The sequence below is a fragment of the Pempheris klunzingeri genome, chromosome 7 (genome assembly GCF_042242105.1).
Source record: "Pempheris klunzingeri isolate RE-2024b chromosome 7, fPemKlu1.hap1, whole genome shotgun sequence".
Taxonomy (NCBI): Eukaryota; Metazoa; Chordata; class Actinopteri; order Acropomatiformes; family Pempheridae; genus Pempheris; species Pempheris klunzingeri.
The window spans coordinates 5,351,716-5,636,594 of record NC_092018.1 but is presented as its reverse complement, the minus strand read 5'-3'; the positions used below and the strand labels follow the sequence as shown (position 1 = coordinate 5,636,594).

The 284,879-nt window shown below is 40.1% G+C and overlaps 17 protein-coding genes and 1 non-coding gene across 27 annotated transcripts; 7 read left to right on the top strand and 11 right to left on the bottom strand.

Moving 5' to 3' along the window:
- Nucleotides 1–41,739: 41,739 nt before the first annotated feature.
- Nucleotides 41,740–43,702, bottom strand: LOC139204310 (beta-1,3-galactosyl-O-glycosyl-glycoprotein beta-1,6-N-acetylglucosaminyltransferase-like). Its single transcript, XM_070834308.1, has 4 exons — nucleotides 43,395–43,702; nucleotides 43,187–43,280; nucleotides 42,371–42,775; nucleotides 41,740–42,225 (listed from the first exon to the last, which is right to left on the bottom strand). Exons 1-4 carry the CDS (start codon nucleotides 43,700–43,702, stop codon nucleotides 41,740–41,742), a joined length of 1,293 nt encoding a protein of 430 aa, XP_070690409.1.
- Nucleotides 43,703–48,047: 4,345 nt separating this feature from the next.
- Nucleotides 48,048–51,937, top strand: rfk (riboflavin kinase). Its single transcript, XM_070833644.1, has 4 exons — nucleotides 48,048–48,587; nucleotides 49,795–49,946; nucleotides 50,878–50,980; nucleotides 51,213–51,937. Exons 1-4 carry the CDS (start codon nucleotides 48,506–48,508, stop codon nucleotides 51,383–51,385), a joined length of 510 nt encoding a protein of 169 aa, XP_070689745.1. The 5' UTR covers nucleotides 48,048–48,505; the 3' UTR covers nucleotides 51,386–51,937.
- Nucleotides 51,938–55,327: 3,390 nt separating this feature from the next.
- On the bottom strand, nucleotides 55,328–128,118 carry pcsk5b (proprotein convertase subtilisin/kexin type 5b). 3 transcript variants are annotated; one of them, XM_070834575.1, is made up of 37 exons: nucleotides 127,484–128,118; nucleotides 122,866–122,970; nucleotides 114,954–115,106; nucleotides 113,741–113,884; nucleotides 112,638–112,714; nucleotides 109,282–109,370; nucleotides 108,331–108,503; nucleotides 104,739–104,951; nucleotides 103,133–103,233; nucleotides 98,537–98,640; nucleotides 96,902–97,019; nucleotides 93,279–93,467; nucleotides 92,666–92,802; nucleotides 92,060–92,173; nucleotides 91,683–91,785; nucleotides 86,294–86,487; nucleotides 83,995–84,079; nucleotides 81,924–82,027; nucleotides 81,636–81,774; nucleotides 80,027–80,142; nucleotides 69,981–70,083; nucleotides 69,523–69,659; nucleotides 67,634–67,834; nucleotides 64,942–65,010; nucleotides 60,767–60,827; nucleotides 60,528–60,673; nucleotides 59,984–60,190; nucleotides 59,520–59,603; nucleotides 59,098–59,284; nucleotides 58,785–58,999; nucleotides 58,119–58,361; nucleotides 57,795–58,028; nucleotides 57,507–57,687; nucleotides 57,200–57,417; nucleotides 56,574–56,674; nucleotides 56,194–56,404; nucleotides 55,328–55,796 (listed from the first exon to the last, which is right to left on the bottom strand). In XM_070834575.1, exons 1-37 carry the CDS (start codon nucleotides 127,661–127,663, stop codon nucleotides 55,378–55,380), a joined length of 5,655 nt encoding a protein of 1,884 aa, XP_070690676.1. In that variant the 5' UTR covers nucleotides 127,664–128,118; the 3' UTR covers nucleotides 55,328–55,377. The 3 variants fall into 3 exon arrangements, with proteins under 3 accessions (XP_070690676.1, XP_070690677.1, XP_070690678.1); XM_070834576.1 differs by lacking the exons at nucleotides 55,328–55,796; nucleotides 56,194–56,404; nucleotides 56,574–56,674; ... (12 more) ...; nucleotides 69,523–69,659; nucleotides 69,981–70,083 and adding an exon at nucleotides 76,144–78,447; XM_070834577.1 differs by lacking the exons at nucleotides 55,328–55,796; nucleotides 56,194–56,404; nucleotides 56,574–56,674; ... (12 more) ...; nucleotides 69,523–69,659; nucleotides 69,981–70,083 and adding an exon at nucleotides 76,144–78,438.
- Nucleotides 128,119–132,629: 4,511 nt separating this feature from the next.
- Nucleotides 132,630–150,150, bottom strand: LOC139203425 (ubiquitin-associated protein 2-like). Of its 3 annotated transcripts, XM_070833151.1 has the most exons (30): nucleotides 150,087–150,150; nucleotides 148,443–148,580; nucleotides 148,063–148,140; nucleotides 147,844–147,954; nucleotides 147,556–147,715; nucleotides 147,174–147,251; nucleotides 145,087–145,150; nucleotides 144,197–144,285; nucleotides 144,061–144,113; nucleotides 143,706–143,770; nucleotides 143,275–143,506; nucleotides 142,908–143,160; nucleotides 142,663–142,800; nucleotides 142,106–142,242; nucleotides 139,862–140,109; nucleotides 139,304–139,538; nucleotides 139,151–139,190; nucleotides 138,763–138,880; nucleotides 138,487–138,544; nucleotides 138,033–138,255; nucleotides 137,721–137,812; nucleotides 137,218–137,268; nucleotides 136,875–136,953; nucleotides 136,542–136,742; nucleotides 136,027–136,197; nucleotides 135,109–135,213; nucleotides 134,984–135,016; nucleotides 134,570–134,643; nucleotides 133,685–133,876; nucleotides 132,630–133,464 (listed from the first exon to the last, which is right to left on the bottom strand). In XM_070833151.1, exons 2-30 carry the CDS (start codon nucleotides 148,536–148,538, stop codon nucleotides 133,369–133,371), a joined length of 3,570 nt encoding a protein of 1,189 aa, XP_070689252.1. In that variant the 5' UTR covers nucleotides 148,539–148,580; nucleotides 150,087–150,150; the 3' UTR covers nucleotides 132,630–133,368. The 3 variants fall into 3 exon arrangements, with proteins under 3 accessions (XP_070689252.1, XP_070689253.1, XP_070689254.1); XM_070833152.1 differs by lacking the exon at nucleotides 134,984–135,016; XM_070833153.1 differs by lacking the exons at nucleotides 134,984–135,016; nucleotides 135,109–135,213.
- Nucleotides 144,968–145,049, bottom strand: LOC139204547 (small nucleolar RNA SNORD121A). The gene has a single exon (XR_011584433.1). It is a non-coding gene; the product is annotated as a small nucleolar RNA SNORD121A (small nucleolar RNA).
- A 617-nt stretch (nucleotides 150,151–150,767) lies between the features above and the next one.
- On the bottom strand, nucleotides 150,768–158,308 carry LOC139203578 (kinesin-like protein KIF24). Its single transcript, XM_070833392.1, has 17 exons — nucleotides 158,187–158,308; nucleotides 157,201–158,094; nucleotides 156,776–156,938; nucleotides 156,418–156,515; nucleotides 156,036–156,254; nucleotides 155,698–155,785; nucleotides 155,306–155,427; nucleotides 155,028–155,133; nucleotides 154,848–154,919; nucleotides 154,618–154,727; nucleotides 153,878–154,302; nucleotides 153,254–153,817; nucleotides 152,926–153,148; nucleotides 152,216–152,871; nucleotides 151,650–152,094; nucleotides 151,232–151,325; nucleotides 150,768–151,118 (listed from the first exon to the last, which is right to left on the bottom strand). The coding sequence occupies exons 1-17, from the start codon at nucleotides 158,306–158,308 to the stop codon at nucleotides 150,954–150,956; spliced, it is 4,566 nt and encodes a 1,521-aa protein (XP_070689493.1). The 3' UTR covers nucleotides 150,768–150,953.
- A 2,536-nt stretch (nucleotides 158,309–160,844) lies between these two features.
- Nucleotides 160,845–161,987, top strand: LOC139204352 (Rieske domain-containing protein). The gene is made up of 4 exons (XM_070834364.1): nucleotides 160,845–160,883; nucleotides 160,962–161,195; nucleotides 161,384–161,418; nucleotides 161,612–161,987. The coding sequence occupies exons 2-4, from the start codon at nucleotides 160,988–160,990 to the stop codon at nucleotides 161,900–161,902; spliced, it is 534 nt and encodes a 177-aa protein (XP_070690465.1). The 5' UTR covers nucleotides 160,845–160,883; nucleotides 160,962–160,987; the 3' UTR covers nucleotides 161,903–161,987.
- Nucleotides 161,988–163,700: 1,713 nt separating this feature from the next.
- gtf2h3 (general transcription factor IIH, polypeptide 3) lies at nucleotides 163,701–167,317 on the top strand. Its single transcript, XM_070833012.1, has 13 exons — nucleotides 163,701–163,794; nucleotides 163,927–164,006; nucleotides 164,128–164,234; nucleotides 164,890–165,032; nucleotides 165,173–165,235; nucleotides 165,672–165,701; nucleotides 165,797–165,825; nucleotides 165,910–165,984; nucleotides 166,084–166,137; nucleotides 166,570–166,638; nucleotides 166,740–166,875; nucleotides 166,995–167,031; nucleotides 167,182–167,317. Exons 1-13 carry the CDS (start codon nucleotides 163,785–163,787, stop codon nucleotides 167,249–167,251), a joined length of 903 nt encoding a protein of 300 aa, XP_070689113.1. The 5' UTR covers nucleotides 163,701–163,784; the 3' UTR covers nucleotides 167,252–167,317.
- On the bottom strand, nucleotides 166,739–170,464 carry psmd9 (proteasome 26S subunit, non-ATPase 9). The gene is made up of 6 exons (XM_070833014.1): nucleotides 170,320–170,464; nucleotides 170,084–170,183; nucleotides 169,315–169,508; nucleotides 169,131–169,232; nucleotides 168,719–168,807; nucleotides 166,739–168,472 (listed from the first exon to the last, which is right to left on the bottom strand). Exons 1-6 carry the CDS (start codon nucleotides 170,434–170,436, stop codon nucleotides 168,445–168,447), a joined length of 630 nt encoding a protein of 209 aa, XP_070689115.1. The 5' UTR covers nucleotides 170,437–170,464; the 3' UTR covers nucleotides 166,739–168,444.
- A 2,439-nt stretch (nucleotides 170,465–172,903) lies between these two features.
- Nucleotides 172,904–178,397, bottom strand: LOC139203329 (rab5 GDP/GTP exchange factor-like). Its single transcript, XM_070833009.1, has 9 exons — nucleotides 178,196–178,397; nucleotides 177,140–177,326; nucleotides 176,750–176,877; nucleotides 175,855–176,006; nucleotides 175,690–175,759; nucleotides 175,463–175,598; nucleotides 175,279–175,373; nucleotides 174,101–174,357; nucleotides 172,904–174,000 (listed from the first exon to the last, which is right to left on the bottom strand). Exons 2-9 carry the CDS (start codon nucleotides 177,295–177,297, stop codon nucleotides 173,584–173,586), a joined length of 1,413 nt encoding a protein of 470 aa, XP_070689110.1. The 5' UTR covers nucleotides 177,298–177,326; nucleotides 178,196–178,397; the 3' UTR covers nucleotides 172,904–173,583.
- A 1,794-nt stretch (nucleotides 178,398–180,191) lies between these two features.
- On the top strand, nucleotides 180,192–186,979 carry LOC139203577 (cilia- and flagella-associated protein 251-like). The gene is made up of 20 exons (XM_070833391.1): nucleotides 180,192–180,344; nucleotides 180,949–181,089; nucleotides 181,259–181,368; nucleotides 181,455–181,563; nucleotides 182,060–182,140; nucleotides 182,240–182,317; nucleotides 182,406–182,447; nucleotides 182,546–182,817; nucleotides 182,919–183,095; nucleotides 183,178–183,428; nucleotides 183,553–183,704; nucleotides 183,873–184,049; nucleotides 184,156–184,340; nucleotides 184,457–184,571; nucleotides 185,067–185,230; nucleotides 185,328–185,418; nucleotides 185,920–186,063; nucleotides 186,165–186,393; nucleotides 186,562–186,750; nucleotides 186,837–186,979. Exons 1-20 carry the CDS (start codon nucleotides 180,192–180,194, stop codon nucleotides 186,977–186,979), a joined length of 3,003 nt encoding a protein of 1,000 aa, XP_070689492.1.
- Nucleotides 186,980–187,698: 719 nt separating this feature from the next.
- On the top strand, nucleotides 187,699–202,153 carry LOC139204274 (MLX-interacting protein-like). 2 transcript variants are annotated; one of them, XM_070834270.1, is made up of 17 exons: nucleotides 187,699–188,151; nucleotides 191,445–191,551; nucleotides 192,270–192,355; nucleotides 192,540–192,629; nucleotides 192,770–192,811; nucleotides 193,294–193,465; nucleotides 193,704–193,793; nucleotides 193,971–194,065; nucleotides 195,056–195,641; nucleotides 196,113–196,219; nucleotides 196,458–196,569; nucleotides 196,652–196,767; nucleotides 197,510–197,614; nucleotides 197,774–197,901; nucleotides 198,006–198,129; nucleotides 198,857–198,986; nucleotides 199,869–202,153. In XM_070834270.1, exons 1-17 carry the CDS (start codon nucleotides 187,826–187,828, stop codon nucleotides 199,973–199,975), a joined length of 2,523 nt encoding a protein of 840 aa, XP_070690371.1. In that variant the 5' UTR covers nucleotides 187,699–187,825; the 3' UTR covers nucleotides 199,976–202,153. The 2 variants fall into 2 exon arrangements, with proteins under 2 accessions (XP_070690371.1, XP_070690370.1); XM_070834269.1 differs by having other exon boundaries at nucleotides 193,225–193,465.
- Nucleotides 202,154–209,934: 7,781 nt separating this feature from the next.
- LOC139203576 (leucine-rich repeat-containing protein 43-like) lies at nucleotides 209,935–215,629 on the top strand. Its single transcript, XM_070833390.1, has 12 exons — nucleotides 209,935–210,021; nucleotides 210,167–210,379; nucleotides 211,054–211,164; nucleotides 211,361–211,500; nucleotides 212,628–212,866; nucleotides 212,990–213,150; nucleotides 213,278–213,389; nucleotides 213,881–214,020; nucleotides 214,102–214,191; nucleotides 214,704–214,922; nucleotides 215,160–215,262; nucleotides 215,407–215,629. The coding sequence occupies exons 1-12, from the start codon at nucleotides 209,935–209,937 to the stop codon at nucleotides 215,556–215,558; spliced, it is 1,767 nt and encodes a 588-aa protein (XP_070689491.1). The 3' UTR covers nucleotides 215,559–215,629.
- A 217-nt stretch (nucleotides 215,630–215,846) lies between these two features.
- Nucleotides 215,847–239,968, bottom strand: LOC139203325 (CAP-Gly domain-containing linker protein 1-like). Of its 4 annotated transcripts, none has more exons than XM_070832999.1 (26): nucleotides 239,853–239,968; nucleotides 235,095–235,410; nucleotides 234,104–234,684; nucleotides 233,074–233,198; nucleotides 232,752–232,968; nucleotides 232,446–232,643; nucleotides 232,216–232,307; nucleotides 231,953–232,013; nucleotides 229,153–229,257; nucleotides 227,036–227,944; nucleotides 226,749–226,865; nucleotides 226,310–226,367; nucleotides 226,128–226,211; nucleotides 225,873–226,029; nucleotides 225,609–225,774; nucleotides 225,181–225,396; nucleotides 221,756–224,209; nucleotides 220,543–220,680; nucleotides 220,274–220,380; nucleotides 219,971–220,091; nucleotides 219,769–219,821; nucleotides 218,998–219,115; nucleotides 218,575–218,725; nucleotides 218,385–218,437; nucleotides 217,048–217,175; nucleotides 215,847–216,940 (listed from the first exon to the last, which is right to left on the bottom strand). In XM_070832999.1, the coding sequence occupies exons 2-26, from the start codon at nucleotides 235,183–235,185 to the stop codon at nucleotides 216,712–216,714; spliced, it is 6,729 nt and encodes a 2,242-aa protein (XP_070689100.1). In that variant the 5' UTR covers nucleotides 235,186–235,410; nucleotides 239,853–239,968; the 3' UTR covers nucleotides 215,847–216,711. The 4 variants fall into 4 exon arrangements, with proteins under 4 accessions (XP_070689100.1, XP_070689101.1, XP_070689104.1 ...); XM_070833000.1 differs by lacking the exon at nucleotides 239,853–239,968 and adding an exon at nucleotides 239,746–239,817; XM_070833003.1 differs by lacking the exon at nucleotides 221,756–224,209.
- A 1,393-nt stretch (nucleotides 239,969–241,361) lies between these two features.
- LOC139203766 (zinc finger CCHC domain-containing protein 8-like) lies at nucleotides 241,362–247,587 on the bottom strand. The gene is made up of 14 exons (XM_070833641.1): nucleotides 247,413–247,587; nucleotides 247,201–247,243; nucleotides 247,039–247,113; nucleotides 246,793–246,895; nucleotides 246,633–246,710; nucleotides 246,420–246,523; nucleotides 246,125–246,190; nucleotides 245,934–245,994; nucleotides 245,711–245,847; nucleotides 245,450–245,592; nucleotides 245,234–245,343; nucleotides 244,813–244,899; nucleotides 243,039–243,159; nucleotides 241,362–242,784 (listed from the first exon to the last, which is right to left on the bottom strand). Exons 1-14 carry the CDS (start codon nucleotides 247,585–247,587, stop codon nucleotides 241,721–241,723), a joined length of 2,367 nt encoding a protein of 788 aa, XP_070689742.1. The 3' UTR covers nucleotides 241,362–241,720.
- A 4,123-nt stretch (nucleotides 247,588–251,710) lies between these two features.
- On the bottom strand, nucleotides 251,711–257,548 carry LOC139203330 (arginine/serine-rich coiled-coil protein 2-like). Of its 2 annotated transcripts, none has more exons than XM_070833010.1 (10): nucleotides 257,447–257,548; nucleotides 256,334–256,478; nucleotides 255,905–255,945; nucleotides 254,584–254,747; nucleotides 254,213–254,344; nucleotides 253,974–254,090; nucleotides 253,204–253,289; nucleotides 252,853–253,115; nucleotides 252,572–252,661; nucleotides 251,711–252,451 (listed from the first exon to the last, which is right to left on the bottom strand). In XM_070833010.1, the coding sequence occupies exons 1-10, from the start codon at nucleotides 257,450–257,452 to the stop codon at nucleotides 252,266–252,268; spliced, it is 1,230 nt and encodes a 409-aa protein (XP_070689111.1). In that variant the 5' UTR covers nucleotides 257,453–257,548; the 3' UTR covers nucleotides 251,711–252,265. The 2 variants fall into 2 exon arrangements, with proteins under 2 accessions (XP_070689111.1, XP_070689112.1); XM_070833011.1 differs by having other exon boundaries at nucleotides 254,043–254,090.
- An 873-nt stretch (nucleotides 257,549–258,421) lies between these two features.
- On the top strand, nucleotides 258,422–278,393 carry LOC139203327 (kinetochore-associated protein 1-like). The gene is made up of 61 exons (XM_070833004.1): nucleotides 258,422–258,559; nucleotides 260,575–260,695; nucleotides 260,923–261,038; nucleotides 261,228–261,306; nucleotides 261,441–261,518; nucleotides 261,614–261,648; nucleotides 261,748–261,858; nucleotides 262,281–262,374; nucleotides 262,606–262,658; nucleotides 262,746–262,858; nucleotides 262,962–263,016; nucleotides 263,122–263,220; nucleotides 263,327–263,370; nucleotides 263,483–263,545; nucleotides 263,627–263,702; nucleotides 263,909–264,034; nucleotides 264,192–264,358; nucleotides 264,459–264,570; nucleotides 264,769–264,912; nucleotides 264,999–265,055; nucleotides 265,332–265,403; nucleotides 265,506–265,625; nucleotides 265,912–266,055; nucleotides 266,152–266,247; nucleotides 266,442–266,545; nucleotides 266,651–266,753; nucleotides 266,842–266,976; nucleotides 267,080–267,199; nucleotides 267,598–267,670; nucleotides 267,964–268,031; nucleotides 268,110–268,411; nucleotides 268,616–268,788; nucleotides 269,183–269,283; nucleotides 269,617–269,755; nucleotides 269,840–269,896; nucleotides 269,983–270,146; nucleotides 270,304–270,408; nucleotides 270,508–270,636; nucleotides 270,954–271,070; nucleotides 271,190–271,299; nucleotides 271,419–271,635; nucleotides 271,956–272,045; nucleotides 272,138–272,303; nucleotides 272,620–272,678; nucleotides 272,785–273,001; nucleotides 273,080–273,153; nucleotides 273,261–273,471; nucleotides 273,680–273,792; nucleotides 273,922–273,977; nucleotides 274,234–274,312; nucleotides 274,398–274,522; nucleotides 274,684–274,819; nucleotides 274,930–275,025; nucleotides 275,270–275,326; nucleotides 276,035–276,089; nucleotides 276,632–276,695; nucleotides 276,860–276,989; nucleotides 277,102–277,191; nucleotides 277,661–277,815; nucleotides 277,963–278,065; nucleotides 278,265–278,393. Exons 1-61 carry the CDS (start codon nucleotides 258,422–258,424, stop codon nucleotides 278,298–278,300), a joined length of 6,642 nt encoding a protein of 2,213 aa, XP_070689105.1. The 3' UTR covers nucleotides 278,301–278,393.
- A 1,712-nt stretch (nucleotides 278,394–280,105) lies between these two features.
- Nucleotides 280,106–281,127, bottom strand: LOC139204518 (hydroxycarboxylic acid receptor 2-like). Its single transcript, XM_070834553.1, has one exon. It carries the CDS (start codon nucleotides 281,125–281,127, stop codon nucleotides 280,186–280,188), a length of 942 nt encoding a protein of 313 aa, XP_070690654.1. The 3' UTR covers nucleotides 280,106–280,185.
- Between the last annotated feature and the right edge of the window lie 3,752 nt (nucleotides 281,128–284,879).

Here is a 284,879-nt window from a genome sequence, read left to right as displayed (position 1 = left end):
AATATTGCCTGTTTTAATTGAACAAGTGCAGCTTATTATCTAAGGGATTCATAAAAGGCATCCTGGGTAACAGATTATAAATTGAAGGGAAAAGCAGACCTAATAAAGCCATGTTCAGAGCAAGAAGGGATACCAAAGTTGGATTAATTGATCTGGTGCACCCTCTTTTCTGCAATACTGTACATAATGATTTATTTGTAAAAAAAAATAAATTATACATATGCACCATAACTTTATTCTCACTCTGTATTACTTAAAAAAATCAATGAAGGTTTTATTGTTCAATTTTGTGACCGGAAGTCATATTGATTACTTGCTGCTCTAGGAGTAAAAAGACCTTTTGGCTCCCCACGCTGATAGTGCAGCAGCCCAGCCTCCATTACGGCAAGACCCGAGTATCACTGCCTTCGCCACAAATGGGAAACATATTGCTTACTGCAGTAAAAAGAGTTAAAAGCCATAGAGTGTAACACTGAAAAAGACACACACATACAATTATACATATGCTTGTGTTTGAATATTACTTTATATGTAATGAATGAACATGTGTAATGTGTGTTGCAGTGTTAAAAGTTAAAAGTCCTTTTATTACTTCAAAGAAAATACCCGTTATCTATTCAAACCTTGTGGTTACAGTCTTTTATAACCAGTAACGCGCGTTTTTCAAGACTGAGTTGAGGAGTGACATCATGTGACTGTGTGAGGAGCTTTCAAAACTCCTCACACAGTCAGTATGACAGCAGTTGTGGATCAGGCTTCATTGTTTTCAAACAAAATGCATTCAATGGCCATACCACAAACTCAACCAATCATGTTTTTACACTTCTCGTTTTTACATAGACTACTACTATGATTAATTTTATGTTCAAACCAAACGCAAATCAAAATTGCTGTAAATTAGACTGCTGCCTTCTGTCACACCTGCATCAAGATAGAAAACATAAGAACACGAAGAATAAGAACAACCTCCAGATTGGGACATACAGCGCTGAGCACCCATTTCTATTCCTTGATGACCTCTTTGTAAAACTTGTGTCAGATGAAGAAAGGGTCCAGGTGAGGCACAATCTGGAACGTCTTGTAATTGTTTGGGACAATGTGGTGTTTGTTCTCTTCCAGCCATGGAGTTGTTTACATCTTATCCCAGGATGGTGCCACTTTTCCTTCCATCTCACCCTTATTGCATAATTTCATTTTGGTAGTCAAGGCCAACGCACGATAAGACTGTATTACCAACATGGCAAAGAAGGCACCAGCCCAGGTGTCCCAGAGCCCTCCGTGCCCCAAAGCTCCTGGTTCACCGTACGTCAGTAGGTTGTGGTAATTTGATTAACTGCAAACTTGCCAAGTCAAAAGAGGCAGGTCCTTCATTATTATGAAGACTGTTGTGACCCTGTGTTATAGAGAGGACCTGTGAAAAAAATCTAGATCTAAGACTTTTATTATAAATTATAAACCATTATTATAAATGGGTATAGATAGATAGATAGATAGATAGATAGATAGATAGATAGATAGATAGATAGATAGATAGATAGATAGATAGATAGATTAGGCTAATATATAAAGAGAAAAATCCAGTGGTACCCTGACCTGACCAAATGATTAATGCTGTGTCATTTTGGATATTAAAGTTTGAGAGCTGGCCGACTTCCTGTGTGTGTGTGTGTGTGCGTGTGCGTGTGCGTGTGCGTGCGTGTGTGTGTGTGTGTGAGTCCCCCTGGTGTTCTCTGTTTTCTCGCCATCTTTCAGGTTAATTAAAGTGCTCTCTGTCACACACACGCGTTCACAAACCAGAGAGGCTTTGCGGTGCACTTCGATTCTGGCTGCGGTTCGATCGTATTGCGGCAAAATCTGAAAATGTGTGAAACAGCGGCGCACTAACATGCTGTCTGTGCACCAGGAGCGTGAAGGTAAAAGGCACTGGCAACGTAAGGCTGCTGTCCGTGGTGCTGGAGGGCCACTGTTTATCGTCCACCACATCCACTGCGTTGTTTCATTGGTGGACGCAGAGGCTACGTACTGGGTAGGGTAGCTGTGTGTGTGTGTGTGTGTGTGGGGGTGTGTGTGTGTGTGTGTGTGTGTGTGAGGGACGGCTGGGGGGGCTCCCTGCTGCAGGGAGCGCGGTTGAATCACCGAGCGCGCCTCCGTCGGATCTCCTCTTCCTGCCGTCACACCCACTGCTCGGTGTTGTGGGTTCACCCCGGAGAGAAGGGGAGGACCGACGGCACACACAGCAGCAGAGAGTGCTGCAGTGCGAGCGCAGCGGGGGACTCAGAAGCGGAGAGAAAAATCACACACACATATACACACACACACACACACACACACACACACACACACACACACACCAGCAGCCTTATTGTCGAAACTCGGTCTATGGAGAGATCTGCAGCGACGCCGTGACGACGCAGGCCGACATGGAAGAGTATTTGCGGAGGGTCCAGATCAGACTCGGGGTGAGTTGAGAGCGTTCAAACCAGGTTGTGGCTGTAATGAATGAGACCATGACGGGAAGGCTGATGCCGCTCTGCTACAGGCTGCGTTCCTGTTGCTGCAAAAGCGCTCGACAAAAAGCTTCTCGCGTCCCCCAAGCACCTGTAGATCGACAATATGACAGAGCAGGGGAAGGGAAGGCGTGTTTGCCCCCATACAATAAGCTCGTTGTGTTTGCAGGAACACCAGTGTGTGAATTTGAATGAGGAGCTGGTGTCTAATGAGAGGGAGGCGTGACATCAACAAGTTTAGCCAGAGGCTGTCCTTCCCTGCTATCTGGTTGCTCTGCAGATACTGACTCATAATTTGCATTTGATCCTGGGCTGAATATCTATTCGCACATTTAAAAAAAAAAAAAAAAAAAGCCTCATGCAACTTCTAAACAACCTAATTTATATAGACTAAATGACAGTGGAGCCTTTGGCCTCACATACTTGAATATTGTTATCGATTAGAGATATGTTGTTCTCCACTTTTTAGTCATACAGTCTTGGTCTGTGTACATTTAGTCTGTCAGAAGTGCCATGCAACACTGGCACAGCCTGTCACATCAGGGAGCCTTTCATGGATGATGCTCATGCCTTGAGGCTGTGAGCTATAGGCCCCTAGAACTGCTCTTTCTGCATGTGCTTGTTTAAATGGCATGACCATATTATCAGCTACAGTGCATGGCCATGGCAGGATCTTTCAAAGGTTTTGATCTGTGAACACAAATATTCTCACCGTCTATATAGAGTGTTTGTATTTATATTTTGGCTCAGTTTGATACCTTGTGGTTTCATTTGCTTACTCCGAGGAGAACATTTCCAGGAACCTGTCAATGTCAGGAATTGATCAGAAATGGTTCTGTCTCCTTCTGTCACTGGCGAGCACACACACTATTATTCACCGACTTATTAATAGTGTTTATTTTGCTGTTTTTGTGCTGATTTGGGCCTGCTTGTCATGAATGACAAAGGGGTGGGAAAACACAAGCACACACATACATCCACAGTCAGACAACGATAGGTCAGATATTTATTCACACGCTTTTTGTACATTCACACATGATACAGGTGGGTAGAATGTAACAATCGGTCACATTCAGTTTATCCCAGTTAGCAGGCAACATTACCCCTTAAGCCAACCATATATTATATCCCATATGCAATTTATGTGGCTGACAAAACAACCTCACCTTAAAGTCCATGTAGTAGCAGTTCTGCAGCTTTTGATCACATCACCTGATCTTCATCAGCAGAGTTTGCCCAGTTGTCTGAGCTTCGACATACATTCTTATCTTGTAAACAGCTGTTGACTGAACAATCTCTCCTTAAAGTTCATGTAGCAGCTTTTCTAGGAACTTTCACTCATATCACATGATCTTCCTCAGCTAGTAATGATTGTATGATGTGCAATCTCTACGTAGCCTATTTGAAACTGTTAGTCACCCACAAAGTGAGGTACATCCATTGTCTGAGCATGTCAAAGCTCAGACAAATACTTCACAGATCTAAACTGTGCACGTGGTGGTCATTATCCAACATTAAACATTATGCTGCCTTACAAAGGCAGATATCAGTAAGAACAGAAACAGCAAAGTTGAGCAAGAGACGGGTTTGAAGTTCAAGGCTACTCATCAAAGTGTGTAACAGCTCAACATCAATTTCATGCCTCGGCAGACAATAAAAGAGATTGCCAGTTATATTCGTATACTGTACTTTGGACAATCCAAAAGGTATCTTAGCTTGGCTGGTTTCTTCTTTTTTCTTGGTTAGATTTAGCTACTGTCCTATAGATGTGCTTGGTGTAACAAACTCAATTGTTGAGGTGTTGAAGTAAAACAGTTCATTTCTCAAATATAGCTAAAGCTGGCTGTATTTGCAGTCACTGCGGTTTGGTTTTTACCTCTGTTTTGTAATTTTGTAATTTTGGATGTGGTTTTATCAAAATTACACATTTCTATGGCATACTATTTTTTTAGATGGGAAAACAGGTGTAAACACGGTCAGATTCTGGTTTTAACTAAGACAAAAGCTGATTTGGTAGTAAATCATAATAAAACATGAAGTTGGGGAATTCTGAAGAACATAATGAACGTGAACATAAACATGAACAGTGCCGTTCTATATTTCACACACTTTTGATATCATCCTTGTATTTGCTTTATTCTCTTAATTGATTATATTTTCAGCCGTGCTACAGCGTTCATAGTATTCAGATTATTCATGTAGACAGGTGTCTGCCACCACAATACAAACAATGTATATGAGCCAGTCTGGAATGAAATTTAAAGAGGATAAGAGCTTTTATCTGGGCTGTGCTTCACATGAATGTAGGGAAAGCTGAGGACAAGGAAAGATCAAAGAGACAAATCCGCAGATCAGAGCACAGCAGGTAATTGAGTGATAAGGAGGGCAACTGATGAGTGTCATGGAGGTTGTAGATAAAGTGTAACACATGTCATGATTATCAGCCGTTTCTCTCTCTCTCACGCACATACACACACACACACACACACACACACACGTGCACACAGACACACGTTATCTCTCTCTCCTAGCTCTCCAGTACAAACTTTGATGAGATGTTCTTTTGCTGACCACTCTCTACTCTCTGTCACCCTCCTTGGCTCTCTTTCTCTCTCCAGTCTCTGGATGGCCACCGTCCAGAACATCCATACCTCTAATTGGCCTGGCTCTTAGTGCTTACCGAACCTATCTTTCTTTCTCACTCAGTTTTTTTCTCTGTATAGCTCCACATCTCTCCCTCCTCCACTCTCCCATCGTTTGGCAAAGAGCTGAAGCAATGTGCTGAGTGGACTTCCAGCATCTGTCCTTCTCAGTCTGCAGACACACACACACACACACACACACACACACACACACACACACACACACACTAAAGCAAACTAAAAAGCATTTTTACAGCCACTTTGATTCTGGCTTTGACTTTGAGTTTGAATCATTCCAAAGTCTTAAAAGAACATTTAATTTTCAAACCCTATGTGTATCTATGGTGTGCTAACATCTGTTACTATTCATCCCAATAAATGCTTACTACAGCACATAACAGTTGAGCTGTAAAATGAATTGCTTGATAAAAAGCTCCAAATTCACCATCTTTCAAGGCACTTCTACTGTGAAAAGGAGGTCTGGCTTTTAAAAAAACAATTAAAAACATTTATTATTAAAGGAAAAGTACATTTTAGAAACTCTTGTGGACTAACATCAGTATATTGATACCATCTTTCATAATTTAATGGGGTCCACTTTTAAATTTTCTTTAAAAATTTACTATTTTTTTGACTGTTCCACTAAATATTGGTATTTTCCACTAATCACCAAATGTTTCCTTCCTTTATCTGATACAAATAGTGTAAATAATACTACAAGTCATGCGTTCTTATTCTCACCCCAGCTCCACCCTGTCCTGCCTGTGTTTTGAGTGCTTCATTTTTGTCTCCCAGTCCAGAGACATGCAGTTCAAATGAAATTGAGACTTCCACAGATATGATTAGAAGAGATGTCTGTGTGAGATGGACTGGTAACTTGCTCAAAGTCTTTCATTGACTTCAATCTGATCTGCTTGCATGGACTTCAGTTGCTGCAATGGCGGCAAACACCACAAATGTAAGAATTTACTGTTTACGGTCGTATTTAACTGCTTCACAGCTTTTATACAAGGGAAGGTTAGTGTTAGTGACTAAATCACCTGATTTAAGAATGATATTGACTGAAAAAACACATTGAGGTAGGTGGTTATCAAAAGGAAATATATAATATATAATATATTTAAACCCTGGTCAGCAATGACCAAAAGAGAGGAGAGAAGAGGAGAGGAAAGGAGAGGAGAGGCAGGGAGATAGAGCTTAGATGGAGAGCACTCAGATTGAAGGATATCAGATGGCGGACGCATACTTGTGCACACACACACACACACACACACACACACACACACACACACACACACACACACACACACACACACACACACACACAACCTTCTCCCGCTGTAGTATAACAGACACTGAGTGGCCTTTTCTCCTGCTAATGCATCGCTTCCTTTCTCTGGCTATCTAGTATTGATTTAGTCTCCTTCTCTCTCCCTCCTATGAAGGAACCAGCTGCAGGCCTCCCCCCCCCTCTCCTTCTCTCTCTATCACGCACCTTCTCCTCTCTCTGTTCCTCCCTTCAGTTCCCTCTTCATAGTGTTCTCTCCCTCCCTTACCACTTATTTGCCTCACATTTTCATCCTCTCTTATCTAATTTCTTCACCCCCATCTCTCTCTCTCATATCTCCCTATCACATTTTTCACCTGTCTAAGCCCACATTTGTTCCTGTTTCTTTTCCCCTCACCTCTTCTACATGTCTGCCCACACTCCCTGTATTTTAACCCCCTTCTTCTTAAGCCTCTTTGAACTCTTTGCCCTGCTTCTTCCAATCTAACCACACTCCTTCCTTTCTCATCCTCAGTCTAATCAGCAGCCTCTAACCTCTCTCGTCCAATGCCTCTGTGCTTTGGAGTCTCATTTATTCTCCCCTCATTTCATTTATCCATCTGGCCTCAATGGTCAGGCCTTATGAACAGAAACAAGACACTAACTCATTCTGTATGCATTATTACCGGTACTTTATTCATCTATCCTTGGCATTAAGTGTGCTTAAATCACCAAACTCCATTTTATATTCGACCAGTCAACAGATGTGCAAAGTGTTAGACAAGCTTCCTGGGTGATATTTGAGAAAGTAAATTTGCTCAATTAAAGTTTAAACTCATTGCAGTCTGTTTTGAATATTTTAACTCATTAACTACACATTTACATCACTGCTGACCATTTCACCATGTCTGCCAACTCATTTTCTTCTTTCAAGGCAACAGTTGACTTTAGGGATGAGAAGACCAGCTATTAACCTAGTTTGTTTTGGTCACCTGCCACTAGTGAACCGACTCATGAATAACTCTTTTTGAGAGCCAGTCGCTGAGAAGTGGCTCTTGCTTGTTCTTAGGCTCTGACTCTTTCACTCATGGGGTGTGTACAGAAAGAACATGTTAATTTCCGACTCAAAGAGACTCACTCACTTGGCAAGGTATTCTGCTTGAGTTAAGAGGGTTAACTGAGATTTGACATATCCTCAGCTACTTTGACCATATTTGTAGATTTATCATAGATTTTCTAAATAATTTTAAGAGGGTATATTTATATACCCTCTTGAAATATAAAGTAGACAAGATTAAACCACTCCAAATACCCACTTGGAGCATTCTGATGAACTTGTGTGTATCCTGCGGAAATTCGACATTATACAAAACTGAGTTTGTGACCATAATGTTGTCAGTTTGGGTTACCTGTAAGAATCGAGTCAAGAAGCAGGAATAGTCAAGGCATCCTACCAGCCTCTGTCTCCGTACACTTGCTTCTTCCCCGCCACTGGTCCGTCCTCTCCCATCACAGCATCCTACAAGCCCATTAAGATGAGCCACAGATAGACAGGATATTCAGTGTATCCACATTTTGCTTCTTGATTAATGGTGCAGGCTGTGGGGCAGTGAGTCAGCTTATCTGTTTTAGATAAAACATAACAGGTTGACACAGAACACCCAGTGCAAACTGGGGGTGGTTAGGGATGATTTTGTCCCCTATTAGCAAAAACTATTGCACTGTTTCCTTTTATTCTTAGTATGAGCAATTAATGAGGATGCAAATCATTAAAAGGGAAGCTTTTTTCTGTTATGATGTTTTGAGTTTCTAGTTTTCTTCACATTCACACAAAGACAATTGCTGAATGTTCAGAGATCTTTGGACATGTGTTCCCATGTAACTCTATGTAAATATCTGTATTTAAATACCAATGCTAAAATCAGGCTATGAAAGTCAGGAATGGTTTCATAAAGCCTCTGCCATATTAAAAAGGGAGAAACTCAACTTTATTAATTTCATCCAGAGATGAATGTGTAATCTGTGTAATGGAGTTGTCATTAATGTTCACTTAACCTAAATCAGGAGTGTTTGTCTGCATTGTTTAGTGAAATTAATGGAACCCATAATTTCTGTTATACAGCATGTTATTCTAAGTTATCAGTGAAAGGATTTCTCGTGTTAATTTAGACCATTTCCTCATTCATTTGCCTCTAGTGTAGTGCATATTGGGCTCTTTCAAGCATGAGCTAAAAATTGCAGCACCGTGATTTCATTATTAATGCATACTGTTGGTTTCAAAATGCTGCAGTCATCTAATACAATCATGCTGGCTCAAAGACATTCAAGTGTTACAGTTATATCAGCTATCAAAATGTCACCTGCTACCTTTGTTGGATGTTGGAAAACAAAGAGAATAAATCTCACTGAATGATTTCTTGTCAAACATATTTAGAAACTAGAAACGTGCATTCAGTAGAGTGCAGATCTCTGCTACACCTAACCATAACCTAACCTTAGCCTAGCCAGCCAACTGCTGACACAACAGCTATTAACACCAGCTTACATACAGTCAAGATGGTGTTGAAAGTAACAGACACACAGATTTATGTATCTCTTAACTTAAGTGGATCATTACATAGCTGGTATGGAAAAAACAAGCAAACAACAATACCAAACTTTGCATGAGAGTCCGTTTTTGAGCCACAGCAAAGGCCAAACCTGCAACAGACTAGGTAAGGCTTGTTTTTAGCCAAGCCGAATGCCTTTTGCTTTGAGATTTCTAACTGAAGCAGTTGTTAATCACTTGCAGCCCCTACCAGCCGGTTAAGGGGAGAGTATGAAACAGTCAATAAACTGGGTTTCTAAAAAATTGTGAATCGTTGCAACCACAGATGGCAGCAGAGGAGATATGGAGGTATATAAGAAAGGATTAATTTAAAGCTTGGAAGGTAATAGTGTACATTCACCTAAAGCTGCCTGTCATGCCATCATGTAGGCCTTTGCTGCTCAAATATGGACAAATATAAATGCAATTTTCTTACCAAATAATCTCAAGATGACTCTTGTGGACTCAGTGGACAGAGGGAGACAGATGGAGGGGAATACGAAAAAGAGACAGAGACAGGTGACTCAGAGGAGAGACAGTAGTGTGATTTTTGGAAACTATGATACAAGAATACAATGGAGTCTATCAAAACTCTTTTAGGGAACCTTATATAGATCAATAGACACACAGACACTGACAATCTTATGTTTGTTCCAGATTATAGATCTACAGTAACTTTTTGTATGTTTGTGTATGTGTTTTCAGGCAGTTGCATCAGAGGATCGCATACATGCTGTTTTAGGTGGACCAGAGCCAGATGTTGACACTGTGGCCGCCACACTGTGCTTAGCACTACACCTCAGCCAGGTAAAATGAATCCTCTGTTTGTGTGTGTGTCTTTTCTACTTAAAAACACGTGAAAACTAAACTTTTTGACATGGTTAAAGTTGACTCGTTCAAAAGTTAAATTTCAAGTCATCTCGATAGGCAGAGGTCATACCAGTGTTTGTGTCCCAAATCCATACTGTATACTGATATTATACAGTATCTACTACGTACAGACTGTCATGGTATTCTGCTTTAGCAGTTAGTATACAAAAAGTCAACATACTTAACCATTTTACTTTAGCAGGAAATGATACAACACATGCAACATTGGACGTCAAATGTGAATTTGGAATGTCACAGTCAGATAAACTTTACAAATAGGATATTTTTTCCTAAAGTGTAATACTTGTTTGTTTGCTAAGATTGTTTGGTAGTTGTTTCACCACACCATCCACAATTTTTCCAGCTGTGGGCAGCTCCTCCATTCCCTTTGTGCATTGCATTGTGAGAGAATAGTGTCCATTTGTGGCACACTTAAAAATCAACCATATTTTGTATGTATGCTGTCAAGTTATCAGACAAATCCATACATACACATTGTTGTTTAATTTGTACTGTTTAACTGACCATTTTACTGCACCATTTCCTAAAACTTTACATCTTTTAGAATACTCTTTTTTTACAAACTGGGAACGTTGTTATAGCTTTATCTGGCTTTTTGCCAGATACCTTAATGGAAATGCACAAAAATGAATAACAGTTAAACTGCTACATCGGCAAATTAAAACCCAGTTCACTGCAGAGATTCATCTCTTCCACTGAGATGCTGCTGAGTTTGATCCACTTTTCCTTTGTTTCACTGTACACACAAAGATACTTTCACCATAGTGGTAAAACATAGCTAAAGTACTCTTAAGCATTACAAGTATATCACAAAGATATGATCAACAGAGCAGTATTTAATTAATTATTTGTGATAAAATAATGACCTCTGAATACTTTTTGGCACACACTAATTGCTTAACTTTGTGGGGACTCATTTAGAGTCTGTTTTTTCTTTCTTAAATGCGCCTGGTTTAATTTATGTGTGGGTCTGTGTTCTCCAGAAGGAACCATCAGCTGAAGTGTGCGTTCCAGTGCTGTGTGGCCGGCGATGTGACACTGTGTTGCCCGGGGAGACAGTGAGGTATCTGCAGAGGGTGAAAATTTGTGAGAGCTCCCTGCTGTGGAGGGAGGATGTAGACCTCATGAAGCTTCATCTCACTGGAAACCTCTCACTCACGCTGCTGAGAGACGGACTGCTAGACCGGTAAACACACTCACATATGCAGATCATGTCGAAGCACACACACCAGGCCAGTTTGTAGATAATTTGAGCTAATCTTTAAACTGCTTTATAGCTGAGACTCCAGGGAAGTTGTTAAATCTTACCTAAAACCAGATTCAGTGAATTTAGGATGTTTAATATTTCACTGGACCAACACTGATTAATGTGTTAACAGGTGATGCTGAAGCACACACACAAACACACACACTCACACACACACACATTCACACATGCAGGTCACAAACATATGCAGGCTCAGTGGGTTCTGGCTGAGAAGACTGTATTTGTTGATGCAAAAATGAGATTGAGAGTATGTTTGGGTGTGTATTTCAGGCCAGCGTGTGTTCATCACTCATGACCCAAAGGGGAGTTGTGTTTATGCAAATGCCTCACAATCATCACTTCTTCCCCTGCAGCCATCCATATCTCCTTCACCCCCGTCTTCTCACTCTCCTAGCTCTGAGTACCACACTTTGGAGTCCAGCATCATGCGAGTGGTCCATCATGACGGGCGGCAGGACGCAGGGGATGATGGGGCATCGTCCGCGGTGACAACAGTCACCAGGGAGATTCTTCAAGAGGCAGCAGAGCACATCGGAGCAACGCTGGGGGAGACTCTCGGAGGTGAGGGAGGCACAGATGCCCCCCAGGGGGAGTAATGGGGCGATGAAGGAGGACACACACAAATCCCCTGACATGACTCGCTTAACACCCACCAGGAGAGATGGAGAAAGAGAGAGATGAGGGGTGGTGAATGTGAGTAAGGAAGAGTGCAGAAAGACACACAGAGTCCCATAATGTGACTCTTTTTTTTATTTAAGTTAGTTTAGCCCATTAAGTTTTTTTTCTGTTTTGTCAGGTAGTTGTATTTTCCCACTAAAAAAAGAAAAGTTGTTACAGGAAATGAAAGAGAAATCAGTAGATCAGTAGAGACAGTGACACTGTGTGTTTATATGAACTGTATCTATGAGAGGGAAAATTCCCCAGTCTCACTACAGAATATTTGTATCTGTGTTGGTTTGGCTAAAATAATATCAACAAGCAATAACATACATTTCATACTAGATGGCTTACTTCATTGTATTAATTCAGATTAGATCAGTTAAGCTTGTGTGATATACTTGTGCGTGCCTGCCAAACAGCTACTCCTGCTGTCAATGTTAAGCAGCTGTGTAAAGGTTGGACAGAAAACATGACTGATACCTGTTCAATAACGCTCTGCTACTTTTCCTTTCTGCCGCCTCTCACTGTGATTCATAGAAAGACAGAGAGACAGAGGATGGTCTGGTGGAGGCAAAGTGAATTAAGGTGGATGGGGTGAGAGGGGAAGAGCAAGACAGAACTCCAGAGACGCATCCAGAAAAAGACAGATGATTAGAGGAGAGTGATGTTCTGTGTGTAGTCTAGTGCTCGTATTTCTCTGTGAGAGTTCATTGGACAGTGCATTTTCATGTTCATTGATCCCTAAAGAGGTCAGTTGCTCAACTCATGTCCTGATCCTCATAAGCTCTGTCTGCAGAGAAATGTCAACAGAGGACATAACACAAACTTTTTATAGGTTTATATACTGAGCAAACATTTTTTCATTTACAGCACATGTCCTAGTTTTACATTTTATACATAAACTGCATTTTTTTTTGTTGTGTTGGTTAAAATGAGACCAATCAGAATCATGAGGTTGAGCAAGGATAGCACAACATTTAAAAATGTTAAACCAGAAGTAGCTTTCTTGATCACATTTTTGCTGTTGGCTTTGATTAGATGTGAATGATTTACTAACTACTGCACTTTGTACAGACTGTGTAAAGTCTAACCGTACCTGAATTTCCCCACACAGTTTCACAAAAGGGACAGCATTTTTGGTCAAAGGTTTTTTCATGTTCCTTCCTGGTCCCTGATGACAACTTTGCATTAAACAACTTAATTAAAAGTGTGGCAAAAGAGAACGGTGTCAACCTTTATCATAATTTACTGGGTCCATCTTATCACAAGAGGTTAAAAGGGCATTCAGTAATTGATGAATTTTATTGATCGCTATTGGAAATCAATAAGCATTGATTTGTCTTGGGAACAGCTTACAGTGGCCTGAAATGTACATAAGTCATAAGGTCACATTTCACTGTTAAAGAGTAAACTAATTAAATGAGGCCGAGACAAGGGCAAGAAAATATCTAATGAAGAGGTAAAATATCACGGAGCATCTGTGGCTCCGGAGGTAGAGCAGCCATCGGTGTATGAAAGTGTGTGTGAATGGTGTGCGCTATACAAGTGCCGTACAGCTGCACTTACTCAATGTAAGTGGCTCTCCTTGGCTAAAGACCAAACTGTGTTCCAGCGCTGGTATACTGTCATATTGTGCTTAATTAATGAGCCTACATTGAACGAACATGAACTTATGAGCAAGAGTCAGATACTGGATGCACCCACGTGTGTTTTTGTGTTTACAGATGCTTTGCGGCTGCAAAGTGACAGTTTGTGGATCAAACGTGGCCGTCGGTCAGCACAGCTGGAGGAAATCATGAGGTCCTTGGAGCAGTGGAGTGATGTCACTGTGGGTCAACATGATGAGGCGAAGCTACAAGGTGCATATTTGAACATGGTCTTGAACTGGACACAGTAGAGTTTATATGTTGGAGAGAGAGAGAGAGAGATGGGGTGACATGCAACTCATCTTAAAAACTTAAGAACTGTCTTAGCTTGTAGATACTTTCATGATGTGAAAATTGGTTGCCAAGAAACATCTGTTCCAGTCCAATCAAATGTTATTGGTACATTTGGTCAAGTGGTCTAACGTTAGTCTTTGAGGTGTATTGTTTTATTTTGTAAAAGATTATTCAAAATCCTCCTACATTTACATCATTATTTACAACATTGTGATCCAGTCTCAGGTATGTCAGTCATAGTATCACTCTATTAGATTTTATATTAGCAAGCTGTAGGGGCTTTAAATAAAAAGCAAACACATTTATCATGGTGGGAGACTCTTTCCATGTTCAGCTGTTGACAGAACTGTCAGGTCACCGGATTGCTAAAAGTTCAGTATAATCCCTGCAGTCTTACATTTTACTTGCACATTTTCCAACTATTGTAAGTTACCTCTTGCTTCTGGAGAGGGCATTCATGCTTCTGTTTTTCTCTTTCTGTCGTGAAATTGTTTTGTATTCTCTTTTTTGTGTGTATTATATAACTGTTAGTCTGTTTGTGTCTGCTGACTGGATGTAGACTTGGAGCAGCTGCTGACTTTGGAGCTGAAGGAGTTTTCTGATGCAGAGATGACCATAGCGTTCACTTCAGTGACCTCAGATAAAGAGGTAAGTTTTAATCATAAAAAGCTTAAAGTGCCTGATTTCCATTTTCAGTTTCTGCTCATTTAAAACATGAATACAAACCAATTTACCAATGGTATGTAGGGATTTATTTTACTTTTGAAATATGACTTCAGTACTTACCTCATTTAATTAGGGATAAATTGAACTCAGCTGTGCAAGGCAGAATACCCAGTAATGATGATGAATTCAGTCAACTGGGAGCACGTTTCACATTTAAAGACCCATTTCATGTCAATAACATTTAAAGACAATTTACAACTTCATTAAATACATTTTAAATGAGTCCATTTACTCCACCGTTACATGGAAAACTTTATGTATGTGTTTTATGAGATATTTCTAACTGCATGACAACAATTGAAACTATTTGAATTCTTAAAACCTAAGAATCTCCTGTACATATTAATTCTACACATGTGATATATAAAGATAACTGGATTAATGAAGAAACATTGGCTAATTAATACATTTATTACTTCACTTAATGGCATCATTAGTCTGGTTCTTTATAATATATCACAGTGATTATATTAGGATATAATGCAGGCCACTTCCCTTCATTAGTTGTTTTCAAATCAGATTATAATAACTTGCATAGTCTTCTAAAAGAGAGATGGAAGAAAAAAAAACTTTTTGCTAATAAAACAGAATGACGCCATGTTTCGTTTTTAAAAAGTTACTTTTGATGGCTTTAATGTTTTGAATACATCACACCTGCACCATGTCATTTTGGGGAGGTGTTGTTATGCAAGTAGAGGAGCCCCTCTGATGTTGTGATGTTCTGCATTTGGATGAGACGCAGATGGAGGCCTGAGAGCCTCACACGCAACCAAGTATCACCTTCCTCCCCACTGATATCCTAAAATCCAACTCACACTGAAACATACATACATTTTAACACACATTTGTGGAATGTTTGTGTTGACTTTTCTGTTTCTCTGTCTCTGTCGCTAACTCTTCACATTTGCAATTACACACATATACGCTCACACTCACACACACGCACACACACAGGGTGCTTCATGCCTTTAAGCCTACCCCTTGCTTTTCTCCCTGCTGCCACGTCTAATGTGTTCATCCCACCCCACCCCCCGACCCCCACAAAAAAAAATAAAAATCATTCATTATTTCTTTTATATCTCCTTCTTACTTCCAAAGCCCATTTTTCTCAGCGGCTGCCTAGTGTGCAGTATTAGGCTATGTGTAAAATAAATGATGTCTGTAGCCGTAGGGGTATGGCTCTGCCTCCCCCAGAAAACTACCTAACGTCCAAGGAACATTAAACACCCAGATCCTCGTTTAGCGAATAAATAACCATTCATTTGAATGACTTTGTCTGTGTGTGCGCACCGGACTTTCTGTGCATATTTTACTAGTGCTGTGCCGACATGCTGTGTGTCAGGAGAGAGAGAGAGAGAGAGAGAGAGAGGGAGAGATAGAGAGAGAGAGAGAAAGGACCCATTAGAGACTTAATATAGAATAAATGGCCAGGGGCCTCTGTGTCGCCAGCGGACCCTCCAACTCCACAGCGTCATGGTGGGTTACTAATGACCTGAGATCGGGCTCCAAAATGAACTCCTTATATGCATGTCATTTGCAGTGTGTATATATTTATATATTATTTTTTAATTGTGTTTGAAAAGAGAGTAAAACGGTATGAGAGTGTCATTTATTGAGGGGGCTTAGGGAAGTTCTGCCTTAAATGATTCTTTCTAGAAAACTAAATAAATTAGATTCAATTAGTCTTTAATGGTTTATGTGTTATGTGTTTGTCAAAGTGTGTTTTTGTGTGTGTGTTTGATAGCAGCTAAAGAGGACAGAGTTGGATTTTGAATTCTGGCTGTGATTGCCTAGTTAGCAGAAGAAAAAGCTTCAGTGTGTTTGGTGTAACGATTTGGACACTTTGTATAGACTGACTAATGTATTTTTTGTATACTGTACAAACATACATTAGTCAGTCTGTGTACTCCTCTATTATGGAGAAAAAACATGGAAATGAATGGAGTAAAATCACAGCGCCTGTCTGGATGGTTCTGCGTGTTTGTATCTACTCATCAAGATTTGAAACCATAAAGGGAAATATGAGTTCTTCAAACAGTATTTCCATGATTGGCTATAATGGCGCAAAGCACTGCTGAAGAACTATCACGAAAAAGTTTCCAATTATACTGCGCATGAACAACAATTATATGAATTCATATGTGAGGCTATGTGATGTTCTTTTGTGATTCAATATATACAAACAGCTGTATTCAAGATGTCTCATTTTATATAATTGGCACAGCGGAGGTAAAGCGACAAAAACAGTAAGTTAGATATTTGGCATGCAAATGAAAACAGCCTGTGTTTTTATTACTGTTTGAAGCTTAGACCTGTAATTTGTACTGTGGCCTTGAAAACTACACGCTTGAGCTGACAACTGGCAACTAAGTAAATAAAGAACATGAGCCATACTCTATAATTGGTACATTAAGAAGTGCTTATGAGTTGCAGTGGTCATATTTGGAGTGAAGCTTGCGTGTTCTGTATAAAGGAGAACTTAATGGAAAAATAAAGTTAAAAGCACACTCCTTCCATCTATTTTATTATCATTGTTAACAGTGTATTGTACATAAATGCCTGATAGGTTAGATGTATCAATAGTAGTATCAGTAGTTCATAATAAATTCTAGTTATTATGTTTTGTTTACATATATTTTTGTGTAGCAATTGACAAAGTATTCAGCTCACACAGTTTAGTATTTACTTTTGTGTGATCAAGACAACTGGGATTATATATATATATATATATATATATATATATATATATAATCCCAGCCACAGGAGCCAAGAGGGGTCAAGTGCCTTCTTGCTCAAGGGCTCAATGGTGCAGCAGTACCTGTAGCTAGTGGCTAAAGTGGTTCAAGGTAGTAGAGAAGTTGGGATGTTTTTCTTGCGTGTATGAAAGGTTTTGCGTAATACTTACATTAAGCTCAAATTAATAAACACACAAACACTCTAAAAACACATTATTCTCATGCCAGTGAGTGTGTGTTTATTTATCGGAGGTTTTCATGGCTCAGAAATTAGCAGTGGCAGATGAAGCACTGGTCGGATAAAGAGTTGTCATGCTGTGGAGTTGATGAACTGTGTGAAGGACAGGAGCCCAGAGCCACACACACACACACACACACACACACACACACACACACAGTCATGAATACGTGAATAATGTGTTTTTTGCATGTGTTAATATGGATATCTTGCAATATGTTTTCAAGTTCTTTGTTTTTTGTCTTGTGCAAGCTGTTTCCACTCTTGAGACTGTGGATAGAAGAAAGGTGGGAAAGTAATCAAACTTTGCAGTTTGGTTTGAGCTTCAAATCTCATAAGAATGCAGGCTGATCCAGTGTTTCAGCAAGATTTCCGAATAATTGTAATGCTGTTTGTTTTCTTTGTATGGTAAACAAAATCAATCATCTTTTGTTTTTTTGTTAGTGTGGGTATTGTAACTGTGTGTGTTTGCGGATGTGTACCTCTGAGTATCTGCATACAACCTAACATTATTTAGGATGCTGATCACTATTTCTCCATATACGTTATGTTAATGTTTTATGTTGCTGGTTTGTTTATTCTATTATTTCTGTACATGTGTCTATGTGTCCGTCTGAGATGCACTTTAGGTTTCATTTTGGCAGCGTTGATTGTCTCTAATGTGTTGTTTGTTCACAGTCCTCCGGCCCTTCTGTTTGTTTATGCGGGGCCAGTTTTGCCCTACGCCACTTGCACAAATAATTATGCTCGCTAATGAAGGGGCCCGCAGCCACTGCACTCTGTAAATGCCTTTCTGATGAGAGGCACTAGGAGACAGCAGGTGCAGGGTGGGCCTCCCAGGGACTAAGATTGAAGACCAGGAAGTCAGGGTGCCCCGCCCCTCCATCCCTTCATCTTTCTATTCCTCTCTGACTTTCTGGTTCCTTATTTCTTGCTCTCCAGTGATTTTCTTGGAGAGAGTTTCCATTATATACATACTGCTGTTGTCACCTCAGTATTGGGTAGATTAAAATCTTCCAATTCTAAATCTACATGCATAAACATAATATCCTATTTACTGTAGTCTGAGATATGCTCACAACATTAAAGCACATACACATATTTTCTAATCCTGTTCAGTTTTTGTTGTTGCTCGTTATATGGGAAGACACTCTGAGTAGTATAGGCTCAAAAGGATTACGCGTTAAGAAGATGGATCATGTCCATCTGCTCTTTGGAAACATTTCACCAGACATTTGTTTGACTGTAACATACTTTATATGAATTGTTTCATAAACAAAAATATGGCGTTTATTTAAGTTCGGAAAACTGTAGCACAAGACAGCCATCCTACTGTATCTTAACTTACACTGATGTTTCTTCCTCATCATCATCTCCTTCGAAACTCTCATTCTTTTTCTTCCCCTGTTTTCATTCTCCCCCTGTGGCTTCCTTGGGCTTTGAGGGCAAACAAATAAACAAAACAAAACATTTATAGACTCAGTGCTTGGATCTTGGCCCCCAAATCCCTGCACTTAGAGATGAGTGAATGAAGCATGCAGAGAAGGCCCATATGAGAAAGACAGACAGAAAGACATTTGGGCTTCTTTCTCTGCAAACTTTTACCCCCCTCCCTTTTTCCCTCTGTCTCTCCAAAAACTTCATAAGCAGTAATACTCTTGTGTACGCGTGTGTGCGCAATGAGTGTGAACGAGAGCGTATGACTGTTGGTTTGTGGGCACATGCGTGCCTGAGTGTGGCTGTGCGTGTGTGTGTGGTAAGTGGTATATGTTGCACATGTGTGCGTGCAATTGCATGTGTGTGTTTGAGCAGGGTGGTGTCAGCTCGCTCCTTGCCACCCCATTTGCTGTAGCTGTACCGCTGTGATCACAGACAGATGTATAAATCAAACCTCGCTTGATGGATTCATCAGGGTGGCGAAACGATCGCCTGAGAAGAGCTCGCAACTCTCTTAGCGTTCTGTGTTCTGACGGAAAGGGTATGCAAAGAGCCTAAATGGATGAACGCTTGATTAATTCTTTGCCAGAGATGTTGGCGACAGCAGGAAATGTGTTTTTGCTTTGACTGTGTTTGCACGGGAATTTACGCGCGCGGGGCGTGAGTTATGAGGCCTGAGTTTTGCACCTAAGGCTATTGTGCATAATGATGGCAGGTTGGGGGAACTGCAAGCAGCCGCTAAAGACTTGCTACCTGTGGAGCAAAGACAACCAAAGAGAGAGAGATGGTGTGTGCGTGTGTGTGCGTGGATTGGGGCCTTGTGTTGGAGAAAGATGAAGCTGCAAAGTGTGTGAGAGCAAGAGATGAAAAACCAAAGTGTGAAACAGTGAGACACAGGTGAAGGTGTGGAAAAGTGATAAATGGCAACGATAGGAAAGGATGCCATCAGAAAAAAAATAGGTAATGCACAAAGTTAGATGCACATGACATGACTGTATGACCATTCACATCATCATTCACAGATATGTTGATCTGATTTTTCTGTCATTAAAAAGGGTCGAAGGGGAAAAGCTGCTTTTCACTGGGAGATACCTCACAAAAAAGGTCATTCTTCTGTTTCAATCTGTTTCCCATCGCTTTAAAGTTAATGCATGAACTTGTGCTCTAATCTTAGCAAAGCATTTTGTCAATTAAGAGGATCACAAATCATGTCTGAGAACATTAGAAGAATGTCCACAGAGGAGAGAAGCTTTTCTCTTCACAGTAGTTCTGCTCATCATATTTCCACACCTCAGGACCAACAAGGTTTCTTAATCGAAACCCATAACTCAAGAAAACACTTTCATACCAATACAAAGCCACAAGCAGTCAACAGATTATTTTTCCCTCGGTCGTGGGTGTAAAAGTTTTGTTTTTTTAACTTTGATATGCTGCTCGGTTTTTAGAGTTTTGAAGTGTTACTTTCTTCATACTTTCATTACTCACATTTTCTTAGTTTCTTCTTATTATTGCAATTTTCTTTTTGTTGCTTTTTCAGTTGCTTACATTTAAAACTCTGAACAGTTGAAACAGATTGCTTTTATTTCTAGTTTTATAGTTGGTTTTCTTTAGTACAAATAAAACATGAACTACTGTAAGCACAGATAAAGCAAAGTTGTACATCAGCGAAACAAGTGCCTGCTCTTGACAACTCGTTCCATTTTACATGCTCAACATTTCTAAATGAAATAAAAAAACAAAACAAATATACAGACAGTGCTGAGTGTTGATTTGTTGTTGTTCCGTAGTACTTTCATGACAAACTGTCATATTCTTGACAGCATGCTTTTCTCTGATGGCATTCAAAGAATTAAAACTGTTAATATTTGAAAATTCTGCAGTAGCATAATATTGAATTCAGCGACTGTCTGCACTTAAATAAAAATGAAAGTTAATAGAAAGCAAGTGCATTAAACGGTTTAGAGGGAGGACCTTTTGTTTGTGATATCTCAGCTTACCAACAGCTCAACAAATGAGAACAGGTTTCTGTGTCCGTTTTTGGAGACAGTTAGCAAGTGGATTTTTCTAGCTAATATGTTGGTAATTTATAAGAAAAGGCAATCTGTGTATCTGGGGGTGGTAGAAAGGGGAAGAAAGAGGAGGGGCAGGCAATATGAGTAGTAATTTACTCTGTTAAGAGCCAAATGGCAGACAGACTGTCGCCCTGCGTGTTATCTCAGAGATTTGCACTCTGCTCGTTTTCTGACTATATTTCCCTGCCTGTGTGTGTGTGAGTATGTGTGTGTGTGTGCAGTTTTTTGTGCACATGCACGCAGTTGGATAGTAGCTTCAGAGCTTCAACATCATTTGAGCATTTCTTTGTATATTGTACTGTAAATCATGAAGACTTTTTCTTTAAGGCTTTACCAGAGCTCATATGTGTACATACTGGTACATGTTTGTTCATTTGTACTGAGATAATAGTCAATGACTTTAGGCGGATTTATGTGTGTATCTGCATGTGATAGGATTGCTCGTGTCTTTACTTGTGTGTTTGTACTTATGTGAGTGAATATGTGTGTTTTAAAGAATCTTGGGAGGCTTCATTGCACTCATCAGGATATCAGTGTTGAGAAATGGCAGTGTCAGTGAACTGACAGTTGTGTGTGTGTGAGAGGATTGATGGGCCTGAGTCTGACAGCAGCCATATTGTGGAGAGAGAAGGATAGGATGCAGGGAGGATCAGGGGGAGGAGTATTGTAGCCCCCTCATCCTTACAGGTTAATATTGACACAGTCTGGGCAGATACAGCGCCTGCAGCGCTCATCAGTCACTTTCAGTGGACCCACACAAATACACTCACACACACACACACAGGCTCAAGCAGAGAGAAGGACCACACACACTGTAAGATACAGCACACAGGAAAAATACAAACACATTTCCAGACAGAAACACTGACTGTTGGGACAAGTCAGGCAACATGAACCCAAATATGCCTTCAACAATACGACACATGCATGAATGTCAAACTTCGATTTCCTCTATTAGCTTTACTAAAACTACAGTAACTACTCTTTTGTTTAAAAGTTCTACTTAAATAAGCACTACAACAATTTTGAGAACTTCACAAAACAAACAGTTGTACAGCAAATCTAGATTAATCAAGCAAATATGTTTTCAAAAGTACCACTTGGCACACTTTATGTGTAACCCTGCGTTGCAAATTATGGTTGCCATAACATTGTTGTTAATCATTTCGGAAAGAAAGAAAAAGCAAGTTCCCTTGACAAACAAAACAATTAATTAATGCAACTTTCCACCCATCAATCATTATGCGTGTCACTGAATTACCATAATCTGTGCATGGTGGCTGTTTTAAGAGCAAACAGTTAATTTCCAAACAATAAATCACAAAGTGTATCTCTACCCCTCTGTGCGCTTTGACAGCTTCGTCTCTCATTGCTACAGATGAAGGCTTACTTGAAACCACTTCGTTTTTACAAAAAAATCAAATCAGATGCGCAATAAAAGGCAGGGGTCTAACAAAGTTTTCCATATATCTGTAACCAAAATATTAGGACATGTTTATTAATCATTTTCTTGCCAGTACGCTGAAATGTAATAATTGCTTTCTTCATTATTAGTTCATTAATAATACTATTTCAGAAAAGTTGGAAATGTGAGTATTTGTCAAGCAGCTTGCCTTAAACATCTTTCAGTTTTGATTCCTTCCCACTGTTTCTGTTTTTCTGTATTTCTTTTTGTTTGGTCCTGTCTTTCAGGACTGGCATGGATATGTGGACGGTCTGAAATCGTTCAGTCATCGGCATGGCTATGATGGTCTGGTGGTTCTCTTGTCCATCAGTGATACACTTCATCCTCCCCGCCAGCAGGTGGCTGTCTACTCAAACAACACAGAAATCCTAAACCAGGTAATTAAAAATGTAAGACCACCAAGACAGCCACAAGTGCTTCTTTGATAGACACAACTCCATGAATAAATCTGCTAACTGTCAATAGGTATTGTAATGTTTTTTTTATTTATTTATTTGCCAAGTTTTCTGAATCCCCAGATAAGATTTTACTTTGTCTTAATTATCAGGGATTGCAACAGCAACTTGACAGGAAGTGTATTGAGAGCTGTGGGCTATTAGTTTTGGTTAAGTGCCTGATGGGAAGGTTGCTCTGGAGAGGATGCTCAGTGACAACAGAGGTTGTTCTTCGCATTTAGGCCTGATTGTCAATTTGTCATTAAGCCAGTCAGCCTTCCCAGAAAATCAATAATATAATACAAATAAAAAAGAATAGTTCAACATTTTGGTAAAATGGCTTTCTTGAAGAGAGATAGATAAGAAGATCGTTATGACTCTCATATCTGTAAATATATGGCTACAGCCTGCTGCCAGTTGGCTTACACTCCCCTCCAAAAGTATTGGAACAGTGAGGCCAATTCCTTTATTTTTGCTGTAGACTGAAAACATTTGGGTTTGACATCAAAAGATGAATATGAGACAAGAGATCAACATTTCAGCTTTTATTTCCAGGTATTTACTTCTGGATCTGATACACAACTTAGAAGTTAGCACCTTTTGTTTGAACCCACCCATTTTTCATGTGAGCAAAAGTATTGGAACATGTGACTGACAGGTGTGTTTTGTTGCCCTGGTGTGTCCTGTTACATTGATTATTCAAACAATAAATAGCGCTGAATGTCTACGTTCAGTTTCAGATTAGGGTTTTGCCTGTGCAGACTGCATTTATAGTTAGAGGCGCAACCAACAAGAAAACCAGAGAGCTGTCCATGGGTGAAAAACAAGCAATTGTGAAGCTGAGAGAAGATGGAAAATCAATCAGAGCCATTGCACAAACATCGGCCATAGAAGAAAGAAACCGCTGGTGTACTAAGTAACAGACGTCGAACGGGTAGACTGAGGAAAACAGCAGCAGTTGATGACAGAAACATTGTGTAAAGAAAGACCCTAAAACAACTGTTGACATCAGCATCAACCTCCAGAGAGCAGGAGAGAAGGTGTCACAGTCTACTGTGACAAAAGTACAGAGGCCACACCAGAAGATGCAAACCACTCATTAGCAAGAAGAATAGGAAGGCCAGGCTGGAATTTGCCAAAAAGTCCAGAGACAAGCCTAAAAATTCTGGGACAAGGTTTTATGGACTGATGAGACAAAGATGAACCTTTACCAAAGTGATGGAAAGGCTAAAGTTTGGAGAAAGAGAGGATCTGCTCATGATCCCAAACATACAAGCTCATCTGTGAAACACAGTGGAGGTCATGTCATAGCTTCTTCTGGGATGGGCTCATTCATCTTCATTGATGATGTAACACATGATGGCAGCAGCAAAATGAACTCAGAAGTCTACAGAAACATTTTGTCTGCCAATTTAAAGAAAGATGCAACCAAACGGATTTGGAGATCCTTCATGGTGCAGCAAGATAATGATTCAAAACACACTGCCAAAACAACACAGGAGTTCATCAGGGGCAAGAAGTGGGAGGTTTTAGACTGGCCAAGTCAATCTCCAGACTTCAACCCTATAGAGCATGCATTTTACCTGCTAAAGAGCAGACTGAAGGGAGAAACCCCCCAAAACAAACCACAACTGAAAGAGGCTGCGGTGAAAGCCTGGAAAAGCATCACAAAAGCAGAATGCAAAGGTTTGGTGATGTCAATGGGTCACAGGCTTGATGCAGTTATTGCAAGCAAAGGATTTGCAACTAAATATTAAGTCTTTTCACGTTAATGTATTTTAAGTCTATCTGTTCCAATACTTTTGCTCGCCTAAAAATTTGGTGTTCCGTTACAAATAATGCTATCTTCTAAGTTGTGTATCACATCCAGATGTAAATACCTGGAAATAAAAGCTGAAATGTTGATCTCTTGCCTCATATTCATCTTTTGATGTCAAACCCAAATGTTTTCAGTCTACAGCAAAAATAAAGGAACTGGCCTCACTGTTCCAATACTTTTGGAGGGGAGTGTAGTTTAGCAGCTCCTAGCCAAGAAATGATCTGGTATATAACTCCCTGTAAAATTGCTTCTCATTTTCATGCTTCAGTTTTTGCTATGTTGTGTTAATTAGTTAGCTTTAGAGATACTGTTTACAGATTTTGTTACCTTTGGACGTGGATTGACGTGTTACTGACCTTCACATCTCACTCTTGGAATGAAAGCAAATAAGCATATTTCCCAAAATGTCAAACTATCGCTTCAACAAGTCAAAGTAGAAAAACATAAAATATAACAACACAGTGGCTTTCATTGCAGATCTGTTGTGAGTTGGAAGAGTGTTCCAGCTGGTCTCTTTCTGGTGAACTGGAGGCCAGGGAGAGTCTCCAAGTCTACCACATACCTATAAACACCTCCTTGTCCTCTGGTGCTCCTCCTCTGCTGGTAGAAGAAATACAGAGTCTCCTCAAGGACTTTGTTGACAGGCGGAGTTCTGTTCTCGCCTGCCATCCCAGCAGTAGGACCTCTTCCACGGAGGGAGTAGCAGGCAGCGTAGAGTTCTCCCAGGGATCATCTGGTATCAATGACATGGACAGTTCTGACATAGAGAGACCTGAGGGAGGCAGTGGAGATGTGGTGGCAATAGCAAGGTAATTTAATGCAATCTTCAGATTTTGTTTCATCTACTTTCAGTGAAAATCATCAAAACATGAAATCTTGAAATGAAATATTATTTATTCATGGGCATTAGGCAATCGTTGGCACAATTTGATGACACAATCGTTTTATCTCTGTATGTAGGGTGATGGCAGATGGTGAAGAGGACACAGGAGGTGTTGGAGTTGGAGCTGGTGGGGAGCTTGTGAGCCCTGACAGCGGTATGACCACCATCCGCAGCAGCCGCTCTTCTAAGGAGAGTTCAGTCTTTCTTAGTGATGACAGCCCAGTTGGTGAGGCTATAGCAGGAGGAGGGCCAGCAGGAGGACTCTTCCTGAGAAACCCCTCTCCCCTGGGGTTGTCGTCCCTCTCCCCTCCAGTGCCACCTGAAAGGAGGAAGCACCGCTCTGGCAGAAACAAGTGTGAAAATTTTGACCTGTTCAGTTTTGACCCACTACATAACAGTGATCACTCTATGCCAACAGGAGGGGAATTGGCAAATTCTGGAGTAAGAGGAGATGAAGTAGAAAGAAGAGCAGGGAGCTCCAGCTTTTCAGAACTTGAAGAGCTGAGCTTACTGGATTTCTCTGCTCCCAATTCATTGGGCGGGCTTGAAAGTAGAAATTCTTCAATTGACCACCATGGTTATATCCATGAGCATGACACTGTGGTTCCTCCAACGCCAGTCAATAGCGTGGTAGGTAGCCGCCCACCCAGCAGTTGTGGGGTCAGGTTCTTTCCAGAAGACGTAGTTGAAAGGATCAATGGCCTGCAGCACAAGGACAGTGTGTCATCATCATTGTCAGAGACCTGGGATGAACTTGGCTTTGAAACTCAAGGAGCATCATCCTCAAGTGATAATAATGTCTGGAATAGGACCAAGGAAACTGAGAGCCATCTGGATATTATGGAGGAAGGTAGAGGGAAAGAGTCAGTTGATGATATGACAGAGCGAGAAAGCAAAGAAGAGACGACACGGACAGAAAATACCCACCAAAGGGGGAAGAGCCTTGAACCTCAGCTGAGTCTAATCACTGAACAGACTGAATCATATGGCAACTGGAACCCAGATTCTATGCTTGATGATCAGTGGAACCGTGTTACTTTGGCTTGTCTGCAGTTGACACCACCAGAGGAGGACGTAACTGGAAAATGCAGGGCTGATATCTTTATAGTGAAAGAAAAAACATCTTCATTGTCAAGAAAAAAAGCAATTGTAAACACCTTAACACCAGACACATCTAAGGAAGAGGATGAAGGGGTACAAGGAAAAAAAAGAGACGGACAAACGGAGCCTCTAGACTTCTGGACATACTCAGCTCAGAAGGGATTTCTCAAATCAGAAAGCAGAACCACCACATCTTTTCCCGAGTCACTAGATATGTGGAATATGACAATCCGAGATGACAGCTTGTCACCTCTCACAACTCCTGACAACTTGTCTGAAAACTCAGGTTCTTTTTCTGGGGTGAACCGTAATCCTGGGGCTGGTGCATCCATGGAAAGTCCACTAGGTTTCTCTGATGGTGGGATGGTGATGTGGAACACCACTATACAGGAAGACAGCTCTTCCACTGAAACGAGCCCCGAAGGACCTGAAAATGGAAAGGATTTCAGTCACATGGGATCCTTCGGTGCCACTGATTCTCCTGATACACTTGCAAGCAAACAAGTGAAAGAAGAAAAAGCTATAGAGGAGGAGAATAGCATAAATAAAGTACTTAGTCAGACTCCTGAAGAAGCGGGGTGGAGAGGTAATGAACACAATGTGAAAATAGTCATAGATGCAGCAGAAGGGAGAACACAGGGTGGAGAAACAGGCGATGATGACATCCAGAGTTTTCAGAGCCAACAGCCTGTCCTGCAGAACTTGGCATCTGAACAGTCAGACGATGGGACTCCCCCCTGCCAAGGTGCTGGCATGTGGGACCTACCTGTCCCTGGCATGGTCACCTCCACTTCAGAATATGATAATCTAGGAGGTTGGAGCCTAACATCCTCCCCTGAGACCTATGCTAGCCCCTTAGTAGACATGATACAATTAGAGGGGCAGTCTAGCCCTTTTGTAGCTGTGACAAAACCTATACAGATAGATGAGAGGCACTATCAATACCAGAGTGCTGATCCTTTGGGAAAAACTGAATATGGAGCAGTGATTTCAGAACAGCCAGCCAACCAGGTGTTTCTATTTGAGGGAACTAGTCAGTTGGGTCACATGATCACAAGTGGAGGAAGTTCAATTGACAGTAAATATGACAACAAAAGTGGAGAAGAATCAGAGGAAGCTGATTGGATGGACCAACCCAGTGATCATTCTCCATTTGTTGTGGTAGACTGCTCCACTGTCTCTCAGGCTACTTCAGCCAATCATCATTCAGGTCCAGAACCTGAAATCCAGACTGACCAATCATTATCCTCAAGTCTTGTTAATTGGGACAATCTTGTTTCCAAGAAACATGATGACTCTGAATCAGCTTCATCATCACATGATCTGCTGATCACAATGGCCCGCATTGAAGATGGGCCTGCCTCAGATAACCACAGTGGTCCTAACTATGAGAGTATTGGAAAAGTGGATGGTAAAACAACAGAAACCATGTCTCTGAGCTCAAGCTCTGGGGGGGAGAGAGACACTCTGAAGTATAGCCCTGACAGCCTTCACCCAGGTAGTCGAGACGAACTCAGGTCCTATTCTGACGGAGACTCGTCGTCAGGCCTAGAAATGGAATACATCATTGTGTCTGGCACAGTAAAAGAAGCTGAGAGAGAGTGGCACGATAGGCCTAAACAGGGTGATAGGCAACCAAAAAGGACAAAAAAGTCCATGGAGACATTTAGCATGCTGTCCTATGCTGCCACAGTACTGCAAACTCAGGCCCAAGCAGCGCATAGAGAGCACCAGGAGACCACAGAACAATGTAGGCAAAACCAAATGGGCACAAGTACTGACAGTGCACCTACTGCACTAACAGAACAAAATCAATCTGTCTTATCCGCTCATTACCAAGCAAGTCTTGATAACACCACCGAGCATCACATGGTACCAGAAATTATCAGTCCCAGCCAATTAAAAACTAACTGTGAAGCATTTCATCAGACAGATCTAAAATCAACAGGTTGCAGTCAAACACAGGTAGAAGAAGGAAACTATGACGATAAGTCAAGCATTGTAACCAGAAGTGTGTCTCCATCATTAAGATATCCGTCAGATCACTTCCTGAAAACCAGAGAAGAAGTTTATGTCCATTCACAGATATCAATGGAAGATTCAGATGAGGGTGGGCAGTCACCCTCTGCACCTCCAGCATGTCCTACTTCTTTGGGCAACTTTCAAGTTTGGAGGGGTCAGTTAGCGAGACAGGACACACCTCAAACCACATCTGAACCACAATCCCCCGAACTTACCAACAGTTCGGTCTCACACACCAGCTCCTTGATTGGCACCCCATCAAGTGAATTGGGTTTTGGTCCTGACAGAGGACTTGGATTACCATTTTCTGGAGATTTAATGGAAGAGGAGAATGATGAGGAAGAGCAGGAGGAGGAAACTGATACGGAGCACAGTACCCTGCCAAAATGGACCTCAGTACAAAGTGAGAGGGATGAAAGACAACAGTTACGATCATCTGATCTGTTAAGTTTCAGTGAGGACTTGATTGGAGGTTCTTCATTTCGACAAACAGATTTACAAACTTTTGAGAGAAAGAAGGACAGTTTACTACAGAATAAAGTGGATTACTATGAGGAACATCCTTCAAGGACTGTTGAACGTGATAAATGGTCAACTGAACAACAGATTCAAGACTATGAAGATTCTAAAGATAACTATTCACCTGTTTTAAGGTAAGCAACACAACACGAAATGTATGCTTATGTCTTAAGATCTCTGCTATTGTACTTCAAGTCATCAAGTATCAAGTCAAAAAAGTCATGAATTTTATTAGACCATATGCTCATTTTAAGAGGTTGGTTAACCTGAATTGCAGAAAAAAAAAAATCCAAGCTTTTTGAGATATCTGTCTCTGTGATTTCTGTTTCCACCTCAATACAGTGGAAATAAGAATAACTGAGACTACCAGTGAAAGACGTAGACGTTTCTAGCATTGTTGCTTTTGATCTTGACAGACCTTATATTCTCAGGCTGCCAAAAGCCAGTCAGTGAACAGCTTTGCACACATGTGCCCATCCTGCACACATTCAAACATCTGCATCACCCCTCCCCTCACTCTCCCTTAGTTCCCTACTGGGCTTTTGAGTCTCTACAGCTTTCTCAATGGACTCTGTATGTCAGAGGAATATTACCATCGCCGAACAGACAACAAAATCGAGCTAGAAGGCCCTCCTGAGGAATTGATCTGATGATATGTGTTTGTGTGTGTGTGTGTGTGTGTGTGTGTGTGTGTATGTGTGTATGTGTGTATGTGTGTGTGTGTGTGTGTGTGTGTGTGTATGTGTGTATGTGTGTATGTGTGTATGTGTGTGTGTGTGTGTGTGTGTGTGTGTGTGAGACAGACAGGGACTGACAGAGAGGATGTGAGAATTAGTATCAGGGGAGTGACAGAAGCAAATATGTCCATATTTGTGTGTGTATGTATGAGCAAGAAACAAAGCGTGCATGTGTCTGTGGGAGCATTTCACGTGTTCAGCAGCAAACTTTCATCTTCAGCGCTGTGGGTGTGTTTATAAATCTGTTTACGCCTCATTAAATATGCATTACCTGCCTCATTACAGCTGGAGCCCCTCCACAGCTAATGGAAACAGCTCCCTTAGCGCTCTTTCAAGGTGTGGGAGTGTGTGTGTATGCAAGCAAGCCTGTGTGTTAGTGTGTGCATAGGTAATACCTTAAGTATCGCACATTAAAAGTTTGTCCATTCAGCTTCAACTTTACATCAGTGAAGAGAACATAACATAATTATAACTGTCTTGTTTGTTTGTTTGTTTTTGTGTAATTGCTTAAAATATGTTGTATGTGAGGAAGTGTATTACAAAGAATGGTTTTATATTAATTCATTTGATTTAGTGTAAACTAGAAACTTATTTCATTCTGTTTTTGTGGATTTAAACTTTGTTTTTTTTGCGCTGTGTAGTTTTCTTGTACACAAGCAAACTGTCTGTTTGCATTCAGTGTTACTCACTAAAACACATTGAACAAGTCCCTGAGACCTAACAAACGTGTTGAATTTCCTTCCTTAAAAAAATTGCAAAGCAGATTTATTTGTAACAGTCCTCTTCTTCCCTGCTTTTGCTTGGGCAGTGCTGCATTTCCTGGCACATTACCACCACCTGTCAATCAATATTATAATATAATGATAATGGCAGGATTACACATCACAACAAAAGCATGTGTGTTCTCATGCACATTTAAAAGAAAGAAATGAAACATCACTCCATATCGCTGCCAGTGGTCAAAAACTCCTTTAATATATAACTCAATCTCAAACTCACCAGTCTATTTAACAGGATGCAGAACAAACTGCTCAAATAGAACCAACAAGGCAGTTTGAATGTGTGTTTGATGTATTGATTTACATAGAACTCCAAAATGTTGTATATTTAAAAAATACATAGCCCAGACACTGATAGATGATGTTCACTTTATACCGTTTGTATTTACTCTACTATTTATTCTGAATTTCTCCCTCTCTCTGCACTGACCCCCCCCCCCCATCCCCTATTCCCCTAAAAGAAGACACCAAGATGTGACATCACAACATTCCTCCCAGCCAACCAATGAGGGCGCTGCATGCCAGTGGGCAGGAAGTCAGGGTGTAACTCAGGGTCAAACCCAATATGGCTACAACTACCACCACATTGACCAAAGAACTGAAAACCAGACCACCCACCCTGCCTGTGTAGATACTAAATCCAACTGCCAGCAAAACACCACAGATGTCTATGCTGAGTTTACAACTGATGCCACAGCTGTACAGTATGAATCTGAGCAGGCTGAGAGCTATTATGAACCTGAAGTTAATGCAGAGTACAGCTTGGATGATCCACATTCCAAGTATCAATATATGGCTGAAAGCCAGTATGGAGATGACTTTAACTCCATGTGTACATCTGAACTTCAGTGCTCTCCATATCATGCTGATGGCCAGAATCAGTACGAGTCAGACCACTCTCAATACCAGTTCGACGGACAGCCATTCTACCAATCAGATGTCCACCCTGAGAGGGAGGATTATGCGCGCTATGTGCCGGAGGGATATGTTCATTTTCTCCTCTCCAGGTGAGCTTCAACTCATACAGTCTCACATCTGCCCCTGAGTTAGCTCAACAGGTTCAGTACTGTGTAAAACTCTCATTTTAGTGGTCTCTGGAGTCCAATAATATGTACTACTAATATCAGCAAAAGCCTTTCCCCTTTGTGCACTAGTCTTGGCAAAACAATGTAATTTCAAATACACCTTTCATCTTTCATCCGCCTAAAAAGCTGTAACGTGATTATAGGGGTATTCTGTCCATTACAAGTGTGGCAAGTGTGTGAGAGAGCAACAGTGCAAAGCGAGCTACAAAGAGCTGCACTACTGTCTTTTACCACAAAGAGGCAGCACAGATCAATTTAAAACTTTTTCTTCTTCGTACAAAAGCAGGATTGACATATCAAGCCTAAATGAACAGGTGTAAAACTATTTGATTTATCAGTGCATCATATTAAAGGATATACATGCAGGTTGGAAAAAAAGATTAAAGAAGCAGGAATTGGTGTATTTACAGTAGCAAAATGTACAGAGATTTGGCTGTGGTTAAATCCTGATATACACCCCAATCTCAAAGTGAAGATTCACATATTGCCTGCAAGTCTGTCTTAAAACTATACTCATATGCCCATATGTACATTTAAACACATTTTCTTGCTTTTATAATTTACCCTGTCCATACTGGACATTACAAGATCCCTTCCTCACATAGCTAAAGTAAGAAATGGGGGACAAAATCCATAAAACAATAGACTTCAAACTCTAGTTGTAGAGTTTTAAAGACATGGATAATTGTCAGTCAGGGAAAGCCTAATAAAAGGTGCTATTGACTTGCATTATGGGAAATGCAGGACCCATACTAGGGCCTAAAAGTCAGATTATCTCAGAATACATTTTTCACATTATGCAGATGTATTTTCTTCTCAATCAAAAGTCCAAATAAAAACTCATGTTGTGGAATCAGTGTTTACTTTGTGTATGTGAAGACAAGAATGCTGTACATATGTGTGTGTGTACAATGCAGTTTAATTGTTCCTTGTTAGCAGTTGCATCATGGTACTTATTTTGCCCCGCTTTGTAATTCTGATTATCACCACCACCACCACCACCACCGCCCTATTTTGGATACAGGACTCTCCCCTGTCTTTTAGTGTGTGTGTGTGTGTGTGTGTGTGTGTTTGCATACATAATCAGCAGACGTTCTCATAATTAAATGGTCATGTGACTTGATTGTGGAAAGAGTGGTTTAGTCACTCAGGCTGGGAGAGGACAGAGTGAGGGAAAGGTAGGTGTCCTAAGATAGAGATGCGTATGTGTGTGTCTTTGTATTTGTATTCATGTGTACTGGTTTCTCTGTACTGCTTCTCTCTATTGTTAGCAGGCTTTATGTTAATCAGAGTCTGTTAGAGGGGCTTTGGTTGGGGGGAGGTAGCAACACTGCTCAGTATTGTTTCCTCAGCCCACACGTGCAGCCTGGGAATGAAGCAGTGAGTCCCTTTCTCTCCGTCTGCTTTGTCACTTCAGTAATCTATTATGTCCAGAGTCAAATGAACAGATTTTCAACTCTTCCTCATTCAGTGTCATGGGAAACGCTAGATTCTTTTTCTTTGTAGATGATTGTCTTTGGCTTGTTTGCTCCAATACTATGCGTAGCAGTGCCTATGGTGGCAGTGATGATAGCGATGATCATTTATGTTGTAGCTCACTATTGTATTTCTGTTCCTCTGAGCAGACACTCCCAACAGGGAGACAGTGCAGCAGGAATGATGAAGACAGCCTCTAGTGAGGAAGCTCCTGAGGAGGTGGATAACAGAGAAGGTAAGTTAACAGCAAGATAAACTAAACTTTTATTGCTCCTGATTTTTTAATTTAAATATTTTAGTTCTGATAATTTTTTTTTATCTTACAGGCAAAAGGTTAGAGGTGTGTGCTTAAAGCTAAATTATAAGATGGTTATCAATATTTGATGTATTGTGGAGGCTGAAGAAACAGTTTTGACTGTGTTCAAATATTTCAGCAGTCTAAAGAAATGGTCTAGAAGTTCTTACTTGGATTTATTAACAAATGCTTAACAGAAGTAGAAATATACTCCCCTGTTGTATAAAAAGTCTCTACTGTTTGGAGTTCTGTCTTCTGTTCCCATAAAATGATGACCTAATAGTACCTTAATCTATAACAGTGAGACCAAGGCTGTTAAAGCAGAGCCACATGAGGGGACATTACAGTGGATTTGCAACCCTCTCTAAAAAAAAAGAAACTAATTAAGAAACTAACAAAAGAATATACCATCTCTCTTCAACCAGACCCACCCTCCTCTGCAGATCTGTCAGGCGGGTCCAATCAAAGGAGAAAGTTGGCAGCTCCACCAATGAATGTATCACTGGACCGCAGTGAGGGGTCTCTTCTCTCAGAAGATGCCTTGGACACAGAGGACGAAGCCTTGGACACCGGTGATGACCTGGATGTCAACATAGATGAGCTGGATACACCTGATGAAGCAGACTCACTGGAGTTCAACCCACAGGGTCAGACACATACCTGAAGATACAATACAAACAGACACACAAATAAATACATACACACTGTATGTATACAGTGTCTGTATTTATTGTTCAAACAAAAGTACCTGTACAGTTGTTCTTAATGTCTTGTAAAAATGTATTTTCATATAATCTGTTTTTATGTCACAAACAGGGGACTCAGAAGGGTCTAATCTGGGTGCAGGAGCAGCATCAAGTGATGCTATCACAGGACACAGAGCAGCTGAGGAGAGCACGGACAGAAAGCTGTGGAGAAGTGTGGTGATTGGAGAGCAGGAGCATCGCATTGATATGAAGTGCATCGAGCCATACAAAAGAGTCATTTCTCATGGAGGTACACAAACACAAATGCTTAAAATCCATGCCTACAAGTTTCTCCTGTATGCTTCATAACTTTTGATCATTTAATCTTTGCTGATGCCCTCCCCCGTGATCCTCCCCACTCAGTTTTATCTTGCTGTTTTTTCACTCGTTCAGTAAAGTAATTTATACTGCATTAGATTTAATGCTTTAAACCTTATTTTTAAAGACAAGCATTGTGTCAGTGTTGGAAAACACTATTGTTTTTGTCTGAATTCATTTATGAGTATTTCTTAAATTCTTATTCTTGAGCCTGTTGAATCTCCGACCTTACAGTAAATCAATTCCAAATAAATGTTACAAAGTTTGGAAAGTGAAGACACACATGAGACCTGAGTTTGAAAAGACACTGCTCAGCTCTGCACCTTGCAAGCCCTGTTTGCAGTGAATGTGGAGAAGTGAAGTGAAGTGAAATCTCTCATCTGCCATGTTAACAGTGGTGCTTTTTGATGGGCCTTGAATTAGTGGGTCACAATTATATTTTCAGTAAAGAAGAGTAGAAGAGAGGAACTGTTTGTGAACAGTTTCATACAGAATGAAAGTACAGATTTGTGCTCGTGTACTGAAAGTGATTCATTTTCATGTTTATGCTTAATGTTTTCAGGTTATTACGCTGAACAGAATGCCATCATCGTGTTTGCAGCATGCTTCCTACCAGACAGCAACTGTGATAATTACAATTATGTAATGGAAAACCTTTTTCTGTAAGTTTACAAGGAATAACTCACTCATTCACTGATGGAAATTGCTCCCATTCTTTTAGCTGTAAGAGCACCACTGAGTTCATCCATAACCATTTAATTAAAAAGAAAATTGTTTATGTTGCTTTTGTTACCTTATGTTTTTGCTATTGTCTGTGTGTGTGTGTGTGTGTGTGTGTGTATGTGTGTGTGTGTGTGTAGGTATGTAATAAGTACCTTGGAACTAATGGTGGCAGAGGATTACATGATTGTTTACCTGAATGGTGCCACACCTCGCAGGAGGATGCCTGGCTTTACCTGGATGAAAAAGTGCTACCAAATGATAGATAGAAGGTAATATTCACACAAACAAGTGTACAGTCATGTATAATAATCTATAAGTGTAACATTTAATACACACAAGCATTCATGTCCCCCCACCTCATTAAACCATACAACTGATCATATTTCAGACCCATCCCTAATCATCAAGTTTCATAGGTAGGCCAGTAGGGGGCATATCTATCATATGTACTTACTGATTGGGATAAAACTTTATTTCTATTGCTGATCAACTGTGTGTGATTAATTCATGTGCACTTTTGACTGTAATGATGTCACTAGTTACGAATCATATCAGAAATCACTCCCTTGATCACTCATTCATTCCTCCCTGTTTTTCACTTCAATATATAAGTGAATACCACTTCAAATTAGTAATTAGTAATATTAATGAAGCTTTTTTACATAATTTCTGTCTCTCCTCTTGTCCTACAGACTGAAGAAGAACCTTAAGATGTTTATTATCGTCCACCCTTCCTGGTTCATACGGACTTTACTGGGAATCACCAGACCCTTCATAAGGTGTCATTGTTGAGACTTTGAAAATGCACACATTGCACTCTTAACTCCACCTATATCACTAATAGTTTTAAGAAGAAACACTATCACAGTTTCAGTGTTTTAATATTTGAATCAACTCACCTGAATGCACATTACTGAGCATCCAAGCTTTCCTTCAACTGTTATGATTTCTGTTTTCTACAGCTCCAAATTCAGCAGTAAGATCAAGTATGTGAATAGTCTGCAAGAGCTTGGAGAAATCATCCCAATGGAGTTTGTCCACATTCCACCCAGCATCATCAAGTGAGTCAGTCTGTATCTGTATTTAATATATATATTAAACACTTCATTTATAGGTGGCCACGCAAGGTGAAACATATTACCTCCCCTCTTCCACTGCACTTCAGTTTGATTACACTTTAATTTTGTCAGTGGTAATTAAAACCTGTTTGTCAAGTCTGTAGAATGTGTGTGTTCAGCAGCTGTTTGTGGAGTACAAACAATGTATAGTATAGCAAAGGCATGTTGTATAGCTGCAGGCGTCATTGATGTTAGAACTGAATCTGCAAATGTCTTCAGAAAGTTTTGTGTACCTTATCTAGTCTTTCCTAGGTGTATGAGGCCATGGTCAATGACAAATACTGTAATTTTGGCTGTAATCACATCACAGAGCCAAATGGTCATTCAGCAGACTTACTCAAGAAGCACACACTGAATGTATCCTTGGAAAAGGGAAACAACTGCCTAAGTTAGGCGTGCTTATACATTTCTCACTCTTCCCCAAGGTATGACGAGGAGAGGGATATACACAAATTTGCATGCATGAGGTAACTCACCTAACCTGCCTGTTAACTGTGCTGATCAGTTGGTTGTGTAGACTCTTCCCTGAGAGGTCCTTCAATGCTACTATGAATTTTCTCATGCTGGGACTAACCTTTGACTGACCTTTGGCTGTCTCCTTATCCAACATAGATTGATCCAGATATTGATTTTCACTCTCAGTCTGTGATGTGGCTTCTCCTGCAAATTGATAATTTCACCTCTCATCTGTGACATTTTAGTAAAAATCTAATGAACATAGATACCCTGAGGTAGCTTGCACTAACAATCATATATACACAGTCACTCCCAAAACTAGGCTGATCTGAAGGTTTGCGATTGAGGAATATACATGCAATACATAAGGGGCCAGATTGCAAACTGGAAAACACAAATTTCCACCAGTTTGGACCAAAGTAAAAATGTTCAAATCTTACACATAGTACTTTAAAGTATGTTCAAGCTTAAGAAAACTAAAATCAGTTGGTTATGGTTGAGAAAAAATATCCTCCATGGAGAAGAGAAAACACTGACTGCTGGTACAAGATGCAATGCAAACTGTGGACTCTGATGTCCTTGATACATCATACAACGTCATGCCACTTTGCTGAGAGGACAGGATGTGCACAACTAGTTGTCACTCATCAGGAAAATGTAAACATTACAACAAATGACCAGTGCTGTTATTCTGTGGAGTTTCTGTGGAACATAGCATATCATGTAAAATATGATACATAGGATTTTATTCTGCCATCTCTATCCAACTGTACAGTGTAATATACAGACCTTGGAAAAATTCTAACCTTGACCCTATCCATTATCCAACATCAACATGTATTAAGTCTGAAAACTACAGGTTGACCTTCACCCAGTGCATGTAAAAAAGTGTTAACCTGGTGAAGTAAACTGTTGACACTTCTGTTTTATTGTTAGAAACTGATTGCACCCTATACATTGCAGTGCATATGTGCCTCACCCCTTTGACCTTGAACACTCCCACTTTAGAGCACTGATGCTTGTTTTCCTTTCCTTATATTCACCTTCTTGTGGCAATGTGGCTACAGGCTACTAATCCCCAGCAACTGCATGTGCACTGACAATATGGTCGCTTGCCAATCACTTGTTTACCTCCCTCACTAACCTTTGCTCTCTGCCCTCCAACCCAACGCGAAACCAGACTGGACACAGAATTGCAGGACACAGCAGATAAGTAAGTAGTAGGCCACTGCTCTCTGTCAGTGAGTGAATTCAACAGAGGCAAAGAAGGAAATTATTGCTGAAGATCTCACTAGTGTTCAATGAACAGGAAAAGTTTGTCCACTTTAAAAAGAGGTATTGGCCCAATCGAAAAGCACAGTGACATTAGCCCCTCACTGCAGGAACTTTTCTCATTTACCCGGGATTTTGAAAAACCTCGGCGTGTTTCCACCGAAATTACCCGGGGAAAAAACATTCCCTCAACCCCAAACTTTCCCCCGAAAAGTACCTAGTAGCGAGACTTTTCAGATTACCCTGAATTCTTGTTTATTTCATTTCTACAAGCTTCACTTCGTTTGTGTTTTGATCATTTGGAGAAAATTTGAAGAAACTTATGCAAGATTTTAAGAATCTGAAGGATCAAAACAGTTGCAGTGGGTCCGACCGCCGAACTATACGTCCCCCATACGTCATCAGCCTGATTTGAATAAATGTACTGGAACTTTGAGGTGCGGTGGAAACACAAACCACACAGATTACCAGGAATTCTTTTACCCAGGTAAATAAATTCCTGGTAATAAAAGTAAAAGTGGAAATGTTGGTGGAAAAGGGGCTATTGATATAAAGAAAAAAAGAGTTTACACCCAACTTCTGGGCCTAAAGTCTCTTGTACTAGTATAACTCTGTCCTGCGGTAATGTGCCTCGTTATAAGTCCCTGTAAACTTTGCTGTGTGTCTTCTGATCACATCAATCTCAATAACCAAACCTGTCATGGCCTCACTTCTGATTAGCCAAGACATGGACACATGCAGGTACTGATTTACTGGAGAAAACTAATAGGAAATAATTGCACATTTACTGCTTTGACAATGAAAGGATGTGAACCAGTTTAATTTTCCTGCAGTGGAACATTGAACTTTGACTTTTGCGCCTCACAAGGAACATTTTATTGTTAGCATTTAATAGGAAGCAGTGGCAATTCTTTACATGACTGTGGTATTGAATACATGCATTTCTCTACACAAATCCATAATGCCTGATGTAGTGAATTCATTTGTGTGTATGAATAAGAAATGAATGATAATTGATAAAGACAGTAAAATAAATACATTATCATCATATAACAAATCCGCTGCACAGCAAACTCAATATCTATTATTTGTACAACACTGTGAGTCCACTCTAAAAATGCATGTGTAGTCGTGGTAGCTGCAGAACAAATGCTGATTTAGCAAAATTGCAGTTAACAGAAAAATGTATAGTTCAAGTGTTAATAGGTGTAGTTCATGTCCCATTTCTGTTAGTCGTAAAAATATGTACGTCTGCAACTGGCCTACCTTAACTTTTGCGGAGGTGTGCACTTCATGACTGCCATTTACCTGACTACAGTTTTTATTTCTCACATATTGGCATTCACGCTGCTTTAAATGTTTAACTCTAATGCCTTGATGAGGGAGATGTACAGCAATTCTTTCTCTCTCATCTTCTCTCCCACTCAGAGCCGACAGGAAGGGGAACTCTGTTGTGTGACAATTTCAGGAAACCTGGCTGCTGCCTATCTTCTCCCTACATTATGCTGTACCCTACCACAGTATATCTGAAAATAAGCCAGGCTGCATGAGCACGGCACATAGTTGTTGAACCAACAACTAGCTATGGGTTAGAAAGGAAGATGCTGTGGTATAAAACAACACACGGTTGCCTGTTCACTGAAGGAAGTACCAACCTGAGGGTGCTGAAGATAGTTCTGTATTTACAGTGCAGACACTATCACTGCGCTGAAGGGAAGATGCTTTACTTTGTACTACTGTACACCATACAGCACTTGATTGTGTTCCCTATTCAATAGCTTTTGTTATTGTTGACTTCCTCTTATTGGAACAATGCTTTGATTCTTATGTAGTTCACATTGGAGGAATTACTAACTGGTCTTTTTTACATTCATGTATTAATCTACAATCTCAGATGCCATCTGTATCTTTTGTAACCCATGGTAATAATACGTGTGGATTTTCTGAAGCCATAGCAGGGCTTATGACTCCTTCACCTAATAATGCGAACAGAAATTACAGCTATTCTGTTCACCAGTAAACATTTGTGTTCCCCAGACAATTGGGGCATTACTGTACCTTAGCTCTGTCAATAGATTGTAATATTATGTCATACATATTTAGACTGTAATTGTAGGTAGTCAATGTTTACAAAAATATGATCCACACACAAAGCAAGCATTGTACTGTACAAGCCTGTTCGGTTTGTAAAGGCATATAACAGAATGGTCAAGGTGGTCTCTGAATAGTTGACAATGGCGTAGGCGGCTGCTGTCACAATGGGTTTTAACAGTATGTCAGCAACTTACTCAACCTCATACAATCTTTAAGAAGCGGTCAGTAGGCTGTTCCATTAACACTGTATATCACTGTGAAAATACTTGCAATGTCTTATCATAAAAGTAGCAAAATAGCAGTTTTCAGTAGCTGCAGTAATGTATTGCATGCTTTCAGTTGCTACAGTTTGAAATAACTCTGATCTGATAACTCATCCAAAAGTGGAATCATAAGTTTAGTCACAATGTATTTGGGTTTTGTGTGTGTGTGTGTGTGTGTGAGAGAGAGAGAGAGGGAGAGAGAGAGAGAGAGAGAGAGAGATTGTCAGGGGGTGATGAAGAAATTCTGCTGACCGATGTTGAGAGGTACAGTATAGAGAGTGCCTCCAGTGTGTGTTGGGGTGTGTCTACATTCCTTAGGCTTTTCTTATATATGTGTACATTTGTTTGTGACTTGCAAGGCATTTATTTGTTGTAAAATGTTTTACTCCATTAAAGATGTGTTCCACCTCAAAAGTCTTTTCAAAAAGTATACCATAAACCACAATACACATGTTGCACAACAACTAAAAGTACGCTGCTCGCACTGACTTCTGTTTTTTATGTTATTGAATGACAGTGAATTGACCAATCTTTTTTGATACTGATAAGTAAAAAAACATTGAATACAAATTAACATATACATACATAAAAAACATATGATAGCACAGTATCAGCTGCTTTAAGGCCTTTTGCGGGGCTTCAGCCTATATACGCATTTGTACATTTTCCTAGTTTGTCTTTGCACAGCTGCTCAAGCTCTGTCAGGTTTCATGGGAACTGTGAGTGAAGAGACCAGTTTGGCCACATTAAGATTGTATTTTGTTTTACTGGAAATTACAGCAGGTCTTCTCCAAAGTCAGTGATTTCTTGCACATTAGAGTGGATTTTACTGCAGGGTTTCCCTGTATTTTGCACGAATGAAAACCTAACTAGCATCCAATAAAATGCCATTTTCAAGTGAAAATAAGTAGGACTTTTTCCTCTGGGCTTTTTAGCAGATTCGTGTGCTGCTGCATTAGCAGCAGTTAGATTGAATAATGTACTTGCAATAATTTAAAAGATTTCTATTGGGTTATTGTATTTGTGTCTTGTCACTTCAGCTTTTATTTTATTGAAAATTGTGTTATTTAATCTTATAAGTGATGGCTTTACAAGATAGAAATTGTCTCATAATTTTAAGACAATTTTGGTTTAATTTTGGTTGCCATAAAGAACTCCTATGTACCTAATATAACTCAGCCAGTGCCTTTTGTCTCAGATACTTCTCTAAGCAGTAGACTGCAATGGGATCTGTGTCTGTATCAAACTTATTGGCAAAGAGATGATGCTGCTCAAGCATCCACTGCAGGTCTCCAGCACCATACACACATATCCCTCTGACATGGTTGCCTTGACACTCTGGGTAAACCGCCATCGGTGAACCCTGTGACCCCTCATGCCACTCCCACTTCACCAGCCGTGCAATCGCATTGGTGTCTGTTATGTCATATTTGGAGTTGGGCCACATTGAGCCAGGAACACCGGGCATTCGTTGAATGGTTGCCCACAGAAACTCATCAGGACTGTAGGTGTCCTTTGCCCACTCGATCAGTGCCAGTATTCGGTTGTCCTCCAACACGCTGCGGATGTAGCCTCGGTTAACCACGATGTAGGCATTTCCTGACAGAACAGGCAAGTTGAATGGAGGTGGCCCCTTTGTCTTTCCTGATGGCTGTGACAAATGAATCAGTGACTCAATATGATGGTGACAGTCATTAGGGTCAATCTCAACAGAAAGTTTTGGCAATGGCTAAGTTACTGCGCAAAAACATCAATATAGTAATTTAACACATTACAAAACTCTCCAAAAGAATTACCTGGATTTGTCCATCAGCTATATGATGAGCATTTGCCACCCTCCACCTCTTTTCTGGAGGCATTGTTTCTGACTCCAAGCTATTGCCACCCTGCAGTGAACGCAAAATCCTTATAATTTCCAAGTTGGTTTTCAGTGGGAAATCCTGGCCACAAAGGTTGATGAAGTATTTCCATTTTGTGCTGGCGTTATAGAGATCAGCCATACAGTTAAGGTCAGCTTGGACGCGTGGCCAGGCAGAATAGACCACACTCACAGCTTGGCTGACCATGAAGACATTGGAGAAACAGGAAGTAATGGCCTCGATGGCAGAGATGACTGAGGCCTCCGATTTTTTGTCCACATGAACACAATAAAAATTTTGAGGTGTATAGATGACTCGCAGCAATCGTTCAAAGTTCTGGACCTGGAGTATATGAAAAAAATAATTAAGTCATTTTTGTGTATGTTTCATGTACTAATCTTTGAACATATTTGCTGTAGTTTTTAAAATCATTTAAAAGGGACACTCCAGCAAGACAGATTAAATTGGACCCAAAATGCCCACCTTTCAAAATCCATACCTCCAGTTTGTAGCTAAAAAGTGACCTTGATGACATCATGAGGATTATTCTTTCAACCTTTGGAAATCTCCACCACAGACACAGAGGACAATATGCAGCTGTCTCCACAAAGTGAGAAGTAGTACACTTCTTGTGACAAGTACAATGAATGTGCAAAATCATTGGTGTCCCTTTAATGATTTAGTAAAGTAAATTGTTTAGACCTACTAAACGGTTTTTGTAAAATCTAAATCCAGACCTCAGGATTTGCATACCTTATGGTGCACAACCATGGAGTAAGCCAGAGGAAAGTCCACTTCTTCCTGGCTTAACGGGACTGTTAAGTACTTCCTGCTTATCTTGAATTTCCTGTAAATACAGAATATAGAATAAATACCAAAGGCAATGTATGTTGCCAAAGAATTTAAAATCAGTACATTTAATCTGAACAATTGCTGAAACTTGTAGTTAACAGCAACGCACCTGCAGTCTTGGGCTGCATTAATATAATACTCATCAGGGATCCGAACACTCTTGTGGAAATCCTTAGTGAGTGTCAGTAATTTGGCCTGCTCCAGTGCCTCCCTGTCTCCCCGCAAGATCGCTGAACAGTTGCACGCTTTCTCTGGGCTGCCATCATCATCTGTATACTCAAACTGCCTGTACCTGAGGGGGGAGGCAGGATCCTTGCCTGCTTTAGAACAACTGAGTAGGGAAAGCATCCACAGTGATCCCAGTACAACTATGAGTGTCAGCAACAGTGGCCGCTGTCTTCGCTTCAGTAGCCTCATCATTTGAGAAGAATACCTCAACTAAGATGCTTTTACAGTGTTAATTCTCTATGTAGTCCCACTGCTTTTAGCCTTTAAGTTACTTTCACAGATTCAATTATATATTTTTTTCTGTCAATGAAACAGTATGTGTCCAGAAGTATTAAGCCCTTTCTACTTTCCAAATAAACCTGGTGCATGCAACACTAAGGTGTTTCATCACTAATTTAGACTTATTTCAATCTAAAATCTAAGCTAAAATGTCTGTAAATAGAAGCTTGATCATCTGACACAGCATAGATGATTTTCTAGTTAATTCCACATTCATTTTTACTGCATCTCAGCATAGCTCTAAATGTAATGATTAGCAATGTATAGATAAGTTCCTCTCATTATGGATCCCGGCAGATTGGTCACTCCATATGTACAGTGTCCCTAGAAACAAGATAAGAGAGAGGTGATATGAACACAGCTATTCTCCAGCCAACCATAAGCCTGCAGAAATTCATGTTTCCATGTAGAAAATGTTACCATTTACTAACTAGAAATGCTTCTAGTTAATAATCGTTTTTTTAACGGACAGGCAGTCAGCCAAGATATCGCTGTTTAAAATATGAGCACAAAAAAGGGAAAAAAAGAATATAATTTGGAAATAAACAAAAGGCATACAACACACATAAGCATAATGGGAAAAGGTAATAGTCATGTCCAAAACTGAAGACTTAATTTTTTATTTTCATAAATAACATTTAGAAGGTTTCCCTACTCATGGACCCCAAGACTGCAGTAATGGGAATGATCCTTGATGACTAAGGACATTTATTTCTCTTAGACATTGTTTTTGGTTACAGGAAATAAATCTATAATCAAGGAAATATTTGTCCAATGGACAACCAGTTTAGTTTAATGAAATGGAGAAAAAAATTTATTATAATAAAAATACGTATAGACATTTAAAAAAAACATGCAGAGATTGTTTTTTCATATTAAATCATTATGCAACTTTGTTATTGTAAATCCATCCCTCTTTTATTTTACAATTTTGTCGCCTTTGATTTCTATTTTTGATTTTATTTCATTTCATTATATGAAGTGAATTCAAATATTTGGAAATTTCATTTTTATAAAATAAACAGTAGGTTAAAAAAACTACTGGAACTGACAATTTCTATTTGTTTGTGTCTTTGTATTAGAGCTCACATTTGTTTTACAATTAAACTACTTAACCTACTTAAAAACTTACATAACATATGGATAGGAAAACAAAACAGTACTGTAAGCAATGCCTCAAGTCAAAGCTCCAACATTCATTATACCACACAATTCAAAATTCAAAAATTCTGTTGTCTACAAGTAAAAAACAATTAATTGACCTTCAAAGATTTCAATGAAAGGTAAACTGTGCTGTTCTTCACATTGACTTCATCAGTGAAATGTGTGAAAGCATCCCACACCATCCCACACTTGTTCACCCACCCCCTCTAAATGCTCGCACACAGCTGGATGGACTCGTTCTCCCAGGAATAATAACTTACATTCCTCAAATGGAAAGGCCCCTTCTGAACACACCTAAACCCAAGAATCATTTTGATTGGAGAAACAGAGTGGTGTTTGACGACATGCCTTCGATTGGAAAAAGATAAATTGCTGGATGTCTGATCAAGGATCCAAAAAGTTCAGAATCATAACACTAAGCAAGTTTTCAAGTTTTTCAAGATTAAATACAGGGCTAGCATACATATGATAGATTCTAGGAGAACAGAATGTATTGTTTGATACTTTAAAATAGAAATTTAGCCTGCTTTTTAAGTGAGTAAAGCCAGATGTTTTAACCCTTTATAGGGCACTCTAAATTTCAACCCTAGACCATTACTGGTGGTCATTACAAGACTTTTTTCTTTTGTGAGTTTTTCAAAAAAAAAAATTTACTGTTATGGTGAAAATCAAGGTCAGTGAAGTTACCATATATGGTTTCTTGTCGGTCTGTCATGTAGCCTGATTGTTGCTGATTAGCTTGGAGAAATCTCGTAGTTCTACTGCTTCATGGTGAGGCAAGGGGCGGGCATTTTGAACTCCCACTTAAGTTACCAAATATGGTCCTTTGCCCAATAAAGGGTTAATGAAAGTAGCATCATTTAGGCAAAAAAACACAAGATAAAAGTAGCCTAATTTTCAACCTTTTTTCCACCTAACCTAAACAACAGAACCTGCAAATTCATCTTACCTGTGACTTCACAAGCAGCAGATCATCTCTGTCTCTGTTGCTCCCCTGCAGTGTTAAACCTGTTTGGTTCACTAGTTTTGGTCTATTCACATGTACCTGTGGGGAATCACTGTTGGCTATGAAGGTCAGACTTCCTGTCAACATTTTTCAAAGTAAAACCAATGTGAATGAGTTTGTTGGACAAAAAGTAGAAAAGAATAGTGTTGGGTCACCAAATAAAGGTCCTGCCCAAATTGTACAACAACATTTTCTGAAACTGAGATAGCCATCCTTTTTTTAAAAAAAAAACAGTCAATTTATTCCCAACCCTATCAATGCCTAAATAATAGTGCTCTGGTTATTGTATGAAATTATCAGCACTAGTTTTCGACTCCCAACAATCTGTACAGATGTTTCTGCAAACAGCCCTCAATTGGTAGCCATCACAAGAATGTAATGAAATATATTTGGATTTGCAAGATAGACTACAACAGTGTTGTTTCTTGATACATCCTGGGAGGAGACGGGGGTTTCCTTAAACCATATCAATGAATGAAATTCTTAGTTTTAATCTTATTTCTATGCCATGTAAGGACAACATTGTGTAAAGTGATATACGCCACAATGAATATACTCTTAAAGAAAAGATTTTCAGTTCACAGTACAGTCAGACATGCTTACACTGTAAATTGGCAATGCCATGGTAACACACTTTCATGTTAATTTATGATCTGGCCTTTTCGGGGCTTACTGTATGCTCCAGGATATTGATGATATGGTTGAAGAATAAGAAGAGAAGCATTAAGAGACTCCTTCACTTACAAGAATTCAGAGCTTCTTGTGTGCCAAGACTTCATACTTACTTCAGATCAGTGTTTATCTGCTTACACATGTCAGGGAGGGAGTAATAGGACTTTTATGTGTGAATGCACATTATGAGTATAATGTTGAGACCAGCATAATTGCTACTACACTGGTTGTATACTAAATGCTGTCATACTTCAGCACCTTCTACCGCAGCTGTATTGTAGAAATAACAAAGTGGAAAATTATGCCGCTATAATACTTTATGAACATGCTGACCGTACTTCCCACTCTATATTAAGTTAAATCCAGCACCTGATTTTTGATAGAGAGGAACTCAGAAAGCAGGATTATGAGGTCAGATAGATGACTAAGAAAATATGGGAATACACACACACACACCAAATCTCTATTTGAAGCCTAGGTCTAATGTGTTTTTGGATCTGAATCATCTGATAAGCAAAATATTTACTATAGAATTTCATGGAAAATCGTACCCTTGCGTTCAATTCACTTATTTGCTTATTTACTGCTGCTCTAATGTGGATACATATATATCAAAGTGTAGCGCCAGAACAAATTACTGTGGCATTTTCAAAATCAGTGACCATCAACATTTGCTTATATTTTCAAGATAATATTCTATTCTTTAAGGGTCTATCTGTGTCTTTCTTGTACATCCTAATGATTTAAATGCATTTTTTCAGGCTGAAGTAATATTAAAGTTCAGGTCAGAAAAATAGCCTACTGGATGATAGTGTTGATTTGTCTTTTAAAACTAATTTCGGACTCATTTCGAATATTTTAAATGCAGAATTTATATCACAAAAATATATATAGGCCTGTATTCTTTTGTGTACCAGTGGACCTAGTGTAAGTGCCTGGTATAGTATCTGTAAAACCCACAGACCCGCTGCTGTCAAGTTAAAAAACAATCGTGATTATAAAAAGCCAAACTCTGGGCTGACAAGGAATTACTATATGTTTTATTTAAAAAATAAATGTAGTGAATGTAACTTGAATTTACGGAGGGCAAGAGTATTGCTTTTCATGTTAGCAATTCAAATTTGCTGCTTTGCCTCTCGCGAGAGTCCGTGAGGACGTGACCGGGACGATAAATTAATATCAGGGGGAAAAACGCGACATTGTCAAACGATAATATACTTGGAACCATCTAGAATTTGCCATGGGTCCCCACCGCCACAGGGTAACAGTTTAGTTTTTCGAGTACAAAAACACCCAGCCGAAAATGTGCGTCGTTTTCCCCCCTAGATGGGTCCTGAATGTCTCATTTGTAATCGCTATATTCCCTACAACACCTGAAGGCAACATGTGACTCTCGGTGACATCAGCAGAGACGCAGATGTGCAGGTACACATGTAACACCAGCGTTACATTACCGGCTCTCTGACAGCGCCTGGGCTTCGTTTTCATCATTACACAACGAGCGGACCCGAGAGACACCGGGAGTGATATCGTTCAAGTACTGTACAGCCGACAACTTTTGGATTAAACTGTTTTAGTTACAGGGTGTCTCTGATGAAGCTAACAGCAGTTAGCTTAGCTAGCATAGCTGGTGAACTTTTACCATCGCTGCTCCGTGAGTAACGTTCAACTTTATCTAACACTAAAACAACCAGCCAGGCAAGGTGGAGCAATAGCTAAATACAAGGACGGACTTTGGACTCTGAAGGGATATATATTCAACTGTCAAGGAGGAGCTAGCTAACAGAGTAGCCAGTCCGACTTCCTTGTTTCGAGGTCATTCTGTAACGTCCACCTAAGAGAGGCGGGTGAAACCAACATTATCGTCAGTCATGAAGAGCCTTCCGTTTTTCTGCCGGGGAGAGGTCATCCGAGGTTTCGGGAGAGGAAGCAAAGAACTGCGAATTCCCACAGGTAAGTTAACCATCTGACATTAATGTGTATGAGGCGTTCAGTAGCCTGTAGCCTAGCTTAACGCTGGGTCAACCTGCTTTTACTATAAGACACGGAGCCAGAAACCAGAGTAGCGCTAGATCATCAATGCTAGCAGTCTGTAGATGTGATCTAAGTGTCTTTCCGATGATTTGACAGATATCTGATGCTCGTTGATAACTACTACACGTTTAGTTACCGACTCACATTCACCAGCATTGATGACGACACCTTTTTACGCAACGAGCGCGCATCGTTTTTCTTGTCTGCGGTAAATGTGAGTTTAACGGAGCGCGACAGAAAAAATAATGCGCCGCAAAACAGCTATTATGTAATTTAGAGAGAGAGCCAAAGTCAAATCAACTACTAAGCAAATCTGAACCATGACATACAATATTAAGAAGCACTTTGTAGGTGGAAGCAGTGTAGTACCTAGTAACATGCAGGTGTAAGACCCAAAAACACAAAGCCATATGAAACAGGTAGCATGTTTGTTTCCTGAAACACAAAAACTGGGCTTGTTGAAAGCACTTGAAGACGTTTCGCCTCCCATCCAAGAGGCTTCTTCAGTTCTACCTGACTGGTAGGGAGGTCAGGCCTATAAACACTGTTAGGGTCGTTAGGCCCTGGGCCAAGATAGCACACTACCAAACAGATCCAACCTTACTCCAGACCACATATGCTCCTTGCTTGAACTCTGCCTAACCACTACCTACTTCCAATTTAAAGAAGGCTACTACAGACAGAAACACGGCTGTGCCATGGGCTCACCGGTGTCTCCCATAGTGGCCAATCTATACATGGAAGAAGTGGAGAAGAAGGCACTGATTTCCTTCACAGGACTTCCTCCCAGCCACTGATTCAGACATGTGGATGACACTTGGGTTAAGATCAAGGCACAAGAAGTAGAGGCTCTTACAGACCACATCAATGCAGTGGATTGCAACATCAAGTTCACCCGCGAAGATGTCAAGGACAATGTTTTGGCCTTTTTGGACTGTGCAGTACACACTGAAGAGGGGGCGACCCAACACCCATTCACACCATGACTCTTGCGACTTAATGACTTACATGACGACTGGGTATCGACCCACATAGGACCGGCTCTGTGGCCGACCTTACATGCTAACCTTGTTCGTATTCTTCTGACTCTTCCTCTCCTCTCCTCTCCTCTCTCTCCCCTCTCTAGCCAATTTCCCTGATTCTGTGGTGGATAATCTTCCAGCAGATATCAACACAGGGATCTACTATGGCTGGGCCTCCCTCGGTAATGGTGATGTCTACAAAATGGTGATGAGCATTGGCTGGAACCCTTACTACAAAAATACCAAGAAGTCCATGGTTAGTGCAAGAAAAGCAGTCACAAGTTTATTTCTCTCATTGAGAAGAAAACATAAAAATGTTAGACTTTACACTAGGAGTCATTGTGTTTAATCACTTGATTACTGTTCTGGTGCTAACATTGCCAGGGGCTGGTGGTCAGACTGAACTGGTCTTTTCAAAAACTTTTTGTGCCATTCCCTGTAATCAAAGGAGAGGAAAATGTTGGAACAAATTAAATTACACAGTTTTATTTTGTTGTGTCTCTTGGGAACAGGATTTTGAAGTGGAAGACTTCAAACATCTGACCAATGTTGTGAAATAATGACGATAGCATTTTTTGTGTTTTGGTCATCAGAGTATAATGAGCAGGGAAAATCCTCAATATGTCCTCACTGTTAAACCACTCTGTTTTGTATTTCTTACACATCAATTTTTCTGCTGCAATTGCAGAATTTGGCATCCATCCTTGAGCTTATAGTGTTACCAGCCATTGTTAAGATACTGAGTAAAATATTACACACTCTGCAGTCGCTGTGGGGACATCTCCATATCATTTCCTTCCAAAATAAACTAAATTCACTGAGTCTTCCCTTCCTCAGATGTGCAAACAGCACAACAATTTGTGTGTTTTGATTGTCCCTTTGACATCTTAATTTTACTGGAGCTAGCGTTAGCAAGATAATAACAATGGCAGACAGTGAGGTAGATTCAGGTTTTCAGAGTTTTAGGGTCTCTGTGCACCCCAGGGCATGTATTTATAAAAGTGCATTTTGCATAATATGTCCCCTTTTAAAGCTGTTTTCATGGTCATGTTTTTGAGTTAATAATGGTCATGGTTTTAAATTCTTAAAATAGCATCATATACTCCATTCACTCAGTCATTTTTCAGCAGTATCAGGGCTGGATGCAAATCATACTCTTATAAAAAAATCAAAAAATTTGTTTGCAGGAGGCTCATGTGATTCACACATTCAAAGAGGACTTTTATGGCGAGATTCTCAGTGTTGTCTTGGTGGGCTACATCCGTCCAGAGAGAAGCTACGACTCACTCGGTACGACACCTTTCTCTCTCACACACACACAAGCTCCCGTCTTTGCATGTCTGGTCTCAAAGATATCTGCATTTTCCCATGCCTCCAGACTTTATCATATTATTGGTACTCTTTCCCTGCAATGATCCCCCTTTGCTATACACTCAGTCTTTTTATTTGCATCTTTCTCCCCACACTTTTCTCTGACTCCTTTTCTGCATGTCCTCATAACTATCTCGTCTCTTCCAAGTAGAAGCCCTCATTACTGCCATTAACAATGACATTGAGGAGGCCAAGTTCAAGCTGGAACTTCCAGAGCATCTCAAACTGAGAGACGACAACTTCTTTACCAGCGCTCCCAGCTCAGCTTCAGCCCTGGCCCCCACCACCGCAACCACATCACAGACTATTATGAATGGTCACTGACAGTTGGCTGTGACTGCTGCACTTTGTGCGCATGCACACACACGCACACACACACACACCAGAACAATACAGAGGTTTCTAAATACACACAGGTGCATATGTATGTACTGACTAAAATGCACATCCTCATTCTGAGTTATCTTTGCTGTCGCCATGTCTGCACATGGACATATTACTGAACAACCATTCTTTTTTTTTTTATTTACTTTGTCCATCAGCCCGAGTTTAAAGAGCTGTTTAACTTCCTGTGGGTTTGTTGTAGCAGCGAATTACTTAATAGATTAAGTTTATTTGTATATATTTGCACCAAATTGCCTCACCTAGCACAGTAACTGTTAATGAAGCTCTTGGCTCTCACTGGTCCTACTGTATATTTGGAATCTTTTCTGTGAGAAGGTACCCAAAAATATAAATTTTGGGATGAGCGACCACAAAATGCGTGCATTTTTGTGACAATCTGTATAGAAAGAACGACAAACTATAAACTCCATAAACTCAACTCTTTGATCACTTTATAGCCAAAGTCGAAAATACAACACTTTTTTTGTCGGTTTCTGTTGTGATTTATTTCTTCGTCAGATGGTTAGATAGTAAGTCTGGGCATTGTTATCTGTAACAAACACACTGATCACGTCGTTTGATGACTGTATTCAACAATGTGGCTAAATGCAAGGCGTCTGTGTGAAGACTGGGAGATTGAATTATGAAATGATGTAAATTTAGTGGTATTAAAGTGTCCTTGCTAGCTCCTTCCATTGTCCTCTTGAGAAAATCTCCTTTGTGGCACAAGCCCTCTACTGGTTATCAATGCCCTAGAAATGAATGACCCTATTACATTGGATCAGTGATTGGTTTTTGATGATGCGTTATGCAGAGAAAAACAATGGTTGTAGAGAGGAATAATTTAACTATCAGCAACATGATTATTTCATGAAGTGTGTACAAAATTATACTTAAACAATAAGCTTTTTAAAATAATTCATTCATATTAGCCCCCTGGATTTGAGTGGTTTTGCCTTAACACTAAATAATCTTTCCATTATCACAAATGGTTGACTTTCTGACGGACACTAAGATTGAATGACCAAGCAAGTTCTTATGCACGTCAGTGAGGTTTTTTGCATTTTTCTTCACTGCAGCTTAGACCTACAGTCCACCAATCTCTGTGGGTTTGTAATAGATGGTAAAATATTGCTAGATGAGGTAAGATGAAGAAGCATAAGGTCCACAGGAACAATCTTTGAAGTGTATGAATACAACTTGATACCATAAAAATGTTAAAGAATGAACATGCAGAAGTCTGAACAGAAAAACCACACAATATTCTTTACATTTTGCAGTTCCTTTTTTTTTTTTTTTATTTCACTGGGTCTTTTTTAATTGCCACAAATGTATTCAAAACCCTATAAGAGGATATTGTGTGTTTTAGGTCTGTGTGCGTTTGCCTGCATCTGTTTGGCTTTTACAAAGAAAGTGACTTTTCTCTCTTTGAACCTCTGTAAATAACTGTTTTAAATGAATGATATATACATAAGTCTAGTTATGTGATTTGGAATTTTAAGTCTGTATTTTATTTTACTTTATTAAAGTGTCAATATAGGGAGTAAAAGCTATGACTGCAGTTTATGAATGTTGACATTTATCATGCAACAGTAGCTATGATCCTTTCCCAACAAGAGCTTAGCTGTTTTTCCAGGTACCTTTCTGCCCCCAGTCTGGTAGTTTTAATGTATTTCTATTTAATCGGTTTATTTTCGTTACTGACGCGGCTGTAGAGTTGAAATCTCTAAAAGCTTGAAGATGGTGCACATTGAGGCCAACTTAAAGAATGAAAGAGCAGATGCAGGAAGCAGTGCGCCACTGTAATCACGTTTAGAAATCCACTGCTTTCATGTTGAATGCCTCGTCACCCATTATATTTATCGTCTAAAGCACTTAATATATTTGAATTGTAGTGTACTGCTTCTTCAAACCTGTCAAAGATGTTAACAGGGAATGTTTTCCAGGCTGATTTTTTTTCAATTATTCATTTAGTTTACACAGGGACCAGGGTTACTGCATGTGTTGTTAAAGGTTCAACATGTCTTTTGCATTTTCATTATATGTCATCAAATAAATAGTTTGATCAAAATACATTTGTCAAAGTCTATTTGTTGAATCTGGTATGAGATAAGGCACTGGACTCAGCCTGTTCAAAGGTTACCAAAAGCCAACTTAACATTAATGTCTAGTGAACTTGATGTATCATTAAGTAGCAATAGTAGTAAGTAGTAATTTGAACAATGCAGAACTTTAAAAGCAGTAATGAGTTAGGATTTATCTCAGTATTATGTAATATTAAATAGACCAGCATGTTTGTTGCCTTTTTATGACTACAGCAATAGCAATAATAACTTAAAATAATTTCCTTGTAACAGAGCCACACTTGCAGAAGTCAATATAGGCTTTTTTTTGGAAAAATACATTAATTCAGCTGTATGAAATCACACAATTTAATATCAGTTATAGGGAACAGACAACTGCAGTCACTTGTGTGTTTATTTACATGCTATTCTCCCCCAAATCTACTTCCACTCACTTCTGTACAACAGCACATCTGCAGCTTATAAATTAATCATAACCCAAAGTTTCACCAAGGTGGAACTCACAACACAGAACAAAATCCAACTTGATTGTGAAACAGTCACTCACAGCAATTCAAATTACTTATTCTTCACACTTTCCTGTGAGTGTGAGATGCAGGCCTGTTAATATCTCAGGAAGACAGTAGTATAAGCCAGATGCACAACTCCGGAGTCAAAACATTAGAGTTGAGCCAAAATATTTTAAAGAAAAAGTCCAGATAAGTCACTCCACCTGCAACTTTCTGTCGTGGAAATCTGGACAAATTCACAGACCTGCAGATGGTAGCATTTAACTGTGACCTCAACAAAAGGAAAACCCCTGAGAAAAGCTCTCCCTCTCAGTGTAAACTAACCTGAGAAAGATCCTTACAGCACCAAACAGGGTTACAGATGGGATTGTGCTCCAGTGTAGACTCTGCTTTGACTTTTGAGGTGTCTCAGCACAAAAACACACTATAACACAGCAAGTACAGACAGTAATATACATAACAGTGATTAATAAGTGCCTTAAACCAAATGATGTAGAAACAGAGGAAGTATATTATATTAGCACTCTGTCTAAATGTGGAGTAAACTGGGGTGATAACACTGACTGAAATTTGCAACTAAATGTAATGTAATGTATCCTGGATGTGTCGATGTTTTTTTGGTTGTTTTGTCTCTGCAAATCATGACTAACATGAGTGAATTATTATGGAGGATAATATTATGTACTGTATCATTTAATGTTGTCTGCATAAATATTTTCTTCAAATGAAATGAGTTTTTCTAGAAAATGTAAACAAACACATGAAAATGAATGTGACTGACAACACATTCACAACTTTGTGACTCAAAGAGGAAATTTAAACTCTCCTTGCAATTTTATTTTGGCCCAGCAGCCACATCAGTCTCAGATGAGTCACAATTATATAATAATCAAACTGAATTTAGATGACTTGCAGATTTACTGACCAACTCTACACTGGCACTAGTAATTAGAATAATTTTATAGCTCTAATCTCTGCTAGATTTACACACGTAAAACAAATATTCTGACCAGGCTTGGATGAGGTCCTCTAAGTGACGGGCAAAAGTCAGATATTTTTGTTCTCAGATATGTACGTATCTAAAATATGTACCTAAATATGTTGTGTTAATTTGAGTTGTGATACCCCTTTTACAGCCTTGGCAAGATAAAGCTGCTGTATAATGTGGACTATGTGGGAAGTTATGATTAGATATACATCATTTATCTGAGGAGTGGTCAGTCCTCCCATCTGTTTCAAGCACTTTTCAAACGAGAAACAATTTTCACAGCATGTTTAGACGGTAATGATACGTAAGGAAGATCTACGTCTGTCCAGTCAGGTCTTTTGTGCTTTAGTTTCATGTGTATGAGTAGCTCTCATCATCATACTCTAGCTCAATCTCATCTTCATCCAAGAGTCCGTACTTGAATTTTCGATACACTGTCCCATCTTGTCCCATGTACACAATATCATCATCATCATCATCATCTTCCTCGTCATTCTCACGCTCAATAATTCTGTCACTGTACTCCCCGAATGAAGAGGAGGTGGTGGGTTGTGAAGCAATACCTCCGTTGGTGTCCAGTTTCTGATAGCCACCAGCTTTGGTTTGGGCTGCGATGGCAAGTGATTTAGATCGAGCATTGAGGAAGAGGAAGACAACTCCACCGACAGTGAGGATAAGTAGAACACAGGCAGTGGTATAGAGTTTGGCGGTGCCAAATTGGGCCTCTAAATCCTCCATCAACTTAAAGTTGACACTCTTGAAGCACTCCTCTGAGAAGACAGAGATGGAGCAGACCATTAGATTACATTAGACAACAGTAATCTGTATACTCTGTTTGTTTCTGATGATTCCTCGTCTGGCTGAAGTGTGTTTTTGGAGACTCTTGTTTCAATGAAATGCAGTCCTGTCTGTGATGGCCAGAGGCCAAGAAAGCATGGAAAATTCCTCATAGTCGTAAGTTTATTGTCTTTCTAAAATACTGGAAACCCTGTTTGGCAAGAAGATGAAGCTCATGTCTTCACAGTGGGAAAGCTATCAATTAGATCAATTATACAGGGCAGCCATTACAAATGAAAGATACCCTGAAAGTATCCACCAATCCAGAACAAGAGGCCTCAGTGATCTGTCTGTGTGGAAGTCTGTGTTCCAGTGTGGGTTCTCCTTTACCTCGTGAGACGTGGCAGTCACAGCACTCCCAGGGTAATGGTTTATCATCATGGTGCGTCTCATTTCCACAGCACGACAAGCAGCGGCCATCATCAGTCAGGATCTGGATAGCAGGGCAAACTGTACAGTTCCACTTGCTGGGACCTCGGCAGTCCAGGCAGGACTGGTCACATGCCTTGCAGTTGGGCTCATCGCTCCCAGACTCAGAGCCCTGGAGGAGCAGACTGAGTCAATTTCACACACTTTTATCTCCAAATACTGCTTCATGAATTACATAGCAGCCGTGCAAAACTGCAGCCAGAGCTCTAATTTGTCATTAATTTTTTCACAACAAATGTGAAAAGTTAGTTGGAATTTTTCAGTACATGTAACTTTGTCACCTGTGACTCAGCATAGAAGCCTATGAGACACTGTGATTCACAGATGCCACTCATATATATGTAACCGTCATAACAGGATTTACAGGCCAGAGCGCCCTCATCTGGAAGGACAGACAGACACATATCACACAATACGAAATGGAATTTCCAAATAAAAAGCATATCAAAGGGCATGTCTCGGCTTAGGGGCAGGGGTCTGTGATAAATAAGACAATTAATATGATAATACTGTGACATACGTGCTTATTTTAGAATATGTGTAGGGATACAATGTATTTTTTATTCTAAGGTGTCCCCTGACCATATAATGACAACGTCCCCAGTTTCGAGTCCAGCTAAGGATTTTTGTTACATCATTTGTCATCCCTCTCTCTTCCTCTCATTATCTCCTGTCTAGTCTCAACTCTATTTTCAAAAAACAAAATAAAAGTTAAAATTGCTTCCCAAAATACCTAAAAGGGGTAGAAATTATGTTATCACCTGAAAGTTATTCTGGTAATTTCTATGTCATTATTTAAACCCAACATATCAAAAAAGGAAACTGTTCAAACTATTCATGCTCACTAATGTGAAATCAAACAAAAACCCAGCACACATCAGAAATAAGTCATGACAGGCCTCTTTACCGCTGCAGGTCTTGCAGGTGGGGTGACACTTGTGACAGGTTTTGGACCTGCTATCTTGGTAGTGGTTTGCTGGGCAGCTCTGCAGGCACTGTCCCCTCTGCCTCAGGTAGACATAGCCCTCCCTACAACTCAGACAGTTTCTGTTACCACGACCCCAGCACTGGCTACAAGAGGGGTCACAACGCTCGCAAACCATGGTGGAGGTGTTGCCAAAGTGACTGGGAGGGAGAGAGGATATCTGTTTAGTTCATGATGCTTTTTGATGAAAAGGAAAAGGAGACTTTGTGTGTCGGTGTGCTCTTCAAACCTCTCTGAGCAGGTTTCAACGCAGCTGCTTCCCTGCTTGAAAAATCCAGGTTTACAGGTGACACACTGCACACTGTGACGACCAACACACGATTTACAGCTGAAGTGACAGAGCTCACACACACGTTGGTCCCTGTCCTCAGCATAGTAACCCACAGGACACGACTGCACACATGTGTTATCTGAGGGACACAGACAGAAAGTTATCATTTTAAAAGGAGAAATTTCCTTTTGGTGGATAAGAAGCATAACATTTACTGCGGAGTAATCAAACATATTTTCTCCTCACTCAGGAGGAAGTGAGGCTCGTGGCAGCTGAAGCAGTGGTCTTTGCCCGGCCCAGAACAGCGATGGCAGAGTTTGTGACACTGTTGGCACTCCCCATTCTGGTCCATGTATGAGCGCAGAGGGCACTCACTGAACCACACACAGTGTCCACTGGCATCTTTACGCGTATTGGTGATGCAGCTGAGGCAGGATGAGGGCTCATGGCCTGAGCAAGTCAGACATGACCTGTCACAATCTGGGAAAATGGAAAGCCAAGACACATAGTTTAGCAGTAACTCCTGCCAGTTTATTTTGAATGATCACAATAATCATCCCACATCCCTACCTCTACATTCATTGGTAGTCTCATCATAGTAAGTGCTGGTGGGACACCTAGGCAGACACTCTCCATTGTAACGGACAGCTTTCGAGTTGCGACACACATCACAGTCATCAAATCCCGGACCATCACATGAGGCACAATCGGCATGGCAACGCATACACTCGTGTTGCAGCTCACTGGCAAAGTAGCCATAGGGACAATCATCTACACACTTATCGTCATGGAGGAAGTAGTATTGGGCACACTCTGGAAGAGACAGTAAATAACAATGTTATTTACATCATTTGCAAAAAAAAAAAAAAACTCTGAAATCTAGGCCAGTGGCCAAATTACTAATTGCCATTATAAAAAATGTATATAAATGTTTGACTTAACTTGAGGGGAGACCATAGAGATAATGGTAATTGCTATTCAACTGACTTGAAATACATATGTCTAATAAATACAAGCAGCCATTTATTTGTGCTTCCTTTTTTTGCACTTAAGACCACAACAGCTCAATGCATGACAAGTTGCGATTTCCAAAATGAAACTCTATGTGGTGTATATTTGACTTTTTAGTATCATTCCCCCTGTCATCTTTCTTGTCATCTGCTTCTCCTCTGGTCCTCACTTCCTTTACCCTTCCAGTTCTTCTCTAACCTTCACAGCTGCAAACAGCATACTTACGCTTACACAGGCCATCTTGATTGCACTCTTTACAGTGAGATGGACAGAGACGGCATTCTGTCTTTGTGGCGTAATAGCCCTCTGGACAGTATGACCTGCAGGAGTGGTCCAGCAGCAAGTACTTTCTCTCACAGCTCAGACAGTGAGAGGGATTTTTCTGGCAAGTTGCACATTCTGGGGCACACAGCTGGCAATCACCACCTTGAGGAAATCCTCTGGGAAAGAGGCAGGCAGAGGAGAGAATCAGGTGCCATTTTGATGTGTTATGACAATGCACCTTTATAGTCAAGAAAAGAGAAAACAGGACAAGCACCTTGGACACTCCACCACACACTCTCCATTGTGCATGTAAAGCCCACTGCGACAGCGCTGGCACTGCTGGGCATCCTGGCACACGACACATCCTTTTGAGCAGTCTTCACACTGTCTAGACACCTTGTTGGAAAACGTGCCAGGTGGACAGCGATTCGTGCAGGTCTGTCGAGCAGTCAAGAAACGACCTGAAGACAGAAAGACAGATCAGACCACTGATACAAGAAAAAGGACACAAAAGTTGTGTGATCCGAAACTTGTTTAAATTTAAGGCAGATTATTTATCATTCTTTCTCATACTGCTTGCTAAAGAAAAAACATGTACTTTGACTGCAAGTTTGCCTAAAACATGAAAGACAAGTCTACTAAACATGTAGTTCCAGAAGTTTAGTCTAATGTGGCATACAGACAGCACATGTTTACCTGAGTGGCAGCTGCTGCAGCTGTCCTTCCCTGCAGCAGAGCAAGTCTTACAGGACGAGTGGCACAGCTCACATTCACCCTGACCTGATGGTAAACAGACACCAGACGAAATATGTAGACATAAATAACATAGAAGTGAGGAAGAAATGAGAGGGGACGACCCTCATAAAATGTCATATTAACTGAAAACATATGAGATGGGATGTGTTATTGACTACCTAATGACAGAAACAACGATGTATTTCACTGCAAGATGTTCCAGTAGCAGCAATACTTCCAGTTTCATTTCATTTTGATGGTTATTAAAGAAAAGCTGAAGAAAGTAAGCCTCAATTTACAAGTAAAAGTAGAGACATGCTTCAGTTTATTGAATTACTTATTTTTCTTAGAATGTGGGAATTGAAATAACTTCACCCAAAACAAAAGGTTAGAGGTGGGTAAGGTAACATTAAGATTTTCCGTACTGTTTCTGAAGTGTTTCTCAGGGCACGGAGCAAGCTGCCTGCCCTCTAAACACTCCCCCTCCTTCAGTGTGAATCCGTCCTCGCAGGAGTCACAGTCATTATATTGTGGTCCTCCACAGGTGCGACAGGTGCGGTGACAAGGCTCACAGTCTCGGCTCTCCTCATCCACAAAGAAACCTTCCCTACAGTGATCCACACACTCACCATCTGGACACACAAACACACTTTTTTGGAAACTTTTGTTGTATTGTATACAGCTATTTAAACACATTTTAAAAATACTATGTACTAATTACTGTCTACTATTCTATATTGAAATCGGATGTGTCCCTAGAAATGTCTGAGAGAAATCATTAAAGATTCTGAGAACTGTGCAGTGACATTGAAACTATTATTTCTAGTGAGGTATCAGCTCCTCAGGGCACAGTGCCCCACCCTGTCTACCATATCTAAAGGATACTGAGTTACTCATTCTAGGCCCAAGAGTTTACTGGCTGATTCACACCATAACTCCACCCCAAATTATAAATATTACAAATATTACCGAAGACATAGAATCCCTCTTCACACCAGTAGCACTGGGACTGGTCACAGATGACACATTGTTTGTCTTCACATGGAGCACACACCATGGTGTCGTTCACACTGTAGGTCCGATCTGGACAGGACTGATGACAGTCTGTGCCTAACCTGATTGACAGACAGTAAGACAGATAGCATCAATATGAGGACTTATGAATACGGGGGTGTAATCCCATGAAACTCTCAGTTGCAGAGACTTACTGGTAATAACCATCTTCACATTTGAGACAGACAGTTTCCTGTCCCTGATCTCCTGAATCCTCTGTAGTGAAAAGCAGAAATTAATCAGGTATATTGTGAATCATGGACTTGAATTCTGGAGTGAAATTTCTCTGTTTGCAGTCCCAAAGCAAGACAAAAGACAGCCTACTTAGCATTAATGTTAGTTGTCTCAGCCTCTGTTCAAAGCATGTTTAAATATGATGTCGTAGTGTTTTTGTTTTACTGCTGTCATCGCCACATTTCAGGCATTTTCTTCCCCTACCTCTCATATTTAGAATATACTATAAAAGATAATTGTATCTTGTATCCCATCTTATTTACTGTGCACCCAAGGGCAGCACTGTGATTTTTCTAAATCCAGTTTCCTTTAACACCAGCAGGAGGCACTCTGACAACACACAATGAACGTGCCTCGCTCACCCTAGAATTGAAAGGATCAGACATCAGCTGAGTGTGATCAATGTAGAGCTAGCAAACAAATCAAACCCAGAAGCCACCAAACAAATGTAAAAGTCAAAGAGTCTCTACAGGCATTTCAGTTCACATCTATAATGTATATTAGTTTCACCCATCTTCAAGGAGTCATAAGTCATCAGATGCTGCTGTTCTTTGGTACTATGTGTGTGTTGGTGTGTGTGTGTGTGTGTCATGTCTGTTCAGCTTGAAGTGTACTGTGTGGGACAGGTTATGCAAAACATTGGATATTTGCTGTCAATATGTTTTTTTGTTTGTGTTTTGTTTTCTTTGTGTTTTGTATCTGGAGACCAGGAAACATATGCAGCAGATATTAATAAGTAATTCATGTGTGTGTGAAAGAGTGTTTTTGTACATACAGCCAAGGAGAAAGTTCATTTTTCCTCCAAACTAATTAATTCATGCTGTCAATCAAAACCATCCAACTGATAACTGAGGATGAGCCACGCTGTCATCCCTTAGTCCAGCAATGCCAAAACATCTCCAAGGACACATGGAGCGAGGGGGGGGGGGGGGAGAGAAAGAAAGGATCAGACAGGAATCAGAAAAAGGGAGAGATGGGTAAGGTGAAGGGGGAGATAGAAGGGGGAGAGAAAGAGATGGAAATAACTACTAAAAAAGCACCTTCTGCAGACTTTCCCTTGGGACATTCATCCTCTCCAGAAAAGCCTCCTTCGACCCCCACACCCCATTCCTCTCTCAGTTTCCTTCCAGCACCCACAACTTAACACTGCACTGGTTTGCACTTCAATGCGGTCGACAAGCCTCTACCTGTGAAAGCAATTACTCATACACAGAGAGACTGGAAGAAAGGAGAGGTGGGAGGGACAGAGGAGCCGGAAATCATGCCTTCAGGCTGTGTCTATGTGAAGAGAGAAAATAGCGCCCGCATAAATATTAACTGTGCAAGCCAGGGGAGGGAGGATTTCAGCAGAATTTAAACTGGCATACACATCCTGAAGCATGCACTTGTGGAATGTGCAAGCATTCATACACACACATTTACAGTCTACATGCACTCACAAGCTGCATATTAGACTAGCACTTACACGCATATGGTATACATGCACTTGCACACTGTCACACATCAAAGTGATCCGCACTGCAGTGTCAGTAAGAAGAAGTGATATGTAGTCAGGAGTGGGAATGGATGATCTCACTTTTACTATCACCTCAAATCATCACTTCAATGGGAGAAAGTGCTGATCAAGACATGTTTGAGAAGTGGATTGCTGATAGAGAAAAAGTGAACAGATGTGTCAATATAACGAAGCAAAACATTTATGAGAAAGACAGTGTTTTTCACGCACTGGAATGAGCTGCACAGCATCAAAACACTGGAGGTGAGATGAGTTTTAGCGTGCCAATAGTGTCTGAACAGCAAGAGTCCAGCTCTTTTCCCGAAGCGTTTGACTAGTAAAGATCAAAAATAGTTGGCACTGAAACAAAGTAAACAAGTTATGGTGCATTGCGCAGTCTGTGTAAATAATCTTGTCTTGAGCAATTATGGTCAAAAAAAGGTGTTTTGCAACTCTCATCAATGAAGTGAAAAACCATCTTGATATGTTGTGAGGAAAGGAATGAAAGAAGTAAGGGCTCAGACGCCCAGGCAGGAGAATTGGTGATGTTCAGAGAAAAACTTTGAGCACACAGACTCATTAGAGAGGTGTCTGCAGCGATGCCCCAGTAACAGAGAAAGCCATGGAGCCATGTGCCAAGGAGGGTTGAGATAATGAAGGTTTTTTTTGTTTTCTTTCTCAGGTAAAGACAACTTCTTGAGATATCGCCAGCCTGGGCAACACAAAACATGCCATTCCCCAAGTTACACAGAACTAAGACCAATTTGAAATAATACTAATCCAATTATAAGATATTTCAAACCCTTATTCCACGATTAAAGAGTATAGTATGCAGAGAGGGTCAATGAGTAAATAACTGGTGATGAGTTAAAAGGAAATACTGAAGTAATAAAAAGATAGGAATGAGAAGTGGCTCTTGGACCTTAACACACATTCAGGCTTGCAAGCTCATTGATAGATCTCACACAATGGCACATTACGAACTAACACACAAACACGTCTCATTTTCTGATTCGTAAACCTAATCTTAAATGTAAAGTTCACTCAAAATGAAACTAAAACCCAGACCTCAAGTGCAAACATTTGGTGTCAGAACATGTGCAGTGGTTTCAGGGGGTGAACTTTTTCATCCATAATACTGCACGTCTTAATCTAACCTATATCTAATCCTACTTTTGATTTATGACCTACACCCAAATCCTAACCCCAAAGTAGCTCCACAAAAAGATGGAGGGCATCCAAAACTGCATTAGATCCCAAAAAATGTCCTCACATCCCTGTAAATGTCTAGAACATTATCTTAGAAATACAGGATAAAACATAGTGTACGCATGCATGTCCACATATTAGATGCCAGTCTCAGACACTACACGTCTTCATCTTCACTTTAGCCCGTAGCATTGCATCACTGGGCCAATCATCTCAAATATTTAATCATCTGACTGACTCATTTAGCCTGCAAAATTGTGATTACTGAGAGCGGGTGGGTGGCAGGGCGGCTGTGGTGGGGATGAGAGTGAAGAAAGATATTCCAGCCAGAATGCATAATGACATAATAACAGCCCGTCTCCACCTCAGACTAGTTCAGCACAATAACAACTTTCTATGCTATGTCAGAAACCACACGGAAGGGCTCTTGTCTTTCTGTGGCTTGCACTGCCAAGGTGAGGTCTAAGAGCACATGGAATGAGATTTAGGGAGGATTCACATGTTTTCATATGTAACTGTGCTGATCTTTTTCTGCAAATCTTTTTCAAAACAACATTCACGGAAAGAGGCATCCTGTTTTGCTGTACACAACTGTGCTGATGTTTGATATTTATTAACAGTATGGAGGGAAACAGCAGTGGAAAGACAAATAGTTACGCACCATTCACCTCAGAGTCAAAAATCAATTTTTAAAACCCTTTGTAGGAGAGATAATGTCTGCCTTTGGCATAAATTAGATTTCAGGTTGTTTTCCTTGTAGACTGATGTTGAAGATAATCAGTCTTGCAAAAAGTGAAAAATATCAGATTGTCTGCGCCTGCATGAGTCCAAATACTTCTGTGGCGTCTTGGGATAACGGGGTAAGGTGTCTGATAGAACCTGCAATTATGTTCTAAGAGATGGGTTTGTTTGTCCAAATGACTTCCTTAATGAATGAGGCTTCCTGGAATAAACAAATTGTTCAGTAATTGTAGAACATCTTCTTTTTTAATAACTTAGTTGGGGGTTATGTAAGCTAATTTATGATGATATATTTGCAGTAATAGATAACCTATAGCAAAGAGTAAGGTGCAGCAACAATCAATGACAGCATCAGTAGTAAATGCAGGCACCCCACCTCACAATGACTATGTCAAATACATTTTGTACAGTAAATCCTCCTTTATTGGGTGTCATGTTTGGACTGAACTGAATTGATGAAAGTCTTCAGCAGTGAAAATAGTAAAAGTTGAGCAGTACATGTTTTTTTCATCTACAGTCACTGTGCCTCCAAGATATTGTGGTGTGCCATGTAACTACAGCATATAGTTGCTGCTATAGTGCATATGTTTTATTTCTGCACCCAACAAAGACGGTGAAAGAGGTAGGAAGAGAGAAAGTGAGTCTACTTACTGCGTTTACACTGCTTGCAGCCCTCGTCACAGGGAAGACAGTCCTCTCTCTCTGCATCTGCAACCTCAGCTAATCAAACCAACCAATAAAACGGTGCATTAAAATACATTTGACATAAGAAAATGGTGATGACATGACATATAGAAGACTTCAAAATGTTATATGTCCATTTTGTGAAAAGTATTTGAACTAATGTTATATTCAAAGCTGGTTTCAAGCCTGCATATTTTTTACAAACAAATGAGTCACAGGTGTGGATTGAAGTAAGTCTTACAAACATGACAATCAAATTACTACGTCATGTTATTTTGTCATCAGTCAATGATAAAGTGTCATTTTAACCACGCTTGTCTTATTTTCAGAATTACACACTTTGCCATCTTTTTACAAAAATTATAGCTTCATTTTGTAATGTTTATATGTTTCACTTGTTTTTAATGCCACTTAAATCAATGCAGTGTCATTGCTATGCCTGTGAAGAGTAGAGAAGAGAAGAGAAGAGAAGAGAAGAGAAGAGAAGAGAAGAGAAGAGACCACAACTGACAAATCCCACCACTGTCCACACCAGATGAAGTTTCATGTTGGCCTGTTGAGGCCTGCCTGCCTCATATGATAAGAATTTAGTCTCATCCTCCCACTCATACATATACTTTATATCCTCACATGCAAAATCTCTTTTTCACCTCTGTCTCACATTAAGTGTAGTAAAGTTATAACTGCGAACCTCAACCTCTCCTCCTTATTTTAAAAAACATCTCACTTAAAGCATTTCAGCAATCTTCCTTTGGCTGGCATTCATGTTTGATCTCATATGATGAGATAAAGTGCAATGTGTTCATCTTTCACAATCTCTCTGAAGATAAAGATAAAGTCTGCAAATGTTTTTTAGTTGAACAGATTTTGAACAGAAAGTAGAAGCAAGAGCACATCGATATCAGGCAGGCCCACATAAGTGAAATGAGTTAAGACAAGTCAAGTCAAACTGTATTTTTCCTGTGGGCCATTTTCATCTGTTTCTTTTTTAAAACATTCTATCTGTTTAACACAGCATTATAAATTATATGACTGTGGTGTGATGAAACACATCAATGCTGATATTAATATTTATATTTTTACTAAATTTATCAAAATCAGAATTTCATGGTTGCAGTTGCTTTTCCTAACAGAGCAGATTTTGCTTCTATTTAGAGGGGTTGTGGAGCGCCTTTGTCTCCACAGTGTCTTTATATGCAGAAAACTTTTTGTTGTACAACAGATCCACCAACCTCTGTACCAGCAGCACTCTCTCTGCTTAACCACTTTGGAAACTCTGACTCTAATAAATCAGGTTACTTTTTGCTACTGCAGTGGTCCCCTCTTACACTGAACCTTGTCAGTCGAATAAATTCCACTAAAATGTTAATACTCCTCAAATTTACATATTTATTTCAGCGCGTAAGAGTATTCATTCCAAAATCAATCTTTGTTTCATTAGATTATATCCTCATACATATGGCAAAATAAGAAGCCATAAGAAAGATCTTACTCCAGAGACTTAAAAGAGATGGGGAATGGGACTCCACTATTACTGGGCTGCTAACATTGTCTTGCCTTTTGGAACCACTTCTACCTTCAGCCCCCAGAATGGGCATCAGTAGGGCTAAAATCATGGCAGTATATTTCGTGCCCTGTAGTCCTTGGTTCACCTCTTAGCCACTCTCTGACTAAATCAATAGACAACCCATTATATCTTCACATCAATACACAAATCCTCCCTCTGTGACCCCCTGGTAGCCTTGTTAGACATTACTGATGGAGACGATCCTCTTCTGACATTTGCAGACCGCTGCATGGTTGCCTTTGCCTCATTCTTGGCTAGACACACAGTCTTGCTAAAATGGAAGAATGGTGCCCTGCCCACACTTAGTGGCCTTGAGACATAATGCCCTGCCTTAAATTGGAGATGATACCCTTCTCAGTCAGCGTCTCTGAGGAGGAGACCCTTTCGACATACTTTAATAACACCCAAACAACATAGCATGACATAACTGCCTTAACACAGAAAATAACATTCGACTTTGTGGAAAAGGCTCTATTTTTGGTTTAACTTCTTTATTTCTAGGCATTGTGCCATATACCTATTCTAGATCATCAAGGGGACTGGGAAAGAGGAATAGGGACATCCTACTTTCTTACTGTCATTATTTTCATAGTTTGTGTTTTTATATAATACTACATTGGGGTATATTTTGTAATGATGTGGAATATGTCTGTTCAACCCTGAGGAAAATCTCAATAAAAAGATTTTTAAAAGAAAAAAAAAGAATGTTAATTTTCTCTTACCAAATCAGTTGCTACTAAGCAACTCTTACCGTTATGTACTGGTTCAAAGAAGCTGGTCCAAATAACTCCTATTGATGGTCAATCTGTGTATAATTCTGTTGGCTCTGAGCCCTGTGTGTCACCATATTGTGTCACCATATTTGCAATTTGAATTTTAATGCTTGCTCTAAAATGAGGTCACTGTGCTACATGTGTGCTCCCTGAGGCAACGTTTGCCAAATTCAGCCCAATTCTGTGACACTGGTGTTGAGCAACAATAGCATATATTATAAGATCCTTCCCTAATTCTTCACTTATTTTCATGTAGATGACATTTTTTATTCTTTCTGATTGTTTTAAACTCTTATGAGGCTCTACCAGCTTTTCTCACCCGCACTGCACTCCAACTGGATGCACTGGCCATTTCTGAGCTTGTGTCCTGGGCTGCAGTGGAGGCAGTGATCTGCTGCTGTACAGATGATGCAGTCTGCAGGACAGGGTTCACACCGCCTCCTTGCAGAGCTGAAGAACTCCCCTGGACAGACATCCCGACACTGACCCTGAAAGAGGTACCTTTCCACCTTAAACCTATCTAGATGAAGCAAGAAAAGAAAAGGCCATCTGTTCAGGACCTGTTCTGAGGGACAAGAACTGTGCCAAGTGAGTGTTGATGCACAAAACAGGTTTGCAGACATATTCATAGAGGAAGTCAAACACATGTACATAGACACAGGTTGATTTGTCTGTAATTCATTATATATTCACATTGGATTGTAACATATTTACAGCATGTCTAAACTCAGTCTTTGCTTTCATGGAAAATATTTAAAAACTTCAGTACTTGTGTGTGTGACCATAATTTCATGCATGTCTGGGTTTGCGTGTGTCAGTGTTTTGAAATGGACACTTGGACATATTTTTGATTAGCCATCTTTTTTCCCTTCATCTCTTTCCTTGTTCCCCATTACACTCCCTTCTGTAGCTCTTTCATTTTTTAACCCTCTAGAGACAGCAGGGGTGTAAAACTCCACATTACTATCAAAGGTTAGTATCATGAATTGTCTGTTCAGTACGTACCAGTATGCACGTGTGTGCGTGTGTGTGTGTGGGTGGGGGGGTAACTGGCTAAGATAAGAGAGGATGTTTTGAGAGAGAAATGACATGGGGAGAGACAGATGGAGGGTCTCTTCATATTATTATTGTTATGTCTCATTGAGCCTTAGACAGACCTGCAATTAAATGGAACCACATTGCAAACAGAGTCTGACAAACTTTACGGCTAATTGAGTGTGTGCGTGTGTGTGTGTGTGTGTGTGTGTGTGTGTGTGTGTGTGTATGCGAGGTGAGAGAGTGAGTGAGTGAAGGGGAAATCTGGTGTTAATCTTCTCCTTGGCTGTCTGGTATCTCAAAGTGTGTGTGTATAGGCGGGTGTGTGCGTAACAGAATCTCCCCAGTGTAAATACATTCATTCTGACAGCCATAATACTGTCTGTGACACTGTGATAAACACAGTTATTACTATCACCTTCAAGTTGATATTTCTTCAGCTGTGAGCCTCTAATGACATTCGGGTTTTATCATTAATGATTGTTTTCACACTGATGAAAAAAAGTTTTTTATGAACTTCGAATTGGCTACACAGGATCCTGCGATAGCAAAACTTACTAGAATGTAAGATTTTTAAAGGAAGTGAAAGCAGCAATCAAATTCAAACACAGCTTTACCTTTAACTGAGCTAAAATCTGAGAGATGTGCATTGACCTCTGCATGAGGATACAACGAACAAATGACTGATTCCCCCATTTAACACATCTATCAGCAGGCCTTGGCTGAATTACTGCTTTAATTAGATTCATTTACTTTTAGAGGATTGATTGGTGGAGTCTGGCACAAATGAGCCTTGGCTTGATCCATGTGATGTTACAAAAAAGCACGATTTCACTTACATTCCAGTCACAGCTAGATAGATGGGTTTTTAAGTGAACACCAGTGCATCTCTGCAAAACAGCTACCTGTGTCATTTCAAAGGCTGAGACTGTGCAGGTTTTATATGATGGGAAATAAAACAAGGGAACTGTTCAAATATATAAGACTGTATTTATGGTTTGATCTCCATTAACTGGTGTAGCTGTTTTCTGCCATTTAGAATAATGCAAATTTGATTTAGGCTATACTATTAGAAATATACAAATGTCAAGATTTTTTAGTTGAATATGCATCTCATTAGCAAACAAGGTAAAACACAATCATTAGTGTGGTCAGATCCACTGGTTAGCATACCTATGTCACAGCTGGTGCAGCTGTCAGGTCCCTCGTCAGTACACTCATGGCAGGTGTGGTGACAGAGGTGGCACTGCCTCCCCATGGCATAACGCCCCTTTTGACAACGGATGTCACATCGTCCATCATCAAAAAACCTGCAGGTGGGGACGTGATTGGACACAATAAAAACCGACCAAAAAACTATACTGATACTTTTAGAATATTAGATGTTTTTAGAATAGACAAAAAAGTTACTCAATTACAGTAACAAGAGTTCTTCTAATGATACTGAACCACTTGAGAGTTTTTGGTCATGTGGATTCAGGGGCCACCATGTATAGACCAATGTCAGCTTTTAGTTCTTCACTTTTTGACAGTTTATGTGATGGTTAGGTTGGAATATAATCAGTGTACCTCCTGTGCAGTGTCCATTTGTATCTTTGGAACATAGATGTTTATGTGTGAGTGGTTCTCACCGTGTTATAGGGCAGCTGGTGCAGTCCTCTCTCTCCGGACCCGTGCACTGCAGACAGGTAGCATCACACAGGTGGCACTTTGCATGGTGACTCATATATTCTCCTGCAGACGGAGATCAACAGTGAACAACATGAACTCACACTGGCTGCCTGACAAATTCTGCCAACTATTTTTTTGCGACTTATTTCATAATTACGTACTTGGTTGCTCCATGCTTTGTTTTTATTTGTTTACCTGCTTTGTTTTGTGTTTGCTCAAATTTTTTCTTACTGGAGTGACTTGAGTTGCTAATGTGATGTGTCCTAGTTGCACCAATTATAACCAACAGTCAGTTGTTATTGTTTTCATTTCATTGAAGGTCCAGCTCATTATCCTCTGACTTCTGACATCTGCTGCATAATAACAGCTTCTTTTTGCTGTCACCTTCTCTTTGTCTTGTTTTTGCATTATGTGCAAATACATTTCACAGGTTTAAAAACATCTTTATAAGTGTCAACTTTGAACATGTCTGCTGTGCTGAGAGCTGAGTGTTCTTATGGTAAACAGGGATACACTTTGAATTTGAGATCTGTTTTTGGTCCCTTGTGAGTTTGAAGAAAAAGTAAAGATTCCCAAATTAACTCTTTTTAAACAAATACAGACGATTATTTCCATCATGAGTTACAAAACCTCCACTCTATAGCTAACATAAATTTACTTTGAAAAGTAAATTGATATTGCCGCAAGTTTTAAGCACCACTGCCTCACAGCAGACAGCTCATGCATGGGTTCAAACCCTTTGTGTATGGAGCTTGTATGTTCTCTCCATGTGTGTATTCCTGCCACAGTCCAAAAATGTGAAGTTTAGGTGAACTGAAAAACTATAGTTATCCATGAATGTACTTGTCTGGTGCACCCTGCCTCTCATGGGTGACTGGAGGCTTTCTCAGACCTTAGACAGGACAAGCAGAAAGGATGTATGCAAAATACTTCTTTATGTTTTCCAAAACCATCTAGCTTTGAGCTTAAGATTTAAAGGAGCCACTCTGCGAGCAATACTTTTAATGACCTGCATTAGATTCAGGTGTATTAGCCAACTATAGACCTATATCCAACCTTCCCTTTCTCTCCAAGATCCTCGAGAAAGTAGTAGCCAATCAGCTGTGTAATTTTCTAAACTCCAATAGTCTATTTAAGGATTTTTAGTCAGGTTTTAGAGCGCACCATAGCACAGAAACAGCACTGGTGAAGGTTACAAACGACCTCCTTATGGCATCAGACAGAGGACTTCTCTCTGTACTTGTCTTGTTAGATTTGAGTGCTGCATTGGACACCATTGACTATCATATCCTATTACAGAGACACTTCGTTGGCATAAAAGGAACCGCATTAAGCTGGTTTAAGTCCTATTTAACAGATCGATTTCAGTTTGTACAAGTTAACAATGAGTCCTCCGTCCACACTAAAGTTAGACATGGAGTTCCACAAGGTTTGGTGCTTGGACCGATATTATTTACCTTATACATGCTTTCTCAGGGTAATATTACCAGGAAACACTCCTCCTTTTCCATTAATTTCCATTAATTTCCACTGTTATGCAGATGATACCCAATTATACTTATCAATAAAACCAGATGAATCCAATCAGTTGACTAAAATCCAAGTCTGCCTTAAGGACATAAAGTCCTGGATGACCAACAATTTTCTGCTGCTAAACTCAAACAAAACTGAAGTTATTCTACTCGTCCCTAAACACCTTAGAGACACATTTTCTAACAATATAGCTACACTGGATGGTATTACTCTGGCCTCCAGCTCCACTGTGAGGAATCTGGGAGTTATCTTTGATCAGGATTTGTCTTTTAACTACCACATAAAACATATGTACCTAATACCTACTGATGGTTCCTAAAGTCCTCAAAAGTAGCGCAGGAGGCAGAGCTTTCAACAATCAGGCTCTCTCCTGTGGAATCTCCTTCCAGTCTGGGTTTGGGGGGCAGACACCTTCTCTACAATTAAGAGTAGACTAAAAGCCTTCCTTTTTGATAAAGCTTATAGTTTAGAGCTGGCTTGGGCCTTGGACCAGCCCCCAGTTATGCTGCTATAGGCTTAGACTGCTGGGGGACTCCCCATGATGCACTGGGCTCCTCTCTCCTCATCTTCCTCTCCATCCTTATGCTTCATGTCTCTTTAATGTCTATTACTAACTTGGTATCTTCCCCGGAGACTTTCTGTGCTATTCTCATCTCTCAGGTTCCTGAGGATCGTGGTCATGGTTCTCCTGGCTGTGGTTCTCTGGCTTTATGAATCACTGCTGTGGATCGCCAGCCACCGCCACTTTTTATCAATATTAGTCGTGCCTTTCTATGGCCATATCCTCCACTGTTGAAAATGCTGAAAATGTGTGTAGGTTTGGGGAAGTCGGAAAGTTTTTGTCAAAAAACGAAACACAGGCTGGAAATTAAGTTCTGAGTGCCAGAAATTTCAACACCTGGCAAAGCCATTGTTGAGTCACTGTCGTTGATCAAAAGCATTATCACGCTCCAGGTAGACTTACAGTTGCACCTAAAATTATCATTATGTGTTATATATTGTTAGGTGTATTGGCAAAATGTTACTGTGTTCAATGAACAACTCAAACAAGGACAATTGAAATAGCTCCACACAACTAATATTACTGTAATATTACACTTTTCATGACTACTGCAGTCTCAAAATTATTCAACTCCTTCTTGACAAGCATCTTTAGTACTTAGTAGAGCTCCCTGTTGCTGTTATGACCTGCTGCAAACATGATGCATAGCCAGACACCAGCGTGACAGCCTGACAGCATTCCTGAGGAATTTTAGCCCATTCCTCATGGGCAACAGCCTTCAGCTCTCGAATATTCTTGGTTTTACATGCTGAAACTGCATTCTTCAAAACCCACCAGAGATTTTCTATGGGATTCAAGTCAGGTGACTGTGACGGTCAGCCTAGTATCTTCCACGACTTTTTTCTGAAGCCAAGCCTTGGTAGACTTTGAGGTATGTTTGGGATCATTGTTCTGTTTGAAGGTCCAAAGACGCCCAAGCTTCAGCTTCCTCACAGACGGCATGACGTTTTCTCCCCGGATTTCCTGATACTTGAATGAATCCATCTTGAGCTCCAAATGCTGCAGGTTTCCAGTGCCAGAAGAAGCAAAGTAGCTCCAGAGCATCACTGAGCCACCGCCATGCTTCACTGTAGGCAGGGTATTCTTTTCAGTGTATTCTTTTCAGTGTATGTCACATTCTTCCTCCTCCAGACATACCGCTGATCCATAGACTCAAAAAGTTTTGTTTTGTTTCATTGCTCCACAGAACCATACCATAGAAGCCTGCTGTCACTAAGTCTTGCTGCAGGTCTTTTGTAGTCACTCGAGGGTTTTTGGCCACCTGCCTCCACAGAAAACTGGTGGCAGCCGTTGATGCTTCCTCTCTCTGCCACATCCAGGTAGTGTAGCCAGTGTTCCTTCAGCTTTGAATTGACAAACTATGCTTCCAAAAGTATCTCTATGAACATTCAGTGCCTTTGTTATCTTTTTATATCCTTTTTCTTTTTTGTGCAATTCAATTATCTCCTCACTTAACTTTTTGGACAATTCTCTCGATTTACCCATATTTCTAACATGTGACCATGCAACTTATGAGGGTTGAATAATTTTGAGACTGCAGTAGTAATTAAAAGTGGCACATTGTGTTAAATTTGGAGAAACCACCTGTAATATTAGTTGTGTTGAGCTATTTCAATTGTTCTTGAGTCGTTCATTGAACACAGGTGAGAGTTTGTAAATGTTGCCAATACATCTAATTTGCAGTGGAGGTTGAATAATTTTGGGTGCAACTTTATTATTGCCAATCCACAATATACAGCAGTAGAAAGTTTCTGCACTTGTTATATTATAAATAAATACAAAATATTACCAAATCTGTTCTGCCATTGCATGATTGTTACATCCAACGGTGGTCACATTAATCCTGGACATATATAATATGCATTATTGTGTTATTGTGTGCAAAGTTGCAAAAGAATTGAGATAGAACTTCTAAAAAACCCATCAACCTTCAGCTTCACACTTCACAGCATGAAAAGAGCCATAACAAAAGAGGCATAAACATTGTCTCCTATCCCACCTTTGTATTAGACAAAGGTGACAGACACTGGGTATTTATGTGTGTGTGTATGTGTGCGAGCATCCTTCAAGGCAGTGGCGAGGTTGTCTGTGCTCTCTGGCTTTCTGTGAAAGCTCAATTGTTCCTTTCAAAACAAAAGAGCTTCTTTGTGTACAAACACAACAGGCGGTGGCTTCCCATTCAGTAGAGCTCTGCTGCTGAAACGATTCAAACAGCCCCCGAATAAACGCCGTCACTCTCCCTCACTCACTCACACACACACAAATTGTCTCCCTGTCTTTCTGTTTGTCTCCCCCTCACTCACGCACACAAACAAACAGGGAGCCAAGATCTCAAGGGACGGAAAGCCGCACAACTCCACTCAGCAAAAGCAGACACTTTGGACTCCCACTGCCAGACGGGAGAAGAATGGAGTGGAGAAGAAAGAGAGCCTGTCACTCAGGGGAGTAAAACTTTTCCTCTGTTATGGACTCGGCTGACCTTGTGAGGACATTGACAGTCTACTCTGTTCGGAGAGAGAGCTATGCTGGCAGATATCACACTGACATCCACCACACCTGGTCCTGAATCCCAATTCCTTGGCCCTTCCACCTCCTGATACCCATGCATACTTGGTCTAAGAAAGTAGAAAAAAAAGGGAGCACCCCCGCAGGTGCTCAAGAGAATATTGACCATGTTGTTTATCTAATATTGTGTACGTAATACCACGGGGAAGTTCCTTCTTCTCCACCAGAGTTAGGATGTACATAGTTAATCCATGTGGGGAGATTTGTCCTCAGTATTTCACCTATCCTAACTATGTAGTAAACCAATGCCTCACTCAAGGGCAGTTTTGGGATTAATACCTAACATGCATTACTTCTGGGGTTAGAAGCACCAAAACACAAACAGCACATACTGACAACCACTGAGCCACAGTGTTGCCCGCCCAGGATAAACTAAGATCTTTTTGTGGCTCCCCACATGATTTGAGTGCCAGTAAATTCCAAAAATTGGTGGGATAATGTTAATTATGGGCAGAATCAGCACTGGAGAAAGCTCAAGCCATGACAAGAGGTGCACTTAACAGAAAGAATACCATTTTGGAGTTTGGTGAGAACTGAAATCAGTATTTATGTGCAAGATGTTGACTTGTAGTTCATATTCAAATGAAAGAGCTCATAATGACCTCCTAAAACCTTTTAGGATTCTCAGACAACTGTGCTGGATTATGGATATTCAAATTTAAAAAACTACGATGCAGAGTTTGTATATGCAAGCACTAGACTCTTGTGTGTACAACTGCATTAAATGTATAACCGCATTATCCACGTTTCTTTTCAGTACTAATACCACTATTAACAATAAACGGATTATCGGGTTAAATACGACTATTTAAAGAAATGTGTTATTTGTTTCCTCCTTAAACAGAGCTGATTTTTTAGCAGTAGATAGTAACAGATAGTAGCAGTAGTTGCCATTATCTAAATGACTGCTTTAGAGAGCAATACAATAATTTCTGCTGTTTGACAAAAGGAAAAGAAAATTGAACGTAATCGCTAGAAAATAAGTTCCACATTCAACCTCATCTTATCCCTCTCATGAATGTGAAATAGTCTTGACAAAGTCCATATAACAATAGGTTTGCGCCTATGATAAAGCAGCAAAACCAAGCATTACTGATCTTCTTTTAAGGCCGATCTAATTATCATTGAGTGCACATGTCTCCCTTTAAGTGCTCTAACTGGGGCATGTGGAACTTTCATTTAATCAATCTGATTGAGTGCTGAAAAACTAAAAGTCTCTGAAAGCAATGTTCTGAATGACAATGATGTTATTGCCTTTCACGAACCTGTAAAAATAACTCAACAGAGATGAAAACAGGTAACCATAATGTTTTGAGAAGGAAGTGAGAAACTGATGAAGGAAAATGCTACTGGATGAAATAATACTGATTAATGCACTGTCAACATAATTAGTGTATTAATAAGAACTGAAAAGAAAACAAAAACATGAACAGATTAAACATTTTAATAAGAACACTTAAGTAAAAAAAAAGATTTTCAAAACTAGGACTTTGAGTAACATTAATAATGCATTGTCACAGATACACAATAAAAACAGCTTTTATACGAGGGGTGTGTGTGTGTGTGTGTGTGTGTGCATCTAATACCACACAATTATCTAAAATCAATTCAAGTCATCTTAAACAATGACCGAGAATAAGTTTTTGTTAACCAAAAAAGGGGAGTCATCAATCTTTATTACAAATCATCAAGAACCATAACCAGTGGACAGTACAACAATTCATCTAATACTGTAAATGCTCAAGCTGCAGGTTTGAAAACCCACACAAATAGAATAAGAATCTTAAACATTATATTTGCTGTTGTTTATTAGAAACCAGCACCACCAGAATAACCTTTGAGTTTCATCAGGTAAGGTTCAGAGACAGACAAGAGGAGAAACCAGACTGCATCTGAAGCCTGTCGGTCTTGACACAAGTACAGTTTGGCTCAATATGATTTAAAATTTCTGAGACATTCCCGGTCCTGCATTGATGCTGTCAGTTCACTTTCAGTACTAACAATCAGAGTGTAAATAGAAAAAAAAAATTGATTGCCTCAATATGTTTGTATTCAGACTTTTCTGGGGTTGACTATCAAATGTGTTTCAGTATCTACATTTTGAACAAAATCCCTTTTCTGAAATGACAAAGCAAAAGCAAAATCGTCACAGCTCTGATTTGCACCACAGCGGTTTACTGTCTGTCTGTCAGAGACCTTTATCTGCAAATGAAACATGATAATGACAGAACATTTTCTGTGCCGATCATTGACCTTCTATGTTGAAAGTGTGGAGCAATACTTCAGTTGATATGCATTGCCATTATATAATGGAATGATGAAAAGTAGAAATGTCTAAAACTAAATATATTTGAGAACAGTAACATGTAGGGATGCACCGATACAGACAAAATGTAATTACGGGGTTCATTTTCCTTTACTTGGGTTACATATGGAATGTGGAACTAACACAGAAAAATGCAGTTACCTGTAACAAATATGACTTCTATCTAAACTATTTTATCCGGTGACAACTAAGTAATAGTGGAGCTCTAAAATGGTTCAGTCGCAGTAATGGATGGACTCAATACTCCGTTTTGGGCAAAAGCTTTGTATCTAGAATCTGCATCATGGGTGAAAAATGGGCATCGGTGCATCCCTAGTACCACAAATTCATTATAACTCACTGCAGCACTTCTTACCCTGCAGAAAGCTCCAGAAGGAATGACTATTGACTTGTCTTGTAGTACCTCTGGAATGAATCAATGCTGTCTGGGCTTACATTAAGAATTAATGGCATTCTCCTACACACACAAATAAAGACAAACACACACGCACACACTATTCAGAGGGCAGGTTTATGTTTTTAAATAAATGAAATGAGGTGATTTTGGTCAGTAATGTACATCAGTCTTGGGATACGGTCACACTGTAGTATCTAACTTCAAATGGTGGCTGATTTATGTGACAGAGTTCAAGTGTATATGTGTGGCACATATGTATCCTCTGTGTGTGTGTGTGTGTGTGTGTGTAGAACTGTGTGTGAATTTGTCTTCCCTCCCCTAAACAGCCAAAGTCAGCCCAGACAGACATTATTTTCACATTACTGAGTGAGCTTCTTTTTTTTTTTCCTTTGACGTATATTTACAGGCAAAAAACCAGGGCCTTTCCTACTGTATGTTCACTTTCCATCTGTTTATCGTTAACACTGGAAAGAGAGGAGGAAGAGGAGCCAAAATAAAAATGCACACAGGCTTATTCAGAGATTCACAGGCTGAGTGGCTCCTGTTTTAAGCTATGCTTCCTACACTGGCAACAAAAAAGAAGGTTCAATTATTTTGGCATCGATGCTTTGGTCACAAAATACCGACACTTTTATTCTTTTGTTTGTTTTCACTTTTGTTTTCATTTTCTCATTTGTTCTTGAAATAAGTCCCAGTCATTTTACACCCTGACCACATTTGTGTGTCCCAGTACAGAAAAAAGGTAGGTTTGTTGTAGTCCTGTCATCGCACCTCCGATGCAGTCCCTTTAAGAGGCACAGATTCTCTTATAAATTATGTGACTGTGAGTGAGTGGGCAGGGGGGTTTGAGAAGGAGGGGTGCCCCCTGTGCCCCCACACCCCCCCCACACACCCCCGCTCTCCCTTTACGCCCAGTGAGTACGTCCCGTCACCCCTTTTGCGAGCACGTTCTGCAGCACAGTTGCTGCAGCACTTTCCTCTGGCAAAGATTGTTCTTTTTAACAAGCACGCAGAAACTGCCTTCTGCCCAAGATTCTTCATTTGCTTTCCACAGACCAGGAAGAAGAGATACAGGGCGAGTTTGGAAGAAGGGGAGGGGGGAAACACAAAGGAACACGCACACAATCACAAACACACAAAAAGGGCAGATTCATTAGAAATAGTTGAATGGTAGGCAGAGCCATGTGATTGGTCAGGAGAGGGTTCAGGTGACAGCAACAGTTTTTTGATCCAATCACAGGTGATGTTCATCGGGGTGGAAAATGATTGTAGTCCAGTGGAGTGATTGGATCCATGTCAGGAGAGAAGGAAATCAGATTTGGGAGAAAAAAAAAAACAGAGAGAGAGAGAAAAAACAAACGTCACACAATTAGCAAATTGAAGATTTTTGAAGTTCACAACTTGGTGTCATTTTGCATCACAGAAAACCACCAGTGGACCACCAGTCTGTAAAAACTATTGTAAAAAAAATACACCAATTCTTTCATCTATCAACAGCAATGAAATATACTGGTTACTTCTGAGATGTCAATCAAAGTTTCATCAATACGAAACTAGTTACTTTTGGTTTAGGAAGGTTGGAAACAGACTGAGTGTGCACTTTAAGGAAAGTATTTATCGTGAGAAAGTAAAGGAACTTCTTTTCAGAGCTTGATCTCATCACAAGCTGGAATACTTTTCGGCCATCTGTTCATTTTAATGACAAGGTCGTGGCTAGAGCAGCAAATCACAGGTTGCAGTCAACGCTATATACTCAGATCATCACCTTGGCAGGTTAGTGAGAAACAGTGACATTTACACTAAAAGCTCCAGAAGCCAAACAGGCACAGTTCAGAAAGCACTTGATCATAGAGTGCAGCAAACAGAAAAGCAAAGTGCAAGTAAAGACACAAGAGAAATTAGTGTAGTGGAGAAGATTATATGGAGCACTTGAAAAATAAGAAAAAAGAAAAAGAGTAAGTAGATGCTTCAAGAAACTTTTCAGCCTATGCAGCTTGACAAACTACAATAAAAACAACCAGGGAAAGGCTGAGGTTACGATAAGGCAAAGCTACAAAAATACACGAGTGAGTAATCCCAGAGAGATTTTATATGAATAATAAGCAGAACATGAATGACACCTTTAGATAAAGAGCACAAAAGGCAAAAGCAAGGACAGGCCGCTTTCCTGCTTTGAAGCAACAACACTGAGCAGTTTGACTCAAGAAGTTAGTACAAAGCTCAAACATTAAAAAAAGAAGGCCACAGGTGAGGCCTCAATAAAGCTACCTTAACATTCATTTTCATAACCCGTGGGATATAACACATTTTATCTGGAGATACAAAATAGTCTCAAAGAGTAGAGATGTAGAGCTGGGATTGTTAAGACTATAATTTGTGTAATTTTGCATTCAAGATTTGGCAGAAATACTGTTGTGAATCAAACACATTGTGAAGCATGTTTTTTCCTGCTGTGGCTCTGTGCAATTCAATGGTCTAAGTCCGTACAGACATTTAACTGGAGACTACACTAGAAAGTGTTATGACTATTGCATGTAAGGGTTATGGGTTAGGATTAGCAATGCAACAAGTATAAAATAAACACACTGAGACCATCTTATAGATTAAAATGCTGACAACTCACCATCTTTGCAGATGGTGCTGACCAAGCAGGCTCCTGCTTCCAGATTGTAACCACTGACGCAGCTGCTGCAGTTTCTTTCACCGGGCCCCAAGCACTCGTAGCAGCTATGGTCACACCTGTCGATGGTTATATGAAGAATTAGGTACTAGACCAGGCTGTATTATACTGTGTATATCACATGTCCTCTTGAACTGTGAAGGATAAGGATATTTCAGTTTAATTTCTTTACAGTTTTTGCAATGATGGTGATTCATTTTGTTCAATTTATGCTTTTCATTTACAACTGCAGTTGACTGCTATGTCCCTTTCAGTGTGAGCAAGGTACTGGAAACTTTAAAGAGATTAAATTTGTTCTCAAAACAAAAACTGGATAAGAAAATATCTGAAATAATCCTTTTGGAAAAAACAGAAAACAGATAACACGTTTGCCACCCTGCTAGCTTGAAAATGGGGCGCAATGTCTCATCAGAAGTTATCTAATAGGGAGGGAGCTGACAGAGAATTTAAAAAAATTAGGTAAAGTAAAGGGTCAAGTGAGCAATAAATAATTCAAGGTGGGAGAGAAAGAGAGCAAGGAGGAAAGCCCACCTCAAGAAATGATAAGAAAAGCAGACAAGAAGTCTGGCTCTGTGGAGGAGTTTGACTGTGGGTGTGAAAGGAGGCAAAGTAGTCCTCAAACTGTCATCACACATAGAGGAATATGAGTGTGTTCACATGCTGTTTGACTCCCTTTTCTCCTCATCCAGGTTAACATTAGTGAAGAGTGAGGCAACAGAACTGTTTGGGAAAACTGCACACACCCAGTTCTGAAGAGCTTCTTCAAATGGTGCAAATTGATCAAATGATAAACCACAAGTTAAAACAGTGAGCAGTACCAGTCTCACACTTTTATAGTAAACTCGAAATGTAAGCAAAGTCCTCTATTGAAGGTTTCCCTGCTTACATTTGCCTTACTGTTTTGTTGACCCAAAGTAAAGTTACATCATTCTTGTTTGAGTTCCAGTTTTAAGTACAGTGCAGCAAAATTTTTGTTTCATAACATGTCGGGGTCTGAATCATCTGTTGGCCACTTTCTCAACATGTTAAATGAGGAGCCGCTCAACTGGGAAACGCAAAGATTGTGCACAGCAAGTTAGCACAGGAAGGGAAGGGCAGTGCTGGGGGGGCTTTGTCTGTAAATCCAGTGAATCACAGTCCTGTGTACAGAACAGCAGCTAACCCACTACCTACTGATGCTGATTCTGAGGATGGACAGATGGACATCTATCTGAAACACCATTAATAATTATTTACCATCATTTACTACTATTACTGAGTCAGCAGGAGCTGAGTTTGTTGATGTTTATCCTGCTGTAATATCAATTCCAGTTTTTAGATTTAACTATATAAAAATTAATACCCAAAAATATGTTCCAGGACACGTGGCAATACAGAGAGAACATGTTTAGCTAGAAAGGCTAAATGAGGGCTGAAGTTAGAAAAAAATTGAAATTTGCATCTCACTTGCTGAAGCTCTAGACTTCCATGTTAATCTCTGTAGACAGGAGATCTAAAAGTTATTCACTTTTTCCATCGTGGTGTAAAGGTGTTGGCAGGTGTGGTGACTCACTTCTTACAGGACCTCTGCACCTGCCCGTTGTCTGAGGTCTGTTCTGACAAGTAGTAGCCAGTGCTGCATGTTGACACACACCGCCAGTCCTCAAGTAAGTAGCCATCTGCACACTTAGTGCACGCCTCTATTCCTGTGCCTAAAAAACACGCAGACATGCTCTTCAGGAATGTTGTTAGGGCATTACAGTATTCATCAGGTCAGCTTAACAACAAAAAAAACACAATGACTTAGATGATAAATGTAATTCTAATAGTGTTTGCATTAGTTTGTCGTATTACTTCCTACCTGCGCATGTGGCACAGGCCCGATGACAGGGCTCACAAGTCCTTCTGTGGCCATTGTAATAAGTCCCTAGGTCACAGGTCATCTGACACTTGTTTGCTTGAAGACTAGAAAGAGAAATACAAGAATATGCATAAACATATCTTCATATTAAATGCCTGGAATAACAATAAGTAAAAAAAAAAAACCTTAATCAGCAACATAAAATCCATACAGGCAGCAGCACAAGTGAATTTCAGAAGAAAAAAAAATGTAAGGCACTCGTTTCCAACCTATTTAATGTAGAGATTGAGCAATTTTCTTCAGAAATTTGTAAAAATCTGAAAAAAAACAAACGGCTGCACCATCAGTTATACCGTCTTAAGTTTAGCATTTGTGTTCTGATATGCAGGGTATCTTCTAGAATTAACTGTAGTCAAAGATGTTGGGTTAGTGGTCGGTTAGGAGGTAGGTTTGGAGGTTATAAAGTCAGTTCTGTGAAGTCACAGTGAGGACAGGTTGGTGAGCTTGCTGCGCTAAGCTGAAAAACAGCTGGTCTGTGTTAGCTAAGGTTTCCCAGAAACGATCTCGTCTGGTCCTCTCTTCCTCCTCGGCCGACCATGACCATGAATGGTGAACTGAAAGGGAGAGGAGAGACTCAGTGTGTCTCTGCGTCTGCGTGTGTGTGTGTGTGTGTGTGTGTGTGTGCATGTGTGCATGTGTGCATGTGTGCATGTGTGCATGTATGTTAGTATTGTCTCGCTGGCATTTAGAGGAAATTATGGCTTACAAATGTCCCCACCTCCACCTCTGGCTACACTGTGTACTTGAAGCTAGGTTCAAGACCACTATACATTTTAAATGCTTCCCAAGTGCTTCCTTCATGACCTAATAGGAATTTCAGCACTTTGAAATGTCCTATCCTCTCTCTGGTCAAGTGTAGTTGGGGTGGTTTGAAGAGACTGCTGTGGAAGTGGCCAGAAAATGAACTGGAACATGTCTGCATGGGTGACTACATGGTTTAGGTCAGAGGTTCTTCAAAGTCAGGATCACAACCCAAAATAGGTTACAGCCCCACTTCTTGTGGGTTTCCACAAGACACGAGTACATGTGGGTTTTAATAGGCCTGGGTCACAGGGTGAAGCTCTGTTTACTCAATTTGGGTCCCCAGTGGAAAACAGTTGGGAAGCCCTGGCTTCACTAGTTCATGATGCGAACCCAAACCACAGTGTAACACAATGTGCTGGTCTAAATTAGCAACACTGTATAGAATAAGAGAACACAAAAGATTTTTATCCTGAAACCACAAGACTGACATTCAAACCAAACTGAGGCAAAAACACAAAAGCTAGTATAACAGACTTCAACGCTGGACCTACATATGAACAAGATGAGATTAATACCAGCAGGTCTTGTAGCAGCAGGCACACAATTCAATTAAATGTGTAAAGGCCGAGCACATAGCCCCACACTCACACAGACACCATGTTGCTAACATTTTGTAACATAATGAATTAATGGTAAATTAAATCACATATTTAGGTGAGTTGCTTAAGGACCAAACTCTTCATACGGAAACTTTGAGGGCGGCTGTGGCCAAGGAGGTCAAGCAAGCTGTTGGGTTGGCAGGTCGACCCCTAGCTCCTCCTGTCCTGTGCTGCCAATTGTTAGGCCAGCACTTTGGATTGCAAATTATTTGTGTTTGTCTGTTTTGTGTGCGTGCGAGAGTGAGAGAGAGAGGAAGAGAGAGAGTGAGAGAGAGAATGGGAGTAAAGGCACTTTGGATAAAACCACATTTAACATTAAAGAGGTGGTATTCTCAAAATTTGTACGCTTTTAAGAGACATGTATTTTTAGCTGTCCTGTACAGCCACACTTCAAGGTGGAACGAAAAGCCTGCCGTCATAGAGTCACACAGTCTTTTTTTCCTTGAAGACATCCAGTGTCAGAAAGGTTTAGAGTCACAGCGGTTAAGTAGTTAAAATGTAGGTACCATGCAACTTTGATGTGAAGACACTAAGAGACCCCAAGTTTCTCATTTCTTTGAACTCTAATCTGTGACTCAAGGCATTGCTCAGCATGGCTCTCAGCTTACCTCATCCCAGGTTTACATTCTGTGCAGATACTGGAGGTGGTGCATTTCTTACAGTTCTCCGGACATCTCCTGCAAATGTTAGAATCTGAAAGACAAAGGGTGAGCCAGTCATACACAGTGGCTAATAGGAACCAGAAGTTTGGTTGTGTTTGAAATGAAGAAAGGGAGCGGCGGAGGAAGAATGATTAAGAGTAGGGATGGGGTGCAGTGAGTGAGGAAGACCAGTAAGAAAAGTGGGGGAGGAAAGGAGAGAGAATAAGTAGAAGAAGGGGAAGATGAAGAAAACAGGACGACAAAAGACAGGGGGAAGAATGAAAACGTCAAATGGCAAAAACTGTGGAGAAGAGAAACAAGATTGTGGTGCTGGTGAGGGAGGATAGGAATGTAGATGAATATTTCAAAAGGCAGACTGAAGGCAATGACACGCTTTGACACAATGCACATGGACACTTCTGCCTTCAGCAGTGATGAGGATTGCCAAAAAGATATGGGAATAATGTGTTTTATCATCCCAGTGAAACCATAAATGCTATGACTAGTGAACAATTTCTACATTTCCGAAAAACATTGCTTAAGTATGACACAGTCTTTATGGTTTTGTCTGGGAAGCGATACGGTGAGAGCTAAGGAGGAGGCAACTGATAGTGACCAAAGACTGTTGGTTAGATTTTCAGGAATCTGAAAATCATCTAAGGACAGATGCAGCATAGGGACAGGTTAATTTCTTTTCCATGAAAAGAAAACGTATTTTCACATCTCAAGTGTTACTTTCCCATTTTAGTTGAGAACTGGAGGTCACAATTAGTGCTGAACTAATTAGTTAGTAAATCAAGTGGTCGATCAAAAGAAAATTCAACTATTTTTATGATCCATGATATTTGTCAAAAGGGATTTACCAAGAAGAAATGCAAAACATTTGCACAAATTGGAGATTTGCTGCTTTTCTCTGTTTTAGATCATAGTATGTTGAATATTTTTTAGACTTTAGACAGTTGGTCACACTAAACAAGCTATCTGGAGCCATCATCTTTGGGATTTTTAACATTTTTTTGACATTTTATACACTGAATGATAAATGTCTTAATCCAAAACATAAATAAATTCAATAAAATCAACATGTCAAATAACCATTAGTTGCAACGTGCTTAATGGACAGTAACTTTTGACACAGTCAAATGTCACACTTGATCCAGCTGATACCACACATAACATGCACCCCTTAGCTTCATTACTTTGTCCATAATGAGGTTGGCATCTTTTTAAATTTATTTTAAAAAAATTTTTAAAGTTATCTTGGCAAGTCGTGGAATCACATGTCTGCTTGTTGGTAAAGGCAGGAATTCACCTCAGCTTGCCGTCAGACTGACAAAGAAAAAATAAACTCTAGGTAGCTCATTTAACACAACACAATACTCGGCAGTGCCAACATTTTTTTTTTTTAAAAGTATCCACTACATCTTGGCCTGTCGAAATGTTATGATTGAACTTGGATCAGATCACATCAGATCTGCTGCCAGAGACTCTCAGCACTGCCAGGACTTACACGGTCTTGGCTGCAAACCAATATATAGACATAATTATAAGACAAACAGTTTCAATTTGTTTCATTTCATTCCTACTTTACTTTGATCCAGGCTGGCATACATCTTGAACACGAGACGACCCTGTAAGTATATACATACAGTACTGTATGTATGTTAACACCACTACACTAGCTGACTTCTCATAAACATAATCCAGGGACAATCCTCTTGCAGATCTGTTTTATTTCATGATTTATTCCACTTTCAACTGTGAAAAAAATCTGCTTACCAGCCCAAACCTTTCAGTCATATTTGGTTCAGCAAGAACATATAAATAAATGACTGGCTAGACATTACATCAACGTACAGCATCGTTCTGAGGTACTAAAAAAAATCAGTTTTATTAACTAGCAGTTATGTAGACTATTTTTGTGATGCAGGTAACACACAGATGTTTCTAGAAGTCCAGTTTGTTTCCAGCATTGGATTAACTAGTGGATTCCCTTCCCCACTGCAGGCAATAAATATAACTGTTCTTTAATCGTAGGAACTTAGGCACCAATGTCACAATGAACTTAGAAAGACAAATTATTGACTCTGTGTGGGCATGTAGCCTGATGTTGGGTTGTTGGAGACATTTTGCAGCGGCATCCCCAGAACAGAGGCAAAGGAGAAAACACTATACTAATTTGGAAACAATCTCTTGACTGCATGGTGTGCTATCATGTGTGTATTCTGTAGTTAACATTATAGAACCAGTTTGGAGGGAAACATACCATTGTCGAGGTAGTAGCTGTCGCCACAGTTGGCGACACATGTGTTGGAGCCCTCATTGAGGTGGAAACCGGCCCTGCAGGTAGTGCACTGGTCGCTACGGCTACCAACGCAGGTCTCGCATAGCGAGGAGCACTTCTTGCAGCGCTTCTTATCGTCACGGAAAAAGCCACTGGGGCACTCCGACACACACATTCTACAAAGAGAGGTGATTGAAGAGAGGGAGAAGAGGGACACAGGGTGAAGGATAGCATCACTCAAGACATTTGTGTTTCTTACTGACATAGTAAGGTTGTACTTTACTGTATTCAGCTTGAACAACATAATAAAGATCAATTCGATCTCACTGTTTCACAATTAATAACCTCTATCACACAGCTATATAATGTGGTATAATGTTAAGAGGCTCAAAATGTAAATCATATGCCTGACAAAAAATATATGCCTCCTGTGTGTTATGGGCATAATAAATTGTGTCCAATTATAAATATAAGCACAAGTAAAATATAACTTTATTGGGCTAATGTCGAGATTTTTCATAGTTACAGATATTAAATGGAAACGTGTTTTTCGTGTATAAATAGCACATAATGAGTTGGGACAAACAGAAGTGGAGGGACCGAGTGTGTGCGTGTGGGTGCTATATGGTGAACAGGTGCAACATCTGTTGGATAACTTCACAGTCCTCGGTCACCCCCCTCATTTCACCCTGAGGCCCCCTTCGTAAGGTGAAAAAGATCTCCAAAATCCTCAAGAGTACAAAATACACACGCACGTACACACTCCTTAAGCCTTATTCGCACAAAATGGAGTTTTCTGCCAAGAAACACACATTGCATGTGTGAAACGCATAATCCGTGTGTGCAAATACACACTGCCATACATTTGTTCTCCAAATTCAATACCATTTCTCTGTTATACTGAAATGATTATTTAACCAATACAGACCATAAAAACAATACAATACAATGTCTACACCAAGGACACCACTGAATGTGCGAAAAATTCTAAACAGTATTTGCCTGACCACACTGTCAGTGCAAGCAGATGTCAGTGATTGGGGTCATACAGACATTAAATTGTAGTAAATGCAGTTGAAAAAAGGAAAAGTTTTTCTTTTCCAACACGACTCTTATTTTTGTATTTTTGGCAATCATTCCTATCAGACATGATTATGTTTTAGTCACCAAAGTCACTAGTAAGATGTACGACATGGCAACAATACCTTGAACAGGACAAGAAACACAAGTGAACAGACAAACACATGAGTTATAAAGAACCCCGAATCTTAGCCACGTTTTCAAAATCACTATTGGTGGAGGTGAAAGCAACAAGCGAGCACACCCAAAAACCATCCAACAACTACTGTGCTTTTGATAATTCATGTGTTTCTTAGGACAGGGCTGTAGATACCATTGAGGACAAAGAGGGGAATGTCCTCTATATTTTTTCTAGGAAAATGAGTAGAGTTCATTTTCTACAATAAAATCTTTTAGACTTTGTTTTATATTATTATATTTTCCAGCAAAGAAATTTAATAAATACAACAGTTTTCTACTGAATTTAGACATTTAAAAAAAACAACAACCACTGATTGAACATAAAAACTGTACTATTAAGCAGATAGATTTTCCAAGTTCCTTCAAAATTATCTGGAAAATTATTGAACTTATGATTTCAGTCTAGGGGGTAAGTATCTGTTTCATTCACACACATACATGCACGCACACACGCAAAAAAAAAAACTACAAAGACCTACACACACCTTTGGTGAGTCTAGACCATCAAACACACATGTAGGGATGTAATTATCTGAACATTAAACACCACCACCATCCCGCCTCCTTCCTCCCACCACTCCCCCAATCTTCATTCGTCAATTGCTCCCTGTGGTGGCAGAAAAGGGCAACATACCTCTAAAGTGGGCTAATGATAAGACAGCGCCTAAGCTTGCACATTCTCATGCACCTGCATCAGTTTGCCTTTTATTAGTGCAGAGACCCGCCGACACAAAGGCAATTACAACAGTCTTTGAGCCTAACGGGATCCTAAGGGCACACATAAATGTACACACACACACAAGAATTCACAGCGACACACACACACACAGATGTACACACACTTCTAACGGGGGAAGGGAAAGACTGAATATGATATGGCCGAGAGGAAACAGCATCTCTGTTGTCGGACTGAATCTAAAATGTGACTTTCTGAATTTCCAAACAAAAGTTACAATTAAGACGCTAACCTGAATCCTAAGCAAGAGATTATGTCTCTTCGTGAAACTGAAAAGACAACACAGCAACAAGGCACTGTACATTAACTTGGTGCCTTTCAAATTGTGGTTCCTGCTGTGGAAAACTTAGCTTAGCAGCTTAGCTTTGAGTCATTGTCACCATCAAGTAAGAAACATACTGTCCCTACATCAGAGCATACCTTGGTTTCTATAGCCATTGTTGACCATGTCAGTTTCAATGGGCATGCATGCTTCTTAAAAACAACTAAATCTGAGATAAAGGTCAAACAAAGACGTTGGATTTATTGTGAGAAAACTGTTCAATGGTTAATTGTTGTTTGTTAATCCAAATGAATAACTTGGTCACATTTCACTGTTTTTATTTTTCAAATTCATAATAAAAAGTCACCAAATATTGTAATTTGGTTGCTGCACATTTACATACCAAATAACACGGCAGTACATTTCTTTGTAAAGCACTATGAGACACTCTGTTGTGATATTGGGCTATACAAAATAAATTGAATTGAATTGAATTGAATTGAATTGCTGTTATTCTGCTTATTAAATTAATTCATGCAAATTGGGCTTTTACACCAGTGTTTCTTTGAGGCCTGGAAACACAAGCCAAATATTGCCTTGAGCTGATTAAATCCAGTTATTGGTGGATTGGTATGAATAAACATTCACTTTACCTTTGTAACATTTTCTGATTGAGACCCCCTCAGCTATTATTGATCTCTCTCTTTATGGAGACTGGACTCCCAGAGGACTTCATACTCTTTAAGACAATCAGATGTTGTTGAAATCACATACACGCCAGGCACATCTTCTATCTGTGGCTTCATAGCCCTCTTAAAACTATGAAAAAAATTAATTGGCTCTGGTGGAGTCCACAGAGAAATTACTTTCACATCTTCATGTATAATTTTTGAGAATCTATAAACTGTCTATAAAAGTGAGAAAAGTTGGTGAGACTCTTTGGAATTAATTATTTTATCAATTTTATTTATATTTTAATACAGTGTGTCCCAATCCTGCTCCTGAGGGCCCACAACCCTGCATGTTTTAGACGTTTCCCTGCACCAACACACTTGATTCAAATGATTAGCTCATAATCAAGTTCTGCAGCAGCCATTGGGCGCTTACAACCAAGTTCAGGAAAGACTACTTTATTACATTACTAAATGTAACAATACCACCTACATTTTAATATTCATAGGCTAAAATATATACAGTAGGTGTATAATGAAACTTATTTCATTCTCTCACTTATTACATGAGTCATGTTTGTATTTCTTTATTTACTCTGTGTCATATCTTAATTCCTTGACTCTTCTTTTTTTACACAAAAAGGAGTCAGTAAATGATATGATGTAATAAAAGCACAGCTTAGTCGGGTGATATACAGTGGGGCAAAAAAGTATTTAGTCAGCCACCAATTGTGCAAGTTCTCCCACTTAAAAAGATGAGAGAGGCCTGTCATTTTCATCATAGGTATACCTCAACTATGAGAGACAAAATGAGAATTGTCTGATTGTCTGATGAACATTGTCTGATTTTTAAAGAATTTATTTGCAAATTATGGTGGAAAATAATCATTTGGTCAATAACAAACGTTCATCTCAATACTTTGTTATATACCCTTTGTTGGGTATATACGTTTTCTGTAAGTCTTCACAAGGTTTTCACACACTGTTGCTGGTATTTTGGCCCGTTCCTCCATGCAGATCTCCTCTAGAGCAGTGATGTTTTGGGGCTGTCGCTGGGCAACACGGACTTTCAACTCCCTCCAAAGATTTTCTATGGGGTTGAGATCTGGAGACTGGCTAGGCCACTCCAGGACCTTGAAATGCTTCTTACGAAGCCACTCCTTCGTTGCCCGGGCGGTGTGTTTGGGATCATTGTCATGCTGAAAGACCCAGCCACGTTTCATCTTCAATGCCCTTGCTGATGGAAGGAGGTTTTCCCTCAAAATCTCACGATACATGGCCCCATTCATTCTTTCCTTTACACGGATCAGTCGTCCTGGTCCCTTTGCAGAAAAACAGCCCCAAAGCATGATGTTTCCACCCCCATGCTTCACAGTAGGTATGGTGTTCTTTGGATGCAACTCAGCATTCTTTCTCCTCCAAACACGACAAGTTGAGTTTTTACCAAAAAGTTCTATTTTGGTTTCATCTGACCATATGACATTCTCCCAATCCTCTTCTGGATCATCCAAATGCTCTCTAGCAAACTTCAGACGGGCCTGGACATGGCTGGCTTAAGCAGGGGAACACGTCTGGCACTGCAGGATTTGAGTCCCTGGCGGCGTAGTGTGTTACTGATGGTAGCCTTTGTTACTTTGGTCCCAGCTCTCTGCAGGTCATTCACTAGGTCCCCCCGTGTGGTTCTGGGATTTTTGCTCACCGTTCTTGTGATCATTTTGACCCCACGGGGTGAGATCTTGCGTGGAGCCCCAGATCGAGGGAGATTATCAGTGGTCTTGTATGTCTTCCTATTGCAGATTCAGTCTTCCCAGCCTGGTGCAGGTCTACAATTTTGTTTCTGGTGTCCTTTGACGGCTCTTTGGTCTTGGCCATAGTGGAGTTTGGAGTGTGACTATTTGAGGTTGTGGACAGGTGTCTTTTATACTGATAACGAGTTCAAACAAGTGCCATTAATACAGGTAACGAGTGGAGGACAGAAGAGCCTCTTAAAGAAGAAGTTACAGGTCTGTGAGAGCCAGAAATCTTGCTTGTTTGTAGGTGACCAAATACTTATTTTACCGAGGAATTTACCAATTAATTCATTAAAAATCCTACAATGTGATTTCCTAGATTCTTTGCCCCCATTCTGTCTCTCATAGTTGAAGTGTACCTATGATGAAAATTACAGGCCTCTCTCATCTTTTTAAGTGGGAGAACTTGCACAATTGGTGACTGACTAAATACTTTTTTGCCCCACTGTATGTTCTGTCAAAATTTACTCCGTACAAGACAAACGCAAACGCTTTTTTGTAAAAAATTCTTTAAAAAACAAAATCACCTTTTCTCAGTAAAGTCAAGAGATCTTTAGATTTATGCAAGACACTTAAAATGTGGGTTACACTTTTATGCTCTCCAACACAAGAACAATTTTGTACTTAATACTGATTTCTTAGGCAGACTGACCTGGTGTTGTTCTTGAACTTGAGGAAGTAGTGGAGGCAGTTGATACAGTGATGTGGTCCAGGACCTTCACAGCCATTCTCATTGCATTCAGAGTCACATGGGCCTGGAGTCACACAGAAGTTATTGTGTAAAGACGTAGTTATTGTAGGCATACATTTATAGTCAAATAACCTTAATATATAATAGTCAATATACAACAGAGTTTATAGAATTATTTATTTGTTCACACCCTATAATAATTCCCATATACCTAATGTGGTGGTACAACTTCAGTCATTGTGACACGACAGTAAAAATAGCAGCTGCCAAAAAGTGATCTTACTTGTTGTAAAATTATATTACTTATGCAATGCTGCTACTGTGGATTTATCACTTACCACTGTACTCCTCTGTCAAATCTTCAGATGTGGAGCGGGGCTTATCGCTGCGCAGAGACGAGTACGGGTGCACAGAGGTACCATACAGCACCAGTGACCACTCCTTCAGCTTGCCTGAGGACACAGAAGCGTTGTAAAAATAATCGTAGACACAGATTCACTTCATTCTGTCCTTTTATTTGAATATATATATATATACACATACACACACACATATATATATATTTTTTTTTTTTGCATATAAGGCAGCTGCCTTATGGTCTAAAGATAGCAGATTATATTACATTAAATGCTGAAAGATACACTTGAGAAAACTGCACCCAAATTATGTGGAATCATGGTGATTGACGTAACAGCCTTTTAGAAACTGCTACTCTCCATTTGAGACTTTATTATGTTGTTAAATTAGTGGGTCATTTGAGCAGTTAAGTTCACTGCCTCCAGAGCAACATGTGTGCTCCTGCTGGTCCTACACGCAATCCAGACAAAACTTTCTGTCTCGTATTTCTGCTGCCTCTGTTTTATCAAATAAAAAAAAGAAGATACAAATAGGCATGTAGACAGACAATTCTTTTTTTATTAAAGAAATTAGTAACAACGTCATACCGGGTACTTTCTGGCTGCGGAGTTGAGAAGGTGAATCATAGATCTCTAGGACCCAGTCGCCTGCTGCCTTCTCTCCCCAGCAGTGGGTGGTCATAAACTCCCAGTTCTTAAAACCCTCCATGGAGTGATCAAACAACCTGCACATCAAGAGGCACACACATGCACGCACACACAAATACACAGATATCAGACGAGAAACAACTCAAGTACTGCAAATAGCAGAACAAACAATTACAGCCACTCAACCAAATACAACCACAGTGTCTAATGAACTGTGGACAAACATTGTAAAGGACTGTGGTTTAAATGAGGTGAACTAAGACTTGGTACATAAGGCACTTACACTACATTCAGTAACCAATGCCCACGATGTTACCACATTTTATGGCGTTTCAGCACAAATTAAAAATTGTTATTGACAGAGCAAGCATAAACGCGCAAATCCACATATCTAGAAAATAATGCAAATTCATTACATTGCAAATTCATACAGAAACATTTAGCTACTGTACGTATTTAGCACCACGAGGCTAATCAATTGTACTTTGCAATGGCTTTCCTGTTCATGTGGTTTTGCATTAACATCTTAAACATCTCAAAATGTGTTCTTTACCTGTTGGCAAGAAGCTGAGACTTGGTCCCTGAGGGTGAGGTCAGGTTGATTGACAGGTCTCCACGGCGAGGGTGTGTGATTGTAATACGTACGACCACATGCTCCAGGTAGATCACATGATGGTTGGGGTTGTCAGTGCATCCTGTCGCCTTGTACACTGACCGGACCACATGCTCTGGACGGATAGTTCTGAAGGACAGGATAGGAACCAGTCAAAAGGTAGGCATAAAGAGAAAGCACACACCAAAACAGAAATATCAACACTTTGTTATTTGGGGAAAAATTGCAGCCATTACTGATGAAAACAATAATGTCTATCATCGACAAAAAACTGGAAAGACCAGCTTTGTGGACACTGTGGCATTAAGCAAACAAAAACAGGATATCAGATATTAGAGCAGAGAAAATCAGATTAAGACCATGTTACATTGACATGTTTCATATTACTCCAGATAGAAATTGGGTTCTGACTAGCTTTAGGAAATATACCACTCTTTCACATTGAGACTTCTTTTCTCTTTGTGAAGCTGTGATACAATTGTTTCCATTTCAAGGTTTAATTTACAGATTGGAACCAGACACTTGGTTCGAGTTAAGTAAAACTAGCCATCATCTTCAAAACACATGATTTAGCAGCTGAATTTCGCTCTGTGTGCCCTCAGCCATAAAGTACCAGTAACTGTCTGTTTGCTCTTTCAGGGAGTGAAGTTGGGAACTGCGGATGTCTCCCTACACTGAGGCATTCTCCTAAGTCAAGTCTCGCCAAAAATTCTGTTAGTGACTGACATAGCACTCAATATCAAGTCACAATACCCTGAGGCACCGCTTAAAGCAATCACATGCACTTAGTTTGATTTAACCTTCTCCAAAAACCATGCACTTAAGTCCATATTAAGATTTTCCATTTCCTGAACCTCAACCAGCCAAAGAAACCAAGAACCAGGAGCATGATAAGAAAGACAAAGAACATTATTTGTTCTGTCTGCTATGCAAAGCTCAGCAGCGATAGATCATCAAACAGCCAATGCAAATATTTAAATGACAATTGAAAAACATCTGTGGTATGACTTAATATAACAGTGATACAAAAACAGTAAAAACATGGACAGGACCAGTACTGGAGATAGTGAGCACCATCTTTCCAGACAAAGGCTTTGGAGGAGTCATATGTTGCTGCTGTACAACAGTTGCACATGGAGTGGCTACGCCAACTTGATACATCAACTCACTGCAGTACTGGATTACAACCAGGGTTTATTCACTGGAAACTAAAATATAGGTGGTGAATTAAACTTGCTGGCAGCATAACATAGAAAAGGACTACTATAATTTTTTTTTTGAAGGTTGAGGGGTTGAAAGACTAATATTGCCAGTGGCTTGTGCTGTTTGATCCTGTATTGGAAACCATTTTATTAGATTCCCTGTTGTCAGGGTTACAAACACAGCAATGAGTTTTAGGGCCTAAGAGATACAGTGCAGATGTTTATTATTGGGAGGAGGATTACCGCAATTATCAGCAAGCATAGATTGTCTGTAGGTGCATAATGAATATTACGTTTTTTTCTTAGAACAACAGATTCCACAAACTTGTCAGCCTATTGATTACAAATTACTGCTAAGGATACATTGGTGAAATAAATTCACCGGTATCATATCAATAAGTTCAAAAAATTGATTACTACTGTAAACTGTTTAGAAAGCGGACAGCCTTAATGTCCAAGAATGTCCAAGAAGAAAGAAGGGCTGATATCACAGCTCTGGCTTCTCCATGACACAACACAGATAACTGAACCATACGCATGGGACCAGATGCACGACTGATTACCACCAGCCCGGCTGCACGCAGATCAGGCAGTTTTCCTGGTGCATGCTCCAAGTGGAGCGATAGCAGACAGACATTACCAAACGCAGTCAGAGGGGCCAGCCAGAGGGTGTGTGGGAACACAGCAGTGAGGTGACGCTGCACTCATGTAATGAGTTAGAAGCACAGAACACACATACAGTAAAGACACACATTAGTAGATGTACCAACAAATAAAAGAGAAGATCTGCTTCCAAAGAAACATTAAAATCTATGACAACACAGTCATGATAATAGCGAGCACAGGCATTTATAAATAAATTTATACTCAACAAAGTGGTTCGTTAAGGGACAAGAATGTTTTTGTTGACAGACTTTTTAGGGCAATCTGAAAATTCAGTTTTTAACTGTGTTACACATAAAACTTTCATGACTTTTTTGCCTTTGATCCAAAAACAAAACAACTGGCGACTGCCTTCTTATTTCTTTCCAAGCCAGTCATTTGGACAAAGAATAATTCTGTTTATGAACAGAGCTTATGCTCCTAGTAACTGGACAAATGTGTGACTAAAAATGTAACACATCTCTAAGGCTACCCATAAATACACCGCACATGGAAAATTTAGGTTAAATGATAGAGTTGTTTTTATTTCTTTCACGCAAAAACAGTGGAAATGTCTCCATAAGCCAACACACATCACATGAGTACGGTGGCATGAGCATGACTGCCTCTGACACAAGCTGGACTTTACATAAGCCTCATATGGACTGACTTGTGCACTGGAGCAGAACAGACAGAATGACACTGATAATACTGCAGTCGCTGGCCACCAAGCCATCGACTGAAAGCAAACCAATTCAGGGCCCACGTTCAGCCAGCCAGTCTAACACAGAACAGTGCTCAGGCTTCCAGCTGCATCAAGAATAACAAGCTGTGAAGCCTTGGCTCTCTCCGTGTGTGTGTGTGTGTGTGTGTGTGTGTGTGTGTAGTAATGGTCTTATGTGAGAACCACCCTGCCAGAACTAATGCTTGGCCCCTACCAAGGTACAGCTTGCACAACCGCACTCTAACACACATGCCTCTGCATAAAACACCAGGGAAAAAAAAAAGAGAGAGAGAGAAAAATGAGACAAACGTTTTGTCGCATATGTTGGTCTCAAAGTTGATTCGCTTATCTGGCATTTCATTTTAAACTTGTAAACTAGTATATGGATACAAGACGGTGTGAGATTTATTTGTGCCAATCAGAGCATCAGAGAGTCCACTGCAATTAGTATATCTGTTTAGCTATAGAATGGCCATCCGTAATTGTGCCACAGCAGTAGATTTCCAGAATTATTTTATGTGGACACCGCAGGCTACATGCTTTTGGTTTGGAGTCTTTAGGGCTAATTAAGGGAAATCTTAATGCTCCATCATACAGTATTTTAGACAACAGAGTGCTTAGAGCAACAGTTTGGGGTGGGCCCTTTGTCCCCTTGCACAAAATGAGGACCGTGAAGAAATGGTTTCCAAAGTTTTGTGTGGAAGGACTTCACTTGCCTGACCTCAGCTCCATCGAAGGGGTGAATTGGAACATCAACTGTAAGTCAGATCTTATCAGAGGCGGAACTCACTAATGCTTTTTTAGCTGAATGGGAGCAAATCCCTGCAGCCTGGTTCCAATTTCCATGGTTTCGGAACGAGAGGTTTCACAGTGACATATTGGTTTCCATGTGAATGTGATATATTTCCTATTCTTATAATTCCTATCCAGTAGTGCGCTCAACAGGTGGTAAAAAAGTGGCTTATTTATTTTGTCTGCCTGTGTGTTTGTGTTACCTGATTTGTCGATCTGCGCTCTCCACACAGACATGTTGAGTAGGAACTTGCTTCCATCGTCCGGCCTCCTTCACCATTGCCTCGGCATCCATCAGGCCAAAGCCATACAGGTGACTGACTGTAGTAAACAGTGAAAAGTCACAGCTGATCAGACCACAGAGGACTCTACCACTTCTCATGCCTCTCATACCAATGACTTTTAAACTCCTGAGTTTAAAAGTTTCTGGTTTTATCTGCATTTTTCACAATTAATATGAAAGATGGGTAGGGTAAAGACAAGTTCTGGATATGATTGTGCCCATCTTTAAAGGCATCTAGTATCACACAGATTTTAGATTCCTATTAAAGATTGTTATTTAGGTTATTACAGAGTCAAAGTGTGTACAAAAAAGCATCACTCTGCTGTTTTAACAAGTGACTGAAGAAGATACTGATGATATATAATGTAGTTGAAAAAGTAAGTTTGAAAAACGCTCAACTTAAGGGGACTGCAGCTCAAATATGAATTCCTTCCATACCTCTCCTACTCCCCTTTCCCTGTTCTGTTTCTCTTTAGTTCCTCTTTGAAAAAACAGGCACTTGGAAAATCTCCAGGCACACTGGGCCTGCAGCCTGGCTGACCCCTAGTTCTCACTCTCTTGGTTTCTCTCCCTCATACACACACGCACACACAGAGGTATGCATACACACTTTAGCACGCACTCAAAGTTACAAAACAGCAACCACATAGACTCTGACAGATGGCAAATCACAGCTGGCAATGCAGTAGTTAAAGCTTAAGTGTAGGACTTTAACATATAAATGAACGTCTGTTACATTCAAGCCCTTACCAAACAAGTTCACACGATGCTGATTAAGGTTATCACCACCAGGTAAATCTCTCTATATTTCAGAGTTTTTAAATACGGTGTCTGTGGTGACATTCCTGCGCTAGCGCACCAGTAGTAGTAGAAGATGTTTCTTACATCAACCAGCAACAATTGGTTTAGAGCTGAAGAAGGGAGCAACTGTTGTGACAGAGTAGGCTACAGCATCTAGGAGTGTGGCCATGCCTATGAGAGGAAAATGTTACGTGTCCATGAAGGATTACAGTGAAAAAAGAAAGCAATCGATGGCAGGTTGGTATTTGTAAAATATTCAGAGTATGTTGCTGTTACACTGGAACTGTGGAAACTTCTTTCTTTTTAAACTTATAGGCATATGTCACAAATCCGCTCATTAGCCTTCTGCTTGGAGAAAACTAATGATACATATTAATTTCTCTGACTATTCTTTGTCATGTTTTTTTGTTTGTTTTCTTGCATGCTTTTTGGGGGAATGAAAAAATATGTATAGATTTCTAGCTGTTAATCCAGATTCCCAAAGAAATATCAAACAAAAGTAAACATCTAATACATTTAGAAATGTCAGATGGCTTTAGAGAAGAGACATCGACATAAGGTTAAATTAAATAGCTGGAAGATATAAAATCTTAAAAAAGAAACTGTGATAAACATACTCTGTAGTGCTCTTCATGAAAGTTAATTGGAGCTCCATTGAACTTTTGACTTATTTAAACGTAATTTTGTAGTGTAGAATTGTTAATAATTCATTCCAAAGCAATCTATTACTCGGTTGATAAAAGTGTGTGTGTACCGTTGTAACCAGCAGCATTGGTCTTCCAGTCAGGGGCGCTGAGATGTCCGGCTCTAGAGGTTTTCACAATGATGTGCTGAACATCTCGCCATGTTAGATCAGAACTGGCATAAAGAAAACACACACAAACACACCAGTACATTAATTTGTGAACGATGCAAACATCCAAACAGACATACACATTTTAAATAACAAACACACACATATACACACACAAGCACGCGCACGCACACTCACACATACGAACGACAAGGCCATGCACCACTGATGATGTAAATGCAGGAGTGATGATGAGGAAAAATGTTTTCAATAAATTATTATGTGTGAAAGGAAGAGCAGAACATGGAGAGAAAAGGGAGAAACTGAAAGGGAGAATGAACAGTAGGACATAGAGACGAATCTTCCTTATGGGAGTAGGTTCAGCCAATGACATGGGGGAGGAGAGTTGGACTAAAGAGGAACATAAACATTTAGGATATAAGGGGAAGGTGATTAAAAACCCAAAACTCAAGGAGGAAGGAAGACGATGAAATGGAAAACAACAGAAGAAAACAGTGATATCCAGTAGGTGGAAGATTAGTGAGAAAGAAAATTACAGAGAGCCATAGATGGAGAGCATAGATGCCCATTCATCCTTCCCTAGCTTCTCAGATCTCACGTGAGATCCATTACGAGATGGCAGCCATGTGTCTCGACTTCTTTGATGTTCAAATACATTAAATGGGAAAAACCAGGAAGAAGTGGGTCACCAAGTTTCCTGGGATTCCCTTCCATCTCATCTGCCGACCAGATGCTCCATTCCCTCCCCTTGTGCCACTCATTTGCCATTTGAGATCTTCAGTCTGCACTACTCCTAATCTATTGACCTAAAACTAATGTATAAGGTTTGCAGACCATCATTCGGATTTCAAAATTTAAGAAGACACGCAGGTATGATGTGCGGAGGAGAGAGGGGCAGCAATGACTCTGACCTGCACGCACTGAGCTTTTGCCTGTTGAGCCGCTTTTTGGTGAGCAGGTTTTTCACAGCCTGCAGTGATCTCTTAAAACAAAAAGCACTAGAAAACTTAAAATCCTTAACATCTGGGAGAAGTCTAAGCATCACACATTTAGCCGCCAACTTTCACAGATTGCAGTATAAAGCCTTCTTCACATATGCACTTTATTCTGTAAATGCTCTCACAATGTCTGTGGAGTAGTAATACTGTGCTGGGGATAAGTTTCCTCAGTAAAGAGTTTTGTTTTGTAAGTGGTTGTGTTTTCTTGTATTTTCAACCTTGCCTTTATTATATTGTTCTATGCATATATTAGGTATGATGTTTTATGGATTTATTGAAAAGTATATTGCACTTACTCTTTAGGATTGCATATGGTGATAAAAACAAATAATCCCATATACTTTACATAACAGGCTGACTAAGTGTGGGTGCAGAGTATCACTGCCTTACATGGATTATTTAAACTTGCAGAGGTTTGGTGTGATTTTTTTCATTAATCAGGTCGAGCTCCAGGATCACATTCAGAGTATCAAAAAAAAAGAAATGAAGGAAGATTTCATCTTGTTATCGGAAGCCTTGTTGCAGTAAGCCTGAAATATCACATCCCTATCATACCCAGAATACAACAGTTGCTAAGACATTAACACAAATTCACTTGTCAACTTATCAAATCCAACTGAAGAACATGCACTAAATAGATGAAAATAAAATATCAAGTAAAAAAATAATTAAAGGACGGTAGCATAGATAAGTGCAACGAAAAGTCAGAATAATTAATGTTCAGATCAATATTAATAGGCTTAGCTGCCACTGTGTAATTATGGTTCCATAAATGTTTTATGGTCATTAATTAAAAGTGACTTTGGCTGCGTTATCTAGGCCACGACAGCCTTTCCATAAACAACTCAATCCTAATTAATGGAGTAGCTCCCATACTGGGGAAAACCAGCAGCGAATCGGTATGTCTAATATAGGCTTCTTGGTGCTTCTCTCAAGTGTAATTATGGATGAAAACACACACATCACAAACATTTCAACAGTCAATCTCAATCTCACCTTGGTTAAATCCAGTGATGTAAGATTACCCACTAAACTAAAAATCTGCCTCACAAGCTTGAGTTTTAAAGCGAGAAAAGAAGAGAAAGAGCTTTCGTTTTGCCCATCTGTCCCTGCTTTGGTTTCTTAAAACCTCCCAGTAGATGAAGTTCTTATGGTAGGTTATCCTTGCTCATTTCTTGTTTATCCCTCCAAATTTCCTCACTGAAGTCCCCTGTCATGTTCACTCACTTTTCCATTTCTTTATTTCCAAGGACAAAAGGAAACGGGAAAGAAATAAAAGTTTCTGGAGCTCTAAAATGTTGCTGCATGTCGTGCTAGACTCTAGCTCATAAACAGATAAATTATCTGCCAACTTAAAACATCTTAAACTTGGCAAAATCCACAGATAATGGAGCATAGGATTCTTTTCTGAAGTAACATGGGAAACAGGGAAAAGACCTCACAACAGACAGTTTAGCGAAGTCTAGCATAATGGCGTCTTGATGTGTTTATCACAGGTTTGCTCGCTTTCAATCACCAGATAAGAGCAGATATGATCAGTAGTGCACAGAGTTTGTTTAAACTTTCTCCCTCTTTCATCCTCCTTCCTGAATCAATCCTCCTTCCTGAATGAATGAATAGAAGGAAAGAAAGAGCATTTGCCTTGGAGGGGGCAAAAGAAAAGACCATCGTGACAGTAGAAGTGGACAGTAAGCACGACAGACAGGAGGTGAGAGCTAGCAGAAGAGAAGAAAGCAGGCAGGCAAGACGCAGTGTGTGATAATCTTGTTGAGGAAACAGGCTTATGTGCCCAGCACTGCTTGGAAACCGAGAATATTTTCTACTGGGAGGATTTGGATTGGATTATCCAGGTTAAATGAAGTGACCTCAGCTTACTGAGCTGCTCAACATGTGATGATGGGTTAAAGCCCAATTCAGAGTCTCTGCACCTGCACTGCACTCTTCCAGTTCATGAATTAATCACAAATAAAGTACATCAACAGGTTGTAATGAAGGGCCAGGCAGGCATCTACGGTGCCTCGCACATAAAGCAACCAATCTAGCAGGTAAAGGATAAGAAAAGGACATTGAAAGCAAATTAAAAATAAAGTTCTTTTAAAATCTCTCTTATCTTTGAAAGTGCCAACTTTGACATTAACACTCAAGTGTGTCCTAGCAGAAATGTTTGGCACGAAAGCTTGCTGCATACAGCACGAAATTCAGTCACAAAGGACATCTAAATTGTTTTACTGTTTAAAAGCAACAAAAAAGGGCGACATTGGGTTTGGAATCAATAATAAGGACATCACCATAAAGGTTATTTTTGAATAAGAGATACCAAGTATCTGCAATACATCACAACGCCTGTATACATAAATATACCCTATACCCTTCAAACAGAAATGTTGTTCTAGGACAGTGTTTCCCAAATCTTTCCTGGAGAACCCCTTATCCTGCATGTTTTAGAGCTCTCCCTGCTCCAACATAGCTGATTTAAATAATCAGCTTGTTAACAAGCAGCTTAAGGAGTTCATAATAATTTGATCTTTTGAATCAGCTGTGTTGGAGCAGGGAGAGATCTAAAAAATGGAGGACAAGGGGTATTCCAGGAGAGGTTTGGGAAATGCTGTACATGCAATACAGTCATATTGATTATCTATTCTCTGCTTACACAGCAACATTGTGCCATCATTTGTACGGCCATAAACTGGCAGAACGCAGAACAGCTAAGAGTTCAAATGTCTGCAGTAAAGGAGGCGAACACAGTGTCTCATGATCTAACATTGTGATGCTTGTGATAACGTATGTGATATCAAATGATATGTCCCAGGCCAGGTAGGACAGGCTACAGTATGTAAACACTGCAGCTGTGGTTGTCACTACTGAAACAGTGCTTCATGCTGTTAAAGTTCAAGCACAGTTCAACATTGAAAGTAAGTGATGACAATCCACAAACAGACAAGTACCTGGAAAAACACCAGTGCCGACTACCAAGGAATGCACGTACACTTTCTCTATCATTTAAAGAAAAAGGTTTCAGCACAGTGTCTTGATATGAAAATGTACTCAAACTCACTACCCAAAGTGTCTCTGTAAATGTAAATACATCGCTATATTGAGGCACATTAATTGCATGTATTGCAAGTACTTAAACTGTGATCTAACCAGAAGCAGGTGTATAATGTACTATAATGGACTACATCCAGTATTACATTTACACATATTGTACTGCTCCAACAACCAGCAAGAGGTTGATCTCTGAGCACCTATGTCCTGCGGGAGAGTCTATGTAAAGTGCAGTTGTCCCTAATGTAAGTAGAGTCCTCTGAAAGCCTGTATGTCTTTCAAAGGTCTCTGAACAAATGTTGCTGGGTAAACGAAGATAGCTTTTTCATGTATTTGAATGCATCTCTACTGCTGACTTGACAATGATGTATTTGTCAGAAAATGCTTCACGTGTTCCCCTTATAGATCATTGAGGCCAGAGGACAAAAGGGCATTAGAAGGTAAGCAAGGAGCAAAGGGATGAAGTGAAAGGATGAAGTTAAGTGGATCTTACTTTGCCTCCAGGGCCAGAGCAATAATGGCAGCAGCCATGGGAGCTGAGGCCGATGTCCCCGTGTGACTGTCTGTACACCGATGTCTCAGGTCTGTTGTAATCTGCAGATAGAGGAGAGGAGAGGAGAGGAGAGAAGAGGAGGTGAAGATGGAGTCAGAGTGGGAGGAAACAGAGAAATGAAAAGAAATTACAGGAATGGAAAAAGAGCAAAAAGTGCAGGAAAGAGACGGGAGAGGAGTAAAAAGTCAAATGCAAAGAAGAAACGGGGGAAATTTCAAGAAATTAAGCCAGAAATAACAGATGAAGGAAAGGTATAGAAGACCATTACAGAGGTGGAGTTAAAAGATGGCAGGAAGGGAGGAAGGAAGGCAAAGAGACATAGAGGGATTGAAGTCATGAGGATCAGGAAGATTTAGACGCACCTGAAACTCACATTCCAGCTTTGATACACTGCCTCACCACAGATAACACACACAGACACTCACACACAAGTGCACAAAACTCCAGTTTCCTCGTCAATTCAAGGAATCAATTCAATGCCCAAGGTGAAACAAAGGATAAAGAATATGAAGGAATAAGGGGTAGTAAAACATGTTGTTTAAGTGCTGTATGTTCGCTTTTATTGTATGGACTTTAGACAGCCAACTAGTCGGACAGCTTGACAGTGAGTCAGCCAAGAAAAGCTTGGCTAACTTCCAGTCTGAGCCCTCATCAAAGGACCTTTCCTGGACCAAAAGTTTGAGGGATTATCTGAAGAAACACACACACAGAATCTGAAATGGTTTAGTGAGAAGTGAAAGTGGTCCAATAGCATTTGAGAATACAGGACAGTATGTGCTCAAGTAGATTAGACTGACATTCGGATATATGAGGTTCTACTGTAAGTGTACTTCGCCTGAGGGAAACTCTGAAATGTGCCTGTGCCTGTGCCTGTGCCTGTGTGTGTGTGTGTGTGTGTGTGTGTGTGTGTGTGTGTGTGTGTGTGTGTGTGTGTGTGTGTGTGTGTGTGTGTGTGTGTGTGTGTGTGTGTGTGTGTGTGTGTGTGTGTGTGTGTGTGTGTGCCCATCTGCAGCATCAGTACAAGGAATGTAGCAAGACTCTAACAGACAAGCTAGCTAACAGTGGACAACTGTCACTGTCCATCCAAGTGGAGCAAGGGAGTGATTTAGTCGATTTGGGTCAAATCAGGCCACACCACTGGAACCAGAAGCACAAGGCCAAGCAAATGCCAAATTGAATCATGCTGTATTCTTGACTGAAAATTATATATGTGTAAATCTTTTTAAAACTCTGCACCAAAACGTGGTCAATGTCCAATGTAAATTCAAAGTTATCTAAGACAGGGAGGTGTACCTCAGCAAGTCCTTTTAGTTCATGTCACAGAAAGCTCCAAATTTCAACTAAGCACAGAACACCACAGATACAACTTGGACAGCAGTGAGGTGGGAATAACCATTCTGTCCTGCAGTACAATCAGGCCATGGGTACTGGTGCACCTTTCAGGAACTAATGCATTTATGTGTCTGTGTGTGTGTGTGTGTGTGTGTGTGTGTGTGTGTGTTCAGCAGCAGTTCTTGAAATCTACCACACACACTTCAGTCCTTACAATCTTCCTGTCATAGTTCTCCCCGCTGCTGTAGGTGGTGGTCAGTGTGGACGAGCATTCCTCCAGGTACCATGGCTTGCGTCCGCTCTCAGCAGTGCTGGAGATGGAGATTGTGTAGATGGAGTTGGTGTAGCCGTCACAGGAACAGTGGTCTCTGCTGCGCCCGCCATTCCCTGAAGCCCAGACAAAGATGGAGCCACGGCCCTTTCTCCCCTAACAGGAAAAGATACAGAGAGAATAGTAAGAGCTTGCACATTTGTCTTCGAGGTAATTACTGCTTACCAGACTTTGTTTTGGCTTAATTTTTTAAATGTACTTTTAATGTCTGGCAGAAGGGGAGGAACAGGTTCTGTGTCCAGTATTCAGACATCGCTGTATAAAGAAAAGATCAACACCAGCAACAGTGAAAAAGCTGGAAAACATCAGTAGGCGGTAAAGACAGTGCAAGTCCTCATTAGTCCTGTGAGTGTCTGGCAAAAAATCTGATGTGATTTGATCCAAGTTCAGTAATCATTATGTTTCAGATGGATAAAGTATAGTGAAGATGTTTTTTTTCTGTTGAAAGGTTGACATTACTAAGTGCCATGCAGTGTAACTGAGTTGTTTTTTTGTCAAACTGAGGTGAATTTTCATTTCTCCTCACATCAGTGCCACTGAAGCAGACGAGACAAGTTCAGTTACTGACATCAGAGTATTGCTAGAACTGATACAGTGACATTAGTAAGTAATAAGACACAGGACATTACTTTAAAAAATGGTTGTTTTTGTGAATGGTACATCACATTGCATTACATCTGATATTTGAAGATTTGCACATTTTATTGAATGTGGGTTGAAAAGGATTTAATCATGTCTATACATCTAATTTTGTATTCTTGAAGGGAAAAGCTGCACCAACTTTTGAATCAATTCCTAAACTTGGTCTTACTGTAAAGCAAGTATTCATGTTACACTGTTGTTGTGCTCTAGCAGCTTAGTGAGTGGTTTTTTATTTTTAATATTTTATTTATGTTACATCCTTGAAGTTGTCCTTGTGTTTACTCTGTTCTATTTTGTTTCAGTTCTGCACATACCTGTCCAGCTGTTTCGCTCAATCTACTTGAGTTTGTACCTTAATTTTGGGAAATGTTGAATAAACAATGGTATTATCTGTATTTGATGAATCATAGTAAAAGCCTCAAAATACCATAAAAAGATATAAAAGATGGAACTAACTTATGGCATAACTATGAAAGAAAGTAAATAATAAAGCCAACACAACCAACTATGCAAAGACAGGAGACCGTTTTTTACCACATACACATGTAAAAATTAATTATTTGTCAAAGACTAAGAGTTTTTACAGTGATTCTGTGTGTATGTTTTGCATTTTCCAAGTTTTGCACACATATGGACGTTTGTTATAACTAAGGCACATAACATACAGCCAGGCCGCTGTTTATTACTCAAATCCAGGTTTCCAGTGTTAATAAGTTTCCATTTATATAGTGCATTAAAAAAAGGCTCATCCAAGACATATTCAAGGGATCTGGTTGACTGAGAGGCAAAGTACCACCTCAGAATGACCTTCATGTCAACTCAAAGTGTGCATAAAGGCACCATTCTGTTTTTACTAATACATAATAGAATTAAGTCTTAATTAATTTTCACTAGAAATTGTCTCAAGCAAAATGCCTTTTACTATTTAACTAAACATTTTACTTCCACAATTGGCTGTGTTGAAAATGAAGTGAATGCAGTCATGGTGGAGACACATTGAGGGAGTTTCAGTGCTGGTGATGACCGACCGAGTTGTGAAGGCAAAGTTCAGCCAGGAGTCAGCGAAGACAGACATCTGACCGATACTGCAATTCACACTCACAGTACTTGTGTGTGCACACAGAAACAAACACACACACACACACACACACACACACACACAGAAACACACACACACACACATTTTTGAGGAAATTTAAAGTGGAATAGAGTTCTTCAATAGGGGGTTTCTGTCAGACAGTGATAAGCGAGTGGAGCCCCTCTGAGCGAGAGGGGGATCAGACAGGAGCAAATGCTGACAGATGAGAGTGATGGAGAGCACTTTGAAGACCAGTTAACAAAACAAGGGAGGGGGCAAAAATGAGAGGGAGAGGAAACAGTGAGTTGAGAGGACATGGGGGGGGGGGCAAAGGAGGGGAGAGAGGTGAAACACAGTATGAAACTGGTGGACTGCTGTCCATCATCATCATCATCATCATCATCAAGAGATTAAAAGAGAGCAAATATAAAAGAATAAAGCATTTATTGCTCAAATGAATTGCCAATAAATTTGTCAATTGCCAGAAAATGTATCTATAGCAATTTCAATGATTTCTCCAATACTATACAATCTTAAATGGAATACCTCCAGGTTTTTCACTATTGATGAACAAAACACGCAGAAAATGCAAAAAATGCAGCTGTCATCTCGGGCTCTTGGGAAATTGTGATGGGTGTTTGTTACTATTTTCTGACATCCTGTAGAGTAAATAATCAAATGGTGGATTAATCACCGAATGAATGCAGCGAAAGCAGAGGTTTTATTTTGATGGACATTAATGTTACAACTGAGCGTTATACACACCAGCCAGGTTAGCCCAATGAAAAATGTTGGAAACAGGTTGTGCATACACAAGACAGAGACACACAAATCCTCTTTTTCTTTCATATGTAGCAAAAAATAAGTCAGAAAGCACAAATAAGTCACACATAAGAAAACTCCTCGAGTCTGTCACACACGCAGAAACACAAGCCAGAGTACGACCCTCTCCACAGCTGTCAGTGGTATCTCTTAACACCTCAGCTCCCAGTGATAAACTCTCTTCAGAGCGTCACATAGGTACATGTTACACACACAAGCATGCCATCTCCACTCAGCTTCACACACACACACACACACGCACACACACGTATACACACACAACAGCAGGAGGGCATGCAGTCACATACACATTCCCAACTTGTACCAGTTGGACAGATATCTCCCTCACCTCTGTCATCTTAAAAGGCCAGCCTGTCAGGAGCTGAGGAGACTCTGTGCGACTCACACTCCCAACCTGTCCATCCCTTTTTTCCCTTCCTTCCCTTTTAAACCACGGGCTCACAGCCTTCCAGTAAGAGTTTTCAGTTTCTGTCTCACCTCACCAATGTCTACATCTACTTAACCAAATAGCAGAAAATATGTTTGATCAAACTTTGTGAATGTGTAGATGTACAAATATATGCATGTGGAACGTGACCAATAAATGACTTCACCCCTCTTGACCGCCGTTATTGCTTTTCCACTCCACTCAGCCAACAACATAGCACCAGCTTGTCGTTATGCAAAATAAGTTATAAATATGTAAATGAATGTATGCTAATCGACCAGGGTTGCTCTCTAATGTCCACAGGAGCTTCACAGGTTGAGATATAAATGAACTCATACATCTGCTTAGAGTATGTGTTTGTGTGTGTTTATATCTCTTCTCATCATATGGATACCAGTGTCAAAGTCTTGGCTGAGCAATGCAGCACATGTTCATTTCAACATCTTTCTGTATGTAACCATGTATGGACACGTGCATGTGCCTACCATGCGGATGCCATTCTCGAAGGCCTGTCTGGCAAGAGACGCTGGTCCATCCACAGTCTTTCCATCGTCATCAGGTCCCCAGCTGGCGCTGTAGATGTCGATGTGTTGTGGCTGGAGGCTGAGGGACTTGGCCTCCACCATATCTGTTACATCTCCATCCAGCATTCGCACACCTGATACACAAACACAGAAATAATACAGACACAAACCAAAGTTTAATCCATTTCCTATGTATTTCCACAGAACTGGCTGAAAAATATGCAATATACATTAGGCAGCTAGCGGAGCTGTCTTGCCATAATACCCATTAAAAAATAAACAGGCACAGAAATCAAGTCATTAATTAGGGTAATTAATTAGCAAGTACTTCCATGTCAGTTTACTTGTCCCACATAACACCTGGCTGTGTAAGATAGACCAAGTACCTTCAAGAATTAGAAATTACACTTTAATAAAAAATGTGCTCCTCTTTGATATTCAAATTTCTACAAGGTCCTTCAAAATCCAATCAGATTATCTCTTCTTAAGTAAGTATGAAGTTTCTATAATTAGAACTCCTATCAAATATTGATTTTTAGTTGTTGCGTTCATAAGAATGCAAGTGTGCAGAGGCAGTCATGACATGCCAACCACATCACATGAGCAATCTGAACACAAAGAAAAACTTAAAAACACACTGTTTATTTTATTTAAACCATATTGATGGAATAAGTCGACATAGGATGATGAAAATCCTTGCAATAACACCAGAAACAGACATGTTCAGCAATCTTTTCCACACAGTATTCAGTCAGTCAGTATTTTTGAAAATGTCATACATTAATGGTTATCAAGCCTTAATTGCACAACATGTATATACTTGCACAAGTCATACCACTCCTCTGCTGAATAATCAGAATAAACATGTCAAAAACTGTTGATAAATACGATTTCACAAACCATGTCACTCACCTCCTATTCTGGCATTATAGGCAATTCCCACAATGCAGTGGGAGTTGTTTGCGGCTGCAGCAACTTCACCCGCACATCGTGTCCCATGTCTGAGGAAGGAGTGAGAATGAGCAGCCCATTACATAAATCTAGAACACACATGTATACACAAGCAGGAGAGCACACACATACTACCAGATAAACATGCAGCTTTTGAAGTGGAAAGCAATGGCACTTGCACGTAAACACACATTTTTGCAGAAAAATGTGTACATAACTGTGGCAATCCTAAACAAAATGGTTTAAGCAACAAGTGTTACAAATGTAGCAAACGCTGTTAAAATTACTGCTTTTCCTCATTGGCTTGACAGAGGAGGGAAGGAGAGGTAGGTCAGCATTTGTAATGCTGTAAAAACAAATATGTTTGAAGTTCCTCAATGCAAGTGGCCCCCAAAATGTACAAACTCACTTTTTTTTTTACATTTTCTGAATGCATTATGTAGACGCTATGCTACCTAAGAAAACACACACACACACAAACCAAACAATAAGATTTGAGACAATGTCCAGCATTAGTGATAAGTTAGACTACTCACTACTCTAATAACTAAAAATGCACATGCAACAGGGTAACATTCCACCAGTGGTGACAATCGGCCCGGGTCAGCAACCAGCGTAAACAAACATAAGTATGTTTGTGTCCGCCACCTCCTCAAACGCACCACTTTCTGGATCGGCACAAACACACCCACACATGCACCTCCTGCAGAGAACATCTGCATCACAACACCCCCCGGAAACAGCCCTGACCGCTGTCATGGAAACCCAGCATCTAACTATCGAAACCCCCAGGGAAGTTTTAAAGTCCAGGGAAGCAATCAGACTGAGGAAAATCCATTTCATATTAACCTTTCAGGTTAATATTTTTTTTAACAACATGATCAAAGGTTTGACAAATGTTGAAGCATCACCGTCCTAACTTTGCTTGGCAACATACGTATGCTTAGCAACTTCATCGAAAATAGTCACCCTCATCCATCCTCCATCTTTTACTACTACAAAACTAAAAATGCTCATAAGTAGGAATACTACATCTCTAACTTAACGTTTCCTTATCCACAATCTGTACCATCATTTCATACAATATAGAGCTCCACAATGCTCTACACTAGTTCAAATACAAAACAGAAGAAGAGTAAAATGCAAAGCACTGTCCTTAAACTTGTCACAAAATTAGTGAAGTGCTTTTAAACCTTTCTTCCCACATGACAAAATGACTACGATGAATGATAACAGATAGAGATGGAAAATATTTGGCTTTATATGATTTTAGAATTCTTCAATTCACACATATCAGAGTACCATTTCTAGCTTTAACACACACACGTTTCAAACTGGAAAACCTCTACAATGATCTTTGGATTTACTTTAAATTCATATCCAGTTCAGATATTAGATTTATAGACATAATTTGTAAAGATGTGGAAACTTTCCTTGTATCCTCTATAGAGTTGGAATGACCTCACACGTTAACATAAAAGTTAAATCAAATGAAACTGTGTGGGTTTAAGTATAACATATTAAATGGCTGCAAATCAGTGATAGGCCCCTTTGTCACAGTTAATGAGCCAAACTGCTGGCTCCTTCTTTCAAAACGCTTCAACAGTCTTCACTCAGTTCACTTCACCCCACTAATCCATAAAATCGTCTGTCTGGCTTTGTCTTTCCAGGCTTTGCGTTTCCCCGTATTTTCCATTTTCTACACATCTGTGTCACAGTCACTCAGGGATCACTCTGTGTCTCAACCAGAACCATATAACAATTGTGCAATGGATATATGGATATGGATAATGGAGTCAGTGGGAGCGATGCACACTCACACACAGTAATTACTCAAATGCAAACGCATAACTTTCAGAAGGTTTCAAAGCATACGACCACTTACATTTACATTTAACTTTCTGAGGTGTTTTTTTTCTTTTTAGCTGTGTCCGTTTGGCCCATGCCTCAACAAGCATAGTCAAAATATTATACTTGTTTGTGAATCAAACTCACCATAATTTCAGATTTTTTGAAAATCAAATTTAAATTCTTTTTTTGTCACAGAGTGGTAAGCATAACAATCTATTTGCATCAAGATGATTGTCTGTCTTCTTTCCTTGTTTCATGGGACTCACACACACAAGCATGCACGGGCACACACACACACACACACAATATAACGAAACTGTCTGTGACCTATCTGTCTTTTTAACAAAAAAAAAACCATCTGAACCATACATATTGGGAGTTTCCACAATTTGTTTTGTCATTTTGCCCTTTTATATCTGTGGTGGGTAAGATAGATGATCTGTGGACAATATTTAAAAGTCAGCGGATGCAAACTTCACTGGTAAAGCAATAGATCCAAATGTGTTACCCCAGAGAGCTCCATGGGAGACTGATGCAGTGATAATGTAGTTACTTTTTTCCTCCTGTCTACATTCAAAGCACAGCTGTTAGTGTTGCTTGTACACATTGACAACAACTGATTAAAATCCACAAGCATTACGTCATTCTTGTTGCTATACAACGCAATGTTTGACAACAACCCGCACTTTGCCAGATGTAACTTAAGTTAGCGTTATTTCTCAGAAGTCTAATAGTGCCTCTTGCCTTTGAGGCATGATGGCCAGTTTTAACTTGCTGGCCATCTCACAATTATTCAGCTCCCATGGGAGACGTTATCACAGTGATTTGAATCAACTTAAATACTCTTCGCTTTGTAAATCCCATAAGACAATTTGTCATAAAAAGGACAGTAATATGAAAAGTCAAAATAGGCACAACTGATTTCTGTCCACACACAAAACACCATAGTCAACAATGAATTCAGCCTTTGAGGAAACCAGCTCATTAAGCTGCATCTGTAGGCCTCATGTCTCTTTAAGACAATGCATTACCAGCAGGGACTGAACCACTGCCAAGGCACTTGGGCTCCTGTAGCCAAACACACATACACACACCAAAAATCACTCAGTAAGCCAAACTGGCACAAGACAAGTGCCTGGACAAGCAAGTCTCTCTGTTTTTTTCTCTTACACACACACACCAACTCTTCCAAACAGAAAAACCACAACCCACCCACAAATGTCACAATCAAATACACTAATGTAACTCATCACACCCACAACAAGGTCAGGACTTAGCAAATACAAACATATTGAAGCGCCGAGCTTCTGGTAAGAATCAATCAGAAAAACATTGACACACTGAAGAGAAGTTGTCTGACTGCAACACCAAAACACTAAAGCCGCATCCTTAAGTCTACCTGAACTCTACTCTAACCATTACACATTACATTTCTCTCTCTCTCTCATTAGATCTTCTTTTCTTACTTGTTCTCGTTGGTTGCGTCATATCGAGGCATGGGATCCATATCGTTGCCATTAACATCAAAGCTGGCTTGAGGGTCCTGGAGGAGACAGGAAGGTCAAAACAAGTACATCAAACATCAAAATGACTGTTGTAACAATGAACAGGGGAGAAACAACATAGAACAGGTCAATTAGAAATTAGGTTCATTAAAAAAAAAAATCACGTCCAACACTACTTGCGTGTTTGTGTAATAGACCTGTCGAACGACAAGAAGCTTCTCTAAACCAATCAAACAGTTCACATTAGCATCACTCACAACAGTTTTGTAAATCGAATGCAATCAGAGCTAACTCAATCTGCTGTGCTGCTCACCCTTCGGCATAAACAAATCCAGGCATTAAGAGCAGCTAATAACAGGAGCGCAGGCGCTGTCAAACAGGCTGTGAATCATTTTATCTGCACATTTGATTGATGGCCTTACCTGCTGCCTCGGGCCAAGAAGTTACTCTAACTATCTGGCCTTGGTCTAAAGTAGACATACCCAAGCATGCACATAAAGTATGTAACCACAGACAAATAAATATGTACGCACAGCATACCTGCACACCCACAGCTTTAAGGATGCTTCCCTTTGAAATGTGATTCATGACGCATAGTTATCTCATCCAAATTATAGTATCACAATCGAGTTGATTATCTGACTTCTGTTTTTTTCTTTTTTCTGTTTTTTCTTCTTTCTTTCTGTAACACGACAGTTCAATGTTAAAAGGGACAATTTCTATTTACAAATGTAATTTCTATGTTATTAAAATTACATGTCATAATCATCTTTGATTGAAATGTGTCTCACAATCCAAGTACTTTTTTCCACAAGATCGATTATCACTAATATGTTTGTAATCAGACTGTAATCCTGCTACACATGAGACATCAGGCACACTTAAAGCCACACACAAATACTCACTCCAACAGGTTAAATATCAATTCCTACACCTCCCCAATCCTCACACACAGACATTGACAAATAAAAATTTGAACACTGTAATTTCACTAAGGACTCAACATCCAACATGCATACACTGCTGCTCATAGCCGCCCTGCACGCGCATACATACACACTCACGTAGTTCTGAAAGAGGTCTGGGTGGTTCCTCTCGATGCCGTCATCTAGTATGGTCACCACCACGTCTTTACCCGTGTAGCCCCTCTTCCACGCCCCCATGATGTTCATGTCTGACTGACAGTTATGGACGTCATCATTGCAGTGCTGAGAGATCGTGGTGTGAAGTAAGGAGAAAAAAAGACAAGAAAATTAACAGCATTGAACAATCTCAGAGCTCAAAGTGAGAAAACAAAACCTTTTACACCCTTCCCTTTCAACCTTCAGTTATATCTGATCATTTGAATGCATTAAGGTGACTCAAACTCCTGTCGGCGTCACTGATACTGTTGAATCCCATGTGTTTATTCATAAATTAAATAAGAGGAAATCTGTGCTCTTGAATAAATGTCTTGATTTATTCCAAACTCGACACAAAAATGCGCAAATCAACAAACTGGCAAAAACATTTCACTAACATAAATGTTTCAGCCATATGCTGTGTCAGGTGGTTAAAAATGACTGATGGAAGCTTTTACTTCTATGTAAACCTGAAAACACAAAGTTCAGAGAGTTCTGACCTACAGCCAGAAAACTTTTGGAAAACTCTGGTCAAAGTATAAGGAGTTATCTATACTAAGTTAACAATTGACAGAGCTGAGGACACTCAACTGCACACACAGATACATAACTAAGAGAGCAATGATCTTAAAGTGTACCCAAACACTTGTGATAAGCCAGCAAATCTCTGCAATGTGAATTTGAATGTACTCTGTGCGTGTGTGAGATTTCGAAATGCAGGAACGCAGACACATTTCTATCTTTGTGGACTTTCCTGTGACAAAACTTTAAAATAAACACACAATATGTTTATTACCTTGGCTCTAAATCGTCTTTTGTCAAATTGAGGAAATGCTAAAATTTCATCACTATGGTTCCTCTATTCTTCCATTCAGTAAAACACACACACCCACACACACACACACACATAAATCCCTCAGCTCCATTGACCCTGCAGTAATCAGGATCATGCCATGACCTCAGCAGACCTTTGACCCACAAACTGGACAAATGTTGGCAAATAACAGTGCACAATCCTCGAAGAAGAAAAGATGAACACGGCATAGACGACACTGAGCTGGGCTGCATTTCCCTCCGAACTTGTCATATTCATGTTTTGGTGTTGCCTATATGTAACAGAGAGAGATTCTCTGGCATGAGCATACAGTGTACTCACAATGTACCACATACTGCTCCACTTGGCGTCATTATAGAATATGTTGTTCTGTGTTGGGTTGCTATGGGCGGGGCTTGATAGAGAAAGGGGCGGGGCTGGCTTGTAATCCCTCTTGATCCTCCTCTTCACCACCTGCTGTTGTATCCACTCCACCTGAAACGCATAAACACAGACAGTGGATAGAAGAACCCGAGTAGGCATCAAATAACAACACACAGAAGAAGAATTACTTCACACATAGTACAATCAGTCAACAAGTGGAAGTCCATTTGAAATAATGTGTTCACAGTCTTTAGGGAAATACTGTCTAAAGGTTGTAGAAAACCCAGAATCTTCTTAAGTAATGGGTGCTGCATCTTCAATACAAAAGTGTAAATAATACAGTGGCTATATTTCCTTTTCCTTGCCTTATGTGATGATTTCACACACACAATGATACAGGCCATCTCCAGAGAATAGATATGACTAGTAAACTGTAGCCCCCAACCAATAAAGCCAGAAAAAAATAAAATAAAGCAGCAGAAAAGAACTGAAATATTGTTTTGTGTGTGCCATGAGTCCTCAACAGAAATGCAGTTTTTGACATTTTCTAATGTGACAACACTCCACTATAAAGCCATTTCAGTCTTAATAACTTCAGCACTTTTTACTTGGCATCTCTGCATTCAAATGTGGCAACGGTGAACAATGAGTACAAAATACAATAATCCACTGTGAGAAATGACTGCACATAAAGTACACGTGAAAGCCTAGAATTGAGATGCATAACCAGAATCTCAATATATTATTTCAAAGGTATGCTTTTGGCCATCTAAAAAGTTTTTAGAGGACATAATGGTTTTCTCCATCAGTTCATTTCCCCCCATTTGTGAAATGGACAGACTTATACACACACATATGCAGCGAAGACATAAATGTCTCATAGGTAACATCAATCTCTCAAATGTTATGGGCTCATTTCAAGGCGTGAGGCATTTCTTGGCAGGAATCTCTCTCAACTTTCAGATGGAATTTTCCGATTTCAAAATCAGCATTGTTGGATCTGAACAAGAGGGCTGGACCCACTTGCTTGGCCCTGGTCACCTCTTTTAAAAACCCTGAAATCTTATGTTTAGTCTAGATGAAGTCCTGCAGATTTCATCTGTCTAAAAAAACTCGAGAAGTTAGGGATGTTCCAGCAATGATGGCAACACAAAAACTGAAATATTGCGCATATAACTGGCACAACATATAGAAGGAGCATATATTAAGCTGTGTGAGAGCACACTGAGATGAAAATATTACTGCAATAAATGATTCATGGAGTCTTCAGGTTAAGTTCCTACATAAACATGATTGTGTGACAGCTTACAAAGACAACATTAGGATCCATTCAATTTATTTCAGGAATGGAGCATGTAGAGATGAGATGTGGTGGAGCTACTGCTTATTTATACAGTATTTCCAACGTGTGCAGCCCTTTTGAAATGATCGCCGCACCATCTACTGTGAACTTAAAGCACCTAGCTGTACAAAAGATGTACAGACAAAGAAACTTAGCTTATAACAGATAATGCAAAGACAAAGCATTTCTCGACATCAATACAGCTCCAGCAAACAGAGAGGAGAGGAGCAGATAGAAAAGCTGACAAAATGACTGCAGAGTGATTATCTGGTCTCATGCACTGAAACAATCTGCCAGGCTCTCCGGAGGGTTGGAGAGGGAGGCAACGAGACAAGATAAGATGAGCGAAGGAGAGGTGATAAAGAGCTGAAGTGAACAAGTCCCAGGAGAGTTAATAATAAAAGCTTTAGCTGCAAGGGGAGTGAAGTGAAAACAAACAGCAAGTGAGACCAAAAGACAGCAAGTGAAGAGAGGGAGATTGATTTTATAAATAACATTGATTTAATAACTCAAGTATGTAGCTCTTTATAGATCGTGAAGGAGGGAGAGGGGAAAAAACAATTCTGTAGGTGACGTAATTTAATAACTCAAGAGTGTAGACCTCCCTTTTAAGAGAGCGAGAAATGGGAGAATAAAAAATGACAAATCACAAGCAGGGCAGAGATAGAGACAGAGTAAAAAGCCAGTGAGATATTTTTTTTTAAGCCTGGCGCTCCTCTGTCTGCTGAGGTCTCAGCTCATTTCACTCTAAGATCTGTCAGGACCATCAGCTTCAAAGCAACCGTTTACACACGCCATTAGCCCTAAAAACAACGCCGTCATCAGGAATTGTGTGTGTGTTTGTGTTTTCGCAAAATCACTGGTGCATCATTACAATTTGCATATATTAGCATAGTATTGACTACAATCTTTGATCAGCATTGTAACTCTTAACTGCTCTTGTCCGTAACTTAGTAATTTCTGACGAGGAATGCATCACTGCCTCTCATTTTGGCACCAATCTTCTCTGCCATTAATTCTTCTACAGTCTGACGAGATCGAGCAAAGACTACAGATGGCAAAAGGAGGAATCTGAAATTTCATGCACCTGCGTGTTGGCAAGTAGCCATGCTACAGAGTGTCTTTGAGCAAGGCAGTGAATCCCTACCAATTCAGTCAGGAAGGATGGAGGTCATTGTAAGCTACAGAACAGCACCTAAGGAGATGTAAGTGAAGGGATTCAAGTATCAGATAGTTATTGCCACAAACTTAATATCCTATGTACTGACTTAGAGTAGTGGGTAAAAAAGGGTGATGAAGCACTTCTAATTCATTTTTTTATCTGCAGCAGCAGAAACCCTGAAGTGTTTGTCTACCTCATGCAGTTTAGTCTAGTGGATACTGGTTTGAATCAAATTCAGCAATGCTGTAAGAATCTCCCATTGATCATCCACATCCTCATTTTAAACAACTCTACTTCTCACAACTGCATATTTTCTGTTTGTTGAGAGGGAAACCAATTCTAAAGCCAAAAGAAAACTATTCAGGCAAACTGAGATGAACAACAGGAAAATAATTCAAAAAATGAGTCCAGAGGTTTTAACTGGAATGTAGGTGGTGCTAATATTAATACCATCCAATTCATTCAACTGGTGTTTGCATATATAAACGACTCAGCCCCTTCTCAAAAAAGTTCATGTGATTTTACTTTTTTTTCTAGCCTTTAAGAGGACCAGTTCATGGTCTGATGATTATACAGGAAAAACTGAATGGCTGTAAAATAGAGACACAAAGTTGTTTCTGCTAACTGAGGAAGTGTGTTTCCACTATAAAATACAGTAATCAAAATATCCATGTTTTACCATTCTATGTCCCATGTTCTGTTGAATGTTTAATCTCTACTAGTCTTATAATACATTTCTTTTTGTATTCAAAGTCCCTTACTTTTTATCTTTTTTGATGTGGCTCATGTGGGTGGCTCTGTATTTCCTGGATCTATTTTGTTGAATGACCTGAGGCAGATAAGTATTCAACAGTTCATCTAAGCTTTCAAGGGCAAGACCATCCTTTGTTGTCCCTGCTAAAAATCACTTACTATTAACAACCATCAGTTATCCACATCAGTTGTGTCACGTTTGCCAATCCCTATCCAAACAAAGACAATATTGCCCTCTATTATTGCCTCTAAAACTTGCGCATGTATCACTGCCTTTGTTTTAGAGCCAATTTGCTGGCAGGCTGTGAGGCATGACGATTGGATCTGCTCCATTCTTTTAACTGAAGCTTGGTGGAGTAGAGGAATGATCTGCTAGCACCTGAACCTCTCTGTCATCCCCCTTTTTTTCCCTTTTCACCTACTCTGACTCCCTCTCCCATCTCACTCTTACTTTTCTCATCTCGCTCCCTCATCTGCTTCTTCCTCGCCATCTCTCCTTGCATTTCAGGTCTTCTTTTCCGCAGATGCCCATTTTTCTCTGAGATCGCCTGTCTTTCTCTCATTCCCACTCCAACTCCCTTCCTCCCTCCCTCTCTCATTCGCTCTCTATGTAAGGGTTTGCAGGTGGCTTTTGCTGGCCGGGTCAGTAACCAGGGGAAACTGGGGAAGAGTTCACTTCAATAGAACAAATTGATCCACTTTCACTGCTGTTTTTGAGACGCTGTTTGAGTTTCAGGCAAAAGAGCTAAAAGCTGCAAGTTTTAAAAAGGTCAAAGCTTAGTGTAGCCCCCCTAACACCCCTAACAACCTTTGGACAGACACGAGAGGCAAGTTCTTCTGCTCTCTTCAGTGCAATTCAGAGCCTCGGGCCAAAATCAGCACAGTGTCACACAACTTTTCACAGATAGTTTGAGCCCTGTGGTGCTGTGCTGGCCAGCTGTAGGTGCTCATCTCAGGGTGTCAACTAATGGTTCATCTGTTAAACAAATTCAAGGCAGTAACAGTTTATATGGCATAAAGTCACACAAGCATCCTGGCTTTATGGAAATCTGTTCCTGGGACTGTGTGCCATCTAATAATACCTGTGCATGTGCAAATTACCCCCAAGGTCCTGACAGGTGCACAAACTCTGTCTGTGTTGTCTCCTTGATGCTGCGAGTGCCCTTGTCTTGCACACATGCTCGAAAATACAGTGAACTCAAGGCAGTTGGATGATGAAAAAAATTCTATGGGTGGTAAAAGATAAAAATTTAGCAAAAATTAACTTTTTAATAATTGGATTCAAACTCATGCAAGTAGTTTTAGCGTGTGGTCAAATATTTCCCAAATGTGGCATGACTTCTAGGAGCCTGCAACTCATAAATATCACAAAACACTGATATTTCATTTTGTCGTCACAGGCATTTTGCATTTCTGTCTGTCCCAGCGAGAATTCAGCTGCAGACCACACCTGGCTCTCAGTTTTCCTGCACGTCTGGATAAATGACTTCAAGTAAACAAGAGTCTCGCTAAGTGAAACCGTCTGGAAACACCACGCTCCTGCAACAGAACGCCGTCGACAGACCGCCACAGAGGCGCTTAGCAGTTCTTTCTATCCACTAATCTCTGCACAGACATCAAAGCGACATTATAAAGGGAAAAACAACCACCGTAGTACTGTAATTGTTGTTTACAGTAAACTTGAAATTGCTGTAAATAGATTTCAAACAAACCAGACTGAGTATACTTGAACTCATTTCACATCAAAAATTAATAACAGTGCAGAGCTATAACAAAAAGTCTGTGGCTGCCAAAATTCTCTTGGAACTCCTAGTATGAATGAGTCATGGATGTACGTCAGCATATCTATGCAAGGTGCAAGCTGAATGCTGCTCACTACAGCAAAGACAAGATCACTAACCTCACAAACAGGTTTGCATATATCGTTGTGGTTGGCACCACAGGGCATTTCATCACTTTCTCAAATTGATTTACGGGGATGAAGCACAGACAGCAGGCTAAACACCAACTTCAAATGTACATTTAAGATTAAATTTACAGCCAGAGCACAACCATTTCTCCTATAATTTCTTCTTGGTGGATTGTGAAGATTGTTAATTGTAATCTAATGAGAAATTAACACTGTAAAGAAATAAAGCCTGTTGAAAAAAACCTTTTCAATTATAAACTTGTTTTAATTTTTTAGTGTCCAGCAATCAAGGTGAAGACATGCACTCATTCCAGGCCGATGGCATTGGCAGAGTCATTCACTAGGCAGGAAAAAATAAATGGTCTTTGACCTCAGAGGCAAGTGACACTGCAGTTAGGCGGATGCCATAAAGTGGTAATCTGTGCTGTGCTGCATCACCATGGTAACATGTGTGCCAGTGAGTACTGTGGATGGCAGGGTGCGCCTTTCATGGCACCGCTACACCCATCTGACTCATTCACACACAAACACACACGGCTGTCATTATTACAAAACCTGATTGCAAAACATCATTAGCAGTATGCCAAACTACACTGGTGCCAAACTAGCCGTCATGTGGATCCCAAACCCACAGACAGGTCCGCAGATTATGCTGAAAGCACAGACAGTCGGGAAAACACTGACAGCTCCATTCCTCCCTACTCCGCATTTCCTTTATGTAGTTTCTCTAATCCATCTTTCCCCTCTTCCCTTCTGTTTAGCTCCTCTTCACTCTCTTTCTGTTGTGATAGCTCCGTTTCCCATTTCTCTCCTTAACCTCTCCTCTCTGATCTAGCCTTCTAAAATCTCAGACTCTCAGCCAGCTGGCATCAGGACACAAACCTTCCTCCACCATGGCACAGTGTCAGGCCAGAGAGAGCAAGAAAATCAAAGAGAAGGGAGGGAGATGAGTACACTGAAAGCAACAGTGATAAAAGGAGGTAGGAGAGGGAGCCAGAGGAAGAGAAAAGAAATGGGATGACAGGTAAGGACAGCAAGTGTACAAAACAAGCAGAGTGGACCAAAAAAAGTACAGAGAGGAAATAAAATTGAAAAAAAAAAACAAACAAACAAGGAGGCAGAAGACCACAACATAAGTAGATAAAAAGGAGGTGACAGGCACTGTCTTATATTTTCTTTCCATTTCGCTCACTATTTCTGTTCTCTTCTTCCTATTTCATCCTTTCTGTTATAATCACACTGATACATCATTATCACTCCTCAGCAGTCAGCATGCATTCATGTGCGTGCACAGATATTGAATCAATTGAAGCTTGAATCCAGTGTTCAAGACACACACACACACGCACGCACGCCACTGGATGAAAACCCTGAATCTGCAAAAACTCAATATTTTTCAAAACTGACATAAATGGGATTTTTTTGCTTCACTGTAATGGATCTGGGGAGTTTCATCTTGTTTTCTCATGATCAAGTCCCTGCCTGTTTGATGAAGTGACCCACATCATCAAACAAGCAAACATCACCAAGTAAAGTCTGTGCATGAGGTTATCAAATGTCGAGAATGAGACATTTCCACCTTGAAACCCAGACATTAGCTAGGGAAGAAGGCTAGACACGATGTGCTCCTATGGAACACCCAAGTTTGATTTAACAACATCTTCTGTGTATTCTGATAAAATTGAAAGTAGTGTGAGATTCAGGCTTCATTAATAATGCAATCAGGGTTTGATGACCTGGTGCAGTGATGAGAGGAGCATTGACGGGACAGGAATAAAAGTTTACCTCAGGTCAAACTTTTGTTTGATGGGCCATTTCACCCAAATCACAAAAAACATATTGTTTAATTGATGAATATGCTTTGCAAGCCTGTATTTTATATTTAAGAGGACAATCCTGACCTTGGTGAAGTAGGAATCATGACAATTTGTTAAATAAATAGATTTTTTCCTCATATGCTCTGACCTGTGGCTGTAATGTGTAAATACAGTAGACAAGGCTGCTTTATTCTGGTTTGAAGGTTGTCACACCAGTTCTGCCCATTGGTTGAAAGGTAAAGTCTGAAAGGACAGGGCATTTCTGTGAGCCGCATACTTGGAATGGAAAGTGTAGGATTTCCCTGGATTTTGATTCAACAGATTAACTAGCTAGTCCTTTCTGGGGCATCCTGTCCACCAAGTGGCCATGTGTCTTCTCTGCACCTCTCTGGCAGGTTGAAGATCCACCGTCTTCATTCATTTAAGGTATTTAGACCTATGTGTATGAATAGTTTATCCCAATTCATTTGTCAGCGCTGCAATCAGCACAGCATGAAATGTCACAAAAATTGGGGGTTTCTTGCAATGTATTGTTTCCTGTCCTCATAAACACTATGTTCCTGCAATAACCCACTTATGTGCAGGTCTTGTCTGCAACAGCAAGTACTAGAAAGCCGGGTCAACAAGTGTGTAACGTGTATTGCACACATTCTTGAGGCGTATGTATCAAATACAGCAGGGATCTGATTATATCATTTAGGATATCTGCACAACTTTTTCAAAAAGGTAATGAATTTACTTGCAAAGAAGAAATTATGATTCAAATGTAACGGCATGTTTCATAAACAAATACACAACTTTTAAGCCCATTTACACACACAGGAAACACACACTCACAGCTATTTGATTCTACACATGTAATTCACAAAACAGTACAACAGGCTTACTTTGGGCTCCATGGAGATGAAACTATGGCGACCACGGCTGGACAAAGTCGACCTCTTGATAGTACGGCTATGGAAGAAGTGATAATGGTCTTTGAGATCTCCAATCTGCAAAACACATAATCAGATTAAAGAGAAATGTTTATTCAGTCCATAAACCTCGTGACAATTATCATGAGTAACTGCTCTGGCATTTTTAGATTTGAGATGTTTGCACTCTACACCTGAAACAGATATCAGACACACGCTGTACATTGTATACACATCATACATGCAGATGGCAATACAGTTTCTCACAGTCATTAATTAGTAAGGTAAAGTCCTGTTGGGAGTTGCAACAACTGCAAATAAAGTAATTGAAAAGTCCTTGAAAGTGCTTTCAGGGATCTTAAAAGTAGTAAAGTGACAACTTTTCTATGTTGTTATGTTTAGGTTTTATCCATGTATTTTAAATAATATATAGTTTTGTTGAGCTCTTAAAAACTGTCAGGGAAAAAGACAAAAGGGATACGAACTATATGGACAAGTTAAAAAACAAATAAAAAGTCAGAACGAGACAGACAGAGTCAGACAAGTGAACAGACACACACAGATAGACAAAGGATTTGAGTGATAGCTAGATGAGAAGAGGACAAAGCATTCACAGACAAGACAATGACAGACAGACGGCAAGCTGCTGGACGGTGATTAGTTTTAATAATTGATAAAGTCCATACAATCCCTCAGATGATCAAACTGTCATGGCTGCCAAGGGTCCTGTGGTGCGTCACTGATCCACGGCTGAGCTCCACCACTACAGAGCCCATTAGATCAGCTTTCAGCTCATGCACATACGCACATACTCCAACTTCTAGACTGATAGAACGAGTAACAAGAATATCACCTTTCAGCAAACACTAAACAACATTAGCCAAATAAGCAGCACACTTCAGAGGTCTTGGATAATCAGATTTAAAAAAAATTCTACATACTAACAAAAGGTGCTTCCATAATAGGCGGCTACCACTTTGGATGCTTCTCATAGGTGTAAACAGGTCTCAACATATCGTGCTTCCACTGCCTGTTTAATCTACCTAACTTCTGCACTGCTATTAGCAGGCCACGCTTCCCTCTAGGAGTGTCGGCAAATGGGGAGCTGGTAGAAAAGCTACACAGAATTAAAAAAACCAAAAGAAAAAAAAAAACATATTGCCCAGGTCTAAACTTCTGCTGCACTGCTCAAACTGCTCTTCACAACCTTTATCACAGCTTCAACACCTCTTCAGATTGTACTACATTTTATATTTCAGGTGCAGCATCTTAACCTATACTTATCCTAAACTGTAGAGTTGCTACTGTTATGAATACATGTGATCAGAAGGGAAATCAGGGGTCATCTAGTCTCTTGACCTTACATTCTTATGCAATAACCTGCATTGTGAATCACAACCTCAGCATAACCTTGTGTTTCTGAGAGTTATGTTGTAACACATTTGCGAAGGGAAACTACTTGCACAATTCATGATGTCTTGCATCACACACTTTTTCGGTGGATGCATTAAACGTACATGTCACTTGATACAGAATCTGACGGGGAATTTCTAAATCTAATTTTCTAAAAGGTGATGAGGACTTTTACCATGGAAATTGTCCTCTGTGTGTCATAGTTGAGTCAGACTACCAAATAACATGCTAAACTTGTGCCTGAATAACTGGTTCAGATACATGTTTGCTGTCCACATTTAACAACAGGACAAAAACATGAATCACAAGGAGATGAGAGCTCACACACACTGCAGGATTCTGTCATTGCAAAGAAAAAGTCTCATGTGTCTACAGTGGAGTGAATGGAATTACAAAATACATGATTTCTAACTTCTTACTACATGGCACAGATGCTGTCGTCAGCTACACCAAGGATAAAGCTGATAAAATATGTATTTGCATAAAAATGGTGACAGACATGGGCAAGGTGATACTCGGTCTGACTTATTCTGTTGCACAATGTTCAGCTGTGTTACACTACAGACTAATCTTTCATACCTATCCTTCTAACCCCGTAATCTTTACTCCATCTGGCTCAGAATAAGAATTAAAATCATAAACTCAATAAATAAATTAATGTGGATGGTTTTACTGATCATCACAGACACTGGATGACTTGTTCGTATAAACATAATCAGTATGAGTGAAGCATTCATGAGATATAAATGTTACTCTTGATACCTTGCTTCAGCATAATACGCTTTAAAATAACAACACCCAGTTGGCCTGCTGCCTTCAGGAACTGATGTATCAGTACAACCTGCTTAAATAATCTCATAACTTGTTATTGATGCAACCACCTGCTGTCCATGTCTGGCTACAGATGATCATCCTCCCTCTCTCATCTCTTCAAAACACCAGTTTGAACAGATATCCAGGTCTAGGGCCTTGTCAGCTGATTTTGACTCAATTTGGGCCACTGTCTTAGTCTGGGAAGGGGGCTCCATGGTTAAGAGGATTACCCAGAATTCCCCAACGAGGTGCTCTCTCACTCCATGCCAACTCTTTTCATCCATCCGTCCATCTATCGTCCCTTCTTTCGCTCCCTCCTCCTTCCATCTCCCAGTGTGTGGTTATCTTTGTCTGTTCTCCCTTTTCCACCCCTGTCAAGAAGACTATATTGTCCCTCTCTCACATGTTTTTCCTGCCCATCCCCCTTTAACTAATTTGCTTCCCCTCACAACTTTAAAGCTCTTCTCATTTAGCAGTCATATCCCAAAATCACTTATCACATACAATACAATCTTTATGAATAGCCAAGCAAGTTTAATGTAATTGAAAAACAATTGCAGTGCATCTCTTTGCAATTTATAGCAGCACTGAGCTGCGGTAATATGTGCAATAAGTCATCTTACTTGATAAGTTTAATTTCACTCTCCATATACAACAGGGGTGCACTAATACAAGAGGGAGGGGGTTGATGATGGGCATGTCAAAGTTCACATTGGGAAACCAGAGTGTGCTGTTATCGCTCCCATGGGAGCGGCTTTCAGCTGACCCCAAAACCAGGAAGTGAAGTAAAACTCTTGTCTATGAGGTGTCAAAGTCCAATGAACGCTCCATATTGAGATGGAAATTAGGGCGAATGGTGGGGGTTGGGGGCGACACTGCACTCCACCGGGAAATTCCTATTGGGGGCTGGTATGGAAAGGGGGGGGGGGACTCCACACATTAGTTCCCGTCAAAAAGAAGGGATAAACGAGGCCATTAAGGCCTGCTCTCTGGGGAGTATAGTGGGTGGGCGGGCTGGATAAGGCGAGGAGGGGAGGGGGGGGTTCAATAGCTGTTGACTAGGCTACCCCACAACAACCTGTCAGAATGCCCCCCTCTGTTCCACGCTGCCTTCACGCCGAACGCTGGCAAGTGCAGGCTTGAACTACCCACGTATTTCTGTCACGATACCCAGGAGGATGTGTGGGGTCCACGTTTGTGTGGCGTAATTCTTTTGTCCACAAAAGGCATAAGACTTCCCTTTAAACTTCAAAACACACACACTGTCAAAACACATTTTCAAGTTACCAATTAAACCCCTCCTCTTGGACCTGTGCAGCCTTCGGTTGATTAATAAAACAACATAATGTGAAGAAACTAGACTAAACTCACACAAGCGTTTGCCTTCCCTTCAGTGTCAGATCAAATGAAGACCGTGGGGTCTGTAGAGGCATGCATGTGCTCAGTCATTTAAAAATGCAAGCTGTGAAATATGACATGCTTACTGAGCATTTTCAATTAGTGGTGCTTCATCATTACAGTAGAACCTGGAACAAAAACAACACACAGAGAATACTCACAAAGCGTATGGGAGCATATAACTGTATGCTATATAACTGTACTAAAGAATTCACTCTAAATGAAAGCAGAGCTCAACAGTGCTGTTTTCTAACAGCTGACCCAGTGGGCCTAGTTATGGACTACACACACAGTAAGAACACTGTGGCACATAAGCAGAGAAGTGCAACGCTCAAATCTCCATCCCTTCCTCCGTGTAATGTTGAACAAGAACAAGTTCATCAATTAAAATGTTAATGATAAAGCAGGACCAGTCGAGGAAGGTTCTTGAGTCAATAGTCCTATAAATAGCAAAAATACAACACTACAATGTTAAGAAGGAACAATATGAGACTTTGTTTGACCGTGGACCTTTTGATGTCAATTCCAAGACCATAAACCAAACAGCACTAGCTGTCTCACTTGTGTGTCAAAAGGACAAAGCACATGACGCTGCTGAGGCTGTGAGGCTGATAGTGAACTCTCTGAGGCTCCAGCCCGCAAACTGAACATGATCCGCGGAAACAGCGTGGAGGCACCTGTTGTGCCATCCTGCTCTTGGTCTTCTTTATTTGTTCCCTGCAGCTTCTCCCTCCTTGTCTGAGAGTCGGCGAGATACAGAAAGAAAGTCTTGAGCTGGAGAATCACAGAGAAGGTTCAAAGGCTCAGGTTTGGACTCCAGACCTTTGACCCTGCATGTTTGTTTGTATTCTGGTAAAGGAATAATAACTACCACGACATGACCCGACGTTTAAGAGTTGAGAAAAACAAGAACACACAAAGACACATGAATAAGAGGCAACTTCGGATGGAGCCATAGGCGACCTACCTGTCCCATGTTCCTATAGCCATATTTGTCCGCTATCCGCTCGGCCACCTCGGGTCCACCGGCTATCCTGACTGCCCAGTGGTTGGTGTAAATCCGAGCATTGCAAGGCGGGGACGCAAAGCCGAGACTAAGCGCCAGGACGCAGAGCAAGCTTCTTCTCCAAGCGGCGTTGCGGACCATCTTCCCCCACTTTTAACCCGACTCTTCTTCTCCTCCTCCTCCTCCTCCTCAGCCGACCAGGCAAACAACCAAACTTCTCTTCACGCCGAGCAAGACTCTCATAGAAACACAACTATCCGGGCAAAAACACTGAGAGAGAGAGAGAAAGAGAGGGAGAGAGGGGGGGGGGGAGACCGGAGCCCCGAAGAGGAAAATATATACCTTATCCTCAAACCTCTGCTTTCCACATGGGAGAGTTGGAAGTTTGCGTTTCGTGTGCCCTCTCTGTTCCTCTCTGTCTTTTTTCCACCGCGGAGGAGGAGGAAGTGTACGTGTCTGTGCGCCGTGCGTCTTTGCGCGCGAGTTCGTGTACGGCCGTGTGCGCGCGGAGCTCCTCAAAGCTGATTTCTCCTCTCCACGAGCAACTCGGATGTTGCTCGTTCAGCTCATCGGGCTTTCATGAGGCGAAATGGCTACAGCGCCTCCCCACAAATAACTAGCTGACACTCTGGAGAGTAGAAACAACTAAAGCCGCGGGGTTTCCCTGCCGAGCTCCGCTGGGTCTTAAAGACACTCTTCCTGAGTCCACCACTGACCGCATGTCCCCAAAACACAGCACGGAGGGGGTCAGACTGGGGGCCAGGGAGTCACTTGGGGGCCAGATTCAAGGGCTTCCTCCTTGGGGACCGCCGGGTAAAATGAGTAATAATTTACCCAAGTGGATGGATGTTATCTTTTTTTTTTTTATTAATCCACTTTATTTTGATTGTCCTAACGCTAAATTGAATTTACAAAAGCGACAACGCTCTAAAACAAGCAGCTTATTCTGCAGTTAACATGTTCATGTCTATGTGGATACGTCTAATAAGTAAGGACTCTTTGTAACACAACTGACCTCAAAAGCTACACTATGGTTGACCTGTAGATTGGTGCAATTTTACAGACAAACTACAACCCTGAGTCCATGTTTAACCCTGACCATGCTCTGACCCGGTCCAACATTATTTATAATCCCAGATATCAAATATAGATGAAGAAAGTACAAGGACCACAACATGATCATGTTAAAACAGATCATTTCTCTTTGGCTTGAATATTAATCCTAAATAATATTTCCAAAGCACTATATAAAAGTAGGGACGTGAACAAAACACTACTTATTTGTTTATTTATGTTGGTTTGACATGTCATGTGCTTCACTCTCACTGAATAGTTTGCTATAAAAACATCTTGAATTTTATATGATTATAGTGCCTTTCATATTTGGGGTTTTGGTAGACAAAAAAAGGCTGTACCAATGAAAATGTCTGTATTTTTTGTTTTTTAATCAACCATCACCAAGTTTTCAGGAAGTGAATGAGAAGTTTGTATGTTTGCTGAGATGGCACATTTTAATTGAATTGATAGAAGCTGTACAAGAGTGATCGTGGTGTTTTCTTCCTAACATTTCCTTTTTAAGTCCACCAGTTAACAAGTGGATGCATTAGGTTTTGGATACTGCCCCCCCCCCTTCCTACACCTTGAAATCTGCTGTTGAATGCAAGCCTTGTCAGTCTCCTGGGCAGTATTGACACAGACATACCAATGTAAAGTTGGGTAAACTATGACCTCCACCTCAGTCATCATCCAGTGGGAAACAGCCACAGACATAAAGAACTATCATATATTCAGAAATTATTCTTTCCCTTCATAAAACACTCAATCCTCTTTCAACTTTATCAATTCAATTATTCTTACTGGTGTTTTGATTGTCATGATTCAGGCTATTGGGTTGCCTAAAGTATATCTAAAGTGGGTAAACTAGATTGAGTGAGTCTACCCCCTGCTAAATTCCAAGACCTGAGCTGAACTCAAGTGTCTTTAACATGGCCATACTGTAACCAGCCCCACAGATAACCTTACTGTAGGCCTAGGTTACTTGTCCACCACTGCCATGCAGGCCTTCTGCCCTTGGCTCCACCACATACTTCCCCTTAATCAGTGAAACTCTAGATGTCATGCCCCCCATCGCAAGACAGGTCACAGCTGACTAAACGCTGTCATTATGGAATGTGCCCAGTATTATCTGCAGTTGAGCCTTTCATTCAAGGCCTTTGTTGATTGATGGGTTTTTGTTTTGCAGCAGTTTCCCGGGGATGTCTCTGTGCACAGCGAAAACTCTGTTCTGCATGGGACACAAGTGAAAATCAGCATAATTGCACTAATTGCAGCCAATTTCTCGCTGAATGGACCCTGCTGTCACATCTCACAACAAGCGGGGGGACAAGAACATCTCATGGTCCCCCAGATGGAGATGAAAGGGAGTTGAGGAAAAAAAACAGTCAGTGATCGTTCTCCATTCAGCCAGATGGAAGGGTTTGTAATTTAAAGGGATAAAAGAAGAGGAGAAGAAACACGGCAGAAATTGATTTGCGTGTCCAAATCAAGTACCCAGGTCACGAGACCACCTTCAGCACCAGGGCCTCCGATTTCCATTCAGATCTAAACTGTCGCGATATCCTGCGTGAGAGCCCCACAGCTACCCGAGTTTCTCCAGGGAGTGAACCGAGTGAACCCCAACAAAACGTCTTTGTCAACATCTGAGAGCAGAGTGGCTGTGAGTGTCAACAAATACTCTGAGGGGCATTCCTGTTTGCATTCCTGCGCCTCTTCAATGAAATAACAGGGTATATCGTGCATTTTGGGCCAAGCACAACTTTTTAAAAAAAACTCCAAACAACCCCCATGGTACGACACAATGGATGGCCCCAATAGGAAACTGCAGCCAACACACTTTATTCACCAAGGACACAGCTAATTTGTTCATTCAGTATCAGGCCCAACATTTCTTGGAGGGAACCTCCCACATGATTTTCTTGTGACATCAAGACAGGGAAGTTATCAAACGTGTGCTCTCTTGCATTCAAATGCATCTTGCAATTACCCATCTACCATGGCTTCCCCACACTTCTCTCATGTCTCCATGCTTTGCCATCATGGCCTTTCCCTCCTGTTCTATCCTTTGCCTTGCTTTCCTTTCCAGATGTTTTCCTTTTCTAATGAATCTGGATCAATTTTTTTCTTCAGAACTTGGCTGGTTCACCCGAATGATATTCTTTTATTAATTTGACCTACGCTGCACCTTGTCTTCACTCCACTTTCTTTCTTTCATATACCTTTCTGTTCCTTCAGTTGGTTCCTTGGGCCCCTCGCACTCTCTGGCTCCCCTATCAGTGTCTCTCACTGGGTGGGCTTTCTGGGAGTTAAGGTTGACCTTTCAACTTCACTTTGACCTTTGACCTTGTTGCTGTAGGCTCCTGCACTGAGGCCACAATAGCACCTGCCACTCATCGACTTTCCATCCTCTCTGCTCTGCGTCCCACCCTCCCATCACCACCCTTCCCTTCTCTTCACTCTTCTTTGTCAGTCACATAGCAGGGTTATACAGGCTATTCCCAGAGTACACACGCTCTACATTCAGTGGCGAGAGATGGAATAAGGGGAAGAGAGAGAGAGGTTGCTATAGCCAATTAAAATTTCAAAACAACTCAAATCATGAAAAAATGTGAGAGCAGTGTGTCAGGTTTGACTATCTCATGTTTAGGCAATCACATATAGGAGAACACATACTTGTTTGATTGGTTTGCATTGTTTTTCAAAATTTAAGTCCCAAAGATAACTCACAAATGTGCATCCCATCAGTGCCAATAACATTGTTACACACTATAAAAATAGTGGGTTATCTTCTAAACAAGACGATATATCTTCCATGTTCTTGTGACCTGTAACCCACCTGGTCTGACCTACTGTGTCAAAAAAGTACTCCAGTGTTTGGTATGAACACGACAATTGACTTCATAAAACATAGCTGTATGTTGCCATCTAGTGGTGGTTGATAAGATTACACACAGCATTTGAATTCTGTTAACGTCACATTCATGTCTAATTTATTTACACTTTTACAAGTGAAGAATACCTTTTTATTCTTACTAAGCACATTATCTATATTGAAACTATATGAGTTACAGTATTTTCCCAACAATGAATAGAGATACAATGACAAGCGAAACCAATGAATTTTAATGGAAAGTTACTGAAACTTTGATCAAATATTTATTACTGACAGTATCCTCATTCTCAACTTACACCTTCCAACTTCCTTGAGATAAACCAAATATTACTCAAAGAACATGTTTAATACTTTGCTAACAATAGGAATGCATATGATGATCATATTGTCACAATGATAGTCAGTCTTAGGATGACTGAGATGGACACAAACATGGCTCTCTCCTTCCTGCATTACTGCTTCTTTCATAATGGCAACCACATCTTGGTGAATGTGAATCACATTCTCCAACTGTCCTGTCTCTCCTTTTCATTTTTAAATGAGAAGTTTGTACTGTGCTAGTACACAGTAAGTTACCAGCCAAGGGGCAAATTCATTAGTCATATTTTGTGCTTTCAAAAATAAAAAGTTTAATCTTCCTTCCTTGTATTTTGATGCAATTTTCTTAACAGAATAATAGAACATGCATTTCATAGGAAAAGGAGGCGTCTTACGATGGAGTCACTGTAATCAGAGCCACCTGTATCTCCCTCATGCTGTGACACCATATGGCCAACTGGCTTAGACTATTACAGAGAACACATTTATGGCAAGCAGATCACAGATCATGTTTTTCTTTTTCAGGAAACTTTTTTTTTTTTTTTTTGGACTTAAGTTAATTTCACACAACTTTGCAAACCTAAATCAGAACCTTAAAAATATATATATATAAAAATATATATATATATATAAATATAAAATATCACTTACATATTTGTTTTACCAGGGTGAGTGAAAACGTTGGGGAGAGGCCCTCTTATGGACAGGATTTTTGTTGTGATCATTTACCTTCTGACAATTGAATCAAAATGTAGGTTTGAACAGTCTAGAAAAAAATTGAGTTAAAACACTGGCACATACACAAATACAAAAAAAAAAAATACTCAGACAAGTCAAGAGTTCCAACTGCTCAGAACTTTTATTTCGAGGGAAATCAGGGTTAAAATTAAATTAAAATATAAAATTTAGATGGGCAGGTCCTGTCTTTACAGGGAAGGTGTTGACACAGGGAAAGTAGGCAGCCCTACAGAATATGGGAGGGAGAGAGACAGGAGTGGAGAGACAGGAGGGTACAAAATGAAGTTTGGGGGATGAGCCTGGTAATTCAAGAAGGTATGTATAAAAAAAAAGAAAAAGACGAGACAGATGCAGTTAGTGATTATGAACCCCACCCCCATCTGAAATGTCCTCATACGCAATCAGTGCTGTAGCTCTCTCATTTTCCTTTTTCTGGTTTCCTACAGGAAGTTTTAGATCATTTATCCTATTCACTCGCTCAAACCATCATAATCACCACCTCATTGTCTTAATGTAACATCTTTTCCTGCAGTTTTGAAAAAAGTAAACAAAAAGTCCTTCAAAAATAAAATGCAGCAACCACATTTCATGTTCTACTATTACATATACAGTATATATATATTTATATATAAATACATACATAAATATCTTACATGTACAACCAATTCTGAAAAGAGGGGGCAAGAGAGAACCAAAAAGACTTATGAGGACTTATGGAGGTGGGGGGAGCAGGGCAAGGAAGCCCAAAGTTGCTCATTGTGAGGGTAGTGTGTCTGTTTTTTGTTTCAGCTTTACACGCGCGCACACAGCCTTTTGGGGGAGGGGGACTGGTAAGCATTCCTCAGTTGGCCCAATAAGGAGAGCTGCCGTAGCTGGACTTGCTGCCTTGGGTTTTCTGCTGCATGCTGCTGGACTGACTGCGCTGACCAGGACCACCCTATGAAGAACAAGTCCATTCAGTCATGGTTATGGTTAGACCAAGTAGCTACCCAACAAGTTCAAGTAATTTCCCATTAAATGTTAGCCCTTTTAGTCCTAATTCAATGGACAAAAACACTGATTAATACCCAGATTAACACAAAACGTTTAATGATGCAAACTTACTTTGTGAAATCCTGGGTGAGTAAAGTGTGATGTATGCAGACGCTTCAGTTTACCTGTCCGTCCTGTGTGAGGTGATGGTGCAGCAGCTGGGAGTGGGGCTGTTGGTGCGGTGGCAGGATGTGCAGGAAGGGAGCAGGGGCATAGCCAGGAGCACCTCCAGGGTTCAGAGGCCCTGTTCCACCAAGTGCTGAAGGCAGACTAAAGGGAGGCGGTGTCCCTGTGTGGAAGCCCTGCTTGTCAAAAGACTGAAGAGAACAGAGACAAGACACAAGAGGTTATACAGGACAACTTGATCAAGTACAGACATGGAACAATAGGTTTAGAGATAAATAAAATGAATGCAAATCATGCACATTCCAGTTAGCATTCCATAAAAATCTCTTGCCTATGCAACCACTTTTATTTTATATACAATTTATAACTCATTATTCAAGATGACATGTTTTTGATGTGATCAGTTAGCCAATTTTATGGGTGATATTAACCCATCACAGATGTAACAGTATTGCTGTATATGTTGTCCAACATACACCAATATATCATATTAAAAAAATTAAATAAAATAAACAGAAGACACAGAAAAAGACGCTTGGGGTATTTACAAATAGTATAATCGGTTTCCAGCAGAGGCACCATGGGAAGTGAAATAGGATGAAGTATTTAAACAGCATTTGTATTTTTGATTAATATAAGTGACTAATAAGTGGTTTATGGCATATAAATAATATCAGCAAATATCGATATCGAATTTTTCTCCAATACGGGTATCAGCCCCAACCATCCAGCATTGTTCAGCTTTTAGGGTATACATGTTATGAATTTGATTAATTAAAAAAAAAAAAAAAAAAAAAACACATCACATGAGTGCAATTTACAGACGACAATCATCTTATAAGCAGACACATCAAGTCTTGACACGAGGACAAGAAGTCACTCACCTGAGTTTTGCTGTAGATTGAACCTCCCATTTCAGGTACTCCTCCACTTGTACCTGACCCTGACAGTCCTGGTGCTGAGAAGAAAAGAAAAAGAAGAGCGGGAGAAGGAAAGAGATGCAGAAAAAGAATAGGAATTTAAGAGGAAAGGGAGGAAAGCAAAAGGGAAGAAGAGAATGATAGAGAAGAGGGGAAAATCAAGGGGTTAAGGGAGAAGAAGAATAACGTCACTTCTCTGATGAGCGAATATTAAACAATGAATATTCATTGTCACCGTTAGTAGGAGGGGGGCCAGCCAGTAGGAAGAAGCATATTAAGTGAGGAGGTGCAGAGGCATATTTCTCACTTTTTTCACCCCTTTGCATGTAGCCACTTATGTGCACATCAAAGTGCAATCACACACGTGCATATACACACCTTTCTCCAGAACACTCTTGACTGTAGACTCATCTGCAATTGTGAGTAAATCCATTTTTCCCATTGGAAATTCCCCACTGACTTGGTGTGTGCTGTTAGAGTATGCGCACGTGTTGTGTGTGTACCTTTCCCTGGGCCGCTGCCCGCTGATTTGGCCTGTGACTGGACAGAGCCTCCGTACCCTCCCTTACTGTACTCCCCACCGTGGGCTTGAGACAGGTCATCAAAGGCTGAAGGAGGAGGAGTACAGAAGAAGAGGAGGCAGAGCGAAGGAGAGGGAGGGGGTAGGAATAGAAAGGAGATAGGAAACAGATCAGGCGAACAGAAGAAAAGGTAAAGGAAAGAGGATGGAAACAGTAGAGAGAGGGGGCAGGGGAGAGAGAGGCAGTAAGGTAACCTGACTAAGATGGCAGCGGTGTCTATATTGAGCTGTGTCCAACTTCAGCAGGGGGTTTGAGCTATGCATGCAGCACAAGCAAAAAAAACAAACAGGCCCAATTCCACACGCACATGCAGCATTTGGAGTACATGTATACAGGGTTGAAAATTGAATTCTTGTGCCTCCCTCCACACACCAAATTTATGCTAAGGTCTCTGCAGACACACCGTCTCTCACAATATTCATAAAACAGCCGTACCAAACTGGTGCTGTACATGAGACACCAAAAATTATCCGACGGTAAAATAGTGTTGTAAGACAAAACAGTAGCTTGGGTACTTTTGAGCATCCAAAAACAGAGAGAAGTACCAGGCCAGATCCCCACTAAAGTCGCCATAACTTGCCCAACTGTTAAAGTCAATCAAGTAACTTTGAACTATCTTTTGTGGCAAGTTGCTGACAGTTTGTTGTACTGTGAGAATTTTTGGAGAGATCTGTGCCATCATAGGTCATATAGACACACACAGGATCAAATCAGTTCATTTTTTCCAGAGTCAAGAAATGGTAAAGGTTTCTTTTGTAGATTATATCCAGCAGTTTAAATTCAGCTTTTGAATGTATTGTAGTGTTAATTGTCTGAAAACAAGCACTGACAGAGCCTTACCTGCGCCATATGCGTGCTGTCCATAACTGGGCTGATGCTGTTGGTGGTACTGATTGGAAGGGTTGGCCAGACCCATTGCAGGTTGCTTGGCCGAAGTGGGAGGCACAAAAACGGTGGGGCCGTACTGGAAGGCTGAGGGAACCCCTGGCACACCAGGGTAGTACGGCAGACCTGTAAGATGGCAAGTTAGAGACATAATGCAAATGCGATGAAAGCAACACTACAACAATAATGAGAAGGGCTCTGCTGTTACACAAATTCACGTTGACTTTGTGTCTATCAACATTTAACAGTTCACTTTTGTTTAATTTGAAAATAATTTCCTGAACAAGCTTTGGGCTTTACTGGCTGTGACCCAAATTAGTTGCATTTTAAGAACTTTCATTTTAGCTTCAAGTACTGACATATTTCAACAGACTCCCACATTTAAGTGTAAATGCTTTGTGCATGGGTGACTTAAAGGCAAATAAATTTGGATGATATCATCATTAAACATAATTTTTGTATTGCTTTACCAGTGTATCCATAGCCAGGGGGTAGAGGGGGGTTGAGGAAGGCCTGGTTCTGCGTTTGCTGACCCTGGCCCTGTCCCTGGCCCTGTCCTTGTGTTCCTCCCTGTGGAGCCTGCTGGGGCTGCGACTGCACCCCGGCTGTAGCTAGGCTGGTTGGGGGAGCTGGGGACGATGAGTCATTCCTGCCAAACTTTGTTGCCTCACCTGGACAGAACACAATCATAAAATTAAAAATCCTTCTGTTGAACAGCTAACATGAATTAGCAAAGAAGCCACAGAATTAAGAAAAACCTATGTACTCAAAAAAACCCAAGTTCAACATAAAATTGAACTTACCAGAATATGGATTATTAGCCAGACCATCTCTTCCTGGCATAGTAGCCGTGGTTCCAGGGAATGTTACACCATAATAGTCCTGTGTAGAAAGAGGCAAAAGAAATCCTAATAATTAAAATACGAAATGCAACACTCCATGTTCTTGTTTTTCTGTCCATCTTAGACTGCTACTTTGGAAATTTGGTGAAATGTCATTCAATAGAACAGAGGATACAGATTATGATTGGTTACCTTACAGTTAGCAGGAAAGTAAATTACAGTGAAAACACTTAAAATACCATTGCTGATTTTACAAAATACGTAATATGAATCCATAAGAGGATAAACTCTACAACAGACTCACCATAGGAAGACGAGACTGCAGCATTTGCAAGTCCTCATATCCATAGATCTGCTGTTGATGGGGATAACAACTGGTGATTATTTAGAACCATGTTGAAGTCTTTACAATATCTTGCTGTTGCCTGCTTATTCCATTTTAGTTTTATCCTCTACCCAGTTTTACCAGTGTGTAGATGTCATGTTTGATCAGCACCTACTAAAAGTCTTCGTCAAAACTGAAAACCTCTATAGAATAGGGAGTGAAATCAATGCCACAAATGTTCGATTCAATACCCCCTCGTGGTAAAGGCAGGGCTTTTTGATTTAACGTGTACAGACATAATACTTTACAAATAGACTGATAACAGAATGCAGATGCTAAACTGTGTAGCTTAGCCTCAAGAGAGACACTAACACCCATCTACGTTTAGGTGATACAACCCTTCTTTCCTTTTAGAAAACACAGAGGGGTCCAAGTAATATATCCCAACATTTACATAAATGTTTAGTAAGGCGCATAGTTACCGGGTAAGCAGGGAGCAAGCCACCAGGGCCCATGATGTACTGGTTGGCCAGAAGAGGTGGGACTCCTTGGGCCAAGTTGGGAGGAGCTTTGCCTGTCAAAGAGGAGAAAAAAAAAAAGTTTTCTTACTTGACTTAAAGGGGATGAGAACCACTCATTTTGTAATTGAGTAATTATCTTGAGAATTATTTGTAATAATTTACAAGAGGAATTGTATTAAAGGATGATATTCCTTTTTGTTTTAAAGAATCTTTTGCAGATAAGTTTTCCTGTGTTGTGGTTTTGTGATTCCTGTGTGGAACTATGAGCATTACCGGAGGTGGCTGTGAGCAGGGGCGCTGTGCGGCTGCTTGCAGCCGAGATTGTGGCATTTATGCCATTAGGAGTTAGTCCTGGTGCTCCAGATGGGTGTAGACCATTGGTGGTTGAGCTACTGACAGCCATGGTAGCTGAAGGACTGGGATTGACAGCTTGGCTGGATGACGATGATGAAAAGGCATGGAGGTTGGCGCTACTGCTGCTCTCTTCATTACTTATCTGATGGAAAAGGACAAGAGCAGAGAGGGCGAGTAAAAAGACAAGCAATTACTTTTCGTTTCATGGCATGGAGGTTTTCATCAATACAACTGGCTCCAATTTCTATACTAAACCCTGCACTCAGATAACAACTGAACACAAAAACTTTAACTGAAGAACCTCTTTATCACCACAAACGCAGAGTGGCATTAAAGTAAATTTGTCTGTGTGCAGGAATATGCATACACTTACAGTGAGGGAGGAACTGGTGGCAAGAGCCGATCCAGATGAGTGAGTACTGGTCACGTGACTAAAAAGAGTAAAATGATTTTGTCAGCCAAAAGAAAAAAGTATTTTACCAAGGTAGCAGGAGCAGGACAGGAGATTCAGTGAAATATGTCTCTACATAAAGGATCAAGATATGTGCTTGTAACCATCATTATCTCCAGACAAAAAAGGGTGCACAAAAAATTAGTGCAGTAATAAAAGTGCAACATAAAATGTCAGTGTGCGTCAATCATCCCTTACCTGCTGAGTGAGGGGATGGGTGTTGAATGGGAGGGTGTAACTGCAGGGGAAGGTATGTGGTGGTTGTCACTTATTATGGGAGGCTCGGTCTTCACGGATCTAGACGTTGATGGCGTACCTGGTTTAACAGACAATGAGATCAGTTTGGTGTAAATTTGTTTTGTTGATGTTACAACCTAATGTGGAAAGAGGAATAAAATAATAAAAAAAGAATAAAACAAAACTGAATGAGGAAGAATGGGTATGTCTTGGTCTTTATCAAATTTGATCCACTTTAACTAAAAATAATTCCTTAAACTTCCGGTCAATAATTATCATTATCATTATAATTATCATAATTGATTTTATGGACCACTCCTCTAGAACTGATAATGCAAACATCACTTACTGTCCTGTGTGCTCTGTGTCTTCATGCCACTGTAGCCATTCTACGAGAAGAAGTAATGGTCAGAGTTTTAATCATATTAAGCAGACAATGAGTAGTCAGTGGTTTACATCATATAGAGCATACATACAGAGAGAAAAAAAGTTTTATCCTCACCGTGAGAGCAGCAGCTGAGGGGACATCTTTGCTCTGAGGGAAGCCCAGATGAGGTGGCAGGGACCTTGGGCCACTGCTCTCCACGCGGCTGACTGCCGTAGGCGCTGTAGAAGACGGTGGAGCAGCTGCACTGGGAAGACCCATGGAGGGGGAGGGCGTGGCACTTGGTAACCCCAAGGATGGCGACGGGAAGCTAGGATCTGATACAGCTGAGGGTAAGGTGCTCATGTGTTCACTATTCACAGAACAGAGAGAAAGGAAGAGGAAGACAAAGCAGATACATTGAACACACAGAAAGTGACAAAAGTGGGGGCAGGATTGCGTCAATTTACCAACTGTCCTCAACATGTAACTGAGCTAAAATGAAGACATTCTCTAAACCCTTTTAACTCACTGATAAGTTTTGTAGCCATGGCTAGAGCAAGTGCTCTGCTTTTTTCATGGCACCATCTTGATGTGTTGCCATGATTTCACAAAATCAAAAATGCCCCTCATAAACAGACAAACCTGTGCCCCTCACACCAACTCAAAACAACTCTTTCCCAAACAGAAACATACCTCACAGATCCGGGCTTGGAGAACAGGCTGCTCTGTGGCTGCTGTGTGGGAACAGCAGTAGGGATGGCCATGACAGCTGGAGCTGGCGGAGCTATGGCCTGAGCTGGTGCTTGCTCTCTGGCCATCTCTGTCTGTGTCACGTCTACCGTCCCACTACCAGCCTCGGACCCAAAGTCAAGAGCTCCAAACTGAACATTGAGGCCAGATATATCTGCGGAGCCCGGCATCTCCACAGCTGATGCTGGGATCTGAGTAGAAAGAAGGAATTCAATATAACTGAGCCCATATATAATATTTGGAATTAGATTTTGCGTTATGCAGAATATTTAAATTATGCAAATGAAGTTGTTCAAATGTGCCCACATTTCAGTCAAAAATCAACATAGATGATGACTAGTCTATAGCTGCAATTAGTCAAAATAGTCCAGCTATTCACTGCTACTTGAAACAAAGTGGTAAGTTAGAGCCATAGAGTAAATTTTAGTTTGATTTGTTCCAATATTGTTACCGAGTGGTGATCAGTTAGATTCATATTTTCAAAATATTTAATGTTCACCCTGGGCCTCTGGAATATTAGAGGAGGGGAAGGTCATCTATTACAGTGGTTCTCAAACTTTTTCATGTCACGGACCACCACTCGATCTCCCACTTGGTAAGAGTTTTGCTTTTAGGTGTTTTATTACAGAGTGTACTGTGTATTCCCTGGAATCCTCTTAAGTACCCTGGAGCTCCTTGGACCCCAGCTTAAAAACCACTGATCTATACAATATTGAGAGCATTTACATAGCACAGGGGTGTCAAACTCAATCAAAGAAAGGGCCAAAATTTAAAACACCGTCTAAGTCGCGGGCCAAACGGGCTCAACTTTTTGTGAAGACTAATAGTGACTCTTTTATTACAGTATATAATATAATAATAATATATATTTTATCCAGAAATCTGAATGTAAACAGCCAAACTTCAACAACTTTTCCTCGATAAAATAAACAGAATTTGAAATAATTTTTCTCTTTTTTGTACTATCCTGATGTTTTGTCTCATAGTGTCGTCTTGTATTTATATTCTTTAATTACGGCCACATCAGCGCCACAAACAAGACACAGGTTCACCTCCGACAGACAAACAGGCAAAACTCTGCCCCCCACCTGCTTTGAAAGTCTCTGTTTTCAAAGTCCACTTTTCGTTTAGCCATTTATTTTGGGGGGGTCTAGCTTAATGGCGCGTTTCCACTAGTACCTCCTCCGTACCTACGCCGAGTAGAGCTGAGTAGGTACTAGTGGAAACGCGCCATAAGTGTCGCTATAACAGCGCTGAGCGATGCATTGATCAGCTGATCGGTGTGTCATTATACCTGCGGGAGGAGGGGCTGCTGCACGGGTCCTGACTAGCGCGGCAGCTGTTCAGTGCATTGTGGGATTTGTAGTATTAGAGGTGGGCGTGCTGTTTACCGACGGGCCATTCTTAATAGTCACATGAAATTATCTCGCAGGCCGTATATAATTGTATCACAGGCCGGATGTGGCCCGCAGGCCTTGAGTTTGACATATATGACATAGCATTAAACTATTTGCTATGTAAAGACGTAGTGGAGTGATGGCAACTTGAGCAGAGAATGGAGTCACATTCCCTCTGTGTTGCAATCCAAGCTTCTGTCTGTTTTGGTCATTGGGTTGGCCGCACATGCATTTTAGTCTGAGTTGTTCAGTGAGCAAACCCATAGCACAGTGAAACCCGCCAAAAATCAAGTCAGAGCCGTTGCCCAGTAATAGTTTCAGCTGAGCTAAGCCAGTAGCACAAAAACTAAGAGAGGCTGTCAGTCAGCGATTGAGTACAGAACAAACAAGAGACCTGGCTGTGGGCTAGGAATGTGCATTTCAAGCGACATTATTCGATAGTGACGTAAATATTTGAAGGTTTGATTTTTTGGGATTTTATCAAAATTAAGTTACTTGTTTACAAAGCCTGAAGCTATGTAATATACTACTGAAAGTTTTTACAATTAAGTAGCTAAATAAGATTTAGAATTCATCTCATTTAATCAACAAATAGGCCTGGCCTACATGAAAAAGCTATTTGCAATATTGACTGTATCTGTATGTATGTAAGCATAACACAGAAGGAACTTTAAAAAGTCGCTCTCACATTTTCCCCTCACTGATCAGCCCTAGTTTCTGTACATCTTGGAAGTAATATTTTTTTTAATAAAATAATAAATATATGGGTTCTGATATAAGAAAATCTTACCTTTGAGGGAGGAGGTACTCTGCGTCTCTGTGTCTTTAGCTGCCGCTGAGGGGCTTCTGAGATGGGAGGCTCCATGCCCGGCAGCTTCACTCCTGGAGAAGCTCCATCTCTTACAGGAGGGATGGAGGACTCATGACCTGAAAGGTCAATGAAGGGAGCAGTTCCATTCACAATGTTGTTCAAAAAAAACACAGCACTAAGATCAAAATAATTGTCTGAGCCAGACATAACGAAGATGGCAATACTGCAAAGACTTTACAGCACAGATACTGTCTTTAGCAGAGAAGGTGCTGACAACTATACTGCTACTACTACCTTTAATATCAGCTCTGTAGCCATTCTTAGTTACACTGTTGGCCAAAATTTTCCTCGTCATGTGTAGTTCCAGAAACAAAGCAGACAGATACATGCACTCATTTCTGCTATTATTATATTATAAATGTTTAATTATGAATAAAAATTATCATAATTTTAGTTACAGCTCTAATGTCATGTGGAATGCAAAGCAAAGTTTTACACCTTTAATGGCATAGCACGATTATGTCCTGCAGTCCTACCTGGCGGTGTGGGGACCTGCGGAGCATGCGACTGAGACAGGCCCAGAGGCTCTGTGGTGGGATGGATGGAGGACTGTTGTTGCCTCTGAGCCAGCTGGCTGAGCACTGCTGATGGCTCTGGCTGAAGCTTCATCTCCACTGAAGAGAAATTAAAAATAAATAAATAAATAAAAAAATATATACATATATGTATACACACACAGGTAATTCTCCGGTGCTTATCTTTTACTTTGAGACAAACTTACAGTGTTGGGCAGTAACAGGGCCATTCTCAAGTCTCTGAGCCTTGACTTCTACAGAGGCGGCGGTAGGAGCAGCGTTCTGTATTGGAGGTGGTCCTGCATCTTTGGAAACACTAATGTTGCTGGTGGTGGCCAAAGTCTGACTGACTCTCTGACCAAGTCGAGGCCCATTGAGCTGCTCTGATGTCCTCATGTCAGAGACAGGTGTCGGCTTAGGTGCATTTAGGGACCCAAAGCCCGATCCCAGGACTGAGGACTGGAAGAACAAGAGAAACCAAACAAGAGCTGAATACACAGTAGAGTGTTGGCACATATAGATGTGTACATGTTTGCTGGTGCTTGTACGTGTTGTATGCGTGGCTGTCTGTACCAGTGCAGCATGTGCGTAGGTGGTACCAGCAGATGCAGCATGAGCATAGCTGTTGGCTGTGGCGTGTGCGTAGCTGTGTGTTGCAGTGCGTCCATTGTGGTGGGAATTGGTAAACACCAGGCTTTGGCCCAAATCCTCTGCTGAGGGGCCATCGACTATTGCCCCCAAGTCAGAGTCCATAGAACCACCTACAGCCACTCCAGCCTTAGGCAGTAGGCCAGCCAGGTCCACACTGAGGAGAAGTAGGAAACAAGAAAGTGGAAAGATTAGACGGAGTGAAGAGTTGACGGAGTAAATAGTGGACAAAAAAGGGGTTGGGAGGGTTGACAAAGAGAAGATAATTGGACAAATAAATAAAATGTTTCTCTTCAAAATAAAGCCTGTTCTCTGCAGTGTTTTACATTGACTGGACTTAAAGCAGGACAGCTTACTTGTGTCCAGATGTGATGTGGTTTCCTGGATTAGAAGAGGCAGTGAATACTTTGGTCTCAGACAACTGTGAGAAAGGAAATAAAAGTAAAAAGTCATTCATCAGATTACATGAGATTATACGCATATACACTGTACTTTGTATTGACCATTCAGAGCCACACTGATAGTTATTAAATAAAAATCACCGACTCTTTACCACTAGTATTTAGTAACTTAATATCAGTACCCGATAGGCATATTAGGCAGGTCAGTGTAGATTTTAATGATTTGCATTGTAAGTAAACAAACTTTGTGTGAGCCCTCAAACTGAAGCATTGCAAATCCCTTTCAGATGATCAAAAAGTGCTGCCTTACATCCTCAGTCCAGTCTTCTGATGTCCAGTCTTCCCCATTGCCTCCCCATGTTCCTATAAACACAATGGCAGCCAAGTTAGTGTTGCTATGTTCACACAAACATGTTCTCAGCCATCTTCACCCCAAAGCAGCTTACCAGTTCCCTCAGCAGTTTCGTTGCCATCTCCTTCCCATGTCTCCTGGCGAGCTCCCGAGTTAGCCGAGTAGTCAGCAGGATTAAAGGTGCTGAAAGAGGAGTTGAAAAAAGAAACAGGAAAAGGTCACGAGGCAGGTTTGGAAGTTAAGCCAAAATAAGGGAAATTGAAGGGTATGCCATCTGGTCTGTTGTTGACACTGATTGCTACTGTTAAAAAAGGTAGAGATGTGTATTTCAAGCAAAAATAGTATTCAATGGTCGCTGAACTATTCGAATATTCCCACCCCACTCCCAAGAGCATGGTGTGCCCTCGTTCAAACTTCACTACATTGTTGGTAGTTTACTTTCGCCTTTATTGCCGACACACCTACTTCTTATGGCAAAATTACACATTTGAATTAAAGTGGACCTTGAGTCGATCACTGCCCACAACATGTTCTGTCCACACAGACCAGGTGCCACAGCAGGAGAAGAGGAGACCGAGCCAGCTAACCCTGCTAGTTCCTCAAGGCTCCTTGCTAATGTCTGGTCGCAGGAAGATCAACTGGATGAAATGGGAGCCAGGCAGCCCACGTTATGAAAAATCAGAGACTGTTTGAGCCCACGTTTTTACAGAAACCTGGCTTCATCTGCACAGCCTGGATCAAGCTACTGCTCCCAATGGACGTACTACTAGCCGCCAGTTAAAAACAAAGATGACGGAGAAATTATTTTTTTTTATAATTTAACAACTGTTCGAAAACCACAGCCTACCCATAGTTAATGCTAGTGAATGAAGAGATTCAGAGACTTAGTTTGTCCACACATTTGTTTAAGATATGTGCTTGTTAATCACCATCACTATCTCCTCATCCTAATTCAGATTTAAGATCAAACACAAATGTTCTTACCCCATTCCCTGGGAGGAGAACCTGTTGCCAGCAGCTGCTCTTCCTCTACCGCGACCTCCTGCCCCTGAGGACACACACAAAAACTGCATGACCTCTGCTGACTGGTCCCTTTAGACCTCGATTTTCCTCAGTAAATAAACGTATACAGTGCACTGTAACAGAAATGGCACCACACAAATTTGTGCTGTCAAAGCAAACCAACATTGGCCAAGCAGGTAAAAGACAGGCAGTTTTATGTCTAAATAACCTAAGACCTGTTTTACTTCTGTTTAATATCTTTAAACTTAAATCATTGAAGGTATCCATAAAGACACAAGAGAAAACATTCATTTCTTTTATGTTAAAGCATCTAATCAATTTCTTCTGAATCAAGCTAGAGCTGCTGCCGTCAACCAAATGTTAGTTGATAGGAGTCTGTGTCAACCAAGTTTTCATTGGTTTGTTGTTTTTTGTGCGCATGCTTGCAAAATGTATACATTGCAAAGGCTCATTATAAGTTATTGCATTCAGTTAAAAGTTCATAAGTTGTGTGATGTTTTGAATAAAAATTGACAAAATGTTCAGCATCTTTGCTGCTTGTTCTGACACATCCAGAATCATTACTGCTTTTGAGTGTCAACACCAAATTGCTTTGTGCATGCACTTGAAATTTTTTTAAAAGTTAATCATTACTGTTTTGTATTTCTCTATAATGTTGCACAATGTTACTTATAACATTCTTGCTCAGCCTTGATGTTCCCAAAAAATGTATATTTAAATTAATGTCAAACGTGATAACTTGTAGACTAATTGCTTGAAATAATGATTACTTCAGTCTTAGATCACTTGTTACAAGGACAGCCAACAAATGCAGTCAGATTTTTTCTTCTTTCCACCTCTTACAACCTCTTTATCTAACAGCCCCACCCATCCACACACACACACAAGCAGCTGCAGGGCCTGAGCACATTCCACACATGTTGAGCGCTGCCATACTATAAATGCCTGCTGACACAAATAGATATGCTGCCAGTTACATTACCAAAGCATGCACAATAACATGTGTGCCAAGTCCCTATCTAAGGATTGCAGTTAAGAAAAAAAAAAGAAGTATTTTCCTAAACTCCTGGACAAGACGCAGGAAAAAGTTTCAGTTTCTATCCATAGTTGCATGTTAGCACATTCTGATTTGACTCGACAATCAAAATAGTTTTGTTTACCTAGGAAATGTGCCTTTTATTGTTGTTTACTTATTTTTTGAAAAGCCCATTTCAGTTTTTTAAGGCTCTTTACATTAATGAGACTTTTGGAAATTAACTGGTTGCAACTCCATCTTTGTACAACCCAACTTTGCACTTGGACTAACTGCAAACAAAACAATGTTGTATTCAATAAACTTTTGGATGCACTACCAACATGATAAAGGACCCAACTAAAAGACTAACATTACAGACAATAAAGCGTAAGGCATCACTGATCAGACAAAGATCATCATAATCACTAATATTATATAAAAAAAAATGTTGTCACTTTGAATATAAGGCGCTGCTTCTCTACTTATGTCACTATAAATATAAGGCATGTATATTGAGGCAATCATACGTGTCTTAACCGAGTAGAGATGTTGTTAGCTTGCTTGCTCTCTGCACTGACTGAGGTCAATTCTACCATTTTGAGGTGAGGAACAACGACCAGCCCTATTACAGATGTTGGTGCCAATATCATGAAATGCTTTTGTTGTGAGCCAGCAGTAGTTAGTTAGTTATGTTTTCTTTGCCTTTTCAAAAAGACATTGAACACAATATTACAGCATGGTAAAAATCAGTTCATAGAGACAGAGTGGACACCCAGAGGGGAAATCCAATCTTCAGTTATGGCCACTATGTAGGATTATTTGTCCAAGACAAGAAAGGAAATGAAAAGCAACACTGACAATATTGAGATTGTCAACATACCTTTTCCTCTCTGGTAAATGTAGGGTGATAAAATAAATCTTACAAATTCTGAGATGTTTTTAGCTAGCAACAGACATTTTGTTAGTGGTTCATAGGATCCCCTGGGCATGGTTTTCTGAGTATGGCGCAATGCGATTCGTCTGTTTTGCTCACCTCTACCCCGTCCCCTACGTCCACGGTCTCCTCCTCTCTCTCCAGGAGCCACCTCAAACCCATTCTCTTCTAACCGACCTGGAATCAAACAAAAAACAATGGCACACGGAAATTAAGACATTAGAAATTCATATCATTAATATATAAAAATCCGAGTCTTAAATCCACAGGGAAATTGAAAGTTGAAAAAAATCAAAGCCATGTTGAGTCAACAATTTCATACACCCAGAATGGTTTTAGTAACAATACACTGAGAATATACCATCACTGACAAAAATACACCAAAGCCAAAGAAAACCATTTTAACAGACTAACAAGGACCGTAACATTTACACAATCCCTGTCCCTTCGACAGGACAAACATATTGCGTCCCTTTCTTACCTTCACGCCCTCGGCTAATGCCTCTGCCCCTCCTATTGGAACCCCCACGTCCACGACTGGCCTCCCTCTCTCCTCCCCTCTTCTCACGGCTCTCCTTAATCTCTGAGGGTCCTCCATCTTTCCCAAGGCTTCGTTTCTTCCCCACAGTCTCCCAGGAGTTCTAACAGAGGTTAACCAAAGTATGAGGTCGACTATTAAAAAAAAATACTAACATTAAATTTTGCATGTGAACACAAGCACAATATTTATATATGAATATTGTTTGTGCATGTGTATATGGACTCTTACTGTGTCAGAGGTGCTCTCCAGCAGGAAATTGATGGCTCTGTTTACATCTTCGTTACAGTCATGGAGGGCAACCATGCACTCATCTTGAGTCTTCCCAGTTACCTCAATCAGCTGTGAGTGTGCAAAACAGAAACAAAGGTGATGCAACAAGGGTCTAGATATTCTGGTCATGCAGAAAATTAGTTTGTCTAAATATGTGATCATGCACAAAAACATTACCTGTTTGACCTTGTCTTCAAAGTCAGCATCATTTTTGTCATAGATCACTTGGGCTAAACGAATCTGTTCTGCTGTGGCCTGGAACATAAATACAGTTCAGTAAAAAAACAATACACCAGTTCCACACAGTACATGCCCTAATTTTCAAATTTTAACAATACACTAGATCACAAGACACTGGGTTTTAATTACTTATTTCAATAAAAGACACAGAAGTTCAGCGAACTAGCCTGTAAGAGTATGAATTTACATTTTATATTTGTTATACATTTCCCTTTTAATATTAGTATTAGAACATTTAATACAAAGTGAGGCAATCCTAGATTGTACAAAAGACATTTTAATTGAGCAGGACAGCATGTATAATGGTGAGAACTTGCCTGTATCTGTTTCTGTGGCTGTGTTGTTTGTGTGGTGGTGGGCAGCGTTCTGTCCCGAGTCCCCCGGGCTTGATTGCTGACCACTGAAGTCATCATATACAGTATATACAAAACAATGTATGTACAAAATAGAAAAATCTGGGGGAAGGAGAGGAGATAGAGGCAAAGTGAAATGACAGCCACCTATAAGAAAGTTACAATGCATCACAATTCATAGTCAAACATAATACTGAACAATGGCGAAATGCCAGTACAATATACTGAATATAAGCAGATCAAGCCTCACTCGTTGTCAAGTACACCATGTAAGACTATAACCCCATCTGATGCCCCCCACCTCCCCAGTTAAATTTAGCCAGCCAAGAGGGGGCCGTCCGGGTGTCAACTTACAACCTTCCCTCAGCCTCTCGCACACAAAACACATGAGTATGCACAAGCATGTGTTATGGTTAGTATGAATAACAACATTTCCCCCCCCCCATCGACAACGTCAGGATAGCGGCAGTCATTTGATTAAAATGATCAACCTCAAAGAAGCCTTGGCTTTATGCTAGAATAAATGGTCCAAGGAAAACGAAAGTATACGACGACCCTGTGTTAGATTATAGTACATACAGTTTCTGGTTGTTATCTAATGATGATACTGATGAGACAACTTGTCGGCGTGGGAACACAACAAATGAGATCCGCCGACTGTGACTATACCATTGTCTGACCATCGTATGTTGACTGACACAAAAAACGTTTAACAGCAAAGTATTATTAACGTGGACTGTAAAATACAGCTTTAGTTACAATCGTATTTCAGTCGCCCGTTTCTTAGGTTTAAGTGAGGACTAACTCGTAATCTTATTTAGGCGAACGTTAAAAGAAGCTCGACGGAAATATGAGCCGCACTGGCTAACGTTCACATCAACGTTAGGTCGACTAGCTCACGCTAGCTTTAGCTTTGCTAACCGCTCGTCTTTGTTCCGTGTGCAATACAAACACTAGACCTACCGTTAACATGCCACATTCTACTGGAAATGTTTAAGAAGTGTAATGTTGATCACACAATTAGTTTACCTCTCCGCTATTGAATGATGTTCGATTAGTCACACCAACACGACGAAAAAAAACAAATTGTGACATGTGCGAAGGTGTACCCTTTTGTGTAAACCAGGAGAACAGCTAGCGTTTGCGACTTTACGCTAACCTCAGTGATAGAAGTAGCTAAAGTTAGCAACAGGAAAACACAACTGAAACGAAAAAACATCGGCTATAACACTAACATTTGCCACGGTCGAAGTCCTATGCTTAAGTACTATGAATTTCGTAGCCACGGGTATGATGGGAAGAAAAGTTGTCGAAAACGCGTGGCCCGTTCATGTTGAGCTACGACAGACATCAGCAGCAGGCTAGCTCCCCGGCATGTGAACGGCCCTCCGCGTACAATGCAGCACTACAGCACGGACACAACGCTGGCTAACTAGCTAGCTACTAAGTTGTGTTAGCTAACGACCGAACGGGGCGATCGGTTTCGCTGGATCACCCGGTCAGTTTTCCTTATATCAATTTCAAAATTATAAAATAATACACATAGGTCATTCCAACGGATTTTCAACCAAAAATATTTGCACAACAAATCTTCATTCTTTCTTTTACCTGCTAACACGCTTCGCTCAGCCAGCAGCAGCAGCAGATGCTGTCACGTGACCCACCGCGCCGTTGTTCAACGTTGTGAAGCCGAACGCGCCAACCAAAACCCACCGGGCTGGTCACGTGGTTCAAAGCCGTGCCCTTACGTGCGCGTCACTGCTTGGGAGCGCGCATCTCTGTGACGCGTGTGTATCATGAAGTCGCTTGACAACTCTAAGCACAGTGCATGTGGTCATTTTCTAATATTCTGCAAAAGTCAGCACAGATCCAAAACCTTAAGTGTGATTGTCAACGTGATGGTTTATTCTTTCATTTTTTATCTTCAGCGTTGTTGAGTCAGTTTTATAAAAAAAAATTTTGGATGATGGTGTCATACCATATACCTTATCTGTCAAGATTGCTTCTTCTGTTCTAATTGCAATTTTGCAAGAGAAATAGGGAAATAGACCTGGGTGAAAACAACATCTGCATCTTATCCTACTCAGAAAATAATCATCAAATTACTTACTTCCTAAACTAAGCATTTCACCATACAGAACACACTATTTGATCAAGCAAATTTAATTCACTTCTATTTTAAACCCTGTATAGAACTGTGTTTCTGCGGTACTGTAATGCATTTCCAGTTAAAAGGTATGATTCAAAGAACTAAAATAATTGTAATATACTATATGCATCTGAGTCAATATGGATACAGCACTTATAGGATCTAAGAAGGAAAAACAACAACCTCACACCTGCACGCAAAAAAAGAAACACACACATAAATCTGCAGGATGCAAAAATATATGAACAGTCATATTTCGTTGCATAACTGGCATTTCTTCAGTGGATAGGTTGCACTTAAAAATACAAACATTAGCGCATAGTAACTTAGTTTCTTTGAGTAATGGGATCATGATCATTTTCTCCTTGGTTGTGTGGGCAGTTAGAATGACTGAGCTGTAGAAATGGCTGCAGCTGAGCTATCATGCCGTGGACACACTGAGCCTTTCTTTCCATGATCTCTTCCAGCTTGTGGACGTACGTTGCAAATTCCTGTTGAGATAGAGAGACGGAGAGTGAGGTCAGATCATAGTATGTTATCAATTTAAAGTATACAGTTTACAAAAGCAAATGAGCTAACAAACATGGCTCTTAGTAATTCTAACCATATTAGGTTGCTGGCACAGAAGCGTCCCCTCATCATGACATAAAGCTTCCATCTCCTCTAGCTGCTCCCAATGGGCCTGGACAATACGCCATCTAATGTTGGATTGGATTAGAAAAAAGACAATGACAAAAGATAATGAATTCAAACTAATAACCTCTTGGCTGTGATTACTCAGATACTCAGAAATACACAGCAGGTTTTCAAAACCTGTCACCAAAGAGTTCTGTAGGATTTCTGTATCATATCTGCAGGATAAACATGTAACCAGATTCATTGGGGGACCTAAATACAATTGGTATAACTGGGTATATGTTGTGTCTTGTTACAATGCTCATTGGCCTCTCAAACACAGGATGGGCTATAACACTTATTTAGGATTATTGTGTAAGCAAAACTGTATGATTTCTGGTACTTACTGGCCATGATCCAAGTCTTCCAGTGTCGATAGATGGATAATGGGTCTAATTTGCTGATTGCTGGTGCTCCTTTGACTATTTGATTCCATGGGACTGTTTGGCAACGCGTTTAACTGGCCCAAGACACTTTCTGACTGTGGTGATGAAATGAAAAACCCACGTTTGTTATGCACATTGTGTGCATAATCTGGTGGCATTTGGGTGGCACTATTTGACATTAGACTGAGAGAGCTGGGTGACCAAGTATTCCCTGAGTGCTGAACAGAAGATGAAATTGGCTGCACAACAGAAGTTTGCAGAGAAGCACATGTAGAGGGTTTTAGTGGGGATGCAGGGGCTTTGTTGCCCACGACATCAATAGCTGGCGTTGTTTGGGGTTTCTTATTGTTCTGAGAGACCGGTACCTCCTCAGGGATAACCTCTGGCACAGGAGGCTTTATCATACCTGGACACGAAAAAAAAAAAGTTCACATATCTATTTTTAAGCATTAGTTAGTACAAGCACACAAAGAACTCACACTTACCTACTCCACAGTGTTCATATGTGGCACCTTTTCTTTGCTCACTGTGATTAGTAGCTGTCATGGTGTCAGAGATGGGAGGACAGTGGGTCTTTGGTTGTGGCAGCTTCAAAAGAGATGGGTGAAATTTGAAAACCTCAGCCCCTACCACTTTGTTTTCTGTCTCCGCACATGTGAAACAATCTTTTTCAACTTTCCTTTGGTTATCTTCTCTTCTTTCATTCTCAAGTGAATACAGTGAGGTGTTGTCCTGTGCACCTTGGAGGAATGAGGCTGTGGCGGCCTGTTGGTCCACTTGAAGCAAGGAGATGCTGAGTGGTTCCATGATGTAGCTGACAGAATCTGTAGAAGTCTCTTGTTGAGGTAAAACCGACATTTTAGCTTTGACCTCAGGATGGGTGCGTGCCTGAGTGTTATCTAGTGTGGCCAAGGGAGCATTTGAAAATTCCCTGACATTAGCAACAAGCCATGGCTCCTTTTTTCTAAGGCTACTTGATGGCACAGCCTGTTGGCAATTTTGCAATGGTAGAGGCAGGATATTTGAGCTGCATTTTGTATGCTTTAATTTAAGGGAAAGGTTACTGAATTTATTATTAGGGGTCAGGAGCGTGTGGGTATGTTCACAGGCAGGGGAGAGGGGTCGTTCTGCTGGAGCTCGTTGATGGGGTGACTTAACGGGAGAGTGGTTAAAGAGGCTGTCGCTGCCACTCCTGCTGTGGGTGGGCACTAAACTGTAGTCGTCAGCTCCCTCTTGCTCATCAGTACTCCACACTTCATCAGCTGGGACATCTGAGGCTTCTTGTTCTTCCTCACCCACCCACTCAACTGAATCACAGTTGTAGGACACTACTGCCTCTACATCAGCTGGCCTTGCACCTGTCATCCTGCCTGCTTGTTCTGTCTCTGTTGTTGCCACCCAAGCCCATCTCCTCTTTCCCTCTCTTTCCATGCCAGTTGTCCCCCAGTCTTCCCTCCTTACTCTTACTTCTCCTTCACCTGTTGCCTTCCTCCTCTTCTCAGTTTTACCTCTGTCTTGTCCAAATCTTGCCTTTGTTACTTCCAAGGATACCCCCCAATCTTCACCAATACCACCCGAGTCACCATGACCAACCTCATCTTTATTGTTATTGTAGTTAGGAGAGGTTTTAGTTCGTAGGCAAATGTCTCCACTGGGGATGAAAGACAACTGTCCTCTGTTACCATCAGCCCTAGCCTCAACCCTGGCTCTGTACGCATCTAAAACCTCTTCCAAACCATGATACATAAGGGCAGAAAGTGAGAGGCGAGAAGAGTGTTGGGGAGAAGAACAGGAAGGTGGAGAGAAAGTGGAAGAGAGAGAGGTCTGATTAGAGGAAGAGAATGGTGGAAATGTAGACGGTGCGAAGAGATCGACAGATGAAGAAGCAGATGAGGGCATAAACTGCTGCAGATGCTGGTGATACTGTCTCAGATGTGTCTCCCTTTCCTTTTCCCTTTCATTAACCTTTTGTAAATCTCTTTCCCTTAGCCTTTCTACTTCACTACGTGTGCCTCCACTGCTTTCCACTTGTCTTCTCTGTTCTATCCATCTTCTTTCCCCCTCTCTTACCCCTTTCAATTTTCTTTGCTGGTTCTCTTTTTCTCTGTGGTAGAATCCAGATTTCCTCTCTATCTCCCACAAGGGAGGCTGCTCATCAAGCGCTTGTCCCGAGACCAGTCCTGCCCCACCATTTTGGTCACCAATTGAGTGACCAATAGTGTCAGTTCCTCCATACCTCTCTCTTCTTCTACCTTCCCTGACATTTTCTCTCTCCCTCCTCTGCCTCTTATCACCTATTCCCTGCAAACCTCTAACTGGTGTAATTTCACCAAGTTCAAGTCCAGTTCTTGCACTTGTTTCCTCTCTCCATCTGCTGTTCTTGGGTGTGGAACAGAGAACAGCACCCCCTGTGGTCACCCTTGTGGTAGGTGTGGTGGGGCCAAAAGCCTCTTTTTGTCTCCCTAACTTTGGCTTTTTAGGGGGACTTTTCCCTCTGGTGCCAATACTGCTGCCTCCACTGCTGCTGCTGCTGTTGAACAGATTGCGTTTTGGGGAAGGTACTGTCTTGCCTTTTCCTCCTCTTAGTCCACCTTGTCCCTTCAACTCCTTCACCCTATAAAAAAAATCGAGTAAATATAACATCTCAAAGCAGTCACTGATCATTGCCTCTAAAGCTCATGACATTTCTTTATTATGAAACAAAACATCGTAATCTTTCGTTGTCCTTAACACTTGCATTTATCAAAGACTGGGTCAGTTGTCAATACTGGGAGTGAGATGGAAAGAGAAACTTTGCATTTTGTAATCCCTGCACTATTTTTGCCGCCAAAGTTTCCCTAAGTCACATTTGAAGCAGGATGAATTAAATCTTTCAAGAATCTAATATGCAATATTGCAAATTCCATACATACATTAGAAAGACACTTACCGATCTGCATATCTCAATGTATTAAGTGTGTGTTCAGTTGCTAAGTGACCAGGTGAAATGTTGGCAATCATGCATGTCATTGAGTCACCAACAAAGGAGTCTTTCAACACCTAGAATGAGAACAATGTAGTCCAAAATCATACATGATCAGTAAATCAGCCATGATATTTAGGCACACTCTGTATCCCTAACACACAATGAAAGTCAGCAAATTAGAGAAGTCATTGTACCTGAGTAAGTTTGCTTTGTCTGAAAGGTGTGTGTGACTGTTCTTGATCAAGGGATCGGATGCATTCCTTAAGCTGAGAAAAAAACAAATTTACAAATCTGAAAATATGCAAAATCCTACCAACCTCCACAAATGTCCTTGACTTTATGTGTGAGTGTGTGAACATGTGTGTGTAGCTTACAGCCAACAGACTCTGGTTAATTTCAGCTCCCTCCATACGACTCTGCCTGTCTGGTTCTTTGGTATCTGATGCCCTCTCACTTCCTGCCAGGTCTATAAACCACATTCTACAGGCACACACACAAACACGCAGTTCAGTTCATTTAACACCAATACTTCTGGACCTATTTGATCTACTACACAATAACCTTAGTGGTGCTTTATGGAGAAAAGACAAAACCTTCAGAAAGTGTATACACCATAATAAGTCAATATAATAAAACACATAATGTAACTCACCGACCAGCTGTCTGCTGGTTTGAACCTCTAAGCTGAATCTGAAGCAAGGCATGAGAACGAGAGGAGAGTGGATTCACTCCGCTCATCCCCTGGGTACGCTCCTCTGTACCCTGTGAAATCACCTTTATAAGTACAATGAAGAATGTAGGAGGAGAGAGGCAAGAGTGAGAGAGAAATTTAGATTTTGAAAGACCTTCATGGAGATTGCAGCAGTCACTTCTTCAAACACTGAACATGAAAGATGTTTTTTTTAAAATGGTATATCTCTGCAATCTACAATCTTTGAAATCAAAGTTTTTGTATTAATGTTCAACAAGATGAGTGCTAATCTGAACACCAGCTGTAAACTACACAACACTGACATGAGGCAGTTTGTAAAGAAAGGGGCAAACCTCCAGCAGTGAGCTGACTGAGTCCACTCTTATGTCACGCAGCCCAGCAATGTGAACCACCTTTTGTCCATCTTCCCGTGCAAATAACCTAATGACAGAAGAAAAAAGAAAGAGATTAAGAGAGAGAAGAAATCAAGTTGATGAAAATGTTACCAAAGAAAATAAATAATCCCCCTGGGAAAACTGAGCTCACAAATTACAATTTAAAAAATCATATTTATTCCATGAGATTAATTCTATGCAAGTATAACTAGGGGCTGTATAACAGAAATTTGCATCTAACATTTTAATGAGCTCTTTTAACACAACAAAACACACACACTAACGGAGATACACACCTTTTCCTGTGGTCCAACAGGTCATACAGCTGACCACAGTAGATTTCAAAAAAACTAACATAAACCAGCAAGGGTGAGTGCGTGTGTGTCGTGGACAGGTGAGCAAAAATGTCCTGGACTGCCAGTGCATACAACCCTGGTCTCCCAGGAGATGAACCCAACATGGTGTGAGTCTTCCCTGCACCTGTCTGGCCAAATGCAAAGCAGGTGGCCTTGCCTCTATGGATGCACACAAAATAGAAACATAGATAATTAGGGAGCGCAGATTCGTACAAACACAGCATAAACACCAAACAAGAATACACCACAAGCCCCAAAATTGATTCATTTGGATTCTGATGCAAAGTATGGTCGGATGAGCAGTAAATCAAGGCTAATCTACCCATTAAGCATGTGCTGCACCAGAGGATACGCTGTTCTTTGATACACCTCTTCGTTGGAGCTCTCCTCCCCAAAAACCTGGTCAAAGTAGAACCTGTGCTGCAGGGACAAAAGAGCAAGGAGCAATGCATGACATAAATAGAACAAACATGACAACAGCATATTTATCTGAGGTGAGCTTAAAGTAAAAATACACTCTATGCACCATACAAAATACTATCACCGTTTGGTGATGCGTATTTATTTGGAGACACTACTAGTTGTATCTTTAGATATAACTATAGTATAGACACATGACAAAATGCAATTTCAGTCAAAAATTTGATTTGTCTTTGTCTCCTCTCTGGACATTTATCTACCTGTAGTATGTACTGTGTGAGGTCCACAGCCTCTTTGCTTTCATGGACAATAACACACTCTCCACTCGGAGTTGTCACAACATCTGTTTCTCCTATTCTACACTCAGTGTGTGTCAGAGGTCTTTTCCTCACACACACACTGATACGCTGCCTTCCTGATTGCCTGCAACACATACAGACACACACATAAAGACACAAACAACAAACAATCAAAATCAGGATCAAACAACACTAAAATGCAAACTTCATAACTTAAGAAGACACAATTACAGAAAGCATGTAAATTACTAAAAAGATGTGCACGCATAGGAAATACTCATTTGGGTACTTGTATGTATTAAATGTATTGAATACTGTCCTCACCAAGATATCAATTTGCAAGTAAGGAGCTAGCAGTGAGTGCAACACAGACCACTGACACTTACCGTCTGTTTGGGGCAGAAGGAGAACTCTGTGGTAATCCATAGTTGTAGCCAGCTGTTCTCTTTGATTCATAAACAGGCAGTGGTTTAGCCATGTGTCCAGAAGCCCTGTTACTGCTTACTTCTGTATGGAGTTTTTTCTTCCTTGAGATTCCTTTTCTATCTTTGTGCCAAACTGATTTGCTGCTTAACCCCTTTGATGCCATTGTTGCTTGCCTGGGTTTTGATTTGTGGAATGAGACACACTTTGGTGATAATCTGGTGTGAGAGTTGTGCATGGATATTCCTTCCAAGCTGTCTGGCTCTGAGTTTACTCCTGTGTGACGATGGGAGTGATTACTATGGACATCTGGCCAGTGATTGATGCTCCCTTTGCAGCCACATACCACAGCACTTCCAGTGTCAAACACATGCTGCACAGGTATGGCTGATCCTTTGCCTTGGCCTGGCACATTATTTCTATTATGACTTGCGTAGACATGAACTGTGCCAACTGGATGAGGAAATAGCTTCTGATGATGATGATTGATGGCTTCACAACTGAAATCAAGCTGCCTGCGAACGCATGATGGTTTGGAAAAACAGACTGCATTTGGCTTACTTACAACAGTATCCTTCTCATCTTCATCATCATATACATCCTCATCAGGATCTCCACAACAATCACATGTGAAGATACTATCCGCTCTAGCGTGGCCTTCATTGCCACCATCAGCATCGTAATCATCAACATCACAATTTTCATATTCAAGGCTCCCTAAGTCAAGAGTTTTGACCGTTTGGATAAGATGGAAGAGTTGAGTCCTGTCCTCCATGGAGCGGATCCCCAGGATGGGATAGTCCTCCATGGTCAGAGCTGAAAGGTGGGCTGTGTGATGAACACCCACTGAGGTAAATCTGAAGGAGAGGAGACAGAGGGAGACAGATGGTCAGAGGAAGAAAGACAAGGCAAGTGTGGGTTTGGATGTACTGTAAGTGAGCAAGCTTACCTGGCATAGTGACGCTGTAGCCCAACTGCTCTCAGACACTCATACAGTGTCATTTCTTCCCCTTCCTTTTCTCTTCTTTTTTCTTTTACTTCACTCCACCTGACATGTTTTAGTTTCTCCATCAGTAGGTCATACAAATTTAAGGTATGCAAGAGATTACAGTATAACTAGAGTAAATCTATGATGACAGGCTAAAGTTACACGGAAAATAACTCACAATAACTACAAACTCGCCACTACACAAGCTCCTTGCTGCAGCCACATCGCTTGTTCCAAGACAGCATGTCCTTGCTGTTTTCTCTCCTTTAGTGATTTCTGTCAGAGACTAATGGCCAATGGTCTGATCAGTCACTGTGTGATCGCTACCACTCTGTACTGTTGTGGGGGCAAGCAAAGCACAGGACACTGGTATGATGCTGAAATTTGACACTTGGTCAGGATGGAGCCACAGCAGCACACTGCAGTCATGTCAAACATTTCTGTAACGTAGCAAATATGATAAATATAGCAGACACAGGCATGCAACTGTTGCTTCTTTGACTTCTACAGTAGATTGGACGGCAGCTGCAGTAGTCCATATGGTGCTTGAATGAGACTCTCTTAGTATACATGCATAAGGTGAGAGTGCTGTTCAATACTGTGTTTATGAAACATTACACCGCTTCAACTCATCCCACTCCACATTTCCCTCAGGGTGAGCTACAGTCCCTACAGTGAACACATGTTGGGATTTGAGTGTCAGCAACTCTTAATTCTGCAAATTGAATTACAGGAGCACACCCTGCAGTGCAGTTTGAAGGACACATAATGCCAGCTCAGCCGTAGAGTATAAAATAAAGGAGCACCTGAACAAACATACACCCCAAAATAAAAGAAGAGCTGTATGGTTTTTTAAATATTGCCAAACGTCATACATTGCTTTAAAACAAATTGTGTGTCTGTGTTCAGCAAATCATTTAATTTTTCTGAAATGACTGGGTGTAAAGTTTCTCCAAAAGGCAAGAATCCACAGAAAACTTACCTGACTTGTTAGCAGCAAACGAGCGAGCAAACTGAACTGACAGAGTGCATAAATTTTTCACAAAGTTGCTCGCTTGAGTAGGATCACATCACATTTCCGTACACAAAGTAGGTCTCCATAACGACGAAAACGGTTTGGGGAGGGCGCTTTCTGTGACTGAGCACTCCTCCTGTTCAGGCTGGCAGGCAGACTGAGAGGAGGCAGAAATTATGTGACATTTTATCAGACGCAAATGCAGAATTTCAGAAGGACAGCCGGCTAAAATTACGCTCAGTTCAGCATGAAAGAGATAGATAACCATGCAGATAATCCCTCAGACGGCTTAATGCCCACCAGCAAACACGCTAAGACAAAAAGCCCTCCGAGACTAAACCATTAAGACATTTGCCCCACTAGTGTCGCAACATATTATATGGAAACTGTATTTTCTGTTAATTAATGAGAAGACACGTGGATCATTATTGTTCTTACATGCGTTATTTAACGCAACATATATTTAATATATTGCTTAGTTCATGGTTGTAGACAACGTGTCCATATCCATGCTTTGGACAATATAATGAAATACAATTGTAAAATGGTAATTTGATTTACTGCCTGATGTTGTAAACTGTAGAATCTAACTCAGAAAGAATAATTACAAAAAGCAACATAGATAGATGGCAAATACTCGTATTTAGAAATATACGCAATGTAAAGCTATCAAGTGCTCATAGAAGTATTTATTGTGGGGGTTTTTTTTCGCAATCACACACATTTTATTTATTGTTTTAGGTTCTTTGCAAAAATCCTCTATACTGCATATTATGTACCTCAACAGCGAATACATACATGCACAGCCTAGACTATTTCATATATACTTGGCACATCCTCCGTTTGTAACTTAGTTCATGTTAAGCCATAAGGGGAAACAATTTTTAGCCGGAAGGATGGAGGTCAGCTCGCTCATCAGCCCGTGTTTCACTAGGGACAACATTAGATGTAACACACAACATTGACTCTTCCTCAAACATACCAAACCAATGGCTTTCTCGAGACGCAGACGAAGTTTGGCTTGCATTGTATATTTTGACACTTGTCCAGATATTTTTTATTTTTTTAAATATAAATGTAAAGCAGTAGAATAGCCACAGGTCTGATTTGGGGCAGATAAAGAGTCATGTTCCGCCCAAATTAGCTTCATCTACAAACCAGTTGCCAGGCTACCAGACTCTGCCATGGAAACCAGCTACAGGACTAGAGGTTAGTGTTAGTGCCACAGATGTAACCTGGCCACATTAAAGGTAGGCTGATTTTGAATTAGAAGTTCATTATGAATCCAGTTAATTTGGGGAGAAGGGGAGAGGGCATTGTGTGCTGGACTGAGGTTACAGTGAAATAGTCTTTAGGCTACACAAGTTTTTTGGTCTGTATCTTCCTCTCTCTCTCTATCTGGCACTGATTCTGATTATCACTTGTTATCATTAAATCATCTCAGTCATTCAGTCACATTTATTTTGGATTAATTAGGAGATGCCGTTTGTAAATATTGATCATTCAGAAAAGGCCACCAGTGTTCCCTTCCTTATTCTTTTTTTTTTTAATATTCATGCAGCATGCCATCTGTTTATCTGTTTAGGACATGAAAGAAGCGGATGTTTCAAACATCTGGAACACCTTGCAAAAAATAGTTAGGTGTGAGCAATGTATTTTGTCATTAATCATTACAAGCAAAACTACAATTACTTTTTTAACTATATTCTTATTTATACCAGGCGATCTGCTGTAAGAGGTGATCAACATGTCATCTGAGGAGGAGACTTCACAGACTTCCTCTTCTTCCTCTCCTCCCCCTCCCTCCTCCTCACCTCCCCCTGGCTCCCACTTGGTCGGGAAGAAGGAGGACATTGTCAAGGCTGGGCGTGTGACCAAGCTGGTGAATGGATGCAGAGATGTACTGGTCCTGTACCACCAGGGGCAGTTTCATGCAATGGACATGCGCTGCTACCGTAAGCTCTGTGTGTGTTGCTGTTGTTTGTGTCGGCATAATGCATAAAGCTACATAAGCTGTAAAGCCTGTCGTGTCGTGTGTAAAGTGTAATTTTTCAAGTGTGGAATTTACTTTTCATATGTGTGAAACCCGGATTAAGAAGCACTGTTGTCTATAATGACGTTGTTTTTTTTTAATCACTGGCAGATTCAGGTGGTGCATTACAGCATGGAGACATTGAGGTAACTTGCGTACTATTTTCTCTGAATATTGTTGTGAAATATGTGCAGTTGAGTCTAATGCTTTCAACCATTTCTTTTTTTGTCAGCTCTGTCCTGTGTATCAATATCTGAGAACGTTTTTCTTGTAAGACTGCCATTACAGCTGCCTATCTATCTTATCTCCCTAATCACCTTCATGCTTTGCCAACATCAGGAGTTCAATGGGCAGCTGTGTATCGTCTGTCCGTGGCACAAGTACAAGATCACGCTGGCAGAAGGGGAAGGGCTTTACCAAGCTGTGAATGATCCTACAGCCAAACCCCTGAGAACACACTGGCGCTCCAAGGGTGTCAAACAGAGGGTTCACAGGGTCACTGAGGTCAACGGGGATGTGTATGTAACACTGAACGACTCCAGCGAGGCCATTGAGTCAGATATCTACCAAACTGAGAGATACAGGACTGTCTTTCTCCAGACCCAATCAAAACCCAAGCCCAAGAAATAACCAGACACTCAAGGACTTCTTCGAGTTGGGTAATATTTCAACAAAAAATATTGAAATGCTTCCAGGACTATTTTGGATGTTTTCTTTCACAGGGAAGCATTTCAAAACCTTCAGGATTTTGTCACAACAATTGTCACAATGATAATAGTTATCAAAAAAAGTGTGAGTCAACAAGTCTTTAGATAGATATAGATATATAGATATAGATAGATATAGAAATGTCTAACATTTATTAAATTCTTCTAGATTATTCTAATGTCCGGTTATGCAGATTGTTGACACTGAACTGGGACAGCTACAGAATATTGTCCTTTGTAATTATGGAATGGTTTACAATATACTGTTTATTTGGTTATTATTTGTTATTATTATGTCATGGTAAATCATATGAGGAATATGTTATAATGGCATCTTGTTATTTTTCAATATATAGATACAGTTAAATTCTTCCGAACACAATTCAACAATACAAAATGGATGATCTCTCACTTTATGAATGAATTGATTGACAGAAAATTGATCAACAACAATTTTTATGATTTATTAATCATTTTAGCAATTCATTAAGCAATAATGACAAATATGTACCAGTTCCAGCATCTGAATTGTGAGATTGTGCTGCTTTCTTCTGTTCTGTGCCATTGTGAATTGAATAGCTTTGGTTTTGCAGACAAACAGTCAATTTGAAAATGATGGCATTTTTAATGTCATTGAAAAAATTATAGACCAAACAAGTTGATTAATCAGGAAAATAATTGACATATTATTCAATAATTAAAATAACAGGTGCAGCCCCAAATAAGCATTTTTTAAAATTCATAATTGTTAAGGGACACACTGTTATGGCCCTTCTGGCGGCCCTACACGCACATTCAAAGTCTCAATAATAAATGTAACACACACACACACACACACACACACACACACACACACAGATGTTTTCAGTCACTATGGCTGATTAGACTTCTGCTCAGTTGGTTGCCAAGAGTTGCCAAGTTGGGCTGAGCTAGGCTGTTAATTACATGGTGTCACAAAATCTCCATGGACGAATGGACCGTGAGTTGTCCCAGCTAGAACTAACAAGAACCTGAGCCAGATTTCCGTCAAGCACATTGTGCACAGACCTACGTAGTCCTCAGTGTGTTACCTAGCTAATACTCCACTACAATTTCAGACTTGTAAAATATGATGCATTGTTATAGACTTAATTAAACAACCCAACAATATACAGTATAAAAACGTCAAAATGAGCTCCACCTCATGCTAGTTCCACATTACTGCAGTACTAACAATATAATATATGATAATATCACAGGGGCTTTTTCAACTCACAACTATTATGATGCTTAAAGTATATTTAACTGATAATACTCTGTTCTTTTGTTACATAAGACTTTGAATACAGGCTTTTGACTTGTAATTTAATATTTGTATTCGTATTTTTACTACTACTACTACTATTTTTACTTTTACTTTTACTTAACATAAAAGATCTGGAGAGTTTTTCTCCAAATCAGGTAAAAAAAATAAATAAATAACTTTTCTGTGAGTGAACCACTGGCGCTGCAGCAGAACAGACGGCAGGTGGCAGCAGAGCGCCACAGCTGTGTTGTTTATGAAAAGTAGAAGAAGAAGCCAGTCGCAGCTCAATGACGTACAAAGACGCGTAAGTATCGCTGTTACATCTGTAGTCACACTAGAAACGAAATTGGCTATATTTTCATTATTTGCACTCTTTAACTTAACTATTCATTGTCATTGTAGAATATTGTGGACGTTGTGTTTCAGATTAAAGATGGAGGCTAACAGAACATAAAGGTCCAGGACATCAACTGTTATCACTTTTGGTCTCTCTTCATTTCAGAACAAGTATCTTGCTGTGATGGCATCAGGTATGTCTTGCTTAGTCTGACGGATACTGGTAATGAAGGTTACTTATTATATAGTTTGCATCTCTCGCGTCGTATAATTAGAGTTTTGGAGCAGAGCTGCATCATGTGATATTGTTCCCAAATGTTCTGCAGAGGATGAAATCAATCTGCTGGTAATCGTCATGGATGTTAATCCGATATGGTGGGGGCAGCAAGCTCAGCGTGAGCCAGAGGTAGCACTCTTTAAGTCCATTTACATCACTGTTAGGTTAGATACTATTCTGATTCATGAATGGCTGTCAGACTGTAGGCTTTAAATGTGGATGAGGCTGAACTGTCCTCTTGTCTGTCCAGTTCACCCTGTCCAAGTGTCTGGATGCAGTTATGGTGATGGGGAACTCCCACTTGGCCATGACCAGGACAAATAGGCTGGCTGTCATCGCTAGCCACTGTCAGGACAGGTAACGTAGAACAGTTTCCAGTGCTTAAGTGCTCTGTATTCTTTTACTCTACTTGAGTTTTTCCATATTGTGCTACATTATAGCTCTATTCCTCTGCAGCTCAGAGGGAAATATTGTGTATAGTTATATTTTTATTCTATCCCAATATTGTCTTTTCTGTTTTCCTGCTTTTCTGCATAATAAGTTCTCTGCTGAGATAAACTATATTACATGGATTAAAAGATCCCTATGGCTGAAACCATTAGGTACTTTTAGGGGAGCCCAGGCCTGTGAGGAGTCACATCTTAACTCACATGGGAACTCAACCCGCTCAAGGATCTCAGCGGCTTTCCGCCTTTTGCTCTTTTCTCATTTCTGCTCTTCTGTCATTATAGTATGAATCTAGGTAAGACTATGATGAAGTAACACTCCCACAGGCCACTTTTCTACAGAAGCAGCATTTATACTTTTGATTGTATAGGAGCCTTTGCTGCCAATACTTTCAAATGAATATTTAAATGCAGAACTAAATTGGTACTTTTACTTAAGTGATGATCTGAGTGTGTCTTCTGCCAGTGTCCGTTTCCAGGATTGAACGGACGACTGTCTTGCTGAATGTAATGTTTTGGTCCTGTCACTGCGTCTACACACATCCCTCCTACTTATTTTATTTCAGCCACTTCCTGTATCCCTGTAAGAGCTGGAGACTAGGGGACAGCGGTGGGGATGATGCATGCTCCAGCGGGGATGGAAAATATGAACTCCTGTCAGTCGCCAATAACTTCATTGTTGAAGAGATCAGGAATGTTATGTCTAAAAGTAAGTACAAGCCTGTTTTTGTGTGTGTAAAATAGACATATACAGTATAGAGCAGATGTAAAGTGGAAAGCTTTAGTCAATATATGTTTTTCGGTGTTGGTCACTTACTGAAATGTACTATATGTCTCCTATAATTACAGCTGAAGTGAGGGGAAATTCAACTGAGACTTTGTTGGCTGGATCCCTTGCCAAAGCTCTCTGCTGTATCCTTTCAGTAAAAATTGTTTAATTAATCATTTATGACATGTAGTGGACTTTTTATTAAGAACAGCCAAGAATGAATAAAACAACTAATAGAACAGGATAGAATTAATGTTTGTATTAAAGTAGTTACCCAGTTACAACTGTGATTGAATAGCTTTGTTATTCTGTTTTTTTTTGTCCAACATGATTTATTTTGTTTAATCAAATGTATGTGCTCTGGCTGCTGTTGTGTGATATATGTCTTGTTATTGTGTGTGCTCATATGTTGAAGATGGAAATTGTGGTTTTGTCTGTTAAGACTTTTCTTTAATTAGATAACGGCTTCTTTGCTGGTCAAGTTGAGAGAAATGTCTGCTGATTGTTTTTCATTATTCTCTTTTCATACACTGCAGTTAGACGTTGCTGAAGTGTTTTCCTTATTCCTTTGATATTCAGATATTCACAGGGTTTCAAAAGATCTTGAAGGTAATTAAATGTTTTAATTATTTAGTTTAATAATGCTTTTCAGTGGGTACTGTTTTGTCTTTCAATAGTTATTGATGTTGCCTTTTCTTTTTCAGTTGGACAAGAGATAAAATCAAGAATACTGGTAAGGCCTAAGTAGCCTATTTTCACAAGTGCTCTTGTTTTATTTCTATGAGTTTGAAAACAGCATCTTTATTTTTCTGGATAGGTGATAAAAGCAGCCGAGGACTGTGCCCGCCAGTACATGAACTTCATGAATGTAATTTTTGCAGCCCAGAAGCAGGTAAAATCATTCTTCTTGCATATTTTGTCCATTCTCTTTACTTCTTGTAACACACATTTATTTGAAAAAAACATCAATTTGTTTTGTATTTTGAAATAGAACATCCTGATAGATGCCTGTGTTTTGGACTCGGACTCAGGTCTCCTTCAGCAGGTACATCTCTACAGCTTTGTTTGGACATTGACAGTAGTGCGATTTTACAGCACTACCTGTATCATGATGGCAGTACTGTCCAAAAGCTGAACCAAGGAATACCACACTACTCATGTTCAATAGCTTGTAAAACAGTTCAAGTGAGATGGACATTCACGTTAAATTGCTCTCATACCAGTCAGTCGTCTATAAAACTGTTGATATTTTTCAGTATATTAATATAATCAGCATAATTTATTTATTCCCTCTCTTTGTATGTGTGAATCAGAACTGCTGCTGACTTGAAATTTCCCCATTGTGGGATAAATAAAGGAATATCTTATCTTATCTTATCTTAAGTTTTTATGCATTTGATGTTGTTACTTTGACTGTACTGTACTGTCCTGACCTGTACACACCCAGGTGTTTTACCTTCAGGTGTTTGTTTTCCAGGCTTGCGATATAACTGGAGGATTGTACCTAAAGATACCACAGAAACTTGCTGTGGCACAGTACCTTTTGGTAAGAGTCCAGTAGAGATTCCCACTTTTTTGAGAGTGTTGTTTATCTCATCTTTCTGTAGAAAGGGCTGCTTTGTGTTGATGATGATGTTTTCTGAACAGTGGGTGTTCCTGCCTGACTCTGAGCAGCGTTCACAGCTGGTGCTGCCACCACCTGCACATGTGGACTACAGAGCTGCTTGTTTCTGCCATCGTAACCTCATCGAGATTGGTTATGTATGCTCAGTTTGCCTGTCAAGTAAGTTTTATTCCCGGTTGAAAGAAAGAAATGCATCACAGCAGTCTCTATAACACTAGCAAAAAGATGCAGTTACATTATGCTGTCATGGTTACACTTTCTCTCGTCTTCTCTTTAAGTATTTTGCAACTTCAGCCCCATCTGTACAACTTGCGAGTGAGTCTTTTTAAAATTATTCAATATATGGAAGCAGAACTCTTTAATAAAACATTTCCTCTGAACACAATTAGTATACATCTGAAATAATGCAATGTAATCTGTTCTTCTCTTTGTCGGCATTATGATCTAAAATCTTTTTCTTTTTAGGACTGCCTTCAAAATCCAACTACCACAGATCGTCAAGCCCAAAAAGAAGAAACTCAAGCTATCTATTTAATATTTGTTGGGATTACACCTATGAAGAGAATTTAGTTAGTTTCTTTTTTTTGATATTCAGATGATACCATTTTGTTTGGTGTCAATTTGTAACAAGCCTCAGTCACATCGTAGAAATGCCTTTGATGCAGCAGGGCCATATAAGCATGACTAACCCCTAATGTCTGTACATGTACGTGGAGATCAATACATTACGTGACTGTTAAATAATACTTGATTATTTCAGTCTCAAGAGTTTCAAGTTCAAAATGCAAACATTTCCCATACAAAACATGCACTGAAACATTTGGCCTGAGTATTTAACATACTAAAAATAATAATTTATTTGTGATTGTTTTGTTCATGTTGATAGAAACAGTTGTCACACAATTCTTACCAGTTCATAATGTTGGGTAAAGATAATCCTCTCTACATGTACATGGAGCTGCTGTTTTTGTAAGAAATGTAACTTTGGGCTTTTTGTGAATTTTTTATAGAATAAAAAAAAAAAATCACTGTTTTTAGAAATGTTTGTCACACTGCTTTTTTATGAACCTCATTATACTGTGGACTTGTACATACGTAAATAGCTGTTCAAAGTCTTCAACTCTTTTTAGTTGAATCAATCATTATGGTGTGCTGAAGTGGAAATATATTTACATAGGGAGAACAGTGAATTGTGTTCAGCATTCAAACAACTGAAAGTGTATTAAACTTAAAGATAATCTTTGAAAACAAACAAAATCTTTAATTACATGTGGAATAAACATTTTGGTAATGATCTATCATCATCAAGATTTCCTAAAGATCTTGTGTGATGGGTCAGGAAATAAGTATGCTCATTACTTCCAATCACTGCAAGATATTTAAACAAGTACTCCAGATAGTCACAGATCTTGTCAGGGTTATCCTTGCTTAACCCCATTAACATTTAGTGTGCTCTTACACCTTAACTCTTAATGGCAACAGCCAGTTGTTTGAACATGTAAGATTCTAATCAGTAAATTGTTTGTTCAACTATCAGTCAGTAAACTCAGCATGAATTCTTTACCAAAACTACCCTGATGATTCATTTTTAGATGTCAAATTCTGTATTCGGTATGATGGAAATCACTCCAGTTTAAATTATACTGAGAAGTTAACAGCAGTAAGCACAAAGCCCGTTTCAATCCACCCAGGGGTTACATGAGCAAAATTCTGCACAATGTCATGTGATCATCGTTGGATTGGAACAATGTTGCATCTGAAAAAGAGAACAAGGACAGGCTGGTGACTAATGTGGACTGTGTTACATCTGCTACAGACAGCTATTTAAATCATTAATCATGTATGTTATGGTGGATTTACTAATAAATGTTTTACCAAAATCACTGCCATTTGTCAAAGTAATACACACATTAAGATAAACATATTTACATGGCTCACTAGAGGCTTTTCGGGAGCATTGTTGTTTTACAAACATCACTTGAACTCTGTCTGCAGCACTCACCCAAGCAGACCTCTGCCAGACCATCGCTGTGGAGTCAGGCTCATCTGAGCTTTCTGGCCCTCCCGTATGACTGTGACACGTAATGGCTTCTGTAAAAGGACATGACATTCAAGTTTACACTCCAGATATTAAGTGTGTTCAACTAAATGAAAGCTGTTGTTTGGGTAATAAGAAATGTACTAGGATTATTAGGAGACTGTCTACTTATTCTATTAAACGGTCTGATAGTTGAAAATTCTTCTTTTAATAAATCTCATAAAAACCCAAACTGAAATGAAGTGAAACCTATTTTTAGCTGCTTTCTTATGGACTTCATAAATCATTGTCTTTTTGGTATTAAACTAGATATCAAACTGCATCACAAAACAATAAAAAAGGGAAATGACAAACAATGACATTTGAAGTAGCTCACCCCTTCACTGTGTTGTACCACAGAGGCGATGTTTTGGAGGTTCTGAAAGTTCCCTGTGTTCACAGAACCAAATTCAATGACTTCATCACCAACTCTGAGCCCCTTTGGAAAGAAACAACCAATTATTATAATCACAGGAGAAAAACAGCTAATCTTACACAAACGTATAGGCTACTTCACTCACAGCTCCGCAGGCGGGTGAGCCTTGTGTCACAGCATCCACCCGTGCAAATGGAGAAGGAAGAGTGACCTGCTGCTCCATTGCCTCCTCCTGGGCTTCTGCTTCATCCTGTTCCCGCTTGGCTTTCTCTCGAGCATGCAGCTTGTGCAGGGCTTCCTCTATCTCCACCATGATGGCCTTGTGATCATTCTGCAGGCCTGAAACACACGATCAAAGCATTACCTATAAATTCGCCCTGGATTGAAATAAGAAAAAAGAGAAATTTATTCATATAGAGTTGCAATGACCACTTAATCAATCGATTAGTCAATAGACAGAATGTTTATCAGAAACTTTTCTAAAAATGGTTTAATGGTTTAAGCAAAACTAATATTCTCTGGGTGAAGCTTGTTGTTATAACAGAACTGGCATGCCATGCATCTTTCTGGCAGAATGTCTTGTAAATATGTAAATATTTAAATATATATATATGAAAACTTAACCTTGTTTTTACTTACTATGATTTTCAATTATTACATTTCTGTGTGTAAGATTACAGTATATGAGAACATACAGTTTGACCAGCACCGTGCCATCCCTGTACTGCTAAACAACAGAGACGAGGCGTTAATATAACAGGATTTCGACTCAGTTCACTGAATGACCGTGGAAGACTTTCACATTATGTAAACAGCTGCTTAAAAGAGACTGCGCTGCGTCGCATTCAACAGTTACCCACATGTATCGTGCTGTCAGAGAAAACACTGGAAACAACAAACACGCAGCTGCTTACATGATATATTGTGTCTGGCTGTCCTGATCTGGTACAAATTAACATCTGCTCGGGGAAAGCCCTCCTCATCAACCAAGGGACCTTCTGTTCCGACACCTTGCTGTCAAGATAAATTAAAAACAGAAAGAAAGACAGAAACGAAAGTCATGTTTAGCTAATTTCATTCACAATGAATTCCTGTGTATTTAGGTTTGCTTTGCGCTGCATGTATGTCTGTCTGTCTGTGACACACTTACGTCTTCCAAAACATCGTAATAAGCTTTAATCTGCTCTTCAATTTCATCTTTCTTTTTAATAAGGTTTTTGACATCATCCATTGTTGTTTCCGAGTTGTTTTCCCCTGTCATCTTCATGGCTGCTCGACTGAGTGTACATCCGGGGTATCGCCAAAAGTTCCTCTTCTTCTTCTTTGGTGGTATACGACGGATCAGAACGGCACATCCGGGGATTTCCGCTCACAACACCTTCCCGTCCTATACTGGGAAAACATAAGACAGTCGCCGTAGAAAATAACGCCAATACAAAACCACCTGAATGAAAATACTTTTGAAATGATTTTAAGACACCATGTCAGACAAATATAAACCCACTCTGCTTGAGCTAGAAAGCGCGAGATACACGGAAAAGATGACTTTGATCCACTTTCAGTCACGTCCCTCCAGCCTCCAGCGTGAGACAGGTGTATTAAGGCCCGTCAGTAACCCACTCATAGAGAACAGAGGTGTCTGCCCAGATGCCCGTTTATACCTATTTGAGTCTCCAGGTCAACAAATTACAGTGATATGTTTTACTTTTCATTCCTAACCAACTAAGCGTACACTAGCTAACAGCACTGTGCTCTGACCTGGCCCACATTACGTTATAGCCTTTAAGTTAAGGTCAGCTTATGTTTCATCCTTATGATTGTCCGGTCAGTGTGGCCTGAGCTCCAAGCAGTATTCACCTGTTAGTAGCCTATAAAGAATACAAGTTCAACTACAAGCTATTCTTTAACATGCTGTGGATTTCTATGCAATTATTAGCTACTTTGATTCTGCACACAGGCTCTTTGCTGTTGTCTTACCCTGCGTGTGCTGTGGCTGAAACCACCTGTGCTATTCATGCAAGTTAAATTGGTTTTGTCGCGTGTTCGTTTTTTTCGATGAAGGACAGGCAACTTCTCTCATTTAAGGTGTTTTATTTTCTGTGTGAATAAGTATTGAGCTTGATCAAGGACTCAGTCTGAGCTCTGAAAAGTCAGCAAGCTGTTAGTCTGTAGCCAACAGGTCACAGAGTGAGCCCAGAAACACATATAACAGTATATACATTCCAGCAAGAATACAATTATTTTTGATTGGTTGTCTAGTTGGGGAGTAACCGCGGTTTAGACTTGGTTCGTTGGTGCACAGGCTGGTCCCAGCCTCTTGGCATCACGACCTTCATCCAGCAGCCGTACCTGTAAACAAAGTATCCTCCCTGGTGACCTTTCCCTATCGTGTGTGTGCTTCTTACAATGGAATCATTCTGAGAACATCCCTCCCCTGCAGCTATCTCATCCTGCTGTTCTAGTAACGGCCTCCCACCAGTTTCGTCCTTGGAGCTCCCAGTATCAGGTGTGAAATGCAGTTTATGAGGTGTGTAGTAGTGCATGTAGGCGTGCTTGTGGTTTCTTGCCATAAACATCCCACATAAACATCATGTGTCTGACCCTTCAGAACCTGGGGTCAGTGCTTGTTTCCTTCTTTATCAACTTTGGGGTATGGCTCTTCCCTGTGGCAGTGCATTGCATTAATGTGTCTCTCCCTGCAGATTAAAAACAGTGCATACCTTGTCAGTAAGAACTGAGCTTCCAGTGTTAGCAACACAAATGGTTCTAATGGTTGATTATATGTGTTATTAGTTCACTCACAGGTCACTTGGTTAGTTCAAATAAAGGTGATACAGTTTATTATTAATATAATGTTAGTCATACAGTTATTATTGCTAATTCAAATCCAGTGTTCGGTAATTAGTTTTACATATAATGTTGTTAGTACAAATTTAAGGCACACAGTATTATATATGCGGCCTTTTTATAAGTAGTGATTAAAAGTAGTATCAAAAGTAGTATTAAAATTCCCCACAGTTTGAATTTACGCCCCTTAAATAAGTTAATACACGGTTAAGAAAGAGAGGCGACTTGTTTCACACACTGACAGAATAGCAGCGCACCGTGTAACACAGGAGCATATAGAGTTAACTAGCCATGTAGCTTGGAGCCACTTTTATCTGGATCTTTTTTTCAGGACATAGTAGGGGATCATATCAAAGATGGCTTAAAGTTTAAATGCTGTTAGTATATGTGTCTATCTAATATAGTATCGGCAAGGTGGAAGGGGATGAGAGCACATAATACATGTTTGGAACGTTTAGTTGTCCCATGACATTCTGATTGGCTGAAAAGAAAAATGCATTCTCAAAACACATTAAATAGCACAAGTAACTGGTGACTGTTAGCACTAAAGCAGATGAAGAGCATGTCCAGTATAAAGTTCTTATATTTAAGTTATTCCACTAAATAATGAAGGGTCTTTTGGCTCACCAAACATTTATTTCCCAGGATACATCCACCAGTATTTAACATATGATGTCCAACAACGCCTCGGTCTCACCAACCTTAGCAAAGCACCCAGGTCAACTTGATCTCTCAACCTACTCGAACACTCATTTAGACTTATTTTCATAATTTGAGAGCTCATCAAAATCAGTTAAATGTTCTGCAGACATACTCTCAAAAATTCACTTAAAGAAAACACAAAAACACAATTTGAAATCATATCAGTCATCTTTAATATTGCATTCAATTACAACATAGCATATACCCTTTTGATTTCTTCATCAACGCATACCCTGTGTACACTAACACAGATAGTAAAATATGTTAACAGACTCTTTTGCACCAGGTATTTCATCTTTGTACAGAGAGTGAAGAAAACCTGTTGAGAACACATCTCTGAAAAAACGTGGTTTGACTAATACACCCCGTTACTTGTAGTGGTCTATGACTGCCATCTAACACCTTCACCCGTGGCATATATTTTTTATTTCACAGTGGTCTACATCAAGGCACATCAAGGCACATATTGGCATGAACTATTAGAAACAAGTGAATATCTAATAAGCACCCTTAAAGTGTTATGTTGTGTACCCTGAGTGCATAAATATTGATTTTGATCAAATCTGTTACTATAACTTGGAATGTATTGTTAATGGCCTTCATCCTCAAACATCATACTAGTGCAAATTGTTTTTAACAAAGTCATTAAAAGATTTCCATGCACCCTGTGACACCAATTGCAAAAAGTTTCCTTCAAGAAGTTTTTCTTCATGTTCAACCGACTTGTAAATCCCAGCTTTCTTGGTGGAAACCTGTGCAAATGTGGCAGTGGAATATAAAACTGTGTTTATTTTGCAGCCTACACAAGTTAGTGCTGAGCATTAAAAAGAGTCATGTACCAGATTATATGTTTTTGTTAATAAATCTAACAGTCTGTATCTTTAGGGCCTACATTTTGATCTGTAAGCAGCATCACTGACTGGTCCTTGTCATCCCCTTGCAGCGATGCATTATGAGCTGAGGATGAAAAAACCTGTGAGTGCTCAGCCTGAGCTGTTATCTCTTTCTGCACCAGAGCAAACTGAGTTGTTGCCTCATCCAGTTGTGACGTAACAGCTTGGACCCACTTTTGTAGCTGCACATTGAGAGTATCCACCCCTTGGTCCAGTTTCTCCTGCCTGCCTTTCAGCTCTTCTAGCAGATGCTGTGTGTCACTGGCAACCTGCAGCCTCTGGTCTCCCACAGAAGGACCGCGCTGACGTAGCATGTAGCCCTCAAACTCTTCTGGGCTGAGGTTGAGTGCTTGTCCATCCAGCTTTTCAATGAAGGCCACCGCACAAGACTAAAACAGGGGATGGGGGCAAAGGCACAAATGATCAACCAACCTCTTTACATAGCATCCAGTGGTGTACACTGGATGAGTAACTTCACAATGAACTTACCAAATTTGTGAAATAGTAGCCACTCTCTCCTGCCATCAGACTGTGAGGGAGACCAAAACGAATCACATATTGCATGTTGGAGTGTAGGCGAGGTGGGTTGGCCTTCAGCACCACATAAATCAGGCCCGACAGGAAGTCATCAGCATTAGCAGGCTCACTGTTCGAGGTGGAGAGCGCTTCAAAGACATGCTGACTGCATTTGGACACACATGTAAGTTTGTCCTGAGGCGCTCGCTTGGCATCCATTTCAATTATGGCTGTTAAAAAAAAAAAACAGAGAGCAGAAGAAAACATCAACGACTGACATTTGAGACCTTTTAATGGCATTTCCAGATTACAAGCAACATACTACTTTCTCTCATGAGCTTTAACCCTTGTGCACCCCTTTGGAAAATAATGACGTTTCACCCTTCGTGCAAAAAATTTACCTAGGGGTGCACAAAGGTTAAGGAATAGCTCAATGTTTTGATATAGAGAGGTCAAAAATTCAAAAAATCATTAAAAATCTATAATATTTTCATGTAAACCTGGAATCAGAAAGTTTGAGGATTCAAAAACATTTAAAAACGCAAAACATTATATGTAAAATTAACAATACATTTCTAACAGTCAAATTTCAGCACATTTTGCCACTGACCAACTCAACTCCTTTATACAATTGGAGAAGCAGATAAAGTGTCATCTGAACATATGCTTCAGTGGCAGGAAATCTGGCATTTTGTACAAAGGAGTTAAGTCTATCAGTGCCACAAATTTGCTTAAATCTAAAATATTCCTTCCTCATTTTCTGCTTCAACGTCTTGTGTTTTTAATCCTCAAACTTTCTGAGTATTTCCAGGTTTATGTGAAAATAATACAGGTTTTTAATGCGGTCTCAGACTTATGGACCTCACTGTACGTGTCTGTCTATTAAATATAACACTACAGCTAGCAGCCAGTTAGCAGCCAGTTAGCTTAGCTTAGTATAAAGGTAGGAAATGGCTAGTCTGGCTCTGTCAAAAGGTAAGAAAATCTACCAACCAGCACCCCTAAAGGTAACTACTTAACATGTTGTGAAATATAAACCATATAAAAAACGACATCATTATATTTAACAGTGAGATGTGAGAGTTGCAGTGATCTTATTTTACTCTCTGCCAGAGACCAAACAACCATATTGTAGTGAAGTTGTGAATCACCTGTTATAGCAGGCAGATAGGGGTCGCTTGTGACCGCAGTCTTTTTATCAGGAAAAGGTACGCTCAGCATCTGTGGAGTAACCCAGTTTAAGGAGCTGAAAAGTAAAGACATTGGTGCCAAACAGGGCCTACGGTTAGAGGTTTTGATCAAATAAAACACAAGTGACTTGTATATGAGGCTTACCGTATCCTTCTCTGGAGAGCCAGGTCCTTCTGTTCATCATCACAGCTGTCATGGCAGAAAACCCATTTGTGCAACCGGGTCATTATTAACTTCTCCACATGCTCCATTATCTGAGTGACCTGAGCCTCGGGAAAACCTGAGAATAAAAACAGCAACCCCAAATCATTTAATATTCTCCTGTTTCCAGAATAAACAGTGTTTCGCTTGTTGACCTGATTTGTACTCACTGCTAAAATATTCAGCAAAAGACTGGTAGAAATCTTGCACAAGATCTGACTGCTTCTGTATGGGCAGATCCTGTAAAAATGATGAGATCTATCATCAGAGCAGCTCTTACATATCAAAGAGATTTTATTAGACGTGTAAGGTTTAACTTTTAAACAGATAATTACATGGTATGCCTCCATTGTGTTGAGGAAAGCTGTACATCGGGACTGCAAGCGCTGGGAGGAGGGGCTCTTCAGTATTTTTAAAAAACCAGTGAAGTCCCCGGGCTCAAGGCTCTGGAAGGCTTTTAACACATTTGTAAAGCTCTCAGAAGACTCTAGGGGGACAAAAAGTGGATGTTATTGTAGATAAATAAATAAAGTAACATCAAAAGGTGGAGAACGGCAAATATCACAACACATTATCCAGGTTCAATCCGTGGCAGCAGTACATACAGACTGGTAGTGAACCTGTATGGATAAGGGCACTATGTTACCCACACGTATGCACATGGGATCCTTCACTGTGTACACTGTGTACATTACACAATAAAGGAAAACACCTGGATTTTGTTTTCATTACATAATTGCAAGTAGAAATCCCATGCTGAAGAGGTATCTGATGTTTTCTGTTAAATGTTTGTGTTCTGTCTCATGAAGCAGGATTTTATAGCACAGAGAAAAATCTAAGACATCTCTTTCTCCATCTACTATTGTGCTAAAGGCAAACAGAGAGCACCAAAAAGGTCAGTAAGTCAAAGCTTTCGCTTTGATCTCAACAGACTTTGTAGGATCACAGGACAGCAATGAGCACTTCAAGCCATGGATTGGTGAGACTTTTCCAATTGGCCTTATTTTTCTTAATCCTAGTTGTGTTGTGAATAAGGCATTTCCATCATGCTAGTGCTTTTGTTGCCTTTGCTCCATCCATTTTTCTCTTGCTCCTTCCAAATCTGTCAGAGTAGCTGACAGAGGGATTGTTTTTACCCTGATGCGACACAACCAAACATTTTGCAGATACTTTTTTGACTTGATGGAGCTGAAAACACTGAATCCAAGAACACAAAACTAACCAACCTACCTTGAGGTTTTGGAGGCGATGGGCTGCCCCAGAAGAGCCTCCTCATTGTGTTAATCCTACGACTTTTCTCAGTGCTTTTCTTCTCCTCAAATTTGGAGAAGGTGAGAGGAGTTCCATCATTGCTCGGCCTACAAGAAATGACAACATTAGACATCCAAACCTAAACCCATCTTAATTCAAAAGCACTGAATTTGTAGTATCCTCCAATGTCTATTAAGAGAGTCATGAATGGCGTAACGATGACATTTCTATCATGCATCGCTTCTAAGATACTGTGAGAAGAATCCATTTACACTTTAACTCCACTCTGTTGATATCATAACAGCGTCTTCACAGCTGACAGAAAATGTTGCTTTGAGTCTGAATGATCGTTACAGGCGGCGCGTTTACCTCGTGTCCTGTCTCGGTGCTCCAGCTAAACGTGCCCTCTCTCTCCAGCACTTAGAGCAGAAGCCCTGCCATGCCGGGTTTCCATAATACCCACAGGCGTTCTTGCAGAGCAGCTCCTGCTGAGAGACTCTGATTCCTCTTTGCTTATCTGTCCACATTGTAGAGCTCTCTTGTATTTCACTCCCACCTGTTGAGCCAACATTTCAACCAAAACAACAAAAAAGTTTTAAACATACTATGCAGGGGGTAATATGATTCCTTTGAAAGTTCAAACCTTTGAAGGAAACTCAGTTTGCCCTGCATTTGTGACTACAGGGACCTGAATCTCACAGGCTTGGTGTTCACTATAGCTTGGCCCTGTTCACCATGCAGGGGGTCAACTAGGACACACAGTGCTGCTATAGAGCACATTAAAGTGAAAGACTCCTGTAAAAGCTCACAACGTTATGATTTCTAAATATGTTGCCATTAAGGGAATTAAAATAGCTATTTTGGTTAAACTGGTTCATTTTAGGATATTTTTTAGATTCTGCTTCTATGAAAGCTACAACTACTTCTACAAACAGTAGAAAACAGTAACAAAAACACTTGATTCCTGACTGATTGTGTACATTGATAATTAACTTTCACTCGGATTTGTGCAGATATGCTAATTACTTCTGTGTCTCATTCATGCAGAGTTTCACAAACAGTGAGTTCTTATTTGTCACACTTAACCATTTTGTCCTTCACCTAACTATTAGCTATTAGCAATTTACACCATTTAGAAACCATTTCATAATATCTAACACTACAGCAAAGCCGGACTGGCTCAGCCTACGGATTAAAGCAACTTTTAAAAGAACAATAACAGTTTTATGAGTGTTGGCTGAGAGCTCAGTGGTGGCTGACTGTCAGCTGAGGGGAGATAAGAGACACCGGCTAATGTTAGCTAACAAGTAGCTACAGCTGACAACCTTTCAACCCACTTCTACTAAATATGTGTAGGTGTAAACTAAACTAAACTTCTCCCGCAGTCAAAACGCAAAGGTCCCGTTTATTAAAATGCCTCCTCACCTGTCAGTTGGTGCTTTTTGTTTCACCCTCTGGTGTTTTAACCCCTCACAAACTCATAATAACTTGAAAACTGACGACGAGAATCCTTCGGGCCAAAGTTAGTAACACGTTGCCACAAAAGCAGGAAACAGGAGCAGCCAAAATTCACTCAATAAAAAGTTTGACGGCATGAAACGAACCCAGAAAATCACCTGCCTTCAAACCTGAGCGACCGGAAATGCCCTGAAAAAACAAACTGTGAAGTTGGACTTAGTGTTGTGCCCACACGGTGCCTTTCAAAGTAAAAGTATCGCGGCAGAATGTTGCGGTTCCCCGTTTAAAAACGCTAGAATCACGTGGCTCGAGGCATCGTCACTACCTCCCGGAAGTGTTCATATGCTAACAAGTCTGCCTTTACGCTCGTGAGATGATGTTTGTCCCGAAAGCGTTAAAAATCACGAGTCATTGCCCTCCATTATTAAAGTTTTATTTTTGAATGTTTAACCGGAAGTTTTACTATAATAATATATCTGACTTGATGCTTAGCGCAGCTGTCATTACCCGCTGTGGCCGCTAGAGGGCAGAAACACGCATACTGTGAGCCCAGCAACCCAAAGGTGACTGATTTATAACATTTAAAATTGTATGTCTCATGGGTTTTATTGGTGTGAATGCTGAAATTTATTTAATTTCTTTTGCTGAAAGTATTTAAGAAAATATTGTGAAATGTCCTACTCATCCCCCAGTTTCAAAACTATTTCATGATTTAAGTCTAGCACAGTAGGATCACAGTGTTTATCAACGCCCTCCAGTGGTCACAGGGAGGAACTGCAACACATAAAATTAATCAATTTCCATTAATGAAGACCCATTTTAACTAATTAATATGCAGGTTATTACAAATTACTGTTCTGTTGTTTTCACTAAATATTTGTTACTGTAGAAATAACAAAACTAATGGAGATGTTCTGATGCTGTTTTTTTCCATTGTACTTCTATTTAATTCTCCAGCTCATTTGAGACCAGTTTAGTTTCTGATGCTCTCCAGACACACTTTCTCGAGTCCACTGCGCCTATAGGTTTTTATTATAAATGGTTTTGAATTGCGTGTCATCTTCTAGCAGACAAAAAAATCTCACTTACATTTCCTCTTATTCACTTAATATTTTCATGTTGTCCTTAATGTATTATGTTACAGTCTTCAGTCTATGTCTATGTTACAGTCCACAGTTTCTTTTGTCGAATTTATTTCCATATTGTCTAAATTTACTAAACGAACTGAGCCCTAAATGTTTGTTTGAAAGGGTCAGAATCACGTGTTTTACTGCCCTCTAGCGGCCACGCGTGAGAACTGCAATACAAAATTTGATAGTCAATTACCGTTAATGCTGACTGGGAAGCGTACTATTACTTCCGGTAGATACTTTAAAAATAAAGTGATTAAACTCATTCCATATTATTCAGTGGGATTAATACATATACTGTCAGTAAGTCATTTTGGTAACTAACCGTTTATGTCACGAATGATGTGGGCATTGTTATCAAACAATATAGAGATAATGACTGCAAACAGCTGCTTAATGATGATTAATCGTGCGTTTAATTTGAAATACCTGACCGGAAATATTGCGTTTAGTAGTTTTCACTTGTCGTCCACTCAGCGGTAACTAGGCAACGCGACGCCTCGCAGAGGCTAACTTTATGGAGACTGTTTTTTTTGTACGTTGAAGCCCCTAAAGACTTAAAAGTAAAAGTAAAAAGTTCTTAAAACATTAAGGTTTGGACGTTTGAATGATGCGAATCATACAAGAACTGACATTTTTGGTTGATTATTTAAATAACTGAGAAATCTTTCGTTGCCTTTTTAGCCTAATGTTGTTTAGCTAGCGTATTTAGCTAGCTTCAGTGTTAACAGAGACTTGGTCACCGTCAACTCGATAAAACAAAGAGGGAGAGCTCTGTGAAGTTGTTAAAAAAAAAGACATTAATCGACGATCGAAGTGTGTGGTCAGACATCATGTCAGGTGCTGAAGATGAAGAGTGCAGGAGGAGTGCAGGAGAAGAGACAGAGGCCGGTTTACTGAAGATGAAGGGGCAGTCTCAGGTGTACACTGCAACCAGAGACTCACTTTTCCCAAAGAAGACAACTCACACAAGGACACATGCACTGGTTAGTATGTGTCGCCGAAAAATGAGCACTATTTGTATACTGGCTCCTTGCACGTTCACTTATAAGAACCCGGACCCTTTTCTCATTTAAGTAAAATTATGGGGGATATAAAAATAAACAGACTAAATGGACCACAAGGAACACATTTCTTATTTTTGAGATACTACCCCTACTGTCCATGATCTGAAATGTTAGATATATGTCACAGCATTATTTTTTTAAAAAGTTGTTTCATATGAACTTTTTCAGCTGTATGGTTAGGACAGGTTAATTGTAATCTAGGACAGTATTAGACTTGTCAAAGCTAAAAAGCTAATCTAAAATTAGCTAGTTGTGTCAGAGGTGTTAATCAAAACACAAATTGACACTGGGTCACATGACTGCACCAGGATGTTTAGTAGCTGTCACTCTGGGACTTCTTGAGTTCAATTCAAGGATAACATTGTTTAGGAAACATTTCCACAATGTTTGTCTATGACACCTGTGTCACTTTGGGTTCCAATAGGTTAAGAAAGTTTCACGAGAAATGTTCACCTGAAATAAAAGGGTTATCTGAGGATTTTGACTGCCTCCTAACAATACTGCACATTTGCTCTTCCTCCAGTCACTAGAGTGGATGTTTGGGATGAATCCTGCTCTTCCTGCCTTCAGTCTACAGGACCACGATGAGCTGGTGGTCTTCTATGCCGGAGCTCAAGTTGGCATCATATACAATCACACCTCAAACTCCCAGCACATACTTCAGGTACAAATCACCTGTTTTTGTCTTCTGTTGGGATGTGTAATAACAACGAGATGAGAGAGTGTTGGTGGGAGTAATCTGGGTAGTTTTAGATATCTTTTGATTGTAATAGTAATATGCAGGTTGAACTTTTAATTGACATAGCCTTCTGTATACACTTGTATCTTCTCAGGGTCACTGCTGCCCCATTTCATGTATGTGTGTGAGTGCAGACAGACGCTGGATTGCAATAGCAGACCAGGGGCTGAAAAGCACAGTGATAATATGGGACTCCTACTCTGGGTAGCTCTTGATTCTACATGCACGAGGCATATTTATGAATTAACTTTTGCTCTTGATGGTAATCACATATATGATAAATATTCCAGCATTCCTGTGCATACATTGTTCGATTGCCACCCTGAGGGAGGTGTCATTGCGATGGAATTTTCAAGAGACACAAAACAACTGGTAACTCTTGGGGGTGAGAAAGTTCAAGTGAGTACAATGGTTTGAATGGACAGATTGAATTAAACTATTTTTTTTTGTAAACAAATTAGTTTTGTCTAGATTGTGAAATGCATAGTCTAGGAAAAAAGAGACAGATTTATGATCAAATGAAGGCCAATAGTGTGACACCGTGTGACTTTATGTCATTTTAAATGTAAGGGCTCCAAAAAGTCTAGCCTGATGATATGATAGTGTAGAATACTTATCTATATATTCAGCGTCTTGTATCATGAAAACGTTATGTGATCATTTTATTGCCTTTTTCAGGATTAGGCTTCAAGGACCATTTTATGTTTAATAATTGAAATAATATAAAGTATGTAACTTCTTATCAAGTAGTCAATATCTCAGGACTGCACTCACACACAAAACACAAAAACACATTAATATTTCATACTGGATTTGACATATGAAACAGTAAATGTCTTTCTAGAGTAACATCTCCAACTATTAATTAATTAACTAATTATCTATCTTTTCACAGTGTGTGTGTATTTGGGATTGGACAAATGAAACAGAAAAGCCTTTGTGGTCTACTCAAATCAAGCCTAAGCATGGTTTTCAGGTAAATAACTTTTGTCTTCCTTACATATTTAAATGCTACCTAACTTTATGGATATGGCATTTGGTAAATAAAATGTACAAATGTTGGACGGTTTTCCAGCACAAGATAATTTTCAATCCAAACGACAGCACCCAGCTGCTGAGCAACAGTGAAAGCCACGTATTATTTTACAACAGGGTAAGTCCTGCTTTTCCTTTTATATTGAAATGCATAATACAGCTGTTTTGTGTGTGTTCGTGACAATAATCAGCTGATCTTTCTTCAGGCCCTTGGAAGTCTGAAATACTTTGGCCTAAAGCTAAACAAGGTAAAAATAACCACAGAAATGTTGTAGAAGATGACATTGAACTGTCAGAGATGTCTCTCTCCGTTATGACGATGAGTGTTTTAATAAATATGCTGCAGATCTGTGATACAACCACCGGTGGACATGATGCTTTTGTATTTGGCGCGTCTTCTTTTGACGACTCTCAAATGAGCAGCGCAGCCAATGTGTCACTCAGCCAGTCTGCGTTTCACTGGAAAGAGAATAAGATCCTAACAGCGACTCCAGCAGGCACTCTCGTGGTGTGGGATGTGACGACAGAAGCAGCTGCAAACGAAAAGCCCTCCAAAGATAGAGTCAAGATCATCCATCTTCAAAAAGATCCGATCACTGTTCTCACCGTAACTGACAGGTGGCCAGAGCCAGTGACATTCATTGTAATTGTTTTATAAAAGTCTAATGTATTGATTGGTCTTTAATCTCTCTTTGTTTGTGTATTGTTTGAAATCATAGCTGTATCGTAACTGGTGACACTCAAGGTCTCATCAAATTTTATGATGAAGAATTCATTCTTCTCGCGTGGTACAGTGAATTCAACCTGGACGCTATTGTGTCCATTTCCTTTTCCAAAGAGTGTGCACAGGGACGCCTAGAGGACTGCACTCTGGACGCAAAGCCATTAATCATCAGGTAGATAAATTACGGTCTATTATGCATTCAGTCTAAACTCTTATGCACATTTTAGCCAAACTGACCTCTCTTTTTCCTGCAGGAACTTTGTCGCATCCACAGTCAGTTCAACAATAGTGCATGTGAATACACAGAAAGGCATCTCGCGAATCCTTCTACAGGAGGATTGCGAGCCTGTACATGCTTTGGCCTGCCACCCCAAACAGCCAGCTGTGGCTATGGGCAATCAAAGAGGTATTTTAAAAGTGTGGGACTATAACAGCAAAGTGATCGTCTGCAGCAGGGTCTTTGAGAAAGAGAAGCAGATTCAGTGTGTCACTTTTGACCCTCAAGGTGAGCCATCGTTCTTACTTAGCAAACAAATGTTGTATACAACCAGTGTTTCCCAGCTGCTGCATGAATTTGCAGTTTGTTATTATAGTGCAACATAAAGAGCCACCTTTTTGTCTCTGAACAGGACTGTACCTGGCAGTTGGCTTTGGCAGTGGAGCTGTTCACATATTGAATTCCAGCACTTTGCAAAGTGATCCAGAAGAGTGTTTCCATCACACTAAAGATGGCATCCATCACATCACTTTCTCCTCAGACTCAAAGTATCTTGCCACTGCGGTGAGCAAGTGTAATATGTCTGAACTTATTGTTAGTGGCATAATATTGGCCTATTGTTAAAGCTGTGATTATGTCAGAAAATGTATTATGGACAGCGCACTTCTATGCTGTAAAATTCTTATAATTATAAGTATAACATGTAGATTTGACTTCCTTGTTCACTGTTAGGATGCCGGAAAAGCAGTGACGGTGTTCCGCTTGCAGACTAATAAAGGCTCTTTGCCTCGTTGGACGTACATGGGCAGATACTTCTCCCACTACAAGCCAATCACAGACCTTCTTTTTGGGGTTCACCTGGACAGCACCCAACCCAGACTGCTCTCTCTGGGAATGGACCGCCGACTGGTTAGTCGGGTTGTGGACTAGTTTGATGTTTTGCGATACTGTTTTATATGCCAAATATTTAGCACACACACGTACTTCTTTGTGCATGTGTCTGACTGAATAATAGGTGGAGTATGACCTGGAAAACAGCGATGTCAATAAGCTTCTCATCTTAAGCTCAGAGCGCATTGAGCAAAGCGCTGTGCCAATGTCCATGATTTGGTACCCTCCCCTCACCGCAGAGCAATTTCTTCTCGTTGCCTCGGACCAATACAAGATGAAGCTTTTAAACAGCACCACCAAGATGTGCAGGTCTGTGAAATACTGTAACAAGATCAGTTTATTTGTGAAATGTATTTCCATGACTCATGACTATTATCACTGCAAATACTGGAGAATTAGTTATTACATGTGTTTTACAAAAACAGAAAGACTCTCCTTGGCCCAACATATGGCTCTCCCATTAAGAAAGTAGTGCTCCTTCCCATGTCTAAGGAACCTGAGAGACACTCATATTGCCTGGCATACATCACAGAGGACAAGGTCAGTGCTGGAAATTCTTTGTAGTGCTTTCTTTAGTAATTTGCTCTATTTTATTACAACCTGATTTGTTTTTGTGTGCAAAACTTGTTGTCTTTTAATTCCTCCCTAATTTATTATACAGTTACTTGAGTTCAGTTGAGCATAAAGTATGTAATTTGGATATATAAATATTTGTAGATTTTTAATGTATATGAAGGAAAATAAGGATCAAACTGGTCACTGGAGCCTGGGCCTTACTCACTAAACTATCTGGATTACTTTGCTGAGTGAAACTCAAAGCCCCATCAAGTCTTGGACATGGATTGATGCAACATCCATTGTTCCATGTTTAACTCAATGTATTATGTCAATATGTTCTGTGTAATCCTGCCTTGTTACATTTACTTTTAGACTATATTCATATTTAGTCATGTTTTGAGCCCAGTGCTGTTTTGGTAAGACGACACAGTGATTCACATTCTTGATCTTACCACTAAGAATGTGCTGTATTTCCAGGTGGGCCTCCAGATTTTGCCCCTGGATGGGAACCCCTACAAGTCCAACGCTTTGATCTGCCATGCAGCAGGGGTGTCTGCTTTTGCCTGCTCCTACGATGGCCGATTTGTTTTCACTGCAGGGGGATCTGACTGCACTGTCCTGTCATGGGAAATAAGCTTAAAGTAAGGTTGACTAGTTCCAACCTGAGGACCAGAGGAGACACATGAGCAGTTTAATCATGTTTTCTGTCATTTATGCTCTCTGCTGTTGTGAATGTAGTGCACTGGAGGCAGCAGCTGCCTTGGGAGGAAAGGACCTGGAACCATTTTACACTCTTTTAGAGGGCGGCAGAGATGGCGAGTTCTATAGGGTGAGTCGGGAGTTTTCCTCATTCCTTAAGACTGCTGAGGGTTGAACAGACTTGAAATGAGAAGCATGTGTCCTAGTATATAATTCCCTAATATGTAATGTCATCAAGGTTATTAGGTAGTTATGCACTGTGTTATTTTGCATGTTGAATTACATAACTTAACAAAAGAATTTGGTTTCTTGGTTAAAGTAAATTTTCTTTAAAATGTTTCTTCTGTGGTTTTACTTTTATGTTAGTGTTTCAGTGTGCTGCAGGAACATATTTCTCGACACAGTGACTGTTTTTGTATCAATCTCGTGCCTTTATATGGTAACACTGAGTTGATCTGGTTCCTCTAGCCATTTACACTGATTTTCCTTTTAGAAATGCTTGTTTCGAAGGTGAAGGTGTCCAACCTCGACACGGGATTCTTTCTAATTGTATTCAGAGTTTTTACTCTTAACTGCGAGTGTTGTCATTTGTGATAGTTATAGATTCTCATTTGTCTGAGATTGTCTTTAGGAGATGGAGGACTTTTTCTATTATTGTCAAGTCTCTCATCAAGGCATTGACTTGATGGAAAAACGACAGATATCTACCAAAATCCCCCTGTCAGAGGTCCCTTCTCTGATGAGAGCTTTGGCTTACTTCCCTACTGAGCAAGAGGTACAATGTGTGCACATAAAGTGCATTTTATTAACAGTAAAATAGTATCAAAAAAGTAATTTTCAACCTCAGACCTGCAATTTCTTTATACAATTTAACAGATAGAAGATATGCAAAATGAGGTCAAGTTCAGCAAATATGCTGAAACAGGTAAATATGTGACGGACATCGATCTGGAGGAGTTTATCAAGCTCTATGTCAACCACCGACCAGCCTTCGGCATCTCCGGCAATGAGCTTGCCCAGGCTTTTCACATCCTTGGTGAACGTAATTGTGGAGGCCAGCTTGTTCTGCAGAGACATGAACTGATAGAACTTCTACAGGCTCGAGGTACGCTGCAGCTGATTCAGTCAGATAGTTATTTGTTTTTAGCTGTATTTCTGTCACATTACTGAGAAAAATCTCAATCCACTTCTCCAGTTTCTGCATCCAATGTTTGTGTTTCATTGTCAATGTGGCACAAACACATATGCATAACTTTGATATTATCTTTGACAGGAGAGCACATGACGGAGGAAGAGGTGGCAGAGTGCTTCACAACACTTTTAGGCCTCGGTGAAGAAGAAGAAGACGAAGACGAGGAAGAAGAAGTAGAGGAAGAAGACGAAGAAGAAGCAGTAGAAGAAGAATATTATGATGAAGACGAAGAAGGGGAACATTCTGAGCAAGACACTGATAAATCTGAAAGTAGGTAAAAGAAAACTCAAACCGTAAACTAAGAATTCTCAAAACATCATCAACTTTTTGATTTGTGTGTGTGCGTGTGTGTCCAGGTGGAGATTCAGAGTCTACACTGGAGTGTGCCATCCCAGATGAGATATCTATGAAGACATTCACAGGCCACATCCTGGGCTTCCCGTCCTCAACAAAGAAGAGAGACAAGTCTTCCCGTCCAACTGTGCTTGTAACTAACTAACTAAATCTGGAGCATCTGTCTCTCTGCTGCTCTTTGCTGTATTTTAGATCAAAATATGATGAATATGAACATGAAGTTTGATTCTAATGTCCAGCTTTGTCACATACTACATCCAAAATGTATTTTGTAAGGAAAACTATACATGAACTAATTTAAGTTTTCCTTATGATATTTAAGGTACATTAAAGGTTAATACTTCTTAATTCAAATGAATACAAGTTAAGGGTCCGCATTCAGATTTTTGCTTGAGTGAAAAGCAAAAATTTGAATGTAGCACCTGTACTTGTAACTAAGTATTTTGTGATATTGCTAAAGTAAAGGACTGGAAGACTTCTCCACCACATGTTAGTATCATTGCTTCTTACAAAAACTCAATGGTTGCATCTTGCATTTGAATACTTTGAAGAAAATGTACATGCACCAAATAGGAGCAGTTGAATGGTTGTCACTGAGGGCTCCACACACTGGGCAGAGCTGCGGCCGGCTGGTCCCCTCGGGTTTATTTTGAGTCGCTTGGTGGGTGGGGCTCCGGCTCCCACCAATCAGAGACGCTGCAGCACAGGAACTTCCTGCTGCAGACAGAGCAGCCTGCAAGCTGTTTTTTTGTCAGCTGGTCCCTGCGACTCTACGTCAACTATCTATCAAGACTGCAACAAGTTAACTTGGGCCATTAATTACCAAAAGCTTTAAAATGAGTGAACCGAGGGCTGGGACTCCACGGCACGAAGCTGACAAACTTTAACCAACAGTGAGCCTGCAGCGCTGTTGGCAAGCCTCATGAAAGGAAGAGTTTTATTGTGCTAGCTTGCTGGCTAACGTTAGCTATTTGTCTGGTGAGGTGGGGACATGGCTACTAGAGAGGTGTCTTTACGGCAGAAATGCCGTGGACCACCGGCGGCGAGCATAAAGCAGGAGCAGGATGACGACTCGGACGCGGAGGAGACTCACCTGGGGCTGAGGAGGTCAGACGGGATGGAGTCTCAGATCATCCACAGCGGACACTTCATGGTGTCCTCGCCCCACAGCGAGCACCCCCCGAAGAAAGGCTACGACTTCGACACTGTCAACAAACAGACCTGTCAAACATATCGTTTTGGCAAGGCGAGCATGTCGCACCTCTCCATTGACGCCTCCCTGACCAAACTCTTTGAGTGCATGACTCTTGCGTACAGGTAAGTTGTAACACGTATCACCATCCCACAGCATTCATCATCATCCTCATCATCCTCATCCTCACCTCAGCCTCACTCATGCTGAGCTCTCTTCAGTCCTGTCCGGATCAGTAAAGTCAGCCATGGGACACACTGATGGGAAATTGCAGTCACGAGTCTCTTAGCCTCTTTATGTAACTTCCTGCCTGGCCACTCGTGAATTATAGTCAGTTTAGTGCAGTGGTGACTGACACACGACTAAAATACAGAAATGTTATGAGCAGCATGTAAATAATGAGCAGGATGTGTATTACATATGGCATTATTACCTGACAGATTATTATTATTGTCAGCATTTTGCTGTGTGCAGTCAGGTAGTGTTGTCCAGTGGAGCCCCCTCTTTAGGGTCCCAACACAAATCAGTGAGATGATTAATTCGGTATAAATGAAGGAAAAAACAAAGTTCTGCAACACAAATATATGTTCATATTTCATTTTAGATTATTTTACTCCTTTGGGCCACAAACAGATATTTGAATGAATCCATCAGAGAAGGTTAGAGGGGAAATCTCTGGAGGGAATTCAAACAGCACATGAAATGTGAAAAGCGGTCCTAACTAACACATTTTATTGTTAAAGTAGTGTGATTTAAAAAGTACAATACTTCCCTCTGCAATGTAGTGGATTGTAGTGGAGGTGTAATGTATCATAAAATGGATATAGGAAGATAAAAAGACCTCACATGTGGAGACCCCACATCAGTGCTTGTTAGACTCCACCACTGGTTTATTGTGGGACATTAAGAGCTCTGAGGACAGGGCCGGATGGACTCCTGGAAGAAAGACAGAAAGATCCTTGTTCTAATGTAGGGTGGGATGATTTAAATCAGTAATCTGGAACAAACAGTAATCTTCCAGTGGTACAGGGCCAAAATAAATTGCGAGGAGAGCTTTAGTATGTCTTGCCAAATTTGCCATGAGCTTTTGTTTTGATGTTGAAAGGGAACACGGGCAACTCCAGACTTGTTAAGTCAGTTTTAAGCAAAGCAGTCATCAGGACATAGGTTACATAATGTTCTTGCCTAACTGCTGTAATTCATGGTAATGGTAGAGTTGGTGGTTCAATTCCTGGCTTTCAGTGTCCTTGAGCTAGACGGTGAACCCCAAATTGCTCTAATGTGTGTGTGGTGGAAAATGTCACTTTAGAAAAGAATTGTCTGCTAAATGAATGTAGTATATGAGACCACTCAGGGAGTGCCTGTGCTGTGTGAGCTAGTTTTTATCATATCAAGGATATCAGCTGGCTCCACTAGTGTGTGAAAGTAAGTACTGAGAAAAGATATGTGCTGTCTAGTGAATTATCTCTCTGTCCCATAATAGCTCTGTAAACCAGCTGTCTTTAGTAATTTAGCCAGTGTGTGAGAGAACGAGTTCAGTCATTAGAAATCACACAGATACTCTTTAAGAATTTTTAGACTCTGACTGAGTCCATTTAATTTTGGATTTATCATCTGCTCTATAAAATGTCACAGTTATGTAATTGTGTAAAACTGAGAGAAACAAGCAACAACATAAATATAAATATGATTATATATTATGTATACATTACATACATACAATGTATACATTAAAATATATTTAACTAAAATCAAATTCGACTTGAATAGTGTATTCGTAGACTGAGAGGCTTCAGCGCTACACATGTCATTAATTTAGCATGATATTCACAAATGTTTCGCATACTGGATCTTATTTTTCAGGCTATATCATCCTTCTTCAAGTAAAAGATTAATAAGATAGAAAGATAATTTATAATGCATCCAAGTATCCTGAAAAAGACAGCAAGGACAAAAACCAGGAATGAAAGCGAAAGTTTACAGGCTTCAGTCACAGTAAAGCAGTGCGATTGGTAAAATATAAACTAAAAGGAGCAAGTAAAAGTTGGCTGTAAATGTAGTTGACATTAACGAGCTACTAAGAGGTAAGCTCTAAAAAAAAAAAAAAAATGCTGGGCTTACGTTACCCATAGTTCTCTGTTTTCAGGTGTAGTGTTACTGTGGCGTGGTGTAGAGTCAGCTGCTCAGAGGATTCCCACTGACTTGTGCAAATGGCACCAACTTGGATTCATCGGGAAGACTATTTGTAGACCAAGAAAGCACTACTACCAGTTACTGTTCTGTTGTTGTCATTCATTCAAAAGGGAGAAGTGAAGAAGTGATGAGTATTAGTGTACACAAGAGAGCTCTTACTCGACGTGGACCACCAACATGCTTACCTACTCATTGGAATAGTGTTTTCTGTTTCCAAGGACTCATACAATAAGTAAATGCGCAAATGATGACAGACACTGGACCGGAAGGACAGACCATAAAAAGGACAGGACAGGAATGATGGAAACATGGAGACTATAAGATATTTCTTCTGGTTTGAGATAAACATTTCCCTATCCAAGTAGATTGGAAGTAAGAAAGAAATTTGACAATTGGGAAACATTTTAAAAAGTCAGTGTGCGTTGCCATTATTGTGCAATATTATTAATACACTCAGTTAGATGTTCAAGTTCATACCTGCATCCTTTTAGGCCACAACATTTCAGTCTATTATGGGGCAACTTGGTGGTTCATTATTGTTTGACTCTGAACAAAATTGTACAAAGACAGACTGTCCAAGGGCAGTAATGTTACTGTGCTGTAATCATGGATTTCACACACTGTAACCACAGCAGTGCACACTAATGAATTAGTCTGTTGACACTCTGTTTTACCCACAATCCTTCTCAGTTTATTTGACTCCCTGTTTCCGTATCACAGCTGTAACTATCATTATAACTTGAGTCTGACCTTGGCAGCTTGTTTGTTTTGCTTGCTTTGCCAATCCATCAGTGAAACAGTCATCAGACATGTAACTCCTGTTGCCAAACAGTGCTCTCTTGCCTTTCACTGAGCGATGGATGTCAGCTCGGCGTTACAGCTTAAGGTATTAAGGCTTGGGGTCATTGTCAAGCGTCAGTATGGTATGTCAAAATCAGGTTTGTTTAAAAGATTCTGACTTTTTAACTTTAGTCCAAGTTAAGGTGTTGTGCTATTGTGGGCTTGAAAGGCATTTTCTAAGTCTGTGGAATTTGTTTTTGATCCCGTACAAGCAAGAATATCAGCAAAGGTCTTCCTCTGCTGATAATCCAAACAAGAGCACTATGATCCCAGTGGGTTTGAATTATTGTTGGGATACTGGTGATCTACTTGTACAAGTTAAGTTTGTTGCATGGAATCTCTCACATGAGAAATAATTTCACTGTTAATTTTCTTATCATTTCAGTGGTAAGCTGGTGTCTCCCAAATGGAAGAACTTCAAAGGTCTAAAGCTGCTTTGGAGAGACAAGATCCGCCTCAACAATGCCATATGGAGAGCCTGGTATATGCAGTGTAAGAACTCCTCACCATCTCTGTTGTTTATATTATTATAGTATATATTATATGTATATATATTTTTTGTATTTTTCATTTAAAGTGACTTGAATTTAATATTTCTGCTACAAGCTGCTGTATGCAGGATGTGGTTTAAGAATCTGTTGTCAGAAATAGTGGGGCGACTTGAATCTTTATATTGATAGCTCTACATTTCAGCACATATTCGCCCTTTTTCAGGATCCACCGGGCTTTATTTTTTCTCTCAGTTCATCTGTGTATGTTTATTACAACCTACAATTAACATTGCTACATTTTCTGTAAAGTAATGATTATACTGAAATAAAGATCATAGTTTGGAACTGGACTCTGTCAAGATAAATATTGGCAGCCTTTGCAACTTGCTGCAGTAGTTTGTTTACATGCTATGAGCAGTTTTGTGACCGTAACTAATAACAACTTTCAAGTTTTTCTTGAGCCATGACTGTTGACATTAAGGTGTTAATGTTGGCTCGCTCTGCTGAAGCTGTAGTCTGCACACATGATTCATAAATTAGGAATTCTGTTTTATTTTATTTTTATTTTTTTACAAAAAGTGAAATGTCACTGTAACCATTTAAGTGATCTTTATGACCGTAAGCAATGCGTGAGATAAGATTTATTTTTTATTGTATTGTAAGTGTAATTTACCTGTATGACAACTGTCGATGACTTTGAGCTTGTTTTCCTTCCCCAGATGTGGAGAAAAGGGAAAATCCTGTTTGTCACTTTGTGACTCCCCTGGATGGATGTATGGACACGGACGTTCATCGTCCCTCAGAGGTAAACATAGAACTATGTGATCATTATGTGTCATACAATCAGCAAAAGGGATTTTTTTGTTGTTTTTATGTTCTGTCTGTCAAAAACATGCATGTCATTTAGTTTTATGTTTCCTTTGTCACTTCCTTTCTTTGTGCTGTGTGTTATGGAACTCCCTGTTATGTATCTCCCTCTTATTCTGCAGGCCACTGCCACAGAGGGGAAATGCTGGAAAAGAAGAATTGAAATTGCCATAAGAGAATACCACAAGTGGAGAACATACTTTAAGAAAAGGGTATTGTATTGTTCAGTTTCTTACCAATACAGTGTGTAACATTCCAGTTTTTGTCGGGGGAATGTTGGGAACTTCATCTATGTATCAAGCCATAAAACATTAATATTTATCTGATGTGGCACTCGCTACGTATTTTATAGTTACAGAGGCACAAAGATGAGGACCTCTCAAGCTTGCTAACGGTATGTACAACTGCATCATGCTCAGCCCACCATAGTACTGTTAGTATTAACAGATGTTGATACAAATGGAATTAACCCATGCTATCCCTGTCACCCTCACATTGTTTCTAATCACACCAATTAACGTGTCATCTATGACCATGCACACAAAGTAATTTTGACTGCTTGCACCCAATTAAGCTTGCAATTTGCAGACAGACAATAAAAAAAAAAAAAAAAAAAATAGGTATATAAGTACATCTATATATCTGTATACTTATAGGTATGCGGAGAAGTAAGGTTACTAATTTTTCAAGACAAATGCATTAAGTGTGCCATCAGTGTTAAATTAATGCTATCCAATGTTGGCTGTACTCAACCCTGCATGAGCGTGTCATTAACTGGCTTGGTGGTTGCATTTTGAATACTCGAAGGGTCCAGAGGAGCAGCTATCGCTGTTTGGGGAAGTCTCTCCAGACATGCTCCGTGTCTCCTTTTATCAGGATGAAGAGAATGCTGCACGCCGTGTGCCTCGTAAGCATAATGAACCACCTGCCCCTATGGAGATGGACCCTCTCTTTGACATGGATGTTCTGATGTCTGAGTTTTCAGACACGTTGTTTTCAACGTTGGCCTCACACCAGTCCATACCCTGGCCCAATCCAAGGGAGATTGGTGAGAAAATCATCAGCTGACTATTTTATGAAACCAGTAGAGACATCCTAATTAGATTTTTAGTATCTTCCTGCTTACCCAATACTTGATTCTAATGAATTATTTTTTTTAGCTTAACTCGTGCAACATCTGAGTGTGAACACTGCTTGGGGCTGCATCCCAACTATGTTATCTTTCCATCAAAATACTTAATGTGTTCTCCCTGCTTTACCTACGTCTGCCTCTTTACCTTCCGCAGCTCATGCAGGGAACGCAGACATGATCCAACCGGGACTCATCCCCTTACAACCCAACCTAGACTTCATGGACTCCTTTGATCCACTGCAAGGTATCAATGAAGCACCACCCATAGCTGCAGTAGTACTGCACACACACTAATAGTGCACACTTAACAGTAATCAAACTCACATGTTCTAGTAACTCTGCTGCAACAGATGGCTTAGCATAACACAACAAGTAGTGTGGGTTTACTAACCTATAGCTAACATAGAGACTCTTGTTCCAGACTTATTTCACAGCCTCCGTCAGCCCATCTTCCTCTCTGTTTCCCCCACTGCATCATCTGTCACCCCTCTACCCAGCAGCAGCTGTCAGTCACAGGTAAACACCGACCCAAGGCACAGTTCCTAACACACGCCACACGACTGTTATTTCTCCTAGATTTTGAGTCTTTTAATTTTTTTTGATTGATTTACAAAGTTTTCTGCCACATCCTCTACCATCTTTCTGTCTTAATGTAGGAAACAGACAAAATCTAAACATAATAATATTACTAAACTTTATTTAAGTAGCACTTTTCACACATGACTTGCTGCTAAAACTGCTTAACTTTAAATGTTTATTCTTTTGAGAATCAAACACTTGCTCGAAATATGGCTTAATATTTATCTCCTCCTTGATGCTCCCCCAGGGGGGAAAGTGATAACAACAACTGTATGTAAAGCCATGCAAATGAGACAGTTGGCATCATATTAGTGCAGTTAAGGGCATGTCCATGGACAGATTTTTAAATGCGTAAAAGGATCTTTAAATCCATTGTTCGGTTCACCAGAAAGCCAGAGGTGGGATTTCAGGAAATGATCTTCTTTATGAAACATGAAACATTCTCATTTTTCCTTTGTATTTGTGTTCCTTAAAACCTCTTGAAGACAATAGACATATATCCTTAAGACTTAAAAAATGTGCATTTTGTATCTTCCTGAATTGGGTGAATAAAAACACGGATGTAAATGTAGCTAAGTTTAACAGATTTGTCCACAATTCTGTCACAGTTTCCCACCTCTACACCCCCTCTCATTAAAGAGTCGTATTAGGATACTAGCGCAAGTTGACTGCCATTGTGAAAACTAAGCTGAAAATTCAGAGAAGTCATTGAATGAATAATGAATCCACTTCTGACAGTATCATTGTTGACGATTAAATAAGCCCCAAAAAAAAAGGTTGGAATATGTTGTAAGACTGTCATAATGTTGTCCAGCACAAATGAGAACATTTCCAAATAATATGAACTTACTTATTGTATTGTATATATTGTACCAGAAGAAAGGACTAAGTGTGTCTGCTCCCTTTTCCTTTGTCATCCCTTACCAGGCGCAGTTAATGTCCCCCCTGCAACTCCCAACCAACCACATCTCCCCTCCCTGCCCAATGCCCATCTCCTCATCGATGGCCAGTCAAACCAGTCGAACTGGTGGTGGAGGTGGTGATGCTGCCTATGTACAAAACTACATGCCTCTGTTTCCTGGGCAGGTGGCGTCTAGTGATCAAGCGGTAGTTTCCTCAGTCTCTCAGACATTGTCCCATGATCCTCTGACACAGTGCCTCTCGGGTCAGGACATGGCCTCAGCAGCACCCATGATTCCCTCACCCTTGGACAGCACCTCAGCGCTGGGTGAGGTTGTAGCACCATCTGTGACTACACACACGACCTCTTCTACGGTTACCCCCAGCAACTCAGCCACCGCCTTCAGACACGGCTCAGAGTATAGCTGCATTTCCACACAACCTCCACCACCTCTGTCTCAACTCCAGGCCCCGTTGCCTGCTACTTCTGTCCACCACCCTCAGACTTTTGCCCTGCCTCGCCCTTTTCAGTCATCCAGTGCCAACAAAAGCCGCCCTGTGCAAAGGATTGCTCCTGCTAACACACTTCCCTCTTCGCACCTCATCCTCACAGGTCTGTTGTTTCTGATCTCAAGATCAAGATGATTGACTTTGCATTTAGAAAAATTGTGCTTTTAACATTGTTCATCTGGCAGCTTATACAACTGATAAGGTCCTTTACCAAGCACGGAAGAAAAACGTCTGGTGGCAGATTTCCTGTGAAATCTTTTGGTATTTAGAAAAATTGAGAAAATAATGTGCTGCAAACACATTTCATGTTTTTATGGTTTATTTCGTTTTTGATTTACTAATTCTAATATACATGTTGGGGGTGTGCTTATATGCCTTTTATTAGTTTTGAAAAGCACCTCAACCCCCAGAACACAAGTGTGCTCACTGCTTTTGCTTTGATAAAACAACTTATCTTTGTAAAATTCAATGTCAGGATAAAGGCATGAGGGACCCTTGTGAACCCTAATTAATGGATGTTAACATGTGAATGGACATAAAACAAACAACTTACTGTCAATATTCTCCCTCTCAGGCCCTTTCCAAGGTCATGCCAATGCTGTGATAGTTACACCAACACCCCTGAAAGCAGATGCGGTCCCTAATACTGGAGTGGTCATCACTCCTTCTCATCTTGGAGGGGTATGTTTCCAGCTCTATCAGTGTCCTCCTCACATTTTCTTCTTACACCTCACTGGGTCTCAGTTATTGAGTTGCCAATAAAAAATTTAAAAAAGTGTAATTCATAAATGTCAAATTAAGCTTAACTTGTCTTTAAACTCAGGTGATTACTTCTAAACAAAAGAAAGGTCATATTTTATCAGACTCGTACTTCTATTTTATTTCAGTTGCCCATTTGTTCTCTTCTCATGTATCTCAGGCTGCTGGATTTCACGTTGTGTCTCAGACGCGTAAGTCTCCCCAGCTGATTGTCCCCAAAGAAAAGTCTTACTCTTCCAGCCGCAAACATCAGAAAGCCTCCTCCAGTGTCGGTGAGAATTCACTCTACCCAGAAAGCACATCATAACTCCAAACCCACCTCTTGTTACAAGTTTTTTTCCTTTTTCTTTCCAGGTCACAGCCAGCCAGGATCAGGTAAAGGATCGGCACTTGGTTTAGATCAAGTTCCCAGTCCCCAGTCACTGATCAGCAGCAATAGTACACCTCTGGTAAAGAATGAACAAAATCAGGTTTGTGTTTATATCACTTTAATAAAGATTTTGATGGAATATGAAGCTTAAGATGTTGGCACTTTATATGTTAAAGTTACATTCTTGAAGATCTCCGTTACATCCTCTTTGACGGCACCTATGGCGATAAGCAGTAATTGCAGTGTGTTTTTGACCTCACCTCCCAGAGACAATCGAGCTGCATGTGTGACATCAGTCAGTTGGCAGTTGCTTTATTTGCAACAGAGACCGGAAAAAATAGTATGCCGCTTCACACACAAGTGAGTCGAAGGCATTGATGTATTCTAAGAGCGAGTGTGTTGCGTTAGCTCCACCTACCCTCGCTGGCAGAATGACCACTGCTGGCTGATTGAAAATGTGTCACAAACTGTATGCCACTTGTGATTTTTCCTGGGAATTTTACCACTGACACCCAGTTCTAATTTTCTGCAATAATACTGCAAAGGCAAAGGCTTCCATCAGTGGGACATAGGCTCAGTCACCATTGTGTCACCTCATTAGGTGATAGTAACTTAACAAACATTTATTTAAATGAAAATCTTCAAGTTTATTACCTTAAAGTATGTGAATTGAAAGCAATAAATCCCAGTGCTAAACATTAATCAACACAGACTGAACTTAATGCCTGTACAAATGTATAACCCTGTTTGTAAGAAAAGTAGCATTTCCCTTTTTCCTCTGTAATATACGACACACTCTCAGTAAGCCTCTTTATAACATTGCCACTGCTGTTATGTGACAGGGCCGAAGGACACACATATCTGCTGAGCAAAAGAGACGATCAAACATAAACATTGGCTTTAAAACACTCTGCAACATGGTTCCCGCTCTAAAGTCACAATCAAATGTAAGTCTTTGTATCTGTGTGTCTTCATAAAACATCCCAAATAGATTCAGCACATCACTAAGTTTGTTCATGTTTGTGCATAGGATTTGCTTCACATATTATTATAATTCTCTAATTTGCTTTTCTTCTTTCCTGCCATATTCATTAATGTGCATTTAGATCACTAATGCAGTCACATTGCAGAAGACTGTCGAGCACATTGGGAAGCTCCAGCAGGAGCGGCAGCAGATGCAGGAAGAGGTCAAAAGACTACGAGAGGAGATAGAGGAGCTCAACATCTCCATTAGGTTTGTTAAAACTTATATTTTAGCCATCTTATGATGTACAAAAGTTGCACAGACATTTGACACATTATCTCTCAACTGTTTCTGTCTCATGTCGATGCCCACAGTGTGTGTCAAGAACAGCTGCCTGCAACAGGGGTGCCCATCAGGCGGCATCGCTTCAACCACATGCAAGAGAAGTTCAATGAATATGTAAAGAACCGCACTCTTCAAAACTGGAAGTTCTGGATTGTATCCTTCAGTGAGTTTACAGAGTTTACAGATTTAGACTGCTCGCTGCGTATTAATAACATATGGTGTAAGTATTTTGTTTTGACATTGAATGCTCTTGTGTCATTGAGGCATCTTGTTCAGATCAAGGAGATACGTGACAGGGCGAGTACATCCTGCATCATGCACAGTTGCGGTAGACTCAATAAAAAGGAAAGGTTACACAACTGACATTTTCAGATCTTCTCATTGCTCGTGATGAATTACAATCAACCACGAACTCACTGTGACAGTTTTACCATTCGCACTGTATTTTTGAATGGGATCCAGGAATGTAGACTGGTGGTTGTGTTTTCTATACTGAGTCACTTTCAGAGAAAAATCCAGAAATCGCTAGTTTCAGAAGCCATGAATTTGTAGTCAGGGGCACTAATTATTTCTGAGAGAGCTCTTTATGTTTTTAGCCCTATATACAGGGTGCATTACACCAGGGAATACATTTAAGACTGCATTTTCATAACTTATTGCATTTATTTATGAACTTATTTCTTAACCAAGGAACTCAAATCAATCCATGAGTCATACCTGACGAGAAAATATTTTATTTGTTACATACTTTCCAGGCTAGTAGTAAAACAAATGCTACAGATGTACATGCTGGAGTGTGGAGCCCCAATAGTTGGTCAGGCAGAATTGCATTTGTTCTCAATCTGTAATATATTTGATCCTTTACCATCATCCATTCTAGTTCAGCATAATCATCAAGCCTCTCTTTGAGTCATTCAATGGGATGGTGTCAACTACAAGCACAGCAGAACTGTATCAGACCACACTGCAATGGCTCGATCGTCACTGCTCCCTTCCGGTGCTCAGACCCAGTAAGTAAGATTATTTCTTCTAAGATTATTACACCCACACAAAATTTACTGGTACGTCACCAACCTACTCCAAGTTGTGAATATAAATGAGTAATTATTAGTTGTAGATCATTTGCATCTCAGAGGGGATTTCTTCCAGCTACGTGCCTCTGTGGGCAGTTCAGTTACTCAATATTTCTACTTCCTATCACTATCTACTATATATATGTATATATATATATTTATTTATTTATTTATTTATTTTCCCTGTCTTGGTGCAACAGAAAATGTAACAGAGCATCACAGTTTTTTTAAATTATAACTCACAGAAATGGCAATGATCACATTTTAAAATAGTTTTGTTTTTTTTTTACCTTCCACTTGATCAAAATCCATATACTTTTGTTCCTCACTCAGGCTAAATTTTAAGATTTCTAACATTCAGTATTCATACAGTTTTAGCAGCTCTTGGTTCAGTTTAGATGGCTGGACCTGCACCGCTGCAGATAACTGTAAAGAATTGAGAGACTTCATTCCTGCTTTTCAATTTATGTTTAGGGCAGTACTGTATCATGACATCAAATGATTCAATAAGTGATTGAAATCAGCTAAATCATCAGTTTTACATTTTTTAAATTCCCCTGTGTCATTGTCCTCAGCGTGACACAAAAGAAGTTTTTTACATCAGGCCCTGAGCCTTGCCTCAAACCCAGTCATTACAAATGGTTAAGTTGTTGTACTGAGCAGCCAAATCACAGTCAACTTGGAAAATAGTGAAGCAAGTACATGCCCACTGTGTAGCCATACATATCACATATCAAGACAATTAGCTTTAAAATGCTGTTAGTAGGTATACTGTAGAGTAAGGTTAGGGTTATTAATTTGTGTTTTATTGGTTTTCAGTGGTGCTGAGTACTCTTCGCCAGCTGAGCACAACCACATCTATTCTTAGTGATCCATCCCTGCTGCCTGAAGAAGCCATCCAGGCCGTTACACAGACAGATGTGTAGCGTTGCTCTCAGAGGAGATATGGTGACTCAACAGCCACGCAAAACGTATAACAGCAATTATCAAAATGACATATCCCTAGTTTACCTTATAGCCATGCAGCAAAGTCACCACGTCTTCCACAGATCCACCACATCCCTGAAAAAAGAAATGAAATGTTAAATGCCAGTTGCGTCTAGCTGGCTTTTACTCTTTTTGTACAATGGTCACACATTTGTTCTGTCTTGCGAATGATGCACACAGAAAGCTCCACCATCGAGGTGACATTTGTTAGAGCTGTGCAAGAATGGCTTTTATCTTATTACATTTGAATGGCAGCAACTGCTACTGCCTTCATCTACTTTAGGTGAAGATCTTCTAAATATTTTATTGGAAGGTGGTACTTGTGGTTTGCTTTTTGAACAACAATATATATTTAAATTGAAATTACTTTTTATAATATTAAAACACAAAGCTGTGTTAAAAAGGGAATGAATGAGTGACTGCTCATTTTGTGTGCTCTCCCAGATGTATAAAGTGTATGGATAAGATGCTTTTTTTCACAAAGAGATAAGATGATTGTGGGTTTTTTTTACGACTAGCTGGCAACATGTAGGGGATCGCCTGAAACACAATCAAGTTGATCACTCGTAGGCTGGTCTTTGCATAATTAGTATAAGAAAGATGAGAGCTTTATCGTCTTTGCTATCCCTCATATACTCAGGTGAATTTTATTTTGCCAGTTAACTATAGTGGTTTCCTGGAGGTTTTCCGTCCATGCTAAACATCTTCCTTCATGCTTTGCTTGCTCTGCCCATTTCAAGTTCACCTGCAAATTGTACAAGACAGCAGAAACAGTTTGTTACATAAATGGGTTTCTGCTGGGCAGTTCACAGCATAATGGAGCAATATTTCTTACAGCCCTCGTAGGGAGTATAGCTGAAATAGAATTACAGATAAACACACACTCTACCTTCAAATATATATTGTTACACAGTCTTCACAGTCTGAATAAACAGTGGCTGTGTAGGGATCTCTTTTTTGGTCACTCAGGGCGGCAATGGTCAGCGTTATTATTTTCCATTCAGCTTTGAATAAATCCAGTCAGGATCCTTTTCAGCAGTAAAACATGTTGTCTGCAAGGGTACAGGTGAGATCACATGGTTTGATTTACCAAAGTTTTTTTCTGCCTGTAGTTGCAGTTATTTATTTCGTGTGTCATGACAGACACAGAAAACAATCAGTCTACCATATTAAAAGACACACACCACAAACACAGACCAAAAGCCATATCAGAGTATTTTGTGTGTCCAGTCAGTTCATTTTTTTATCTGTTAGTGTCATCATGTTTGACGGAGCACTCCATTGACTGCTTGAGAATCTGACGCTGTGTAGATCTTGTCAGTATGTCTGATGTACATCAGCCTTAAGGTCATATAAAGTGCCCTTACTCATGATCTCTGCAGGCCGATAAGTCTTTTTGTGGTTCTGCACTCCTCAGGCAGACATTGATTTTGTGTTTTTACTTTCTGCAGAACAACTTGAGTTTACTTTTAAGTTTTATGGTAGCAAACGGCACCACTGTTAGTTCTTATTTGAAGAATGTGCAGCTTTTTGTGTGCAGTCTTTTATTGTGGATTGCGGATGTCTTTTAATGGGATTTTAGTTTTCTACAAGATAGAAATTAATACTGTACGGATGTACAGACTGCTCAGTTTAAAGTAAGATGAGAAAGCAAAAGTCAACCCTTTTACAGTGTGCTATGTGTAATGTTAAGTGGCCACATTATTCAAAATGATGTATTGCTACTTTTTTTTTCTTCAAACTGAGAGACATGCCTTTATTTATGACAGACAGCCCCAATGTTACACTGCAGACATTTGTGTGGTGATTTTATTTTTATGTTTTCTCTCTCATCCTATGATTTTAAAATGTTTGTTATAGCAGGTTGGATTTCCAACTTTTGTTTGCTGTTTCCGTGAGGGTTTTCTTTTTTTTCACCTGATGTACAGTATATCATTACAGATTGGAACTGCCCACATTCTCCCCAAAATCAGTGTTGCATTTAATTTGTTTTGAGAATATATTTTCTTATGCTGCACTCCACTGTTTTTTGTTTCTTCCAAAATTCCCAAATGTGCAACCAGTTTTAAAATGCCTTAAATGATTCGGAATCACAATAAAAGCTACAGAAATTCAAATATTGACTTTGTATTATTTTATTTCCAATGAATTTCACTTTGTTTTGAATATATATATATATATATATATATATATATATATATCATATATTTATATAACTGGATTACAAAAAAAAAATTTCATAAAATATTAAATAATTTAAAGCTGTGTAAAATAAATAAATACAACCTCCATACCAGACTGTGAAATTAAAACTTTGCTGTGCTGAGCCCGTGGTCCAGAAGCTGCAGCAGACATCTGACATACACGTAACTGTTCATGTCCTGCTCAAAGTGGGGCAGGCTGCAGTCCGGACTGGGGTCCGCACTGGCGTCCCGGCCGCTCAACAGCCGCTCCACATCCAGAGTGTACTGGCTGATTGTCTGGAGCTGAGGGGCCAGCTCCGGGGTCAGCTCGGACATCTTCAGCATGTAGCAGCGAAAGGAGGGCAGGTGGGCAGCGGTGAGGGGCTGCTGCTCCAGTCCCACTAACTCCGTTACGTTCAGGGAGAGGCAGGAGGTGTTAGGAAGCAGTCCGGGTGCAGTCTGCAGGAGAGGGATTTGGTCAGAGGATGTCACATCAGTGAATGAGCGAAAGTTTGTCCGGTGTGAGAATATCCTTATGGCAAACTTTGATTAGTAAATACATTTAAGCCTGATTACAGCACCAAAAAGCTTACCAGGTGGTTCAGAGCTGACCCTATCTCCTTCCGCATCCACTGGATGGTTGCGTTCACGGCCCCGGCTTTTCTTTCTCCAGGTGGTCTGCAGGCTGCTTGTGCAATGAGCAGGCACGGGAGGATGAGGACTACGAGAGTACACAGTGTGCGTTAATTAGATTTTAACATTCACACTCACAGAGAGAGAGGGAGAGAGAGAGAGAGAGAGAGAGAGAGAGAGGGGCATGTCTGCGGTTATCATTAGAGAGTTTCAGCGTTGTGTAACTTTGCTTTGGTTTAGAAACAGACACAGTCTGAGCTGCTCCTGGAGATGCTTACCAGCACGTAAATCCATTGAATTACCGGGTTTCAGCCACAAAGCTAGAGGGTTCTCTGATGTGACACTTTCTGTGGTCCGCCTGCCAAGGATCACTTTTATTTGGACTCCTTTGATAAAGATCAACATCTTAATAGTTTCCCTTACATTTGTAGATGACACAGAAAAAGTCTTTCAGTTTTTTTTTCTTTCTGGGAATTCCCCCTTTGGAATCAATAGCATAGAAAAACCTACACATCTTGTAACATGCCTACAGTTGACCAAAAGTCTGATAAAATCTTTAAACTTTAAAGCTGTAAAAAAAAAAATTCACAACAATTACTATTAAAGGGGAGTGCTTTACCCTGTGATGGTGTTATCATTTTATAGTGATTATTCCTGTACTGTAAATAAGGCAGACAACTGTTTAAACCATATATTTTACAATAAATGTTTATATTGCTATCTTTGTTGCACTATTCTCAGTTTTAAACCATTTAAGTGAGAACATTTCTGCATTGTGAAGACATTTTTGGCCAGTCCTCACTACTTTAAAGGACTGTTTGATGGTTTTAAAGTTAAGAATTAGGAGATGTCAGAATTAGGTTTAGATTAGGCTAAGGGTTGGGGTAAGGCATTAAACTGTGCTGCTCATGGTTATTTTTAGGGGCTATGGTATGTATTATATCGGTGAGTGTCCTCACAAGTATAGGTACACAAATGTGCACAAGTATGTGTATGAGAGTTGTTGGGGTTTAACAAATGGTATGTTCAATTAAATCAGAAATAATTAATAACTATCAAAGATAATTAGTAATTATTTAAATCAATGGAACTTTGTATAAAGTCCACCTCGATTGGGGCACCACCTCGAAAAACGAGGAAAAAGATAGCCAGTTTAATTGATTTAGTCTCATAAAGTAACTAAGCTATCAATTTGGCATTATGATTAATAATTAACTTAATAACTACTACCAAAATTACCACATTGATAGCTAGCTGAAGGATTTTGGAGTTCTTGACAGTGTAGAGGTTGGCAGTATTCACTCTTGTACAATATTAAAGAAGACAGCAGGTGGATTCAAACATTTATTAGCATCTCATCTTAAGAGCATCTCTCCTCTTCAGGAGAAAGGTGGGAAAGAGAAAGTTCAGTGGGGGTAATTTGGTTTTTGGTTATGTGTCCCACTCTGTGGAGCTGGGTCCAGGGGTGATTTCACACCTATCCGTCAACTTTGGGGACTCTGGGAAACTGAGTTCAGGGAAGGAGTCCTTTGTTGAACAGACAAAGAAACATGTAGTCTTTACCATTTGGTGAGGCCCAACTGTGTGAATCAAGTTTCAAGCGTAATTTTTTTTAAGAGTATATAGTATAGTTTATTGATTTCAAAGGGATCAGACAAGAGGGTTAAAAGAACATAACAGAAACATGTCTCAACATCATCTCCAAAATAATCCAGAAAGGGGAGAACTTAAATGGTTTGTCCTTGAGCCAGAAGCTTATAGCTTCTAGAGGGACAAGTTCCATAAGAGTGTAAAATCTAGTGATGACGATGCATTGAAAAGAAGCACCATATGCCGCTGCAGGGGCCAATGTTCAAAGGTGGTGATTGTACTCCCAAAATACATAAAATACGTTCCAGGGCCAGTTTCTTCTTAAATATAATATCTATTTCCATGCACACTTGAAATTGTTAACAAGAGGACAGTCAAAAACACAGTGGAAGTATGAACCTTCAGCAGGTTTACACTTTGTACAATATTTTTAGAACACAAAGTTTAACTTCTTACGTTACACCGGGATAATTTGAAGCCAATTTATGACCTTAGATTGCAACTCCCTGGCTTTGTTGATGAATAAGAATCCTGAGAGGGATGACCAAATGTTATCCCACTCATTATCCAGGATAGTCTCTCCAAAGTCAGCTTCCCAAAGAGACCTTACACAGGATATGCCTTCATTATTTTTGTATGACAGGGCCCTATAAAACCTCGTGATAGATTTACTGGTTTAGGGATTTTGAATAGCCTTCTTTACAGCCGAGAGGGAAGACCCATTGGGGTGCAACTGGTATTTTCAAAGTTTCCTGCCTAATGATGGATTACGCCACAGAGGTGCACTATGATAAACACATGATATATGATGATGATGAAAATACACTTCTCTTGTCTTCTTGCAGTGAAATCAAAGATGAAATAACAGACAATGTGGAAGACATCATTCAATATGACAAAAATAAATACTGGTAATAATAAATAAGTATAGAAAACCATAATAACAGACCAATAGATAAATACTTGATTAAGTTGTGGACAGGGAAGGTCACAGAGGTTTTAACAGAGTGTCTTTGAGCACTCAGTGCATAAGAAGCTCTCTACCCATTGCCTGGCAGAATAAATTATTTGGAGGCCAATTACCTTCATAGCGTATATGTTTGAGGTCATTACGTTTCTGTGGCACTGTTCTGGGATGCTGGTTTTATTTTGACTTCCACTAGCCGGCTCAACTGCTGCTTTGAACTCCTCCTTAAACGCTCTAATGTTGTTTTGGATTTTGCTTCGGATGTCATGTTGAGTGAGATTCTTGATGAACGTCAGCAGGTGGTTGTCAAGGTAGTCGATGATTGCACAGATGGAGGCCTGGATTTCTTTGGTGGTGGTGTTTCCCACAGGCAAAGTTATTCCATCAAGTGGCTGTAGAGTCTTTAATTTGTATTCCATTGGTGGATCTTCATTGAATATATGTCTGACCTAGAGAGGAAGTGAGAGTATTTAGGACAAAGTCAATGACAGAGTGCAGGGCTCAGACACTGTCACAACTTCTAATAATGTGTTCATTTACAGTGAGGAGGCAACTTTACTTTGTAAACAGATAGCATGATGTGTTTACTTACATAATCGTTTTCTGCCTTCTGTAGATTACACAAAGGTAACTCCATTTTTTTCATGTTCTCCCGAAGAATCCCATATTCAAGTGGTCGTGAGGCCATGAAGGAGATCTGCATTATCATAATGCAGGAAAGCAGGAGCTCTGTAAGAAGTTGTATAGAAAACATATGATGTTGTCATCTGCATAGAAAGTCAATTGGACATTCGCACAAGTCAAACCAGAATAAACGTCACAGAGTCACAACTCAACATTAAGCTGAGAGAATAATAGACTGAAGAGATCAAAACTTCAGTGACATCATTTTATTTTAATTTAAAAACAGCTTACCTTTACCAAGTGACATGGTGCAACTTTTGTGTTTTTGCCGTTCAGTTAATGATCCTAAACTGGCACAGGCTGTCATTATATATTCTAACGTGGGATTTTTTTGTTGCATGTGATCATTTGGTGGATGACGCTTTTGTGGCATTATCATCTAAAAGCAGTTTCAATTTTGCAGTCGCAGGACACTGTTCACCACAATGGTTTACTGTCACAAAAATAATGCAACCTGCCACAGAGTTATCTGAGATCTTTGATATTTATCTGTTGAGTGGAAAAAAACCCCAGTAAACTCTGCTCTCGTTGTTACCACCACTTGCCATGTTTAAAGCAAGAAGCCTAGAAATGTTTGTTACAATGGACGTTACATCGCAGACAGGTATCTCATGCTGGAGAATGAATGTCATCACTAAAGCAAGAAACCCAATTAAAAGAAATCAACAAGTCTCCTTTCACTGCAGCCACAGCTGCGCTGCTGTGCACCTGCTCCATATACATCAAACACTCTAACCACCGACTCGGCTCCAAACACAGAGTCGTTCAGTTGCCAATACCAGGCATTCTCAGCAATACAATCTGCTCCTCTGAGCCTGTAAACCAAAGGTACCGCTCGTAGTTGCTGACCTGAAAGTGGCGGACAAACCCTTTTCCCGGCTGGGACAGGCTTGCTAGCATTTCCTCAAAATGTCCAGCTTTTCTTGGAAAGTCCGCCTTGAAAATGGATTTCTAAGTAGATCTGTGACCAAATTAACATCTTCTCCTCCGTCAGCCGTTGTGGGTTAAAAAAACTGCTATTAATACTTACGATTATGATAAAGTTTTAGCTCGTGCAGGTCGCTACAGATAAGAATCGCTAGCTTTGGCTAAGCTCTCTGACCAGCCAATCAGAGGACGTGAAAATACTGACGTCATCGTACCTGGGGTCACCAACTCGAAATCTGATTGGTTAAAGCAACAGTTTCATTGCGATGTATTTTAAGCTACGGGCGCCTGCACTTTTGATTCTGAAGGCCTCAGGGCAGATTTCTTTGACCTTGGCAACACATGATGGCTGAAATATGATTGGATAAAAGCTCTAACATAGACATACACTGCTGGAAGCCCCCCAGCCCAGAGACACAGAGACACGCTATGAAATGAAGAGCATAGACTATTAGGAACAATCTAAAAAGATTAATGGGAAAATATTAAAACGTAAATCAGTGATTCTGAGTTTAGGCCAGCAGAGAAGGTGTGGGGAATTTTAATACTACTTTTAATACTACTTTTAATCACTACTTATAAAAAGGCCAAATATATAATACTGTGTGCCTTAAACTTGTACTAACAACACTATATGTAAAACTAATTACCGAACACTGGATTTGAATTAGCAATAATAACTGTATGACTAACATTATATTAATAATAAACTGTATCACCTTTATTTGAACTAACCAAGTGACCTGTGAGTGAACTAATAACACATATAATCAACCATTAGAACCATTTGTGTTGCTAACACTGGAAGCTCAGTTCTTACTGACAATGTATGCACTGTTTTTAATCTGCAGGGAGAGACATATTAATGCAATGCACCGCCACAGGGAAGAGCCATACCCCAAAGTTGATAAAGAGGGGAACAAGCACTGACCCCAGGTTCTGAAGGGTCAGACACATGATGTTTATGTGGGATGTTTATGGCAAGAAACCACAAGCACGCTTACATGCACTACTACACACCCCATAAACTACATATCACACCCAGTACTGGGAGCTCCAGGGACGAGGCTGGTGGGAGGCCGTTACTAGAACAGCAGGATGAGATAGCTGCAGGGGAGGATGCTCTCAGAAAGACTCCATTGTAAAGAAGCTCCCACATGATAGGGAAAGGTCACCAGGGAGGATACTTTGTTACAGGTACGGCTGCTGGATGAAGGTCGTGATGCCAAGAGGCTGGGACCAGCCTGTGCACCAACGAAGGGAGGGCCAAGCATAAATCCACGGCTACTCCCCACCTAGTCAACTAATCAAAAATAATTGGATTCTTGGTGGAATGTATATACTGTTACTACATATGTGTTTCGGGGCTCACTCTGGGACCTGTTGGCTACAGACTAACAGCTTGCTGACTGTGGTTTTCAGAGCTCAGACTGAGTCCTTGATCAAGCTCAATACTTATTCACACAGAAAATAAAACACCTTAAATGAGAGAAGTTGCCTGTCCTTCATCGAAAAAAACGAGCATGCGACAAAGGCCTTGCTGGCCCTGACGGCCCACCACTGGTAGATAGTGTATAGCTGGAGTCTGCCCTAATCCAACAATATTATTTCTGGATTAAAACACTGGTTTTTCCTATTTCCTGCTTTTTATCTGCAATGAGTCCTGTTTCCATGGACCTGTGCCGACACCACTGATGTCCAAATATGACCTGTTGAGTCATATTGATGTGATTGGTGCCTTTACCATGACGTAGAAATTCAAAATATAGCCTACTGCATTTGATAATGATTTCCCTAGAAACAAGAGTCCTATTTCTGAGATACTTTTATTGTGGACAACAGGGAAACTGTTTTACCTGTGGTTTGTTGGTTAAAAAAATGCTGACCATTACTCAGCCCTGATGATTTCACAAGAAAAACCTACTCCCTACTCACAACGTAGCACTGGTATTCACAGCCCTTTTTATTTAAAGCTTAATTTGGAGTCTGAATCTAAGAACAAGGAGGCTCTTTCCATTTATTTATGACTTTAACAATATGTCTTTAGCCAGGCCTGGCATGTTGGTTTGTTGGCCACTTTGGTCCAGACTGAAATATTTCAGCAACTATTAGATGGGTTGCCATGACATTTTCTACAGACATCCATGGTCCCCAGAGGATAAGTCTTTCTGGGTTTGGCGACCCCAACTTTTTCCTTCTAGTGCTACCATCAGCTGAATATTTGTGAAATGTTTTGCTGAAATGTCTCAACAAATATTAAATATTATAACACTGACATGGAATTTGGGGCTTAGATTATCTCCTCACATTTCATTTAGTACCAAATACCTGTAAAACTAATGACACCCTCATCAGTTTCCGCTGTACTGTGTGTTTTGTGTTAATTAGCAAATTAACATCCTAACTAAGATAGTTGATAGTAGATGGTAAATATTATTCCTGCTAAATATTAGCATGGTAGCATTGTCATTGTGAGTGCTTTACCATGTTGATGTTAGGAAATCCATCTTCAGAGAGCTGCTATCACAGCGGTAAACTCAACTCGTCTTGTTTCTCAGTAGGCTTACAAACAATCCCCCACAGCAGGAGGATTTGTTGGGACATCCTGTGTGTGTTTGCATTAGATGATGTCCAGTTTGATTAATAGATTTAGATTTTTCTCAGCAGATATTTACCTTGCCATAGCTAAACAGGCTGAGCTGAAACACGTTTGAACGCACAGACGTCCTGAAGTCCTGTCAGTGTTCCTGGAGTGAGTCCCAGCTGTTGCTAGGCAACCGACAACCGCTTGTAAATAAACACCAAGGGCCTCTTCCCCGAAAAGACAAAGTGACCACACATTATACTACATGCGGCGGCTGCTGAGTCTCTCTTCGAGGTTACACATGTCACAGAGTTACTACCTTTAGCAGGAATGAGCTCAAACACACTTTCTGCTGTGTTAGAGAAGCAGATTCACCGCCTGTGTCTGAATGACTTTCCTTGTGGATATGGCAGCTGGGTGAGCTTTTTTTCAGCTATAAATTGGTTGTGTTGTGTGTTTTCTAGATAAAAATATATAAGCCTATTTAGTGGTTTATGGCACTCTCATCACTGCATACAGTAGCTTTCTTTTTGTGTATGATATAATGTGATAATGTCCTCAGAGGAAGACCAAAGAAAATGCAAAGGGAGCAGAGAGAGAGGAGACAGACGCCCTTCTGGATCTGCTGAGCTGCCCTCACTCTCCATGGTGGCATGATGAATCATGGAGCCCCCAAGCTCCAGCCCTGAGACAGCTGGCTGTGCTCACACCTGAACCCCTGCACACTGACTTCATTCACAATTACTTTACAACACTTTGCATTGTGGACAAGGGCGTGAGTGGACTGAATTTTTTTCCTACACCCAAAGGTTGTACTTTTAATGTGATGAAAGCAATTCACCCATTCTCACATAACCACAGCACAAGTTTCTTTGTCTTTTACTTTAATATACAAACCTTGACATTTTTATAGCATCCTCAAAGGTTATGGTAAGATTATCAATAAATCAATAAATCAATCTTCATTTATACAGTGCCAGTTCATTACAAATATTATGTCAAGACACTTTTCAAAAAGAGCAGGTCTTCACCAAAGTCTTTCATTAAGAGAGACCCAACAATTTAGTTTGGTGGTTGCTTGCTGTGCTGTGCAACTACAACCATAATAACAATAGTAACTTTATTGATGATAATCGGAGGAATATGGCAACAATGAATAACATGATAATCATGGATAATTACTAAAATAATGGTTATTGTAGCAATGGGAGTCATGCAGGCCCACAGCAGTGAGCAGTCAGGCGTACCGCCACCACAGTGGTAACCAACTCCTAAATCCCAAAATGGACACTTTGGTACTAGAAAATAAACAGAGGATCCAAAAAATAAATTACATTTTCAATTTGTTGATTCTCTGGTAGCTAAGAGACTTTGAATAACCATTGATGTCAGTTACAGTTTGATGCTTGTGAAAAAATGTACTTGATGTTTGGTCTGTGTTGTGTTCAGGTATCTGTCATCGACGCCGGCCTGTTGAAGTTCTCAAAGCTGGAGGAATTGGTGCTGAGTGCCAACAAAATTTCAGAAATCCCTCCAGAAAACCTCCCCAGCACTTTGAAGGTCAGTCAGTCCTGTGGCTGCTTCCTCCGCAGCTAATCAGACCAAGGGAGATTTAATTTGCTTCTCCATCATGTCTAAAGTAAAACAACTTGTGACATCACTGGTTAAGGCGTGTCCAGCACTGCAACATACGTGACAATTTTAACTCATGGGTCAAAGACTAGCAGCTGTTTGACTGTAAATGTTTCTTTCAAAGATTTTGGAGCTACGTGCCAACTGGTTGTCTTCTCTAAGCAATTTGACCAGCCATGGGCTTCCTCACTTACACTATCTTGGCCTTGGCTCAAACATCCTGGGTTCACATGAAGACGTCTCTCATCTTACAGGAAGACACTGGTTAGTTAGACACGGACATACACTGTGTACACACAGCTGATTTCTAAAGAGATAAGCCAAAACTAGATCAAACAAAAAAGATTTTGTATAGCTTGTAAGGTAAGATAATGCCATTACATCATTTTTGTGACAGCTTTTGAGTGATGACACCTACTGAGGAAACATGTTTTCCTGCCAAAATAGTCAGCTGTTGCTGACTCAGCTTACCCTGTTAGGTAGAAAATCGTTGCAGATCTACTAAATGTGGTTTCAGTGGGAGTTCACACTGTAACAAAATGACACCATTTCTCCCATTTTGTCAGCAGATAAAGTAAAATATAATGGGTTTATATAAAAACTATATTATATAAAAAATACTTGTATTTCCTGATGAATTACAGGAGGCAAATACTTTGAAGATCAGCTTACAACATCTAAAATGGTTATCATATGGAAATCCTCTTCTTAGGCGTCCTTATTCATCATCAAACAGAATTGTAAATAACTAAGAAAAACTCCACAGGTTTCACCTATGACATTCAGTTTATTCATCACAAAGAGTACTTGATTGTGAAAATAGCTGTCTAATGTCAGAATTTATTCCTGGTGGAGTAGAAAAGACAACAGCTTTTAGATTATCATGTACAGTGACTGTGGGACATACAACTTTTAAAATTTTGTTAAAACAAAACAATATGACCAGTTGAATGAATTAAACATAGGAAAATATCCAAATTATAGAAACTTTTACAGATATTTAGGAGTGATGGGGTCACTTGACCTCACGAGCTCAGCTTTCTATACATCTGCTGTCATGTGTTGGGACTGAATATGCAAAGTTTGTGTGTTGCAGGCTTGATTTTTCAGCTTAGAGTTGCAACTTATTTGTAAAATATGTCACAATCAGAGAGAAGTGGGCATTTACAAAGCAGGGGTTTAATAAAAGATGGATTATGGGTAATGTAGGATCCGTCATTTTTGGAGCTTGATCCATACTAGGGGACTAAAAGTCAGGATATATTGGTCTCTGTAGCTTTTGGCCATCTCAAAGTCCCCCAACTTTATGGAAGAGTACAACTAAATCTAAATTGTCAGTCTTGCAGTGAAACACACTGCTCTGTACAAACACTGACTGTCTCTGACCTCAGGCCACAGCTGGTGTGTCTGGACCTGAGTGACTGTGAGTTTCAGGACCAGCGGGCCCTGCTGAACGCCTTGAGCACACTCCCCTGCCTCAGGACGCTGGTGCTGGAGGGAAACCCCTTCACTCTTGCGTCCTGCTACCCGGGCTTCACTGTGGACAGTCTCCCACAGTTGTCTTGCCTGGACGCCTCATGGATCTCCCCTGAGGAGAGACATTGTTTCAGGGACTTGACCAAGATGAATGGTGAGACTGTGCTATCAATTAGTACATGTTTCTTTTTAATTTCCCAAGTAAGCAGCTGTCATTTCATCTTTATCAAGAGCGTAGCTACAGTTAATAATACCAAGATCGTTTTCTTTTCTACAGGTCTGATAGTGCACCATGCATCGGCCACAGTCAGTGTTGGCAGGATGAGGGGAATCCCAGACCCACTGATGAGTTTAGATAACGCTCCTGACTTCCCTGTTGTCACCTACAGCTATTTTATTACATATGACTTCCTTAATCATCAAACACTTGTTAACATGGTGATGTATTCTTCCCACACTTTTCAGAAAGATTAGATTAAATTAAAGATTAGATTAAATATAAATAAACATATTTTCACCATGTTGTAGCTCAGCACTTCTCTCTTTTTTATGGTGCTGTTCACAGGAATTCAACAGTGAGTCTAAAGTTGTCGCAGCAGCCATGGCACATGTGACAGCAGACGACTCCTTTAATGCGAAACTACAAGCAAGCAAAAATGTTGATGATACTGCACATGGTAATAGCACCTCATACCTCATTTGATGTGCACCGGTTTCAGCCCTACAGGAGAATGCTGTACAACAACCACAAACACTGATAGAGCTGAAGAAGTTGCTTATACGGAAAGATTAAATATTGTATGACGTTTCAATGCAATCGTGTAAGAGAGCTTGGAAATACTGTCAGTATGATGGATTTATTCAACTTAGTAATGTATCCTGTGTAACTGGGATTAACTTTTTCTTATCAGTTTCTGTAGAAACAGCTTTCCTCAGAGAAATGAACAGTCAGAACAACCAGTGGAGAGTTGCGCACATTGAAACAGATGACAGATTATTATACTGATCATTTATCAAGCATTATCATGTTGCCATGTTATCTGTGGTTTGTTTGTATATATTCTTCTCAACTATGTGTCTATGGCTCGTCAGAAGCCTGGCTTGTTTCGGTGGTTTCGCAATACCCTCTGTATGCCAGACACTCACTTTCTGATTTCCTTTTCTACAGTGTCAAGACACACCACTCCAAAGCTGACATGGTCAGAGTGCATGGACTTCACTGACTCACAAAGTCATGTTGTTCGTGATCTGGGAGGCTTGAAGAGATTTCTCAATCGAGGACTTTATCTGAGAATAGAGGAGGAAAAGGTACCAAAAAGACGGTTTGATGGGGTAAAAAATTAGACGCCAAGTATGTTAGGACTTATATTCTGGCATTTGACATTTTAGGTCCTGTCTTGGCCTGCAGCTTCTGAGGACGTGTCGGTGGCCAAACCCACCCGAACTGTAAAGGAAAAGAAGGGCGGGAAAGGGAAAGAAGTGAGCTTATCATTTAATTCCTAAAGAACCAGGAACTGTGGTCACACCTTGCATTAGTCAGCTGGTGGTCCAGCCATGTGTCAACAGATCTGTTGACTGGATGTTCAGGGAAGTCCTGGATTGTTCATTCCTACTGGAAGACTGATTGCTGACCATCTGTTTATTGTTATGACAAACCATGTGCTAAAATTAACCTGGCTACATAGCTATAGTATTTGGATTTTTACCTCTGGTTCCAGGATAATGTTTTTGCTCCAACTCACTCAGATCTGCTGTTCTTCATCTCATTATACTATGGCCACATGTTAGAGTGTATTGTGGTTCAATAAATCTATAGCAGCAGAACTCTGTAATATACAGTATGTAACAATTACATCACAAACAAACTTGTCAATGGTTTGTTAGGGTGCATTTTCCAGAGGACAACATTTCTGTCGGTAGGTGTTTAAAGTCTGTTTAGGCAGATAATGTTAGACTGCATCTGATTTTCTTGTCTATGATATCTTCCCCAGTCTCCAATAAAATCTGCTTCCACTAAAGACAAGTCTAAAGACAAAAAGAAGAAATCTGTAGCAGAGCTGGTCCAGGATGCCCCCATCAGAAGAGTCCTTGGGTCTGCCCATGTCCCCCTGCAAAGCCTGGTCAAAAGAGGTCAGAAGGTTGATGTCCTCTGTGACTTTGGTGTTCTGTACACAGAGTCTGAGGTGGAAGCCACACAAACGCTTGAGAAGGCAAGTTTACATGAAAAACAGGTGTTTACACAGCCTGTGCTTTGCTTAAATGGTATAATCTCTAGTATTACATATCATTATCTGGTCCATTTCACTGGGATTATCAAAAAACAGCTTGGATTAAAATTCAAATTGAGAAAAAAACTAGCAACATTTGGGACAGCCAATAGGGTTATAAATTGCCAATCTGATTTATTTCATGTGGGATATGTTTTTCACTAATTTTCTAATTTTTAGGACCTGAGAAAGAAAATCAAAGAAGACAAGAAGAAGGAGAACAAGGAATCACAGCAGAGGGGAGGCAGTGGTACTCAAAAGAAGAACACAGCAGCATCAAAAGGTTAATCAATCGTCAGATAACTTTTCCAACTTAAAATAATATATAAAATTGTAAAGGGTTGTGCTTTGATTTTTCAGTCAGTCAAGTCTTTCATTTTTGCCTGCTTAAAGAATTATGAATTATGTTTGTTGTTGTCCTTTGTAGGCAAGGAAAAGGGAAGGAAGGATTGTGAGATGGATGACCACAGATACAACTCTGTGTCTGTTCAGCTGGAACCAGTGACTGTGGAGTTGAGCGTGGAGCTGGAGAAATGGCAGTCTGTGTCTGAAGCTCACCAGCTTCCGTTCCCACACTAAAACCCCTGTAGCAAACCGTCCTGTTTTATTTTAGCGCAACACTATCATCCTTCACACGTTTTCAGGCCAAGCTTCATCTCCGGATTAACCCGTGTTACAAACTACCCTTAAGTTCCTCCCTGCTTTCCCTCATCACTGCTGACTTGAACATACTGTAGAGATTCATTGCATATTAAATTATTTACAACTTGAAATGGGCTGCATTTGTTTTCCCTCCTAAAAGTTAGAACATAAGTCATTAAGACTGTGCTTAGTACATAGTGCTTTCAACTAAACAATCACTAGAGATTTATTTATACATAAATTTCATTTATTTTTGTACAGATATTCAAAACATTTTTAAAGAAATGCCTAGGTATTTCATTGTTTCACACAGAAATGATCTTTTGATTACAGAAACTTTGGAAAGGCCCTTTCACTGGAACAGAGGGTGTAACCCCTCAGGTTGTGAGTGTGAAGTGCATTTAAGTTTCACTGTTTTTTTCTTACCAATCATTCAGCAGTCGCTTAATGAAGACCATAAAAAAGTTCCCATTAAAGCCAAAACAGCACTGGGTTTCACTGCTCCACTCCAGGCAAGAGCGAGCATATCTTTCCCCCGTGATTACCCTACACAAAATTACACACATACTATCAAACCTTTAAAGAGTATGTAGTATCTCCAGGCATAAAAAAATAAACTATAGCTCACCAATTTTTGCGCAAACTGACATTTGTTTTGCAATCAAGTAATTTACAGTTTCAAATAAACACCTTTTATGATACTATATTATCTTTGTAACCCCCAACAAGCTGTGCAAACAATGTCAGGATATTGATAAATTAAATGATATGAAGACCATCACTTTTCCCACAATACATCCACCTACAGTATCTTCTTAATCACACACCCAGGATACCAAATGCCTTTCCTCCAACAACATATATTATCACAAATACAAATTGTCAACTGTTGTATATCTGGATGACTGATTTTTTGGAAAGAGGAGACCATTCTCCTGTAAGAGCGCTTAAGGGCTGGCGTGGACAATAAAGACGCTTGGCAAAAACAAGCACACAAAATGCACACATACAAACCAAAACCCCAAAAGCACAGCATTATCTAACATGATGTGCAAATATGGTGATTGTGCGAACGAGGGTGAAAAAGGCTTTAAAAGGTCTGGTCGTCATTACAGGATTCGGTCCAGTGGCCAAAGACCTCACAGATGTCGCAGTAGGGCCGTTCTTCGCCCTTACTGCCATGGTAGGTGGTGTGCGGAGGGGAGTCGGGCATCTGCATTTGTGTGGGGCAGTCCTCAGTATCGTGGAGGTCAAAGCAGTCACAGATGTCACAGAACAGCCTTGGGGGAGGCTTCTTCTTCACAGGTTCTTTGTCATGACTGCAGAGAAAAAGAAAGCAGGTCCGTATGTAACTAACTGTCCAGCGATACACAGCTGGCATTATTTTAGAGGAAGTCTGAGAAGGTCAGATATGAATAGGACTTACCTATCATAGTTATCCAGCTCACTTGGATTATTCCCATTGAGAGCAGCAGCAGCCATTTTCTCCAATTTGTCCTTGAGTTCCCCATTCTTCCTCTGGAGGTCAACGATGACTGAATTCAGGAACTCAATCTTTAAAAGGAGATGCAACAGTGGCATCAGTGCTGCTGCCAGCAAATGATCACCTATTATCCTACAAATTTTCTTGCACAAAATTTTAAACATTGATATAGGGTCTACCTATGGACTTTATTCATTGTATTATGTGCAAAAAATTGCCTCAATACTATGACAAGGACTATAGATAGATAATAGTGACTATACCTTACCATATCCGCTACATAAGTAACCCAATTGTGACTACAATGCCAAATCACCACTGTGAGTTGTCCTCCAAAGAAAAATCTAAGCTTGGAATGAGTCACTAGGTAAAATACTGACTTATATTGAGTGTCTTCCTGAGTAAAAGCACTACTTAGTAGATCTGATGTCCCCTAAAGACAGAGGTATTGAGAAAATAGACTTCATTCGTCTTAAGAGGACAGTTTGTAGTTTGGACATCAACTTCAATGTGATCCACTGGAAAAAACACTGACAGTGACAGACAAACATGCAAAGGTGAAGCTGATGAAAAACATTAACAAACCGCTGCCTGATGGTGGTGTAGCATTGCCAACATCAGAGACAGGGCAGAGCAGAGGAGTTGGGATTTAAGAAAGAGAAGGAGAGGGAGAAGATAGAAAAAAAAAAAAAAAAAAAAGACTCAAATTAGGACCCACCTACTGCCAGACAAAACACTCAAGTCATCACTGACACAGATAATACAGTATAACATTTTAGAATAAACAGAGGCTGGAGGTGAGAAGTAAGAAGGTTCTGAGACTGAGGACACGCACCATCATCCCACCACTGTGGGTGAAAAGCTCTATACAGCTGTATGAACTGAAATGATGCGAGAAGCTCAATATGCTTCCATTCAAAGGTAAAATCAATTTAGATCCATCTCACCTCTGTAAAACATTATACTGTAACAGCTACATGCGTCATCAGTAAACAGTAAAATGCAGAGTCTACTGCTACATCAGAAGTAGTATTTGTTAGTAAATGTCTGAGTAAGCAGCACGCATTTCACGCAGCATTCAGCCAGACGGTTCCCGTACAACAGCCCCAAACGAGTAATGACCAGAATGTAAATTAGACCAAGTTGTTGTCAGACCAGAATATTCTGTGAGCCAAGGTAGGGAAGCATCTTTACACTGAATGTATGAATGGCAAAATCCCTCAACCTATCCAGGCCTATGATTATGATATTATTCAGGATGAGGAGAAGGTTATACACACCTGACTTTCTGCAGTCTCCTTATCCTCCCTTAGTTGGTCCACAACTGCATCACCTAGAAACATCAGGTAAAAGGTTAAATGACATGTAGGAGCAAACTTTGTAATCTTGTTTTCGTTAAAACTCACAGAAAACTGACCTAAAGTGCAACCAAAAATATTAGCTGTGTTCATGTGTTAAGCTCATTCTTACCTGAGGACTGGTTGATGGTGTCAGATCCTGCGGCCAGGGCCTTCTCTAGTCTCTGAACACGTTCCTGTAGATTAGCTTTGTCCTGCTCCAAGGCCTGAATTGTATCCTGGAGTGTCTTAACTGAGGCACTTTCCCCACGTAATACAGCCAGCTGTGAAGAAGGCAACAAATGCTTTTCAATATTGGAGGAATGTTATGTTCCAAAATATTACTATTTGCTCTAAAACATAATTTTATCACTTTGTCACTCAATGACAATCTAACAGCAAGGTTCACTGTTAAAGACTGTCGTAAAAGGCTCTTATCTTTTTATTGTTCAGAATCTGTCATTCATTTCAGAGAGAATTCATTTTGTGCTGTTCTGTCAATAAGCTGCCATATCTACTGACGATAAGAGAGTACCGTCATGCATTAGATTCTCACCTCGCTCCTTAGGTTTTCCACCTGCTGGTCCTTTTCTGAAATTAAGGCACTGTTTTTATGGATGGACTGTTGGAGGGCGGCCTTCTCCTTGTCAAACTGCTCCATCAAGGTGCTCTCACTATCAAATACACAATAGCAACTAAATATTTGAGGTACAGTACACAATCACTCCAGGCAGAGAAAAACTGGAACCAATTGACCAAATTGTTTCTCAGCAGATTTCTATCTTTGGAATTACCTCAGACTTCAGGGCCACAACACACATTGCAGAAACTCAAGGAGACATGCAGAACATTAAGAGCCATTTTTTCCTCTAGCATTGCTTTCTATCAAAATATTTGATACTCTGTGCAGTCATCACATTCAGTGTGGAAATAAGGTAAGGGAAGGAGAGCACAATGGCTGAAATAAACAAACTAATAAAAACAAACAAAAAACACCACCAGTAGTGTAAAAACACTATCAAACTGCTAATCAGGTGGGACGGGTTTGCATGTTAATATATTTTTTGGTGTAATGGTTAATGTTTGCACTATTACAGGATGATGACCAATATCAAATTACATTAAAATGTGAGTTACCTGAAGGCATTATTTGGCAGGCTTTGCAGAAAAAGAACAGCATGATATACCATTTGCTTCATAATAAAATGCACAGCATATTAGCAAGTGAAAGCATTTGTGTTCATTTAGTCAACAGGCTTCAAAATACTGGTGAATTTGTAGAGATCTGAGAAATGGACTGATTCATAAAATGATCATGTCTTCATACCTTTGCTTCAACTCTTTCAACTGTTTTTTGAGTTTTGAGTGCTCATCCTTAAACTAGAGGGAAGAGAAAAAAATTTAGTTCAAGTCCAGTCATGGTCTGCTCATCAAAAGCTGAAAGACAAAATGTTCTGATGGCCGTAGTTTTATGAGATTTAAGAAATCAATAAAAATAATACAATAAAGATTATGATTATGTGTTGCACCTTCACAAGATCACTCTGGCCTTTGTGACTGTTTTCGAGCTCCAGAGTCAGCTTGTTGTTTTCATCTTGCAGCGTCTGCAGGGACTCTGTCTTCACAGAAGCTGCTTCTTTAAGCTCCTCACTGAAAAAACACAAATGTTAAAATCATCCCAGAAATTCTGACAACTCGTGCAGAAATCATATTGGTTTGTAGGAACACTTCCTGCCATGTCTCTTGATTTACTGTAACCCATTAAATACATCATATTATTCAAATTTAAATTTGATATATTTATATTTTTCCAAAATTAAAGACATACTCACATTTCATGGCACAAACTCTTAGTCCTCTGAGTTTCTGTGCAAAGCTGCTCTTTAGATACATTCAGGTCTTCTTGGTACTTGGAATTCTCTTTCTTCAAAGTTTTTAGCTAAAACAATAAATATATTATAAGCTACAACTACAAGACACATATACCCAAGATTTTACTCATTTCCTTTTCTCTCACATATATTGCTTGATGGAAAGAGCTGCTTCACCTCTGAAAGTTTATATTAGCACTTCTGCAAAGACCCATCTCTCCATCTCTTACCTTGGTCTCCATCTCCTGCTTAGAGTTTCGGAGCACTTCAAGCAAAGATTGGGCTTCGTTCTTCTCCTGCATCAAACTGGCCTTCTCTTTTGCCAGTTGTTCAAGAGCCTCAGCAGTCTTACCAGAGGCCTCTGTAGCCTAAATGGTGCATGAGCAGGATATTTGATAAGAACGGTTTCATATCAAGAGAAGCAAATGGTTGGTTGACATCAACACCTAATGACCTCAACCAACCAGAATACGTATTGTGAAGGTCATTTGATTAAGCTATTTATAATGCATCGTTTGACTACAAGCAATTACCTTGTTTTAAAATAATTTAATTAATCACATGCTTAATGTTTAATGTTTGTCTAATTACTGACTTAGCATCAATTCCAAATCTCCAAATCCAAATATCAGTTCATTGCAAATTTACATTTCTAAGTACATTCTGGTTGAGAATTAACAACATAAATATTACACTAATCAACAAAAACAATTAGGAAATACTTTAAATACTCTACAACCTGTGGCCTCAGAACGGATACTGGCAACCCATTAACTTAAGCAATGAATCACATAAGAAAAAAAAAAAAAATAGTGGTATTTCTTTACAGGCATTCTGTGTAGGACTTCCTCAAATCCTGAATGATGGTAGAAACCACTTGTTGTGCCTCCATAACCACCGAGAGCTGCCTTGTATCGAGATATTTAATCATTTCTGTCTATACGTATATGATCAGTAAGTGTAATTGTAACAGTCTGCTCAGAGAGATTTTGCAAGCCCAAAACCTGAATGACACTAAAGCCGATTATTGAGGCTATAATCTTTCCCATTGCATTAATATTTGTGATGAGTGTGAGTGTGATGACAGTGTGCTGAGAAATCCTCACATCGACCTTTTTGAGTTGAGTCTATTAAGATCAATTATAAATTCAAATGAAATATGAAACACCATCAGATGGTGAGTGTGATAAAGATCACCTTACACCTACATAATCATGTAACCCAGAAGAATTTCGCCTTATGTTATATCACGTTATAAGCCCACAGGAACAGGCTGGGAGTTAAGGGTAACTAACAGCAGTTAGTAGATGGAAGATGAAAGTTAGGCACGAAAATAAAAGGAGGGGAAAGGCAGACAAACCAGCAAGCATGCAGTAAGTAGGTGACACAGACCCAGCCACTCTAAGGTATGTGTGTCAGTGATTACTACTGGAGGAGGAATACCTCAAGCTGCTTAGAAATGGCAAGTTTTAGTTGGGACTCCAGCTTCCTGATTTGCTGGGTGGCTTCATCTCTCTCCACCTGCAGAGCATCCTTCTGTGCGTTGAGATTTGAGATGCTTGAGGAAATCTCTTCTTTCGAAACAACAGAGGCTGATGCCTCCGCAACAGCATTTTTATATTGCTTTTCCAAAAGTTCTTTATCAGCTTGTAGGCCATTGACATCAGCCTCTAGTTGTTTCTGGCTTGCATGCAACTTGTCTAACTCTCCAAGGAGTCTTGACTGTTCCGCGACTGACTGTTCTTGGCTTGTGTGAAGAGAAGAAATGTCCTGCTCCAATTTACACTGTCCAGCTAAAAGGTTTTCCTTCTCTGTGGTCAGCAAGGTCATCTGTTTGCCCATCTCCTCAAGCTTAGATAATAGCTGCTCTTTACCTCCTGTCAACTCACTGGTTTCTTGCTCTTGCTGCTTTAATTTCATTTTCAAAGTCTCAATATCCACCATAAAAGACTTCTTTTGCTCATCAGCATTCTTAAGGCCAGAAGACATCTCTTTATTTTCTTGTGTAATTTTGGATAACTTCTTCTGCAGCTCCTCAGTTTGTTTGGAAAGGCCATCCTTGTCAACTATCACTTTAGTCCGTTCACGAGATACATCCTCCAGCTGGTTCTCAAGAAGGTGCTTGGCCTCTGACATTGATGTAGTCTGACATTTTAACTCCTGGATCTCCTGAACCAGCCCCTGGTTCTCTTTCTGCAACGACTGCACTTTTTTGTCAGCTTCAGTCTGCAACGATTGCAGATGCTGGCAATCGTTTTTAAGGTTTTCAACCTGTTGAACCAATTCTAAATTAGTCTTTTCAAAATCAATTTTTAGTTTACTATGCTCTTTAACAAGTTTGGTTTTGCCCTTTTTAAGAACTTCAATATCACATTCATGTTTCTGCAGTTCATTTTGCAGGTCAGCCTTTTCTTGTTTCAAAGAAGTCATCTCTGCTTCAACCTTGTCTTTCTGGCATTTGGTTTCCTCCAGCAGCGTTGTTAGATGAGACTTATCTTGGATATTGACAGCATTTTCTCTGGAGTGACTATCCAATTGGTCCTTTGCTGTTCGGATATCAGTAGCTAGCTTATCACGCTCAAGAGAAAGAGCACTTTTTTCAGATATAGCTTTTGTGAGCTTCTCTTCAACCTCTCCCTTCTCCACTGCCAGACACTCATAATCCATTTTCTGCTGTTCTAGTGCTGAATCCAGGCTCATCTTTTCTTTTCGTATACCATGTAGAGCCATCTCAATTTCTGAATTCTGAAGGCGAAATGCTTGCCTCTCTTGCTCAAAAGACGATAATGCTTCTTTAAGTTTCTCATTGGACTGAGACAGTTGTTCTGTTACGATCTGAAGCTTCTCCTTTAATTCTTCCATCTCTCTGAGGAGCTCTTCCTTCTCATTACAGATTTTTCTTTGAACCGCAATTAAGTCTTCTTTCTCCTGGCAAAGGTGGAGCCTCTCAGAATCAGTCACCTGACTGCTTGTCTTGAACTCTTCCAGCATTTGGGCCAGACTCATTTTTGAGGCTTTAAGTTCTTCACATTCACGGACAGAGCTCTCCAAGTCTTTCTTTGTAACACTGAGCTTAATCTGGAGCTCCTCCTTCACTGTCTCAAGGCTCTTTTTATCCAACACAACAGCACTGATTTCAGTGGACATCTCCTCCTTCTCTTTAGTCAGTGTTTCTGTGAGGGCCTGCAGCTGGGTATTCTTCATTGTAAGATCTTCTTTTTCTAAGTTCAAAGATTTAAGTTTTGCTTGCAACTCAGAATTCTTAGCATCAAGAGATTTTTTGGCATTTCTAGCAGCATCTCTCTCTAAAATTAGATTGTCCTTCTCACATGTGAGCTTTGACCTGCTTTCATTGAGGTTGTCTTCAAGCTGGTTCCTCTCCTTGCAGACATTTTCATAATCCTCGAGTAGTTGCTTCTTTTTAGCCTCAATTTGCTGGCTGTCCTGTTGATGCTTAAGGAGCAAGTCATTCTTCTCTGCATTTTGTCTTTGAAGCTCTTCAATTTGGGCCTGGTGTTCACTTTCAGCGTGCTTCTGTTTTTTGTTTTCAATCTGTACTTTCTGAAGAAGATCTTTCAGCTTCACCAACTCTTTGTTCAATGTAATCCTTTCTTCATCTGAGCGTTTGTTGTTGGCTAGTAATTCCTCTTGATTTTTTGAAAGCTTATCTCTGGTTGTTAGCAGTTCATCACTCTGGACTGAAAGCTCCTTGTTGCTAACTTCAAGGGCAGAGAGCTTGGTCTGCATATCTGAAAGCCGTTTCTCCAGTTTACCTTTCTCAGCTTTAACATCCTCACTTTCCTTACACATACTTTCCAGATCTAGACTTTGCTTTTCCAGTTTTTTGGACAAATGTTCAACATCATGCTTGTAGGAGTCAAGCTCAGCAGAAAGACACTGGGAAAATAAAGTTGATAGAAAAAAGGAGGGGAATATATATACACAGGGAAAAGTAAGATGAGTCCAAAAAATAAACCAAGCAAATATGGACATAAGTAATATGCAGTTGATAGGTTAAGCTGCGGGAAAAAAAGCTCAAAAATGGCAAAAGATCACACCACAGCTTACACCACAATGATTTTCAAAAATATAAAAAGGTGGAACATTTTCACTTGAGCCCTTACTTTAAATTAATGTGTTAATTGCATTGATGCAACAAACCTGACCATTATAGTGAATGACTACCACTTGTAGCATCTTGTATGGCAATTAATTCAAATATAATGGGATCCACATTGCAAAAGCACTTTTAATATGCCTTGAAATATGTATTGTAAGATGAATGGGAAAAGTATGCAGCATAAGCCAGTGCTGTTAATGAATGCCTCCAATGGTGTAGAAATACTCACAAAACCAAGTTGTTAGAAAGTGAAAATGTTCTACTTAAATGAAATATCAAGGTAATAAAGAATGCTAACAGGGGTACATAGCAAAAGTGATAATCATGTAATGTAATTTGAAAGAAACTTAAAGTAATAGCTAAATGTAAAATATGTAAATAGTTGTTCTTAATGTTAGTTTAATTTTTACTACAATCAATGTCTTACCCAATAATCAAATAATTGTCTTAAAATACATCAAAGACATTTTGTCAGGTGTACCCCTGCAAGCATATCGCCCATAGCACAATCCAATATACAGCTAAAATGAATGTGACACAAGAGGTTATTAGCCTTAATATCGGGGGGAAATGACCAACTTATCTAATAATTTGCAGAACAGTAATTAGGAGCGATAATGTTGTTTATACTGTTCATTAATCACTAATGTTTAAGAAGTACAAAAGAATCTTACACGGTTAAATATGATACAGAAAATTCAAAACATTTTGACTTAATTAATGTGTTTCTTTGAGGGTTTGTTTTTACCTGAGCCTGTTCCTTGTATGGCTGCAGCTCAGATACCAACTTCTCCAGTTCCTGGGTTTTGTGATTTGAGGAAGTGAGTTCCTGCGTCAGCTTGTCAATTTGACTCTGCAGCCCCTCAAGTTCCTTGACATGGAGTTCTGAGGCCTGAGAGAGGGATTTCTCTTTGGAGGCCTTCAGCTCTTCAACCAGGCTCTCACCTTGTTTAACATTCTTCTCCTAGAAAACAGGGAATGAGAAACGAAATAACTAACCACATTAAAGCATTTATTTACTGGTTTCGAAACAGCCAAAGTGCAAGATTTTCCAAAGCATGGTAACTGAAGTATTACAATTTTAATGTCTATAAAACAATTTTTTATAAGTCTTGAAGTAAGTGACATACAATTCTCAAGCACAAACACATTTTTTGGCTGCCTCATAATGCTAACCAAGTTAGTAATCTTCTCCTGAAGGCCACTTATTTGAGACTCAAGTGCATCTCTGGTCTTTTTCAGCTCCTGCTCTTTGTGGCACTGCTCCTGCTGGACTTGTTCATTCAAGTGGGCCACCTTCTCCTTCTCCTCTGCCAGCTGACTCTGTAACTCCTCAAGCCTCCTGAGTGATGACAAGAAAAAAGGGGCGTTCATGATGTTCAGTGTCAGGTTAGATAACTAAAGCATAAAGTGACCACAACATGGAATAAAATGTGGTACCTTTCTTTCTGTATGAGGTCTTCATTCATTTTGGTCAGCTGTACTGAACTATCACCGGATGCCTTCATCATTTCTGAAATATCATTTTCCAGTTTGCTTTTGTCCTTTGAAAGCTGCTCAAGCTTTTCATCTGCGGCCTTCAGCTTCCTCTCCAGCCCTGAGTAAAGACAAGATGAGTTTCAAGTCTACAATAGCAACAATTCAAACTTCTTACAAAACATTTTACATTAAAGAATGCAATTCAAATGTTCTCACCGGCAAGTTGACTTCTTAGAGATTCTGATTCTGTGGACAGGGATGAGCACTGCTCTTCCTTCTTACCGAGCTTCTCAAGTGTTTCTGTAAATATAAAAATGTTACATTTTTCGATTTGCAAAAAAGATGGGAGGAAAAACATTTGACTAAGTGAACAAGGACCAATTGGTTCTATCATTTACCTTGCATAGTTTTTGCTGATTTTGTCTGCTCCTGTGTGCTTTCAGCCAGCTTTTGCTTCTGTTGGGAAAAATACTTTTTTGCGTCACATTTTTGTACATGATTTTTCTGCAATAGACAAATTTGCAGGACAGGAGCGTTTTTCAAGATTGTTGTGGTTTGTACAGCATTTCAGTTATGTTCTGTCACAACACCAAATAACACATTGAACAAGCAGATATACTGAATGATGTCAGCTCATTATCGATATATCGGTATCTGACATGTCAGCAAGTAACTAACAAGAAAAAGCAGTAGAGAAATGCAACAGACATGACTGAGGTAGTTTAGAAACAGTGATGGAATTAAATAGTTTGTTCATTCAAGGGCACTGAACATGAAAGAGACCAGTGACCAAAAGAAGTACCGTATCCACATCCATAATTAAGCCATAAGTCTTACCAGGCTGTCAAACTCCTGTTCCAGGTTGTCCTTCTCCTTCTGTACAATGGCCAGACTCTGCTGTGAAGAGAGGACTTCCTGCTGTCGGCTCTCCAATTGAGAGCTCAATTCACTCACCTAATAGCACGTCAAGTAAAAAACACAGTCAACAAAATGGACAAAGGCAATCAGTGAAGAAACATGCACATCAAAACAAATCACTAACAAAACAATGGCTGACAATCATTGTCACAAAATGCCTTACTGACCTAACAGAAGACACGCTGAGGAGGTGAACAAGAACCCACCTTGGCATCCTGGTTGTTTCCGCGACTCTGAACCATCTCTAATTGACTCTTCAGGGTCACAAGCGTCTGGTTACTTTGTGCTACTTGGCTTCGCAGAGCCACCATTTCTGCCATCTGCTCTTTGGTTTCTCTGTCCATGTCTTGGGCCTGATGTGTCCACATTGCTTCTTTCTCCTCAAGCTCCTTTACCCTAAGTTCCGCAGCATGAAGCTTTCCGAGAATATCCTCCATCTCCACAAGGTGCTGCTCCTCTGCTTTTTCAACGCTGGACCGTAATGCCTCCTCCAGTTGCTCCTTGTCCTCAGTCAAAGACAACAGCTGTGCCTTCAGTGACTGTGTCTCCTGAGTCCAAGCAGCAGCTTCAGCTTTTTGTTTGGCTCCTGCCTCCTCTAGAGCCAAATTGTGCTCCACCTTCAGACTCTCTAGTGCACTTTTGGTTTCTATAAGTTCTTCTGCCTGCGCACCTGCACCTTTGCTGAAGGACACCTTCAGCTCCTCCATGGCTTGCTGATGAGAGGTAATGGCAGACTCCAACTTGGAACGCCACAGTTCAATAACGTCAGCATTCTCCTTCTCAGCCTGGCTTAAGCGCATCTGCAACTGCTCATTGTCACCAGAGAGCCTTACTGATGTAGCCTGAAGCTGGGCAACTGCCTCAGTGTGGGTCTTATCTTGAGCTTCTACCTTCTCCTTGTATCTTGCCAGCTCTTCTTGCTGATTCGCTTCTTGGGAAGCCAACTGGTCTCTCAGAGAGTTTATCTCTTCCAGGAGGGGGGAAAGAGTAGAGTTTGAGTCCTCATCGCCCTGCTGGGTTCCAAGACGCAGCTGCAGGTCAGCTACCTCTCTTTTTCGCAGAGAAAGGTCGCTCTCAAGCTCCATAATACGGGATCTTTCCGACACAGTAGCAACCTTTAAAAGCACAAATGCTCACATTCAAAAAAGTGTCCCAATCTGACGCAATGAACCACTGTGCACAAAAATGTGTGTTAAAAACGTAGTTATATCCGTTTTCATTTGTCCAATAACAGTAAAGAATGATTATTAACTGTAATTACAGATAAAATCGCTTGGTAATAGTAAAACTCAATATTTTCTAACAAAGAAAATGGTCAATTTGCTTGTTTGATGAGGAGGGCATAAAACATTGATCCCCAAAACAAGGTGTTACACTGACCTCTTGTGGCTATAAAGGGTGTGGTCCAAACAATGGATGTGAACACTGAAAGCATGTATGGAGCTATAGCAGTGTGTAAAACATTTTCCACCATCTATTTCACTAAAACTTTTCATCAGTGAATTAATGCTACTATTGATCTCATGATTTATGTTAGAACAGCTATGTTCCAAATCTGTTATTTAATGTTTTCACATGTGTATTTCTTTTCACTGGTTCAACTTAATAGCTTGATTAAGGCAGGGGAATCATTTAATCAAAATCAACATTTGGACAAAATAATCATCCTTTTCTCATGAAACTATAGAACTGCATTTTTCCTGCTACCCATTATGTCTATAATATTCTAGGGGAGCATAAAGATGCATAGCCTGGGAGATGGAGCAGATTTTAGTCTAACAGAATGCAGGGACACCAAATAAGCAGGACAAATGGATGCTGGGAAGGACTGGGAAGTAGAACATAGGATAACCAAGAAAATGATTAGCTGGGACAAGGGATAAGTTTGTCTGTCTGGTTAAGCAGTGATACCAGTAAAGCAAGAGTGAGTTCAGGTTGGGGAGCACTTTGGAAAATAGTACAAGTAAAAGAGCCGTCACTTAAGACAGCAGAAAGACGCAATTGGTTATTTTTTTACATTTAGAACAGAAATATATACTTTTCAAAATAAAATCTGTGACTAATGCCTAAAGGTTTGATGCTGAATCTATTAGTCTAACTTATGGCAGGATTGACTAATTTGTGCATTTAAATAAAATCAATATATGTATCAGTATAATTTTTTGTGGTTTGAAATACATTTGTGGGGTTCAGGTTCATTCACCATAAACCCATACAAAGCAAAGCGTCATTTACTGCTCAACACCTCGCAAAGTTTTTGGCCATTATTCCTGGCCCAGGCCCTCTTTTCCAACGCAGTACACTGCAGAGCAGAATTCATTACCCTAGTGTCTTCTAACTCTCTTTGGAGTTTCTCAGCTTTGGTCTTTTCAAAGAGCAGGCTCTGTTCAAGCTCCTTAATGTGGGCATGCTCCAGTCTGGTCTGCGTCTGTTAGTAAACAAGGGGGAGAGGAAGAGAACACACCAGTGCCACCATCACATGCCAGCCCAACGCAGACAGAGAGGGAGGGAGACAAGAGAGAGGATGGAGGGGTTTGGACAAAGATAATGGTGATGGAGTATGTGTACAGTAGGTGTGTGTTTGTGTATGAGAATTTGGAGGATTGGTGGATGAGTGGAAAAGGGATGACACCCCATGCAGAACATTCAGGCTGTGCCATAAATTGCTGCACACAGGGATTTTTGTGAAAGAATGGTGGGAAATACAAGACAAGCAGCAAAAGAGGTGGGGGGCATCTGTTATGGATGTGCAGGATGAGTATGTTGATGGAGGCAGTTTAGAAGTAACCATGCAAAATTGACACCTGGTGGACAAAGCACATTGATTGTTATGGTACATACATATTTTGATAATGTGTGTCAAGCCAGCAAATAAATTAAGTAAAAAAGACTTCACCACATCATGGAGAGAAAGCAGTGATGGATGTTTCCTGACTCCTTTACCTCATGCTACATTGTGTAACATAAGTGCATTTTATCATACAGATTATATCAGTGTTGTAGAATTGTTATATTGATTTAACAATAGAAAGTCACTATAAAGACATTTTTCAGCTTTTTTGTACTTTCAGCTGAATCCACATGATGACTCAGTTTTATACTAGTAAAGGCTGTAGCATTATTGATACCCACACTGCTTTCTCTCTTTGGTTATAAGGTCATTGTCCACACTGCATAAATTAAGTATTATATAAGAAACCACCATTTATCAGACCACCATGTGCAAGATTCGTGACCAACTTAACAGAAATCAATCAGTAACGCAGAAGCATGTCGAGCTCAAGAAACAGAAAGAATTCCCATTTGACTTCTTGGCATTGTGTGCTATGAATAAGGGTTTCAGGACGCATTTCCTGGCAGAATTTTGTGCTTCACGTCTTATATGTTACCCAAAGTTTCATTTTGAGGGGAATAGCACTAATTTTAAATGCTGGGCCCAATGACTATTTTCAGGTCATACAACATTAGGTTTTCCATGGACACAATCTGACAAAATTAACCCTCATGTCTAGCTTACTTTTATATCACATCCAAAAGGTAATGAATGGGACAAGAAGGATGTGATTATGAAACTATAGCAAATGCTCTTTTGGGTTCAGTGTAAATTTTCTGGGTACTTTGAATGTAAAAGTCTACTTAGACACTGTATGCAACATGAAAGTGTCAGTGGAGTAGGTATAAACTATAACTAACTTGGTACAAAAATTACATTTGAATTTTTTAGCTGAGAGTGTTATCCCCCTTTAGTTCCCGTGGACAAACTGAGGTCTGTGACTGGGCAGTGGAATGACAAGGGAGCATCTCCAGTGGTTCCATGCTGAGCACTGGACCAACATGAAAGACGAGGACGAGAAGGAAGAAGAAGCAATAACATCACATCACTGAACAGGGAGGCACTGAGGGTTATAGCACAACATTAGTACACCTTCAACAGCTTGAAGTCAACAAAGCATTTTTGAGTTTGGCCTATTCTTAAGTGTTTGTTGGTGTATTTCAAGCTGCATGCAAGTTTTTAATATATCCACAGTTGTGAGTAAGTAATAGACTGTTAGTATACACGTGTAAAAAGAAGATAAAGGGGTATTCTAACATCTATTTTGCGTTCGGATGCCTTCAGGATAATTGAGATGGTCCCCTGTATAGCACTGTGAAATAAATAACAAATCCTTTGATCAGATATGAACACAGATACCACTGGGCCCCAGTACTCTACCTATCATAACTTAGGATGAGAACATGACTCACTTGAGAAAAAGACGATAAGTAATATATCATGATATCATGTGAAGGAAAAAGTAGAGAGCAGGTTCTTTCGTTAACAATTGCCCTAGCTTTGATAATCAACGACGACAATAAAATGTTTTCTTTCTCCATAGTAGGCAAACATTATTAATATTGCATTCTGGTAATGAGGTTCTTAGACATATAATCGATCTCTCTACATCAGGGCTTTCTTTATGCTTTCATTATGCAAACAACAATAAAAACATGCTTGGTGACCTCATGGATATCAGGTCTGCGTATGCATTTATTTCTGGTTTGAGAATGGCCTGGCTTCGTCATCAAAGCCAGAGCCTTCCTGCACTACTAGATGCATTTGACAGCACATCATTTAATGCAAGATGAAGCCAGTGTCAAACTGTCCATGCATGAGACTGCAGAATGGGTAGTTCCTACTGCTAACACAAACTAGAGATAATGCAATTGACTGGACTCAACTGCAGCTCTGTAACAAGGGTAACATATACATATACATACAGTTAATCCCATGCAATCTTAAATTGCATTAGACCTGCACCCAAGGACACTGATGTAAATAAAAAATGTAAATGACTTTGTCATGGATATAGATCGAGGTTAATGTTAACTGGAATCCTGAAATAGAACCAGGATGCAGGGTGAATGGAGCACATACTGCTTCTAAGTTTATATCAAAATATTGATTTCAAATCATTAGGACAAATGAGTTAAATATACTAGTCAATTCACTATTTAATAAAAATAGAAATGTCTAATTTGCAGTCTGATTTAATATTATTACACTGATTGATGTTTTGTTTTTCCAACATACCTTCAATAAAATATGTTAGTCGCAATAGTGTGGATCTGCGTGGTGCATTTACCTCCAGATCTCCTTTGGTAATGCAAGCTTCCTCTACTCGGAACTGAAGGTCCTCCACCTTCCTGTTCAAAACAACAACAAAAAAACATCCTTACTGGAGCTTTTTTTTTGTTGTGGTTGTTGTCTACATAACTGAGTAACTAATAACTTTAATTGCAATGATCAAGAGCAAGGTTAAGCCCAATAATAAACTGCCTCAATAAACTGAACCCATTAAACTAAAAAGGTGTGTCTTTGACTGGTCACACCTCTGGGGATCCTTACCTACGCTCCTCCTCCAGCTGATTCAACAGCTCGACTTTGTCTTTGTCTGCAGCTTCGACCAAGGCACGTAACTGGTCCATCTTAGCCTCCATCTTTGAGAGAAAGGTTGACATTGAACAAAAAAAAAATCAATACAGATGACAAGATAATTAAGAGAGACTCTAAGCGTAATTTAAGATGAATAGGAGGTTCATGCAGATTGTTATTACTAAACTACTGGATATACTGACCTGCTCCTGATCATCCCTGAGCAGGCTAATTTCTTGCTCCATCTCTCCAACATGGCCAGTGGCCTTGGCGACCTCAGCTCTCTCCATGTCTCTTTCAGCCATCAGCTGCTCAATATGCTGCTGCTTCTCCTTCAGCGCCTCCTGCAGGGCGGTGGTGCCTGAAATCTTACGACTATACCGCGACGATGTCTCTGTTAGCTATGGAGAGAGACCAAATGCAAGCATGGTCTGAGTGAGTAAGCATTAAAAAAAATGGATGAGTACCATTTTTTAACACAGTTGAAACTGTGTGTGTCCATATCTCACCAGGCCTGTACGGCTGGGCTTGGCGCTGACAGACGAAGCCACAGAGCTCATGGTACTGATAGAGGAAGCACTAGGGCTTCGCTTTAGCCCTGATGGTGTGGCCACTACCTTCCGAACTGTTGTTTTTGCTTTGGCTGGGGTGGTGGAAGGGAAGCCAATGCGTGTGACTTTGTGCACTGGAGCAAATAAGCCATACTTGGGTTGGCACTGAAAATATCTGGGGACAGATAATCAAGTACAATCATGATATTGGAGGTAGTGGCACACATGTGGTTAAAAAGAATTAAAACTTTACTTATTACAGATCCAGTTGCATTTGTACCTTGTGCCTGCCACAGCCCCGTCATTCTTTCCTAAGGGCTCATCCAATTCCACACCACACCACTCGCCTTTGGCAAAATCTGTTTCTCCAAGGAAACGTACAACTCCTGCCTTTGTACCACCAACCTGAGAAGAAAACACTATGCATTAGCCAACATTTAATCTCCTAAACAGATAAAAGAGGCATACAGAGTAATCAGCTTTGCCTGGTAATAAATACTGAATGAGATAATTCCATCAAAGCAACAGAAACAAGCGTGCACCATCTTTGAACAGAAAGAGGTCAAACTGTCAACATCTACAAACCTATGTTTTTCCTTTCAATTATTTTCATGCAGATCTGCAAGGTTTACATGATATTAAATATGGAAGTGGTGTGAATGTTTCTTAACTTAACGTGCTGCGCAGCTTCCTGGCTGAGGAAGGGGAGAAAATGGGGAATAATCTATAAGAGTTTGAGCATGCTCCATGCAGTGAACCACGCATGATCTCTTCTGCAGGTGTGTGCGTACTGTCTGCAGCAATTTATGTGTACAAGATCATGTCCGTACGATTGACAGTTGCTATTGATCTGCAACACATTTCCACACTACACACATAAAAAATTTGTAATGGCTGTTTGTCACCATTGTACAGCCCATGTGCTTTTATGTTCTTCTAATATTCATAAACACTTAAGTGTTTTTGGAGTCCGTTGAAAGTAGCATGTAGCTGGCGTAGGGAGGAAAGAAGGTGCTCAGCAAGATAAAATCCACCAGGACCGCACACAGATGGTGACTGCACTCCACCACATTAGTTCCAGCACCTCAACTGACAGAGATGGAGGTTTGGTGACATGAAATAGAGAACATGTTTATTTCTCTGAGATTACTATGTTGAAGAGGAGGAGGGTCATGTGACTCTGAACAAGCACTGTTCATGCTAATACTAATGTTACTAAGACACAAAGGTACAATTTTAGAGTTCTATTACTTTGCGAAATACCCAGGGGACTTTTGTTCTATTATATAATATAATATAAAATACTTTACCAATACACGGTCACCCATCTTCAGTTCCCTTTCCCCCTTCTTGACTGATCCAGTCTCTGAGAGGTTGGAGACAGATTCACTGTTTGTTCGTGCAAGGTTGGAAGATGGTGTAGCCGGTGTAGCTGGTGTAGCCGGTGTAGCTGGTGTAGCTGGTGTAGCGGATGAGGCCTTCTTGGCTGCTGTGGTAGTTGAGGGTAATGCCGACTTGGTGGCAGGTGTATGCGAGGCAACGCTACCAACTGAAGGAGTGGGTGATGCAGCGCGGGAGGGTGGTGCTGTCTGAGTACCATTAGCCTCCCCTTCGGTGCGAGACAACTTGGATGGGCGGGTAAATATTCCTCGCAAGGCTTCACACTGGAAGTAGCGCACCCCTGCCACCGACCCGTCATTCTTCCCAATTGGCTCATCAAGAACAATCCCTGCCCACTGTCCTGGGGCAAACTGTGTCTCTCCCAAAAATTGTATGTAGCCTGGCTTATTTCCATTCACCCATACTCGCTCTCCAGTCTGAAAGCTCTCCCCAGAACTCTGGCCATCTACACCGGCACTTGCAGCTGATTTGTCTGCAGCAACTTTAGCTCCTGCCGAAAAATAAGGAGGGAACAGGTTTTTCTTTGTTGTTTTTTTTTTTTTTTTTAATCCCTTCGGTTAATGACTTTTGTGAGGAAGACAAATGCCACAAATACTGTGCAAAACATTGTAATATCATGTGATTTGACATCCAGATAGATAGATAGATAGATAGATAGATAGATATTGTTTATTGATCCCTCAGTGGGATAGTTTGCTGTTACAGCAGCTCAAGGGGACAGACAAAAACACACAGTTAAAGAAATAGAAAATTAAATAAACATAATATATACAGAGGAAAACCTATATACACAGAAACATTATGTACACAATAATTACACAGAAACAACAACAGAGGACGACACTGCACTGTCACATGTCCACTCAAACTTGAAGAGCCTGCATATGGGAGGATTCTTACCTGCACTGGGGTTAGTTTTAGGGGCTGCTGTCCCAGCTGGCTTAGTTATCTTGGTGGGTACTTTGATCCCACTGGGCTTGGCTGTGCTCATGTTTCCTTCTGTGATCTGTCAAACCCACAAGGCTTGTGTCCGTCAGTGGGGAGACACTGACCCCAGATCATCAAAACTACAGGTTGCAGCTCAGGGATGGCGAAGTTGTTCTCTCAGCACCAAAATCAATTAAACTAAAAATAAAAATAAACAAAAAATGTTCAAAAAAAAGAAAAACCAGGAAAAGGGAGGAGGGAGGGAAAAGTGGTGCTCACGAAAAGGACCCTGTTGAAGAGAAAAAAAGAAGCATTACTTGACTTAATTGTACGTTACTTTACTAAGCACTCAAAGTGCCAGTGTTGGCTAATTACACAAGTAATTGATTTATTTAATCAAACTATTTAATCATTTAGACAAATCAAATATTCACTGATATTTCCTGCCTCTGAATCAGCAGTGGGTGGCACTCAAAGTAATAATTCAACTTAACTCAACTTAACTAATGAATTGGTAGTAAGTACAGATATGCCTTAAAGGCAATTTCATTGACTTTGTTTTTGGTGCTCTGTTAATGGAGGCATTTTGTTTCTGTTATGACAACAAGCTCCTCAGCACACAACACGTCACAGTTGGACTTAAAAATAGCCTGTCAAAGGGCAGCCGATATGCAGTCTATGTTACTGCTACCATGAACTTCTGAATAGCTCATCATCTGTGACCTTGACCATAACACACACATTACCAAAAACACAGTCTCTCACTCAATCTGTTATTCTGGCATATAAAATTGTGTAAATCTGGTTGGCAGCTTTTTCTAAAACAGGATTACTGTAGAACAAGAACACCAGCAGCAGCAGATTATCCTGTTTGTCAGATTACCTCACCACAGAAAAAGATTGGCTGAATGCACATTTAAATACAGCCCCCGCTGTTATTAGTTTGACATTAGTAAGTGTTACATCTTTTTATTCACCAATTGGCTTGATTAATTAAATCAAACAAAAGCAAAACTACTACCAAATTAATGACAAGCGTTGAGTTTCAGTTCATGGTCTACTGTGAGATCTGCAGCATCTCAGCCTGTTTCAGTGGAGGGTAGCATCACACCAACATGATCTCTGCACAACAGGTGCACAGAAAGTCAAGGATACCAAGTCTGATGCTTGACTGTGTGACCACAGTGCCTCTATCATGAAGCCATACAACCTCACATTTGGTGAAATGTATGCAATCAGCAAAGAAATAAATCATGTTAAGACAAAATACGTACTTTTGAGGAGAGGATTTTCAATATTACTGAATATTGTTAAGTGGCTCCTGTGTGCCGTTTGCTTGCCTGTTAGAGAAAAGTATCTCCTTTGTATAGATTTAAAGTTTAGGATTCTGTACTTGGAATTTGCATAACCCCTTATATGTGAGAATTGAGAGCTTTCTTTGAAAATTATCATCAGGGTGTGTGACTAGAATTGTTTAATCAATCATTTTCGGGTATGCAGCGTGTACCCGAAAATGATTGAGTCAATCAAAACAGTGCTTCTGCTTATAATGAGTATAACTACAGACCACGTACAAAATATAAAATGGCTTGCCATTGATAGCAAATGCTTGCAGTATCCTGGGGCAAAGTAACAAAAGTGTTTTGAATGCTCTGAGCGGGTGCTTGTTTGTAAGTTGGGTTGATTCCTAAATACTTTAAATGTTCCTGTGTGACTTCAAGTGAAATAAAACTATAAAACATCAAATCAACCTTCTCACTTCTACTGTGAAGTCAAACTGTTTTGAGTCAGCCATCAGTCAGTTAAGACACTCAGGGTAGAAATTTAATGTAGAACTTGTTTAACAGTGTCACACAAACATACCTTTCATTCTTGAAAGGTCCTAAGAGCTACAGCCTGTAAGCTCAGCAATTCAACAGAGAAGACATGCCGTCACACACCCTCCTAGATATTTCTCAGTAGAGAATAAAGGGTGGCCATCAGAAGGCAGCGACCTAGTTCAACGCAGTGTTCCAGTTTCCTTCCACTGTGCTTTTGAATAATACTGATTGGTGCCCTCAGGTCAAGAAGAGGCCAGAGAAAGTAAGCACGTCAATGGCTGAAGACGACATGGTGGAAATTAAAACAACAAAAAAAGAGCCATTATGGACCGTCCAAATATTTAGTAATTAATTTAACTTATAAATTAGTAGGGAAACTTTTTAGAAAAAAAGTCTCATATCTTATAAATACCTAGTCTGGTTGACCAATGTGGCATGTGGAACATGAATATAAAAATCAAATGCATTATGATGTCTCCACAGAACACCACCAGGCTTTACTTTAAGGCTGCCTTGTGAGCATTACCAGAGGATGTTTCAGCTCTGATTGGTGAGCTAAAGCAGTCAGCTGAAAATGATCCACTTAGTCTGGAGAATTTCCCACTACAGTCACGTTAATCTTTTGCCAATGACTCTCACTCTAATCTGAAGCTAGAGGGGAAGCCAAATACCAATGTTTTGCAAAAGTTGAAAGGAATTAATTTACTGATGTATTGAAAAGTCAAATCCTTAAATAGATTAAACCTATTCACAACTTAGCAATACCCAAATCCCATGTTGCCTGGTTTCATTTTTATCTGATGTAAATACACAAATACGAATGGGTAGACGGCAGTCTGTAAAACAGAACTGAGATGTACTCTACTTCTCAAAATGACAGAATAGACACAATCAACTTCCATTTTAGTAATGGCAGACTAGTATATCTTGCTGACTACAGGAGCGCAAAACCACTTATGATACAGATGTTAGCTGAATGAGCTTGCATGTTTTCTAATAACAGTAATAACTCTCCGTCCATTTCAGCCTCTCAAGTATCTGTTAACAGATGAGGAGGGTGTCACTGGTTACACAAGCCAGTAGGCTTTCCTTCCACATTGTTTTTCAGTATGCTAATATTAGCCATTGACATCAAGAATATTGAACCAAGCACAAACAGGTTTCATTGCAGCGTTTTAACAAGTCCAGCAATGACTGATTGGATAAAAGGGAGCAAGAAGGACATTTTAGTGAGATTCATAATCCTGATGCAGTAAACTCACAAGTAGTTTACAACATAAAAAAGACACCTTTATGTTTTCCCTGACTCCTACACTCATCTTGTTTTTAACATCACCAGACCAAGGCGAGCTCTGGTTATTTCTTTTTGAGGAAACATCTGTGTTATGTAGGCCCCTGCTCGCACTGACAGAGGAAGGTGTAGAAAAGCATTAACAGGACATAAATAGGACAGAATAAGGGTCGGAAATGTCCTGCATCCTCAGTGTCTGCGAATACAGCATCACCTGGTTTAACATTTACAACGCTCAACCATCTATGTCATACACAGTTTCTGGCACTTACAACTGTGACGAGACTGAAACCCGCAAAAATAAAATAGATGGTATGGGTTGTCTAAGTTTCCACTGCAGCCCCAATGTGAAATCCAGACCTAATACAACCTCTTCAACTACAACAGCTAGGCTGTTTCAGGCTATTTCATAGTTACTGTAAATTCATACATAACGGTTTTCACTCCTGTGGGCTGAAATCAACTAATACCATGCATGTGCAAAAAAAAAAAAAAAGATAATATTTCTGTTCAGTGACCAGTTTATAAAATTATCTGGCTTTCCTACAAATGTAAGCCACTCCTACACATACTCTCTTGAGCTTAAATTTCATACTGAGAGGTTCAGAAGATAAAAGAAATACAACTACATGACTGTCACAGATTCAAGTGGTATTGTGTTTTCAATTCCTTAGACTGCCACCCATCAAAGCTGTAGTCATGTCAGTCAGTCCAAACAAGTTAAACTGCCCTAAAGGCTTCATCATAAATGCACAGGTCCCACCTTAAAGGCACAAAACTGTCTCATGCGAAGACTGCACCGTGACACAGCTGCTTCACTGACATATTACACGGTGTGTCTGTGTAGTTAAGTTACCTTGAGGTGTGGTGAACGAACTGGCTTGATATGGTACCATGTCTTCGTTCCTCTTTCTCTAACGATAGCTAACGGATTGACTGTCGGTGAGGTGGCACATCTGGTAGGAGTGAAGCCTGTAAAAAAATACCATATCAGCTAAGATGACTTACCTTACCGTCCAATTTTACGTCTCTGGAGAGACGATGCGGCGTTTGTGATAAGTTACACTGGTGAGAACATCTGACCATCGTTAGCTACGTGTTCAAACATCCTCATAACCCACTGACCGACCGCTGTCGTTAAGCATAGAGACTGGAGCAAAAGCCACAAGTCCAAAAGTCTCCGCAATGTCACCGAGGCTCCAGTAGGGCACACTGCTGCTACAACTTGGGAGTCAGCATAAATTGTTATACATCAGATCTACAGAAAAAAAATCGCCTGCCGTATACTGTTGTAGTGATCAGCAGTTGGTTGGCGATACTGTCACCTCCCCGGCTTACATGAATCCCAGTCTGTTATCACGATAAGAATAGACGTGATTAGTTGCTAAGTAGTCAACGCTAGCAGGGAGGCCCGAGCGATACGGCGAACCGGTGATCAGGACTAAGAGAAGGGCTGGTTAGCTAACTTAGCTAGCTAAACTAACACCTCAAGTAACGTCTCTACACTTGTTACCTGAACAACTTTCACCTGACGTTTTGGTCACTTGGTTTATCAGCAGCAAACGGACAAGCAAGTTTACGGAAATACACGACCCTCGGCGTGAGCTAGCGAATACTGACCTGATATGTGTCTGTCCAGCCTACGTCTTCTGAGGAAAAAATTACACAGCTAGCAGGCTAAGTGGAGAACCACGGCGACGACTACAGCTCGGATGGGAGTCGGGCAGGCAGGCAGGCAGGCACAGCCCAGCGTACGAGCCGTGCGTCCAACGGCCGAGAGGAACGTCAACGGTAGGTGTCGACCGAAGACGATATGTTCAGTGAGATGATTCGCTCCCTCACCTCTGAGAGTGCTAAACAATTCCCAGACGTGAAAGCTGGCTTTTATTTTACTGACAGGAAGTCAGAGGGAGACACAAAAAGATAAATTAGGTTTATACATTGCCAGTGAGGCAATAAAAACAATATGATTATTCAAACAAAAACTACGTTTGCCAAAGCAGACTTTGCAAGAACAGATTCGCAGACTTTCTGTAATTAAATATGAACCCCGAACAAGAGTTTATTTTTCGGGTTTGGCGAAGTGAAAATATGCTTTATTAATCTCAGGCTTTTGAGATGAGAATCCAGATTATGATCATAGTACCAGCATGTTGGTTGGAATTGTGCAAGTAAAATTTATTTTTAGAAAATTGAAAAACAAGTATTAAATTCCAAGATTATGTCAGAATTTGGTCTTATATTTCTGATTATAAATCTTAAGCCTATGACACCGTTACTATCACATGCCTTTGCAAGGGGTTGAATATTTTTCTCCTTCTCATGAATTCATCACATCCAGACACAATCAGCTTGTTTGTGCAAACATATTTGCATAAGTATGTACTGTTTGTAGGTGTGTGTGTGTGTATTCAGTATGTAATAATGTGCAAGTCATTTACATTCAGTTGGGGAAATTCTCTTAACTTTGACACAGTATGCAATGTTTCTGCTATAATACAATAAATATTTTCAATTGCATCTGTAAAATGATTTGAAAGATTTAAATTTTCCTGCCATTTTTTTTTTAAAGTTCCCCTCTCAGTACTATAAGAAGTCTTTTTACTGTCAAAAGACCCACCAGACAATCATTTTATTAAAAGCCTTATCATGACTGGCAGCTCAGCAGCAAAGGCACCCACTATAGTCTAACATGTTGCTTCTTTGTGTTAAATCTGTATTATGACTACTTTATGCTTTTCTGCTGGCAGATCAGTATGAAAGTAGAGAATTAAGTTTATTTCAGCTGTGATATGAATTGATTTGATGAATGATATAATGAAGAAAATGTAGACCAAGCTTTCTAATGTCGTAGGAACAAAATGCAAATTGCTGTAGTTCAGAGTGTCAATTATATGTAACATCATTTGTGATGTGCATTAAAATCAGTGTGTGGATTATAGCAACAGAGGGTTAACATATTCACTAAGCTCTGCCAAAGACAGCCAAGAAGCAGCTGTATATTGTTAAGTATTTGGCCATATGTGCTGCACTTCTAGAGAAAGATGAAATCAAACCCACATCTAGCACTGTCTGTCAGATAAATCAACACAATAAAGTAAATAGATGCATGTTTACTAATGATTTTAGAGCAATTCAAAGACGACAAAAATAGAAAAAAAAACATTGAAACACCATGATAGTAGGTCAGGAAATTTCAAACTTTACAAGTTTTACAATAAAATGAACATGAGTAACATTATTGTTACTGAGACTAATTAGTCAAAACCTACAAACCAGTGCCGTTGCAGCATCCCTCAATCGCCCCTCCCTCAATGTATGTTTACAGTCAAATGTATATACAGCATAGACATTCAACTAGGTACAAAATTTAATAAAAAGCTAAAAAAAAAAACATGCCTGGAAGGATGGTCATGAAAATGAAAATATATATTTTTGCTTAAAAAATATCCGTCTATCCTTGTGTACCAAATGAAGATAGTAAATTCTTATTTTTTCTTCGCCAGACTTCGAGGGGAACTTTTAAGCAAGTCTCTGATCTTGAGGTATGTCCCCGTGGCTTCAGCAACTTCAGTGAACTCTGGTGTATCTTCAAATGGAACGATGCCAGCCGCAAAGTTGCTCCGATGAGGAACCGCTGTAATCTTCACAACATCCTTAGGAGAAGCACAATCTCCAGCCCCCCCTTTAGAAAAATCTGGATTAGGGCTCTGTGGGTTGTCTTCTTGGTATTTGAGTGGATCTGGGCTCTGCGGGTTGTCATCATGGGATCTGACTGGACCAGGACTGTGGGGGTTGTCATCTTGGACTTTGACTGGCCCAGGGCTCTGAAGACTGTCATCCTCAACTTTAACTGGTCCAGGGCTCTGAGGACTGTCACCTTGGACTTTGACTGGTCCAGGGCTCTGAGGACTGTCATCCTCAACTTTAACTGGTCCAGGGCTCTGAGGACTGTCACCTTGGACTGTGACTGGTCCAGGGCTCTGAGGACTGTCATCCTCGACTTTGACTGGTTCAGGGCTCTGAGGACTGTCATCCTCAACTTTGATTGGTCCAGGGCTCTGAGAATAAACATCTTGAACCCCTGGTTCCCTTTGATTTTCACTGCTAGTTTTTGCAGGTCTTGTTGTGTCCATCTCCTCTTCAGCCTCTTCCGTTTCTGTGTCTACATGCACAGGTGTGGACACACTTGGTGAACTGGGGACAGGTGTTCCCATTGCAGGTGTGTCAGAGTCACTATTAGTGGCAGTGTCAGCATTTTCTAGAGCTGCCCAAATCAGCCTCTGTTGCTCCTCCAGTTCCTCCAGTGTCAGTTCATCCTCTGTTCCCTCTACAGTCTCATCAGTTACTACCCAGTTACGTCCTCTCAGAGCTGGAGAGCCATTAGTGGGTGTGGAAGGAGGTGTACCTTTAGGGAGAGGTGGGGGAGTGGGTGTCGCAGGAGGAGTGCCCCGTGGCAAAGGGGGTGGTGAGCTGAAGCAAGGGGAGCCAGGGGGCAGTGGAGGTTGGAACTGGAAGTCACCAGCGCCAGTATGATAAGGTGTTCCTGGATCTGAGGGGAAAACATGAATAAAGTCACAGAAAGATTCGAAAGTGAAATAAACACACATCTGATGCAAGTATAACTGAATTACTCTGCATTTCAGCCATGAATAAAAACAGAGGTATTTTATGTATCGAGTTATAAGAACAAAACAGTGGATATCTGCATTAAGATCCAGACATTTACAGATTATTGTTGCAGTTTTCGACTATTAGCTTGACATTTAAGATGCATGATGAAAAGTGACAAAGATGAACAATTACCTGATTCAATATCCATATCCGAGCTTCTGTCAGAGTTCCGATCAGGACTGGACCTTGTCTTCTTCCTCTGCTGCGGAGATGAGTCAGATTCATGCCTTCTCTTGTTGCAGGTGGCGCCAGGCTGTTGGGGAGGAACAATGACATGTGGAATGAAAGTGTTTAAGGGCTCAGCCCAAAATGCATTACACACCCTCTCTTTATCCAACAGGTTTTTTTCAATTCCATGTCTTCTGTTGAAGAATGCCAACTGAAACTTACATCATTTCATAAATGAATAACCTTGATCATTGAAGTGGGTGTGAGAAAAGTGGTCTGACATAATAGTGTTTCTTTTTGGGTCAATATCACTATAAAGTGCCTTTGGTGTCCCCATCAGAATCACTTAGTCATCATGAAAATGTAGCAGAATAATTAAACTCTGAGGTCTTATTATAAGAGACCAAAGATTTGCACACATATCAGTACAATAATATGTCTCTTAAAATGTGTTTCCTTCATTTTATACCATTTTTTTTCTTTGGATGTATGTGATTTTGGCATGTCCCACACACTGTTCTGCTAACTTCAGTGTGTGTCACAACAAGTTATTTGATAAAACAAGTCATTTTGATCATGTATATTCTATTTTCATAATAGTATTGAACATTTTGCATGTGTCCCTGAAATTGCTGTCCACCCTGTCATTTTGGGCTAAATGCCCCTTTAAGAAACACGCTGATGTTTTCAGTGAGATCACAACCAGCATTTTATCTTTCTTCAGTGGAGACTGAAACAGTGGCTAGTTGCAGAGTAGGTATTTACACTTATGTTTCGTAATTTTCATCATATTAGGTGTGTAGTTAGATGTTGTCAAGCTTAACATGTCCACTCTGTCATAGTGAAATATCAATTAATATAAAAACCTTTCAGAAATTCGAAATATATGTGTTAAACAGTACACAGTCCGCTTGCTAACTGAATCATGTTGCTAAGTGAAGGTCCACCATGTGCTCATTAAATGCTAACATTAGCCAAAAATGTCCACCCTGTCAGCAAGCTTTCCATGACAGGGTGGACATGGTTGCCCTAATTTCATTACTATCCAAATACTTTTCCCATTAACTAAAACATAGTGTTGAGAAAGGGACTAAATAGCTTTCTGAAAATATATACATATATACATTTTATAATCACTATGTAATTACAATGTATTTATTCTACTTTGAAATTGTCCCTGACAGGGTTGACATATTTTGCTGTTTGCGTGTACATTGTCTGCTTGCAGTTAATTTATAAAAAAGTGTGGGGGCTTGACCAACATGCATTTCTAACAGCATAACATCTACTTAATACAATAAATGTGAAGTTAAATGGAAAATCTCAGCTTTTTTGGGGGGAAATTTGGAAGTTTCAAAGGCACCTTATGGTGATATTGACCCTTTCATTATTTGGTTACCCCTTAAAGCAATTCATACCTTCAATTATGCTCTACTTGCAGGTTCAAGTATCACCAAGACTGAGAAGGTCAGAATTTATGATGGAAAGGGACAGAAACCACAACCGTTTGTGAATATTTATACACACACACCCGTGTCTTTGACTTCAAACCACAGTGGTATTTTGGAGAATGAATGCAGATGTGAAAAACAGTACCCTGACGTGTTTGCCTAAAATTTGACATCCAATATCCAGATAGTTTGATTTAAGTGATGCAAGACTATTAGATAGGAAGCTGTTACAGGACTATGTTTTGAGAGGAAAAACCCAAACACTTGAGGGACATCATGATAATTACCATCGGGAAGTTGTTGGACAGATAGGCTGCATAGTTTTGCTTCAAGTGACTGCTTTGCATTGGAATGGAACCATTCTGCATGAACTCCTGAAGATCAGAAAAAAAGTACAAGTGTGAGAAGGACTACTGTTGTAAAGATGCCCTACCACCAAAAAGCAATACAATTTCTGACTTGAAAGAGTGCATTGTCATTATGATGTTGACTCCTTGCAACAAAAACTTTTATACACACCTCAGAGTGACTTCATACATCAGTATTTGCGTAAATCAATTGTCTTGATTATGTGACAAAAAATTTGCAATTCTTTGATTCAATTTTAGGTATTTAAGCAACTAAAATATTAATATAACTCACATGCCTGGACTCACATGATGATATATTCAAGCAAAAGATTTGAAAAGATTACATTGTAGAACTCACATCTTTCATTTTGTGTGGTGCAGGTACATTGAAGCCTGGGAAATCTACCAGTTTGGAAACATCATAAGAGATGTTTTGCGAATTGTCTGTTATATTACCATCATTTGAAACTAGAAAACAGAAGAAAAACATAGATTCAGCTCAACCTCTGTTAATTTCAAAACATTCTTATAAACGGAAAATCAGTGGAACCACAACTTTCAATTTAAAACATACCATTTCCATCATACAGTGTTAAGCCAGAGTTTTCCATCTCTGCTTCTTTGAGCCAGCCTGGTGGATAGCCCAGTTGTCTCATGCGATAAATCAGAGGAGGGAGGGTGTTGCCATCAATTCCCAGCGCAGACAACAGCTCCTCGCTGTTAAACAAAGTGTAAAACATCTTTGATCAAGATTTACTTTTACCTGTTACGATAGATTCTGAATGTGATTCAGTGATTTGTTTTTGTGTTCATTGTACACCAACAGCAATCTTGCCTCATGACTCCAGGCTTGTATTTGGCAAACCGCTCCTCCACTTCATCAGCATGGTATCGCTGATTACTCTGCATGGCCTGGTTGTTGTTCTGATTAAACTCCTTTCTTCGCTCATTAATTGCAGCCATGTCTTTAGGCTACGAAGGTAATGATGTATACACATTGTAAATCATGTTCTGACTCATTTCTTTAACTCATGATAATATTGCTGACTTGTTCTTACCTTGGTACAGTCTCTCAGCTGATGAGTGCTCGCACCACAGTTGAAACACATAGATTTGGATCTACAATGAACAGACCAGTAATTAAATCAATATCGAGTTAAATGCCACACCGCAAAACAAAACAAACCAAAGCAAGTCATTAACAGAAGATGGAGACTAAATAAAGCTTTGTTAATAAAACCAGACACACCTTTTGTCTCTCATTTCTATTTCCTGTCCATCTGTGCCAATGACTTGGTTGAAGACCTGATGATAGCTTTGCAACAATTCAGGAAATTCTATCATGTTTGTACAAAACAAATCAACAAAATTGTTATGTAGTCTATTTCATTGCCTTAATAGGACATCTATACTTGAAAAAGAAAATTCTTATCCCTTGTCGCAACAGTTCTCTCTATATATGCAACGTATGCTCAACTCAAATGATCTGACAGACTAGACTGTCCATTTTTGACGATGTGTACATTTCTCCATCGTAAAGATACGTTGGAACGTCCCATCCATCTGTTAGCTGGGGGTTTTCATTCACCAGAGGCTGTCCAAGTTTATCAAGACTAAAAGTAGTGAAATACAAGACACTTCCAACCACCTATGACAGAAAAACAAGAAAATAGTTTACGATATGTTAATATTGCTTGTCGACCATTTAACAACATCCAGATTTGTTTTCACTGTGGCAAGAAATTGTAAACACTCACTTTAAAGGCTTCTGTTGTTGTTCTTACACTACTGGAAGACGCCTTCTGTGGGTCTTCTTCCATAGCAAAAGCTGAATTCTTCATAGAGAGTTACACAAACATTAGCAAAGTCATGGCTGTTTTAATATTAATCGCAATGAAATACATTCTTAATATATACCTGAGGTTTCATTTGAAAGATGTTTTTTTTCCTTTCATTGCCCAGTTTCTGGTGTTTCAAAATCACACTGCAGACGAAGTCTTCAATTTCTTGTCGACACTGCCTAAAGGGGAGACATTTTTATTATTGTAAAGCAAAATAATCAATATGACATTCATGCCAACCAAGACAGGCGTGACAAGACTTCCTATGCAAACCACAACTGGGCAAGTATACTCATGTAGTTGACGAGAAGAAATTGCTTACTTTGAAATAATGTTGTTTGCATAAAGGATTTGGAGAACCGGCCCGTCCATGTTGACATCTTCAATTGTGATGGCGCTATAAAGTCGGGAAAATTAACGTTGGTTACTGAACGATCACTTTCGTTTAATATGTAGTGCGCACTGACTGGTGTCACTCAATTACCTTGGTCTGGTCAGGATATTCATTTTTCTTCTCAACGCTTTATGTGATCTACAAGTTAAGGAAACAAACCAAAAGGAAGCTTGCAAAAAGAGCCGCTAGAAGACATATTCGGGTTGTGCGTTTTCTGTTTTGATCACAGAGAAGAGGCTAACTGTGCTAGCAGGCGTTAGCTAGTGCTAGCTCACAGTGAGCGCAGCCCGACAAAAGGATATTCTCCTCATTGAGTCTCTGGATGTAGTTATCATACTCCTCCAGCCTGTTCCGCAGCTGGCTCGTCTCATCCTGCTCTTCCTCGTCATCTGTGAAGCGAATGTGCGTCGGGAGCTCCGGCGCGGAGTCATCGAGCTGCTGAAAGAGCTCCCTATCCCCAAAATCAACTTCAGCCATTTTTACCCAGCTCAGAGACGCAGGACGCGAGTTCAGAGGTCACAGCCGCTGCTCTTCGTTTTCATTGGTTCTCCGTATGTCACGTGACGCGCTGACGTTAGCACGACAGAGAAGAAGATACCGAGCTTTGCTAGCCCTCAATTTTGTATTACAGGGCACATAAACCTCAAGAAGAAAACACTTGGCTGCTTCTAGAGATAACGTTTAAGATGTCGCTTTAAACTTCGCGGTATAGCAGGTGTCCTCTTGTTTGTGTTCTTTGTGAGGGGCCACTTTTATTCACTACTGCGTCTTTGGTCTGCAGGACTGTAAGACTTCACCTGGCCTCCAGCAATGTCAAGCTGCTCAACTATCTACTTAGATTTGCCACAGTGGGACGGGGGCTCACGGAAAATTCGCTTTATTTACATGGTGGGTCTGACATCGTTCAGGCTGACTGAGTGCCCCAACAAGGTGAGTGTTCAGTGTAACCGCAGACTCAAAGATGTCTTTTGCTGATGTTTTTTATAATCACATTTCATGCAATGCCTGAAACCAGCTAGAGGAGGAGGAGGAGGAGGAGGAGGAGGGTGCTGTATCCGCCTACATATTCATCATCAACACAACTCCATCATTTGGTGAAAACATTTGCATCATCTCTGTCTCTCCTTCAGAGTCCAGTGGTTCCTCTCTATTTAGGAGCTGATCTCTTCTCCAACACGGACATCCGCACAGAGAACCATCCCAGACACCACGCCAAGTTTGCCAAGAAAGGATTGGCAACAAAAATAAACTTTTCCTCAGGTAAAATGCGGAAGAGAAAATAGTATACACACACACACACACACACACACACACACACACACACACACACACACACACACACACACACACACACACACACACACACAGAACACTTGACAATGTTGTCTTCCTGCTGCAGCATTCAGGTTGCATGGGTTGAAGGTGCCTTCTGCAAACAGCAGCCTCTGGTTCTACAGCGTTCAAGGACTGTTTCGAGTCGCCTTTGAAATGTACAGTAAGCAAGAGCAGCTTGCTGTACTAGAGAACTTCCAGGTATGATACAGTTCACATTGTGCATGTGTGTAAATGATGTATACATTTTGTGTATGTACATATACGGTGCCAGCCAAAAGTTTGGACACACTTTGTCATTCAATGGTTTTTCTTTATTTTTATAATTTTCTATATTGTAGATTCATATGGAAGATATCTAAACTATGAAGGTACACATATGGAATTATGTGGTTAACAATAAAGTGTTTAACAAACCAGGATTTGTTTAGAATTTGTTTGTTCACTATACACTCCCCTCCAAAAGTATTGGAACAGTGAGGCCAGTTCCTTTATTTTTGCTGTAGACTGAAAACATTTGGGTTTGACATCAAAAGATGAATATGAGACAAGAGATCAACATTTCAGCTTTTATTTCCAGGTATTTACATCTGGATCTGATACACAACTTAGGAGATAGCATTATTTGTAACGGAACACCAAATTTTTAGGCGAGCAAAAGTATTGGAACAGATAGACTTAAAATACATTAATGTGAAAAGACTTAATATTTAGTTGCAAATCCTTTGTTTGCAATAACTGCATCAAGCCTGTGACTCATTGACATCACCAAACTTTTGCATTCTGCTTTTGTGATGCTTTTCCAGGCTTTCACCGCAGCCTCTTTCAGTTGTGGTTTGCTTTGGGGGGTTTCTCCCTTCAGTCTGCTCTTTAGCAGGTAAAATGCATGCTCTACAGGGTTGAAGTCTGGAGATTGACTTGGCCAGTCTAAAACCTTCCACTTCTTGCCCCTGATGAACTCCTTTGTTGTTTTGGCAGTGTGTTTTGAATCATTATCTTGCTGCACCATGAAGGATCTCCCAATCAGTTTGGTTGCATCTTTCTTTAAACTGGCAGACAAAATGCCTCTGTACACTTCTGAGTTCATTTTGCTGCTGCCATCATGTGTTACATCATCAATGAAGATGAATGAGCCCATCCCAGAAGAAGCTATGACATTACCTCCACTGTGTTTCACAGATGAGCTTGTATGTTTGGGATCATGAGCAGATCCTCTCTTTCTCCAAACTTTAGCCTTTCCATCACTTTGGTAAAGGTTCATCTTTGTCTCATCAGTCCATAAAACTTTGTCCCAGAATCTTTAGGCTTGTCTCTGGACTTTTTGGCAAATTCCAGCCTGGCCTTTCTATTCTTCTTGCTAATGAGTGGTTTGCATCTTCTGGTGTGGCCTCTGTACTTTTGTCACAGTAGACTGTGACACCTTCTCTCCTGCTCTCTGGAGGTTGATGCTGATGTCAACAGTTGTTTTAGGGTCTTTCTTTACAGCTCTCACAATGTTTCTGTCATCAACTGCTGCTGTTTTCCTCAGTCTACCCGTTCGACGTCTGTTACTTAGTACACCAGCGGTTTCTTTCTTCTATGGCCGATGTTTGTGCAATGGCTCTGATTGATTTTCCATCTTCTCTCAGCTTCACAATTGCTTGTTTTTCACCCATGGACAGCTCTCTGGTTTTCATGTTGGTTACACCTCTAACTATAAATGCAGTCTGCACAGGCAAAACCCAAATCTGAAACTGAACGTAGACATTCAGCGCTATTTATTGTTTGAATAATCAATGTAACAGGACACACCAGGGCAACAAAACACACCTGTTAGTCACATGTTCCAATACTTTTGCTCACATGAAAAATGGATGGGTTCAAACAAAAGGTGCTAACTTCTAAGTTGTGTATCAGATCCAGAAGTAAATACCTGGAAATAAAAGCTGAAATGTTGATCTCTTGTCTCATATTCATCTTTTGATGTCAAACCCAAATGTTTTCAGTCTAATGCAAAAGTAAAGGAATTGGCCTCACTGTTCCAACACTTTCGGAGGGGTGTGTGTGTGTGTGTGTGTGTGTATCCAAATGTATCTATCTTTTGATATATTATTGTATTATTGACTTTCCTTTGTAGGATGTTTGGAAATCGCAGATAAATGACAGTCCTCTGAAAATGAGTTACAGCCTCAGTGTACAGCTTGACTTTGCACGATCCAGCAGCATCCATGATACTGAATTGAGGACGTCACAACTCCAGCATTTCCAGGTTGGCAGGGAATCGGTGGGCGTTAATGACAGTGACACAGGTGATACATCAGCAGATCACGATTATTGCTCTTTCCCCAAGCAGGGTTTGCAAACTGAGCAAAGCCAACTTGTCGTATCCACAGTGAGACAGAAGTTGCACAGCTTGGATGAGAAACTCTCCTCTCTGACTCAAAGCTGCACAGAACAGCTTGAGACTATCTTGCTGCTTTTGGAGAACATTGATCGGTATATGAATGGGACTCTGGAAGAAAGTAAAGTGACAGAAACTGTGTTAGCTTTGCTGAAGGCCAAAGACTGGGGCTGCGTGTATTCAAGTTCCCTGCATAGTTGTATAGGACGTTGGCTTGGCCAGCAGTTTCATGCAGCCAACAGCAGCATCAGCCAGAAGGTGGAGGGCTTCAAAGTACATCATATTGAGCGAATTAGTGACTTGCCACCTGCCGAAGAACTAGTCACAGAGCTATTCCCAGAAGCCATGCAAACACTGCTACTTCACTGGATGGGCTTAAGTGAGGAGTCCACCCTGGAGAAGAGACACAGCGAGTACCCAATCCTTCTCCTTATTCTTGAGTTTGCCAATCACAACCTCATCACTGGTGTGGCTCATGTGCTGTATTCCAGTCTTATCTGTAAATGAGTGTTTTTCCATGTTGGCATCAACAGCCATGTAATTTAACTGAACGTACAGTATTCTAATAAATCTGTATTTTTGTATGCGAGGGTGTCGCTCCTCCCTTTCAACAGTCTGTTTTTTGCTATTGTCGAATGTTTGTCGACTTTCAGTAGAATGATGCAGTCATATGACATAAGCAAATTGTGTTTAAAATACCGAAGTGACACTTAAACTTGAACATTTTCTGATGTAACACATAAGTTAAGGAGTTAATTTTACTCGACATCAATTTGATTTGGAATGATGTGTGCCTGTTAAATTAGGCCGTAAATTTATATGGGAAAATCTTGAGCCAGCCAGCAATCCCTTAAGATATAAATTAAGTGATGTAATGCATGAAAAATCTTATTCAACACAAAACTAATTTATTTCAGGAACATATGAAATATGTGATTACTCCTCCCAAGCACATCTTTATCCATGGCAATCCTGAAGACAATATGTATTACAACCCACCGTTTTCTTTTTCCCCAATCTGGAGAAATGAAACTGGGGGATTTTGAAAATGCTACGTTGACTTCAGATGCCTTTCACTAAATGGATGTAAACAGTGTTCACTTGAACCACATTATATTCAGTTTATGTTCAAACAATCACATATCAATATATATATATATTTCAGTTAAAAAAAAGCTACCACATTATTTGAACAAATGTCTAATTTTAACCAGCATCAACCAGCCAAACTGATGCATCCTTTTGCAGAGATGTACATATTAATAAACACTGAGACAAACTCAGCACCTGCCTATTTACATTACAATGTTTCAATATGTGAGATGTTTGTCTACAAATAAATTACAGATTCAGAGTAACATCCATGCAAGCTTGAGGGCTAGCGATGAACTGGTGGTGGTCCTATACGATCAGATGAGCGGCAAAGACAGCCAGCGTTTGGCACTAGATAGAATCCATTCCACGTGAGAACGAGGAGGAGAAGCCGAGCCCCATTCCCCTCTGGGTGTGTGTCTGAGACCGAGCCATCTCATACTGAACGTCTAGGTTCCTAAACATCTCCTCCTGCTTTTGAAGAGTCTTCAAGCCTTCATCATTAAGTGGTTTGGAAACTTCAGCGTCATCCTCTCCCTGTAAAGACAGCCAATCAAATTAAATCTGGGAGGTTAGAAAGCTCACATTGGTGGACTGAAGATTTAACTGAAGCATCCAATGCCTATTGGTTAAGTAAAACAACATTGTTAAACTTACTTTAATACCCATCAGTTTACGAAACTTAACATTTTGGTCCTTGTTTCCAAAGTTTAGCTTCTCCCACAGCTCAGCTGTCTGGGACTTGTCCTTAAAAATTAGAAACAGAAATGATAAGCATCGTGTACTGATAAATATATACAGACATTGTACATCACAACATCCTTTTCTCATGTACATATTCTTTACAGTCTGTTAGGAAAATCTGAGGAGGGAAAGCTGGGCATCCTTAAAACTGGTGGATAAATAGAAATCGACAAGCCAAGAAAATCCAATCTTACCCCTTCCTTTTTCCCCTGCCATAGCATTTTCCTCTTTTTCTCCTGCTCTGCGAACTTCATGGGGTTTACAGAGGATGGGTTATAGTAGCTGGGCACAGCAATACCAGTCTCTGCCAGCGTTTTTGCTTGAAGGGCTGCCATCTGTGCTGCCATAGCAATCTGAGGCGTGACCTGTGTACCAGAGGCCAGGAGGGCCGCCACATTGAGGCCAGGGTTGGAGGCGGCCGCTGCTGCAGCAGCAACTGCTGCGATAGGGGCAGCCACTGGAAACAAAATACATAGACAGGTGTAGGCAACTAAATGACTCCTATGATCAAGGTTTTAAAAGTGGACATAATAAGCGCTTCTCACCTGCAGCTATCTCCTGCTGTTGCTGCTGCTGTTTCTCCAACATTTCCTTCTCCTTCTGCTCCTGTAGTTTCTTGGCTCTCTCCAGCCTGGAAAGAAAAACAGTGACGATCATGTTGTTCGTTAGGGTTAAAAGCATACTGTGCTGTGTAGTGATATGACCTGTAAGCATAGCTTGGACATCAGCCAGTATTTTTGAGCACTCTTGCCTTTGATTAACAGTCGACAGTTAAGATTTGAAAGGAAATTAGGGTAGAGAGGGGCAACATGCAACAAAGGTCCCCGGCCAGACTTAAATATAAAAGCTGAAATTACATGGTCAGTGTCTTAGACGCTTACACCACCAGTACACCTGATCTATCAGAATTTTATGATTTCTCATTTTCCTACCAATGTGATTTCCTTTTATGACCAACCATGCTCTCTGGCAACTGCAACATGGATGACTGCAGCCAAACCCAACAGTCTACAGCTTTCACCTGAACAACTTCAGGAACACGGGTCTGAGTAACAGGGAGTGATGGTTAGGTTTAAATTTATGTTTGATTTCATTAACCCTAACTAATCTGTGTTGCCTGCTAGCCATGTCATCTTCTTATAATGTCAGGCATTAAAAGAGTAGTAAAAGTTGACAATACTGGGAAACTTAGGAAAAAAAGCTTTGGTTGCAGCAATTGTGCAGATGTTCTAAGCTCCACTGGTAAGCCCCCAGAATGGGCCAGAACCGAGACCAACCATCTATATTGTAAATGCCCTGTAAGCTGTTTCCTTGCCTTCTGGCCAGGGCCTCTTGTGCATCCATAGCTGTGTTTCGGCCCCGGAAGGCAGGTGGATTAACAGACCTGCTTCGACTCTTTCTGCGCACTTTCTCACTCCTTTTCTTTCGCTCCCTGTTGGAACAACCAAGTAAATGAGCATAATGTTACCAACACATGGAATGGCAAACATGCAGGACAAGAGTTCAAATATCCTTAATTCCCAGCAGAAATGCTGACATTTCAATTAAACACACCTGCTTTTACTGCGACTTCTGCTATGATGACGGTGTTTGGTCCTTGATCCTGAGCGAGACCTGGCCTTCTTCTTCCTGTCCCGGCTGCGAGATCGTGATCGCCGTTTGTCTCTACTTCTGCTGTGATGCCGCCTAGAAAAAGATCCAGCGACATGCATTAAAAGAACACTACTGACAATTTCATTTATGATAAATGTTTAGAATAGATGATCTACCGTATATCAAAAATACTGAATGACATTTAATGAGACCACAACTTCTAGAATAAAGATACAACAAGCAATATGAAGGCCAAGTCAGCAATTTATCCAGAGACTATTACAGACTGTTCCCAACAATATTTCTTTATGCAATTTATTGACCAGGCTAACCTCTCTCGCGAGTGTGACCTGGAAAAGCTCCGGCCCTTGGAGGACCTTCTGTCTTTGCGTCTGGATCGCTCCTCTCCATTCTCTGCTGAAAGTCTCTCTGGCTCTTGATGCTCATCTGTTTTTCTGTGTGATTTTGATGGCTTCTCAGAGTCCCTCTTTCGTGCCTGTTTTAAGAAGAAGTTGTCTCTTTCAGGAAAATAGTGCAACAAAAAGAGTTAGTACCATGGCTTACAGCAGACGGTATGTAATAATTTTAGACAAGCTGGAAAAAAAAAACAAAAAAAAAAACTTCACTTTCATAACATCTATAGAATGTCATTCTGTGAACATGATGAAGTGGGGATATTTCTATGATAAAAACTTATTTCACATTATTAATTTCAATATAAATGTAGGCAGTAATCAAACCAGCACGTCTGGATCCTCTTAAATATTTCAAATAGTGTGCATGCAAACCGTAAGACCCGATTCTCAGGAAAAAAATAAATAAAATTCAACATGGTTTTTCAGTTCAGCAACAACAATTTAATGTTACCTCAGTAATTTGAAACCCACTGAAAGGTGGAAGTAGGGATGGGCATCCAACTTACTTTTTACAGCTTCTCAACTTACGGCATCCAAATCATACAACACACAATGATAAATTAACATGAAAAACACAAACTTTAATTATGCATTTCTCCAATATTTTTGATAGGTTCAGTGCAACATCTTGTGTGATTTTTCACACCATCTTTATCTCATGTGAAATGGCTGGCAAACCTGCATAATTACATCAAAAACACCCCGATTCAGTTTAATTATGCCCATCCCTAACTGAAAGAGATGCAAGGGTTAATTGCATTTTTCTACTAATAGTGTGAGACAAATAGAGTTGGCAGATAGTTACCTGTCCCAGTAGTAGACATATTATTTTGCTATGTCAGCAGGGTCTTCTGTTCAGTCTCTTCGTGCATTAGCACGCTGAGTATGATTTATTGTAGAAATGTTATCATGTGATCTACACACAGGATTTAACAAAAAAAAAAAAATAAAGGAAAAAAAATCTACTTTTCACCATTTAATATGGTTACAAATAATGACAGATATCCAAGGATGAAAGCTTCCTTTGTGACATGTCAACATAGGGAGGGTTTTTAAAAAAAATGACCCTTTCCATGTCAGTAAACCGATCTCCATCTATGTGTTTTACTCTTAACTTTTATTATTGTAACTTATTATACCTAATAAAATATACTCACCTCAACCTAAAACTAACAAGGAGTACAACTTAAGACATAAATGTGTTTCTATGTGCCATAGAAATTAATGTATTAATTACCTCTTTGCTCCTGCTGCAACTCCGTCTATATTTTCTGTCACCTGAAAAGAGCAGAAAGCATAGTGCTGACAAATGTACATTTAAAAATGACCTTTTCAGCAAGCTTGCAAAAAAGAAAAAAGTTAGAAGAAGAGATTGTAGAGCAGTTCCTGTTGGGGGACTGACTCTTGCTATATAAACACTTTTGAGAAGAACTTAAAATTGCAGACTTCGCCCAGTAATTGCAGTTATACCTTATCATACTGTCACATACTTGAGTGACTGCACATTAGCGAAGTAACCTTTGTTGCCATACAAATATCACCAATTTATTTTTGTGGCTGTTTTCTTCAAACATATTATACATCTCATAAATGTATACACCAAAACAAATTTCATATCATGGCCCTCAATTTTCTGGCTTATTCAGCACTGTTGCTGAATACTAACGTTTTCGGTCCCTGGAGCGTGACCTTGACCGTGAATGGTGGTGTTTGGAGCTTCTGGGAGACCTGGATGACTCCATGCTGTGTTTTTTTCTGTGATGAACTAATGAGCCTGTTCTGGTCAAGTCAACAGAGTCGTTGTCACTTGCCTGAAAGAAATAAAAGATGAGGGGGAAAAAGGACATCAGCAGGAAATTAGTGTGGTTCTAGTTTTATACACTACACAAAGGTGGTGGGAATTATATCTAAACATCACCCTACTGCGCATGAGAAAAACTTAAGTAAGATTTAGAATGATATTAAAATAATAATGTATGACATGATTAACATAATACATTTTGTTGCACAGGTTGATGCAGGAAGTGCATTTTACGTCACTGAATGAATTAAAATTATACTCTAACATCTTTATATGAGACACACATGTGAACAAGGAAACACCATATCAAATACCGAGCATTTCCATAATGTCACCACATCCCAACTGGGTTTTTAAATACAAAAGTAGATCCTTTGTAACATATATACCAATTACTAGCGCATGTGTCTAACTGAGCCTAAACTACTAAATCATCATTTAATTAGAATTATTTAGCAGTTATAGCATAAATGTATTACTTTGGAAATTAATAAATTCAAGACGTACAATAATTTAGTTAACTTTAGTTAATAAGCCAGTCATTACCATCAGGCAGATTAAAAACAACACTAATACCACTTCCTTCGTCCACGAATTAGAAATAAGTCAGTCCCACAGGTCATCACAATGTTAAATATCGCTGGCTGTTGCTGATGTTCATCACCTTCTTAGCCAATTCGGAATACGACAGTGGATTTTGTTACTTTTTCGATCAAAATTGTGTGCCCAGATCGTTCAGAAAACGGCAGACAACTCAAAGAACAAGCCAGCTAGCCCGTATACAGTCTACATTCGCCAAATCCCACTGGCTACCTTCGTCATTCATACCTCCACAATAGAGCTAGCTACGTCGCTAAGCTAACTGAAGCTAACCGCCATCTTTAAGAAAAAATGATTTCTAAATAGAATCTAAAACGCGCTACTTAGATGTTACATCGTTCATGTATGTCCTGATCGTCGTTATGTTATGGTACCCACCGACATAATCCTGAAGCATACCGTAAATGTAACGCAGCTGTTTTGTTGACTGTGCAAACGGACAAGGAGAGGTAGTTAGCTGCTGAACAGCCGTCGTCGAGCTCAGCTAATTTGATCTGGGTTGCCAGGTTTCACCTCTTGAATCCCCTACATTCAAACAAATTCCGAACAGAGTTGATGAACCCAAATCGGACTGACGAAACAACGATCAGGGTCAAAAACATACATTTTAACGACGCAATTTAACTGATATGTAGTTATATGATAATTACAAGTAGTAGGCTACAAGATATTAATATTTACCACGGTGATTGCAGAGATTTGCAAGTTTGACAAGCTGAAATACGTGGAATGGCGCTGGCGTGCTTTTTTTGTATACGTTCTCTGTCAAACTGATTACTTCAATTGATTATGATATATTTCTGGAAGACTGAATGCAAGCGAAAGCGCCTAAATTGCCGTAAAGCCGTCAGTGTAGCAGTGGATCACGTACAAACCGAAAACATGGCAACGCGACAAGGCTCTCTGGACTCTTCTGCAATACCCCGCCCCGCCATGACACCAGGCTAGATCATATACCCTGAATACTGTCTGTCAGGCAACACTTCCTGTTGAGCTGTGCACAACCAAAAAAGCATTGTCAAATATCTGGCTAGGCTTAGATTACAGATGGCTAACTTTAAAACACAGGCTGTGTTTGGGGTTTTATTCTGCCAATCTTAATGAAATACGTACGATTTTTACTCAGGCCGAGAAGGAAGTTGTATCTGAAAGGCAAAACTCAGGGAAGAGCATACACAGTTAATTCTGTTATCCTGCAGCAACCCGCCAAATTATAAAAAAAAAACTGTTGCGTTATGTCGGACCCGTGTGTTGTAGCTGTCTCAATATTTCAGTAGAGCGGTGAGTTACTACTATCAGCTGTAAGCAAGTAAACAACTCGTACGGAAGCATTTCTTCCTTTAGCGCCAAAAAATGGCGATGTGGACCGACGTTGAACTTCTGACTAACGAGGACACAAACACTGTCCGTCTCGGCAGTTTGTCAAAGGAGGACAATGGCAGCAGCTTGTATCAGGTGGACACACTGGTCAAAATCTCCACCGCCAATGAGGTAATGAATGTCAACAGGTAGAGTACATGAACTCGAACATGCTCTTGTATCCTGAACACTCACATCCAGGGACGACACGAAAGGCCTCTGCCGCTCCCTTAAAGTCTGTATTTGTACAGCACCTCTGAGACACAAGGTGATTCACAGTGCTTTACTGGGACATAAAACACAATAAGAACAAGACACAGAAGCATTGCACTGCATGTAAAAGATAATAGAAGCACAATAAATAAATAGTTAAAGCTTAAGCGAAGATGCATTAAAATACAAGAAAAGCATGTGTATAAATAGTTACAGATTAAAATAATTTATGTAGCTCTATTATTGGAAAGTCACAGTAAACAGTAATGTCTTGAGGCCTGATTTGAATGTTTTGGCAGACCTTAGGTGTTCAGGAAGCTTGTTCTACACTGTGTGCACAATTATTAGGCAAGTGATTATTTTGACCATATCATCATTTTATCCATAATTTCCAACTCCAAGCTGTATAAACTTGAATGCTTATTGGATTTAATGCATATCAGGTGATGTGTATTTGTGTAACGAGGGAGGGTGTGGCCTAAGGAGATCAACACCCTATATCAAGGTGTGCATAATTATTAGGCAGATTCTTCTCCTCAGGAAAAATGGGCCAAAAAAGAGATTTAATTGACTCTGAAAAGTCAAATATTGTAAAAAGTCTTTCAGAGGGATGCAGCACTCTTGAAATATCTAAGATATTGGGGCGTGATCACAGAACCATCAAACGTTTTGTTGCAAGTAGTCAGCAAGGTCGCAAGAAACGTGTCAAGAAGAAAAGACGCAAATTAACCACCAAAGATTTGAGAAGAATCAAACGTGAAGCTACCAGGAACCCATTATCCTCCAGTGCTGCCATATTCCACAACTCCAACCTACCTGGAGTGTCAAGAAGTACGAGGTGTTCAGTTCTCAGAGACATGGCCAAGGTAAGAAAGGCTGAAACCCGACCACCTCTGAACAAGACACATAAGTTGAAACATCAAGAATGGGCCAAGAAATATCTGAAGACAGATTTTTCAAAGGTTTTGTGGACTGATGAGATGAGAGTGACTCTTGACGGACCAGATGGATGGGCCCGTGGTTGGACCAGTAACGGACACAGAGCTCCACTTTGACTCAGACGCCAGCAAGGTGGAGGTGGGGTACTGGTATGGGCAGGTATTATTAAAGATGAGCTAGTTGGACCTTTTCGGGTTGAAAATGGACTCAAAATCAACTCTCAGACCTACTGCCAATTTCTAGAAGACACTTTCTTCAAGCAGTGGTACAGGAAAAAGTCTGCATCTTTCAAGAAGACTTTGATTTTTATGCAAGACAACGCTCCATCACACGCATCAAAGTACTCCACTGCGTGGCTGGCCAGTAAAGGCCTTAAAGATGAAAAACTAATGACATGGCCCCCTTCTTCACCTGACTTAACCCCTATTGAGAACTTTTGGGCCCTTCTTAAACAGGAAATTTACAGTGAAGGTAAACAGTACACCTCTCTGAACAGTGTCTGGGAGGCTGTGGTTGCGGCTGCACAAAAAGTTGATTCTGACCAGATCAAGAAACTGACTGACTCCGTGAATGGAAGGCTTGTGACTGTTATTGAAAAGAAGGGTGGCTATATTGGTCACTGAGGGTTTTTTTTTTTTAAATTTCAGAAATGTTTATTTGTAAATTTTGAGTTTATTATTCTCACTTTAACAGGTGAAAATAAACAAGTGAGATGGGAAAATCTTTGTTTTTCATTTAGTTGCCTAATAATTCTGCACACTAATAGTTGCCTAATAATGGTGTACGTATAGATATTCTCTTAAGAAAGCCAAAACTTCACTTTTACTACTTAAATGTTCAGGTTTGAGGGTTTGTTAACATTTTGGATTGACCAAGAGCACTGTAGTTGTACAATAACAAAATGTATCCTCAAAAATACAACTTGCCTAATAATTGTGCACGCAGTGTAGTGACAGCACTGGTCATTGATTGGATGGAAATGCTGGTTCTTGCAGGTGGAGGCAGATCCCAGTCTTTCTTCCTCCAGTGGTTCAAACTGGAGCATTGTTGTTGCTGACAAGACGGTTATCCTGTTTGACCAGAGCTATCAGACCGTCCTGCTGCTTCTTCACTTTGGTATGTGACTGCATCGTTCCTTCTTTCATCTTCGTGCTGTTTGCTGTCAGAGATTTCACTTTGTGTCCTTTTGAGATGGCTTATGTTGTTACATTAAGGCTGACTGTCTAGTCCTTACTAAATCAGTTTGAAGATGCTGTTAAGGTTCAGCCACATGTCGTCATGCTTCTCCTACCAATGCCTTTAACTGTAACTGCTGTGCACTAACGGCAAGATGTATTTTTCAGAAACGGGTGTGGATGCCATTGACGTATGCCTGGCAGGACAGTTTTTGGTGGTCTGTGAAAGAAATGGAAACCTTCATTTGATCTATGTTCCACACAAGAGGATCATTTTCACTAGGGTTTGATTGACTTTTAATGTTTTTAAGGCCTACTACTGTAGGATTACATTAAATATGACCACTCTGTGTCTGGTTTTGAATTGTTATACTGTTACCTGTCTGATTTCACCTGCAACACCTAGGATGACATAGAAAATGGCACCAGCCATAATCATTTCTTACATGTTGTGTAATTTTCTGTGTTTGTAGGCTTTGGTAGAGAAACCATCCAGTGGAGATAAGAAAACATACCGCTATCTCATCATAGAGGAGGACCAGGCATCCTTAGGTAAACTCCCTCACTGTTAGGATGGCCTGTGATGTACACTGTTAAAATGAAGGGATTTTATTCTCTGGATGTTTATTAATGTTATTCTGAATCTGTTTTCTGAATGGTGTTTTGTTTTTATTTTTTGGCAAAAGGGATGTACCATATGTTCCTTCTCACAAAAGATGGGTTTTTCCACATTACGAACCTCGCGTTGGCAAAGATAGAGACAGGTATCAAAACATCATGTGTGGTACACTTAAAATTTTGTTGGAGGCATTTTGTTGACCAAATGAAACAAACATTCATTCCTCTTTTGTCATCACAGCCATAGAAAAAATGGACGTGGGAGCTTTGAAAGAGGTAAGTTAAGGCAACCTACTTTAGTAGCAAAATAACAAATATGATAGCAAAAATATTTTCTCTGAGCAGCAGACGTAATCACACTTTTCTTCATCTCAGCTCCAGTCTCTCATCAAGATAGACTTCTGCTCCACCAGAGATTACCATGACGAGTGCTGCAGTACAGCACTAATGTTCAGTCTGGGCCATGAAATCCACCTATTGATCGCGGTCAGTGTCTGTGAAATAAGTTTTATTTATATATTTACCACATACCACAAGTATGATTCATTAGTAACATGTGAATAAGGACAACATAAAATTAACTACTTCAAATATATTCATTGTCATTCTATTTATATGCATCATTTTTCTGTATTGCATTTTTCACTGAAATTTTTTTTTTAAATTGAGCATTCATGTACGGCACTTGCAAGTAGACTTTTGCAAGTTATGATTTGCTATTAGAAATTAAGTATGTTTTTAAAATAAAATTGAAACCAGTCTTATTGTTATATCAATGTAAACTTTAATTATTGCTTAAAATATTTTGGTGTAAATAAACCTCTTTAGAAACAGTAGTGACTCCTTATATGAGGCATTAAGAATACATGTATTTCCTAATGTAATTTGTTACAATATTATGTCAACAGGGGGATAAAGAAAATGTTCTCACTCACTGGACGATGGACCCTCATCAGGCCACGATGTGCCTCGCTAACTCTGTCAACAATAGCTTGATTCCAGGTAAGCTCTTTCTTCATGTACAGTTTATAGCTACACATTGCTGATGTGCCTTTTGGAAGATGTTGAATATTTATTGTTATACAGACACAAAATATTAGAAGAAAAAAAAGAGGACGATAAGAAATTGAAACGCGAAGTGAAAACAATTACAAAACAAGAAAAAAGTTGAAATGCCTCTAAGTGGATTGTGTGAGAGCTATGATATATTTTCTCCTTATACTTACTTCAAAGGAGTGAGGAAGATGGTGGTGGTGGAAAATCTCTTGTACATTCTTGACACGGAGGTGAGTTCAGTGGTATCACCTGTAGCTGTTTGATTAAACATATTTGAGGTATACATATGGATTCCTCCCTGTTTTTTTCACTCTCAGGATGTCCTGAGTCTTTGGGATCTACATTTCTTCGTCATGATTCACTGTTGGCCAAATCTTGCCATTCATGACTTTGAACTCACCACAGATGGTGGCTCTGCCTCCATGGTGGCGTAAGTATTAATGCTGTATAACATACTGTAGCTCTAAATATGCACAGAGAAGTGCGTCAATTAAACAATGTTAAAAATGTAAATCAATCTGTGTGTATGACAGCCAAGATAAGGGCAGCATGAAGATGATCACTCTGACAAAGCAAGACAACAGTCAGGTAACAGTACAACTCTGTATATGTGTATATAGATGTAGAAACTGAGATAAATATAGATTACTAAAGTCCTGTCTGAACTTGATCTGCTGGTTTTTAATTTTTTAGATCAACTCACTGCAAATACGATTTCTGCCATCCATGAATATTTGCTACTCTCTGGATGTCTCCTCAGTCTCCTGTCTCGTCCAGACAAAAGTAAACATGGTAAATAATCCACACTTGTTAAATTGTTGTATGGATTTTGCATGTGCTATTTCTTGTTGTAAGTTTTTCTCCACTTTGAAGTAAAATGTTTGTCGTCTGGCTTTAGGATACGATTTATTTAGTTGAGGGGATTTGTGAAAACCCAGAAAGGTAGGATATGCTTTATATATGCTTATTATACTTGAATCTTGGGCCAGTGAATGTGTGGTGTATGTTTTTTAAATATTAAGTGGTATATGTTTCTTTCTTCTTCATCAATTAGTCGAGGAGAGCCTGTATCCTCTGTTGTTGTCAGATGCTTCACAGAGGCTTTGCCTGAGAACAGGTATCTAATTTTAACTGGATACTATGGTACGTATAATGTTTATAGTATAATTTGACTTACTTGACTTTTCTTTATTCTTAGACTTAGCAGACTTCTTCACAAGCACATGTTTGAAGAGGCTGAGAAGTTTGCCATGACATTTGAGCTGGATTTAGAGGTAGGTGTCTGTCTGGATGACTTGGCCTCAGTGGTCAATGGAAAACAATTGTTTTCTAATTGACCAGATAATGATTTTAAAAGATGATTTTAAAATAGAAAGAGACTTGACAGTTAATATTGTTACTTTAAAATGAAGATGCAGCTGTTGGTAATTTACTACCCTAAGTGGGGCTATATACAGTTAACAATCCTATCTCTGTTCAGCTTGTTTACAAGGTGAAGCTTGACTTTGTGCTGGAGCAGCTGGCCTCTGCATCTGTTGGTGGCTATGGACAGGATGTGTGGTCTGAACTTGTGGAGGAGGCCAAGACCAACCTGATGAAGATCACGGTCAGTGTAACAATGCTGTTTTTCCAGATTATTTTGTCTAAATCTAAATGTACAGTTCTAAAATGTTGATGAAATGGGACTTCTTGAGTTAGTCATAGCAATAGCAATTAAGATTGTTACTTCTTACTAATAGAGGTTAATTTTCTGTGTTGCCTAGGATGAGCAGTATGTGGTGGAGTATTGCCTCAAGGCTCCGTGGCCAACCTTTGAGACAGCAGAAAAGATGCTAAACCACGCTGCCTCACGATACTCCTCCTTACAGATCCAAGAGGCCTTGGCCAGGCTGGCAACTTTCTGCAGCCTGCACGGTCCAGAACATTTTAAGTAAATTCTTAGTGGTCTTCTGTGTTGTACAGTAAGATTCCTATATTCTTTATCAGGTACACTAATGTGTGGTTTTAACATGTAATTCTGTCATCCATAGTGGCATCGCCTGGATTGAGTTTCTGAACAGCACTGACAATTTAGGAGACATTCTGACCCACCTAAGAGAAGGAGACCTGAAGGGTGCACAACTCCTGTGGCTCAGATATGAGGTAAAGAGCAGCTTCATGCACTCACCAGAACAAACATACAGACATTTGTCATATCTCAGTAACTTGTGTTCTAATGTAGGAATGCACTTAACACATTTAACACAGATCATTAACAATGATGAAACAAACAATTCTATGTGAAATATCATGGTGATCAGGCTCAGTTGTGATGTTGTCTACTGCTCTGTTTTGTAACAGGGACAAATTGCAGTAGAGTTTGATGAGAGCAAGCTTGAAGCAGTGCTCAGTGCCATCCCAGAGGACCTGCCATCCCAGGACCTCTGTCCTTGGTTTAGGACAGTTTTTGTTCCTTTTGTGGGGAGAGTGCTTCCAGTAGGACAGGTAGGATATGCTCTATCAAGCCTAAAATATGTTTGTATGTGTGCTATGTTTTCAGTAGTCAAAGTTCTGTCTTTATGTGTCCTTAGAGAATCCTGGCGAGATGGCTGGAGCAGAGAGCAAGGAATCTGGAGTTAACAGAAAAGGTAAAGAGAAAAAAATACCAACCAGAAACTCCTAAGTTAAGTAAAACCAGGCTTTGCAATCATGCAGTACAACGCAACAGAGATAAAAAATGGTGGTAAGCATTTATTAATTTAAAGTCCCGAGCAATTTTGATGATTTGAGAAAAACATTGCAAGCTAAAATCACAATAATAGACAGTGGGGACTTGATGTTGAACTTCAACTTGATGTTGAAACATGAAAAGTATCAGTCACAATCGTTGAACCAATGATGATAAATGTCGTATGGTGTCCCAGGGTGCTTGGCCTCAGAATGGGCTGGACATGGCGGTGCTTGGCCTGCCCCCTCTGTGGACATGGATGAAATCTGTAAGTTAGCCACATTTTTCTCTTTTCATTATGTGCCTCCACAGTCATGATCTACCTGTGGGTGCAAGTTTGTAATGTAATGCATATGAATCTTCTTGTAAGGATGATAATTATGGTGCAGAGGAGGTGGAGAACATCAGGTCCCTGATGTCCAACCTCCGTCAGCTCCTGGACCTCCACCAGAAATACAACTGTAGACTTTCGCTGTCAGTCTTTGAGAAGGTTTGTATGTATAAGTGACATATTCTATTTACCGCTGAGCTTCAAACAAGCTTCCTGTATCTGCAGCAGGAAACAAGTATTTTATTGAAGTCTAAAACTTTCAGAAACTAATATGAAAAATTGCTATTTTCATTATCAAAGTGAAAAAATACTTTACTTTTAAGTGCATTGTAGTGGACTTCATTAAATTGTAAGATAGCCATGCTGTTTTTGATAGATAGATAGATCGATAGATCAAAACCTATGTTCCTATATCAGTAACTTATCTTCCTTGTGAATTTGAAAGGGAAACATACGGAGTGTTGCATCCTACATGCTGGACAAAGTGCCGGCTCCAGAGCTGATTGCAGCTACAGTGGAGAGGAGTATCTTGCCTTATGCTGAAGAGCACGAGATTCCATTTGATGAGCTGCTTCTACAGTATATCAAGGTAAAACCCCACCATTGCCATGCCCACGGGGAATAAACATTTAATTTTCCAAATGCATGATGCAAGTGTTTGTCATCTCATTTTGATCTTCACTAGGATCTCCTGGAGCGCTGCAGTTCCCAGACCACAACACTTTTCACAGAATGGGAAGCCAAAGCAGTGGCTGTGCTAGGCTGCATGACAGATACTGATGTGAGGTTACATTTACACATAGTTCACAACATGCTGAAGGTTTATGAGCACAAATATTTGAGTAAGCAGAACTATCTTAGTGAACATCAGTCACAACGGTAGCAGAGAAGATAGTCAATAAGATAGATGTATAGAAAAACAATAAAGTTTGTACAAGGATTTGTAAAATCTCACATTATTGTATTTCCTGCCAGCTGATGGTTGATGCTGTGCTGGAGATCATGCAGAAAGCTGTAGTGCCCTGGAGTAATGTGGTAGAAAAACTGGTTCAGCAGTACCTAGAGATGGATGGACCAAAGTATGTTTACATTTTCCTCACCCTGATTTTTTATTTTTTTTAATATACTATAAAATTTGACAATGTTAGCAGTTCCTATAATTTTCTAACTGCTCTTTTCCCCAGACAAGAGCTTTTAAAGGAGAGCTACCGTCTGATGGAGATCAGGAAACTTCTCAGGGGTTATGGAATCCGCAACTTCAACCTCTCTAACAGCACTCAAATTATGGTATTTTGGATTTGATTAATTATGTTACATATGAGTCCTGCTGTGCCTGCCCATAAACTTTCTGTCATATATTGTATGTCTTCCCCAGACACTGATTAGATACATCCTGAAGCAAGACCTCCCAATGTCTTTAGAAGACTCCCTGACATTAGCTCAGGCGTACAAACTTCCAACCTCGCAGATAAATTACATGCATCTCGTCGAGCTGACTGGCAAGGGCAAGGTATGCTCATCCCAAAACATAAATATGAAATCACCAAATTCAAGTTTTATTTCTCTTATGTATACATTAAATATTGATAGGAAGTCTTTCATTCTGATTTCAGACAGAGGAATGCATGACTGTCCTGAAGAGGCTGTCCTCTGCAGAGGCAGAGTGTGTGATCGAGCGTCTCACATCCTGGGCCAGGCTGCAGCTGGAGGACAAACACCACATATCTGATGAGGTGAGGAGAGGGAAGATGTCATTTGTCTGAAACAAAAGGTAATTTGCATTTTACATTGGATGCAATTTCAAGACCACTTAAGACATATGCTGTTGCTAAGATAGTTTTAAGAATTTCAGCTTGCTCCTTCTGAGCACTAGATCTAATTTTAACATTGCATCTCTTCTGCTGCTTACAGACGTTTGATCTGATACACCAGAATTTTACCTGCCCGGATGCCTTTCCATGGGCTCCTGTGATTACATATTTAATTGATGCCTACACGGCTATAAACACTGCAAACATGCCTCAAAGTAGACAATACTTTTAAATCGATTACCTTAAGATCTGAACTGAAAAGCAGAATAGCATTCTGACATTTTGTATATCTCATCTCTCTCTTGTCGTGTCTTCAATAGCACAAGAAACACCAAATGGTTGTTGCTCAGGTGATGGTGGAAGCTCTGAAATATCTGCATATAATTCAAAAACGTAAGTACTTACTATGCTGTAAAGTGTCCCTCATTCAGAAACCACCGTTTCCGTTTCCTGTCAGCAATCATTCACCCTGCTTCATTTTCTTGAATAAGTCAATGTATACTTCCAGTTCTTTTGCTGACTCTAGGCTCTGACTCGTGCTTTTCATATTCCTATCACCTGAGATTATATTAAACACCAGACACTGATTGTCAAAACACACCTTACAGACAAAGGTTAGGGAAAGAAATATTTTATAAATGCATCTGAACATCTAAGAGTGATGCCAGATTCCATGTCCTCTGCAGATGATGCCCTTAAAACCATGGAGTGTGAAAATAACCTTATCATGTTCAAGGCGATCGCCCACCTACAGGTGAGCCTCATTTGAGGAATGTTTTAAGTGTTTTTCCAGTTGTTCTTTAATCTGTAGTCTCTTTGCCTGCTTTTTCAGGAGGATTTTGATGTTTTCTTCACCCCCTCCAACTATGAGGATCCAAACATCAGAAAACAGATCCAGGAGCATCACATCACAGCCTATGAAAACACACGTGGCCGCCGTCCATTGAAGGGGAAGGCTACGGCAACTCCAGTTGTGGCTAATGATCCTGATGGCAAGACGAAGACTATATCCACAGAGGCTGGCTTGCGTCGTCTAGGACGGCAGCTGCAGCGCACTGAGCAGGAGCTCTGGTCTGACCTGGCCTTGCGCTCTCTGAGAGTAGGAAAGGTGGACAAAGCCCTCAAGATCCTCAGGTTTGCATGTGTGGGTGCTGTGCCGTGTGTATGAATCCAGGGGTGGGAAACTGATGGGGCTTGCTGTTTGTTTGTTTTTCCTGCCCATTAGTTCTTCATAATACTATAGATAAATTATCTAAATATCTTTCAGTTAAGACCTAGTCTAGTTTGGTGTATGGAGAATCTCCATTGTTCCTCCCCCTCTTTCCTTTATGCCTTCAGTGAGCTGTATGAGCACCACTATAACACCAGCACAGGGAAGGTTTTGTTCACTGCTGCCAAAACGTTATGCCAGATGCTGGAGGCAGATGTGCCCATGGTGCTTCCTGATGACATGGATTTGCCAGCAGTCATCCATGATCTGGCCTGCCAGGCTATCACAGTGTGCCACTCAGGTACAGAACATGTTTAAACATCAAAAACATGCTGGTGAAAACAGCTGGGTTCTTAGCTCAACTAATTAGACTACACATTTTTGATCTTTGGTAATTAGCGGAGATGTTTCAGTAAAAAAATTAATGTACTTTTGTTGTGCAAATTAGATTAGAAATATGTCTTCAGTCTCATTTTAAACCCAGTAAAAGTATTAGTGACAACACACGTGATAAGTAAACAGCACTGTAGAACAAGCAAAAATCCCTCTTCTTAATCAGTGTATTTGCAATAGTATATCTGGCTTTGTTGAATATGCTGACTGCCTTCAGAACAACAGACTCTTTGTGTGAAATCTGAGCTAGCCTGAGTGCTCTGTATTATTTCCCAAAGTTAATATTATATTAATTGCTACAGATCTTCTCCTGGACTGTCTGGAGCTTTGCAAGTGCACACGGATAGCTATGGATGTCTATCATCAGTGTCAGTTATCAGACAACTATGGCTTCATAGCCAAGGTCAGTGTCTTATCTTGTCCTTTTCCATAGAATAACACTTTATTCACTCTATTTTGGTGTTCGTGCTTGATATGTTTGATATTTGTCTGCGTTTATATTTTTAGCTGTGAATCTACCAAGTGAACGATTTAGTTAGGGATGGGTAAAAATATTTAAGTGGGAGACTTCCTATTTTATATTAATATTTGAAAAATTGCCACAAATTCTTCCAATTAAGAAATAAACAAGAAAAGCAGCCTGGAAGTTGAAACTAATCAATGTTTCCTTTTACGAAGTGAAATTAACCAGATGCATCAATATATCATTTTGTATTTAAATTGTGTATTATCACAGGATTTGACCCTGGAGGCAGAAAAAGATTCTCAGTGGAGTTTTCAGGATATTTTTAACGAGGATTGCATTGTTCTGGACCCAGTGTCTGTGCTTCCAGTCCAATATGAAATTACCAACTGCTTGCTGCCCATTTCTCGAGGTGAGATCCTCAAGTGAGTCTACAGCTAACTGGTTTTATAAACTGTTATGCTAATTTATTCACAATTTATTCACAATCTTGTAGACACCAAACTGTACCCACTGGACTGTTCCTGTCTGTCACACTGCTCATTTGAAGACGGTATGTACTTAAGTTTATATTTCACTATTTCTCCTTGAAGTTATGCATTTGAAAGTTTGCCTTTGTCTTGCCCGGCCTATACGCAGGTTCAAACTACCTGCAGCCCCTCCTGGGTCCCCTGACCAACATGTTGCAGATGTTACAAGAGTGCAGTCAGCTGGAGCTGGCTCTCAGAGTGATGGTCAACTCATACGGCAGCTGCATGCAGCATGTCACCTCCAATGTGATGGACATAAAGCTGAGTGTACAGGTGTGGCTGCAACATATCCACTGGTGCTATCAGTGCCACTGTCATATGTGTTTTTCTGGATCAGTTATACCATAATTATAGGTTTAGCTGCTTGCCAGTAAGTCAAAATATTTCAAAATGTTACTAATGAAAATGTCACTGTTAACTCTTGTTTCAGCTTTATGATAGCCAAGAGCTAAAGAAGTATAATATATGCTTGAATGATCTTCGAAAGAGAACTACTTCGTCTCTGAATGCTGTTGCTGTAGCTCTCTTGAACAAGGTGAGTCTGCTGAGTCTGATGTCATAAGAGGGTAATAGTAGATTTACTGCATTTTATTACATTTCTGAATAACTATCTCTATTTTTTTATGGGCTGCAGGTGTTCAACTGGAGGGTGGTCGATTGTGATTTGGCGATTGGACTCTGTACGCTCCTCTCCAAAGCAGAAGTCTTCAAAATACTGTGGAAGGTTATTGACAACACCTGGCAAAACTATGACAAAATCTTGGTAGGCAATGATCACTTTTCATCTGTACTCTATTGTCAAACGTTTTTATTCTTTTAATAATGGAAATTAAAGACATCAAGACCTTTTGAGATTAAGTTTGAGGGACTGACTCTCCTCACCCCGCTGAATAACTCTCTGAAATTGGAGCTCTTTAGAAGTATTTTTTTACAAATACACAAAGATGTTTTAAACTGTGAATGCAGCACCAACTGTGGTGGCTGTTGGCAAAAATAGGAGTACATGCATGTATATTTGCACATTTCTGTTTGTGTTATCTTCAGCAAATCTAATCAGCCACTGCCTCTTGATTATTTCAGGCTGTGGCAAGGATTGGGGCCAATCTCTGCTGTTTGTACGATGAGGCAGAGGAGCGAGAGAAGTTTCTCTCTGTCATTACTGATGCTGAGTGGGGCATCAAGCTTAGCAAATTGGAGGTGTGGATGAAAACCACTTCACCACTGTTTATATTCACATTTTACATCATAAGTTGCCTCTCTTTTCTTGACATTTAACGTGACTTGACGTTAACCATGTCTACCTTCCTCTTCCCCAGATATCCATCCAGCCAGTGTTCCGTCAGCGGCCTGAGATGAAAAGCAGTCTGATCCCTGATCTGGTGAAAAACAGGAGGATCACCCCAGACATTATCCTCCAGTACTGCAGGTTAGCTGCTCACTCTGCAGTGTCAAACTCTTCAATTTATAATAATGTAGAATATGAAATACCATTTTTGAAAAAGTGTTCTGCCTGTGCAATAAGTTGCCCTTTGCGTCTACCTGCAGTACTTTCAGTCTAGACCACGACAGTGTGATCAACCAGTACATCACCACCTTACTGTTGCTCCAAGGGGACGAGGAAAGTGCAGGTGACTCGAGCTCATGCCAGGAAGAGATGCAGCCTCTGTGTCATGCAGATGCACTGGAGCGAGTCCTGCAGATTATCCCGATGTTACACAGCACCAGCGAGCTCACTGACAGTCTCTGTGCTGCCATGTTCAAGGTTTGTGCATGGGGGACAAACCAGAGGAGGGAAATATTTAAAGTGGTTTCTCTTTAACAGCAGGGCTCAGTGTAAATGATTTTTCAGCCCCTTTTACATGAGTGAAATTTCTAATAACTTCTGATGGAATGAGAATATTTCAGTTTAACCCAGAGGCTGATCAAAGACAACGTATTCAATAAAAATGTACAATAGGAGTGTGCTTAATTAACAGTACTTTAAAAATCAAAAGCTATATACACATGGTTTTATTGTGTAGCTTTTAAATGACAGCAGCGCAACTAGTCTTTACAGTCTTGCAAAATGCCTTCCTCATGCAGCTCAGCCCTTACAACTATGAGAGGATCGAAGTAGTGTTGAAGATCATACAGGCTGCAGATGAGAACGTGACAAGCTTCTCTGTTAGTCAGGTAAAAAACTCCCTGGCACACTTGAAATTAAAGAGTCACTTGTCCTCCAAATGTTTTGTGCAGACTGGCAACCAGTGTCTTTTAATCCACAGGCAATGGGTCTCCTTCAGCACCTGAAGTCCTACAAGCGAATCTCTCCTCCCTCAGATGTGGAGAACACGTATCTTCTAGAAAACAGCCTGCTGCCAAACCCCCTGTCCAACAGCAGACTGCCCTTCCACCTTCTTATGCAGACCAAACATTACTGGAAGATCATCTGTGAGCTTGACTCTGATTTTAATAGCTCTGCACTGGTTACCTGTTGGTATCTGGTTTAATCTAAAAAGAGGGAATTATTTTTAACTCATTTGAGGTTATAATATCATTTCAGTTAACTGCAGTCTGACTCACAGGTGATTGAAATTGAGTTCCTCAAGTGTGTGATAGACTTTACAGACTGTCATCTAGGACTTCTTTGTAAAGCTTCAGTTGGCAAAATGTGTATTCTTTGTTATAAATAATTTAAATAAATTGATTTAAATAGTCAATGAAATGTGTTAAGACTGAATAAACTAAAATATTTTTCTGTTTTTAGCTCCTGAGCTCAGTGAGGAGACCTTCCCTACTCTTCTTTTGATTAGCAAACTGATGAAGGTAAAGCACACCAATATAAAAAGTCACCTTACTCTGTATAAACACAAAAAATATAGATTCATCCATAAAGTTTGGCAGTTATTCAAACTTTGCTGTCTCTTTCCAGGTGAGCCTTGACAAGTTGTACATGTCGGCAGCAAACCATGTGTTTGAGAAGAAGATGAAGCCTTTACTCTTAGAGCAGAGGAAAAGGGGTCAGGGTCATGGTTACAATAAGGAAACTTTCAAGGTGGCAAAGACCATGATGAAGTACATCCACTGCATCCAGAGCCCAGAGTGGGCCGCTGCCACAGCCCACAAGATCACCCAGGAGCTGCCACCAGGTCTGACCTGCAGATTAGACACTATCTTTACACTGCTTGATTGTATGTTTGTACTGAAGTGTTACCTGCTCCCTACAGGCTACGAGAAGACACAGTCACTAAGGTTCTGTTTGGCTCTTGGAGATGCCTGGCTGAAAGACCCAAACCTTGAGGTCAGCATTTGCAAAGCATAAACTTCAAGTGTTTCATATCTTTATCTAGTTAGTTTTTCATAAACTGTTTTTTTATTTTTATTTTACCCCCCTCTAATCCTGAGCAGGAGGCAGCACGGGCTAGAGGGGAGACCTTCCTGTCTAAGCTGAAGTTGCAGTTCCAGCGCTCGGCTACTGAGAACACCTTGATGACCAGCCAGCTGAACAGCCCAGAGAATCTGAAACTGACTGGGCTGCCAGCCAGGCTCATAGTTGCCTTGTATGAGCACAGCAGTGTGGAGAAGCACTTCAGAGACACAGGAGGTCAAACTTATCCTGGTGAGGATGCAGCCTGATGTCGAGGCTGAAAGAAACCAATGTTCTCTCTGTAGGACTGGCTTTATTTTCTTTAGTACTTGATGTGCTAAAGATGGCTACTGGATTTAAGTGCATTGTATTGTCCATTTTGCTTTGCGTTATTTTTTTATGACTTCGAATTATTCCACAACCAGTTATAAATTAGTTTCTCCTTTTTGCCTCTGAGCAGACATACATGCAGTGGTGAAGGAAATAGCCACCATCAACAATGTGGATCTCCTGAAAATACGTAATATGATGTTGGAAAAATGGATCTGCAAAACAGGCCCTGCTGTTACCAAGGTTGGTCTGAGCTTACCCTCATTTTTATTAGCCAATGACGGCGTCTGTCCAAATGCATCTGTTTATGTTTTATCTGGGTCCATTGTGTCGAATTTTTAACAGAACATTGTTTTTTTTTTTTTTATTAAGGACATTGGCAATTATGAATGTGTCAGCAACATCGAGGAGGATGCAGACTTAATGAGGTAGAGACATCACTGTTATTTTTTGCAGAATTTTGCACAATTGTCAATTACATTGAATTAGGTTTGTATTATCAACTGGGAGAGTACCTTTTTATGTACAGTACAACATGTACAGTATAAAACACTAATTTTCAGTTGCTGGTCTTTGAAATCTGCATTTCACTGTACATCAGGATGATGGTCACACCAGGGCAAAGAGTTGCAAAACCAAAATCTGTTGGCTTCTCTGTTTATTGTATTTATTTGATTCTCTCAGGGTGGTGTACATGCTGCAATCTTGCCCCACTGATGATGCTGTCCGTCTTCTGAGCCCCATCCTATCTGCCGACACCTGGGTGAGTAATAAATGGCAGTGAGTCAAAATTGGACAAAGTGTCCAGGGAAAGTGGCTGATGTCTGTTTTTGGAATTCCTCCTGTAGCCCTTCAACACCTCTGGGCCTCGTCTGACCTTCTGCCATCGGACTCGAGCGCTGCTTTGTCTCATCCGTCTTGCTGATGCAGCCACACTGGAGGCTAAGTTGCAGATCCCCAGGACAAAAATTCAGTAAGAGGCCAGGAAATCTGTCTAGTAGTTCTGATGGAATTATTAATTCTGCTTTCAGCTGCTCCCGATGGGTGTTGCTGCAGCAGATCATCTAATTTCAAAGTTAATTTAAGGGATGTTTCAGATGTGTTAATGCTTCTGTATTTTATATTCCCATGCAGATATTACCTGAAGTGCTACATCTTTGTTTCTCAACTGGAGGTGTTAAACATCCCTCACACAGTGCAGTCTTTCCTCAGCAGTCCCAAAGAGGGCTTAGTTAAAGGGCTGTGGAAGAACCACAGTCATGAGCCACAGGTACCGTCTAACTGAAAGCATTAAAACGATTCCAGCTAGTTACTTCATTTTAATGTTGCTATGTCAGAAATGTTGCACTTAAAAAACGAAAGCACCTTTTGTCCTTTCAGGCAGTGCAGTTGGTGGCAGACTTGTGCTTGGAGTATCAGGTGTACGACCCTCAGCTGTGGAACAGTCTGCTGCAGAAGCTGCTGGGTTTCAACTTGGTGAGGGGATGTGCATCAGAGAAAAACTTTATATTCACATAATTAAGTGAAATTCTATAAAGAGAAAAACTTACCCAGTATATCATTCGTACATGATGCCTGTTTTTTTTTTTTGTTTTTTTTCGTTTTTCTCCAGTCTACGTTAAATTGTTGAGGTGGATGGACTGCTTGATATCCTAAATACATTAAATAAAGACATTGTGGATATGTGATTTGAAATAGTGCTGACATGTTCTCCCCTCAGATCTGCCACCTCCAGAGGGTGCTAGAGGCAGCAGTGGCTGTGCCAGCGCTGTGGGAGGTAATGTGTTAGTATTCATCCATCCATCCATCTGTTGTCTATACCACTTATTCTTCAGGGTCGCGGGGGGACTGGAGCTAGTCCCAGCTGACTTTGGGCAAGAGGCGGGATACACCCTGGACTGGTCGCCAACCAATCACAGGGCCAACACATAGAGACAGACAACCACTCACACTCACACCTGTGGGCAATTTAGAGTCACCTATTAACCTAACCTGCACAGACTTTGGACTGTGGGAAAGAAGCCGGAGTACCCGCAGAAAATCCACACAAGCACAGGGACAACATGCAAACTCCACACAGAAAGACCCCGGTTCAAATCAGGTTTGAACCGGCTTCTTCCTGTGAGGCAACAGCGCTTATCACTAACCACTGTGCTGCCCATGTTTTAGTATGCAAACTGTTAATGGTGTTATGGTTTTTTCTGTTACAGAACATTTAACATTTACATGTTACAAAAAAATGTGTGAAATGCTATCTGTAGACATATAGGCAGGAAATGTGGGCACAGAGAGAGAGACTGATGTGAAATGTGACAAATGTTTCGCAGTTAAAATCAAACCAGGTTAAATGTTAATTGGCAGCGAGCCCACCAAGCATGTTCGACCATTACTACGACAATACGGCTCAGAATACAATATGTCCAGTGATAATAGAAACAACTGCACTTAAGTTAATTTTCTTTTATTTGCTTAATTTTCTCCCCAGATTTCTAGTTTCTCCAGGACCTGGAGGAGTATGATACTGGCACCTTTTGTCTCAGGTACTGTGTTTATGATTGGGAATTCGCTTCCATCAGTGGAATGGAATTTATGTCTTGAGGTTGACTGGTCTTCATTTATGCAGTGTTTTGTCAGAATAATGGATGCTGATAGGCTGGATTCATTGTAAATTCTTTAAATTTAGAAATGATGAGACAACTCATTGGCATATGGTTTCCAAAATATCAGGGCAAATCTTTTTACCCATGCAGGCTAAAAGAAGACAAGCAAAATGTCTTTGGTCTTTTATATTGTCTTTTTATATGTTTGTATGCCTGTGTTACATGTCGGCACCTAAAGAAATAATGTTCATTTGCTGAGACTTTGAAACCGAGTTGCAATTGTTTTGTTAAGGCCTCGGATATCCTCATAAACTAGCACATAGAGAGCAAGACAATATATTGAATACTGAAAAGATGATGATAGCTAGAACTAAATGCACCAAATTATTATATATTTTTATGAAGCCTCTTACTTTTGATGTACACTGTTCAGTAGGCCTCTTGAATGCTCCTGACTGTTTGATCTGTTTTCTTGGTGACAGCTTCTGTTCCTCTGAGTCCTGATCAACGGGCAATACTCTACAGGACCTTTGTTCTGCTCCTCAAGTACGTTTTACTCATCATTTACCACCAGCTTCTCTGCATGTTAGGAATATGTACTGATAGTACTAGAATATGAACAATTCAATCCGTGTACTGATTCGAATTTATTTAAGTCGTAGTCTCTAATGTTTATTCCAATCTTACTGCCACTCCTCTTTCTTCCCAAGGTGCCCTTTCCTGTTGAGTCTGGACCTGATAGGAATTGCCAATCGCTTTGCACAGTTCAATCTGCCAGCTTTTGCTCTGGGAACTCTCCTTCTCATCCCCTGTGCCAATAAAAAGGCTCAGCAGATCCAGGTGAGTACGTCCATGTGGTGATAGAAGGAACTGTTTGGAGAATCTGTACCTTTTTTAGGCCCTAATTATAATTAAGTTGTCATGACCGCCACTTTCTTTTTGCCGTTTCCAGGGCTTTCTGTCTGTCTGCAACCCAGTCGCTGTCCTTGAGCAGGTGGAAGAGCTTATGAACACTGGGGAATTGGCTGGAATTCCCTCGCAGGTCATATGACTTTCCTCTTTTCCTCCTTCATGACTTCACTCAACACTTATTCTTAAATTGACACCTCAACTTCACTCTTCAATTTTAGCTGCTAGCTTGCGTCTTTAAGTGTTTGTATTTAAAATGCAACCTTAGCTGTTTTTCTAAGCTAAAATGTCAGCAGAGGGCACGCTTATCTTCTAGTTCCAGTAAAAAAATCAACATGTAATGTATACTACTGTTGTTGTAAAACAGTGTTACTGAATATTTTTTTTCCAAGTATATATGGCACATATAGGTGTGATTTTGAAGCTATGTGAGATGGGTCTGATGGTGTAAAGATGTCAGAGGTGTTGAATTTAACACTGACATTGTTTCCATGAACCTGAATTTGTCTGGTACATCGAAACACATTTTCATTGCGTGTGTGTTTCAACTTTTAGTGCCTTTTGTTTATTTCATTATGTTGTTTACCTTCATGATTCTTTAGATCAGGGTGACTGTATTAACTTTCATCAGCCAAAATGGCCAGCACCAGAAACTGTTGAAGACCAAACACTTCAAGCATCTGAAGCAGCTTGTTGTGTCAAATGGCCAGCCTAACCAGGTGAAAGACTTAGTGGACTACCTGATCAGCCAGAACTGGTAAGTGTGTTTGTTTATTTGTGTTCTTGTGTTGTTGCTTTTCAATGCCAAATATCACAGGAAAGCAAAAACCCACCCTGTGCATCTGACCTGTTCTAAAGCAAAATTTGAGTTTTTCACACCAGGTTTTTTAATCCTGCTCCCCAGTCAGGATGATGCTGACTCACTTGCTTGTGAGTACATGAAACACAGAGAGCATCAAAGAGGGAAAATGCTGACAAACGGCTCACCTTCAGCGAGCTCCCTGAAGGTAACTGAGGCTGATATCCTGGACCCAGTTTAGTCAAGGATACAGAGAAGAGTAGCACTACAAAGAGTTTAACACAATTAATATTGCGTTGATATTATTTCAATTTAGATTGTTCTATTCATCTTATTAGTTTAGAGTTTGTATTGATTGGTTATAGAAACATAGCAGACAAGTAATTCTACTTTAATTTGTTTTTCAGGAGTTTCTCAATATGCAGAATGGAGTTTCGGGATGAACTGACACCATTTCTGCGGCTGTATTTATGTATTCTTACTTGGTCTATCTTGGGCTGAGATGCAACATTTGCACTTGACATCTTTCCATTGTTATGTAATGTTATGGAATAAATACTTTTCATTATTGATTGTGTAGAGGAGTTCTTGAAAAAAAGTTAGCATAAAACCACTGGGCTATTGATCTATTTTTTACTTTACTTCCTCTCGTCTTGTTTATTTGATTTCTGGCTGACATGCAGTAGAAGGAACAGTGTTATATGTTGTAGATGGGATATCAAACAACAATTTGCGGTTACAACCATTTTAAATGTCTTAAAACTGAAACTAATTCATGTCATTGAGATAAAGTAACTTTACTGACAAAAGTAACCTAGAAAGGGCTTTTTTTTGTGCATACATAGAAATAAATTGAATCATGTAAAGCTTTGTTGGATGGCTCCGTTAGAAATGAAAGTCCCATATTTCTTATTTCATGTTTACTATATTTTTGGTCGATAGTTAATGATTATGGTTCTGCGAAGTATCCTGGCTGAGCACAATTCTTTGTCACAACTCTCCATATAAGTCCATATTAAGTAACTGCTTTATCTGTAAAGAAACAGGCCATCACACTGAAGCCTCTCTAAACTGAACTCTATAGGTCGTGACCTCTCTGACTGGCTTGATTCCTGCTCTCTGATGATGATGATGATCAGTGAGTGCACAGGCTCTAGGAGTTGATGTATTAGCGAGCGACCCACACGTTATAAGTCGAGAAGATGCTTCCTTTTTAGTAAGCGAGACATCCTACAAATGAGCAGCATGTCAAGCTGTGTCACTTGAGGTAATAGTCTTATTTTTTGTCTTCAGTGTTGTGCTGAAATGAGACAAATCAAAGGTGAAAAAAAACAAACACGATTCTTACTAACAGCTGCTGATGTTTGGTTTATTAGTACATGACACTTAATACCACAAACACTTCCTCCCAAAAAGTATGTAGACAGCCATCAGAGTTATTTCTTTAGCCTAAATTCAGCAAATGTAAACTCAATTAACTTGCATTTAGCCTAATAGTCTCAAATGAATAATAAATTCAGACAGATACTTGAATCATATGCCCATTTAAGCAATACAATTAATCCCTATTGGCAGGTTTTAAAAATGTAAGTTTCTGCCTAGGCTATAATAGGATACATTTTGCATACCTAAAAACAAATTAGTTTGATGTTCAACTCAGTCTACAGACAACATAGTGACACAGTATGAACTGCAACCCCGTACAATACATCCTCTTCATTTATGCCAAACACAAAAGGAAGCTGAGTGTACTTCAATGATACACAGCAAATATGTTGCAATAATTATACAGAAACTACACTGTGAGCAGAGTATTATACATTTAATCTAACGTGCTGTTGGTGGGATTTGACAGGTGAGGTGTAGTTTGGGGTCTTTTGTAAATTCCCCCCTTGTGGGACTAATAAAGGAATATCTTATCTTATAAATCGGACAAAATCTTAAGCTTATAGATTATTTAGAGCTTTACAATAGCATATGGTTCAGTGAAATATACAGTATATTTAGAGAAGTGCAATCAATAATGAAGTAAAAATAACTTTACAACAGCACATGTTTTGTGTGCAGTCAACAGAGACGTAAAAATAACCTCATAATAGCATATGTTTTGCAAAGGGAATTAAAGTCTATATATGAATATAAAGTGTACTGTTTACCGTATAAGAGAAGTAAAAATAACATTTTGCTGACTAGCACTTAAATGACAATGTCAACAATGCCAATCAAAGAAACATGTCAATCAATTTTAATGAAACTTTAAGTCAAAGAGCTGCATCTATCTCATTGATTTCCTTGATTTTGGCTTTGTGATCACAACTGGCTGAGCAACTAGAAGCCTGTGTCTTGAGTTTTCTTCTCTCCACTTTCAATGGTGTCTGCTTGGGGCAGATGAAGAGCTCTGCTGCAGATGTTCTTGAAGGCAGGACTGGAGAAGTAGTAGACCACAGGATCCAACGCACTGTTGAGATAGGTCAGGCTAATGGCGATGTAAAAAGCAGTGGTTGAGTCTTCAAGGGCAGGGCAGATTTGAGATTCGGGGAGCATTCTGACCTTGATCCAAATCACCAGCTGCATAATGTTGCTTGGGAGGAAGCAAATGATGAAGAGCACCACCACTACTGTAATTAACCTCATAGCCTTCTTAATCTTTGCAAGCTGGGCCAGCTGTCTCCCTCTCAGGTGGCAAATAATGTGGACTGTGCAGTAGAGAATCACAAGAAGAGGAACAATGAAGGAAAAGAGAAACTCAAACTTGCGCCAGGTCAGATGACGAAGGGGTTCAGTCTCAATCATGAAGCTCTCACAGTAGGTTCCATTATGTTGCAAAGTGAAGATATGAGCTGTCATTGAGATGGTGAGCAACCACAGTGAGAGTGCTCCACAAATGGCCTTGGAGACACTCAAGTAGTTGATGGGATGATGGGGATGCACCACACGCATGTACCTGTCCATAGCGATAGCCATCAAGAAGAAGGCACTTCCACTGCGGTTCATTGCCAACGTGAAGAGGCAGATGTTGCAGAGAGTGCTTCCAAACTTCCACCTGATCTCAGAGTTGTAGTAGCTAGCACGGAAAGGCAAAGCCATGTTGAGCAGAAAATCAGCCAATGCCAGGTTGAAGATTAATACCGTGCTGCTCTTCCAGGGCTTCAGGTGGAAGCAGAAAGTCCAGAGAGCAAAACCATTTCCAAGGACTCCCAAAACAAACTCTGTCACCAACAGTGGAGGGAGCACGCTGATCAGCAGGGTTCCATTGAAATAGCATTGCATGTTGAGTTAAGTGCTACCCTGTTGGCTGCAGGTCACAGCTTTGATAACGTGTTGAGGGCTATCTGCATTCTTTAAAGAGAAACAGCCAAACCAAAGTGTGGTTTTGGCATTCACAGGAAGCTTGGGTGGATCCGTTTTTCATCAAATGCTAAAACTCACATGAGTTATCTCTAATGGCCACAGATTGTAGATTCATCTCTGGTTTTTGCATACATTTAATGGCCATAATAATTATCTAATAGTATAATCTATATCTAATAGTTATAAACAATTTAAAAGTGTTTCACAAACAGACAGCAAACATATGCAGCAACATATTGTAGCTTACTGTATGTGTTGCAGGCACAGCAACTACACAGTCAAGGGCACTGAACTGATGTATGAAAACTGAAAGGAGAGAGATATAGTCATATCATAGTCTATGATAATCCAGCACAGCAAGGACAATTCATTCAGGAGATGAGCCTATACACACGTGGACAAAATTGTTGGTACCCCTCTGTTAATGAAAGAAAAACCCACAATGGTCACTGAAATCACTTGAAACTTACAAAAGTAACAATACATAAAAATTTATTGAAAATTAAACAATCAAAATCAGCCATTACTTTTGAATTGTCGTTCAACAGAATTATTTAAAAAAACAAACTAATGAAACAGGCCTGGACAAAAATGATGGTACCCATAACTTAATATTTTGTTGCACAACCTTTTGAGGCAATCACTGCAATCAAACGATTTCTGTAACTGTCAATGAGACTTCTGCTCCTGTCAACAGGTATTTTGGCCCACTCCTCGTGAGCAAACTGCTCCAGTTGTCTCAGGTTTGAAGGGTGTCTTCTCCAGATGGCATGTTTCAGCTCCTTCCACAGATGTTCAATGGGATTTAGATCTGGGCTCATAGAAGGCCACTTCAGAATAGTCCAATGCTTTTCTCTTAGCCATTCTTGGGTGTTTTTGGCTGTGTGTTTTGGGTCGTTATCCTGTTGGAAGACCCATGACCTGCGACTGAGACCAAGCTTTCTGACACTAGGCAGCACATTTCTCTCCAGAATGCCTTGATAGTCTTGAGATTTCATTGTACCTTGCACAGATTCAAGACACCCTGTGCCAGATGCAGCAAAGCAGCCCCAGAACATAACCGAGCCTCCTCCATGTTTCACAGTAGGGACAGTGTTCTTTTCTTGGTATGCTTCATTTTTGCGTCTATGAACATAGAGTTGATGTGCCTTACCAAAAAGCTCCAGTTTTGTCTCATCTGTCCAAAGGACATTCTCCCAGAAGCTTTGTGGCTTGTCAATATGCATTTTCGCAAATTCCAGTCTCGCTTTTTTATGATTTGCTTTCAACAGTGGTGTCCTCCTTGGTCGTCTCCCATGAAGTCCACTTTGGCTCAAACAACGGCGAATGGTGCGATCTGACACTGATGTACCTTGGCCTTGGAGTTCACCTTTAATTTCTTTGGAGGTTGTTCTGGGCTCTTTGGATACCATTCGAACTATCCGTCTCTTCAATTTTTCATCAATTTTCCTCTTGCGGCCATGTCCAGGGAGGTTGGCTATAGTCCCGTGGATCTTAAACTTCTGAATAATATGTGCCACTGTTGTCACAGGAACATCAAGCTGCTTGGAGATGGTCTTATAGCCTTTACCTTTAACATGCTTGTCTATAATTTTCTTTCTAATCTCCTGAGACAACTCTCTCCTTCGCTTTCTGTGGTCCATGTTCAGTGTGGTACACACCATGTCACCAAACAGCACAGTGACTATTTGTCACCCTTTAAATAGGCAGACTGACTGATTATGAGTTTGAAGACACCTGTGATGCCAATTAAAGGACACACTTGAGTTAAACATGTCCCTCTGGTCAAATTATTTTCAATCTTTTATAGAGGTACCATCATTTTTGTCCAGGCCTGTTTCATTAGTTTTCTTTTTAAAATAATTCTGTTGAACCACAATTCAAAAGTAATGGCTGATTTTCAATGGTTAATTTCCAGTAAATTTTTATTTATTGTTACTTTTGTAAGTTTCAAGTGCTTTCAGTGACCATTGTGGGTTTTTCTTTCATTAACAGAGGGGTACCAACAATTTTGTCCACGTGTGTATGTGGATCTACCTGCTCAGTCAACCAGCGTCCATATGAGACAGCTGGCCAGACGACAGAGTAGCTCACACACTGCAGTGACAGGCCTAGAGAGCTGCACAATTACATTCTGCCTCATGATCAAATGATCTTTTTTTGTTTTGTGTCTCAACTCAACCTCTCTCTCACTCAGGTTTGGCAGAACTCTGCCAAACCTCAAAATTTTAGAGCAAGCTCTACATATGTATTACTCCAGAACTATAACCAAATCACACATCCTCTTGTAATGTTGGCATGTGACTCCACAGCAGCAGTAATTGCAGTTACCTAATGTAGCCTAGTTGTAGCTGACTAGATTGAGATTTCTGGGTCTGTCTGATTGGGTGACCAGTGTCAGGATGTCTTTGGTTACTTTGATTTAGCGGGACTCTTAAAATATTGAAGTATTGCAGACTGATATATATTGATAATCAACAGATTGAAAAAAGTCGAGCCTCGTTCCAACCACAAATACTAGTGCATGATCCGTAGAAATTACAGTAAACACAATGAGTGAATGAGTCTTTTGTGAGCTGATTGCTGTTATTTTGTCTGTTTTGGTTTCACTTTTAGTGATTCCTCTTTCCTTGGACATGCTGCGAGATGATTCTGTGGCTGTATGTAAAAATATGTATATTTTTTAATTGAGTGTTGTGTGTATTGTATGGGATAAAACTCTATGGTGCAGTAAGAATGAAGGAATCTCAGTAGTCTGATATCATTTGTACAGATGGGTTTGGAATTGTCATGGCCAAGAGCTGTCCTCTAGACTTTTGAAATGAAATGAACAGCAAGTCAAACAGCATAGCAATTCAGTTTGATTGTCAGGCTGGTGAAAATGTGTGAAAGGCAAATGTTTTTCACTTGATGTCAGAGCCTCCATGTTTGAAGCCTTCCAACCAAATTTGTGTGTGTGTGTGTGTGTGTGTGAGTTAGGCCAGTTGTTTTGTTTGGCAGAACAAAACATGAATGATGTTGCCATTTAAATTATGAATATCTGTAGACACTACATTTTCTGAATGTACTGTACACAAACAGGAATGTATTTGGATAAGTTTGTGTGCAGGTGTGTACATGTGGATATCAGAAAAAGATACACATTTAGGTACATGAACATTACGATTACTATTTTCTCGGCTTTGGGTAGGTGATGGAGAACCGTGGCGGTTTTGAAGATGAGGATGTGCAGATGGATTGATGGTCTGGGGATGGTCTCAGACAATAATAACCATGAGTCTAATTTAATCCTCAGGAGGCTGCGGTCTGACATGGAGTTTATGAACCTCTGCTGCTGTCTAGTGGATAACATTTGAAAATGCTGCTTTTACCATTTGTTTGTGAGACTGCATCATGTGAAGCATGTTTCCCTAATTCAGTTTTAAGTGACCATCCCTCTTAATGTGAGCATGAGGGAAGTTGCAGGATGGTGGTAATATTGATGTCATTTAGAGTCATGTCGCATATCCCTAATGTTTTGTAAAGGACTGTGTGACTAGACTAAGCTTAGAGATGGAAAAATACAAACTGAAGGACTGACCATTGCTAAGCATTTAATGAATGTACAGTTTTTTGAACACCTTCTTATATAAAAGCAATTCATAGAGCTCTACAAAGCGATGAAACAATAA

Coding starts and splice junctions, on each gene's coding strand:
- LOC139203766 (XM_070833641.1), bottom strand. CDS start 247,587: ATGGCTGAAGTTGATTTTGGGGATAGGGAGCTCTTTCAGCAGCTCGAT. Junction 247,244..247,412: donor CCAGAGACTCAATGAGGAGA/ATATCCTTTTGT, acceptor CTTGTAGATCAC/ATAAAGCGTTGAGAAGAAAA. Junction 246,896..247,038: donor GCAAACAACATTATTTCAAA/GTAAGCAATTTC, acceptor TCTCCCCTTTAG/GCAGTGTCGACAAGAAATTG.
- LOC139203327 (XM_070833004.1), top strand. CDS start 258,422: ATGGCGATGTGGACCGACGTTGAACTTCTGACTAACGAGGACACAAAC. Junction 264,035..264,191: donor CCAACCTGATGAAGATCACG/GTCAGTGTAACA, acceptor TGTGTTGCCTAG/GATGAGCAGTATGTGGTGGA. Junction 265,404..265,505: donor TGTGGACATGGATGAAATCT/GTAAGTTAGCCA, acceptor TCTTCTTGTAAG/GATGATAATTATGGTGCAGA.
- LOC139203329 (XM_070833009.1), bottom strand. CDS start 177,297: ATGTGGACAGATAAGCAAAGAGGAATCAGAGTCTCTCAGCAGGAGCTG. Junction 176,007..176,749: donor ATCGCCTCCAAAACCTCAAG/GTAGGTTGGTTA, acceptor TTGTCCCCCTAG/AGTCTTCTGAGAGCTTTACA. Junction 174,358..175,278: donor CTATCTGCCTGCTATAACAG/GTGATTCACAAC, acceptor TTTTTTTAACAG/CCATAATTGAAATGGATGCC.
- LOC139203330 (XM_070833010.1), bottom strand. Junction 255,946..256,333: donor ACGCTCCAGGGACCGAAAAC/GTTAGTATTCAG, acceptor TGCTCTTTTCAG/GTGACAGAAAATATAGACGG. Junction 254,748..255,904: donor GTTGCAGCAGGAGCAAAGAG/GTAATTAATACA, acceptor TTCTTAAAACAG/GCACGAAAGAGGGACTCTGA.
- LOC139204310 (XM_070834308.1), bottom strand. CDS start 43,702: ATGAGGCTACTGAAGCGAAGACAGCGGCCACTGTTGCTGACACTCATA. Junction 42,776..43,186: donor CCATGGTTGTGCACCATAAG/GTATGCAAATCC, acceptor CATATACTCCAG/GTCCAGAACTTTGAACGATT. Junction 42,226..42,370: donor TAGCTGATGGACAAATCCAG/GTAATTCTTTTG, acceptor CATTTGTCACAG/CCATCAGGAAAGACAAAGGG.
- rfk (XM_070833644.1), top strand. CDS start 48,506: ATGAAGAGCCTTCCGTTTTTCTGCCGGGGAGAGGTCATCCGAGGTTTC. Junction 49,947..50,877: donor AAAATACCAAGAAGTCCATG/GTTAGTGCAAGA, acceptor ATTTGTTTGCAG/GAGGCTCATGTGATTCACAC. Junction 50,981..51,212: donor GAGAAGCTACGACTCACTCG/GTACGACACCTT, acceptor TCTTCCAAGTAG/AAGCCCTCATTACTGCCATT.
- LOC139203578 (XM_070833392.1), bottom strand. CDS start 158,308: ATGGAGAAACTAAAACATGTCAGGTGGAGTGAAGTAAAAGAAAAAAGA. Junction 152,872..152,925: donor GAAGTGTGGAGTACTGATGA/GCAAGAGGGAGC, acceptor CAGGAGTGGCAG/CGACAGCCTCTTTAACCACT. Junction 152,095..152,215: donor CATGACAGCTACTAATCACA/GTGAGCAAAGAA, acceptor TTTCGTGTCCAG/GTATGATAAAGCCTCCTGTG.
- LOC139203577 (XM_070833391.1), top strand. CDS start 180,192: ATGTCAGGTGCTGAAGATGAAGAGTGCAGGAGGAGTGCAGGAGAAGAG. Junction 185,419..185,919: donor GAGATGGCGAGTTCTATAGG/GTGAGTCGGGAG, acceptor GATTGTCTTTAG/GAGATGGAGGACTTTTTCTA. Junction 186,751..186,836: donor AGACACTGATAAATCTGAAA/GTAGGTAAAAGA, acceptor GTGTGTGTCCAG/GTGGAGATTCAGAGTCTACA.
- LOC139203425 (XM_070833151.1), bottom strand. CDS start 148,538: ATGATGACTTCAGTGGTCAGCAATCAAGCCCGGGGGACTCGGGACAGA. Junction 142,243..142,662: donor GCAGGTCCCCACACCGCCAG/GTAGGACTGCAG, acceptor TTGACCTTTCAG/GTCATGAGTCCTCCATCCCT. Junction 140,110..142,105: donor GAGTACCTCCTCCCTCAAAG/GTAAGATTTTCT, acceptor CTTTCTACTCAG/ATCCCAGCATCAGCTGTGGA.
- psmd9 (XM_070833014.1), bottom strand. CDS start 170,436: ATGAAGATGACAGGGGAAAACAACTCGGAAACAACAATGGATGATGTC. Junction 169,233..169,314: donor GCTCACCCGCCTGCGGAGCT/GTGAGTGAAGTA, acceptor TTCTTTCCAAAG/GGGCTCAGAGTTGGTGATGA. Junction 168,473..168,718: donor TCTGGCAGAGGTCTGCTTGG/GTGAGTGCTGCA, acceptor TCTCTTTTTCAG/ATGCAACATTGTTCCAATCC.
- LOC139203325 (XM_070832999.1), bottom strand. CDS start 235,185: ATGAGCACAGCCAAGCCCAGTGGGATCAAAGTACCCACCAAGATAACT. Junction 234,685..235,094: donor TAAAACTAACCCCAGTGCAG/GTAAGAATCCTC, acceptor ATTTTTCGGCAG/GAGCTAAAGTTGCTGCAGAC. Junction 217,176..218,384: donor AGGAGACTGCAGAAAGTCAG/GTGTGTATAACC, acceptor CTCCTTTTAAAG/ATTGAGTTCCTGAATTCAGT.
- LOC139204518 (XM_070834553.1), bottom strand. CDS start 281,127: ATGCAATGCTATTTCAATGGAACCCTGCTGATCAGCGTGCTCCCTCCA.
- LOC139204352 (XM_070834364.1), top strand. CDS start 160,988: ATGTCATCTGAGGAGGAGACTTCACAGACTTCCTCTTCTTCCTCTCCT. Junction 161,196..161,383: donor AATGGACATGCGCTGCTACC/GTAAGCTCTGTG, acceptor AATCACTGGCAG/ATTCAGGTGGTGCATTACAG. Junction 161,419..161,611: donor TACAGCATGGAGACATTGAG/GTAACTTGCGTA, acceptor TGCCAACATCAG/GAGTTCAATGGGCAGCTGTG.
- LOC139204274 (XM_070834269.1), top strand. CDS start 187,826: ATGGCTACTAGAGAGGTGTCTTTACGGCAGAAATGCCGTGGACCACCG. Junction 193,794..193,970: donor CTCCTTTGATCCACTGCAAG/GTATCAATGAAG, acceptor CTCTTGTTCCAG/ACTTATTTCACAGCCTCCGT. Junction 197,902..198,005: donor GAGCTCAACATCTCCATTAG/GTTTGTTAAAAC, acceptor CGATGCCCACAG/TGTGTGTCAAGAACAGCTGC.
- gtf2h3 (XM_070833012.1), top strand. Junction 165,702..165,796: donor GGTTTCAAAAGATCTTGAAG/GTAATTAAATGT, acceptor TTTCTTTTTCAG/TTGGACAAGAGATAAAATCA. Junction 165,985..166,083: donor TTTTTGCAGCCCAGAAGCAG/GTAAAATCATTC, acceptor ATTTTGAAATAG/AACATCCTGATAGATGCCTG.
- LOC139203576 (XM_070833390.1), top strand. CDS start 209,935: ATGAGCTCAAACACACTTTCTGCTGTGTTAGAGAAGCAGATTCACCGC. Junction 211,501..212,627: donor CATCTTACAGGAAGACACTG/GTTAGTTAGACA, acceptor CTCTGACCTCAG/GCCACAGCTGGTGTGTCTGG. Junction 213,151..213,277: donor ATCAAACACTTGTTAACATG/GTGATGTATTCT, acceptor TGCTGTTCACAG/GAATTCAACAGTGAGTCTAA.
- pcsk5b (XM_070834575.1), bottom strand. CDS start 127,663: ATGGTCCGCAACGCCGCTTGGAGAAGAAGCTTGCTCTGCGTCCTGGCG. Junction 97,020..98,536: donor CAATGCTGCTGGTTACAACG/GTACACACACAC, acceptor TGTTTACTACAG/TCAGTCACCTGTATGGCTTT. Junction 67,835..69,522: donor CTGCACCAGCTGTGACATAG/GTATGCTAACCA, acceptor TGCTTCATCTAG/ATAGGTTTAAGGTGGAAAGG.